Source organism: Eubalaena glacialis, chromosome 6 (genome assembly GCF_028564815.1).
Source record: "Eubalaena glacialis isolate mEubGla1 chromosome 6, mEubGla1.1.hap2.+ XY, whole genome shotgun sequence".
Classification (NCBI taxonomy): domain Eukaryota; kingdom Metazoa; phylum Chordata; class Mammalia; order Artiodactyla; family Balaenidae; genus Eubalaena; species Eubalaena glacialis.
Window position 1 is genome coordinate 81,635,846 of NC_083721.1, and position 232,711 is coordinate 81,868,556.

General features: G+C 42.4%; 1 protein-coding gene across 3 annotated transcripts; it reads right to left on the reverse strand.

The window, feature by feature from the left end:
- Positions 1–67,439: 67,439 nt before the first annotated feature.
- On the reverse strand, positions 67,440–205,117 carry ST6GAL1 (ST6 beta-galactoside alpha-2,6-sialyltransferase 1). Of its 3 annotated transcripts, XM_061194361.1 has the most exons (12): positions 204,679–205,117; positions 182,053–182,162; positions 180,935–181,073; positions 116,625–116,740; positions 114,793–114,826; positions 110,390–110,639; positions 109,073–109,208; positions 98,208–98,829; positions 91,053–91,150; positions 71,923–72,021; positions 70,213–70,387; positions 67,440–67,761 (listed from the first exon to the last, which is right to left on the reverse strand). In XM_061194361.1, exons 8-12 carry the CDS (start codon positions 98,788–98,790, stop codon positions 67,514–67,516), a joined length of 1,203 nt encoding a protein of 400 aa, XP_061050344.1. In that variant the 5' UTR covers positions 98,791–98,829; positions 109,073–109,208; positions 110,390–110,639; positions 114,793–114,826; positions 116,625–116,740; positions 180,935–181,073; positions 182,053–182,162; positions 204,679–205,117; the 3' UTR covers positions 67,440–67,513. The 3 variants fall into 3 exon arrangements, with proteins under 3 accessions (XP_061050344.1, XP_061050345.1, XP_061050346.1); XM_061194362.1 differs by lacking the exon at positions 98,208–98,829 and having other exon boundaries at positions 204,679–205,116; XM_061194363.1 differs by lacking the exons at positions 98,208–98,829; positions 109,073–109,208; positions 110,390–110,639; ... (3 more) ...; positions 182,053–182,162; positions 204,679–205,117 and adding an exon at positions 95,474–95,843.
- Positions 205,118–232,711: the final 27,594 nt, after the last annotated feature.

Sequence of the window (232,711 nt, forward strand, 5' to 3'; positions counted from 1 at the left end):
CTGGGAGAAACAAGGGAGCCACAGGAGGAAAGAAACAGAGTTGGAGGAAAAAGAAGGAAAGCAGATTGCTCTAAAGCATGCTTTTGCTTCCTATAGTAACTTCTCTTAAATTTGTACTTCCTTTGCAGCTGTAGAGTATTACTATGCTTTTTTGTGGCTTAATCGTTTTTATAGATTCCATTTGGATTGTGTTTTTATTTTTATTTGGCTTGATATGGGGTTTGTTCATTTGTTTGCCTATTTGCTCAAATTTGAAAGAAGATCCATGAAGGCTCAACGTTTTCCAGCAAACAGGTGGCATGGATGCCCTCTTTCCATGCCTGCCTGGGTTCCCCTCATTCAGGTCACACCCTGGAGGGAGGTGATTGTCCTATAGACAGGCATCAGGAGTGACTCATTCAGACTAAGAAGGAATCTTTCAATTCTTCCACTGCCCATTTGTCTGACTGTGAAGGGGAGATAACTTTGGACCACCTTAACGGTCATTCATTAAACAGTGCTACAACCGAAAGAAGCACAATCCAAAAAGGCAATGGAAAATAATTTATATTTTTATTGACATTTCTCACAGAGGTGCCAGATGGGGAATTACATTGTATAACACAAAGCAACATGTCCTAAACTTTCTTTTCACCCATCCATTTCCCATTTACTATAGCATATCCCTCTAAAATCTTTTTCTTTTTCTTTCTCTGAAGCAACATAGAAGCCTGTCCCTTACTGGCTGTCCTGAGTGCCTTCTTCAACAAAACCTGGTAACTTACCCCCTCCTCCTGCCTAGATCTGTTGAGTTCCTTCCCAACTGGCCCTATGCCCAATTTTTTTCCAATTCTCCCCATCTATTACTTCTCTTGGCACAAGAAAGGCATGTGTGGGGAGGGAGGGACAGGGCAGTGCTGTCTCAGGAAACAAAGCCCCGGAGTGCACTGCCCACAAGGCTCTGCTTCTACGTCTGGTTGATTTTATATTTTGTGCCAGGAAGAAACTAACACAGACACTTCCTCTGTTTCCCTCACACCCAGGGAATTGCTGTCCAATGGATGTGATGACTTAGAGATGAAGGGTTGTTATGGCCTGGAGAGAGGAACTGTGGGAGGGGAGTGTCAAATCTGCTTTCCAGCATCATCATGGCTAGTCCTGCTGTACTGTTTCACAGGTCAAAGTGAAAAGTTTGTCATTTTAAGCCCCTCCACATCTCACTTAGTGGTAAATTTCCCAGACACTAGCAAATAGTCCATCACCATCCTTAATTCCCAGTGCTTTTGCAATTGTGTCCTTTGTGTTTTTTTGTACATTTTGGTGGGAAATATGGAGATGGCATATCAAGGATGGTTAAACTGGTGCTATCTTAGTCATGTTTTAAAACGGACAGTTGGTGGGCAGCACGAAGGGTGGATTGCCATGAAGAGAAACAGCAGAGTGGCTGCTTGAAGGCCATGGTCCTAGTCCCCCCCAGGAGGAGTTGGCAGGAAGCACAGTGGTTCAGAGCATGCATTTTGTAGTCAAAGAGACAAGGCTGAAGTCAAGGCTCTGCCACTTACTACGAGTGTAACTTGGGAAAAGTTTATATCCTCTAAAGGCTGTTTCCTCACTCAGCTGATTTAGGGTGGGAGGTGGGGACAGGATAATGGTTCCTACCTCACAGAGTGCTTGGGAGCATGAATGAGATAAATACATGGAAATTTTACGTTCACTTTTAAAACGTTGAGCTGAAACTAGCGGTAGGCAGAAAAAGGGAGAGTTGCCTTCAGGGTAAATGCCAATATCAGTGCAATAATCCAGAGCTAAACTTTGAGCAAAAGTAAAGCAGAATGAACCCAGGTTCCCAGATGAAGCTTGGGACAAGGAAAGAGGCTAAAGCAATCGCAGGTCTGTGACTTGCCCAGCCTGCTGCAAATAGTAGTTTAAAAACTAAACTCTCTTTTTTAGTTTTTTTTTTTTAAACTAAAAATAGAACTACCATATGACCCAGCAATCCCAGTACTGGACATATACCCTAAGAAAACCATAATTCAAAAAGATACATGTACCTCATTGTTCATTGCAGCACTGTTTACAATAACTAGGACATGGAAGCAACCTAAATGTCCATCGACAGACGAATGGATAAAGAAGATGTGGCACATATGTACAATGGAATATTACTCAGCCATAAAAAGGAACGAAATTGAGTTATTTGTAATGAGGTGGATGGACCTAGAGTCTGTCATACAGAGTGAAGTCAGAAAGAGAAAAACAAATAACCTTATGCTAATGCACATATATGGAATCTAAAAAAAACTGTACTGATGAACCTAGTGGCAGGGCAGGAATAAAGACGCAGACATAGAGAACGGGCTTGAGGACAGAGGGGGAGAAGGGGAAGCTGGGATGAAGTGGGAGTGTAGCATGGACATATATACGCTACCAAATGTAAAATGGATGGCTAGTGGGAAGCAGCCGCATAGCATAGGGAGATCAGCTCGATGCTTTGTGACGACCTAGAGGGGTGGAATAGGGAGGGTGGGAGGGAGGCTCAAGAGGGAGCGGATATGGGGATATATGTATATGTATAGCTGATTCACTTTGTTGTACAGCAGAAACTAACACAACATTGTAGAGCAATTATACTCCAATAAAGACAAAACAAAAAACAAAACAAAACACTAAACTCTCTGGAAGAAAGAATCCTGAATTCGGGCCCCAGGCTTTCCACAAATGGAGATCAACTAAATAGAGGATTACAAGAATGCTACCCTCAGGGAACGGGTTCCAGTCAACCCTCAAGGCCATCAGGGACAGGCCCAGAAGGCTCATTGTCCATGAAGGAATCCTGTGCAGGGCAGATGTGACAGCTCCTCGGGCATTCATCTTGGACAACCTGACTTCAGGTGCTTTTTAGATGACAGCCACACTTGCCAACACTTTGACAACCTGGCCTATCCTGTTTAGCTAATACACTGGCTGTGCTTAGAGTCAGCCTTTATTTTCTATTGCTATGGTTTTTTCTTCTGTTTTAGAAATTTTACCAGTGATTCATATAGTTTCATTCCAGAAGAACTGGATTCAAGCATTAGGATGTAAGTGGACATCTGGTGCCTGGTAGGACTCAGCCTTGCTTTATAGGTCTGCTCATAATTAGAAAGAGACATACCTACATTGCAAGTATGTGGATGGGTTTCAATTAGTACATAGCTGGTCCATATATATTAATTTATACACAACTGATTTCACACTGACAGCCAACCTAAATCTCAATCTAGTGTTATCTGTAAACACATTAGGTGTTTACATTATGAAGACGTGGTGCTATAGTCCATAAAGGTCCATCTCTACATGGCATTGTGTTCAAGATGCATATTACGAGAGCCAAACAAGAAATTATAGAAGAATTTTATTCACTTGCTTTTCCAAAAGGAGACAAAGTGGTCAAGTTCACGAACTTTAGCAACACTTCTCATATTCCTATTTCGTCCCTTCCACTTAGTCTTTTGTGTCCTCTAGCACCTCTCATTTACTACCCCCGTCTTTCCACCACATTGCCGATCTCCAGCCTCTATAGCCTCAGTTTTCTTATGTCCCATCCCTCTACTTTTCTCCCTAGGTCATTTCTTTCTGCCGTAAAATCCTTCTTGACCCATCCTCACAAAAGTGTAGAAACTGGACTGGCAATGCCAAGTTTAGAGTGCAAGGGATGGGGAAATCTGGGGGAGTAGGGAAAGGTTGACCTGGTAGTTATGGTGTTGGCTTTGGTGGACTGCGGGGGAGAGGGAAGTATATGGATAATCCCTGGTTAATATCAATTTTCACAACAGAAAATTATGCCTATAAATGATAGATATACATACAATCATAAATTTATTTATTGCCTCAAAAACTATTATTATAATAATGAAAATAAAAATTAATTTATGCCCCCAAGTTCTTGAAAAAAGTTAAAAATAACATTCAAAGAGGCGCAAAATATTACAATAATTTCTATATTTTAAAACAGCCAAAAATATATAACAGAATAATATATGAATTTCCCTTCAACCCAGCAGTCCAAAGTTTAGAAATCTAGGCCTAAAATATAATGGCAAAAATAGAAAATGGTATACACAGAAAGTTATTCATTGCAACATTATTTTTAGTAGCCAAATATTGAAAACAACCTAAATGCTTACTAGTAGGGTGCTAGATGAATAAATATGGAACATCCACCCAATGGAGAACTATGGAGCTGAACAAAGGAATGAGGATTGTCTCTATAGACTGTTATAATCTCCAGGATATACTCTTAAAAAAAGAAGAAAAGAAAAAACCAAGGGGCAGAACTACATATAGAGTTTGATCTACCTTTGGTCTAAGAATGAGAGATAAATATTTGCATATATTAAAAATAAATGGAATAACAAACAAATAACCAAAGAAAGTTCTTGCCTATCAGGGAAAAAGGGAACAGGGTGAATCAGTCACAAAAAGAAAGACAACCAGGTGTTATGTGCCTCTTGATATAATGCTAGAGGAATTGTACCACACTAATCATGAAATATTCATGTCAAAAAATTAAATCTGAATCTGATCAGGCCTCGAGATAGTGTAGAGGAAATGTAAGGTATGGGGGAATATCTCAAACATTACTACAAAGATGCTATCAGCAAAGTCCGAAATGTGGGAAATCTTACAAGACACATGATTTTTTTTTCCCAAATAAATAAATGGCAAAGGAAAAGTGAGGAAGCGGTAACTATTATAAATTAAAAGAGAATTGAGATGTACGACCAAATGTGATATGTGGACCTTCTTTGGATACTGATTGAATTAAATAGACTATTAAACATATTTGAGATAACATGAGAAATTTGATTATAGATTGAATCCAAGATTTTTAGAGATGCATACTGAAGTATTTAAGCTTGAAATGACAAGGTACTTGGGTCTTGCTTCAAAATTCTCCAGGCATGAACCAAAAATGCAAATGTGGCAAAATCTTGATAACTTTAGTCTGGGGGATGGACATGTGGAAGCTTATTATACTATTCTCTCTACTCTTAAGTGTGTTTGGAAATTTCATACTAAAACATTTTTAAATCAGTAAAAACAAAACAAGGGGTAAAAGAGAGTAAACTGTAAGAAGGATCCAGGACTGGAGTTGGTGCACAGATGAATTCCATGTACTCCTACACACGTGTTACAGGTGTGGCCACAAATCTGGCTCAATGTTTGTAGCCAACACTGTAAAAAGGAAATAGGAAGAGTGGGAAGGTTCTCAGTGTCTCCACAGCAAAAACAAACCAGATATTCCGGTAGAGCACCATCCTCGCTGCTGAGTCCTAAGCAAAACCTCTCCTATGGGTCTTCATTAGAGAGCCACTGAGAAGTGCCATGAAAAGCACCATCCTCAACAACACATTCAAAACAAACCCAGGAAGGCTCCCCTGGGGCTGTGACTGACCTCCCCGGGCCACGCTTCCCTTCACAATCGAGCTCTCTTAGTTCTGTTAGACCGTGACTCTCAGAAACAGCTAGAGCTCAGGGCAGAGAAGCAGTGTAGGCGTATCACCCACGCTTGCACTCTGTTTTCTCTGAAATGTTCTGGACCGAGGATGGCTCTCTGATCTTCCCCTTTGGGAAGTCTCTGCAGAGCTTGGAGTTGGCCCTTTGTAATACTCTCTGCATGAAAAAATGAGGACCAGGTTATTAAGAAGCCTCCTCAAGGGCTCACATGCTCTGAGCTATTGATTTCTCAGTGGTTTCCAAACTAAGCCCCGTTTTACATTGAACATGATCTATACCCAGAGTAATGTGTCCAGCCATATTTTCTGTCTTTAAAAATACAATTACGATTCTGTCTCTTAAGAGATACTACAGAATTCAAATCTAAGCAGACAAATTTTCACCGAACTTAGATAGTATATTTGAAATAGTCTGATCTAAATTAGAGGCTGTGTGGTATATATAAAAGTTACAAAGTTTCCTGAGTGATAAAGGGAAGAAACAGTCATCCTTCAGGGTGGCTGAAGTATAATAAAAAGTCGTGATGAACACTAATCTGGAGAAGCACACAGTGCATACAAAGACTCGACTCAGAGAAAACATTAGTGTCACTAAGAAATATGACAGTAATTTGGAAGCAAAGGTACATTTACTTAAGGATGATTGATGATGTTTCCAAGAAATGCTGGACAGGTCAGCCAGATCCAAACTCTTCACTTCCTGAATATGACCTCTAAATCCACACCATGCCTTTGACTGTGCTCTTCCCTTCCCCCAATTTTTCCTTAGGTGAGGAAACTGGCATCCTGGCATTTTTCCTTAAATGAGGAAACTGGCACCAAGCAACTAACCAAGGTCACAGAGCTATTACAAGGCAGAACTAAGATTCAGACCCTAGATCACCTGACTCTGAGCACAGCACTCTTTACACAAAACCAAGACAATTCTGGAAGGAGAGGGCTTGAGAGAGAATGAAGACAGGAGGGTGAGAAATGCTGTACAAGGTAAAAGAGGCTGAAGAGAGAGTCAAAGGGCATCCAATATTTTGCCAAGTCCCAAGTTATGAAAAAGCCTCAGCCGCATTCCCCATGAGTCAGGATCAGGGATGCTTCCTGAGGGAGTAAGAAAGAGGGTTGGAGAGAAGAGTAACACAAGCGTACTCCAACTCCCTAAGTTGGACCCAGTGATGTGGCCTCCCTTGTCCGCTTTTTCCCGTATCAGTTCCGGAGTCCACCTGTCACTGGCCGTTGAGGGGTTGGAGCTTTGATATATCTGCCCACATAGAATCGACCCAGAGCTTTCCTATCCTCTGTAGTGGAGTGGGGGCTCTGGAGGGTGAAATCAGGAGCGAGAAGCCTGGGTAGACTCTATTTGCCCTGTCTGCTTTCCAAAGACTACAGCCAGGCCCTTTCTGATGTCAGCCAGGCTTTCTGAGAACTTCCCTCCCCCTCCAAACACTGAGGACTCCCTCTTTCATGGTTTCCAGACATGGCCCCTCTGCTCTTCATTTGCTCAGCAATTTTCAATCTGTGTCCTGTAGCTGGGCCCCTATTACACACCAACTGGACATTCAGCCCTGCCTCTGCTTCTAGAATCAATCTTTTGCTCTTTTGGAGGCAGGGCAAGGTTGGTGGGGGGGGGGGAGATTTATAGAGGCTTCTACATTATTTCAAGTAATAGAAATTCTATTACTCAATATAGTATAAGCAATTAAAGGAATTTACTTAAAAGTCAATCTTTTAGGTACCTTCAAGCAGGGGTAGGTTGAGTTTCAAGAAGGCTTGACCACGTGGCTCAACAGAATCATTGAAATCCATTTTATTTTGCTTTTTCCCTTTCATCTTTCTGTTCTATCTTTTGGGGCAGGAACTTAAACTAAGTCTGGCTGCCCTGGTAGTTGCAAGATGCCTGCCAGCATGAACCAGACAATGTAAGTTTCTTTTTTCACATCCAGTGGAAGAAAAAAAGCTTCTTTCCCCCATCTTAGAATAATGGTCCTGGCCCCCACTTTGATTAGACCAACTAAGGCAATCACCTACATGATCCAATCACTGTGCAAAGGGGCTGAAATTACACCACTGGGAATTTCAGTGGTGTAAACTTTTGTTTGGCCCAATCATGGCCCAGCTCTGGAGCTGTGGGAGATAAGAGATGTCAATCCCGCTCAAACACCATGACTGCTACCGAAGAGGGAATGGAGGGATGCTTAGAAAGAACCTGACAATGTACACAACAGTCTTCACGACTGGCTGGGCCACAGTCAAGTCCTTCTCTTTTATCTCCAATCTTTACTCCATAGCCACAAAACCTCTCCTTTTGATATACCCCAAGAGATATCTGTTGGGCCTTTATATCATCTGGCTGCAGGACCAAAATTCTCCAGGCTACAGATTTCCTCCCAGGGCTGAGGTTTGTAGTTCAGTGGTGGGGTCAGTAGGGGGTTTGTTATGCCTTCCTCTCTCCTTGTGTTCCAAAGTTACTCGCTCCCTCCTTAGGGAAGTGTTACAGACATTTCAATAACTACATGGGTCAGCTAAGAAATTATTACTTCCCTTATTCCAAAAAAATATTAAAGCAGTTTTTAAAAATAAATAATGCAACAATTAAGCAGTAAAAATTACATTAAGTAGGTGAGAAAATGTGGTCAAAGAAAAATGTCAAAAAGTGTCAGGGTGGTGGTGGTGGTATGAATTGGGAGATTGGGATTGACATATATACACTAATATGTATAAAATGCATAAATAATAACCTGCTGTATAAAAAAATAAATAAAATAGAATTCAAAAATTCAAAAAAAAAAAAAAAAAAGAAAATGACCTTACAAAGTTACAAAGCAGGCTACTGCTAGATTCCAACAGTAAGAAACAGGATGTTAAAGTACTTTGATCAATAAAGGCACAGTAAAATTTCTCTTGTCAATGTTGAGGTTAAGGATATAGCTATACCCCCCTATTCCTCCAGATAGTCACAACGTAGTTCCTTTAAGTTGAGAAAAAGTGTTATGGAATTAAGAAAGCAGAAAAATAAAGTTGTGGAGAACAAAGTCAAAAAAAAAAAAAAAAAGAAAGAAAAATTAAGAATGAAAAAATAAGATGAAACAAATCTATAAGGTTATTAATTTTGTGTTTTAAAGGAGATTGTATGCAAAAATCACAGCCATTAATTGGTGCCCCCTCCTGAGCCAAGCCATCACCTGAGCAGACGATGTCACATATCTGGTCAGTACTCTGTCTCCTAGTGATGCAAAATCTAGGGTGACTTTGTGTTTCCACTTAACTTTTTTTTTTCTTTTTTTTTTAAAGTAGAGGGAAGGATTTTTTATTTTTTTATTTTTTATTTTTTAATTTTTTGGCTGTGTTGGGTCTTCGTTTCGTGCGAGGGCTTTCTCTAGTTGCGGCAAGCAGGGGCCACTCTTCATCGCGGTGAGCGGGCCTCTCACTATCACGGCCTCTCTTGTTGCGGAGCACAGGCTCCAGATGTGCAGGCTCAGTAGTTGTGGCTCACGCGCCTAGTTGCTCCGTGGCAAGTGGGATCTTCCCAGACCAGGGCTCAAACCCGTGTCCCCTGCATTGGAAGGCAGATTCTCAACCACTGCGCCACCAGGGAAGCCCCCCACTTAACTTTTAAGCCACTTAGATGCAAAAGAGAAGATTTCTTTAAAACCTTTCAGTGGTTTTCCTGCCAGCAAACCATGGAGACTTTTTTTTTAACTTTTTTTTTCTTTGCCTACCTATAGTGTAGCAGATATAAATTCAAAAGACACAGACGCCTTCTGAAATATTCATTAATCTTTAGTAAGCTCAGCTTCTTATAAGCATGGATTGCATTTCTTAAAAACATCTTGAATGTCATCGTTCAAAATCTCTACATCTCCCCTTTCTGGGCTTAAGTCAATTCTTCCCAACCAAGCTTCCATCCCATCACCCCTACTGAGGTCATCCTTGCCAAAGTCACCAGTGACTTCCCTCTCAGAAAAACCAGGTGTCAGTTCTCAATTCTCGTTTTACTTGACCTCTCAGTAGCATTTTGGGGGGTGGGGGAGGGCAACGTATTACTTTCCTTTTTAAACTACTTTTAAAAATTGGCTTCTGGGATACTAAACTCTCTTGCTTTCCCTTCTTCCTCACTGCCCGTTCCTGCTCAGTTTCCTTTGCTGGCCTCACCTCGCTTCCAGCTGTCTAAATGTTGAGTGCCCCAGAGTTTAGTCCTCAGCGCTCTTTTCTTCTACTCTCACTCCTTATGAAATCTCATTCAGTCCCATTTATTCCAATGATGACTCCCACAAGTATACCTCTGGCCCTAATCTCAATCCAAGGCTTACGTACCACCTGTCTACTGGACGTGTCCCCTTGGATGTGTAGTAAGCATCTCAAAGTTAATGCACCCCAGTAGAACTTTAGATGTGTCTCTCCCCATGACCACTCTGATCTCCACCCCTCCACTACCAGCTGAGCCCAAACTGGGAGTCATCCTGAACTCCTGTTGCCCTCGTTCCCCACATCCAGTTCATCAGCATGTCCTGTGGGGTCTGTATTCAAAATACACCCTAAATATGACCACTTCTCACAATGTCCACCATTTCACCCAGTCCAAAGCTATCCCATTTCTGCCCAGGATTTTTGTAACAGTTTTCTTTTTTACCACCCTGCTTCCACTTTTATCCCCTTAGAATCAATTTTCTGCTCAGCAGCCAGAGTGATAATTTCAAAACGTAAATTAAATCGTATCACTTCCTGCTTAAACTCTGCAATGGATTTCCATCACTCTCAGAGTAAAACCCAATTTTCTTACCACTACACCTACAATGTCCTACCTATCTCTCCACCTCATCTCCTGCTAATCTCAACCTCCCTCCTCTGCTTTCATCAAACTGACCTTCTCACTATTCTGCAAGCATAACTAGTTCTTTCCCTCCTCAACGCGTTTGCCTTTACAGTTCCCTTTACTTAACGCTCTTCCCCTGGCCCCTCACATGGCTTGCTCTGTTACATCACTCACATTTCTGCATGTCACCTTCTCTGAGTGGCTTTCCAAGAATCAGCCCGTTACCCTCTATTTCTTTACCATTAATTTGTTTTCTTTTTAATACTTATCGCTAACTGGTGATAAAGTAACTATTTCATAGTTATGTGCCTATTTGTTACTGTTTTTGTTTAGTTTTGTATTCTAGAGCCTAGATCAATGTCTGGCACTCAGTAAACATCAGGTAAATAAAAGAATAAAATACCTGTTGAAATGAATTTCCCCAGCCTGCTTTCAGAGTAAGACTTGGTATCTGAGTTAATAACACTGTAAAAGATATCTTTTTGAAAAAAACGTTCTTTTAGATGCCTGAGCACCTCCCAACTATATTTGGCAAATCTATTTATGCCAAATTCTTTTCAGTCTTGGTGCCTCAAACCTCAGTAGAGTCAGCACTGAGCTTGGTGCTGGTGGTAATAAATGCCTCTCCCTCGGTGGATCTCTTTGCAGCTTAAAGGTGTGGTCTCCTCAGCCCCCAGGTGTAATTTGAGCAAGCTGGCCTGGTGAAACTCTTTATGGTTTTTGGAGCTCTTTGTTTGCTTGTAAGGAGTAAGAAAGGATATATACAATGTTGTTGTTATAGTTGTTGAAAGACACCAGAGGGCAGCAATTCCAGCTCTTATTTTTTTTTTTTTAATTAATTATTTATTTATTTATTTACTTTTGGCTGTGTTGGGTCTTCGTTTCTGTGCGAGGGCTTTCTCTAGTTGTGGCAAGCGGGGGCCACTCTTCATCGCGGTGCGTGGGCCTCTCACTATCGCGGCCTCTCTTGTTGTGGAGCACAGGCTATAGTCGCGCAGGCTCAGTAGTTGTGGCTCACGGGCCTAGCTGCTCTGCGGCATGCGGGATCCTCCCAGACCAGGGCTCGAACCTGTGTCCCCTGCATTGGCAGGCAGACTCTCAACCACTGCGCCACCAGGGAAGCCCCCCAGCTCTTATTTTTAAAGGCAAAACAAGTATCCTGATAACTACAATTTGATGTCAGATAGTTGGATAAATTTCAGTATGTCCATCCAATGAGTAATAGGCAACAATGAAAATGAATGAACTATAGCTACAAGCAGCAACACTGATAAATCTTACAAACCTAATGTGAAAGAAGCAAGACATGAAAGAATATATATGGTATGATTCCATGTGCATAACATTCAAAAATAGGCAAAACTAAAGCTACATTGTTTAGAAGGCATACATAGGTGGTCAAACTATAAAGAAAAGCAAGGAAGTGATAGTCACAAAAGTGAGGCTTGTGAAGACTGAGGTGCTCATGGTCAGGATGGTACATACTGGAGGCTATGAATCCTAGAATTAATCTATTTTTCACCTTTGCAGAAGTTACATAGGTGCCCAATTTATAATTACTTGCTAAACTTTACATTAATGGTTTGTGCCCTTCTTTGTACATATGTTTACATTTCACATTAAGGGTTTTTTTTCAGCAAAAGGAAAAGGAAAGAAAGAGGTTAAGAATGTGAGCAAGAAGAGAGAAACACAGAGACAGGTAGAAAGAAACAGAGATTAAGAAATAAAGTAGCAAAGAAAAGCTTGAAGTTATAGAAGAAGAGAGACACTGAGAGAGGGAATAAAAAGAGAGAAAGAGAAAAAGAACCAGGAAAGTCCAGAAAGAAATTTTTAAAGGAAGTAGTGTGAGGGAGAGTTAGTAACAAAGGTCAGTAGGAGAGGGGGAAAAAAAAAAGAAAGGAGGGAGAAAAGATGAAGGGAAAAACAGAAAGAGGTGAAGAGGGTTGAAGACAGAAAGAGTGTAAAAGAGGAAAACACAGAGTTCCTGAGAAGAAATATCAAATAGCGAATCCAGAAGAACAAGGGGAATTGCCCTTGGCCAGGTCAGGGGTTGGACAGTCAGCCCTGAGACCTCAGGGGGACTTGGTCTTGTAGTGGGCTGCAACTAGAATATGATGGTGGAAAAGAAAGATACCAAGAGACATTCGATGTCAGGAGAGAATTTTTTACCTGTAGATCTGTGGACAGACAGGGCTGTGAAAGGCAGGGCTGGGGCCAAAGCAGGGATGATGATCCTCAACATCCATCAGGGGGATGGACTCAAGACTTCACAACTGCCCATCTTATTAGAGACGTTTATGTAAACCCTATTCTCTCTCTCTTTGCCAGCTTTCAGATTTAGTCTAACTTCCATTCCTCTCCTCCCCCACCATCCCTGCACCCCTGGTTACTTGGCAAGAATCCTGGGCTTCAGTGAACCTTCCGGACATACTGCTAATGCCCTAGAGACATCCATGGTCTCCATGTTGGGGAAACAGGTGGGACAGTCTAGGGCACAATCTACCCTGTTACTCAGAGAAAGATGTTCACTCAAAATTATACCATAAAAGCAACCTAAGTGTCCATCGAGAGATGAATGGATAAAGAAGATGTGGCACATATATACAATGGAATATTACTCAGCCATAAAAAGAAATGAAATTGAGTTATTTGTAGTGAGGTGGATGGACCTAGAGTCTGTCATACAGAGTGAAGTAAGTCAGAAAGAGAAAAACAAATACCGTATGCTAACACATGTATATGGAATCTAAAAAAAAAAAAAAAAAATGGTCATGAAGAACCTAGGGGCAGGACAGGAATAGAGACGCAGACCTACTAGAGAATGGACTTGAGGACACGGGGAGGGGGAAGGGTAAGCTGGGAGAAAGTGAGAGAGTGGCATGGACATATATACACTACCAAATGTAGAATAGATGGCTAGTGGGAAGCAGCCGCATAGCACAGGGAGATCAGCTTGGTGCTTTGTGACCACCTAGAGGGGTGGGATGGAGAGGGTGGGAGGAGGGAGACGCAAGAGGGAAGAGATATGGGGATATATGTATATGTATAGCTGATTCACTTTGTTGTAAAGCAGAAACTAACACACCATTGTAAAGCAATTATACTCCGATAAAGATGTTAAAAAAAATTATGCCATAAGCAGGTCAGTTGATCAGTTAAGCAGAAACTTTAGTTACCCTTGTTAAAAAAATTAAAAAAAAAAACATTCAACTGAGTAAACTTGGAGATCTAAATGGGCCTTATTAAATGACTCATCATCTCATCTGGCAAGTGGAGAGATACTCTGAGGAGTTATACAAAATGAAAGACTGTTTATAGAAAGGAAGGTGGGACAAGGAACTATCAGCAAGAGAAAAATGAAAGTTCATTGGAAAGAAGGAAGAGTTCAGGGTAATGATGGCTCCTCATTGGCTGAGCTCTGGTGTTTTCCATTGGCTGGGCTTGTTCCTAGGTGAGAAGAAAATCTTCCTCCCTCCTGCCAGGGTAGTAAAGTAATGTCACTTCCTGCTGAAGATGTAACTTCCTGTTGGGGTCTGTAATTGAGGACAAGTGGTAGGGCATGAGAGCTCCCTCTCCAGGTCTTCCTGACTCCAATTTTAGTTAAGGTCTTCATTATTAATTTTCACACCCTCCTCAGCACCTTATCACTGCTCGCTTTCTCAGCCACAAAGGTTGCTATGGTTTGGAAAAATTCCAAGTGTTATCAGGAGTTGGAGTCTAAAAAATGCCATTTTTACTTCTTCTCTAACTCTGCCTCTTTCTCCTGGCCAAATTGTGCCTTCCCCACATAGGGTATTTATCTAAAGGCACAACTCTGGGGATCTGAATCCCAACTTTGATTTGTTTTGAGAGACCTTTCTCCTAGAGGAATCTAATAATTAGTCTAGCTAAAATTCAGACTTTGGCCCGAGTCATGCATGGGCAGATTGGCCAAGGAATGACGGCATAGGTGCTCCCAGAGGAATACGGCCCCTGTGCTCTCCAGGGCCATCCAGACCTTTGTGTGAGGGGGACATGCTTCCCTGAGCAGGGAGTAGGACTTCTGTTGGAATCAGAACTGTGAGAAACAAACCCATCTTCCATCCCCTGGGGCTGGCACACAGGGACTGGGGATCTGCCAAGGTATCCTTGCCAAGATGCTTTCTGGAGTCCATACTCTTAGTACCCCTTCCACCCAAACTTCATAAAAACACAGTAAAGAATATAAATATTGAGTAATCATCTGTAACAGCCCTGGACCACAAGGAACAGTATCATCAGTGAACCAGAAACTTGAAGACATTTTTTCAGGGAATGATGCAGAAAGGGTGAGATTGAGAAACGTCTTGCCCAACTAGTTGTATATGAAAAGAGGGCCTGAGAGAAAAGTGTGTAAGAGCCCTGCCAGAATCTGCAAAAATCCACCAAATGGAGCAGGAGAACTAGGGGTAAGGGCAGGTCCTGGCAGGGTTTGGGGGGGAGGGGTTGGTTGGAATCCAGCAAAGGAGAAAGGAAAGATGGGATAGAAGGGAAGTTGTGGTAAACAGTGGAGGTAATCACTGTAAACATAGTTATGAAACAATGTAAAGGTATCAAATAATTCTTGAGAGATAAGATACACAATGCAAAAATGTAATAATCTGTATAACTTAATGATACTAGATGAGTTTTGTTGAGTAGCTATGTGCAGACTCTTCACATGCATTATCTCATTTAATCCTGATATAATACCAATGTAGTAGATCCCATAGTTATGTCCACTTAAAGGATGAAGAAACCTAGGCTCAAAGAGAACTTGACCAAAACCACACAGCACCAAAATGTTACCCAAGTTGGTCTGACTCTGAAGCCCAGGCTTTTAATAATTACAGTATGTTTCCTCTTACGTGATTCCAACAAAAACCAAGGGGTTCATGAGATGAGCAGAGAATTAAGTGTTAGGAAACTTGTATTTTCAGAACTACTGTACACACCATGTGATATTATTCTCAGTTTTCCCACACAAAAATGAAAGTGTAACGCGATTAGAGCACTTCTTTAAAATCCATCCCAGCTCAAATAGTTTGTGAAGTTGACCCCCAGTAGACTCTTTCAGGAATGATATTTCCAGGGTTTATTGTTTTGTTGTTTTTTTAAAGGTTTGCACTTGATGGATGATGGTGAACAGGTGCTATCAGGTTCTAACCACATTTAATTCTCACTTAGTATTTTCCGGGATCAGGGTGCAAGTACAGTTGAAAAAGTGCCCTTGAAAATTGTTGCCCCCTCCCATCCAACAATTCCAGATAAACCTCCACCCTCTCCTGTGGCATCTCCCTGGCATCTCAGTTAAAGGGAAGATGCAGAGGGATGTGATGCAAATCAAGTGACAAAGCCCTTGGCAGGTGTCCACCTCAGGACTCGCATGGTCCTTGGAGTGTTGCAGATCAGCCCCACCATTCACATGCCAGCCCCTGGGCTGTGTGTTCAAGGCTAGGAGGCAGCTGGAAGCTCAGAGGGCTTATGGACAAGCCATGACCTCACCAGCAAGGAAAGCAGCAAACACCTACAGATTCCTTACTTCAAGTCATAAGCCCAGAGAACCCCCTTGTACTTCACCCCTACCTCATTCTGTCCACCTATTCTATTTCAGAGATCTAAATTTTTTCTATTCACCAAGACATTTTAAATCCAATGCCTAGGGTCTACAGATCAGCTTTAAAGTAATTACCAAAAGAATTTCATTTCTCCTCTCCAGCTCCTCCTGTTAAAGCAAATCCATTTTTTAGAGCCTAATTCAAATGCCACCTTTTCCAAAACTTTCCCTGATTCTCCCAGTCACAATTTCTCTCTCCTCTGACCCCAAGGGTCACTTTGTGGTTTTCTGAAGTACCATAGTCACTTAATGATTCTTTTTATCTTGTGGGTTATAGTTACAATGCCAACAATGAACTAAGTTTCAGGAAAACAAGGATCTTGTTTTACTCACCTTTATATACCCACCACCTAACACATGCCCTGGCACATAGCATGCTTATAATGTGTTCAAATGAAGTGAACAAAGACAGAGAAGGGAAGATACAGAATTCTTCGAAGCAAAGAAGATAGACATAAGGAAAGAGAAATGCAGGCAAGAGAGAGACAAAGAAGCAAAGAAATAAGTTTAAAAAGAGAAAAAAATATTGGAAATGGATCAGTGTAGAGGAAGGAGAAAGAAGGAGCAAAGAACTTCCCCTTGGTGACACCCAGGCAGCTCAGGTGGACAGCTTCTGCTCAGCAGTGAGACCTGTATTCCATGGACCTCACAGGAGGTAAGCTGCTAGACTGACACTTCTGGGTGAGATGTGGAGCTGCAATGAGTGACAGAGCAGGAGGAGGATCACAGGGCTGTGCTGAGGGTTGAAGAGCTCACAGCCATCTCTCACCTTTGAGGATTTAATGAAAACCATCTTGAGCCCAGCCTGGCTTCTTCAAGCTTCATCTAATTTCAGCACATTATTCCCAAGCAATAAACACTGGTTGTCACAACCATACCACTATACTGCTGGGGCACTAGCCATCTCAGCCCATGGCTACCTTCAGCAGATTGAAATTTTAAAAGTTAGTGAGGGGTCAGTATTTATCACATTAGATAAAGAAGTTTGCCTCAAGGTACAGTAGAAGTAGGTAGGATGGATAAATGAATGCATCAACCAACCAATTCCCTTACGCCCTTCCTGCTGCACACCTGAGCATTATTTCCTCTGAAGGGATCTCTTGGGAATCCACTGCCTTGATGCACTAAAAATGGGGGGTTGATATCAAAATCTATCTGGATAAATGGTGAATTGGCTAAACTAGCTCATTAAAAGCAGTGAGCATGGAAAATGGGGGAAAAGTTTGGACAGAATGACTTGCTTACCCAGTAATAGCAGATGGGGAGGGACCATTTTGAGTATAACTCACTGCTGAGTGGTTTGTCATATGTTCTGGGGGATGGAGATGAAGTGGAAGGTGGAATGAAAATAAAAGCACTAGTTCACTAATCATTGTGTTGAACACTGAGGCACAGCATCATGGTTGCAGTGCCCAGTGACCAAATATAAAACACAAAGAAGAAGGGTGTTCACCCCCACGGAATTCCATGGAGCTTTGGCACATGATAGCACCACTGCATCATGATCACCAATCCCAGTGGAAGCTGTGGTACGCAGGAGAGTATCAGCAATGCCCAGTGGGACAAGGTGGTACCTGATGGGAGATGGTGGTTCCTGAGAAAAGATAGTAGTGTCCAAAAGAAAGCAAGTAGCAAAAGGGTCCAGCAATGAGGATGGTATGCAGCTGAAAAGTGACAACGCAGAATCGTGAACAGCAGAATTCAGTGAAATGAACAGAACGAGTTTCAGCAGAGCCTGTGGTTGGCAGATAGAGCATTGCCCCGCAGTAGAGTGCCAGGACAGAAGCAGGAAAACCACAGCTGCCCTGATAACTCCCAAAGATGATTGTTGGGGAAGTGGTTCCTTTATTAAACTGATACTGCAGTCCTCCAAACTGTCGGGGGAGGAAGAATCTCCTCTTTGGGAGACACCATTGAACCTAACAGTCTCTGGTTCTCATTCCTTGAGATCCACCCTCTGTATTGATCAGGAACTAGCAGCCAACTTGCAACCATGAGAAAAAGGTCAAAAGCATTAGATGGTTGCTTATACTGACATTTCTGACTTAAGTGAGGAAAATAAACTCCATTTTATTTAAGCCAGTGCTGGACAAGTTTATATTACAATTATACTATTTCCAACCTTAAAAATAAGGTCACTATCAGGATTTGCCCCAAACTTACATTTAATCAAATTAGACTTCTGGTTAGAAATGGCAGCAACCTAAATGCTTGCCTTTATTTCCACTCCCTTCCCACACCACATAAAGACAAGATTAAAGAATTTTTTAATTCAAATTTATTAGGACAGACAGAATGGAAAGTGAGACTACAGACATCAGGAGAATTTAAAACAATTTTGGAAAATAGAATTGGTTGTATGAGTATTTTAAAAAAGTAAATCATTCGTAGTCAGAAAACTAGAAGTGAAGTGCCTGCAGGTAAAAGCAGAATGCATCACTCACCTGAGGCATCAGCATCACCTGGAAGCTTGCTAGTACTGCAAATACTCTGGCCCACCGCAGACCTAGTGAATAACAATCTCTGGGAGGGAGTGTCCAGATATCTGTGGTTCAACCGCCTCTTCAGGTGATTTTTATACATGCTAAGTTTGAAAATCACTGCAATAAATAAGGTGTCAAAACCCAGAATTTGGGGAATTATAAGCCTCTGGTATCTCTGAGGACAGGGGTTCTGAGTGAGGCTAAACCTCAAAAGAATTGGCTGAAAGCTTGTTTGAAGAGTAGTTAGAATCCCAGATTTCTTCTTTCAGTTCAAGCAGCCAGATAACCATACAAACAAGAAGTTTACTTTCAGAAAATGATGAAGTGGGTAGACTGAGGCAGAAGGACCAGAAATGGCTAAGCGTAAAAATGAGTCAACACACTCAAAACAGGAAGATTAGAGAAAAACCTGCTTGTTAAAGTGCCTTCTTTTCTCTCTTGGCCTCCAAAATGTTGAAAATCAAGTGTGTTGTTATCTCCCTCCCCAGGCAGGACTTGGGAGGACTCCTCTGTAGGTAGACTGAGTAGCCTACAAATACTGACATGATGGGGTAATCCCCCCCACAAAAAAAAAGGCTGCTTCTCTTGCTATCCAGCTACCCTACAGTGAGGCCCACCAGCGTACAAGCCCCACCAATACACTTCCAATCAGCATTTAGTGCCTCTCTTAAATTGAAAAGGCAGCCAAAGGTCACAAGACATTTGAAGAAAGAATATAATGTGAAAGCCACAAAAGTAGACCAAAGGAAAAAAAATGGAACTGAAGAAAGAAAGACAATGCAAGAAGCAGAGAAAAATGACTCAAAACTATCATCAATGCCCTCTGGAAAAAAAAAAGAGATATTGCATACGTGAAACAAGAACAGAAAACTCTAAAAAGAGTACTCAAATCAAAAATCGTTCTTAGAAATTTTAAGAGCCTTTAGGAGAAATTAAAATTGTAAGAAAAGAACTGGAAGGTAAAGTTGAGTAGATTTCTAAGAAATCAGAACAACAACAACAAAAAAGAGAAGGGAACATAGGAGAGAAGAAATAAAGAAATTAGAGGATCAATCCAAGAGATTCAACTTTTTGAGAAACCTCCATACTACTTTTCATAGCAGCTACACCATTTTGCATTCCCACCAACAGTGTACAAGGGTTCCAATCTCTCTACATCCTCATCAACACTTGTGAGTTTTTTCACTAATAGCCATCCTGACAGGTATGAGATGATATCACATTGTCATTTTGATTTGCATTTCCCTGATGATTAATCATGTTGAGCATTTTTAAGTATATCTGTTGGCCAATTGTATGTCTTTTTTGGCAAAATATATATTCAAGTCATTAGCCCATTTTTTAATTCGGTTATTAGTTTGTTTTGCTAATTGAGTTGTAGGAATTCCTTATATATTTTGAAGATCAAACCCTTAACTACTATATGATCCACCAATCCTACTTCTGGGTATTTATCCTCAAGAATTGAAATTAGAATCTCAAAGACATTTTAGCACTTTCATGTTCATTGCTACACTATTCACAATAACCAAGTTGAAGAAACAACCCAAATGTCCATTGATGAATGGATAAAGAAAACGTGGGATATACATACAAGGGAATACCATTCAGCCTTAAAAAAAGAAGGGAATTCTGCAATGTGTGACAACATGGAAGAACCTTGAGAAAATTATGCTAATGGAAATAAGCCAGTCATGGAAATGGTGCATGATTCCACTTATTTGAGGTATCTAAAATAATCAAATTCATAAAGTCAAAGAGTAGAATGGTGGTTGCCAGGGGCTAAGAGGAGGGAGAAATGGGGAGCTACCAATCAGCGGGCATAAAGTTTCAGTTAAGCAAGATGAATAAGCTCTAGAGATTGCTGTACAACATTGCACCTATAGTCAACAACAATGAATTATATTCTTAACAATTTGTTAAGAGGGTAGCTCTCATGTTAAGTGTCCTGACCACAGTAAAATAATTTTTTTTAATTCTAGGATTCAACATTTGAATAGTAAAATTTCCAGAAAAAGAAAATTACAGAAAAATAATTTTCCAAAACTGAAAAACACAGATTTCTTGATTTAAGGGAACCAACAGGGGTGTGGCACATTAACTACAAAAGGAACCACAATAAAACATTATTATGAAATTTCAGAATAGTAGTAATAAAGAAAATATCCTAAAATTTTCCAGAGATGGGGAAAAGAGGTTACATACACAAGTTCAAGAATCAGTTAGTCATTGGATTTTTCCACAATCCTAGAAGCTAGCAAATTGAATAAGGCCTCCAACATTCTGAGATAATATTATTTCCAACCTAGAAGTTTATACCCAACCAATTTTTTAATTAAAATGAGGGAGGAATAGATATTTTCAGACATATGATGTCTCAAAATATTCTTTTCCTCTCATGGACTCATTCTCAGCAAGCTATCAGAAGAGGTGTTACAACCAAAAACAAAACAAGACAAAACAAAGAGAGAGAGAGAGAGGAAGATCTGAGCATACAGGAAACAGAGGATCTGACTCATGAGAAAGAGGAAGGGAATTTTTAGTGTGATGATTTGGGGAAATCTGTTACCCTAAAAAGCAACCAAGGAAGGATTCCAAAGAGGAGCAATCCCTTCATGACAAGCAGATTGTAAGGCTTTGCTTCCAATGTCACAATCTAAAGCGTCCTTGTGTGGTTTCCTTTCAGGTGTTTCCAGGAGGTAGGAAACATTGAAGTCCATTATTGGGAGAAGATATGAGGTACATCAAGTTCATTTCTGAGGGCAGGGTATTTTCAGGTGGCTCACAAATAAGATGGGAACTAGGGAGACAACAAAGATTGAGATAACATGTATCACACAGGCAACAGGGAACCTTAAAAAATCATCCTTTATGTAAGCTATGAACTAGGACCATTTCTCTGGCTAAAAAAGGCTCATTGATAAGACAAAGATCAGGGTAGATTCACCATATAGATATTCAAAAGGAAATAGGCAGTAAGATAAATATCCACCATTGGAAATTTCTCACTGGCCACATTTCCCTCACATACTCCTGTCTCTAATGCATCCAAAAAATCTCCAGCAAGTTATCATGGCTGGAAGTTGGAAACTGCAATTGACTAAACTTCAGCAAAGTAAGAATTTAGTTTGAGGACTTCTGGTTTGACGATGAGGCATAAGGTTTCCATTTTTACCTTTCCGTGGAAATCAACCTAAATCAACCAGTAGGATGAGAAGCAGAAATGCAAACTTTTCCTTCAAAGAAACTAGGAGGTTGCTAAAACCTCTAGTCACAAAACTAGAGGAAACAGGATGGGTTAGGGAGAACATTGGAATTCTATGAGGAGTATATGAGAAAGAGGAGAAGAGGAGCCCACAGCTCTGTAGCTGTGATCTCAGAAAGAGATCATAAAGTACATAAAGTACACTTTTTAAGGACAGGTGCATACTCTGAGTTGCAAAATCTAATTTTTTTTGTAACTGAAGGGATATAGTGTACAGACAATGTCAGGTTCCCTGAACCTGGTTTTGATGTAATAAGTGTAGAAGGCAAGGTTGAATTACACTGGCAAGACATAATTTCATGTATCAGTCTACCTATGTGATTGGGGGAGAAGAGAGACTTGCAAAGTGAAAACCCCCATAGCTGCCTTTTTCCGTTACTGGGAAGAACTAAAGGCTGTAAAAACTCATTAAACCCCCTTAAAATCCAGAATCAAAAGAAAACTTCTGCTCACTTAAAATGTAGGCCTGGACCCACCTGCATATGAATCTCCTGGAAATAAATATCTGATGCAGAAAAAATTCACCTCTGTCAAAAATGAGGTCACCAAAAGGAACTGCAAAGATCTATACAAAGATCCTATTAAAAACAAGTAAGGAAGGGACTTCCCTGGTGGCGCAGTGGTAAAGAATCTGCCTGCCAATGCAAGGGACACGGGTTTGATCCCTGGTCCGGAAAGATCCCGCATGCCGCGGAGCAACTAAGCCCATGCACCACAACTACTGAGCTTGTGCTCTAGAGCCCGCAAGCCACAGCTACTGAGCCCACGTGTCGCAACTACTGAAGCTCGCGCACCTAGAGCCCGTGCTCCACGACAAGAGAAGCCACCGCAATGAGAAGCCCGCATATCGCAACGAAGACCCAATGCAGCCAAAAACAAATAAATAGATAAATAAATAAATAAATTTATTTAAAAAAGAAAAAAAACAATTGAGGAAAAGAAAAAACAAACAGGATGTGAAAGACATCAGGGAAAAAAGTTGCTTTGGACAATTTGAAAACTGTGACTATTTCACCATGAAATTTTAAAAAATAAAAGAAGATTTGATTGCAAAATTGCAAGGACACACAATGTCCCAGGAAAAAGTAACACAGAGACATACTATAAACCAATGCAACTGAACTTCAAAGAAAAAATTCTTTGGGGAACTATGCAAAAATACTAAATCATTTTCAAAAGAGAAATATAAGGCTGATCTCAGATTTCCAAAGAGCAAATTTTCCACAACAGAAAATAGTGGAGCAATGCTTATAAATCCTCAAGAGAAATTGTAACCAAAGAATATTTAAAACACTCAAAATGTCACTCAAGTGCAAAGGCAAAAAATAAACATTTTGAACATCTGATGAGCCCTTCTTGTAGAAAATACTAGACGATGAACTTCCGTCAGCCAACAGATAAATGAGAAAGACAACAATAAGACTGGCATTGGGACTGATCTACTTTACTGTAGGACAAAGATTAAAGCAAATGCAGGGATTATGGTAACAACGCAAAATGTAAATGTAATAATCCTGACTATATGGGAACAACATATATAACAGATTTGAGAAAAGATTTGGGAGAATAAATAGGTACTAATATTTGCTGAATTCACTCATACTTTATAGCAAGGGGTCAAAAGGTATCATTGGAAGCTGATAAATCAAGTAAAAATAATGGAAGTTTATTTAGCAATACAAAGGTAAATGCTAAGAAAAACGGCAACTAAAATTGAATGGAGGGGTAAAAGGGAAGCAAAAGGAAAATACTAATTTGTGATTGCTCACAGTGTGGAGTTAGATTCTGTCTAGACAGACGTAGGATTAAAGGTTTTAAGTTACAGTTACAACAATAACCTTTAGATCAAAAAGAAATAATTTTCAAAGTATTAGAATAAACACACACACTCAAAAAAATTACAAAACACATTGCATGGTAGAAATTAAAATACTAAAACACAAAATTAAATAATATGACAGAACTAAGCTAAAACGTTTGCTCTGTGAAAGACTGTAAGAGGATGAAAAGACAGCTACAGAATGAGAGAAAAATATTTGCAAAACACGTATCTGACAAAGAGCTACTATTTAGAATATATTTTAAAAACTCTCAAAATGCAACAGTAAAATAAGGACAGGTTGGTAAAAGGGAACCAACTTTCAGTTACAAGATGAATAAGGTCTGAGGATCTGATGTATAACATGGTGTCTATAGTTGATAACACGGTGTTGTATCATTGAAATTTGCTCAGAGAGTAGAACTTAAATATTCCCACCCCCTCCCCCCAAAAAAGGTAAATATGTGATGGATGTGTTAATTAATTCAATGAGAGGAAAACTTTCACAATGTATATGTATATTAAACCATTTTGTTGTACACCTTAAATATCTTACAATTTCATACCTATCAGAATAACTAAAATTAAAAATTGGTGACAACACCAACTGCTGGTGAGAATGCAGAGAAACTGGATGACTCGTAACTTGCTGGTGGGAATATAAAATGGTATGGCCACTCTGGAAAGCAGTTTTTCAGTTTCTGAAAAACTGAACATGCGTTTACCATGCAATTCAGCAATTGCATTTCTGGGCATTAATCACACAGAAACCTGTACTCAAATGTACACAGCAATTTCATTCGTAAAGGCCAAAAACTGGAATCAGCCCAGATGTCCTTCAGGTGGTGAATAGTTAAATAAATTGTGGTATATCCATAATGGAATACTAATCAGCAACAAAAAGGCACAAACTACTGATACAGGAAACAATGGGGATGAATCTCCAGAGAATTATGCCGAGTAAAAAAATGCCAATCCCAAAAGGTTACATACTGTTTCCGTTTATATTACAATCCTGAAATTACATGATTATATATAGAAATGGAGAACAGATTAGTAGTTATCGTGGATTAAAGATGGAGTGGGGATAGGTGGAAAGTGGGTGTGACCATTAAGGAGCAACAGAAGGGATTCTTCCGGTGATGGAAATGTTCTGTATCTTGACTACATCAATCTCAGTATCCTGGTTGTGATATTATAGTATACTTTTGTAAGATGTTACCTTTGGGAAAAACTGGGTAAAGAGCACAGAGGATCTCTGTGTATTATTTCTTACAACTGCACATGAATGTATGTACAATTATGTCAAAATATAAAATTTAATTGTTAAAAAGCTGATAGAAGGTATTTTTTTGCCTTCAGAATCACTGACAATGGATACAATGGAGTTGTTAACATTTGATACACAAGTTATTTCAAGGGAACAATTTATAAAACCACATTTTGATGGCATCATTTGAGTATCAGCTGCAGTTGGTTAGTAATATGTAGCATCAACTGGTCACATCATTTATCAACACTAAGTCACCGAGACTCTTAAAAAAACATCACAACCCATAAGCGTTATAGAATTCATTACTAAAACTAAGAGAATTACTTGGAATGGTATTTTTAAATCTCACATTAGCAACAAATAAGGTTTTGGTTTTTTTTAACATCTTTATTGGTTAGTTTCTGCTTTACAACAAAGTGAATCAGCTATACATATACATATATCCTCATATCTCTTCCCTCTTGCGTCTCCCTCCCTCCCACCTTCCCTGTCCCACCCCTCTAGGTGGTCACAAAGCACCAAGCTGATCTCCCTGTGCTATGCGGCTGCTTCCCACTAGCTATCGATTTTACATTTGGTAGTGTATATATGTCCATGCCACTCTCTCACTTCATCCCAGCTTACCCTTCCCTCTCCCTGTGTCCTCAAGGCCATTCTCTACTAGGTCTGTGTCTTTATTCCCTTCCTGCCGCTAGGTTCTTCATGACCATTTTTTTTTTTAGATTCTATATATATGTGTTAGCATACGGTATTTGTTTTTCTCTTTCTGACTTACTTCACTCTGTATGACAGACTCTAGGTCCATCCACCTCACTACAAATAACTCAATTTCATTTCTTTTTATGGCTGAGTAATATTCCATTGTATATATGTGCCACATCTTCTTTATCCATTCATCTGTCGATGGACACTTAGGTTGCTTCCATGTCCTGGCTATTGTAAATAGAGCTGCAATGAACATTGTAGTACATGACTCTTTTTGAAACAAATAAGGGTTTGAATGTCTTAGCCTGCATAAGGAAATCAGGTCTATAAAGAAAAAATTTTTAAAAATATTTTGTTCACTATTTGAAGTGACTGGAATGCTTTATTTCAATCAAAAAAAGTAAAAGTAGGGCTTCCCTGGTGGCGCAGTGGTTGAGAATCTGCCTGCCAATGCAGGGGACACGGGTTTGAGCCCTGGTCTGGGAAGATCCCACATGCCGCGGAGCAACTGGGCCCGTGAGCCACAATTACTGAGCCTGCGCGTCTGGAGCCTGTGCTCCGCAACAAGAGAGGCCGCGATAGTGAGAGGCTTGCACACGGCGATGAAGAGTGACGCCCGCTTGCTGCAACTAGAGAAAGCCCTCGCACAGAAACGAAGACCCAACACAGCCATAAATAAATAAATAAATACATTAAAAAAAAAAAAGTGATTGTATTTGCATCTTTTCCTCTTTGAAGTAGGAAGTTCCCCTTTTCTTTTCACTTAGGGAAAAAAGCAGTAATTTCTTATATTGTACACTTTTTCTTGTTAAAAGTTTGATAGTTGTTTTTTTAGTTTTGTAGGAATTTAATTTTGTGAGCTAATTACACTAGGAACTAAAGTTGAGGAATTTACGTCTCACAACTTTATTAACTTTTTACACTTTCTACTTTAGAAATTGATTTTAAATGAGAGTGGCAGGATGATGGTGGGTAAGATTAGTGCATTGGCATTTGACATATATGACTGAATGGAAGAAGGACAGTCAGTGATCTCACTGTGCTTTCAACTATAAACATATAATTTAATGATTACACCGTGTAATCACCACTGACATCAAGAAATAGAAAGTTGCCAGCATTCCAGGAAATTTCTGCATGTTGCTTCCAAACCTATTCCTGTGTAATAATTCCTTTTTTCTATACCAGTGGTTCTCATAGTATGGTCTGGCATCAGCATCATCTGGGAATTTGTTAGAAATGCAAATTCTTGGGCCCTTCCCCAGACCTAATACACTTATACATTTTTTTGTAGGATGCATATTTATATGATTAAAGTATAAAGCATTGATTCTCAAACTTGAGCATATATCAGAAAAACCTGGGTGGCCTATTAAGACACAGATCCTGAGCCCTACATCTAGAGTTTCTGATGATCTCTTTCTGTTGTCTGCTTGATTCACTAATTTTAATTTTCCTATATCCTGGGTATATTTGACTCTGTGCTAGTCATTGCACTTGAAAGGTTATTTTGTAGGAATAATTGTGAGGCCTATAATGAAAATACTTTGCTCCAAAGACTATTTGCATTTACTTCTGCCAGGCACCCAGGGGCACTACCAGTCTGGGACCACCTGTTCAAAGTTTGCTATTTCCTAGAATACTCAAGGGATTGTTATTCTGTTTTAATTCTCCTCAGGTTATTCCAATTCTTGTTCACCTTCACTCTGAGATCCTGGAACCCAGATTGTTGTAGGGGAAGGTGTCCTGTAAGACTCCCCAACTTGCATGGACCCAGAGTTTTGTTTTCTGTCCCCTTCTTCACCCTGAAAGGCCATCAGAATGGAGTTTCCAATTTTCTGGGATTAGCTTCAGGCATGTCTACTTCTCTAGATTCTTGACTTCTCTTTACTTTTTGCTGATAATTCCTTACTATTTTATAATCTCTTTGATGCTTTTAAAAAGATTATTTTAAATATATTTTATCCAGTTTTTTAGTTGTTTTCAGCTGTAGGCCTGATGTGAACAACCCAAACGACCATTAGCAGAAACGGGAAATCTGCAAAATACATTATTAATGCACAGCAGGTTTTCAAAATACTGTGGTTTTTCAAAACATTAAAAATACATGGATGTTGATATCCTTAAAAAAAAAACACCTTCTGTTTTTAGCTTATACCTTTATCCAGACATGGGACACACAAGATGATTTTGATACAAAAACTCTCCTTGTGAAAAGATTCCCAGGGTTGCATACTTATGACATTTAATCACTCCAAAAGGCTCTGATTTTTACTAGTGGGTTCCAAGGAATGTTTCCCACAATTTCAGAAAGCCTCACAAAATGCAGAGATGTGCCTAGTACAGGATCCATTTCACAGTTGTGGCACTTTCTATGAGGTTTAGTTTTTCCATAGCTGTCACAAGTCTGGAGACAGGAAATTTAGGAAGCATAAATGGTTTACACTCTTATCCCTATTAAGGTTTCTGTCTGGGATAGCACATGGAGTGCCCCAAACTTTATTTACTGTCAAGTTCTAAGCATTTGATGGATATTTTAACCACCTCTCTCCCCCGCCCCCAAAGTATATCACATCCCCTTTTTTCCCTATGTCAGGTTGATCCCTTGAGGTAGGCAAGATTCTCAAAGAGGAAATGCCCCTTCCCAGCTTGTTCCTGACAAGGCAGAACACATTGTTTCTGGGTAAGGGTGAGTCTGCTGTATTAATCTTCAGGTGTCTTGTGAAGGGGATTGGAAACAGAAATACACTAATCCTGCACTTGACCATTCGGAAGGTAAACTGGTAGGCATTTTAGAGGTCAGAGGCAGTTAGGATGTGGTGAGATGCTTCATCTTGAGTACTCTAATTAGTGCTTAACAACTGGGATTTATAACAATCCCTGTAGGCTAGGCTTGAGGTAGGAATGAACACACTCTGACAGCTATTTCTAGAGAATTTTAAGGATGTTTGACAGTCACTTGATGACGTCAGGATTCCCTGAAAGGGGGAAGGGTTGGTTGTGGTAAGAGCCCATGACCCCTGGAAGCTTGTGGGTCAGGATTTAACCCTGGTGGTAGCAAGAATTAGCTTATCTCAGATGAAGGCTATAACTCAGCTAGTTAGAGCAGAGTATGCCTTAAGGTAGTACAACAGGTGCTGCTCCCAGTGCCTTTCTTTTCTCTCCCTGAGATGTGCCCTGAATCTGTGGGTTTATGGGACTAATGCAGGATGGGAGTCCTGCCAGATTAGAGGGGCACTGAGTCTCCTCAGTCTGTTTTTTTTTATCAGTTTAGCGGGTGATGTTATTGATAGGTAAACCAGTAAATCTATACTCTAGCTACCTTGTTACTGGACCTAAAGCTCATGTTTTGAATACAGACCTTCAAACTGAAACACAGAATGTAGGAACTCTCCAGTTCAGAGCTACAAATAACAAGGGGCCTTTCCATAGGGCCTTTGCAGCCACGGACTTTTGAAATTACAAGTCATGACCCACCACAGTCCACCCCTTAGTTGACAACTTTTGTCTAGACCAATATGATGACTCCAGACCAACATGATGCCATCATTATTTTCATTTATCTCATCACTTAAAAATAGAAATATTTAGTTCACAAATAATAAACTTCCTTAATATAAATTCCCACTTTATCACAAGGTATGGAAAACCAGGACCACATGAAATTCACTCAGCTTAGCCACTTCCTTATGGATATATCTTATTGAATCCCATGTGTTTTGGGAATTGTCTGGGATATAGGTATTTTTCCTTTTTAATAGCACATAGTCCTCCTTCCTAGCTAGAATATAATATTAAGGACATGTGGTTTTAGAGCACTGTATATCTTATGACTAACATTTCTTCAGCATTACTGTTGCATATATATAGTAGCTGTATCACAGATCTCTTGAGTTGCTTTGTCAATCTAAACTTTGGAAATTATAAATTCTGTCCCGGATCCCAATAAGGATTTTAGGGAGCCATTTAGTGGCTCCCAGTGCTGGTCTAGTTAGTCCCAAATAGCAGCGCCTACTGTATTTTTCATGCAGCCATTGAATTGGTCCTCATATCCAATAGGTAGGAGAATTAGGAGTGGGTGTACACTTTTTGCCAAAACCCAGAGTCCAATTTTTGGTACTTAATATGGGTGTTATAGGATAAGATCTTTATGAGCATCCTTGATGTTACAAGTACTGGTGCCTATTCCCTTCAGCTCAGACTCAAGAGAAGCATATATAGATAGGATTGGGGACTGTGCTTAGGACAGGGACAGCAGGGTCCAGGAAGTGTCTCAGGGTTTGGGGAATGGGTCATTTCTCTGACAGCTCCAGTTAAATGGCCAGCTACAGTTAACCCTGTTCCAGCTGATAGAGATTTCATAAGTTTAATGTGCTCCCATCCCCACATGTATCTTTTCTTATAACTGCAGCAGGGCCTCCATTATCACTTTTAAATTTAGCCTTTGCATAAACTATCCAGGTTCTGAAATTTGCCTGGTTTTTTACTTGGTACCATGATTTCGCATCCTTCAATTGTTCTGGAATGAAGTATGTATCTTCCCAGTTGAGATGTGTATTATTCTATATATGCAGCCTCTAGACTAATTAGATAACTTGGCATATGGCCAAATATATGCAAGTTAGTCTTTTCTTGAGAAAAGCCAATTATTACAGGTGTTCTGAATTACCTGAAATGTCTAGTGTGATCATTCCTTCAAGACAGAACTGCTGTTATAACCAGTGCTGTTGTATTATACTAGAATGAGGACCTCTAGCTTATTGGCTATAACCTTATTTATACTGGTATTATAGCCAGACCTTCTAGAATTTATCTTCACTATCTTCAGTGCGGGTACCAGATATCTCTTTGAATTTCTTTCCAAGTTTCCAGGCAGTTAGCTCCAGCTAACAGCTGTATGTTGTTGGCATTGAAATTTTGGGCAACACTGGGTAAGAGCTCCTAGCCCAAGAGCCCCTGGAGGAGAGCCCTGTACTCATTCACTTTACTGGGAACTAATACCTGGAATAGTACAATAAATCAATAAATATTTTTGTCCTACTGCACATCTTTGTCTTACTACAGTGAAGTCTTCATTGAGAAGACTTTCAAATGAGAGTGATTTCAAGAACCCTAGCCAGTAAAACCAGTGTTCTCAGAGGGAGGGGATGGTCCTCTCATTGGGTTTGGTGGCAGCCCAGTCGATTTCTTCCCTTGCATCCTTCCAAGCTTTTTCTGAGCAGAAATGGTAGAAATTGTTATAGAAGAAATGGTAAAATCATCCAAAGAGTAGATCCAAGTCAGCTAGATGCTTTCTATAGCTGTCCAAAGTCATCACTTGGCCAACCTAGGGTGAACTTGATAGGTAGCTAAAGGTTCTTTTTTTGTATGGGGAGAAGAGGAGAGGATGAGGCAGAGATAGTAGTTATGTCTTTCCTTTCTTTATTACCCATTCAGTGTTTCCAGACCTGTCCGTTGTTATGTCTGTTAGCCTATAGACTCCTGCAGAGGTCCCTGTGGCTTGGTTTCCATGGAACATTTGTGTCTCAACCACACCCCACTCTGTACCCCACGCTATGTACCTACTAGTCTGTTACCTGTACATAAAGCCTCCTGTTCCTAAGTGTTCCCAATGAGGAAAGTGTCCTGGTCTGAGTACATTGGCCTCCCCACTAGGGCATTTGTTTCAGGACTGTCTGAAGTTTGGGTATTAGGGTTGAAGAGCAGACAGTAAGGTTGGCAATCGCTATTAGTTTTCTTGGTATTTCCTTACCATAACATTTATGGATTGCCCATCAATTTGGGCTTTTTGTACCCTATCTTTTAGTAGCCAGACCAGTAGGTCTTTCTACTGAGAACTTCTTTACATTTCCCCCCATTTTGCTTTGGTTATTTTGGGAACTGAAATTCCCAGAAGTCTCCTTAAGCCATCTTTTCCAAAACTGTGTATAGGAGAGACTGCTAGTTAACTACCTCTTTTTTTTTTTTTAAAGCTACAAATATATCACTTATTTTATTTATTTATTTATTTATTTATTTATAGCTGTGTTGGGTCTTCGTTTCTGTGCGAGGGCTTTCTCTAGTTGCGGCAAGCGGGGGCCACTCTTCATCGCGGTGCGCGGGCCTCTCACTATCACGGCCTCTCTTGTTGCGGGGCACAGGCTCCAGATGCGCAGGCTCAGTAATTGTGGCTCACGGGCCTAGTTGCTCCGCAGCACGTGGGATCTTCCCGGACCAGGGCTCGAACCCGTGTCCCGTGCATTGGCAGATTCTCAACCACTGCGCCACCAGGGAAGCCCTTAACTACCTCTTTATTCTTTTCTTCTTCTTTATTAACAGAATCCTGATTTGCATGGAGGTGGCAATGTTCTCAGCTAAAAAACTACATTGTCCAGCCTCCACTACTGATAAGGATGACAGTGTGACACGGTTCTTGTCAATGAGGTGTAATTAAAGGTGTGGAAGGGTTTCTAGTAAAGCCCCTTAATAGGGGATAGCCTCAGGGCATATGCCCTTTTGCCCTAGTTTCTTCCCCTTCTTTCTGCCTGTACCTTAGAGGAGATGGTGGGCATAGAATAGACATCTAGCAACAAGATGACCATGGGAGGAAAGCCAAGAGAATAAGCTTGGGTCATATGTGAAAAGGCTGGGTTAACAGGCAGATAGGCCCTATGTGTGAACTCAGACAGACTCCATAATTTTTCCACACCACCACTACCCCTGCCACCCTAGGGTTGGGGAAAAAAATTTCCTGCGTCACAGCACATCCATACTGCTCACATATCTCTAGCACTGTTTGCAGTAGGACTGTGCTGCCATAATTTACTCTCACTATCTGAGACCTAGACTTTTTTTGCATCTAAATCCATTAAAAATAATTATTTGGCCTCTTAACCCTAAGTTCAGAAGTTAACATTTCTTATTAATGGGAGGTCTAAGATCCTCCAGTGGAGTGGTGGCACACAATTTGAAAGAAGTTCAGAAGACAGCAAGTTAGACAATTTTGACAATTAGATTTTTTTTTAAATTAATATCCACAGGTACTGGTTTTTAAAATAGTAGTAATATAAATATACCATGAGGTGGTTTTACAACACATTACCAGTTTAAATGTATATGTTCATATTTTAAGTTTTGTGGAAGTGAATTACTTTCTTTTTAGATTCCTATTTATTTTCAACCAGCTATTTCTGTTTTGTATTATTTGTAGTAGTGTAACACTGGAACAGATTTAAGATCTCCAAATATAAAGGGTTATTGTGACAACTTATAAAGTTCCAAGAAAATTTGTGTATTAAGAATAGAAGTTACAAAATTGTATCTGTAAATGTCTCAGTTTATAGGAAGGTAATTTCTATGTGTACATATGTATTCTCTAGAAGGCTTTTATATCAAGCTGTTATTTTCTTTCTAGATAAATGGGATAATAGCTTTTTAGTGTTCTTTTTTCTTTAATTGTTCTGTAATGAGTTAACTTTTTTCATAAGAACAATTTTTTTTAAGATTAAAAAAACTTCCTCATGATGGATAGTTAACAAGAGAAGCAGAAGAGTGTTGCTAAGAAATGAATAGCAGGAAGAAGTCAGGAACTGCAGGAACCAAGGGGCGCTTACTTTTGTTGCGGAGACAACATCGTAGCTGCTGGATGACTCAGATTACTGCGGCTCAAGAACTGCTCCTGAGCTGCTGTGGGATCTGAATGGTGATGAGATGAGCCCTGGCTGTAATGCCAGGGATGCTCTTTCTTGTCTGCTTTTACTTCTTACTTCCTCATGTTACCTTCCCCCATCCCATGTTAACATGTCTCTGTGATCCTTAAAAACTGTACTTTCATTTATTCAGTATAACACTAGAATCCAGGTTATATGCCAAACCCCTAAGTAACGCCGAGGATATACCAGCGAGCCAAACAGACCTTCGTGGAATTACTGTCCACAGGTAGAGACAGATGCTAATCAGATCATACAGATGTATAGATTGGGACAGAGTGGGATAAGAACTATGGAAGAAAAGAATTGGCTGCTAGGAAGTAGAGTTACTGGCCGAGAGGGGAGACCCACATTATATTATGCACTCAGTATGCCAATCAGAACTCGATTTAAGCTAAGAACTGTAGGAGAGGCAAGAGTCAAGTAAGTGGCGATTGTGGTGGGGGGAAGAAGAATTTTAGACAGAGGAAACAGCACGTGTGAATGCCCTGAGCAGCAGTGAGCCTCGTAGGCCTAAGGAAGTGAAAGGATGGTTGCCAGAGCATAGAAAGTAAAGAGAATGACTCGAGATGAGCGTGCAGAGGTAAGTAGAGGCCAAATCACATAGGGCTTTGTAAAGCATGATAGAATTTTATCTTTTTTCCTAAGCAAGAAAGACATTGAAAGATTTTGAACTGAAAAATACATTAATCAGGTTAGTTTTCCTACTGGCTGTGGTATGGCAAATGGATTGGAGGAAGACACAAGAATGGGATTAGAAAAAACAGGAGGTAACTGATAAACTGTAAATATCACAGTGGTCCGTTAAGAGCCAGTCACAGATTCAGTCATTTATATTGCTACTCTAGTTAAATGAGACAGTATTCAGAAGCAATTGTAGGTGCTAGCCCAGAATTTGTAAGCTTAGCTAGCTATTACAGTTAGCAGTCTCTGCTTTTGAATTGGCTGCCCATCTTCACTCTTCTCTGTAATGGTCCCCATGTTTGCCATAGATAAACTTTTGAGCAGTGGCCACGTCTGAGTTATAAAGTAAACTTTCTGCTTTGCCCAAAGAATTGAAGCCACAGTTATAAAAAGGATTGAAGAAATAATGAGTGCTTACTATTGTACCAGGCACTGGCATATGGAGTGAGTAAAAACAGAGTTCCTACCCTCATGGGACTAATTAAATAGACTGGGGAGAATATTAAATCTTGCAGATGTAATTACAGACTGTGAGATGACCATGTCTACTTGGCTTGTCAACCACTAAACAAAATCTCAAGGTATATTCTTCATGGATCCCAGACCGAGGGCTACCTGGTATGATTGTGCAATTGGGGTGTTACACAAAGATGCCTGGCCAAGGAAGTTAGTGGGGACTAAAGCTCTGTCAGAATTTCCCTTGCCAAGCCGTGCCCTTGTGCAAGGCTACATCTTTACGAAGGAAGGGTATGTTTTTCTTTGTACTAAGGTGTCAGTAGCATCTTTTCCTCTGATATTAGAAGGGAATTCCCTATTCTCAAAATTGAATGGGAGGCTCTACCTTCTAAATGTGTAGCTGACTTGAGTACAGAAATGTATCTGAGGTGAATGTAAAAGACATGAGTGGGTATAATTGTAGACTTAGAAAAAATGGAAAATAAAACTGGAAAATGAAAAGGCCTAGGACATTGATGTTTTTAGGGCATAAATTTTTGAAAAATAGATCCTACGTCTGCAGGAATTAGAGCAATATTAAAGACCTAAGACAAAGTAGATAAAGACAACCCAGTGGTGGGACAGTGGAGGAAAGAGCTGGACTATGCATTACAGGAGTGGTTATACTGGGTTGAATGAACTCGTAGGCATCACGTTGGGAAAAGCTGTGGTGGAGGAAAAAGGGATCCATGTATAAAATTATGAATCTCTGTATCCTGAGCCTAGCTAATTGAACAAATCTTTACTCCCAAATTTTAAAATGTCAGACTTCGTTCTGAAATCATGGACTCTGTTTGTAGAAATGGTCTTGCTTCTGGGAAGAATCTTGTCAGAATAAATCCAGAAACAAAAAGCAGAGAACAAGGAGCCTGGTTCCTTGAAGTCATGGCTCTTCCCAACAGTTGTATCATATTGGACAACTGGAGCAGACCTCTCTGAGCCTTAGTATTTCATCTGAAAATTAGAGGCTACTTTCCTTGGTGGGTTATGAATCTTGAAAGGTATTGAGGAAAAAACTCTGTAAACTGTGAGGCAATAAGAAGGTAAGTTTTTCATTAGATGCTGAGTTTCAGTGGCCTGACTCTGCTGTGGGTTTAGTTGGCTGGGTCAGCAGAATCTCTACCTTGGAACAGTCTCTTTCTGAGTGGAGGTCTGGGCTGACTTCTGGCAGCACCAAGGGCTTTGACTACACTCTAGCACTGATAATTGAAAAAAATTTTAGTCGTTCAGATTCAAGACAATAAGTTTCCTAACTCAGGTTATGTTTTGAGCACAGGCCATATGTCTTCTAATGGAATCTGTGGTCAAATAGGATCTTCTCTCCTTTTGATAAGGCCCATAAAATCGAGGTAACTGTCACGCACCAGCACCAACCGTAACAGAAGCATTAGAGAGCTCCGTCCCCCTCAGCTGCTGGTTTGTTGGACATCTGCAGCCTGCACAGACTGGTCCACTGCTCCTCAGGCTCAGTCCCTCACTTGGCTTCTTTCTCTTGACAGATATTTTGAGCTAGTGAGGATCATAGAAAAGAGTGGGAAGATAAGTAAAAGTATCTATCAGCTTTTTTTTCCTCTTGTGGTCATTGCTAAAACAATAGTAGCCAAAATGAAGTTTAATCCCTGTGTAACTTCTGACTAGAGCAAGAACCCTAAAAATAAAAGGCAATTCAATGTGTCTTCCCACATTTATAGGAAGATTGCCTTCCCCACTTTCTAAGTTGCTGAGACAGAAGTACAATGTTCGATTCATGCCCATCTGAAAGGATGTTGAAGTTCAGTTTGTGTGAGGACACTGGATTGGACACTAGAAGGTCAGCAGATTGGCAAGGTGGTCCAGGTGATAGGAAGATGTGTCATCCACATTGAACATGTGCAGCAGGAGAAGGCTTATGTCCGTGTGGGTGTTCACAGCAGCAAAGTGGTTATCGCTAGGACAAAACTGAACTAAAACTGCAAAAAGACCCTTGAACATAAAGCCAAATGTCACCCAATAAGGAAGTAAAAGGACAACTGTAAGGAAGAAACAATTGAAGTGATGCAGGAATAAAATAATCTTATCTACAACTTCCATTAAGAAATGCTAAAATTAGTATGTGTATGTATATATATCAATCAACAGATAGATTTGTTTAATTCATTTATGTACATAAATATAAATATATATTCATAAACTTATGTCTAATATCTTTGTGAAGACCCATGGGGAGATTTCCTTATCTCCACATTAAAAATAATTTTGCTTCTTATGAATGACAGATTTGTCTAATTTTTGGAGACCCTGATCTTGTAACAGATCAAGTTCCTCATTTTCATGGAGTGTTCTGATGCCCAGAGCACACATATGACAGAAAAATGGGCAAAAGGTTTTAACAGACCACATATATACACAAGAGAGTTATAAAAAATGGCTCTTAAAACATATAAAAAGATATCTAGCCTTACTCAGAGAAATGCAAAGTAAAATTACAATGAAATACTATTTCTCATCTATCAGATGAGGGAAAGTTGGATAATATGATACCCCTTGAGCATTTAGCTCTGGTGACCATAGGGGAGTGTGCTGCAGGGCCCCGTAGGATGTCTCCTACATAAGGCCACTTCTCCAACATCAAGGAAATGTAACTGACCTACCTAATACATAGAAATAAACATAGAGAGTTAGGCAAAATGAGGAGATAGAGAAATATGTTTCAAACAAGATAAAACCCTGGAAAAAGAATTAAGTGAAGTAAAGATACCCAATAAGAGTTCAACATAATGATCATAAAGATAATCACCAAACTTAAGAGAAGAATAGATAGACACAGGATTTTAATAAAGAGTTAGAAAATATAAATAAGAACCAAACACAGCTGAAGAATACAATAACTGAAATTAAAAATACACTAGAGGGACTTCCCTGGTGGCGCAGTGGTTAAGAATCCGCCTACCAATGCAGGGGACATGGGTTCGAGCCCTGGTCTGGGAAGATCCCACATGCCTCGGAGCAACTGAGCCCGTGAGCCACAAGTACTGAGCCTGCACTCTAGAGCCTGCGCGCCACAACTACTGAACCTGTGTGCCACAACTACTGAAGCCCGCGTGCCTAGAGCCCGTGCTCCACAACAAGAGAAGCCACCGCAACGAGAAGCTTGCACACTGCAACGAAGAGTAGCCCTCGCTCACCGCAGCTAGAGAAAGCCTGCACGCAGCAACGAAGACCCAACGCAGCCAAAAATAAGTAAATAAATAAATATTAATTTATTTAAATAAATAAATTAAAAATACACTAGAAGGAATCAACAATAGATAAAATGGTACAGAGGAATGGATCAGCAAACTGGAAGGCAGAGTAATGGATATCACCCAAGCTGAACAGAAGAAAGAAAAAATCCAATGAGATATCACATCACATCTGTAAGAAGGGCTATTATCAAAAAGACAAATAAGTGTTGATGAAGATGTGGAGAAAAGACAACGCTAATGCACTGTTGGTGGGAATGAAAATTGGTGCAGCCACTATGGAAAACAGTATGGAGTTTCCTCAAAAAATTAAAAATAGAATTATCATATGTTTCAGCAATTTCTGGATATTTATCTGAAGAAAATAAAAATGAAAACTCTAATTTGAAAATATACATGCACCCCAATGTTCATAGCAACACTATTTACAATAGCCAAAACATGGAAGCTTTTTATTTTATACATAGTAATTTCTACCTCTTAATCCTCTGCCCCTATCTTGCCCCTCCCCCTACTGGTAACCACTAGTTTTTTCTCTGTATCTGTGAGTCTGCTTCTTTTTTGTTTTATTCACTAGTTTATTTTTTAGATTCTACATATGTGATATCAATCAGTATTTGTCTTTCTCTGACTTATTTCACTTTGCATAATATTATCCATGTCCATCCATGTTGATGCAAATGGCAAAATTTCATTCTTTTTTATAGCTGGGCAATACCCATATATATATATATATATTATCCATTCATCTCTTGATGAATACTTGGGATGCTTCCACATCTTGACTATTGTATATAATGCTGCTATGAACATTGGGGTGCATGTATCGTTTTGAATTAGTGTTCTTTTTTTTTTTGGATATATACCCAGGAGTGGAATTGTTGGGTCATATGGTAGTTGTATTTTGAGTTTTTTGAGAAACCTCCATACTGTTTTCCACAGTGGCTGCACCAATTTATATTCCCAACAACAGTGTAGGAGGGTTCCCTTTTCTCCACATCCTCTCCAATATTCATTATTTGTGTTCTTTCTGATGATAGCCATTCGAACAGGTGTGAGGTGAATATCTCATTGTGGTTTTGATTTGCATTTCCCTGATTATTAGTGATGTTGAGCATCTTTTCATGCGCCTATCGGCCATCTGCATTTCCTCTTCAGAAAAAATGTCTGTTCAGTTCTTCTGTCCATTTTTTAATCGGGTTGTTTGTTTTATGTTGAGTTGTATGAGCTGTTTATATATTTTGGATATTAACTCCTTATCAGTCATATCATTTGCAAATATTTTCTCACATTCAGTAGGTTGTCTTCAATGGTTTCCGCTGTGCAAAACCTTTTAAGTTTAATTAGGTCCCATTTGTTCATTTTTGCTTTTAGTTCCTTTGCTTTAGGAGACAGATCCAAAAAAAATATTGCTGCAATTTATGTCAAAGAGTGTCCTGCCTATGTTTTCCTCTAGGATTTTTATGGTTTCCCGTCTCACATTTAAGTCTTTAATCCATTTTGAGTTTATTTTTGTGTATAGTGTTAAGAGACTGTTCTAACTTCATTATTTTACATGTAGCTATCCAGTTTTCCTACCACCACTTATTGAAGAGACTGTGTTTTCTCCATTGTATATTCTTGCCTCCTTTGTTGTAGATTAATTGACCATGAGTGTGTGTGTTTATTTCTGGGCTTTCTATCCTGTTCCATTGATCTATGTGTCCATTTTTGTGACAGTACCATACTGTTTTGATTACTGTAGCTTTGTAGTATAATCTGAAGTCAGGCAGCATGATTCCTACAGCTCTGTTCTTTCTCAAGATTGTTTTGGCTCTTCAGGGTCTTTTGTGTTTCCATACAAATTTTAAAATTTTTTGTTCTAGTTCTGTGAAAAATGCCATTGGCATTTTGATAGAAGTTGCATTGAATCTATAGATTGCCTTGGGTAGTATGGTCATTTTAACAATATTAATTCTTCCAGTCCAAGAACATGGTATATCTTTCCATCTGTTTGTGTCATCCTCCATTTCTTTCATCAGTGTCTCAGAGTTTTCCAAGTACAGGCCTTTTACCTCCTAAGGTAGGTTTATTCCTAGGTATTTTATTCTTTTGACCTGATGGTAAGTGGAATTGTTTCCTTAATTCCTCTTTCTGTTAGTTTGTTGTTAGTACATAGAAATGAAACAGATTTCTGTATGTTAATTTGGTATCCTGCAACCTTACTGAATTCATTGATGAGCTCTAGTAGTTTTCTGGTGGTGTCTTTAGGATTTTCCAAGTATAGTATCATGTCATCTGCAAACAGTGGCAGCCTTACCTCCTCCCTTCCAATTTGGGTTCCTTCCTTTTCTATTTCTTGTCCAACCACTGTGGCCAGGATTTCCAATACTATTTTGAATAAAAGTAGCAAGAGTGGGCATCCTTGTCCTGTTCCCAATCCTAGAGGAAATGCTTTCAGCTTTTCACTATTGAGTATGATGTTAGCTGTGGTTTTATTTAACTTTTTACCTTCCAGTGTTCCTTTTCAGTAGTACCTCTGAACTCCTACACAGTGTCTGTGTAATAGGTAGGATCTACTTTCATCTTTACCTCTTCTTGAAACTTCCATTTTTAAATGCATTATTTCTAATTTGTCAAAACATATGTTATTATTCTCAACTCAAACTTTAAATCCTAGATCTATAATTAAATATATTAAAAACTCACAGAATTCTGGTCCCAGCTGTGTAATAATGAGCTCGGAAGTCGCCACTTTGTCCCAACAATAAGCAAAAAGCTTAACATACTGAAAAATTAACAACTCCTCTTGGATCTGTAAGAGGTGGGTGGACACAGGGCAAATGGTTGCTCCCAGGATTGGACAGACAGATGAATACAGGGAGTCATGGCTTGCCTAAGCAGAAACCTCCCACAAGTGGAAAACACCATGGCAACTAGTACAAGAGTAGGAATATATGAACTGTAATTTGACAAATTACTAGAGGCTCAGTGTGGATAACTCTGAGAGTTAAAAACACCAGAGATACCTAGTCTTGGGGGAGGGTGGATGGTTAGGGGCAGGCACAATTTTGTTAGTTTACATCTAGGAGCTTGACCAGATTTTCACAATAAATATTGGAGAAAAATCTCCTTACACTTCCCTCAGGAGAAGGGGAAAGAAATCATTTCAAAATATGCCAGAGCACTCTGCTCTTTGTAACAAGGCCTGCCCTCAGAAGAAGCTAGTTAACCAGAGCCTAGCCTGCTAGGGTTTTATCAGAGCCTGACTATCTCAGGGGAAGGGAAGTGTACTATTCCAGCCCACTCTAGCCTTCTTGTTCCACCCAAAGGGGGGAGAAGAGAAACTGAGAAACCCTGTCAAGTTCTCAGTCCAGAGGTATAGGCCCACTAAACAACTGAGACCTAATCATAGGACTATAAATGCTTCCCCTTCCCCTACACCTTATCACCACATTTCTAAAGGCCTATTTATAGCAGTTCCTTTTAACCAGTATATCACATTCAACTATTGAGAAAAATTACAAGGTATATTAAAATGCAAAAAAACACAATTTAAAGAGACAGAGCAAGCATCAGACCCAGTCATGGCAGGAATGTTGGAATTATCAGCCCAGGGAATTTAAAATAATTATGAATAATATGCTAAGGGCTCTAAAGGATAAAGTAGACAGCATGTAAGGAGAGATGGGCAGGGACTTACCTGGTGGCACAGTGGTTAAGAATCTGTCTGCCAGTGCAGGGTACACGGGTTCAAGCCCTGGTCTGGGAAGATCCCACATGCCGTGGAGCAACTAAGCCTCTGCGCCACAACTATTGAGCCTGTGCTCTAGAGCCCGTGAGCCACAACTACTGAGCCCATGCACCTAGAGCCGGTGCTCTGCCACAAGAGAAGCCACCACAATGAGAAGTCTGCGCACTGCAACAAAGACCCAACGCAGCCAAAAATAAATAAATAAATTTATTAAAAGAAAACAGAAACAAGTTTGGTAGCTATCTTATAAACACTGTAATTTAGAAGACAATTGTATCATGTTTTTACAAAAAAAAAAAAGAGATGGGCAATGTAGCAGAGAGATGGAAACTCTAAGAAATAAATGCTAACAATCAAAAACACTGTGACAGAAATGAAGAATGCTTTTGATGGGCTTATTAGTAAACTGGACACAGCTAAGGAAGGAATCTCTGAGCTTGAGCATATATCAAAAGAAAACTCCAAAACTGAAAAGCAAAAAGACAAAAAAAAAAGCTAGAACAGAATATACAAGGACTGTGGGACAACTATAAAAGCTGTACATGTAATGAGAATATCAGAAGAAGAAAAAGAAAAAACGAACAGAAAAAAATATATGAAATAATAATGATTGAGAATTTCCCCCAAATTAATGTCAGGCACCAAACCACAGATCCAGGAAGCCTAGGGAATACCACCAAGCAGGATAGATGCAAAAAATACTATACCTAGGCATATCATTTTCAAACTATACAAAATCAAAGATAAAGAAAAAACCCTGAAAGAAGCCGGAGGAAAAAATACTTTTTTAAATTTTGGCCACAGCATGCGGCATGTGGGATCCCTGACCAGGGATCGAACCTGCACCCCCTGCAGTGGAAGCATAGAATCTTAACCACTGGACTGCCAGGGAAGTCCCCAAAATACTTTATTTATAGAGGAATAAAAATAAGAATTACATTCAACTTCTCAGAAACCATGCAAGCAAGAGTATGGAGTGAAATATTTATTGTTGAGAGAAGAAAACCACCACCCTAAAATTCTGTACCTTAGAATTCTGACCCAATGGAATTACTCTTGAAAAGTAAAGGAGAAACAAAGACTTTTTCAAGCAAACAAAAATTGAGGGAATTTGTTTCCAGTAGATCTGCCTTGTAAGAAATGTTAAAAGAAGTTCTTTAGTGAGAAGGAAAATGTAGGTCAGAAACTTGGATCTATATACAGAAAGGAAGAGCACTGAAGAAGCAGTAAGTGGAGGTAAAAGAAAAACTTTCATTTTTCTTATTCTGAATTGACCTTACAGATAACAGTTTGTTTAAAATAATAATATAGCAACAATGTAGTAAATTATATATGCTTACAGATATATCATACATAATATATGCACACACATATATGCTTAGTTGTGCTCATATATAAGTGAAATGAATGACAACAATGATACAAACAACCGGAGGGAGGAATTAGGATTATTCTGCTGTTATAAGGTACTGACACTACTGTTAAGTGATATTCAAAAGTAGATTTGCATTAGTCCTAAATGTATATTGCAAACTCTGAGGCAGCCTCTTAAAAAGTTAAAGAAGTACAACTGGAAGACAAAAATAGGAACAAAGAACAAGGGCAACAAATAGGAAACAGTAACAAATATGGTAGATATTAATCCAACTATTATCAATAATCACTCTGAATGTCAATGGTCTAAATGCACCAATTAAAAGACAGAGATTGCCAGAGTATATTATTAAAAAACAAGACCCAACTATATGTTTTCTACAAGAAACCCACTTTAAATATAAAGACACATATAGATTAAAAGTAAATGGATGGAAAAAATATAACATGCTAACATTAATCAAAAGAAAGCAGGAGAAGCTATATTAATTTCAGACACAGACTTCAAAGCAAAGAAAACTATCAGAAATAGAGAAGGGCAATACATATGGATAAAGGGGTCAATTCTCCAAGAAGACGTAACAGTCCTTAATGTGTATGCACCTAACAACAGAGCATCAAACTATGTAAGGCAAAAACTAATAGATGAGAAATAGATGAATCAACTATCATAGTTGGAGACTTTAACACTCCTCCATGAGAAATGGATAGATCCAGCAGGCAGAAAATCAGTAAGAATATAGTTGAATGCAACAGCATCAACATACTGGATATAATTGACATCTATAGACTACTTCATCCAACAACAGCAGAATACACATTTATCTCAAGCTCATATGGAACATTCACCGAGATAAACTACATTCTGGGCCATAAAATACACTTTAACAAATTTAAAATAATAAAAATCATACAATGTCTGCTTTCAGACTACAATGGAATTAAACTAAAAGTCAGTAACAGATTAGTGAATATTCCAAAATATATGGAGATTAAACAACACACTTTTAAATAACACATGGGTTAAAAAAGAAGTCACAAGAAAAAATTTTAAATGTTTGGAACTAAATGAATATGACAACACAATTTATCAAAATTTGTCGGATTCAGCAAAAGCAGTGCTTAGAGGAAATTTTATAGCATCGAATGCATATATTAAAAAGGAAGAAATACCTAAAATCAATAATCTAAGTTTCCACCTTAGAAAACTAGAAAAAGAAGAGCAAATTAAATCCAAAGTAAGCAGAATAAAAGAAAGAATAAGATTTAGAGCAGAAATCAATGAAATTGAAAACAGAAAATCAATAGAAAAAATCAACAAAACCAAAAACTAGGTGTTTTGTTTTTAACTATTTACTGTTTATTTGCTTTTTTAAAAAAATTTTTATTGAAGTATAGTTGATTTACAATGTTGTGTTAGTTTCTGGTGTACAGCAAAGTGATTCAGTTATGCATATATATATTCTTTTTCATGTTCTTTTCCATTATGGTTTATTACAGGATATTGAATGTAGTTCCCTGTGCTATACAGTAGGACCTTGTTGTTTATCTATTTTGTATATAGTAGTTTGTATCTGCTAATCCCAAACTCCTAACTTATCCCTCCCGTACCCCCTTTCCCCTTTGGTAACCATAAATTTGTTTTCTTTTTATTTTTTAAATTTTTTTATTGAAGTATAGTTGATTTACAATGTTGTGTTAGTTTCAGGTGTACAGCAAAGTGATTCAGTTCTATATGTATATATTTTTTTCTTTTTCAGATTTTTTTCCCTTATAGGTTATTACAAAATATTGAGTGTAGTTCCCTGTGCTATACAGTAGATCCTTGTTGGTTATCTATTTTATATACAGTAGTGTGTATATGTTAATTCCAAACTCCTAATTTATCCCTCCCACCCCTTTCCCCTTTGGTAACCATAAGTTTGTTTTCTATGTCTGTGGGTCTATTTCTGCTTTGTAATAAGTACATTTGTATCACTTTTTTTAGATTCCACATAGAAGAGATATCATTTAATATTTGTCTTTCTCTGTCTGACTTAACTTCACTTAGTATGATAATCTCTAGGTCCATCCATGTTGCTGTAAATGGCATTATTTCATTCTTTTTTATGGCTAATATTCCATTGTGTGTGTGTGTGTCCCACACCTTCTTTATTCATTCATCTGTCGATGGACATTTAGGTTGTTTCCATGCCTTGGAACAATAGTCTTGGAAACTATTACTATTGTAATAGTACTGCTATGAACATTGGAGTGCATGTATCTTTTCAAATTAGAGTGTTCTCCAGATATATGCCCAAGAATGGAATTGCTAGATCATATGGCAACTCTATTTTTAGCTTTTTAAGGAACCCTCCATACTGTTAAAAACTAGTTTTTTGCAAGATCAATAGAATTGTTAAGCCTTTAGCCGGGTTAACTAACGAAAAGCTTACCAACATCTGCTTAGGATATAGAAATATGAAAATAAAAATCACTTTCATTATTGCAGTTAGAAAACGCAGGACAGTGTACAAAATTGCAGCTTTTCTTGAACTCATTAGATAACCAAGGTTACAGAATGACTGGTTATCTTAACCCTAAGGAAATACAGGAGTTTCTGAAGAGACACAAGACACAAACACTGACTCAGTTGTGGCAAAGCACAGGAAGAAAATGAGGCCACATCATAAGTAGAGAAGAAAAATTCAGCTAACATTTTTAACTAATTGCTAAAGTCTGAATATGACTGTAGGATAATCTGAGAGAATAGTATCCCTAGGAGCCATAGAAATAAGTGAGTTTGTCCCTACCTGGAAGCTTTTCTCAGTGGACTCCCAGAAGGTATTTATTCACAAAAAAGACTGATTGGCAGGGCAGGAGATTAGAGGAGACAGCATCCCTTGAGGTACAAGCCTGAAGGAAAGGAGCAGTCACTACTACAGGAAAGGCAGATAGCCCTGCCTGGAAACTTATCCCCTTCAGAACAAAAGAGTTAAACTGCTAAGGGCAGGAAAACTGTGGCTGGAAGGCAGGGAAAGAAAAAAAATCCTGGGCTCAGACTACTATAGGTCTCCTACCACTGGGGGAGGGCAGGATCACTGAGAAGGTCTCACCTCCAAAACCCGGGGACATAGGGCCTACCTAAGACTGAGGTGGGAGCGAGACAAGAGAAAATCATCCTGCCCCAACCAGGCTACCAAGCGCTGGTAGTAAGTAAGAAGCGATGCAACTACTACTGAGGGTGGAGAGACATCCTCTCTGAAATACAGGCAAAGGCAAACAGTAAAGGCCTAAAGCTGAGAGTGGAGCAGGAACATTGAGGGAAACTCTCAAGTAAACCTGTCTCTCCATAAGAACAAAGTTACACTAGAATTGGATGCCAGTGGTGAACTGAAAGTGAATATAGAACAACCAAACCCAAACCCAGCTCAATTCCTGACTACATTGACTTGACCCCTCCTATATGTATGGCCTAGTGGAAGAAGATCACCCAATTCCAGGCATAAATACTACTTACCTTAATCTTTACTGTCCTACTCACAATGTATGGCTTTCAACCAAAATACATAAAACACAAAAAGCAAAAACAAAAAGAAACAAAAATATAATTCATAGTCAAGAAACAAAGTAATCAACAAAACTGGACTCATATATGGCTCAGATTTTGGAACTTGGACTTAAATAACTATAATATACTAAAGGGTCTAGCAGACAAGGTGGACAACATGTATGAACAGAGGGAGAATTTCAGCATAAAAATGAAAACTATAAAAGAGTCAAATAAAAATGATAAAAATAAAAACATGGTAACAGACAAAATATTATATGCATTTGTGATAAAAAAAATACTCAGCATATTTCTATTCCCTCTGTGATAGAGAAGTCTACAAAAACCCTACAGTCTTATACTTAACTGGTGAAAGATCGACTGCTTTGCTGCTAAGATCAGAAACAAGGCAAGGATGTCTACTCCCAAAACTCCTATTTAACATCAAACTGGAGTTCAGTAAGGCAAGAAAAAGTAATTCCATACATATTGGAAAAGAAGAAATAAAACATTTCTATTCATGGATGAAATGATTTTCCATATAGAAAATCCCAAAGATTCTATGAAATATCCTACAAAACAGATACTAGAAACTAATAAGAGAAGTTGTCAAGCCACAAGATACAATTGAATATATATATTGTAGAAATGATTAGAAATTAAATTTTTTAAATAGTACCAATTATACCAAAACATGAAAAATTTACATATAAATCTCAAAATATGTGCAGGATTGTATGCTGAAAGTTACAAAACACCAATGAAAGAAAGCAAAGCCCTAAATAAATAGAGCTATACACTGTATTCATAGATTAGAAAATTCAATATTGTTAAATTGTCATTTTGAAATTGATCTATAATTTCAACACAGTTCCAATCAGAAACATAATAGGCTCTCTTGTAGAAGTAGACAAGTCGATTCTAAAATTTATACGGAAATACAAAGGACCTAGAATACCTAAAACAACTTTGAAAAAAACAGCAATGTTGAAGAACTCTGTACTACCTGATTTTGATACTTGTGATAAAGCTATAGTAATCAAGCCAGTGGGGGCTTGGTGAAAGAATAGACATGTACAATGAAGGAATGAGATCGTTTTATTAGGTTATCTTGGAGTTGACCATTTCAGATTAACTTTCTTATCTATATAGCAAATCCTTTCAATTTGTAGATTCATGTTTTATTTCTGGGACGTTTTCTTCAACTATAATTTTAAATAATAGTTCCATTGTTTTATAATTCCTCTTCAAGGGCTCCAGTTATATCTAAATTGCATTGCCTGTCTTCCGTGTCAATCATTTCCTTCCTGACTCTTTTTACTTTATCTTATTTCCTTTTCTTGGCTGATTGTTTGTCTTTCTTCGGTGCTGCTTATTAAATTTCCGTTTGAGTCCATTCTCCCTTGCGTGCTGTAGTGAGTTAAATGTCGGCCTCCCAAAAGGTATGTCCACTTCAAACCCATTAATGTGACTTTATTTGGAAAAGGGGGTTTTGCAAATGTAATTAAGTTAAGGATCTTGAGATGAGATCATCCTAGTTTAGCTGGGTGGGCCCGAATTCCAATGGCAATTGTTCCTAAAAGAGAAGAGAAGGGAAGGGGGCGAAGACATTTAGAAAAGAGGGCAATATGAAGATGGAGGGGGAGATTAGAATAATGCATATATAAACAAAGAACATCAAGGATTTCTGGCAGTCACCAGAAGCTAGGAGAGAGGGATGAAAACTAGGAGAGCACCTCCAGAAGAAACCAGCCCTGCTGACACCTTGATTTCAGACTTCTGGACTCCAGAACTGTGACAGAACCAATTTCTATTGTTTTAAGTCACCCAGTTTGTGCTAATTTGTTAAGGCAGCCTTAGGAAACAAATGCTTAAAATTTACTTTTCAATTTTGAGATAATTTTTCTTCTTGTTTTGTTTATTCCTTGAGTTCAAGTAACTTTTTAAAATATCTTCCTATTTTTTTCCAAATCCATTTATGTTTTTAATTTCTGATTGAAGATAGCTTTTCTTATTTCCAAATACTCGTTTTGGGGTTATTTAGAAAATTGCATGGTGTTGCAATTTTCTTTCACTTCATGGTTGTTTGGGTTTTTTGTGTTGTTTTGTTTTTTATCTTTCTTGGAATGGTGGAGGAGTTTCATCGCTTTAGATGTTTGATTCTCTCTGTCTTTCTAAGTAGCTTTGCATAGATTTATTCCATTTTCTTCAATTCTTTTTGCAGATTTGTGATAGTTTACAAGATTCTTAGTTTAATGATGCCCTCTTCTGTCAATATGGCAAAGTACAATGTCTTTAATGCTTGTTTTTTGTATGTTCTATATTTGAGATCTAAGCCTATTATGTGCATGGAAGAATGTAAAGATTTATCTTAAGACCCTCACCTTTCCAGTTCAGTATGATTGAAGCTTATTGCTGTCTCAGGAATAGCAGAAGCACACAGTATTCTTGCATTACCCCCACGGTGCTATCTTCACATTTCCTTATGGGGATGCTTTCTCTAAGCCATCCCCAACTTTACTCCCTACTTCCTTCTCTCCTTCCATGTGCCCTCTGCCTCTGGAAACCACTGTTTAGGTATATCTCACAAAAGCAAGGAGGCTTAAACCAACAATAAAGCACTCATAGGGAAAAAAAGGGACAGAATTAACAGAGAAGAAAGGCAAAGGGAATTCCTGAGATGATGATGATGAAATGAAATTCTATGGCAACACCTTGTTTAGTGTAGGATTAGAGATCACCAGCTCAGGAGGGATGACTCCCTCACAACCCCTCCTCAAAAAATGAAGGTAATAGAATGTCTAATATTTATAAATAAATATACTGAGAAAAGTTGTACAGCTCTGTCAGAATTTGGGGATAAACTGGTTATACTACCAAAAAAAAAAAAAAACCCCACTAAGCAAGCAAAAATGTAATCATTAACTCTTGGGAGGGGGATAGATTTGTTTCTTTTTTTCTTTGCATTTTATTATTTTTTTATACAGCAAGTTCTTATTAGTTATCCATTTTATACATATTAGTGTATACATGTCAATCCCAATCTCCCAGTTCATCACACCACCACCCCTACCCCGCCACTTTCCCCCCTTGGTGTCCATAGTTTGTTCTCTACAGCTGTGTCTCTATTTCTGCCCTGCAAACCGGTTCATCTGTACCATTTTTCTAGGTTCCACATATATGTGTTAATATACGATATTTGTTTTTCTCTTTCTGACTTACTTCACTCTGTATGACAGTCTCTACATCCATCCACATCCCTACAAATGACCCAATTTCATTCCTTTTTATGGCTGAGTAATATTCCATTGTATATATGTACCACTTCTTCTTTATCCATTCCTCTGTCGATGGGCATTTAGGTTGCTTCCATGACCTGGCTATTGTAAATAGTGCTGCAATGAACACTGGGGTGCATGTGTCTCTCTGAATTATGCTTTTCTCTGGGTATATGCCCAGTAGTGGGAATTCTGGATCATATGGTAGTTCTATTTTTAGTTTTTTAAGGAACCTCCATACTGTTCTCCGTACTGGCTGTATCAATTTACATTCCCACCAACAGTGTAAGAGGGTTCCCTTTTCTCCACACCCTCTCCAGCATTTGTTGTTTGTAGATTTTCTGATGATGCCCATTCTAACTGGTGTGAGGTGATACCTCACTGTAGTTTTGATTTGCATTTCTCTAATAATTAGTGATATTGAGCAGCTTTTCATGTGCTTCTTGGCCATCTGTATGTCTTCTTTGGAGAAATGTCTATTTAGGTCTTCTGCCCATCTTTTGATTGGGTTGTTTGTTTTTTTAATGTTGAGCTGCATGAACTGTTTATATATTTTGGAGATTAATCCTTTGTCCATTGATTCTTTTGCAAATATTTTCTCCCATTCTGAGGGTTGTCTTTTTGTCTTGTTTGTAGTTTCCTTTGCTTTGCAAAAGCTTTTAAGTTTAATTAGGTCCCATTTGTTTATTTTTGTTTTCACTTCCATTACTCTAGGAGGTGGATCAAAAAATATCTTGCTGTGATTTATGTCAGAGTATTCTTCCTATGTTTTCCTCTAAGAGTTTTATAGTGTCCGGTCTTACATTTAGGTCTCTAATCCATTTTGAGTTTATTTTTGTGTATGGTGTTAGGGGGTGTTCTAATTTCATTCTTTTCCATGTAGCTGTCCAGTTTTCCCAGCACCACTTATTGAAGAGACTGTCTTTTCTCCATTGTATATCTTTGCCTCCTTTGTCATAGATTAGTTGACCATAGGTGCATGGGTTTATCTCTGGGCTTTCTATCTTGTTCCATTGATCTATGTTTCTGTTTTTGTGCCAGTACCATATTGTCTTGATAACTGTAGCTTTGTAGTGTAGTCTGAAGTCAGGGAGTCTGATTCCTCCAGCTCCGTTTTTTTCCCTCAAGACTGCTTTGGCTATTCGGGGTCTTTTGTGTCTCCATACAAATTTTAAGATGATTTGTTCTAGTTCTGTAAAAAATGCCATTGGTAATTTGATAGGGATTGCATTGAATCTGTAGATTGCTTTGGGTAGTATAGTCATTTTCACAATATTGATTCTTCCAATCCAAGAACATGGTATATCTCTCCATCTGTTGGTATCATCTTTAATTTCTTTCATCAGTGTCTTATAGTTTTCTGCATATGGGTCTTTTGTCTCCTTAGGTAGGTTTATTCCTAGGTATTTTATCCTTTTTGTTGCAATGGTAAATGGGAGTGTTTCCTTAATTTCTCTTTCAGATTTTTCATCGTTAGTGTACAGGGATGCAAGAGATTTCTGTGCATTAATTTTGTATCCTGCTACTTTACCAACTTCATTAATTAGCACTAGCAGTTTTCTGGTAGCATCTTTAGGATTCTGTATGTATAGTATCATGTCATCTGCAAACAGTGACAGTTTCACTTCTTTTCCGATTTGGATTCCTTTTATTGCTTTTTCTTCTCTGATTTCCATTTGAAGACAAGGCAACCTTGTCTTCTTCCGGATCTTAGTGGAAATGGTTTCAGTTTTTCACCATTGAGAACGATGTTGGCTGTGGGTTTGTCATATATGGCCTTTATTATGTTGAGGTAAGTTCCCTCTATGCCTGCTTTCTGGAGAGTTTTTATCATAAATGGGACTTGAATTTTGTCAAAAGCTTTTTCTGCATCTATTGAGATGATCATATGGTTTTTATCCTTCAGTTTGTTAATATGGTGTATCACATTGATTGATTTGCATATATTGAAGAATCCTTGCATTCCTGGGATAAACCCACTTGATCGTGGTGTATGATCCTTTTAATGTGCTGTTGGATTCTGTTTGCTAGTATTTTGTTGAGGATTTTTACATCTCTGTTCATCAGTGATATTGGCCTGTAGTTTTTTTGTTTGTTTGTTTTTGTCACATCTTTGTCTGGTTTTGGTATCAGGGTGATGGTGGCCTCGTAGAATGAGTTTGGGAGTGTTCCTCCTTTGCTATATTTTGGAAGAGTTTGAGAAGGATAGGTGTTAGCTCTTCTGTAAATGTTTGATAGAATTTGCCTGTGAAGCCATCTGGTCCTGGGCTTTTGTTTGTTGGAAGATTTTAAGTCACAGTTTCAATTTCAGTGCTTGTGACTGGTCTGTTTATATTTTCTATTTCTTCCTGGTTCAGTCTCGGGAGGTTGTGCTTTTCTAAGAATTTGTCCATTTCTTCCAGGTTGTCCATTTTATTGGCATGTAGTTGCTTGTAGTAATCTCTCATGATCCTTTCTATTTCTGCAGTGTCAGTTGTTACGTGTCCTTTTACATTTCTAGTTCTGTTGATTTGAGTCTTCCTTTTTTTCTTGATGAGTCTGGCTAATGGTTTATCAATTTTGTTTATCTTCTCAAAAAACCAGCTTTTAGTTTTATTGATCTTTGCTATTGTTTCCTTCATTTCTTTTTCATTTATTTCTGATCTGATCTTTATGATTTCTTTCCTTCTGCTAACTTTGGTTGGTTTTTTGTTCTTCTTTGTCTAATTACTTTAGGTGTAAGGTTAGGTTGTTTATTTGAGATGTTTCTTGTTTCTTGAGGTAGGATTGTATTGCTATAAACTTCCCTCTTAGAACTGCTTTTGCTGCATCCCATAGGTTTTGGGTTGTCATGTTTTCATTGTTTCTAGGTATTTTTTGATTTCCTCTTTGATTTCTTCAGTGATCTCTTGGTTATTTAGTAGCATATTGTTTAGCCTCCATGTGTTTGTATTTTTTATGGTTTTTTTCCTGGAATTGATATCTAGTCTCATAACGTTGTGGTCAGAAAAGATGCTTGTTACGATTTCAGTTTTCTTAAATTTACCAAGGCTTGATTTGTGACCCAAGATATGATCTATCCTGGAGAATGTTCCACGAGCACCTGAGAAGAATGTGTATTCTGTTGTTTTTGGATGGAATGTCCTATAAATATCAATTAAATCCATTTTCTTTAATGCATTATTTAAAGCTTGTTTCCTTATTTTTTCATTTTGGTTGATCTGTCCATTGGTGAAAGTGGGGTGTTAAAGTCCCCTACTATTATTGTGTTACTGTCGATTTCCCCTTTTATGGCTGTTAGCATTTGCCTTATGTATTGAGGTGCTCCTATGTTGGGTGCATAAATATTTACAATTATTATATCTTCTTCTTGGATTGATCCCTATGATCAATCCATATTGATCATTATGTAGTGTCCTTCTTTGTCTCTTGTAATAGTCCTTATTTTAAAGTCTGTTTTGTCTGATATGAGAATTGCTACTTCAGCTTTCTTTTGATTTCCATTTGCATGGAATATCTTTTTCCATCCCCTCACTTTCAGTCTGTATGTGTCCCTAGGTCTGAAGTGGGTCTCTTGTAGACAGCATATATACAGTTCTTGTTTTGGTATCCATTCAGCCAGTCTATTTCTTTTGGATGGAGAATTTAATCCATTTACATTTAAGGTAATTATCGATATGTATGTTCCCATTTTCTTAATTGTTTTGGGTTTGTTTTTGTAGGTCTTTTCCTTCTCTTGTGTCTCCTGCCTAAAGAAGTTCCTTTAGCATTTGTTGTAAAGCTGGCTCGGTGGTGCTGAATTCTCTTAGCTCTTGCTTGTCTGTAAAGGTTTTAATTTCTCCGTTGAATCTGAATGAGATCCTTGCTGGGTAGAGTAATCTTGGTTATAGGTTTTTCCCTTTCATCATTGTAAATATATCCTGCCACTCCCTTCTGGCTTGCAGAGTTTCTGCTGAAAGATAAGCCATTAACCTTATGGGGATTCCCTTGTATGTTATTTGTTGCTTTTCCCTTCCTGCTTTTATTATTTGTATTTAATTTTTGATAGTTTGATTAATACATGTCTTGGCATGTTTCTCCTTGGATTTATCCTGTATGGGACTCTCTGCACTTCCTGGACTTGACTGACTATTTCCTTTTCCATGTTAGGGAAGTTTCCAACTATAATCTCTTCAAATATTTTTTCAGTCCCTTCCTTTTTCTCTTCTTCTGGGACCCCTATAATTCAAATGTTGGTGCATTTAATGTTGTCCCAGAGCTCTCTGAGACTGTCCTCAATTCTTTTCATTCTTTTTTCTTTATTCTGCTCTGCAGTAGTTATTTCTACTATTTTATCTTCCAGGTCACTTATCCGTTCTTCTGCCTCAGTTATTCTTCTATTGATTCCTTCTAGAGAATTTTTAATTTCATTTATTGTGTTGTTCATCTTCATTGTTTGTATGCTGTTTAGTTCTTCTCGGTCCTTGTTAAACATTTCTTGTATTTTCTCCATTCTATTTCCAAGATTTTGGATCAATTTTACTATCATTACTCTGAATTCTTTTTCAGGTAGACTGCCTATTTCCTCTTCATTTGTTTGGTTTGGTGGGTTTTTACCTTGCTCCTTCATCTGCTGTGTGTTTCTCTGTCTTCTCATTTTGCTTAACTTACTGTGTTTGGGGTCTCCTTTTCACAGGCTGCGTGTTCATAGTTCCCGTTGTTTTTGGTGTCTGCCCACAGTGCGTAAGGTTGGTTCAGTGGGTTGTGTAGGCTTCCTGGAAGAAGGGACTGTGCCTGTGTTCTGGTGGGTGAGGCTGGATCTGGTTTTTCTGGTGGGCAGGACTGAGTCTGGTGGTGTGTTTTGGGGTGTCTGTGAACTTATTATGATTTTAGGCTGCCTCTCTGCTAATGGGTGGGGTTGTGTTCCTGTCTTGCTAGTTGTTTGGCATGGGGTGTCCAGCACTGGAGCTTGCTGGTCGTTGAGTGGAGCTGGGTCTTAGCATTGAGACGGAGATCTCTGGGAGAGCTCTCGTCAACTGATATTACTTGGGGCTGGGAGGTCTCTGGTGGTCCAATGTCCTGAACTCGGCTCTCCCACCTCAGAGGCTCAGACCTGACACCTGGCTGGAACACCGAGACCCTGTCAGCCACATGGCTCAGAAGAAAAGAGAGAAAAAAAAGAAAGAAAAAATAAATAAATAAATAAATAAGTAAAGTTATTAAAATAAATTTTAAAATTATTAAAATAAAAATATAAAAAGTATTAAAAAAAAGAACAGAGCAACCGAACCAATAAACAAATCCACCAATGATAACAAGCGCTAAAAACTAAACTAAGATAAACATATAAATCAGAAACTAGTCAGTTGCATACAGCAAACCCCAAGTCTACAGTTGCTCCCAAAGTCCACTGCCTCAATTTTGGGATGATTCATTGTCTATTCAGGTATTCCGCAGATGCAGGGTACATCAAGTTGATTGTGGAGATTTAATCCACTGCTCCTGAGGCTGCTGGGAGAGATTTCCCTTTCTCTTCTTTGTTTGCACAGCTCTGGGGTTCAGCTTTGGATCTGGACCCGCCTCTGCATGTAGGTCACCTGAGGGCGTCTGTTCTTCGCTCAGACAGGATGGGGTTAAAGGAGCAGCTGATTAGGGGGCTCTTACTCACTCAGGCCGGGGGGAGGGAGGTGTACAGAATGCAGGGCGAGCCTGCGGCGGCAGAGGCTGGTGTGACATTGCAACAGCCTGAGGCATGCCATGTGTTCTCCCAGGGAAGTTGTCCCTGGATCACGGGATCCTGGCAGTGGCGGGCTGCACAGGCTCCTGGGAGGGGAGGTGTGGATAGTGACCTGCGCTTGCACACAGGCTGCTTGGTGGCTGCAGCAGCAGCCTTAGCATCTCATGCCCATCTCTGGTGTGCACGCTGATAGCCGGGGCTCGCGCCCTACTCTGGAGCTCGTTTAGGCAGTACTCTGAACCCCCTCTCCTCGTGCACCCCTAAACAATGGTCTCTTGCCTCTTAGGCAGGTCCAGAGTTTTTCCCAGACTCCGTCCCAGCTAGCAGTGGCACACCTTCAGGCTGTGCTCACACAGCCAACCCCAGTCCTCTCCCTGGGATCTAACCTCCAAAGCCCGAGCCTCAGCTCCCAGCCCCCGCCCGCCCTGGCGGCTGAGCAGACAAGCCTCTCGGGCTGGTGAGTGCTGGTCGGCACTGATCCTCTGTGCGGGAATCTCTCCACTTTGCTCTCCGCACCCCCGTGGCTGTGCTCTCCTCCATGGCTCCGAAGCTTCCCGTCTCTGCCACCCGCAGTCTCCGCCCGTGAAGGGGCTTCCTGGTGTGTGGAAACCTTTCCTCTTTCACAGCTCCCTCCCAGAGGGGCAGGTCCCGTCCCTATTCTTTTGTCTCTGTTTTTTCTTTTTTCTTTTGCCCTACCCAGGTACGTGGGGAGTTTCTTGCCTTTTGGGAAGTCTGAAGTCTTCTGCCAGCATTCAGTAGGTGTTCTGTAGGAGTTGTTCCACATGTAGATGTATTTCTGATGTATTTGTGGGGAGGAAGGTGATCTCCGTGTCTTACTCCTCTGCCATCTTGAAGGTCCTCTCCTATCATTAAATTTTTAATCCATGTTCTCTTTTGACTCGTTGAGCATCTGTAGAAATATTATTTTGAATTCTTCATCAGACAATTCCTGGAACTCCATCTCTTTGGGGCCAGTTACTGTAGGTTTACTGTATTCCTTTGATGGAGTCATGTTTTTCTGAGTCTTCATAATTCTGGTAGCCTTGTTTAGGTGTCTGTGCATTTAAAGAAGCAGTTGCCTCTTCCAAACTTTGTGGACTGACTTTGGTAAGGGAAGACCTTCACGTGTGGGTGGGTGCACACTGGAGCATGCTGTGATGTCAGGTCTAGTGGTGCAGGGTGCCAAGTTCGTGGGCATGTGGCAGCACACAGGTCCATCAGGGGCATCATGTCTCTTCAGCTCAGGCCACTGGGGTTCCCAGCGTCAACAACTGTATGTCCTTGGTAAGGACTGTGGGGAGTCTGCAGTGGTTGCAAGAGCTGCTGGGGTCCTCAGTGGTGTCTGCAGGTCCAGCAGCTAGGGACCAGGGCAGGCAGTGGCGATAGTATGCACACACTTGGCTGTAGGGGCCAGCTGCAGGTGCCTATATCATGGCAGGTGCCAGTTGCAGGCACACACAACATGCTGGGGGCCAGTGTAGGCAGCAAGGGCCAGGGACAACTATAAGCTCACTGGCAGCTACTGGAGCCCTGGCTATCAGCATGCTCTCCCATGGCTGTACAGTCCTCCCCTGGGTGTGTGAACTTCACGGTGAGGGGGATTGGGCTGGAGGTGCACAGGTGCACAGCTGGAGGAACTCTAGCTATAGATAAGTACAGTTGTTCGGCCAGTGACATAAGACAGGGCCTGATCTGGGCCCACAAGGAGCTATGGGAGCCCTGGCTGTCAGCATGCTCTCCTAGTGGCTGTACAATCTCCCCCGAGGTGTGCAGCTGGGTGAAGGCTAGTGATGGATGTCAGGCTAGCAGCATAAAAGTGAGCTGGAGGGGCTAGCTGTGAGTGCACGCACAGCAGTAGGGGTCATCCGCAGGGGTCTAAGCTGGTGTTTCACACTGGTGCAGCCTCAGAGGCCTGAGCTAGCTGCCAGTGCAGTTCCCAGGCTCTGGAGGGAGACGGGATATGGGGGGTGGGGAAGGTGATGGATCAGGGAGGGACTCAGGCAGCTGGCATCAGCGAGCACAAATACCTATAGGGCAAAAGCTGGTGAAATCTGCAGGGGGTCTGTGGCAGCTGTGTTAGCCATTGATTCTTCTTCAGTGGCAAAGGCTGCTGGGTTTGTCTATAGAGCAGGTCACTGTGAACTGTGATGGCTCCCACTGTATGACCGCTTTTCTTTTTGTTCCTAGCCATCTCTGTACATCTCAGCTTTTCCTGTCTGTGGGGTGAAACCTAAGCAGATCCTTTGTGTGGCACCCAGAAAGGCTGGAGAAGCTGCTCACCTGACTGTTTCTTTCTTAGAAAGGAGAATTCTTTCTAGCTGGGAAGTTCCCTCTTGGCACTAAGAAGTGCCAGCTTGAGGGATGGGATGATGCAGACAAGATGAAACTAATTTTCTTCTCTTCTTGTGCATTTATTCTCAGGGTTTTTGTTCCACTGTGTGCTAAAATTTCTTAAGTGGAATCCAGAGTTCTCCCAGAGCTATTTTTCTTCATGACTAGCTGTCTAATTATTGGTCTCTGTGCAGGGACAGAGCTTGGGGTCTCCTATATTGCCATTTTGGTGCCAATCACTCTCCTTGTCACTATTGTCACCAGTGTTATCTTTGTAACTCCATCACAGAACTGGACCCATTGTAGGCACCAGTATTCATCAGTTGAATGGATGAGTGGATGGGTGGATGGATAGATGAATGAAGGAACAAAATTTACTGTTTTTTTTAAGTTCTAAAAGAAGAGGGCGCAAAGAGATAGCTGGCAGGATCGGTGGGCACTAGGCTCAAAGAGTTTTAAGTGAACTTTAGCTCCGGACTAGAGAGTCTGTCCTAAGTGAAGCTTGCTGAGTTAGGCCATAGTAGAAACGTCAGTGTAAGGGTAAATTTAGAAAGTGTTACCACTCTTGAGTAGTGGGCTAGCACTGTTGGTGTTCTTCTAGCTGGTAAACATGAAATACTGCTGTGTGGCTTCTGATGGAATTTACCGTGGCCTGATGAGAAATAACTCGCATGAGTGAAACTGAAGGGAAGAAAGCTGAGATTACTAACTGCTAGCCAAGTATGGCAGACAGTGAGATCAGCATGGTCACCACAGGCCAAACCACTAACTCCCTTCTCTTGGTAAGCGCTGCCTGGAGCATTATGGTCTGCTACATTTGGATTATTTTATTGTAAAAGCGGCTACTCAGGGTTTCTCTAAGTGTTTACTTTCACCTAGAACTCTCAGTTGAATACCACTTTATTACTCAGTGCTGCTCAGGGCCACCCACTTTTGCTGTGCAATATGTTCCAAGAATGGGATATTTCCTATTTGGAAAAACGGTATTCATGTAAAGACCTAGCACACATTTCCCTTTTGATCTACTTCCACAGACATTCAAGAAGGTTCACAGCCTTTGTCTCAACCTAAGCTGCAGAATTTAACAGACTTTCAGCTATTTTTGTGCTGTGCCTAAGACTGGTCCTTTTCCATTTATTTAATTATGCCTTGGGATAGACCTTTGACAAGTGGGTTTCAGAGCTTCCCGATAAAGAACTTAATGTAAGTTTTTTCTGTTTTAAGACTCCTTCAATCGTTTTTGGCAAGTGGTAAAAACAAACCTCTGAGGAAGCACAGTGAGAGCTTTGGGCTTTCCGCCCTGACCCTGTTTATTCCGCTGGAGAGGCCCACCTGTAGGCTGCCCAGGGCAAAGATGTAGTCATTAGAGACAAACACAGACCTCAGCACCACAGAAAGACAGACCACATCTCATGTCTGGAAAGAGTGGGTCACTTTTGTAGCTAAGGTCTTTGAAAATGCAGTTACTCAAAGCAACCATACTACTCTGTGGTTCCCACGATCATGTTGCCCCCCACCCCTCTCCTGGTTGACCTGTGTATGTACACACACGCTTACGTGGAACTTTTCTGTCAGAGGCCATTTTTGCTTCCCAAAATCTTGCTTCATGGTTTGACCTTGGCCCTTTAATAGAAGCTCCAGCTACCACAAATCTCTACCGAAACAGGGCTGAGAGGAAGTGGACGTCTTCATGACAGCCATCACTTTCCTCTTCTTTTTTCTTCTATGAGCACCAGTGCCAGGCACCAGCCATTCTGGCTGCCTCTCCTTACTTGCTCACGCCACGCTGCGTTTTCAGTATCGCATAGATATTTTGGGGAGTATGAACTTATAAGGTCTTCTCATACTTTCACTATAGTCCTCTCTTCCTATTCCATGGGACAGGGCTATAGAACAATCAGCATCCGATCCCCTCCTACTGTGGCCCCTTGACCTTAAGCCAGGCAGGGTCACCTCAGCTCTGTCCCCTCCCCTTTGGATGAGGTCCTTTTCTGGAGGCTCTTTACCAATGAGGAAAATAGAGGCCCATAGTATCCCTACTCCAGTCTCTGAGACAGAGCCAAATGGTTGAATGAGTCCAGATTCAGCTTAAGTATAACTCTTAGAACATTTATTCACTTCAACTTTTAATGAAGAGATACTTCAATTTCTGGCCAAGATAGAGTAAAAAAGACTTGATTTACCCTCCTGCATGAAACAGCTAAAGAACTACAAAAAATGTAAAATACAGTTTTGAAGACATTGGAAATCAGGTAACAAAGAACAGTGATCCCTGAGAAATGAGAAACAACAGAGCTTAGGAGCAGTACCTAAAAAGAACCAATGGTTACCAGGAAGCTTACTTGCATCCCAGGACAAAACTCAAGAACATTTATTAGACTACAAAAGTATCTAACACCCAAAAAGAAAATATTTATATCTGGCATCCAATCTAAAATTACCAGGACATGCAAAACAGGAAAAAGCTACCCATAATGAGGAGCAAAATCTATCAAAACTGACCCAGAAATAAAAGTTGATATTATTAGTAGATGAGAACATTAAAAGTTACTAAAAGTATATTTTATATTTTCAAGAAAGTAGCAGAAGGATGAAAACTGCAATATCTCAGATGAAAAATACTCTGGATAGGATTAACGGCAGATTTGACATTGCAGAAGAAAAGTTTAGCGAACCTGAAGATGTAACACCAGAAACTATACAAAATGAAACAGAAAAAATAAGAATTATAGAAAATGGAAAGAGCATCAGTGAGCATTAAGCAATCTGTTACTGTATTAGAGTTTCCAAAGGAGCAAAGAGAGAGGAAGTGAAAAAAGGTTTGAGGAAATAATGGCCAAAATTTTTCCAAATTTGATTAAAACTATAAACTTACATATCCAAGAAGCTCAAATAACCCCAAGCATAGGAAACATAAAGAAAACTTCTGACTACTGTTGGTAGTCTGTTAGGTGTGGCTGGTCCCCGGTCCAGTTGGTTGCCAGGCCCTACCTTGTGCCGTGGCTGCCGGCCACTGGTAGGCGGGACCAGGTCATGAGCTGGCTGGTTGCAGAACCTCAGGGAGTCCCAGGGCTAGTGCTGGCCCACTAGTGGGCAGAGCCGGGTTCTGGGGTAGGTGGTTGCAGGGCCAGGGGGTCCTGGATCTAGTGTTAATCTGCTGGTGGATGGGGCTGATTCCTGACACAGCTGGCTGCCTAAATGATCTGGAGGCATTTTTATGATATATTTTTAAATTAAAAAAAAAAAGTGGGATATGGCCTTTTTTTTTGCATTTTCTATATATATATGTGTGTGTGTGCATGTATGTATTTTTAAATTTTACTGGAGTATAGTTGATTTACAATGCTGTGTTAATTTCAGATGCACAACAAAGTGATTCAGTTATACATATACATATATTAACTCCTTTTTAGATTCTCTTCTCATATAGGTTATCACAGAATATTGAGTAGAGTTCCCTGTGCTATACAGTAGGTCCTTGTTGGTTATCTATCTTATATATAGTAGTGTATGCATGTTCATCCCAAGCTCCTGATTTATCCCTCCCCACCATGTTTCCCCTTTGGTAACCATAAGTTTGTTTTAGATATCTGCAAGTCTGTTTCAGTATTGTAAGTAAGTGCATTTGTATCATTTTTTTAAATTAGATTGCACATATGAGAAATATCATATGATATTTGTCTTTGTCTGATTTACTTCACTTAGTATGATAATCTCTAGGTCCATCCATGTTGCTGCAAATGGCATTATTTCATTCCTTTTTGTGGCTGAGTAATATTCCATTGTTTATATGTACCACATCTTTATCCATTCCTCTGTTGATGGACATTTAGCTTGCTTCCTTGTCTTGGCTATTGTAAATAGTGCTTCAGTGAACATTGGGGTGCATGTATCTTTTTGGATTATGGTTTTCTCCAGATATATGCCCAGGAGTGGGATTGCTGGATCATATGGTAGCTCTATTTTTAGTTTTTTAAGGAACCTCCATACTGTTCTCCATCATGGTTGTACCACTTTACATTCCCACCAACAGTGTAGGAGGGTTCCCTTTTCTCCACACCCTCTCCAGCATTTATCATTTGTGGACTTTTTGATGATGACCATTCTGACCAGTGTGAGGTGATACCTCATTGTAGTTCTGATTTACGTTTCTCTGATGATTTGTGATGTTAGCATCTTTTCATGTGCTTTTTGGCCATCTATATGTCTTGTTTGGAGACATGTCTATTTAGATCTTCTGCCCATTTTTTGATTGGGTTTTTTTGACATAGAGCTGTATGAGCTGTTTGTATATCTGGGTGATTAAGCCCTTGTTGGTCACTTCGTTTGCAAATATTTTCTCCCATTCTGTGGGTTGTCTTTTCATTTTGTTTATGGTTTCCTTTGCTGTGCAGAAGCTTTTAAGTTTAATTAGGTCCCATTTGTTTATTTTTGTTTTTATTTTCATTACTCTAGGAGGTAGATCAAAAAAGATATTGCTGTGATTTGTGTCAAAGAGTGTTCTTCCTATGTTTTCCTCTGAGAGTTTTATAGTGTCCGGTCTTACATTTAGGTCTCTAATCCATTTTGAGTTTATTTTTGTATATGGTGTTATTTTTGTACATGGTTAATTTCATTCTTTTACATGTAGCTGTCCAGTTTTCCCAGCACTACTTATTGAAGAGACTTATTCTTGCCTCCTTTGTTGTAGATTAATTGACCTTAGGTGTGTGGGTTTATTTCTGGGCTTTCTATCCTGTTCCATTGATCTGTATTTCTGTTTTTGTGCCAGTACCATACTGTTTTGACTACTGTAGCTTTGGGAACTGCTAGTAGGGATTATCTTTGGATGGAGATGGACTTTTTCCTCTTCATGATTTTGTGTTTTGACAGTAAATATGTGTAACTTTTATAATCAGGAAAAGCATTTTCCTTAAAGAAAAAAGGGGGAATCCTGCCTGTCCCTCAAGACTGTCACCCACTAAGACTCCCCAGATCCCAGCCAAAATGAATCTTTCTTCTATAACTTCATTATTGTGCTTTTACCGTGTATGATCATATTCCTTCATATTTGGCATTTGCGTAGTATTTTTCTTCTATGCAGTTATAAATTCATGCCTAACTACAATAACCGTACTTTCCAGGCTTAGCTTTTCAGAAAATGGCAGCTCTCTTCTCTCACTTGAACCTGATAATACTACACACAGACAAGGGCAGGTCTAGTCTCCCAGGCTCTGATTTCTTGGAGGGCAGGTGCTGGGAGTCTTTGTCACTGTCTCCCAATGCCAGCCACAGTGGGTACTCACTGTGCACTTGCTGGACTGAATAGAATTCCTCTCCCCATTATAAACTTGTTTTCCAGTCAATCCTGAGAAGGACTGGATGGCAGCATAAATGCATTGGGTGATGGGATTTCATGGGTGCAGGTGAGGCCTTTTCCTCTCTCCTGAAACTGATGCCATTACCCAAGCCCATAAGGATGAATTCTCTGGGTTAGGGTGTTCCTGCCCCAGTTAGAGTGGAAAGTGTCCCTGGGGCCATAATGCACTCCCCATCACATCACAGAACATCCTCGAAGGCTGCCGTGAGAGTCACAGACGAAGTAGAAACCAAAGCCACACAGGGAGCTGGGAATAGGGTGGGGGTGGCAGTCCCAGAGTCCCAGTGCACCGCTTCTCCGCCTCCTGCTTATGGCTGTGGAGCCATTACTGGTGTGGGTAAAGCACACTTGCCAAGGTGTGAAGCGTTCTGCAAGAACAAAGAGCCTGGAGTTGGGCTTCAGTCAGTAAGGGGATCTATGGGTGGGGTGGGCATGGAGGATGCAGGTACGAATCTCTCTATTGGTCTTTCTCTTTGTGACTTGTGTCTTTCTCTTTGTGACTTGTGTCTTTCTTCTCCTTAAGTGGCTGGTGAGGAAAAGAGAAGCAGGGTCTCATTTTTCCTCCTTCACCCCTAACATACACACCTTAAAATAACCAGCAGATACCAAAGTAGGTACCAGGGGAAAGGCAGACTGGGGAGGTTGCAGAAGCTCCCCCCAAGAACCAAATGGAGAAGCCTAGTGCCATCCCAAGGCCCAGCTCACCAGTTGAAAGGACCTTATAGAGATTTAAGGCCACTGTAAATTTGGCAAGCACAAATCTCAATTTCCAAACTAATTGAAATCTATTTTTCTTTCATTCCTCTTTTGAGCTCCCATTCTCCTGAGATTCAGGCAGAAACCCAATCTCAGTCGAGATGGTGTTACATCTGAGTTCCAGGGAACTTGCAACGCTAAGGCATTAGGTGCAGGGGTCGGGGAGTAGTCTTCCATGTTATCTGACCTCTCAACACTACTCAGGGGTCCCTCATTCACGATCTCATCACTCAGCCTCTCCAGGCATGGGAGCTCTTCAAGGCTGCCTAAGGTCCAATCTGCCTGGACTAGAGCCCCGTGAAAGCCTCGCTCTCCAAGGATTTGTTGGTCCTTCCTAGACCTTTGGCTGGGGACACGGCACAGGTCCCTCTCTCCAGGTCCTGAGACAGCCTGGTGCCTCTCAGTGTTCTTTCCAGCCCCACTCCAGGGGACTCTGTTGTAGGTAAGGAGTTATAAGCAGGGGTGGGGAAATATTTGTTTGCTAGGGCTGCCATAACAAAGCACCACAAACCGGGTGATTTCAACAGTAGAAATTTTTGTCTCACAGTCCTGGAGACTGGAAGTCCGAGATCAAGGTGTCAGCAGGGTTGGTTCTTTCTGAGGGCTGTGAGGGAAAATCTTCCATGCCTCTCCTCTAGTTTCTGGTGGTTCACTGGCAACCTTTGGCTTGTAGAAGCATCACCCTGATTTCTGCCTTTATCTTCACATGGCGTTCTCCCTGTGTGCATGTTTACCTCTAAATTTCCCCTTTTGTAAGCACACCAGTCATACTGGATTAGGGGCTCACCCAGCTCCAGTATGACCTCATCTTAACCAATTGTCTATTTCCAAATAAGGTCGCATTCTGAGGTACTGGGGGTTAAGACTTCAACATACGAATTTTAGGAGGACATATCCAGCCCATAACAGGAGGTGGGCAGTTCATGGGGAAAAGGAATTATGTTTTTCTCCACTTACTCCTGCTCCTCCTCAGGATTTGTATGTAAACAATTTGGCTATTCCCTTGGGACATCATTCCTTTAAGGGTTTTAGGCTTTTGAAACCAACCTTCTTTTCATTCGCTTTCTGCCCTACTGCAGCCCTTCCCTGAGGTGTTGGATGAACGACAGTGTCATCATTTGAATTCCAGCAAGAGCAAAAGGAAGAAAATAAACCAGTCACTATCTCAAAGATGCTGTCCTGCCATGTAAGTGAGCATTCCTTTTCCCGGAGTGTTGAAAAGAGAGGCTAAGAGGCCAGAGGAGCTTGTGGGGGAGGATTTGGGGGTTTGGAATTCCAGTTGTGTCCTCTTTGGAGACAAGAATTGACAGTGAGCAGTTGTTCCCTTAGCAAGTAAGAAAAGAGGGACAAGCTTTTTAAAAAAACATTTATTTTAAAATTTTACACAATCTTTGGGTAATTCAGAATTAGCTTAGTCATGATTCAGAAGTTTCTGAGATTGATGTCTCAACTCCAAACCAATATCAATAGCTTATCTGATTGATGGAAGGATTTGAGGACCTCATGATATAGAATGAACACATGTCTACTGAAGAAGACAGAACACCTTAGAGACAGTGGCTTTCCTACAGGACTCGGTCATAATTTTTAAATTACCTGTCACAAATATTAAACATCTTATCAGACTAATGATAATATCCACATCTTATTTGCATTCTACCAGTTTCCATGTAGAGAAAGCACAGAATGAAATTAATTTGATCCCTTAATAATAACAATTAAAAGCTAGCATCTACCCAGTGTAGTCTTAGTGTCCACACCATCTCTCTCCTGATGATGGAATGCCACCTTCCTCTGCACTCAGTGCTCATGATTCAAAGATTGTGAGGAATTCATGGGCCCAGAGACATGGAAAAGACTCATGTTACACAGCAGCCAGTGGCCCAAGTGCTCTTCCCATCCCCGAGCAGATCAGGCCTAAGCTGCAGGCAGGGAGGAGGAGGGGCACGTTCTGCACCCTCCACTCCCTCGGATGGTTTCCAGGGTGTTCTAAGCAGGGTAGGTGTAGCCTCCCAAAAGGACATTAACTTCCCTCAGGACGAGGCCCCCCTCTGTGGCCTTCAAAGCAGGGTCATGCCCAGATGTGAGCACAGAGCAGGTCCTTAGTAAAGGAAGGGAGGAATCCAGCATGTACTGAGCACCTGCAATATGCCAGGTAACCCTCACAGCACCTGTGAGGCAGGCTTATCACCCATTTTACAGATGTGGAAACAGAGGCTCAGAGAGGAGAATTTGCCCATGGTGGCATAGCGAGTAATAGGGGAACATCACTTTGAAAACCCAGGGCTTCTCACTCCAGAGCTCTTTCTACTGCCTACTCAAGCCAATGGTTTGGCAGCGAATGAGGACTCCAGCTCCAAAACAGCTGGTCTGGAGCTCAAACATTCGAGGCCCTTGAGCACACAGGGCTAGCTTTGGGAGTCCAGAAGCCTGGTCCAGTCCAGTGTTGCTCCCCATCAGGGCAGGGGACTTAGCACAATGGTCCAGGAAGTGTGTAGACAGACCACAGCGGGTAGGCCTCTGCCTGGAGACTCTGGTGTTGCTCCCTTACAGGGAGGGGTGGAGGGTACAGCAATCTGATACACCTGGTGAGAATCAGTCATGATCTCCAAGGTTCTGACCTCTGAGAGCTACTTTAAGTCCTAGGAAACCACATTCCCAGTCCCTGAGAGACCTTTCACAAAAGGCCCATGAAGGTCAAAAAAAATGGGTGAGGACATTTTAAAGTGGAAAATGCTTAAAAGTAATTTTGGAGGAGGAAGACTAAAGGGAAAAACAAGATTGCAGGAGGTTTGGGGGTAGGCATCAAACAGGAAGACTGGGATTTGGTGTGCACACCCAGCTGGTAGGCTAGGCTCAGACCAGGCGAGCCTGGGGAAATCAGGGTTTTGGCATCTGGCTTGCCTGGCATCTGTCATGGGGCTGCACTTGCTGCCTCAGATATGAGGGAGGGGGCTTCCTCAAAAAATAACTTGAACCTGTAAATTCAGGCAGATCTTAGCGAATAAATATGGGTAATAAAGGCAGAAAGGAAAACACATCTCAGATGACTCAGACAGAATCTGTTTGACATGTTTTTCCTCTTCTAAAATCCACTCCACAGCCCCCAGCTCCATGAAGCCCTCTGCGAACCACTGACACAGGAAGTGTGTGGCCCCTCCTGGTGCAAAGATAGCAGCACAGCAAGCCCACCACCCTACAAGCCCACAGGGCACCGAGCACACTGAATCCATTCTGTCACTCGCACTGAGCTGTAAGCAACTTGAGGATGGAGACAGTACCTTTTTTTCTGTACTCTCATCTCCTCACGTATGGAGAGGGCTGTGGGTTCATCAAGACCCTTTGCTCACCAGCACCAAAGCCAAGGGCCGCCAAACCAGCCGGAGGGATAGGAACACTGCCTCTCCCAGGGCATGGACCTTAAGAGCAGCTTAGTTCTGGAGGAACTGACTGTGTTTCCTATGCCTTGTGACACGTACTTGCCCCTCAGAGGCACCTTGTAATGGGCACAATCATAATATGGGAGAGTTTGTTTAAAACATGAAATCAGTGTCTAGGTGTAGATTTCAAGCGTGACAGAGCACTGGTTTGCAAGAATAACATCATTCCAGTGGGGAAAGCAGCCCAGCTTTGGCAGCCCTGCTGGCAAAGGTGGATCTTGCATTTACCTGTGCAGGGGAGGGGCAGAGAGGACTCTGGAAGGAATCCTGGGTGTGTGTGCATGAGTGTGGCGGGAAGCTCTCGATTCACACACCCCCGTGACAAAAGGGCAGGCTGGGCCTGGGTCCCTGCCCTTGGGTTCCTGAAGGTTCTTGCTGCCTGGAGTGCAGGCAGTGATCATTCAGGAACAGCCTTCCTGGGCCCAGGGTGGCCAGGAGACCAGCTGTAAAATGCCCGATGGAGAAGGGTGAGGGGGCCTGGCCAGGCAGCTTATGCTCCGCAGCGAATGCTCCGGAAGCCAGGCAGCGTGGCTTTTCCAAGCAGGTAAATGTCGTCGTCTGTGCCCCGGTTGAGGTGCTTCACCATGTTCTTCTCAAAGAGGAGTGGGTGGTAGGCACCCATCGTGCAGGCGCTGTCGAAGAACTTCTGGTAGTAGTAGCACACGTCAGTCTTGCGCTTGGATGGGAGAAACTCGTAAATATCCACCTGGTCACACAGTGTCATCATGATGATGATGCCTGGAGAGGCGAGCAGAGGTGAGTCCTGCCCGACAACCCACCCCAGCGCCCCAGGGTTCTGCCCAGGGAGCCCAGCAGCTCACGCCCCCAAATCTGGGGAGGTGTCTGTCTGTAGTTTCTGAGTGTGATTCCCAGTCTGAGTTGTTCTGGGAAGCCAGTCCAGCAGGCTGTTCCTCTGGGTGCAGGGCCCTATGCACCTTCGTAGGGCTCGTGCTGCCCTGCTCGGCACCCAGGTCAGGGCCTGGTGCACAGCAGGTCCTCCCTAAATGCTAACGGGTCGAAGGGCTCCATCATCAGTCAGTGAACTGATCACTGTCCGAAAGCTATATGAAGAGAGAGGACAGCGTGACTGAGGAGACAGAACCATTCCCTGCAGATGTGACTTTCTAGCATCTCTGTATCTTGGATCAGCCTCTTAGATGGTAATTTGGGAGGCGTTTCTTACCTCAGTACCTGGAGAGACAGCATGGGGAGGGAAGGCTTCGTGCCTCAGGTGGGAGGAGGGGCAGTTGGCACGGGAGCGTGCCGTGGTCTGTACTGATGCGCTCTGCTCAGTCAGGCGGGAGACAGGAGCCGAGAGGGTGTGGCCAGGTGTGCTCTCAGGGAGGGGTACAGAAAACTCGGGGTGCAGACCCAGCAAGAGGCGGGAGACGCCTGCCACCACCCACGCTTGTCCCCACCTGGCTTGGTCATCTCCTGCCGGACACGTCCTGCTTGGGGCCTCAGGTTCTTCATCTGCCCCAAGGGGGTGATCTACCCACTCTTCCTACCACATAGGCTATCGTTAGGATGCAATAACATCATGGCTCTAGACTGCTTTTGTCAGCCGTAAATATAGGGAATCTTTATGATGAACAGTTCTCACTAACAGCAAAACTGTAAACTGCTAGCAGCAACTCTGTTCTAGAAGAATCAGACATGGGAAAAGCCCCACCTCTGCCCTCTGGCTGCCTCCTGGTTCAATGGGGGAGAAAAGACACCTCTGCAACTAACTGATGAAGGCACAGCAGAAGTGCTTCTAGAGATGATGGGAGGGAGCCCTCTATGAGAGAGGGTTCTGGTACACCTCCCGGAGCACTGGTATGGGGCCTGGCCGGGGCTCTGGCCATGAGGGGTGGGCAAGGGGGAAAGCCTGGTGGTGGCGGGAATAGCATGGGCAAAGGCCGGCAGTAGGGCAATGAGAAAGTGTCCCAGGAAGCTCTCCATCTACTTCTGCTCAAAAGGGGTCCAGGGAGAGCCCCCTAACGCACCCATCCAAAAGCGGAAGAGAAAGGTATGAAGACGATGGGATGCTGAAAGCGCCTCCATCTCTTTATCAGGAGATGCCTCTGATAGTAAACATTTATTTGTTCGTTTGCTCAAGGAACATTTAGCTCAGGGCTATCCTGTGCCGGACCCACAAGGATGAGGCAAACACAGTCTCCGCCCTGAGGGACTTTGCAGTCCAGTAGGGAAGGTGGGCGGGCCGGGGACCGTGGGGTGGGCGGGGGGGCGGGGAGCCGTAGGCAGCCCTGGAGGCTCGTGGAAAGCGCCTGTGGTCCAGCTGAACTCAAAGTGAAAGGGAGGGAAGGGCAGACGGGCCGTGAGGGTGGAGAGGTGTGGAGTAGGTCCAAGAAGAAAGTCTAGCCAGCGTGCAGGGCCCCCAGCACTCTGACCCCTGCCCACCCCCGTGTCGGCACCCACAGCTTCATTTGTGGCCCCCAAACCTGGCTAAGCCTCACCACTCAGGCTTCTCTCAGGGCCACAACTAGGGTGGTCACTAAGGTGAACAACAGATTTTTGAAATTCTGAATAAAATATTATTGACTCTTCCTTTTTCCACAGATTCTAATATGGCTCAGGACAATAATGACATTATTATTGACCCTGTCTTTATCTAAAATTTTGATATTTTGTCTATCATAAAATTTTGCATTAATTGTGATTTTTTTTTTAAAGATACTGTATTAAGATATCATTTGTTTCTGAATTTCTTGGCACCTCCTTAAATCGTACACCTGAAGCAAGTGCTTCGCTGGCCTCATCCGAGTCTCAGCCCCGCTCCTCCTGTTTTCTTGCCTTCTCTTGTCTGTGCTTCCCATTTCTCCATCTCCACCTGCCAGATCCTCCCCTCTCCCAGGCCTGGGCCAAGTTCTCGAAGTTCTCAGACTGTCCCTCTAGAAGGGGTCCTCTCTCCTATGGCAACGGGCTGGTCACTCTTTCCTGGCACAAATCGAATGTTGCCGCAGACACCTGACTGAACTCTCCCACTAGACACCCTGAAATTAAGGAGGTGGAGTCTATCTTATTGATCTCTGTGTCTTAGCTGGAACTTGCCTCTGTGTACAAACACAGCAAAAACCTAGCAACTGTTTGGTGAACGAACAAATGAATGAACGAATGAGACCCCAGTAGAAGGCTAATCTATTCTAGAATCAAGCACAAGAGGTCTTTCCCCAGACATGGACTCACCGAGCATCCCAGAAGACGGGGGGTTTGGCTGAATCTGCTCGGGGGAGATTTCTTGAATGACGTCCCACAGCTCCCAAGGCATCTGGGGCTTGAGGATGTAAAAGGGCTGATCAGGATGCAGCTTACGATAACTCTTGAAGTTATCGAAGAAACTGTAGTCGGGATTCTTGTACCACTGAAAAAGAAGGAAGAGGTCTTCTCAAGGAGAGCAACGTGCCAATGCCACTGCTGCCCCCAGGGGGTCATCCTTGTCTGAGGACTTGAGGGGAGGTGGGGAAGGACCAAGGCAGACTCCTGAGGCACAGCCCCTTCATCAGAACAGATTCCGGCCTTCTCCTCCACATCACAGCTCTCACTTGATAGTGGGGGACCCAGCACACAGCCTGTGCTCACCAAGCTTTGAGCTTGTTGACCCTGGAACGGCTTCAGACTTCAGGATCATAGAATCCGGGAAGGATATCAGAGCTGAGAGGGCCTCTTGGCCCTATCTAACCCCACCTCTCTTTTTTAAAGGGGTGAAAACTGGGGCACAGCTTGCCACATCTGTGGATTCACAGTCCTTGACCTGACCCAGGCAAATTTCAGTTCTAAGTGAGATCAGTACAAAACTGGAAACTGAGGTAGTGAGAGGACGGTACCAGGGATCACCAGAGCCCATCAGCTATTGGTGTGTCCAGCATAAGAATGAAGTGTCCCGGGCTTCCCTGGTGGCGCAGTGGTTGAGAATCTGCCTGCTAATGCAGGGGACACGGGTTCGAGCCCTGGTCTGGGAAGATCCCACATGCCACAGAGCAACCAGGCCTGTGAGCCACAATTACTGAGCTTGTGCGTCTGGAGCCTGTGCTCTGCAACGAGAGGCCGCGATAGTGAGAGGCCCGCGCACCACGATGAAGAGTGGTCCCCGCTTGCCGCAACTAGAGAAAGCCCTCGCACAGGAATGAAGACCCAACACAGCCAAATATAAATTAATTAATAATTAATTAAAAAAAAAAAAAAGAATGAAGTGTCATTCTCTCTGTCCCTCCTCCCTAAATCCACTCTCCTGTGGCCACTGCAGCCCATATCAGGGAGAGGCCAACTGACGTGTGTAACAGTGAGAGGGCCGTTCTGGAGAAGCTAGACTCCAGCAGGACTGAGACTCTTTCTCCTTCCCTGGAAAAGCTGATGTTGCAGATCTGGGCCCTCTGCTTAGCAAATCAAGTCCCAGGGCAGGTGACCCCCCCCCCAATACACATATTCTGTTTTCCTCCTCTGTAAAATGGGAATAACCATGCTTCTATCTATCTACTTCTTTAGGTAGCTATGAGAGTGAAATGAGAAGCATCCGGAAATTGGAAGTGTGGGACAAGTGTGGTAATATTACATATAGAAGTGATAGTAACCACTGTCTATTCCTGCTGGTGCCCGTCAGGAATAATTGTATTACATGAACACAATCCACCCCAGATGGTGGGAAATGCAGCCACTGTTACACCTGGTACAGACCACAATTGGGAGACAAATACATGGCAATGCAGGATGGGCATGGAGAGCACCGGTGTAGGACAGGGGTCCTTCTGAACCGCTAGTCCAGCAGTGGGGTGCCCTAAAATGGAAATAGCCAGCCCTCAGGGTGGTCCAGGTCAGCCGTGGCTTTAAAACCCAGGACCTCGGGGAAATCTATAGACAAACAGGTGACTCAATCCCAATTTCCCACGGACACCCACTTACCTTTGGGATATCTGAATGGTAAACAGACGGGTCCCATACAATTAGGATTCCTTCATTGTACAAACTGTCTTTGAGGAAGCGCCCTTCTGTGGTGACCAACTGCAGGAAGAAGCAGACAAGCTGTCACCTGGACATTTACATGTGAATGTTGGCTGGTAGTAATACCTGACACATCATAAGTACCACCTGAGGCCCCAGAGCCCCATGAAGCTTCTGAGTTTTGGTGCAGCACTTAACTTGAGTAAGAAGAAGGCAAAGATGCCAGCCAGAACTGTGTGGACCTGAAAGGACATTTTGTCATAATTCATCAGCCATAGAGCAGAAGGGGTTCCACTCAGATTTCTGAGGTTGTTGGAGCAAGGGTACAGTGAAAATGGCTCTGGGTGTAGTCCCCTGCAGTCATACCTTATATGGGGGTCAGGGGGGTGAGGTTTAAAGTCAGAATCTCATATAACCAAAATGATCTCTGAAAAGCCCTTCAGTCACCTATAAAGTCCAGCACGTAGTTATTACAAAGCATGATGGAGACGGACACAGGCCATGGTTTCTGCAGCACTGGACCAGATGGCAGTATCTGTGGCTGAGCACCCAATGAAGTAGTCGGCTCGTGTGGAGGGACCACGGCATACGCAGAAACATAACGCTCAAACGTGCGAGTCTCACCAGGCTGCGGCAATGCTCGCGTGCGCCCTGCTGCGGAACCAGCCACTGCTCCTCTCCTCCCCACACTCCCAGGCTCCCCTGCTCTCAGGCTGGCCTGGGCAAAATGTGACTGTGATAAGACTCCATGGGATGGATCAGTTTTGCAAAATCCATTAACAGCCTTTTAAAAAAGTATTTACCGTATACGCTTTGACTCAGTAGTTTTACATTTTGGCATTTATCCTAAGAGAAGCTAAATTGGGGGAAAAATTATGAACGGAAATGTTAATTAAAGTACTTATCAAAATATGAAAAGTGTGGCAGCAGAAGGTGAAAACTACTAGACTTATTACAGAAAGACCTGGCTCAGTTCTTGGCTTTGCCAGTTGTCTGATGACTGTGAGCAAGTCAGACAGTCGCCCTAGGCCTAGTGCAGGTAACACTGCCCTGCTCTCTCAAACAGGAGGTGTCTTGAGGATCAAATGCGGCACAGGCGTGAGTGAGAAAGAGAGAGAAGGGGCCCCTAAGGCTTAGCAATGAAAGAAGCTGCGTCCCTCTTAAGGGACAAAGTTGTTTCATGTGATCAGCTGTCAGTCACCTTAAAAAGCAGGTGGGAGATGATGTTGCCCAGGTGTAAAATGAACAAATGGCAGAAATCAAATCAAGGATGGACTGGAATTGAAAGCAAGAATCACAACAGTAATCCCTCCCCAGGAATTCCCTGGCGGTCCAGTGGTTAGGACTCGGCGCACTCACTGCCTGGGGGCCCAGGTTCAATCCCTGGTTGGGGAACTAAGATCCCGCAAGCCGCACAGCATGGCTCCCCCCTCAAAAAAAATCCCTCCCCACCTCGATCACTCACCATCACGAAGGCTGAGACCTAATCAATGTCCCTGCAGTATCTGAAGAATGACTATGGGAAGATGGGTGGTCTGTGCAACCAAGAATGGTAATTTGCCAAGAGCCTCTAAGGTCATTCATCTACCCCGTCCCCATACCTTCCCCCAGATGTAGGAAGGTCCTGGGAGCCTGAAGAATATAATCTCATTTCCTCAGTGTATCTTTGAAACAAGAACTATGGGTGGTGGGCCCACCCTGGCCAGAGATTGTGCAGTTGTACTGGGTGCTAAGGAGCCCCTAGGCAGTCACAGGGTGCCAGAGTGAGGATGGCCATGAGTTAAGTGAATGTTAAGGGACAAATCAGACTAGGCCAAGTCAAGGGAGTGAGGGGGGAGAGGGAAGAGGACCTGGACAGAAGAAACGACGTGTGCAAATCCCCAGATGTGAGAATACATGGCAGAGACTGCTAGGTGTCACCCCATACCCATCCTCTCTTTCCTCCTTCGTAACAGATACCTCAACACATGGCTACCTAAAATAAAGACTACCTGAAATAAAAATTTCCCAGCCTCTCTTACAGCTAAGTATGGCCATGTGACAAAATGTTGGCCAATGGTGTGTAAGCAAGTGTGACTTCCAGGAACTGTTCTTAGAGGCAGGGTTATGCCCTTCCTTGTTCATTCCTCCTTCCTGCTGGCAAAAAGTGGATGTGATGGCTGGAGCCTGAGCAGCCATCTTGGACCGTGAAGTGGAAGTCACGTGTTAGAACGGCAGATGCACAAGGGAGTAGAAGCTTGAGTTCCTGACTCTCTGGAACACCATACCAACTCTAGACTTCTTTTACATGAAAAATACATTTTTATCTTGTTAAGCTAGTGTTGAGAGGTGGGCAGAGTATTCCTGTCACTTGCAGCCAAACCTAATTCTAATTAGTAGAGTGAATAGCTTTTTTGGGAATTGCAGTTTGTCCAGTGTGGCTTCGATACAAAAGGAGAGCCAGAAGGGGTCAGAGAAGTGTAGGCAGGGGCCACACCAGGGAGCTTAGGGTTTCCTCAGTAGATTACAGGACCAGTGAAGGCTTGTAAGTGAGAAGAATCCAAACAGACCAGTGTTCTGGACTAGAGTTTTTACAGAAAAGGAGATCAGATAGAAGTTGCTGCTATAGCCTAAGTAAAAAATGATGGAGAAATGAAGAAAAAGAGTTACAACTGTCAGCTGTAGACTTGCAGACTAACTGGTTGTTGAAAGTGAAGAAAAAAGGGGTCAAGGTGACTCCTGGACCTCAGGCCATTTCCTAAAATGAGAACATGGAAAGAAGAGCAGCTGGTATGTGCCATTGGGAGTGGAGTGGGGATTTGAAGTTCAAGGATGAGGCAACTGACCTAGAGTCCCACAGGTGAGAGGCCATAGGAACTGGGAGGGGCCCCACACCTTCCAACATTAAGCACTGTCCTCTTTCTGTGGAGAACACGGTAACTCACAGCACAGGAATTCAGCGCTATAGTCCAAAGGCAGAGTGCGCATCCTGGCAGACAGGGCTTTGCAAGGTAGACATGTTTGAGCGGGTGACAGGGAGGCCCCAGGGGGAAGCGGGACACCCTCACACTATTTTATACATGACTTTCAAGACTGAACTCTACAATTTCACTCCCTGTCCCATCCCACTCCACCCCCCACTCAAAAAAAGATCTGCCGGTATATTGAAAGTCTAAGCCTTAAGCTATGCTTCTTTCTGTGCAGAGGACCTGACACCAGGTGATTTATCCCTACTCATGAGTTGATTTATCCCTACTCACTTACCTTCTCTGGGCCCCAGGTGCCTTATTTATAGGACATAACCATCCTGTAAGTCCCTGCCTGGGTGACCAGCCATGTCTGGACAACATCTCAGTCTGTCATTTGTCCAACTGCAGCACAAGTGACTTAAAAATAAAGCTCTTCTCAAATGCTCCTGTACTCACCCACATGCACAGTCTGACCTGAGTTCAGGGATCCCCAGGGCCTCATGATGAGGAAAGCAAGTCATTGCCAGAGCAACGGAGCCCCCAAGGAGCACATGCCAGGAAAAGACTACACTTGGGAGATGGACTGTTGCTGTTTAGAAATCTGTTTAAAGTAAACTTTCCAGTCATAAAGTAAGAAATAGTCACTGCAGAAAGTTAGAAAATACAGGAATCCGTGCACACACACACACACACGCACACACACACGCACACACATCTATCTACATACATATAGAAGAAAATAATCATGCATAACTGCATTCTTCAGATATTCCCACTGTGAATATGTGAGTCTTTTTTCTTACCAGATCTTTCTTCCCCTCTGTTATGAACTGAATTATGTCCCCCCAAAATTCATATGTTGAAGCCCTAACCCCCAGTGTAACTATATTGGAGATAGGGCCTTTGGGGAGGTAATTAAGGTTAAACAAGGTCATAAGGATGGGGCCCTAATCTAATAAAACTGATGTCCTTATAAGAAAAGGAAGAGACAGCAGAGATCTCTCTCTCTCCCCCCAACCCACATGCACATGTGATGGCATAGAGAGAAGATGGCCATCCATAAGCCAGGAAGAGCCCTTGTCAGAAACCAACCTTGATGACACCTTGATCTAGTACTTCTGGCCTCCAGAACTGAGAAAATAAATCTCTATGTTTCAGACACCCCATCTGTGGCGTTTTGGCATGGCAGGCCTAGGAAACTAATACACCGTGTGTGTGTGTGTATGTGTAGATATTGATATATCTTAACTACAGAGTTTAGACTTAGTGGTTTTGTTAAACTCAGACAACAGTCCAGTTCGATGTCTTCTCGTTTACCCCTCACAATATTTCCAAGCCCCAAACAAGGCTTGAAAAGGAAGCTCTGAGAGGTTATGAAACTGGCCCAAGATCACACAGCTAGGAAGGGATGGAGCTGGGTTGCAAATCAAGGTATGTCTGACCTCCCACTGTCCTAGGCAATCTTTCAAAAATGTTGAGGGACGATAAAATAAAGTTCGTGTTCTGGCTGCCAGATTTGCAAATTTGCCACAGTTGCAAAGCTAGCTAGTGCTCTAGGAAGACAAAGAGGTCTTCAAGGTCTTCTGTAGACCTGAAAAATGATATGAAGGCTCTGGGCCTTAAGGGAAGGCCTGACCATTGTAAACTGGACCTGGACAGGGAAGTGCTAAACAGAAGGGCACCACAAATTGAAACCCACCACAAACCCCAAATCAGAAGGGCCCGTAATTCTACCTGGAATCACAGAAAAGGTCATCCAAAGAACCATAATATATTAGAGGAAGTAAATGTTGGAAAGTAATTAAATGTTCAAGCAAAGGAGATTGAAAGAATAAGCTGTGAAACTCCCCCACAAAGGCGTACTATGCAGCTGCAACAAAGAATGAGGAAGATTTCTCAGAACTGATATGGAGGAGTTTCCAGACGGTACTGGGAAAAAGCAGAGTGTAAAAGAGCATATATAGTCCACTACATTTTTGTAAGGAGTAAGGTGAATTAAAACATATATATATTTATATATATATTTGTCTTTACAAATAGAAACATAGAAGTATAAATCACACAACAGTAGTCAGTTACCTACAAAGGGTGGTGGTGAAACAGGGTGGAAGGAATTCAGGAGTGAGTAACACTTTTCCGAGTATACCTTTTTGGATAGTTTTGAATTTTGGAAGCATGTTAATATTCTGTGTATTTTTTTTAAAGTAAGGAAAAGAAAAACCTAGAACTGGAACAAAATGAATACAGTTGAATTTCAAATGAATTCATAATCGAAGTGAAGGAAAACAGAAGGACTAATCGAGGTAACTTAGGGTTACCTCATTATTTGGCCATATACCCTCAGTCTTGGGCGGGGTGTGAAAGAGAACTGCAAACAAATCCTAAGCTTTGATAGGTTTGTTTTATGTAGAGATATGCAAAACAATTTTCAAATTACTTCAGATGTACTACAGATATGAGCAAATAAATCAGTGTGCTGATGTTGTTAGAAGGGGGATTCTCACTTTGAAAGAAGGGGGGGTTACAAATACACAATGGGGAAGGCAAGGAATACCTTCATGTGGAAAGACTGAGGTATCAATTTGAGTCTGTCATTTCTAAAATAGGTATCTTTGCATGTATATACATGTGTCTATGTAGATGTGTATACATACACACAGGTATGCATATATGTAAATGAATGAATACACATGTATGTGTATTGTGTGTGTACATGCATATATTTCCTCTACCTGCTGAAAGGGCCAAGAAGCAAAGACAACCTCGTTAGGCATGAACATATCTAGTACCTAGATCTTGGTTTCTAATACCATTTTTCACTTAAAGGAACCAGGGCTCCTTGGGAAAAACTGGCATATCCCAGAACTAGGGTAGGATAGTATGGGGAAATAAAACTTCCCAGGACCTCTCAGCACTCCTGCAAAAAGCCCCAGACTCCTGAGACTCTTTATAAACAATGAGAATAAAATCGATAGCTATTTGTCTAGTTAATTGCTCTTCTCTGACTCAAAACATAATAAAACTTCGCTTGTCTCCCCAAGAAGCTAAATGGTTATAGCTCAGACTATATCTCTAGGTTAATACAAAGATATTCTAAGAGACCATGAAGACAGGAGCAGGAGGAAAGAGCCCAGGAACTTAGGGACAGCTCTAAGTAAGTTTATTTATATTCCAAAGGGCTGGAGTAAGAAGGGGACTCTTTTTCAGGAGGGGAAGAGGACAGCTACCTCCTGCCTTTTATAAGCAAGGGAAAAAAATCACTTATTTGTTGTCCCTTGCTTATAGGGTACCTGGCTACTCATGTAGGATAATTGGCCTGGCTCTTATGGCATTGCACTAGGAATAAGAACTTAAGCAGAGACTAATGCACTTCTTACTTACTCTAAGGTATTTACATAAGAAATCTGTCTCTGATCCAGAACACTTTGTGTGTGCATTCAGGATAAAATTACTAAAGATGAAATATTAAAAACCCAACAGATAGGTTACAAAATGAACTGGAACATCTTGTTATGCCAGAAAGTATAGAAGTATTTTAAAAAATGATGAGGGCATGCATGTCATGGGGAAACAAGAGCCAGCTTGAAGGAACTCCCACTAGCCAGATCTGGAACAAGTTGAACACCTAAGTAGTTCAGAACAGTAATCAATTAGAAACCATTGAAAATATAGGAATCTCTGAGTTCTTACCAATAACAAATACAAAAAGAAAAGAAAGAAGGAAGAAAGGGAGGGAGGAAAGGAGGGAGGGAGGGAAGAAGGAAATAAATGGAGGAGGAGAAGGGAGGCTTCTTGCTTATAATAAAATTCTGAGTGCCAGCTGGATGACATGGAGAAGGGAGAGCTGAAGTTAAAAGACCCATCATTTTTCAGCCATCATAGTAAAGACTGGCTCAGGCAAAAGTGATCAATGAATGTTAAACATAGGAGGGAATTTTGATCTGGGGCAGAATAATGGCAAAGTATTAAAGTGTTCACTCATAGACCGCAAGGGAAAAATGTAATTATACGGTGGCCAAATCAAACAACACCATATCCAAGCTGAAGGGCAGATGGACACTGGATGCCTCCTGATGTGATGCTCTTAGGAGGATACAGTGTCATTTGTGTAGTTTTCCAGCCAGGAATGCAGAAACTGAATTTAATACTGAGAAAGCATCAGATAAACCCTAAATTTTAAAAGACTTTAAAGAAGGACTTTATTCTTCAAAAATGTCAGTGTCTTAAACGACAAAGGATATGGAAATATTCTAGGTTGAAGGAGACTAAAGAGGCGTAACAACTAGATGCAACACGTGATCCTAATCTGGATCTTGTGCTAGAAGAAAAAATATGCCATAAAAGACATTATTGGGGCTTCCCTGGTGGCGCAGTAGTTGAGAATCTGCCTGCCAATGCAGGGGACACAGGTTCGAGTCCTGGTCTGGGAGGATCCCACATGCCGCGGAGCGACTAGACCCGTGAGCCACAATTGCTGAGCCTGCGCGTCTGGAGCCTGTGCTCCACAACAAGAGAGGCCACGATAGTGAGAGGCCCGCGCACCGCGATGAAGAGTGGCCCCCACTTGCCGCAACTAGAGAAAGCCCTCGCACAGAAACGAAGACCCAACACAGCCATAAATAAATAAATAAATAAAAATAAAATTTAAAAAAAAAAAAAAAAAAAAAAAGACATTATTGGGTCAATTAACAAAACTGCAATGCAGCCAGATTAAAGTATGGTATCAGTGTAAATGTATGAAGTTGATAACTATATTTTGGTTACATAAGACAATATTCTTATTCTTAGGAAGTACACATTAAAGTATTATCTTGGTCAGTTCAGGCTACGATAACAAAATACCACAGACTGGATGCCTTAAACAACAGACATTTATTTCTCACAGCTCTGGAGGCTGGGAAGTCCAAGACCAAGGTACCAGCAGATTCAGTTACCAAGTGAGGGCCCACTTCCTGGCTTGCAGATGGCTGCTTTCTCCCTGTGTCCTCACATGGTAAAAAGAGAGCAAGCTCTAGTCTCTCTCCTTTTTTTTTTATGAGGACAGCAATCCCATCGTGGAAGCCCCTCCCTCAAGACCTCTTCTATACCTAATTATTTCCCATATGCCCCATCTCCAAATACCATCACATTGGGGGTTAGGACTTCAACATATGAATTTGGGGGAGAAACATTCAGTCCATAACGTTCTACCCCTGCATCCCCCAAAATCATGTCCTTCTCACATACAAAACACATTAATTCCATCCCAACATCCCCAAAAGTTTTAACTCATTCCAGCATCAACTCTAAAGGCTGAAGTCCAAAGTCTTATCTAAATATTATCTAAACCAGAAGAGAGCGAAACGATTCAACCTGAAGTAAAACTCTTCTGCTGTGAACCTGTGAAACTGGATAAATTATGTGCTTCCTAAATACAGTGGTGGAACAGGCATAGGGTAGAGATTCTCATTCCAAAAGGGAGAAATTAGAAGGAAGAAAGAAGTGACAGGTTCCAAGAAAGTCTAAGCCTAGCAAAGTACATACCATTAGATCGTAAGGCTTGAGAATAATCCTCTCTGGTTTGATGCTCTGCCTTATGGACGTGGTGGGGCATCAGTCCCACCTGCGTGGCTCTGCCGGGCAGGAGTCACTCCTCCAAGGCCCTGGGCAGCTGCCATATGGCCTACTGAGGTCAAGGCAGTGCCCTGCCCCCTTTGAAACCAAGGAGGCAGCCCTGATGGTCTCTGAATCACCATTGGGTTCATTCTTCCCTTGTCTTGAAGAATGGTATATGTTTGCGGTCAAAGAGCTCTATAGTTTGGTCCTGTAGAATCTAAGTCTGACAGCCTGCCTTCATTTTGTCCTGTATCCACACTCGTTCAGTTCACACTAGCAGTGTTTCTGCTGGGGTGGCTGATTAGGTCTGTGGTTCACTCCCACACTGACCTTTTTATCAAATGCTTGTTGGGCCATCCTCTTACTGTTTTTTTCAGAACAAGCTTTCTCATTTTTTGCAATATAGATAAGCTGAGAATTTTCCAAATCTTTAAGTTCTGTTTCCTTTTTTTTTTTTTTTTTTTAAACATCTTTATTGAAGTATAATTGCTTTACAATGGTGTGCTAGCTTCTGCTTTACAACAAAGTGAATCAGTTACACATATACATATGTTGCCATATCTCTTCCCTCTTGCATCTCCCTCCTCTGTTTCCTTTTTGCTAAACAATTCCTTCTTCAATTCATTTCTCTCCTCTCACAGTTTACTAAAAGCAGTCATGAGGAACCAAGCCACTCCTTCAATGCTTTCCCTAAGGCAATTTCTAAAAATTGCCTCAGCTAAATATCCAGTTTCTTCACTCACAAGTTCTACCTTCCACAAAACATTAGAACACAGTTCAGCCAAGTTCTTTGCCACTTTATAACAAGGATCACTTTTTCTCCATTGGTCAATAACGTGTTCCTCATGTGATTTCCATCTGAGCGACCACACCAGAATGGCCTTTATCATCCATATTTCTGCCAGCGTTCTGTTCATGATTATTTGTCTTCTCTAAAAAGAGGCGTTCTCTCCAGCTCTCCTCTTTTCTTTCTGAGTCCTCACCAGAATTTCCCTCTGTCTGTATTTCTAGCATGCCCTTCAGAACTCCTCCAGCTTCTACCAGTTACCCAGTTCCAAAGCCACTCGCACGCTTCCAGGTATTTGTTACAGCAGCGCTCTGTTTCTCGGTACCAAAAAAATCAGTCTGCTCAGGCTGCTATAACAAAATACCATAAACTGGGGAGCTTAAACAACAGATATTTATTTCTCATAGTTCTGGAGGCTGGGAAGTCCAAGGTCAAGGTGCCAGTAGATTTGGTTCCTGGTGAGGGCCCTCATCCTGGCTTGCAGATGGCCACCTTCTCACTGTGTCCTTACATGGCGGAGAGAGAGCGAGCTCTGGTCTCTCTTCCTCGTCTTATAAGGATCCTAATCCCTTCGTCATGGGGGCCCCACCCTCAGGACCTCATCTAAACATATTTCTCTCCCAAAAGCCCCACCTCCCTCCAAATACTATCATATTGGATAGTTAGGGCTTCAACATACAAATTTGTGGGAGAGCTGTAAACGTTCAGTCTGTAACAGATATTTAGGGCTTGATGTCTGTAATGTATACAACTTACCCTCAAATGAAAAAAATATATTATGAAAGATGGATAGACCAGATGATATAGCAATGGGGTAAAATGAAAAAATAATAAGTGAATCTGGATAAATGGTATATAGGCATTCTTTGTATTTGTCATATTATTGCAACTGTTCTGTAAGTTTTCAAGTATTTTCAAATAAAAACTTCAAAAAATAAAAAAAACAAGGAAGTTTGAAGGCAATCCACTGAGTGAGCAGGAGGTTCTTTGGACTATACTTCATTCAACAAATATTTCTTGCACATCTACTACGTAATGGGCACTATCCCGGGCACTTGGGCATTGGGCATCAATGAACAAAACAGGCCCAAAATGCCTCCTCTCATAGTGGGAGAGCTAGGCGATAAATGAGATGGATAAATTATATGATGGGAGTGAGAAAACATGGACTTAGAACGTGTCACCAGAGAGCCAGGAAAGAGCCCTGGAGAGGCTGTTAGGAAGGCTTCAGCCTCATGGGCCTGCCATTGTCCTCTGTGCAATTGTACAGCTCACCTTCTCCTCTCAGGCCTCAGTTATCTCATTTATAAAATGAAACAATCAGGCAAGACCCTGGGCTTCACAAGGGCAGGGAGCATGTCTGTTTCTGTTTTGCTGCTGTTGTTGGCAGCTGAGTTCTAGCCCTGTTCACAAAGTCTGGCATGCAGCAGGTGATCAATAATTCATTCTGAAATGAATGAATGGCTAGTTGATCTCCGAAGTCCTTTTCGGCTCTGGGATGTCCAATACCATTTGGATCACCTTAAAGAATGTCATGTCACGTCAGACATCACATCTTATTCCACAGATATTAGAAGGATAATGAGGAAATATTATGAACAACTTTATGCTAACAAAGTCAATAACGTAGAAGAAATGAACAGATTTCTTGAAAGATATAGACTAACAAAGCTCAAGAAGTCAAGAAGAAACAAGTAACATGAATAACCCTTTATCTATTAAAGAAATATGAATTTGTAGCTAGAAACCTTCCCACAAGGTAAATTCTAGGCCCAGATGACTTTACTGGTGAACTCTACCAAACATTCAGGAAAAAAGTAATACCAGTTCTACACAAACCCTTCCAGAAAATTTTAGACGAACAATTCCCAGCTCACTCTACAATGACAGCATTACTCTGATATCAAAAATACAGACAGACATAACAAGAAAGGAAAATTACAAACCTATATCCCTCATGAACATAGATGCAAAAATTCCTAGCAAATGACGTCAAAGTGTAGACATTTTATGATTGAGTGAGATTCTGATGTAAGCACTGGTTGTGCGTGGTGACCAAGCTGAAATGTGGTGTGAGGTCAGATAGCAGGTTATTTTAAAGATAGCTATTTTCCACAAACTAAATATAGCTTTTGAATGTTCCCTTCAAGATTCAGTAATGCCCTCACAGAAAGAACTCCATGCCAAAGATTTGCCTGGTCTAAACTTCCAGGCCGGGGGTATCAGCCCCACACTGGAGTACACCCTGCTTTTTTTCATTGCAGTAGGAACACAACATGATATCTACCCTCTTAACAAATTTTTAAGTGCAAAATATAGTATTGTTAACTATAGGCACAAGGTAGAGCAGATCTCTAAGAACTTATTTATCTTGCACAATTGAAACTTTATACCCATTGAATAGCAACTCCCCATCTGTCCCTCACCCCAGCCCCTGGCAACCACCATTCAACAATCTGTTTCTATAGAATATTACTCAGCATCAAAAAAGAAGGAAATTCTACCAAATATGACAATATGGATGAACCTGGAGGACATTATACTGAGTGAAGTAAACCAGACACAGAAGGACAAATACTGCACGATTCCACTTATATGAGGTATCTAAAATAGTCAAACTCATGCAAAAAGAATATACTCTGCTTCTGCACTGCACCTTTACTGGCTTTGTGTGTGTGTATGTTGGGGAGCAGGGTGTGTCTTTTTCTCTTCACCTAAATGGAAGCCCTTATGAGGAGGAGAGCATTGCATTCTCCTGCTCTTCCCCCATACTAGGCAGGGTCTTGTGGGAGCTTATTCGATTGACTGAATGGAATCTAGGTAGCTGGCTGCACACCAGATGGATGGGCTACACAAGGAAGAGAAGACCAAGGGCAGCTCTGGCATGTTGAAAACCACTTATGACCCGGAGGTTTGGAGTAAGAAGGCACCCTGTGTCCAATATCATCAAGTCGAGCCCCTTCTCTGTTTCTGAAAAATATCAGCGACCTAGAAAAGCTTAAAGAAAGCTCCGGGGAGTTAATGTGCCGCCAGCAAACAAACCTAGATCCAAATCCACCTCTACTGCTTAGTTTCTGAGCTACCCTGAGCAACTCACTTCAACTCTTTGAACCTTAGTGTCCTCATGTAAAATGGTGTTTGGTGACCACACCTCATAGAGTTGTCATGAAATATGATAAGACAGGTATGGCCCTTAGACAACAGAAGTATTTAGTAAGTGGCACGAGCTAATATCTCAAGATAAGCCCCATTCAGTGATCTGGGAATGCCCTGGGTGAAGTCCAGTCAGCGCATGTACCACTATGCACAGGGTGTAGGTTTTCTCTTCCCAAACCTGTACAGGAGCTTCTAAGGAAGCCACTGGGCCCAGCAGGGGCTCAGCTGAGTCTCACGAAACCTTTACACTTAGAGTCACAATTGAATTTGTTTAAAGACCCACATTTAGCTATATGTGGTTTCCCTATTGAATCTCATAACAACACCTGGTACATACATGCCTGCGTAGAGCTGCTGAAACTTCACGGTATGACGCCGTTCTCTTTAAAAAGCCATCTTCTCAATAAGAAACCACCTCTTTGTTTTCCATGGCTTTGTCACAGGCCAGATGCACAAAAGGCTGTCCTCTGCATCTGAGGAAGCTGGGAGCTGAACAAACAAAACCGGGCCCAGCTGCCGTCCAGAGGAGCTCTCCCTCTGGGAGGAAAATGAGCTGCTCAAAGGCACAATTTACCAAACCCACAGCTATTCCCCCAGGAACTTTGGGGTGCCAGGTGCTGTCTGGGTGCGATGGTGGGGACTCAGTTTGCCCAGAAACAGACACAAAACAGCTGGGATAACCAACTGGGACAAAAGATAGAGGAGACAGACTGCCAGCTTCCTAGGATACCAAGATGAGAAAGGGCCATAATAGAAGGGCATCAGTCACATGTCAGTATCACAAGGAGCAAGGTCACGCAGCTGCCCGTGACCAGTGTTAAAGCAACAGGCTTGATGTTTAGTGCCACTTACAGAAAGAGAGGAAGGAGGGTCAGCATGCCTGAAGAGGATGGGAAGGGCTTTCTTGAGAGTGGATTGGGCACCCTGGGAAGTCGGCCACCCCCTCTTAGCCCTGGCAAAGGGACCATAGCCATCCAGAAGTGCAGGAAAAAATGCTGTACCTCAGTGGGAAACTATGCATTGTCTGCAGTATTCCCTTCCTCTTTATCAGATTCTAATCCTATGAGAGCTGTTTTGCAGCGCTTTGTTAAGTTGTACTGAACTACAGACACGCTTATTCAATCTTGCCCAGTAGAGTTTCAGCTAAATTCCCTCTTCCTCCTGCCCACCTCGTGACAAAAAACAGTTGCATTCCTTTATTCAAATTTTGTACTGTTTTGACTTTTCCTCTGAACCGGTTATAACATCAGCCTGGTTCCCTCCTCATATGAATAAAATAGACACTATCTGTATGATAGTCATGAGCTTACATTTTCCTGAAAATTATCCTTTAATTTTCTCCCTTCTGCTGGGCACCTCTGAAGCGGCCCCAAGCTGGCTGACATCCCTGCTGGGAGCCAAGATGCCCACTTGCCTGGGAAATGGGAGGGCACGGTGACTGCCCAGCAGACGCAGGCAGGCCTTCATGCTGCACTAGTGACGATGGCCACCCTTTACAGAGCCTTTGCTTCAGCATGTGGGCCTCTGAGTGACATGCTCCACGCTCAGTAATCTCACTGGATCCTACAAAGACCCAGCAGGGTAACTTTTCTTATTTCCCTTTACAAATAAGGGAACTGAGGCTCAGAAAGATAAAGCAACTTGCTCAAGTCACTCATGCAGTAAGTACTGAGGGAGAAATTTGATCAAGGTCTGTCTCTTAATTCCCAGGCAACCTTACCTTGGCTTTATTTTCTTTTATTGAGGTATAGTTGGTGAACAATATTATATGTTTCAGTCACAATATAGTGACTGTGTTTAAAGGTTATACTCCATTTAAAGTTATTATAAAATATATTCCCTGTGCTGTACAATATATCCTTGTAGCTTTTTATTTTGTACCTAGTAGTTTTCTACCCCTTAATCCCCTGCCCCATCTTGCCCCTCCCCACTGGTAACCACTAGTTTGTTCTTTGTATCTGTGAGTCTGTTTTTTTTTTTTGTTGTTGTTGTTACATTCACTAGTTTGTTTTATTTTTTAGATTCCACATATAAGTGATATCATACAATATTTATCTTTCTCTGACTTATTTCACTTAGCATAATACCATCCAAGTCCATCCATGTTGTTGCAAATGGCAAAATTTCATTCTTTTTTATGGCTGAGTAATATTCCATTGTATATATATATACCACATCTTCTTTATCCATTCATCTGTTGATGGACACTTAGGTTTCTTCCGTGTCTTGGCTATTGTAAATAGTACTGCAGTGAACATTGGGGTGCATGTATCCTTTCTCAGCATTGTTTTTGTTTTCTTTGGATATATACCCAGGAGAGCAATTGCTAGAAATTAAAGTTTCAGAATCTTTGAGGATTGAGGGTTAGTTCTTCATTAAACACCTGGAAGAGATTCCCGAGAAGGGAGTAGCCTCCCGAATCCGAGAGAATTTTCAGGCCTCCTCCGTGCTCCCTCTCTTGCTTGCAGCTTCCTACTGATCTGCAGATCATACCACCCCTGAGCAAACAGAGCTGGATTTCTCTCTGAATCCACGCTCCCCAACCTCAAAGTGGCTAGCATGGCCTGGAGACCCTACTCCATTCCTCTGGTTTACTCTTTCCTCAATGACAATTTCAAACCTTCTTGGCTCAAACCTCCTCTACTGAAACCTCTCTTCCCCTCAGCCTCCCTAGGAAAAGCCTCCTTTTCTCTGTACCCTACTTTGCAGAGAAAATCGAAGCCCCTTCATCCTTCCACTAGAGACTGCCTCCAGCTATTCCCCTGCATCCTTCTTCCCTTCTGACCCCTCCTGCTGGGGTTAATCCTCCACTAGGCTTTGGATCCACCACTCCCACCACTGACTTAATTATCTCCTCTTTTTAGTATATTCAATTTCTCTATCAACTGGTTTTCTCCTCATTAAATTTGTGTGTGTGTGTGTGTGTGTGACAAAATATGTATAACATAAAATGCACTCTTTTAACCATTTTTGAGTGTACAGTTCAGTGGCATTAAGTACATTCATGCTGTTATACAACCATCACCACCATCCATCTCTAGAACTCTTTCATCTTCTGAAACTGAAACTCTAGATCCATTAAACAACTATTCCTCTTTGCTCCCAGGCCCTGGTAACCACCATTCTACTTCCTGTCTCTAGGAGCTTGACCACTCCAGGGACCTCATATAAGTGGAATCATACAGTGATTGTCCTTTTGTGACTGTCTTCCCATTGACTTTTAAACATACTCAATTCTCTGCAATCTAAAAAATGAAAAGAACAAAAACTGGCCCTGGAACCCTCAACTCGCTACAGCTATTGCCCTATTTCTCTCTGCCTGTCGGAGCCAGCCTTCTTGCAAGAACTCTCCACATTTTCCTCCCTCCCCACTCCTCCACACTCCCCAATCTGGCTTCTGGCTTCACCGCTCTCCCCAACGGCTGTCGCTGAGGCCAACGGTGGCCTCCATTTTGCTAAGGAGAGAACGATGCTTTTCGATCTTCATCTAAATTGGCCTCTCAGCAGCGTCTGATGGCTCTGACCTCTTTCTCGCTGCTCTCATTACCCAAACCCCCTGCATGGACTTTTCCTCTCTCTACTCTCCCTCTAGCGCCCTCATTTGGTCCCACTGTTTCACTGCCACATAGATAGAGACGATTCACAAATCCTCATCTGCAGCCCAGACCTTTCCACCGAACTCCAGTCCCATCTCTATAACCGCCTACTGGACCTCTCTTCACAGACACGTAAAAGGCAGCTCAGATCGACCATATGCAGAACCACAGTTTTTATCCCTGCCGCCCCTCTCTGACCCTACCCCTCACAACCCAAAACATCTCCCAGTACTCCTTTCAGTCTCAGTGACTAGCTGGCCAGTTACACAAGCCAGAAACCCAGGCGCACCTGTGGCCCCCCTCCCTTCACCTCTCACACCCAACCGCACACTAGAGCCTGGTGGCTGCACACGCTGAGTAGCTCTCAAATGCATTCGTTTCTCACAGTCACCTTCGTTTCCACTCTGGCGCAACTGCCAGCATTGCTAGTCCAGACGAGTGCAGGAGCCCCGAAGTGTGTCTGTCCATCCACCGCCCCCACTGCACTGATCAGATGGAAGCCAGAGGGGTTTACAAAATGCAAGTCTGGCCATGCCTCGGAGAAGAAAACAAGCACCGTGGCCTGGCTGCTTCTCACCCTCAGCCTCGTCCCTCTCTACATCCCCACCACCCAGACTCACCTCTTCCCGGGCCCTGGTGCGTCCCAGCTCCCTTCCACACAGGCCTCACCCACGCTGCTGCCTCTTCCCGCACTTCACGCCGTCTACCCTTACTCCTCGCGCGCAGTGAAGACTCAACCTCCTCACTTCTTCCTGACTTCCCTGTCTAGGGAAGATTCCCCTCTATGGGCTCTGGGAGCACCTTAACCCTCTCCTTTGTAGCTGTCTGTTGTGACTTTATATTTGTTTGTATGACTACTGGATGGTATCGCGAGAACAGGGCTGGGTCTGTCTCGCTCACCAGCGCACCCTCCACACCCACCTCAGTTCCGCACTCGTAAATATCAGAGCAGGTAACACGTATGCATAAGTGCCGGCCGCTAAATGCTTTGCGCGGATCTTCTCACTTCTTCCTCACAGCCACCCTGTGAGGAGGTACTGTTATTCTCCCCTCTTTACAGAGACATAAGGAGCTTAGGCGTGATCGTTTAGCTAAGAGAGGCAGAGCTGGTCTCGACGGCAGTCAGGCTAGCTGCAGTCTCCGTACTGACCACTGCGCTCTACGCAGCACCGTCCCTGTTTGTGTTAGGAAGCAAGGGTAAATACACCTTTCTCCTGGGTATTTAGGTACCATCTTATACAGAAGCAGAAGTTAGGCATTAGCATTTCCTGGGGAGCCCTCCAGCTCCAGGTTTCCGTGACTGCAGCACAAGAAGGGACAGGAGAAAGGAGGGAAAGCTCATCCCAACCCCTCTGCCTGATTTTCTAGACTTGCCAGAGTCTGAGCAGCCATGAAGCTTCAGCCTCACCTCCCTCTGTGGTGCAACACGAATCCAGACCCCATCCCCACCCTGCCAGGGCTGTTTGAGTGCCCCCTCGTCTGCTGTGCAGCTCTGTCCTGCCAATCCCACTGTTTGGATGCCTTCCTAGTACTGTTTCTCTAGATCCTGCCCATCTCTCAAAGTCTAGCTCAAGTGCCACTTGCTCCAGAGAGTTTCTTGCCGACGATCTATTTCTTTTAACCTGCCCTCTTATAGCTTATCATAAAAGTAATGTAAAAACCCCAAACACAAGGTTGAACAGAAAACAGGTATTAGAAGCACAGAGAGGCTGCTGGAGGATGTTACAGTGTTAGAAAGTGACAACATCCATCATCATCATCCATATAATAATAGAAGTATTAGAAGAAGAATCGAAAACAAGATGGTGGCCTCTTGCAAAGGAGTTAAGTCCCATCATAAAAAGGTTCCTAGGACTGTGGGCCTCAGATGGAAGGCAGGCCATGCAGAAAGCAGCTTCTGCCCAGATGGTAAGTTCCTGAAGGTCAGGCAGTGAAGAGACTGCTGAGAGAAACAGGGAAGTGGAGGCCTGGCAGAGGGGAGGAGAAATGCATATTCTGCTGGGACGGTGCTGAAAGGGCACTTAGGGTCACTTCCAGGACCCAATCCACACCCACGAGCCCTAGGAAAGTGTACAGAGTCTAAACGCTGACATAAAACCCCCCAAGGCTTACACGTATACTCAGAAAAAAGACAAACATTGGTGGTCGGGAGTGAGGTGAATGGGTTTATAGCCCTATCATGCTATTTTTGATATATGTGCAATCCAGTTTTTTCCACTAATTCAATCCATTAGCAGAACTTTGTGGCAAGAGTACTTCTCAAGTTCCCATTAGTACAGAGAAATCAGCATATGCTACCTGGAAATACTTCAGGAAATGAATCGTCTAGGGGGATTCATGAGGTAATACCTGAATTGTAATGCTGTATTACACATAATTACACTGTGATGCTGTCTTATAATACTTGGATAAGGTTTTACAGCATATAAAGCACACCCACGTGCATTTCTTCATTTACTTTTCACGACACTCCTCTCTCTCCCTGGATATCCTCTGCTGTCCCTCGGGCAACACTCTGGATGTAACCTGCGGCCACAGGGACAGCAGAACTCGGCTTTCTCTGGACACTGGACACCTCCATTAATGCAGACTAATGCCACAGGGGCTTTCCCATGACCACAGTACCAGGCTGGATCATGAAGTCACTGTCTTCTCTTTCTCCATGAGGAATCCGGGACGCAGGAAGGGCAAGGGACTTAATTAAGCCGGTGGCTTTGATGTGCTCCTAGTAAATACATTCTACTTCAGAGCCCATGGATTTTCTCGTGTATACCTCACAACAACCCTGTGAGGAAGGTACTGTTATTCTCCCCTCTTTACAGATGAGTAAACAGAGGCATGAGTAACTTAGGCATGATCTTTTAGCTAAGAGAGGCAAAGCTGGTTTAGACGGCAGGCAAGCTAGCTGCAGAGTCTCTGTACTGACCACTGCACTCCACTCAGCGCCGTCCATGATTGTGTTAGGAAGGACACTTCTCTCGCTGTACTTCTGCACAGAAGAAATTTTACCTGAGAGTTCATCAGGCGAATGGTGGTTTTCGTGCCCACATCTTGTTGGAAGTTGGCTGTGGGTGCCCCATTAAACCTCAGGACTGCATCGTGATCATCTATAAACCACAAGGAAACAGAACACGTCAGCAGTGATGATGATGTGAGCATCAGCAATATGCAGAGAGAGCAGTCTGGAGGGAGAGAGGGCAGGAGGAAGGGGAGGGGCAAGAGAATAACACATCCTAATCTTTATCTCCTCCTGGTACACAGGGGACAATGATCATATTTGTATAGTGCAATCAATCAGGGAAAGTTCCCAGACAGAGGTGACCAACTCTCTGCCCAACCACTGCGAAGGCTAAAGTGGTCCATGTGGTGGTGTTCCCGAAATCCATTCAATGATGCCAGTGTGCCCGGGCACAGGGGCAACGTGGACAGGGCCAGTGCACTACTCATAGTGGAATCACTATTCCAGTTACCAAAGGAGCAAATCAGATTCTCTTGGTATTACCAGTAGGTCATACTTCTATCCCTGTCAGAAAAATGAAGATCCTACCATAAGCTTGGTCTAACCCACAAGTGCAAAGTACCCCATGGCATTCTGAAAAGCTTGCAGTGCACAGCAAATGAAAGAGATTCACTCTGGCGTCCAAGACAGCTCCTGAAGTGTTCCATTTAGGAACACGAGCCCCAGGAAGGGTCACAAACCTGGGTGGTGGCAGAGGTGGAAAAGAGGTCATAGAGCTAAACTAAACCCCATATTTTCTATTAAAAATTTAAAAAGCTCTTTGTCAGAAACAATGTCTTAAATCCAGCCAAGATCAAACAGACCATCTTTTTAAAGATCTACTCACTCCCCAGCTCTGGTTCTCTGTCCTTCTAGCTGTTTAAGCAGGGTTTGGAAGACTTGGAGAAGATTCTCTGCCTGGCAATGACCAATCTGATGGGGGAGGGAACTGATGACTTCTAAGATCTATCCTAACCCTGAGCCTCTGTGATCCTATGAGCGCTCATCTCAAGCTTATTTGATCAAACAAGCTTCGGTTCACCACTGAAATCTGCACAAGATTTGGAGGTCAGCCCAAACCTCTGTTGTTCTGTTTCTCTCTGTGCAGGTTTATTTTGGGTGGTTCTTCATGCACAAAGGTGGCATCAGGAGAAGAGGGGTAGCAGTGGATTTTGGCTCAATGTAAGAGGATATAATGGAAAATACCCACAGAATTAAGGGAAGAAAGCCTCCCTCTTTATTTCAATTCTAACGTATATACCAAACCTCAGGAATCTAGCCATCTCATTCACAAAAACAATCCTATCCTCAATCCCAGGACAAAATTTTTATCAAAATGGTTTGAAAGTTACCTGAGATGCTCATAGTCCAAACATTATCAGATAACAGAACAGGCACACAGAACTGCAAATCGAGCAGGAAGTTTATCTTTGCACAACTCAGATTGCAACAAGTTTTGTCAGAATCAGTCACTGATTTCAAAAGTGCCCAGTAGTAACCACACTAGAAATGTTGATTTATCAGAAACTCCACTTGGTCAACTTTCCCATTTCACAGGTGAATAAACATGAGAGTCCCAGTAGACAAGAATGACAAGCTCAAATGGAGTCACTGAGAGTCGAATAAAAGGACTATTTACAAAGTTGTAGGTCGCGTTTAACAAGATGGACAAGGAAAGGGACCATACCCCAGGGTTGGCCACAGCAGGGAACCAATCCCACCCCTACACCTAAGGCAGCAGGAGGAGCAGAGACCCCATCTGAGGAAGAGCCCACCTGGTGGGAACTGCGAAGGGAATCATTACCCCAGCCTCTCCTCCTCCCCTCTGACTTCCAGGCCTGGAGGGAAAAGGGGAGACACAGGGCCACCTGAAAGGGGCTGAAACTTATAGTCAAGGGAGAGAAGGAGCCTGTGGTTACAGGTTCCTTCTGCGAGGGCGGGGAGGAGGGGGACAGACACCCTGGCCTCACTCTCCTTCTTCTTCTCAGTTTTGTACCAGCGTTACTACTGTCCAGTCCCAAATCAAAGCCAGAGAGCAAGGACACCCAGTTGACACAGTCCAAATTTCTATTTCCCCGGGCACAGAGTCATAGGAAAGCATGGAGAGTGAATTTGGGGGGGGCAGATGGAGAACGCCCAGCACAGGAGGCTTGAGATAGGTCCTTGGTGTTGACCATGAGAAAGGAGAATGCTTTTATTCCTTCAATAAATACTGATTAAGCTCGTACTCTCTGCCAGACGCAGTTCTAGGTGCTGGAGACAATGGTTGTGAGCATGAAATCAGGGTCCTTGCCCTTAGAGACCTCGAAATCTACTGCAAGGAGGCAGACAATAGATAAGCACAACAACCCACATTCGAGATAATTACAGATTGTGATTAATACTATGGCACAAAATAATAACCTATAATGGAAAAGAATCTGAAAAAGAATACACACACACACACACACACACATATATATATATACACACACGTATAACTGAATCACTTTGCTGTACATCTGAAACATTGTAAATCAACTATACTTCCAAAAAAAAAATAAAAATTAACAAAAAATACTATGACACGAATAAACTGAGCTGTGTAACAGAGACCCCGAGGGAATCTCCTTTAGATAGAGGGATTGTTCAGGGACTGTGTCTGAGCTGAGACCCACAGGGCATGGGAAGGGCCCAGGAAAGTAAATTCCAGCCAAAGGACACAGCAGTGTCAAGACCCCAAGGAGGGTAAGGACTTGGCTGGGGACAAGTGAGTGAAGGAAAGAAAAAATAAAAAGTGCAATAAAAGAGGTTGGCAGGAAGCAGATCATGCAGGCTGTGGAGGCCAGGTATGAAGTTTGGATTTTATTCTAAGATTTTTAAAAAATCAATCAAAGAAGAGAACTTTAAAACAGACCACTAAATTTGAGCTCATAAAAAAAGGGATCAGATCCTTGTTTGCCAAACTGTCCTTTGATATTGCTATTGAAAACTAAAAGACTTTCAACCTCAAATAGATCTCCAGGAAATCCCTAGGAAAAATCCACAGCTACTGGGATCCCAGAAAACAAGCCTTGAAGGGGGAAGTCTGTAGAAAACAGGGGCCTCCACTTCTCTGTAACTTAGAACTAGAGAGCAGAAAAAGATGCAAATTAGAAAAGGAAGAAATAAATGCACCACGATATGCACGTGCTATAACTGCATGCCTAGAAAATTCAATAGAATCAGCTTGTTAGTAAATTTATAAATACATCAAAATCTACTGTGTCCAGGTATAAGAACTCTAAATAGCTAGAAATTGTGGTGAAAGAAATTTTATCATTATTTGGACCAAACATTTCTTATATTTTCCAGTCAGCTTAATGAATCATATAACCATGTATGGAAGACTACATTCTGATTCTGGTTAGGAAAACTAGATATGATACAGATCAGGTTTGGCAAACTATGGCCCACAGGCCAAATCTGACCTGCCTTGTTTTTGTAAATAAAGTTTTATTGGAACTTAGCCAGGTACATTCATTTATTACTGTCTATGGTTGATTTTGCACTAAAATAGCAGAGTCATTGTCAGAGACACTGTATGTCCTCAAAAGCAAAAATATTTACTATCTGGCCCTTTACAGGAAAAGTTTGCTCACCCCTGATATAAACAATCGTGCTCTCTGAGCTGCTCAACCCAGTCTTCACTCTGCCCAAGAACTCCATCTGCCCCCAAATATGCCCAAATTCCATCCCCCACCCCTGCCTTCCATCATATGGTACATGCCTACTTCTCTTCCAGCCCTTCTCACTGGCCCTTCAGAATTTGTGTGTATGTATGTATGTATTTATTTATTTATTTATCTATCTTGTCCCTGTTCTTTCCTTGTCCTTCAAATGTAAACTTTTTTTCTAGGTTTTCTCATCAGTCCTCTTTCCTGGACTACCACTATCACCTTGATACAAATGACTCCTAAATCTGATCTCCCACCTTGACACTTTCCTGGAAGAAAATACCCAACAGCATAGATATCTATGAAGGAAAATCCACAAACACTTCAGACTCAGCACATCCAAGATGGAACCTGTCCTCTTCCAGAAGCATGCTCCCCTGTGATACAATATAGCCTGCTCCCAAGCCAGAGACCCTGGCTCCTGCCTCTCACTCGAGGTCATTTCTAGTTAGAACCAAGTTCTGTCTCTTCTACCTCATGATGCCTCTCATGTCAGACCATTTCATCCCACCTCCACTACCACTGTTCAACAGGCCTGGCGCTTCTCACTTGGATATGACGAGAGTCCCTAACAGCAGAGAGGCTATACAGCAGTCCCCGACTCAGAGAAATGAGAAATCTCTCCAAAACACACATGATCCCATCACTCGCTTGCTCAAAAACCTTCTAGGGCTCTTCATGGCTTAAAGAATGAAATCCAAAGTCCTTAAGACCATCAACATTCTCTAAAAACTTACCCCCGGCTACCTTTCTGTCCTCATTGCTCAGCCCTCTTCACCTTGTGGGGCCCTACGTCCCAGGCAAACAGGATTATCTGTGATGCTTAAACATACTCTGCACATTTTTCCATGCAGCCTTTGCTTCTTGCTTTTGCCTCAGTTCAGAATGCTCTTCTCCTCTCTTCCAGGGGAGCAAGTCAGGAAGAGTATCAAGGGATTATTTTAACCTGAAAAGGGATTCATTCATTGTTATGAAGCTACAATCACCATGAGGCGCAAGAGCAGAGATGAGGCTAAGCGTGGCCCCCTTGGAGTCAAACACCCCAGTTTCAAGTCCCAGTCTACTGTTAACCAGCTGCCGTAACCTCTCTGAGTGTCCGCACTTAGCTCCTGAGTAAAATGGGAGCAATAATCGTACCTACCGCGTAGGATTACTGGGAGGATTAAAAGAGCAAGGCTTGTTATGCACACAGCAGGTGCACCATACATGTTACTCCTATTAATTCTAATATTTTTAAAATGTGCTATTGCTTGAAATGAATATTCAAACAAATCTAAGACACTTTACATGTACGCGTATCAAAAACAATTGAAAATGACTGTGCCCAGCATTGGCTGGTTTGTGGGGCTGCCTGGAGACACAACACATTGTTACAGTCCCTCTGGTAAACAATTTTGTAATGGACCAAAAAAAAAGAGCCATAAAACATATCTTACTTTGGTCTTCTACCGCCACTCCTGAGGATATTTCCCCTTTGGAGGGCAGTAGTAGTCACTTAAGTTGTCTTCCCCAAAACCTCCTTAGCAGTACTATTTATAAGAGCAAACAGTTTGAAACCGTTTGATATGTTCAACAGTTGGGACTAAGCTGGACAAATTCCAGGTGTAGTGGGAAGACTGGGGCCTGTCGAGCTCAGAGGCCTTCAACAAAGGGCCTTTCCTTTCCCTCTACTCTTTGTAGTCTAAGTTCCTATTTGGTATTGTTGATGAGTCCATGGCCGAATAAAAGAATACATGAATGAATTCCTTAAAATATTTGTTAGACTAAATGCCCAAAGGAAATAACCCTATAAAAGGCAGGACATTTGAAGTGTAGCACGCAATTTTTGTTAGATCTCAGGATCAAAGTCCTTCCATGGAAATACATATTTGAAATTATAACTCCAGTCTATAGAGAAAGGTTATTTTAATTAATGTTTAGTTAAATCCATAAAACTCCAACGTTTTAGGGAGTCCATAAAAATAAAGAGTATAGTTCCAATTCGTGGGAGTATTAGGCTCTGCCTGAAACTGCAACATGATTCCAGCCAGGCAGACTGTAATGACTTGGGAAGAACGAAAGAAATGTAGTTCCATTATGGATGAACAAAAACCAATTACATTTAGTTTCTAGAAAACAAAGTCCAAAAGAAACCAAAAAAGCAAAAGCAGAAGCAGAAGTGGGGGTGGGACTGGTTATCTTGGCAGCTTTTCTTCCAAAGTGCTGCCTATTTGGAGAGTTATGAAGTATGATCTCACCACTTCTTTCTGCTCTAGAGAATCCAATTTGCTTCTCGTTTTCTTCTTTTGAGAGCCTGTGCTTGGTTTCAGACCATTTTTCCTGGCAGTCATATGAAGGAAATAAAAAAGGAGACACATGACCTCACCTGCTCCAGTACCTTCCAGAGCCTGACAGAAGAGCTAGGCTTCCTGTGCTTTGCTTTCTTTAGCCTGATTCATTTCGCAATCATGGAAAACACATTCTCTCAAAATAAGGGAACTAAGGAGCTTTAGGAAAATCCATAGCTCTGTGTTGTACACAGGTTTACAAATCTGGATAAACTTTCTGTCTTTTTTTTGGTTTTTTTTTTACTGAAGTATAGTTGATTTACAATGTTGTGTTTGTTTCAGGTGTACAGCACAGTGATTCAGTGAATCTTTTTCATATTCTTTTCCCTTATAGGTTATTACAAAATATTTAGTATAGTTCCCTGTGCTATACAGGAGGTCCTTGTTGGTTATCTGTTTTATATATAATAGTGTGTATGTGTTAATCCCAAGCTCCTAATTTATCCCTAAATCTTTATTAACTGCGAAGAATTTCAAGAAAAGCAAATTGATATATTCTGACCAGTGATTTTTAACCTTTTTTGGGGTCACAACTGAAAGCTATGGACTCTCTCTTTGGAAAAATGCAGACTGATTAACACATATACACACATGTTATACACTCCTAATCAGCACATATTTTTGCACATGATTTTAGGGATTCGTGGACCTCCTGAAGTTGGTCCAGAGTCCCCAATTAATTCTTTTCAAAGAGAAAAACTAAAAATTACCCAGGTAGTTGAGGCCAAAAGAGACAATTAGTCGCTAATTAATCAGTAAATAACAGAATTTCAGGACCTGAAGGAAAAGTAGAGATCTATGCTTTAAATATTTTTAAATGGCAACGTAGTGTTTTGCTTATTGGTAGCAGTGGAACTTTCTTTTCAAACAAAATCTTCTGTAGAACACCAATATTTAAGACAGATCAAAATAAAGCCATTCTAGTTGATAAAGGTGCTGGAAGACTGGATCCCCACCCTCTCCACTGCCCCCGTGCCACCTCTGACTCATGAAGGACAGTTGAGTAACACTGATCTGGGCCCGCTCCGCCAGTGCATGGAGCCATACTGGGACTCCTAGCCTCCAGTACTGTCCACATGCCCAGATGCTCCAAATGAGTGAGCACTGGCTGCTCAGGTAACAGTCTTAACAGCCCAGAACCCACCTATTTCTTGACCCAGTTGGGAGGACTTAAGAGATCCCGCTGATGAGACGACAGCACACCTGCCCCACGGCCCAGCCTTCGTCCTAATGTTCTCCTGAGGCAGGTAACCCTCCCATTCAGAGGTGTTGAAGGGAAAATCTGTGGCCTCTACCATTGAAACGTTCACGTGGTCCCGAAGGCGGCAAAGCAGGGCCTCTGCACCACACTTAACACCAGGCCCTGGCCCCTTGTAGGACACTTTGTACTTGTTCATGCTCAGATAATTCTTCCAGATCTTCTGCAGCCTGGGGGTAAGGTTTTTGGTGGAGCTGTCCTTGTTCCACACCTGGAAGGTAGCCTCCGGCTTGGCCCTGGGACCACTGAGGGCCCGGCTGCCGCTCTGGGGGCTGTGGGTGCCGCTTGAAGACACAGATTGGGAACCAGACCTCAACACCTGGAATTCCTTGGTTTGCAGTTTAAGGGACTCATAGTAACTCCCTTTCTTCTTTTCCTTCCATACACAGATGATTGCAAACAGGAGAAAGACCAGCACACAGCAGCTGAATTTTTTCTTCAAGTTAGTGTGAATCATAATGAAAGACATGTTCAAGGAAGCCACGCTGTCCTGAGCAGGAAAACAGGCCTAAAAAAAAAGTGAGACAAGGCAGAAAATGATGTAAAGAATACCTAAAAGTAATGACGGGCTGAGCAATGGCTTTAGAGTGACAAGAATTGAATTCCAGCCCAGGTCTATCTCCCACCAGGTCTGCAACCTTCAGCAAGTCTTAAAAAAAAAAAATCACCCTCAGTTTGGGCTTGAAATGTAGAAAATAGTGCTGAGACACTCCCGTCTTCCTCTCCGAGCCGTGAGCACGTTATGGACTCGCCCACCACCCCTTTGTACTCGCTGAATCTTAGTTTCCTGTTGTCTTGGTCTAGCTGCCCGACTGCTCTCTGAGCTTCTTGGGGTCAGGAATCACATTTTACACATTCGGTTTGTAGGGCCTTACACTATTTGTTCAAGGAAGGCATACACGCTTGAAAAACTAAAAGAAAAAGGCAGAGCAGGCTGAGGGGTCTACCACAAGAAGCCAAACTCCCTGAAAAGGCCCAGCCTCCTTTTAAAATTGCCAGAAAGAGACCTCTTGCCATAGACAGTGTCATAGGTTTGTGATGCATCTCTCTAAGGCAGGGGTCCCCAACCCCCGGGCCGAGGACCGCTACTAGGAACCGGCCACACAGCAGGAGATGAGTGGCGGGCAAGCGAGCGAAACTTCATCTCCCCATCGCTCCCCGTGGCTCGCATTACCGCCTGAACCAACCATCCCCCAACACCCCGCCCTCCCCCTCCCATCCATGGAAAAATTGTCTTCCACGAAACCGGTCCCTGGTGCCAAAAAGGTCAGGGACCACTGCTCTAAGGGCTCTGGTGCTAGACTCCTGCATGAGAAGAAAGCCAAGGGTCAGCTTCACAATATAACATTCAGGTTTATGGAGTTCTGCATGAGTACTAGCAAGTGGCAGGAAACTGACTCACCTCACGGTGGAAGATGGGAACTCCTGGTAAAATAGCAGATATGTGACCAATTAAGGAAATGAAAACAAAAATGCATTAAGCACACAAGAGTTTATTTCATTCAATTTCATCATAAACCGGGGGCACTGTGATGTACAACTTCAGTTCGCACTGTGTTTATAATAATCTAATATGAAGGGCATCTCCTGAGCTGTGCAGAAAGGTCCTGACCATTACCACCCATGAAGGTGCTATAATCTCGATTTTTATAGATAAGCCACCTGAGGCTCTGAGAAATTAAGAGAAATGCCTAGGATTATAGAGCTGAGTGAATGGTAGAATTGAGATTCAAATCCAAGTGCACTTGATTCCCTAAATCCATGACCCTTTCACTGTATCATGTACAGAACTGCTGAAAGTTCTGGAAAATTTCACTAAGCAAATAGAGCCTGAATAGGCCCCTTTATATCTGGGTAAAGACCTACTTAGTTTTCCCAGAATTTATTGTGAAACTGAACGGAAAATGGAAGTACTTTGAACTCAAACAATGTCTGTATCTTCTGGAAAACATTAAATTCTTTCCAAGTATCTAGGTTTATTTACCGTAATGAGTCTAAGCAATCACCCCCAGGGTTTTGCTAACTGATTAGGAATCTATACAACAGTAATTAATACAACATTGTAAATCAACTATACTTCAATTAAAAAAAAATTCAGGAAAAAGAAAGAATCTATAGTCCATTTCAATGAAGCCTGCTCCTAAGGATATCAAGGATAAGGTGGTAGGAGTACTGAACTTGGTATCACAAAACCTGGCTTCTTGTCCCCATTCTTGGTGACCCTAGGCAAGCCTCTTAACCTCTCTGCACCTAAGTTTCTGTGTAGTAACCATCTCTGCCCTGTCTCATTCGCTGAGTGCTGGGAAGACCAAACGAGAATGGTGTTCATGGGCTTTGAACTAGGTAAATGTAAAGGCACAGAAGGTTAGAGCAGCCCCTAGGCATGAGGGCCACGTTGAGGCAATGTGGGACAGCAAACGATGGCGGAGTGGAGCACTGGCCATGGCTCATCAACCTGAACATCAGGTCTTTCATCAAGTATAACTAAAGTATAATTATAATTGAAGTATAGTTCAGTTATAATATTAGTTACAGGTGTGAAACATAGTGATTCAATATTTTTATAGATTATGTACCACCATTACAATATTATTGACTATAATCTCTGTGCAGTACATTACATTCCTGTGACTTATTTATTTTATAACTGGTAATTTGTACCTCAAATATCCTTTACCTATTTCTCCCATCCCCCCCATTGCCATTCCCTCTGGCAACCACTAGATTGTTCTCTGTATCTGTGAGTCTGTTTCTGTTTTGTTTGTTTGGTTTTTTAGATTCCACATATAAGTGAAAACATACAGTATTTGTCTTTCTCTGTCTGACTTATTTCACTTAGCATAATACCCCTTAGGCCCATCCATATCTGAAAATGCAAGATTTCATTCTTTTTTATGGCTGAGTAATATTCATTGTGTGTGTATATGTATGTATATATCACATATTCTTTATCCATTCACTCAGGATGCTTCCATATCTTGGCAATTGAAAATTATAAATAATTCTGCAGTGAACGTTGGCATGCATAAATCTTTTGAATTAGTATTTTTGTTTTCTAGGATAAATACCCAGGAGTGGAATTGCTGGATTGTATGGTGGCCCTATTTTTAATTTTTTAAGAAAACTCCATACTGTTTTCTGTAGTGGATGCACAAATTTACATCCCCACCAATAGTGTACAAGGGTTTCCTTTTCTCCACATCCTTGTCAACACTTATTTCTTGTCCTTTTGATGATAGCCATTCTGACAGGTGTGAGGTGCTATCTCATTGTGGTTTTGATTTGCATTTCCCTGATGATTAGTGATAGTGAGCACTTGTCTCCTTTGTCTGAGATTAACTGACCATATGTGCGTGAGTTTATTTCAGTCTCTCAATTCTGTTCCATTGATCTATGTGTCTGATTTTTTTTTTTTTTTTTTTTTTTTGCCAGTACCATACTGTTTTGATTACTGCAGCTTTGTAGTATAGTTTGAAGTCAGGGAACCTACCACCTCCAGCTATGTTCTTTCTCAAAATTGTTTTGGCTATTTGGGTTCTTTTGTGGTTCAATACAAATTTTAGGATTACTTATCCTAGATATGTGAAAAATGTCATGGGTATTCTGATAAGGATTACATTGAATCTGTAGATTGCTTTGGGTAGCATGGACATTTTAACAATATTAATTCTTCTGATCCATGAGCAAGCACAATATATCTTTCCATTTGTTTGTGTTGTCTTCAATTTCTTTTATCAATGTCATAGTTTTCAGAGTATACGTCTTCACCCTCTTGGTTAAATTTATTCCTAGGTATTTTATTCTTGTGATATGATTGTAAATGGGATTCTTTTCTTGATTTCTCTTTCTGATAATTTATTATTAGTGTATAGAAATGCAAGAAATTTCTGTATATTAATTTTGTAGCCTGCAACTTTACTGAACTCATTGATTAGTTCTAAGTTTTTTGGTGGCATCTTTAGGGTTTCCTATACATAAAATCATGTCACCTGCCAATAGTGATAGTTTTACTTCTTCCCCTCCAATTTAGATTCCTTTTATTTCTTTTCCTTTTCTGATTGCAGTGGCTAAGACTTCCAGTACTATGCTGAATAAAAGTGATGAGAGTGGGGATCACAGAGGAAATGCTTTCAGCTATTCACTGTTGAGTATTAGCTGTGGGTTTGTCATAAATGGCCTTTATCGTAATAATAATTATTATTATAAATGGTATGCTCCCTCTATACCCACTTTGTTGAGAGTTTTTATCATGAATGGATGTTAAATTTTGTCAAATGCTTTTTCTGAATCTATTGAGATAATCATGTGATTTTTAGCCTTCATTTTGTTCATGTGGTGTATCACATTGATTTGTGGATATTGAACCATCCTTGAATCCCTGGAATAAATCTCACTAGATCATGATGTATGATTCTTCTAATGTATTGTTAAATTCGGCTTCTAATATTTTGAAGAAGACTTTTGCATCTATGCATCAGGGATATTGGCCTGTATTTTTCTTTTTTTGTAGTGTCTTTTTTGGTTTGTGTATCAGGGTAAAGTTGGCCTCATAGAACTCATAGAAGGAGTTTGGAAGTGTTCCCTCCTCTTCTTTTTTTTTTGCATAGCTTGAGAAGGATAGGTATTAACTCTTCTTTAAATGTTTGGTAATTCCCCTGTGAAGCTGTCTGGTCCTGAACTTCTGTTTGTTGGGTTTTTTGGGTTTTTTGTTTGTTTGTTTGATTGATTTCCAATTCAATTTCATTGCTAGAAATTGAACTGTTCAGATTTTCTATTTCTTCCTGATTCAGTCTTGGAATACTATATGTTTTTAGGAATTTATACATCTCTTATAGGTTGTCCAATTTGTTGGTATATAATTGTTCAAAGTATTCTGATTGTTTGTATTTGTGATATTGGTTGTAACTTGTCTATCATTTCTGATTTTATTCAATTGGGCCCTCTCTCTTTTTTCTTAATAAGCCTAGCTCAAGTTTTGTCAATTATATTTATCTTTTCAAAGGACCAGCTCTTAGTTTCATTGATCATTTCTATGATTTTTTAGTCTCTATTTCATTTATTTTTCCTCTGATCTTTATTATTTCCTTCCTTCTACTAACTTTGAGCTTTGTTTGTTCTTCTTTTTGTAATTCCTCCGGGTGTAAAGTTAGGTTGTTTACTTGAGATATTTCTTATTTCTTGAGGTATGCCTGTATCACTATAAACATCCCTCTTAGAACTCCTTTTGCTGCATCCCATAGATTTTGGATTATTATGTTTCTATTGACACTCATCTCAAGGTACCTTTTTATTTCTTCTTTGATTTCTTCATTGACCCATTGGTTTTTAGTAGCATGTTGTTCAGTCTTTACATATTTGTGTTTTTCCAGTCTTCTTCCTGCAATTGATTTCCAGTTTCATACCATTGTTTGAAAAGATGTTTGATATGATTTCAGTCTTCTTAAATTCATTGAAATTTGTTCTGTGGACTAGCATGTAATCTATCCTGGAGAATGTTCCATGTGCACTTTAAAAGAATGTGTATTCTGCTGTTTTGGGATGGAATGTTCTACTGATATCTATTAAGTCTGTTTGGTCTAATGTGTTTTAAGGCCAATGTTTCTTTATTGATTCTCTATCTGGATAATCTATCCATTGATGTAAGTGGGGTATTAAAGCCCCCTACTATTATTGTGTTACTGTCAATTTCTCCCTTTATGTTTATTGATATTTGCTTTAAGAATTTAGTTGTTCCTATCTTTACAAATGTTATGTCCTCTTCTTAGACTGACCCCTTTATCATTATGTAGTGCCCTTCTTTGTCTTTTGTTATAATTTTTGTTTTAAAGTCTATTTTGTCTGATATGAGTATTGTTACCCCAGATTTCTTTCCATATCCTTTTGCATGGAATATTGTTTTCCATCCTTTCATTTTCGGTCTGTGTGTCTTTAGTTCTGAAGTGAGTCTCTTGTAGGTAGCATATATATGGCTTTTTTTTTTAATCCATTTGGCTTCCCTATGTCTTTTGATTGAGGTATTTAGTCCATTTACATTTAAAGTGATTATTGATAGGTGTGTACTTATTTCCATTGTTACTGTTCCATTGTTACTGTTCCAAGTTGTTTCTGTAGTTCTTCTCTGTTCTTTTCTTCTTCTTTTAGTCTCTTCTCTTGTGGTTTGACGCTTTTCTTTGGTGCTGTTTCTTTTTTTTCTCTCTTTTTTTTTCATGTGTGTGTGTGGTGTGTGTGTGTGTGTGTGTGTGTATCTATTGTAAGTTTTGTTTTATGTTTACCATGAAGTTCACATATATTTATATACAGATAGATACATAGATATAGATTTGTTTTAATCTGGTAGTCGTTTAATTTTCAATATATTCTAAAAGCTCTATGTTTTTTATGGTCCAATATTTCATATTTTTGACATCATATTTTACATCTTTTGTGTATCCCTTGACTATTATTGCAGTTACAGTTGATTTTACAAATTTTGTCTTTTAACCTTTATACTAGATTTTCAAGTAGTTGATCCATTGCCTTTTCTATATATTGCCTTTACCAGTAAGATTTTCTTCCTTCATATATTTTTTTATTTCTTGCTATAACCTTACTTTTTCACTTAAAGAAGGTGTTCACTTAACATACCTTGTAAGGCCAGTTTAGTGGTGATGACCCCTTTTAGATTTTTGTTTGTCTGGGAAACTCTTTATCTCTTCTCCAATTCTGAATGACAACCTTGCCAGGCAGAGTATCTTTGGTTGTAGGGTTTTTTCTTTCAGTACTTTACATATATCATGCCACTCCCTTCTAGCCTGCAAAGTTTCTGCTGAAAAATCAGTTGATAGCATTAAGGGGGTTCCCTTGTATGTTACTCTTTGTTTTCCTCTTGCTGCCTTCAAAATTCTCTCTTTGTCTTTAATTTTTCCCTTTTAATTATGACCTCTTGATATGTAACCTATAATGGACTAAAATCTGAAAAAAAAATTAACTAAATCACTTTGCTATATACTTGATTTACAATATTGTATTAGTTTCAACTATATTTCAATTAAAAATTTTAAAAAGTAATAAATCTCTATTGCAATGTGAAAAAAATATATGTTGTGATATGGATCTTTTTGGGTTCATTTTGTTTGGGACTCTCTATGCTTCCTGGACCTGGATATCTGTTTCTTTCCCCAGGTCAGTAAAGTTTTCAGCCATTATTTCATCAAATATGTTTTTTTTTTCTACCCCTTTTTCCCTCTCATATCCTTCTGGGACCCCTATAATGCAAATGTTAGTATGCTTGATGTTGTCCCAGAGCTCCAGTAAACAATTCTCAATTTTTTAAATTCTTTTTTCTTTTTGATGCTCTGATTGGGTGACTTCCACTATTCTGTCTTCCAGGTCACTTACGTGTTCTGTATCACCTAATCTGCTGCTGATTCCCTCCAGTGTATTTTTTTTCATTTCAGTTATTGTATTCTTCATCTGTGACTGGTTATTTTTTATATTTTCTAATTCTTTGTTGAAGTTCTCATACTCCTCTATTCTTCTCCTGAGTTTGGTGAGCATATTTATGACCCTTCCTTTGAACTCTGTATGGTGTATGAGGTAAATTACAATTACTTATGTCAGTTTCATTGTTTTGTTTTGTTTTTCTGGGGTTTTATCTTGTTTTTCATTTGGAACATATTACTCTGTCCCCAGGATGCACCAGCGGCCGCCATCTTGGGAAGTGCTGGAACTGCAGGGGCTAGAGTTACAGCCTGGTGTGGGCCAGGACTTCTCCCAGGGTGCACCAGGGGCTGCTACCTTGGCAAATGGGGGACAGTTGGAGGAGCCACGTACAGGCTGAGGGGTAGGCTGGGGTGTGCTGGTGTGGTCTTGGCTGGCTGGCTAGAATGTCAAGTGCTTTTCAATCCACTGCCTCTGCATTGGGACTGGGAGCAAGTAAGTTTGTGCACAAGCTCTTTAAGAGCATAGTCTCGGGCTTCCCTGGTGGCGCAGTGGCTGAGAGTCTGCCTGCCAGTGCAGGGGACACAGGTTCGAGCCCTGGTCTGGGAAGATCCCACATGCCGCAGAGCAGCTAGGCCCGTGAGCCACAACTACTGAGCCTGCGCATCTGGAGCCTGTGCCCTGCAACAAGAGAGGCCGCGACAGTGAAAGGCCCACGCACCGCGATGAAGAGTGGCCCCCGCTCGCCGCAACTGGAGAAAGCCCTCGCACAGAAACGAAGACCCAACACAGCCAAAAATTAATTAATTAATTAATTAATTTAAAAAAAAAAAGAAACTATGAAATCAGGTCTTTCATTTAAAAAAAAAAAAAAGAGCATAGTCTCAGTTTCCTACAGCCCTCCAGCTCGCCCAGTCATAAGTTTGAAAACCTGTTAAGGGGGCTTATCTTCCTGGTGCTGGTCCCCAGGGCTGGGGCCCCCAATGTGGGGCTTGAACCCTTTCCTCTTAGGAAGGACCTCCAAGTTTGTGATATCCTCTTCCTCTGTGGGTCACTTGCCAGAGGTGTTGGTCCTGACTGGATCGTGTCTCTACCCCCTCCTACCCACCTTGATGTGTTTTTTTCTTTATATCCTTAATTGTATAAGAGCTATTCTGCTAGTCTTCAGGTCGTTCTCAGAGAAAGTTGTTCTATATGTAGTTGTAGTTTTGCTGTGTCTGTGGGAGGAGGTGAGCTCAGGGTCCTCCTACTCCACCATCTTGATCCCACCTCACTGAGACTCTAATTTAAGCACCAAACAGTGCTTCCTACCACCACAGACCTCAGGAACCAGTGACTCTAGGGAGGATGGGTGCTTACCTTGGGCCGCCAAAGTTTTGGAAGTGATGAAATGTACACAGAGGGAGAATTCAAACAGATCGTGAAATGGGGGAGGCGCTTGTTGCATCATCAGAAAACTAAGCAATTCAATTTCCCCAGACACCCAACACAGCTAATCATAGGACACTAAGACAGCTGAGGAAAAACTAGAAAAGAAGGGAAAGTAGCATTTGAGAAGCACCTACTATATGGTAGGCACTTTACCTGCTTTATCTCATTTAATTTTTACTATACCACTATGGGATAGGTATTAACAACCCCTCTTGAGAAAATGAGGAAACAGGCTTAGCAAGGATACAGGGCTTCTCCGAAGTCAATAGCTAATCAGTGCTAGAACCAGGATTCCAACCCAGGTCTATCTGACTAAAAGTCCATGGTCGTTGGACTAAAGAACAGGCATTGTGAAAAAGCACAGTGAATAGTCAGTGTTGACCAACTAGGACTCAGAAATCAGGATCTCTAGTGACACAACTGCTGGAAAGTCACAGAATAAACACCCTCACTATCAGCACTGACACTACTCATGTGCATTGTTTTACCAGTCAGGCAACCCTTTCACAGCAATTAGGTTTATGAGACCCAGTATAACCCTGTGAGATGAGCTGAGCAAATTTTATTAGTTCCATTTACAACTGAAGAAACTACGGTTTTGTAAATATAAATAATTTTCAAAGCTGCATGAGTGATTTGGAAATGATGGAGTTGGGACTTAACTTTTATGTGTATGAGTGAAATAAGACAGGAGTTAGGGAGGTGGAGCCTAAGGGTTTGTGTTCGACTGCCTGCCAGCACCTACTCTCCAAGGTTGAGTTTCCCAGGAAAGAAGAATTCCCCAAACCTTCAACCATAACACAGTCTTACAACTTTAAGAAAGCCTCAGCCTTCAAGGCCAGTGCTCTGTCGTGAGTGCCTCAGGGCACTCATGTGAAACCTCATGTCAGGGCTCCCAATTCTCTTGACCACCACCCTCTGTTGAGGTTCCAAGTCTACCAGCTGGCTGGAGCTTCTGGTCATAGGCCCTTAGAGCTTCACTCTCATCTCTCAAGCTGCTCTAGAGAGACAGGACTTGAAGAAGTTTCATCTAAGAAGCCCAAACTGAAGGAAAGGAGTAGTAAATATTTCTCCCCAGATTCTTTGGGAAATCAGTCCAAGTTTTTAATTTCCCAATCACATCCCAGATTGCCTTCTTAAGCCTCTAGGGCTCTGCACTGCTGTAATCTCTCCCCTTGTCCATTTGCCTGGCAACCAGACAGCATTACCTTTCTGCTTCTGGCCTCCTGTGGAGCCCACCTCCCCTTCTTGTTCTCCCAGCAAGAACAGCAGCACTGTTCTTGCTCCCTGCTGCTTGCCTCTCGCGTTTAGTAATGCTTGCTTTTCATGCTGACCCCCTGCTAGAGGGAAACTCCTCCTGGCTCATTTCTGACACTCCAGTGCCCGGCACCATGCCTGGAACACAGTGCGTATTCAATAAAGGGTTCTTGAATTGATGGGACTATATCAACGAACACTTACGAGCCCACCAGGCTTCTAGAAGAATAAGTAACAACTCGCATTATCACCTACAGAGAACAAGCCAACACTGAACCAACAGAAAGAAAAGTCCCAGCCAAAGTAGGGCTCCCGCCCTAGGCTACTCATCACTGGATGCCCCGTAGCAAATGCAGGGCTTGGCCATAGTAGGTGCTTTAAAAAGGTAGACTGAATTACAGAATAACTTTAAATCTTATATTTATAGTTTATAGAAATAGGCAAAATAGGCAAATCACTTATCTCCACACCTCATTGACTAAGGACTAAAAAAAAAAAAAAAAAGAAGAAGAAGAAAACAGCAAAGCTGAAGCCAGACCTTCAGTCCCTCTGTGGCTCCTCACCAGCACACTCTGCCTGCCGATCCCAAATAGAAAATGCACCCGGTGCTGCATCCATATCCCACGCCTCCAGGTGTTCCTTACCTGCTTCTGGCTAATCCCCCTGGGGCTGCAGGCCCTCCAGGTCCTCAGGAACCAGCACTATTCCCCATGGGAGGAATGTTCGCTTTATTGGGTCTGGAGGCCAAGGCTCATTTTTCTCAGGATGATCAAAAAGCATCTACAAAGGAGAAAAAAAAAAAAAAAAGATGAGTTAAGTGCCGTTTTCCAGCAGGGGCAGAGTTAAAGATTAACAAGATAGACAGGGACTTCTGCTAGACTCCAGTGCGGGCCCTGGAAGCCCCAAGGGCTCAGAAAAAGAGAGACAAAAGCCAATTACAGGTGCAGTGCTCTGGGTCCATAAACAGCACAGAGAGCCTAGAAATAGTCCGATACTAGATAAGAACATGAGCAAGCATCACAGACCAATCTGGGAAGAAAGGATTGTTTAGTCACTGGTTTGGGCATACATAAACAGCAATTTGGGGAAGAGAGGATTCAGTTCATCCCCAAATGAACTCTAAACAAACTTATAATAAATTATTTTCAAAGAATATTTAATGATATGTGAAAGTTCTATCAGTATAATGTTAACTGAAATTCAGAAAAAATACATTTTTTAGAATTCACATGTGAGAAAGAGAAAGGACAAAAAAAAAAATACACTCTGGATGGTAGAATAAGGAGTAATGAGAGTTTTCATTTTTTATAATTTTTTTGTATATTCCAAAATTTCTAAAGTGTACATGTGTTACTCTTAGAGTTGGAAAAAAATTATAAAAATATAATTTTTAAAAGCTAAAAATAGAACTCTATATTTGTTAGCTCTCTTCTTTCTGATGGAATGTAGAAAAATAACAAAGGAAAAGTTTAATAGTCAGTTGCATGAAAATTCCAACTTGTATACAATAAAATTACTGTAGTAAAAAGGAAGATAAACTCAAGGTGTGCAAAGGGTTCAAACAGTAAAAGCCTCTAGAAATGAACAGGCAATCAACATGAACAGACAAATCACAAAACAGAAAATACAATTAATGAGCATATGAAATTGTGACTACTGTTGAGAGAAACTCAAAAGAGGCAACTGAACATTAAGATACTAGTTTGTAAAATTAACATTAACCAGCAGTTTTCAAAATGATTAATCCTCATTGCCAGGCAGATTGTAATAAAGTTGGTATATTTCAAGAGAGCAGTAGAAATTAATTTAACTTTTTTAGAAAGTAATCATGCCATAGAATTAAGAGTTCATGACTATGAACCAAGTTATTGTACTTCCAGGGGAAAAAAAACTGAATAAATAATTCAAAGGGAGAAAAGGTTATATATTTCAGTTTCCTCATATGTAAAATAATTCCTTACCTTACACGGCTGTGGTGAGAAATGGAAGAAGATTCATGAAGTAAAGAATGAGTTTTATAAAGCAATATGCATGTGCAAAAAGAAAAATAGCTTTCAGTTTCAAAATGATTTATAATGGTGCAAAATCTACGGTTAAGGGACTTCCCTGGACGTCCCGTGGTCAGACAGAACTTCGCCTTCCAATGCAGGGGGGTGCAGGTTCAATCCCTGGTCAGGAAGCTGAGATCCCGCATGCCTCACGGCCAAAAAACTAAAACATAAAACAGAAGTAATATTATAACCAATTCAATATCCCCAACAGTTTTGCCTAAATTACTCAACATAAAGAAAGTCAAACTGAAAGATGAGAATTTATCTCTTCTCAGTTTGCTCATCACCTGTTTTCAGGTCTCAACCATGTACATTTTTTCTAGATATTTGGACATGCATAACTTTTAGTCACAATGTGACTAAATATGTACAGGTAACATTCTGTGTTTCACTTTTTTGTTATAATATTTTAAGCATTTTATTTCATGTCACTACTTAAATTCACACACCATTGTGTATATATTTGATCTGGTGGATGTAGCATATTATTTCCCTACTGCTGGAAGCTTAATTATTAACCTTTTCTCCCTTTGAATTATTTATTCAGTTTTTTTTTTCCTGGAAGTACAATAACTTGGTTCATAGTCATGAGCTCTTAATTCTATGGCATGATTACTTTCTTAAAAAGTTAAATTAATTTCTACTGGCTCCCTAGCAGCTTCCTAGTAGAGTCCAAAAAAAAAAAATGTCTCTGAAAGCTATCCCTCTTTTCATGTCATGTAACTTTCCTTTGAGGCAGGGGGGTTTGTGATTATGCAAGCAGGATTACTATTTGTCTCCTCCTACCAAAAATGTAAACGCTGTAAGTGTTGGCCTTTCTTCACTACTACCCTCAGTGCCTAGATGCATGTCTGGCATATGGTAGGTACTCAATAGCTATTGGTTGAATGAATGAATGAGGGAAGTGTTGCCAGCCCTTAAGAGGTCTATGCTTATCTCAGGCACCATTGATGGACAGCGTTCTTTCTCAGCAGCCTCACTGAGAACACTTTGGGCAGTCATCGGCACTTTGGATGCCGCCTCTTGCCTGTATATGCTGCTTCACTGCCATTCCCTCAATGCATGAGCTGCTGGGGCATGAGACTTTTATTTGGGTTCAGTGCACAGACATCAGAGGAGCGCAGCAAACCCGTATCTTCCTCCCACACATCGCATCTGCTCGGAACAACTTGCCCTCTAAGGAGATTAAAAATCACTCCCCACTGTTGATTTCCAAAAATCAACCAATTGAAACAAGTGGTATAACTGTTGATCTATATCTGTTGTAGATGATGAGGGCCTTCCAAAAATAGTCAGTGCTGCTCATGAGATAGTAGCAGTGGTGATCTTCAACCAGCTACACAAGTGGTAACAGAATCCTCAACTCTCTGGGGGAGAAACTTCAGCACTCACGACAATAACAGCTACCAGGTATTTAATACTAGCTATGTTCAAAGCACTGACTATAGCTTAGGGGTTAGGAGTAAGAACTCTGGAATTAGACTGAGCTGGGCAAGAGTCCAAACTCTGCCTTTTTCCAGTTACATGACCTTGGACAAGCTACTCAACCCCCTAGGACTCAGCTTCTTTATCTGTAAAATGGGAATAATAATAACAGAGCCCATCTCATGGGATTATTTAAATAATCAAGTTAGATAATACACCCAAAGGGATTGCAATAGGAACTGTGACAAAAATTATCCACGTCACTTCATTTACCCCTCCCCATCCCCTACTGTGTGGATACCACTACTATCCCGATTTTTACAAATGGGAGACTGAGACAGGTGTGATGAGTAATTTGCCCAGAGTAACTCACTCATGACACTCCAAATGTCCCACGCTCTTTCATGCCTTTGTAGCCCTGCACAGAGTCCCTTCTGCTTGAAATGTCCTTTCCTGCCCTGTTCACACGGGGCCATGACCACTCAGCCTCCTATACCAGCTCAAGTGCCCCTGGACTCTGAAGCCTTTCTTGACCCCCACGGAGATCGTCACAGCTCCGCTGTGCCTGTGCTGGCTCTCATCAGACCACATGACACTTACTCGTTTGCAGGTCTGTCCCAACCTTTAAGATTTATCTCTGGGCCCCTGCATCAAGCCAGGCTCTGCGCCATAACTGGGAAGTGCTCAGTCATGTTTGAACGAAAGAATGAGGCTAGCTCGGACACCACTCCTCCCCGTCCCCATGTCCTTCAGTTGTTCGAATCACCCCCACCACCTACCCACCCATCACCTTCAATTGCCGGAGTCCCCTTTACAGCACTGCCGTGGCAGGTATTCATTCCGTCTGGTGAGTACACTGAGTGACAGGAAATTCACCACCTCCCCAGATTGCACATGGCTATGTGAGCAGCTCTGCCTCTTAGAAAGGTCTTAAAATGAAAAGAAATCAACCTCCCTGTAAAAATAAACCCAGCAGTTTAAGCTCAGCTCTCTGGAGCCATATAGACTCAGAATGAAAACCAGGAACACTTGCTGAGCCCGTGCTCAGCCCATGCTCAGTGCTGGGAACTCCACGTGCACCCACTCATTTCATTCTTGTGGCAACCCTGTGCAGATCACCTTGCTGCTGTATCTTCTCCTCCACCCAGGACAATCTTCCTCATTCCTTGAATATGTTAGCTCCCGGCTCACTAGAATTCTCTCCAACACTATTTCTGTCATAACTCTTGGTGGCATTAACAATCACTTATAGAATTATTCTAGTCAACTCCAATGACTGTGACCTCAGCAACTCACCCCCAAGGTCATAGCTTTGATCTTGTCATTTCCAAAAAATATACTCCCTTCAAGGGATACTCCCTTCAATATACTCATCAAGGGATGCCTCGATTTCAGGCATCCTTCTCTAATCACCACTCCTATCTCTGCAGCTTAGTCCAACCAGTACCCGACTCTAACAATCTTCTGTGTTTGATCCTACTACCTTCCCACTGTCTCTCGCTTCCTCCCTGCCATCCTTTCCCTTCCTATCCAGCTTAAATTCCACGGTCAGTCATTCAGTTGACCTCTCTCATCACACATGTTTGGATAAACCCCAATCCTGGTTAAATCCAACTCTCTGTCCTACTCCACACCTGCAAGCAGGCAGCTGAACATGGCTAGAGAAAATCATGCAACGATGCTTAATGATGTCACTTCAAGTTCATGATCACTAACTGCAAATAGCTCCTTAATGCTCCACAGCAATGATATGCTACTTTTCCAGTCAATTCATCTGCCACTGTCCTAGAGGACTGTATGACTTCCTCCCCACTAAAAACTCCTCTTATCCTCACCCTCGCCTGATGAACTTGCTACTTACTCATAGAAAAAAAGGAAGCTACCAGAGTAGAACTTCCACACGCATGCTTTTGTACCACCGCTACTCACCTTACCTGCACTTATGCCCAAATGATCTCATTACTGTGAATTAATTGGCTGCATCCAACACTTGCAATATCCAACATTTTTCCGTAAATCCTACACACTCTTGTCTACTTAAGGACATTCTTAAAAATCCCCCTTTTCTCTTCCGCATCAATAGGTATCTTTCTCTCAAAGATCATGCTCATCAGCATATAGGTATGCTATTACTTCTCCTATCTTTAAAAAAAAAAACAAAAAAACTCTCCTGATTGAGGCAGCCACCACCTGACCCAGATCAGTCTCAGCATCACTAACAATGGGACACCTAGACAGTTTTTGCCTTCTGAAGTGAGACAGTATGAAGCACATAGCACCACGAATGAAAAATTCTTGCCCAAAATGTTTAATCTGTAAGTGATCAAGCCTTTATATGCAATTCCAGTTTTTCGGAAATACAAGAGAAAGAAGAACAAGTTAAAAGACACCCTAATTTACCAGATATATCCAGAAAGCAGGACATTCTATAGAACAATTGAACTAGTTTCATCAACAAGTCAATGGGCACAAAAAACAAATGACTTAAAAAACACAAAAAAACACAACAATCACATGCAGTCTGCAGACCTTTGGTTTGAACAGAACAACACTGGGGAGAAATGGGGGTATCTGAATATAGACTGGGTATTATATATGATATTAAGAAATCACTATTAATTTTGTTAGGTTTAATAATAGTATTATTATATTATGATTATATATGTGGTTATGTTAGAAAAAAAGTCCTACGCATTTGAAGTAGAGATGAAATTTACTATAAAAATACTTTAGCCAAAAATAAAGCAAATATGAAAAAAATGCAGCGTCATTTTTTTCAAATGTATTCAAATTAAGCTATGTAAGGAACGAGAGTGATTTGCAGACTCTTCTTGACAATATCATTTGGGATTAGGGAGCATTTGAAAGAGTGTGAAGAAAAAACTTACCTCGACAATGTTCCCGTGTTACTGAAGGAATTAACTGAAAAAGATACATGACATTACAAAAGTCACATATTTAGCCGTTGCATGAGGTCTAAATAAACTCCATTTCCCTGTCCCTCCAACAAAACCTCTTGACCTCATTTCACTTCCCCTGCCCTTTTTCTTCCCTTTACAGTAAAACTCCTTGAAAGAACTATCTGTAGTCACTGTTTCCAATTTCCCTCTTCCCATTCTCACTTGAACCAACTCCATCAAGCCTCCCTCATCTCGATGAAAGTGGTCTTGTCATGTCCCCAAAGACCTCCGTGACCTCCATGCTACCAATCAAATGGTCAGGGCTAAGTCTTTATCTTATTCAGACCATCAGCCGTACTTTACACAGTTGGTCACTTGCCCCTTCTGGCTTCCAAAACCCACACCCTTTTGGTTTTTCTCCACTCACTGGTCACTCCTCCTCAGCTGTCTCTGATGCTGGTTCCTCCTCATCTCCCCTACCTCTACACACCGAAGTGCCCCAGGTTCTGGACTTCGTTCTAGCGACACTTGCTTTCTACTGGATGTGGGCACCTTGTGATCCGTTCCCCCTCTACTCAGCCTGTAGTTTGCAATCAAAACACATTTGTTGACGTGCACTAAAATGAGTTCGGAAGCAGTTTCTGTTGCTGAGTTTCTACAGAAAGGAAGTCCCTAATAATTAAAAACAAAAGCAAAATAGTAGGGCTGGGGTTGGGACACAGTAGAAAACAACATTGTGTTCACTTCACTATTTAGACTATCCTCTATAATCTGTAGAGGGGAGGCAGCATTGCAGAGAACAATGATGATCAGATGTAGAGCACATTATTAAAATTACTTGTTAAAATGCAGATTCCTGAATTCTACCTCAGTCATTCTGTTCCAACGGGTCTGGGATGGGGCTCAGAAACCTGCATTTAGCAAGCACCCCCAAGTGATTCTGACGCAATCAGAAGTGCTAGTCTGAGAAAGCTTTATCTAGATCCAGGATGGGAAAAGTATAGAAATTGAGTGTAATCAACTTTTATGGTAATTTGAAAGAGTAATTTTATGCCTGATGAGTCTAATAACTTTAAAAATATGGCTTGTATTTTAAATGTCTTTTTCATTTCATTATTCTAATAACTCCCTTTTATTGTATTTTTTAAATTATTGTTGTGTGAGAGGTTGGGGAAGAAACCCAGTCCTTTACCAACAATAGTTTGAGAAGCTCAAGCTTTGGAGAAAGACCTCAGGCTCCGGCATCTCAAAAGCCCAGAGTCAAATCCTGGCTTTTCTATCTGTCAGTTGCATGATGTTAGACCCGTTTGGTCAACTTCTGTGAGCCTGTGTCTTCATCTGTGAAGTATGGATAATAATACTTTAAAATTTGCGTCTGCAGTGTTGTGCTGACAATTTACTAATAGACTTTATCACTTTGTTCTGGCTAAGAATTATTGTACTTTTACCACGTGCTAAGTATTTTACAAACGGTAAAGTTCCTGTAATTGGGTAAAACTCATTTAATCCCTGCGGCAACAATAGTGCTTGAGGTGGGTGCCGCTGGCTCACCTCCCAGGGCCTCCAGCAGAGCTGGTCCAGGCTGCTGTCGGAAACAGCCTCCCAGCTCCTGGCCACCTACCAGTGGGAGCCGGCGTAGGTCAAAACATTAGTAGTTGTATCAAAACATGTCTGACAAGTCCCAGTTTTACTCAAAAGGACAGAAAAAGTCAGATAAGCAACGGAAACCAATCTGTAGTTGGTGAATCTGAGGAGGGAGTGAAAGGAAACCATGAGAGACTTTGCCAGGTGCCTGAGTGGCTGCGTTGACAAGTGTTTACCTGAGGACCAGCCCCGCTGCCAGGCTAATGGGAGGGAGGGGGAAATCCTGCCGGATCAGAGCCCTGAAGATAAAGGGGCCTTCATTCCTGCCTGCCCCAGCTGTTCCAGACCCAGCCTGCAAAAAAAAAAAAAACAGGTCTCTTAACAGAGATTAGATCTTTTCCCAGCCAGGCAGGCACTGACGGAGAAGACTGAAACGGCCGAGTACATTTCCCTGAGGTTATCTAAAAACGTGGAGAACAGAACTTTTTCTGTGCAGGATGTTGAGTCCCCACCGCAGACAGGGCAGCTGCTCCATGGTCCTGGATCAGAGCCAGCCACTCAGAACAGGTAGGGAGAGCTCCGGACTCAGGACTAAGGGAGCCAGGGCAAAGGAAAACCACAGGCCATTGGCTTGTGCTTTGTCTTCAACCTTGCACCTTTAGCAGACAAGTATTTGTAGCGATTTTTGCCTTCCAACTTGACAGGTGCCCAGCAGAAAGCAGGCACTTCACACCCCAGCATCTCCCTTTCTGTATGATGCCCACTCCCCAGTACAAGCAGTAGAAGCCCCAGCCCCGGCAGGCATCCCCCCGGTCTTACCAACTAAGACCACTCTGCTCCACTCCAACAGTCAGGGGTAAGCCGAGGAGGAAGGAACAAAAAAGGGCCGATAAGGAGGGCTGAATAAACACCACGCTCCTCCCAAGCAACAGACCCACCCACCTCTCTCCTCCACACCCCACAGAGACGTAGAGAGAAAAGAAAATAGGCCTCTTTCCTCCTCAGAAAGAACTGTTTCACCTCCTCCTAATCTTGGGAAAAAAATGACATTTGTATTATGGAAGTTTTTACACATACAAAAAGGTACAGAGGGCTTCTCTGGTGGCGCAATGGTTGGGAATCCGCCTGCCAATGCAGGGGACACAGGTTCGAGCCCTGGTCTGGGAAGATCCCACATGCCATGGAGCAACTAGGCTCACGAGCCACAACTACTGAGCCTGTGCTCTAGAGCCCACAAGCCACAATTACTGAGCCCACGTGCCACAACTACTGAAGTCCGCACTCTTAGAGTCTGTTCTCCGCAGCAAGAGAAGCCACCACAGTGAGAAGCCCGCGCACCGCAACTAAAGAGTAGCCCCTGCTTGCCGCAACTAGAGAAAACCCGCGTGCAGCAACGAAGACCCAACACAGCCAAAAATTTTTAAAAAAATAAAAAAATGAAAAGGTACAGAGAATAGCATGATGAACCTCCATGTTTTCATAACCCAGCTCCAAATATTATCAACATTTTGCCAATCTCGTTTCATTGATCCCCCATCCCCCTTTCTTTCTTGGAATAATTTAAAGCAAACACCAGACTTCATGTCAGTTCCCCCCCCCACCAGCTCTTCCCGACTGGGGTGCCATGAGAAAATTAAGCCTTAATGTCCTAAGACATCCATTTATGTAATGAATTAACTTACCTCCCTGGCATCTAGAATAGTATTAGCTATGTACCATCCTTGGGAAAACTGAGAACATAGGCCCTCAAAATCATTTTCTGCAGAGCTGAATTCTCTATAATAGTACTGCCCCCCACCTCCCACATGTTGGGTTCTGCCAGAGAATACATGAGAACACATACACACAAACACACGCACCCACATACATGACCACGATGCCACTGTCACCCAATATCCACTCCACTTTCAAATTTTTACCAATTCTCTCAAAAATGTCTTTTACACTAAATTTCTTGAATGAGGATCCGAACAAGGTAGGCACATTTTGTTTGGATGATATGCCACTCTCAACTCTCTTTTAATCTATAACAATTCCCCACTCCCTTATTTTTTCTTTTTCATGATATTAAATTTGTTGAAAAAACTAAGTCATTTGTCCTGTGGAATGTGCCACATACTGAATCTGGCTGACGACTTCCTCATGGTATTAACTTACTCCCCTTTGCTCTGTTTCCTGTGAACTTAGTGTTCGATTTCAAGGCTTCTTGAGATTCAGTGGTTTCAAGTTCAGTGGTTCTCCCAATGTTTTTATATCTAAGAGGAGCTAAGCCTTGGTCATCTAAGGAAGTTTGGGGTGGGGAAATGAACAGGGAGGCCTCCGTGTTGCACTGGCCCCAGAGCTTATAAGAACAACATACTCCGATACTCATAATAGGTTCATTCATCCAGCAAATGCTTATTTTCTATGGTGAGCCAAAGTGGAGATGCAGAAAAAGTTTCGACAGTGCAGAAACCAGCCAGAAATCTAACCCCCCAGAATATGCCTTCCAGTGAGAGCTTAAGTGAAGAGGAAAACAAAATAAACACATATGGTGTTTGTGGTGTTTGTAAGGGGATAATTGCTACCCAGAAAATTAAAGTAGGGAGGATGGAGAGGGACAGCGGGGCTGGGGGTATCCATTTTAAATTAGATATTCAGAGAAAGCCTCACTGAGAAGGCATTTGAGCAAACATTAGAGGGAGGTGAAGGAGGGCTCATGCAGATTTTTGAGGGAAGAGAGTTCCAGGTGGAGGGAACAGCAAAATCCCTAGGCAGAGGCATGCCTGACCTGTTTGAAGAACAAGACGGGGGCCTGGAGGAGACAGGGTGAGGAGGAGAGCAGCATAAGACGAGGGCAGGGAAGTAGTAAGTACAGATTACGGAGGGTCTTCGACTGGTGTGAGAACTCTAGCTCTCACTCTAAATAAGATTTGGCTGACTTATGTTTGAAAGGGATCATTCTGGCTGCTACACTGAGAATCAACTGTGGTAGGTGGCAGGTTGGGGAAGGTTAAAAAAAGAAAGACCGGGCTTCCCTGGTGGTGCAGTGGTTGAGAGTCTGCCTGCCAATGCAGGGGACACGGGTTCGAGCCCTGGTCTGGGAGGATCCCACATGCCGCGGAGCGGCTGGGCCCGTGCACCACAACTACTGAGCCTGCGCGTCTGGAGCCTGTGCTCCGCAACAACAGAGGCCGCGATAGTGAGAGGCCTGCGCACCGCGATGAAGAGTGGCCCCCACTTGCCGCAACTGGAGAAAGCCCTTGCACAGAAACGGAGACCCAACACAGCCAAAAATAAATAAATAAATAAAATTAAAAAAAAAAATTTTTTAAAAAAAAAGAAAGACCTTTCGAGAGGCTATTGCAACAATTCAGGTGAGGAAGGCCCAGGATCCCGTTTACTGAGCTCTTACTGGGCGCTAGCATTTTATGTTACCAAATTTAATTCTTACCACCACCCAGTGGGGTGGGGTATTAATGATCTTCTTTTATGAGTGAAGAAACTGAGGCTCAGAGAGTTTAAACCATATGCTTAAGATATTACAAATGGTCAAAACTGGGATGCAAGCCAGACTGTTCTAACTTGCAAGCCTGGTCCAGCTATCCAACATATATCTCTCTACTCAGGGCCCCTGAAATGGCCCCTGAGCGCCTCTCTGCTTTACCAGGTCAACTAGAGTTGCCAGTGACCATCGTGGACCTTCTGGTGACATCACTTTATATATATAAGATGTTATGGAAAAACCCTAACAAACTTTTTAGCCAACCCATACTTTGCCCCGATCCCCACCTCCTTAACCTCTCAGTGTGCAAACTTCACCCTCATCTGTACTTTAGGACCCAAACTTTCTGTCCCTAGACTAGAAACCTTGACACCATATTGCCCTTGGCTAACCATAATACCTCCAAGAAGCAGTCTGTGTGTCCTGGCCCCCAAAAACCTCCCTGTAATGGGTTCCTGTTTCTTTATGATCATGAACTCTTAATTTGTGTCACCTGAGTTGCCACTTAATTCTGCAATGACTCCTCTTCCTGTTTCCTCATGTCAGTGATAGCTGGCCACCTGACAGAAGATGGGCTCTCTGCCATATAGAGCTGTTGCTTAAAGTGGTGGCCCAGCCGGGGATTATATTTTTCAGCAAGTGTGCATACACACACACCCTGCATCTAAGTGGAACTGGGACTGTTTGACTAGTTATCAGCAATAAAATGTGAGCAAAAGTAACCTGTGTCACTTCTGGGCAAGGTAAGAAGGGAGTTTATTTGTTGTGAGTCTATTTGTTTACTGTAACTAAATGAGCTACTAAGTAGAGATTTTATATTTATTGCTACTGGTCTAAGTAGAATTCTGAGAATTCATCAGAATTTTCAGTATAGATTTTTCACCATCCACACAGTTCTCTCTTCATCCCAGCATGACGTTAGCACAGTGAAATAACAGAAGCGCCCCTTAATTTAGCCAAAGCCACCGGTTCCTAAATTCTTCCACATCTAGTACATCTTGTATTTGTTTCCCCCTGCTATGATCCCCAAGTTTTGAAAGTGTTGTCAGCCAGATTTAACTAATAATCTGAGTTCTCGTTTGTTATCAAATGGACAAAGATGTTGCTGCCAATAAGAGGTTCGGACCAGCATGAGACTGTCATTGTTATCACAATCAGGTGATACAAGTTCAGCCTTAATACAAAGAAACTTGATGATTTCCTTGGCCTGTGCAGGTTTGTTGGGATAAATGTGCTTCTCCTATCTGGCTTTCTGAAATCCTGAAAGTGTCTGGTGGGTCTCTGGAAACCCTGGGCAAGGAATTCTGGTTTGTCCATGGCCTGAAACTTACCCCAATAAAATTAGAACGTTCTGATCCCAGCTGGCCTCCTAAAAAACAGGTTCTACTGGTTGGCTAGATATGGAAGGATGCTTCAAAAAAAAAAAAAAAAAAAAAAAAAAACCTACCCCCATCTGCACCCAACTAGGCAAAATTAAGGCACTCAAGTTTATCCGGAAAAATCTGGCTCCTAAGTGCTTAAAAATCAGGAGAACAGCAATGTAAAAGCAGAATTTTAGTGACTGCCAAATCAAACAGACACAAGCCTCCCTCCTCACCATCTCAGCTCTCAGCAGTTGAATGCAAAGCAGCAGTTACATCAGAAAGATCCTCCCTGGGGACAGAATAGCAGCACTGTGATAGCTGGGCAGGGTAATTAGCTACCCAGAATTCTCATGTGCTGAAGAGCAAAGGAGGACCAAATGGCAACAACGCAGGAAGGAAAAGAGTTCTATTGAAAGACCAAAGACTGAATTTTCTCTAAAATCTTGGTAACAAGAGTCTGATGACCTACATCTCTCTCTTCAAACCCCAGTTTAACTATCTTTAGTGAGAACAATGATGTCTGCTAATGTTGTCTTAAACATATTTTCCTCCAGAATCTCCTCAGCTGGGTATTGTGTCAGGGGCTGTTTGTTATTTCCTTCCATGTAGTTTTACCTGTTGGGCAGGAGGAAATCAGGGCCAGAGTTCCTTAACACTTCCTAAATACCAGTATCATTGAAGTGATTGGCCCCTCCTTAAGGTCACCAAGGTGACAACTGTTTACCCCTCTCACCTTAGCAAATTGATCTCTTTCCTAGAACCAGTCCAAGGCCAAATAGGCCACATGAAAAGAGAAAAGGGAAGAGAATATAAAAGAGAAAGAGTTTGATCAAGTCTGTCCTCAGAGGTGCTCCCCACCCCTAGTCCCATAGCCATGAAGTTCAGTGTAGGTGAAGGAAACCACTTACAACAGTGCTTCTCCATCTTGCCTGAGCATTAACAGCACTTAGGAAGCATTTTAAAAATATAGATGCCTTACCCATGATATTTTTCACACAACTAGAATAAATAATCATAAAACTTATATGGAACCACAAAAGACCCAGAATTGCCAAAGCAATCCTGAGGAAAAAGAACAGAGTTGTAGGCACAACCCTTCCAGACTTCAGACAATACTACAAAGCTACAGTAATAAAAACAGCACAGTATTGGCATGAAAACAGACCTATGGATCAATGGAACAGAATAGAGAGCCCATAAATAAACCCACACACTTAGGGTCATTTAATCTTTGACAAAGAAGGCAAGAATATATAATGGGGCAAAGACAGTCTCTTCAGCAAGTGGTATTGGGAAAGCTGGACAGCCTCACGTAAATCAATGAAGTTAGAACACACCCTCATACAGTACACAAAAATAAACTCAAAATGGTTTAAAGACCTAAATATAAGGCATAACACCTTAAAACTTTTAGAAGAGAACATAGGCAAAACATTCTCTGACATAAACCTTAGCACTGTTTTTTTAGGTCAGTCTCCCAAGGCAATAGAAATAAAAGTAAAAATAAACAAATGGGACCTAATCAAACTTATAAGCTTTTGCACAGCAAAGGAAACCACAAACAAAGCAAAAAGACAACCTACAGAATGGGAGAGAATATTTGCAAATGATGCGACCAACAAGGGCTTAATTTCCAAAATATGTAAGCAACTCATACAACTCAATAACAAACAACCCAATCAAAAAATGGGCAGAAGACCTAAATAGACATTTCTGCAAAGAAGATATACAGATGGCCAACAGGCACATGGAAAAATGCTCAACGTTGTTAATTATTAGAGAAACGCAAATCAAAACTGCAATGAGGTATCACCTCATACCAGTCAGAATGGCCATCATCAAAAAGTCAACAAATAATAAATTCTGAAGAGGGTGTGGAGAAAAGGGAACCCTCCTACACTGTTGGTAGGACTGTAAATTGGTGCAGCCGCTACTGAAAATGGTAAAAACTAAAAATAGAGTTACCATATGTCCCACCCTTGGACATATATCCAGACAAAACTATAATTCAAAAAGATACATGCACCCCCATGTTCATAGCAGCAGTATTTACAATAGCCAAGACATGGAAGTAACCTATGTGTCCATCAACAGATGAATGGATAAAGAAGATGTGGTACATATATACAATGGAATATTACTCAGCCATAAAAAGGAAGGAAATTGGGTCATTTGTAGAGACGTGGATGGACCTAGAGACTGTCATACAGAGTGAAATAAGTCAGAAAGAGAAAAACAAATATCATATATTAACGCATATATGTGGAATCTAGAAAAATGGTACAGATGAACCAGTTTGCAAGGCAGAAATAGAGACACAGATGTAGAGAACAAACGTATGGACACCAAGGTGGGGAAAGCTGGGAGGGGAGGGGACGATGAATTGGGAGACTGGGATTGACATATATACACTAATGTATAAAATAGACAACTAATAAGAACCTGCTGTATAAAAATAAATAAATTTTTTTTAAAAAGCTACATGCACCCCAATGTTCATAGCAGCACTATTTACAATAGCCAAAACGTGGAAGCAGCTTATGTGTCCATCAACAGATGAATGGATAAAGAAGATGTGGTACACACACACACACACACACACACACACACACACACAATGGAATATTACTCAGCCATAAAAAAAGAATGAACTATTACCATTTGCAGCAACATGGATGGACCTAGAGATTATACACTCCAGTCCGCTTTTGCCCCACAGTCATTCCCTTCTAGAAGGCAAGGGCTGGTTTTCTGGGGTTTTTCACATCCACCTCCCTGCCCACCTCCCATACAGAAAGACCACTTGATATGTGCACCTATGTTGGCAGGTGGAAAATTTGGATCTTTTTCTATAGAGGCCAGATCTCAGCACTCACTGCTTAATCCCACCCCTAAACCTCCCTCCCTTCACTGTCCTCTGAGGTTGGCACTGCTATCCTTTCCATTTCATAGATAAGGAAGCTGAATCTTAAAGAGGTTAAAGGGCTTCTGGTAGTGAGTGGCAGCGGCAAGACTTAAATCGAGAACTGTCTGAATATAAGGACCGTGCTCCTAATGCCTGTGCTCAGAGGTTCATCTTGTTTGACTTATGACTCTCTCAGCCACGGCAGAGCCCACTAACGCCGCTAGAAGCAAATGGTTTCATTTAAAAGGAGAGCAACAGTGCTGCAGTTCTAAGCCCAGGGCACACTTAGAGCGCTAGACACGTGCCATATCATCTCACCAAATCCTTCAGCAGCCCTGGACGGTTGTTGTCCTCACAGTTGACCTTTGGCATTTACAGAGTCAACATTTGGGATTTTGACTATTTGAGAACAACACCAAAGGTCTCCTGATTTTGCTCAGGAGTGAGGTATGTGCAATAGCAAGGTGGCAGGGGCCCGTCCCTTAGTCTGCAAGAGAGCTCGCCCCCAGGCCATGACCCAGGGCGCAGGGAGTTCCGTGCCCTTTATGTATCAGGACGTGATAGAAATAACCGCTTGCTTGTTAGCTACAGCTCCCAAAGAAACCAGACTGCTAGTCTATGTTCAGGAAAGTTTATACCCAATGATGAATTTATTTTAATAGACTTACAAACGCCTACAGCTCCAAATTCATGAAATCAATACAGGACAGAAGTCACTTAACATAGCTCGATTGTGCATGACTGCATAAATGGGGGAAATTATGTGCTCTTGTAGCATGTGCCTCATGTCTTCATCTGTCAAATGACATCAAAATGCCTCACCTTAGGGCCGTTGTCTATAAATGAGAACTTGGTAAGAATGATGAAGACGATTTGGAGAATTTTCAAAGATCTCCAGAGAACTCACATATGAATGTCGAGTCTGTTGTTTCAACATCTTATACAAGAGGAAACTGAGGCTGGAGGAGGTCATATGACTTGCCCAGGAATGTCTGGCTCTAAAGCCAGTGTGCTTCCCTCCTTAGAAGCCAATGGCAAATTGTCAAAAAAAAAAAGTGCCAAACCCTGCATGCTGACTCCATCACAGAATGTGACTTAGGAGGATGGAGGGGGAGAAGGGAGGGCCACAGATGGGAGAAGGCTGCCCCTGGGCTCCCCACCCTCCTCTAAGCCCCCCACCGGTGCTGGCCTGGGTGTGCCAGAACTGTGAGCTTACCTTTGACCACATCTGTTCAGATCAATCAATTCAACCAAGACATTGGTAACTGTGAGCTCAGAACAGCGGGCCCAGAGGTAACTGGTACTCCCCCTGCCCTCGAGATGCTAATCGTCTTAAATACCGCAAGAAATCAGACCAGGACCAAATACCTAATGCACTACTTACTTTGTCTGTTCCCCCCACTAGACAGTGGGCACCTGAACCATGTAGTTACCTCTGTGTTCCCAGGACCTGAGTCAGGGCCTGTGGCTCCGCTTACTTTGCCAAATAAGTGAATGTTTTGTTCTTGAAAAGAAGTTGTTCAAGAATCTTAGCCCAGGAGGAGGGGCCTGAATCCAGTCTGGGATCAAAGAAGCCTTCAGTAGATGGGAAAGACCTGTGAGATGGGAGGGAAATGGCCTGGAGGTGGGCGAGGGTGGGGTACTGGGGCACAGAGAGGGTCAAGTCAGCCCAAGCAGGTACGCAAAGCCAAGCATCGGGAGGTGAAGCTGAGAGGGAGCCTCAGGCCTCCCTGTGTGGCACCGTGAGTATCAGGTGGGAGAGTCTGGCCTTCACCAGGGGTGTAGTGGAGAGCAGATCAAAAGCTCCAGAGCAGAGAAGGGTGCTGCGGAGCCGGTGGGGGGCTGTGTGAGTTCAGCAGCCTTGGCCCTCCCGCAACCCCCTTCTCCACTCCCTGAAAGTACGTGACCAATAAACAAATAAGAGCCACTTCTTCTTACGCAACTACTAGGGCCAGGCACGGTGCCAAGCACCCGTTCAGTGTTCAGAATAACACTATGATTGCCCAACTTATTTTACAAATGAGGAAACAGGCTCAGAGAGGTTGTGGGATTTTTCCACAATCACCCCACTGTTAAGAGACAGAGCCAGGACCTCAACTCAGATATGACTCAGGGCCCAGAGGCCAAGAAAACCTAGGTGCGGCCCCCCTCCTCTGCTCCTCCACCCCACGCACTGATGAGATGAGGACCAGGACTGAGATGAGGAAGACCCCACACAAGGCCCCATTTGGAAGAGTGGTGCTAAATTTCCTGTGAACCCAGCCTTGGAGTCAGACAAATGTAGATTTGGATCCCAGCTTCATTTGTCATCACCGTATGACCTTAGGCAAATAACATGAGTGCTCTGGGCGTCAGTTTCCTTATCTGTAAAATGTGTGCAAGGCCACCTACCTCACAGGATTGCTGTAAGGGTTAGAAAAAAGGATCCTGCCATGCCCAGAACATAGTAGGTGCTTATTAAATGGTGCCTGGTAAACCTGAACCTGCCAGGAATCGAGGAGGAGGGACCGGAGGCTGGTCATGGCTTATCTGCTGTGGATGGAGGACGTCTTCATTTCTGAGAAGAGGAGATGAACCTTCCGAGAGTGCATGACTCAATATTTGTCTGGTTAAGAATGGGACCTTGACGTCCATCTCAACAAAACTGGTATCAGCCTCTTTCACTATTAACCATTTCAAACATTGTCCCACAGCAATGGGAACCAGAATCTGGGACTCTCAAAGGAGTCAGAGACAAGGGGGTGTTACTGGGAAGGCTGAACTCATGGAAAAGCCCAAAACCGTAACACAGATGTGAGGTCCCCCAGCCCTCCAGCCAAATCACTGCATATCCTTGGAAGTCACTCATCCTTTCTGAACCACTGTTTCCTCATGATCAAAAGGGCTTAATAATCCTTACTTCACAGGGTTGTGGTGGAAACACAAGGGAAATAAGAGATGAAAAGGAGCTTTAAAGCTCCAAGACAGTGGCATGAGTTCACCACTTCTGTAAAGCCATAGGAAATGAAGCTTGTGCTTTATCAAGCACCCTTCCATTTGAAAGAGGAAAAAGAAATTCTTGCTGTTTGACAAACCTTTACTTAAGACACCAATGGTTTCTTCTACTAAAGGGTCATTCAACTACAAATTGATGTGAATTATAACTGGTATAAGAATCATTTCTCGATGATCATCAAAATGAAAACACAAAATTGTTCAATTCTCTCCAAGCATGGATACACCTGAGAGCCTTCTGCAGACAAACGCCTGGAGAAGTTCTGCTTTCACAGCCACAGAGTAGAGGGCTGGCTTGCTGCCCGACACAGAAAAAGTCAGTAGACCCATATTCTCACAAGAAAGCCTGCTGACTTTTTTTCTGAATTTTCCTTCAACTTAGAAAATAAGCCAAACTCACTCCACCTCCCAGCTCGACCCTTAGGTCTCTTGCAAGTGGAATGTGCCCAGGTAAGAAAACGGGAAATCAATGAGGTATTTCCAGAGCAAAACCAGGGTAGGCTGATAGCACCGGGGCCTAGGCACCCAACCTTGATTTCAGGAGAAATACTTCTCAGCCCAGTCAGCTGCACCCACGCTCTGAGCTGAGAGTGTGGTAGGGTTTTCTGGCCTCACTGTGAGCCTGGGTCCAGATGGCCTACTCATCTGGCGTTCAAATAACCTGAAGAGTAGCGCCGCCCACCACCGATCGAAGCAGTAGTAGAAGAGTGCCGTGGGTTCTCTCTTGTGCTGTGGGCGGACAGCTTATTTGGAGCCACAGCCGCCTCTTCTGTATCAGCTGCTCTTAACCTTCTACAGGTGTGTAACAAGAACATGTCCAGGATTTCCCTGGTGGCACAGTGGTTAAGAATCCGCCTGCCAATGCAGGGGACACGGGTTCAAGCCCTGGTCCGGGAAGATCCCACATGCTGCGGAGCAACTAAGCCCGTGCGCCACAACTACTGAGCCTGCGCGTCTGGAGCCTGTGCTCTGCAACAAGAGAAGCCACTGCAATGAGAAGCCTGCACACTGCAAAGAAGAGTAGCCCCCACTCGCCGCAACTAGAGAAAGCCCGTGTGCAGCAAAGAAGACCCGATGCAGCCAAAAATAAATAAATTAAAAAAAAAAAAGAACATGTCCAATTTAGATGAGGGGTCAGGGAAGGATAATGAATTGAGGCAGAGACCCAGCTTGGCTGGGCTGTCCTGGAAAGAGCATGCTCCTGTTCTGAATTCTGCTCCAGAGAATAAGGGGAGACACTGCCAAACAAACCCACCCGAAGTCCACCCTGATCCCGAGCCAAGTTCTGAAAGGTGGATTCCCGCAGAACCAGATAAATACAGTAGCGGTCAGAATTCACTCCCCCAAGGTCACCCAATTCCCCAGGATTAATTTCCTGGCTTGGGATAGCTGCCTCCATTGCCCAGAGGTGATTAGAAGACCACCCCACAGGGAGGTTGAGAAGAATGAAGGGGAAGAGGCGGTGACCTAAACATGAGCAGCAGTCCCTGCAGGGGCCGTCCTTGCACAGGAGAGCCAGCTCTGAGTTCCTCGCTGCCTCTGTGCACCAGGAGGTGATTGTATATCCTGAGCTTCAGCTCCCCACAGACAACAAAAGCTACTACCTTCAGATTGACCAGACTGCACACCAGACTCTTTCCTTACAAATCTCTATTACCTCACCCTCATGGAGGACAGTATGAATGCTCTATCCTTCAGTGAAAAACTCTGAGGCTCAGAGAGGTGAAGGTTGCACAAAGTCAGTAGCTAGGAAGTTGCAGAGATAGGATTTGAACCCAGGGCTCTCTGTGTCTGCATTTGCTTCTCATCTTCAAAGCGATGAATGGGGAGGGGGCCATAAATCCCTTTTCTTCTACTCTTCTCCCCTGCTTTCTCCCTAAAAGGGTGGGGACCAACTCAGTGGCAGGCTGGGGATTCAATGTCACTGAAAATCAAAAAAATACACATTAAAATAAAATAACTAGCTCGGGCCCGGGAGCCAATTCTTGCCAGGGACTCAGACCTGGGCAGCCGCAGGTGGCCAAGCATTACATTTAGTCTTCATGTCTCCGTAGACGCCTCTTGACTGTGACAATTTCTCATACTTTCCTCATTTTTGATGACCTCGACAATGTTGAGGAGTACTGCCCTGTTCTAAAGCCTCAGAGTCTTCTGCTTCAGTTGGCAGAAAGGGAAAGAGACAGTGGAGGAGCCACTTCAGATTCATAAAAACCCCAGCTTAGAGGTGGTTCTAATGTTTCCCAAGCCATCTCTATCACTGGTGGTGGCAGGGGCAGTGCCCTGAAATTTTCCCTGGAGGAACAGAATTTAACTTTGCATCATGGATAAGAAGAGCTGTCCATCCTTTTTTATTTCTGGTATGGAGCGACGGAGATCTCCTCTAGCACCCTGTGCAAAGGCAACATTTCCAATTTGAATATTCCAATGGTCAGGCTGCTGCAGGCAGCCCAGCTTTAGGAAGACCAGCCGGGTGGCTGATAGAGTCTTGGTGCTCCAGCCGGGTGTCAGGCCTGAGCCTCTGAGGTGGGAGAGCCGAGTTCAGGACATTGGTCCACCAAAGACCTCCGGCCCCACATAATATCAAATGGCAAAAGCTCTCTCAGAGATCTCCATCTCAACGCTAAGACCCAGCTCCACTCAACAACCAGCAAGCTACAGTGCTGGACACCCTATGCCAAACAACTAGCAAGACAGGAACATAACCCCACCCATTAGCAGAAGGGCTGCCTAAAATCATACTCAGTTCACAGACACCCCAAAACACACCATCAGATGCGGTTCTGCCCACCAGAAAGACAAGACCAGCCTCATCCACCAGAACACAGGCACCAGTCCACTCCACCGGGAAGCCTACACAACCCAATGAACCAAACTCATTGCCACTGGGGGCAGACACCAAAAACAACGGGAACTACGAACATGCAGCCTGCAGAAAAGAGACCCCAAACCCAGTAAATTAAGCAAAATTAGAAGACAGAGAAATACACACCAGATGAAGGAGCAAGGTAAAAACCCACCAGACCAAACAAAAGAAGAGGAAATAGGCAGTCTACCTGAAAAAGAATTTAGAGTAATGATAGTAAAGATGACGCAAAATCTTGGAAATAGAATGGAGAAAATACAAGAAACATTTAACAAGACCTAGAAGAACTAAAGAGCAAACAAACAATGATGAACAACACAATAAATGAAATTAAAAATTCTCTGGAAGGAATCAATAGTAGAATAACTGAGGCAGAAGAACGGATAAGTGACCTGGAAGATAAAATAGTGGAAATAACTACCTCAGAGCAGAATAAAGAAAAAAGAATGCAAAGAATTGAGGACAGGCTCAGAGACCCCTGGGACAACATTAAACACACCAACATTCAAATTATAGGGGTCCCAGAAGAAAAAGAGAAAGAGACTGAGAAAATATTTGAAGAGATTACAGTTGAAAACTTCCCTAATATGGGAAACGAAATAGTCAATCAAGTCCAGGAAACACAAAGAGTCCCATACAGGATAAATCGAAGGAGAAACACGCCAAGACACATATTAATCAAACTATCAAAAATTAAATACAAAGAAAAAATATTAAAAGCAGCAAGGGAAAAGCAACAAATAACATACAAGGGAATCCCTATAAGGTTAACAGGTGATCTTTCAGCAGAAACTCTGCAAGCCAGAAGGGAGTGGCAGGACATATTTAAAGTGATGAAAGAGAAAAACCTACAACCAAGATTACTCTAGCCGGCAAGGATCTCTTTCAGATTTGATGGAGAAATTAAAACCTTTACAGACAAGCAAAAGTTAAGAGAATTCAGAACCACCAAACCAGCTTTACAACAAATGCTAAAGGAACTCCTCTAGGCAGGAAACAGAAGAGAAGGAAAAGACCTACAATAACAAACCCAAAACAATTAAGAAAATGGTAATAGGAACACACATATTGATAACTACCTTAAATGTAAATGGATTAAATGCTCCAACCAAAAGACATAGATGGGCTGAATGGATACAAAAACAAGAACAATATATATGCTGTCTACAAGAGACCCACTTCAGACCTAGGGACACATACAGACTGAAAGTGATGGGATGGAAAAAGATATTCCATGCAAATGGAAATCAAAAGAAAGCTGGAGTAGCAATTTGCATATCAGACAAAATAGACTTTAAAATAAAGACTATTACAAGAGACAAAGAAGGACACTACATAATGATCAAGGGATCAATCCAAGAAGAAGATATAACAATTGTAAATATTTATGCACCCAACATAGGAGCACCTCAATACATAAGGCAAATGCTAACAGCCATAAAAGGGGAAATAGACAGTAACACAATAATAGTAAGGGACTTTAACAACTCACCTTCACCAATGTACAGATAATCCAAAATGAAAATAAATAAGGAAACACAAGCTTTAAATGATACATTAAACAAGATGGACTTAATTGATATTTATAGGACATTCCATCCAAAAACAACAGAATACACTTTCTTCTCAAGTGCTCATGGAACATTCCCCAGGATAGATCATATCTTGGGTCACAAATCAAGCCTTGGTAAATTTAAGAAAATTGAAATCATATCAAGTACCTTTTCTGACCACAATGCAATGAGACTAGATATCAATTACAGGAAAAAATCTGTAAAAAATACAAACACATGGAGGGTAAACAGTACACTACTAAATAACCAGGAGATCACAGAAAAAATCAAAGAGGAAATCAAAAAATACCTATAAACAAATGACAATGAAAACATGATGACCCAAAACCTATGGGATGCAGCAAAAAGCAGTTCTAAGAGGGAAGTTTATAGCAATACAATCCTACCTCAAGAAACAAGAAACATCTCAAATAAACAACCTAACCTTACACCTAAAGCAATTAGACAAAGAAGAACAAAAAAACCCCCAAAGTTAGCAGAAGGAAAGAAATCATAAAGATCAGATCAGAAATAAATGAAAAAGAAATGAAGGAAATGATAGCAAAGATCAATAAAACTAAAAGCTGGTTCTTTGAGAAGATAAACAAAATTGATAAACCATTAGCCAGACTCATCAAGAAAAAAAGGGAGATGACTCAAATCAATAGAATTAGAAATGAAAAAGGAGAAGTAACAACTGACACTGCAGAAATACAAAGGATCATGAGAGATTACTACAAGCAACTATATGCCAATAAAATGGACAACCTGGAAGAAATGGACAAATTCTTAGAAAAGCACAACCTCCTGAGACTGAACCAGGAAGAAATAGAAAATATAAACAGACCAATCACAAGCACTGAAATTGAAACTGTGATTAAAAATCTTCCAACAAACAAAAGCCCAGGACCAAATGGCTTCATAGGCGAATTCTATCAAACATTTAGAGAAGAGCTAACACCTATCCTTCTCAAACTCTTCCAAAATACAGCAGAGGGAGGAACACTCCCAAACTCATTCTACGAGGCCAACATCACCCCGATACCAAAACCAGACAAAGGTGGCACAAAAAAAGAAAACTACAGGCCAACATCACTGATGAACATACATGCAAAAATCCTCGACAAAATACTAGCAAACAGAATCCAACTGCACATTAAAAGGATCATACACCATGATCAAGTGGGGTTTATCCCAGGAATTCAAGGACTCTTCAATCTATGCAAATCAATCAATGTGATACACCGTATTAACAAACTGAAGGATAAAAACCATATGCTAATCTCAATAGATGCAGGAAAAGCTTTTGAAAAAACTCAACACCCATTTATGATAAAAACGCTCCAGAAAGTAGGCATAGAGGGAACTTACCTCAACATAATAAAGACCATAAATGACAAACCCACAGCCAACATCGTTCTCAATGGTGAAAAACTGAAAGCATTTTCTCTAAGATCAGGAACGTGACAAGGTTGCCCACTCTCACCACTGTTATTCAACATAGTTTTGGAAGTTTTTGCCGCAGCAATCAGAGAGAAATAAAAGGAATCCAAATCGGAAAAGAAGTAAAACTGTCACTCTTTGCAGATGACATGATACTATACATAGAGAATCCTAAAGATGCTACCAGAAAGCTACTAGAGCTCATCAACGAATTTGGTAAAGTAGCAGGATACAAAATTAATGCACAGAAATCTCCTGCATTCCTATACACTAATGATGAAAAATCTGAAAGAGATTAAGGAAACACTCCCATTTACCACTGCAACAAAAAGAATATAATACCTAGGAATAAACCTACCTAAGGAGACAAAAGACCTGTATGCAGAAAACTATAAGACACTGATGAAAGAAATTAAAGACGATACAAAGAGATGGAGAGATGTACCATGTTCTTAGATTGAAAGAATCAACATTGTGAAAATGACTATACTACCCAAATCAATCTACAGATTCAATGCAATCCCTATCAAACTACCAATGGCAGTTTTCACAGAACTAGAGCAAAAAATTTCACAATTTGTATGGAAACACAAAAGACCCCAAATAGCCAAAGCAATCTTGAAAAAGAAAAACGGAGCTGGAGGAATCAGGCTCCCTGACTTCAGATTATACTACAAAGCTACAGTAATCAAGACAGTATGTTACTGGCACAAAAACAGAAATATAGATCAATGGAACAGGATAGAAAGCCCAAAGATAAACCCACACATATATGGCCACCTTATCTTTGAAAAAGGAGGCAAGAATATACAATGCAGAAAAGACAGCCTCTTCAATAAGTGGTGCTGGGAAAACTGGACAGCTACATGTAAAAGAATGAAATTAGAACACTCCCTAAGACCATATACAAAAATAAACTCAAAATGGATTAAAGACCTAAATGTAAGGCCAGACACTATCAAACTCTTAGAGGAAAACATAGGCAGAAAACTCTATGACATACCTCACAGCAAGATCCTTTTTGACCCACCTCCTAAAGAAATGGAAATAAAAACAAAAATAAACAAACGGGACCTAATGAAACTTAAAAGCTTTTGCACAGCAAAGGAAACCATAAACAAGATGAAAAGACAACCCTCAGAATGGGAGAAAATATTTGCAAACGAAGCAACTGACAAAGGATTAATCTCCAAAATATACAGGCAGCTCATGCAGCTCAATACCAGAAAAACAAACAACCCAATCCAAAAATGGGCAGAAAATCTAAATAGACATTTCTCCAAAGAAGATATACAGATCGCCAACAAACACATGAAAGGATGCTCACCATCACTAATCATTAGAGAAATCAAATCAAAAGTACAGTGAGGTATCACCTCACACCAGTAAGAATGGCCATCATCAAAAAATCGACAAACAATAAATGCTGGAGAGGGTGTGGAGAAAAGGGAACCCTCTTGCACTGTTGGTGGGAATGTAGATTGATACAGCCACTATGGAGAACATTATGGAGGGTCCTTAAAAAACTAAAAATAGAACTACCATACGACCCAGCAATCCCACTACTGGGCATATACCCTGAGAAAACCATAATTCAAAAGGAGTCATGTACCACAATGTTCACTGCAGCTCTGTTTACAATAGCCAGGACATGGAAGCAACCTAAGTGTCCATCGACAGGTGAATAGATAAAGAAGATGTGGCACATATATACAATGGAAGATTACTCAACCATAAAAAGAAATGAAATTGAGTTATTTGTAGTGAGGTAGATGGACCTAGAGCCTGTCATACAGAGTGAAGTAAGTCAGAAAGAGAAAAACAAATACCATATGCTAACACATATATATATGGCATCTAAAAAAATTGTTCTGAAGAACCTAGGGGCAGAACAGGAATAAAGACGCAGACATAGAGAATTGACTTGAGGACACAGGGAGGGGGAAGGGTAAGCTGGGACGAAGTGAGAGAGTGGCATGGACATATTTACACTACCAAATGTAAAATAGATAGCTAGTGGGAAGCAGCCACATAGCACAGGGAGATCAGCTCGGTGTTTTGTGTCCACCTAGAGGGGCGGGATAGGGAGGGTGGAAGGGAGACGCAAGAGGGAGGAGATAATGGGCATATATGTTTATGTATAGCTGATTCACTGTGTTATAGAGCAGAAACTAACACAACATTGTAAAGCAATTATACTCCAATAAAGATGTTAAAAGAGAAAACCAAGATGCTACCTTCCCCCTCTATCAAATTAATAGAAGCTAAAAATACATATAGTCTAGAGCTGAAAACAGCACTCCCATATATCTCTTGAACAAAAATGAACGGCAATTTGCAAAATGTATCAAAGCATTAAAAATGTCCTTTCTCTTTTAACTTAGCAATTACATCTTCAAAAGAGAAATAATCAGAGAACCTGTCAAAGACTGTAGTTCAGTCTCAGCCCACTCATAACCTGTAACAACCTCAATTCACAATAGCAGGATAGTCAATTTTTATGGAATGTCCACAGGACAGGATGTGATTAAACAATTAAAACTCACATTTGTGAAGGCTTCTTAAAAGCTTTTTAATTTAAAATGTACGTATAGAAAACTATAGACAGTAGTAAAATGAACCATCATGTACTCATTACCCAGCATCAGCAATGACTGATTTATGACCAATTTTGTTTCTTTGACACAAGACCCCAGTGCTTCATCTTGGGTATTTTAAGCAAATCTCAGACATCATATCACTGCATCCATTATGTCACTATGGATCTCTAAAATGCACTCCTTTTAAAAATATAACCAAAATACCATTATCAAACCAAAAAAAAAAGTTTTTAGTAAGATTTCTCAACAAAATAGGAAAGTGTTCATAATATATGTGAACTGATAAAAAATATTATAAAACTATATGACCTTAGAGGAAAAGAGGGGAAGAAGGAGAGAAAAAAAGAAATAAATACTCATTCACAAAGAAAAATGACTTGAAGGAAATATATTCAAAATATTGCCAGTAATCTATAGTTACCCCTGTGGCATGGGATTAGATTATTTTTGCTCACTTTTGTATTTTTGAGTGTATTTTCACTAATGGGGTACCTACTGTGTTGGATATTTATTATTTCTCTTGCTCTTCTTTCATTCCTCACGTTCAACGTTTCCCTCCAGTATCATTTCCCTTCAGCCAGGAAAACTTCCTTCAGCGTTTAATACCAGGTCTGCTGGAAATGAGTTTCCTGGATTTCCTTCATCTGAGAATATCTTTATTTTCCCTTCACTCACAGAGGATATTTTTTCTACACATAAAATTGTGGGTTGACAGTTCTGATTTTCTACCGCTTTAAAGATGTTCCACAGTATTTGAATAGGTATCCCTTTTATATAATGCATCATCTGTCCCTGGTTGCTCTCAATATCTTTTTATTTTTGGTTTTCAGCAGTTTGATTATGATGTGGCTGAGTAGTTGTCATTGGGTTTATTCTGTGTGGGATTCACACAGAGATTCTATACTTTGTAAATTTATGCCTTTTACCAAATATGGGACACTTTCAGCCATCCTGTCTTCAAATATTTTTTCTGCATGAAAATCTTTCTTTTCACCTTCTAGGATGGGACCCCAATAACATGAATTTTCAACTTTTTGATCTTGGTCCACAGATCCTGAGATTCTATCCATTCTTTCCAATAAAAAATATATTTACAAATATATTTAAAATATTGTATAATTTCTTTTGTTCCCTCTTCAAGTTCACTGACTTTTTTCTATTCTGCCACTGAGCCCACCCAGTGAATTCATTACTTCAGATGTTGTCTCCTCAATTCTAAATTTTCCATCTGGTTATTTTGTATCGTTTCCATTTTTCTGCTGAAAACCTCTATCTTTTCATGTCTTTCAAGAGTGGAGAATGGTTCTAAGAGCTACATTAAGTCTCTGAGAGTTCTACCATCTGAGACGTCTCAGGGGTAGCATCTGGTGATAGTCTTTCCCTTTGAGTATTGTTCAGATTTTCCTGGTACTTTTTAGATTTAGTAAATTTGAATTGCATCCTGGACTTCTAGATATTATGTAATGAGGCTCTGAATTCTGTTAAATTCTTCTGAAACGTTGATAATTTTGTTTATTTGTTTTAGCAGGCATGTAGCCCACTTAGGTTCAGATAGAAAATTCTGTCTTACCTGTTGTGACTGGTAGCTCTGATGTCAGTTCAGTTTTCAAAGGCTTTGCTAAGCCAGTTGGGTATGCCAGTCACATAGGCAACTCAAGGATTTATCTGGGACTTGGCTAGTGGTTAATAACACAGATAGGTTCTCAAAACCTTTGCTGTGCTTCCTGGGATCTGTTCCACACATGCACACCTTGTAGCACACCCAGGACTTGTGCCAATCCATACACAGAATTAGTGGGTCCCCTTTTCCAGCTCTTTCCTCTCACGAATTTCCTCACACTCTCTGGCTTCCAGTGGCTCATTTTCCTAGTTCCTCTGACTGGAAAGATGGGGTTATCTCAGAGTTTTAGCCTCCCAAACAATTGTGCAGTTCCACGTGACAAGGGCCATCATGGGTCACTGTTCAAGTTTTGACTCCAGTATCTTATCTGCTTATTACTTTTTAAGTTCTCATGTAGTTGACTTTTGCATTCAGTCCAGTTTTTCGTTATAAACAGTGGTAGACACAGGTGGTAGTTGGATTATTTCACCTTGGCTGGTACTATGTCCTTTGTTCTCAGCAATTTTTACTTCTCAAAATTTCACCCATCTCTCAAAGCTCCATTAAAATACCACTTCTTTCCAAGAAGCCATTCTTCTTCTCCCAGCTAGAAAAACTTTCTCCTTCCTCTGAATTAGGGAAGATTCAGATTTAGCAATATTGAGAAGCAAGCTGACAGCCAAATCTTTTCATGACTATCTTTGTTCAAACATCTGGGTTCAAGGAATGAAATCAAACCTAGCCAAGAAGCATCATGGTGGTTAAGAGAGTGGACTTCACTTAAATTCCAGCTTTGCTAATTGCTGGATGTGGGACCATAAGCACATCACTTACTTCTATGTACTTCAGTTTCCTCATTTATGATATGGAAATAATAATAATTACCACATAGAATTGTTGTGAACATTGAGTTAATAGTTGTAAAGCACCTAGAGAAATTCCATGTTGTAAGTGTAAGTGATTATTATCAATCTCTCACAGTTACCATAACTTTACTCTGCAGATGAGAGAACGCTGCAGAGGGAAGAGGAAAGAGCAGACAGAGCTTGCTCTATTCCCAACTTTTACTATGTCCTGAAAGTGACTATAATTTTTGCTTTAGTAAATACTTGTAAGAGCCCAATTTGTGTATCTGTGTGGATCTTCTGAGAAGCATGTGGCAGAGTGGGAAGATAACTGCATGAGATGCGTTGGGAGATTTGGCTTCCAGGACCGGGTCTCCTTTGGGTCTGTGTTTTCTATTGTAAACCATGACTGTATAAGTTAGGCTGGTCTACCTCCACATAGCTGATAGCGATCTTCGTAAAAGGCAAATGGTATAGGGTCATTTCTCAGTTTACCATCCAATGTCTTTCTGAAACACACAGAATAAATTCAAAATTCCTTAAGCTGTCCCGTAGACCTTTTGTGCTGTCTGCTGCTATCTGTAACCTCATCTCCGGCCACTCCTCCACAGCCCACACATTCTAGCTGCACTGACCTAACTACGACTCACCCAGCCCACCTCACCAATTCCCACTTGCACTAATGCCCTCATCCTTGAGCTCAAATATCTCTCCTTACCATCTTGTCAACACATAAATGGCTCCTCTTCCATGCAAACTGCTCAAGGACGTCTCTGAGGCTCTCCTGGACCCTCCAGGACCCTGTTTGGTCAGTCCCTCCCTCTCCTTTGTGTCCCATAGCTCTCTATAAACACTCTAGTACCACTTTGGGGTGGATGGTAATCACTTATTTTACAGTCCTTCTCTCCCACACTATAGCAGTGTTTTTCAAAATACATATTATTTTACATTAATGAGTCTCAAAACCAATTTAAAACGTCACTAGCAGCTTTTTAAAAATAGAGTAAACTAGATTTGAAAGTATCAGAATTCACTGCATGTAATAACAGTGCTTCATGAAACTTTTGTCTGAAATAGATCATTAGAAAGACGGATATGGATGGATGACAGATAATGAACTCCCATGGACCCATGACCCAGATTCAATAATTATCAACTATGGCCAATCTTATTTTGTTTATATTTCTACCCATTCCTACCCCCTAGATTATTTTTAAACAAATCCCAAATAACATGGCATTCATTTGTAAATATTTCAGTACATATTTCTAAAAGATAAAGACTTTTGGGACTTCCCTGGTGGTCCAGTGGTAAAGAATCCGCCTTCCAATGCAGGGGACGTGGGTTTGGTCCCTGGTCAGGGAACTAAGATCCCACATGCTGTCAGGCAACTAAGCCCGCGCACCACAGCTACTGAGCTTGCGTGCCTCAACTAGAGAGCCCGTGTGCCGCAAACTACAGAGCCCACATGCCCTGGAGCCTGCACGCCACAACGAAGAGCCCGCGCGCCGCAACGAAGATCCCACATGCTGCAACTAAGACCCGATGCAGCCAAAAATAAATAAAATAAATAAATAAATGTTTTTTAAAAAATAAAGTTTTTTTTTAAATAACTATAATAACATAAACTACGTTCCTTATTGTTGGTGACAGTCCAGAAAGTTTGTAAGACTTTAAGTTCCCAGGGGGAAATGCACCCTCATTTATCTCTGCACTCACAGGGCCTGGCGCTTACTAGAGAGGAAAGAGGAGGAGGGAGAAAGGAAGGAAACTGGAAAGGTTGTAAAAGGAAAATTAAAGGAAGAGAGTCTCTTCCCTTTTAGCGAATTCCCTTTTAGTGAATCAACTTCTGCTGAACTTCTCAAAAGAAAAAAAACAAAATACTCACTAAATTAGGTTCCTCAACATTAATTAATTCCTGACTAATTAAGGCTTCTGTGTTTGCTGTTTTCTCTCTGGGATGCCACACATGACTGTGCAAGGTATGCACTGCATGCAGCCCTCACATTCTAGCTGCACTGGTAGAAGGGCATCTTTCCCAATAGACAAAAAAGTGCTCTATGGGCTGACGGTGACCCTGTCCTCCCTCCGTGATCTAGTGGCTTATAGTTACCTTGGTCCACTTTTCTCCCTCTGCTGAATTCTTCCCTGCCTTCTACGCTGTCCACAGAGGCCATAGGCAGAAGATTCTCCATAAAGCCAGATGCATTTGCAGTGTGTTCTCAATAAAAGGTCACCTTTATATAGAATGACTTCAGTATCAGGAGCAGGACCTCTCTCTTAGGAAAGTCCTGAGTTCTGGGGCTGGCACTGTCACTTGCCAGTCACAGGACCTTTAGATAATATCCCTGAGGCCAAATTTTCTTATATGAAAATAGGAATAATAATAGCTCCCCTGTCTCTTTCTGAGAGCCCTTGTGAGGCCCAAAGGAAGGAAATGCTTTGGAAATGGTAAAGTAGCATAGAGATGAATAGGATATTTTAGTGATGATTTATGGTTACATCCAGAATTATAGCTCCTAAACATCACTGCTGTCTGACAAATTGGGAATTATGTTTCTTGCAAAAATTCTGTATTATTTAAAAGTACGAGTACACAAAAAATTGGAAAATATATCTTACATACAATTTATAATAACAAAACATTGAATGCCAAGAAGCAAATTAAATTAAAGATAGACAAGACTTCTTACTGAAAACTACAAACTTTACTGATAGAAATTAAGGATGACCTAAAGAAATGGGAACATATACCATGTTTATGAATTGGAAGGTTCAGTTTTGTTAAAATGTTCATTTTCCCCCAAATAGATTGTGATGGTTAATTTTATGTGTTAACTGGGCCACAGGTGCCCAGATATTTATTTGGTCAAACATTATTCCAGGTATGTCTGTAAGGGTGTTAATAAGATTAACGCGCACATATCCTATTAGTTCTGTTTCTCTGCAGAACCCTATTACATTGACCTATAGCTTCAGTGCATTTTCAATCAAAATCCCAACAGGCACTTTGTAGAAATTAACAAGCTAACTATAAAATTTATAAGAAAACTCAAAGGACCTAGAAGAGCAAAGGCAATCTGAGAAGAGAAGAACAAAGTTAAAAGACTTAAATTACCAGACTTGTTATAAAACCACAGTAATCCAGACAATGATGTAAGGACAAATAGATCAATGAAAAAGACCAGAATCTGGAAAAACCAGTAACTTAATTTTTTACAGTAACTGAATTTTTTTAACGTGGTATCAGTGAAATTCAATGGAGGAAAGAAAGGTCTTCTTAATAAATTGTTCTGGAGTGTCTAGACATCTATATACGGGAAAAAATGAATCTTGAACTGTCCTTCACCCTATTAATTTGAAGTGGATCCTAGACCTATATGTGAAAATTCAAACTATAAACTTTCTAGAAGAAAATATAGGAGAATATCTTCATGATCTTGAGGTAGGCAAAGATTTCTTAGACCAGACACAAAAGCATTAATAATAAAAGGGAGAATAATAAGAACTTCAACACATTTAAAGGCCAAGTTATTTAAAAGTGGCCCTGACAACTAATTTCAGTTTTCAGTGTGAGAAAGACTTAAGATCCAGGCCTGGAAACAACTGTCCCAGGATAAATACATGCAGCCAAGTTGTTTCGGGACCTCACACAAGGGGAAAAGCTTCGTATCTCACCAATATGGTAGGCCCAGGGTTAGGAAGCATTTACGAGAATGAGGTTTTTGTCACTGGGACATCAGAGTATCACTAGGAGATAGACTCACTCAGACTACCAAACTATATAATTCCAACCCACAATCCAAAATTCACTCAGGCAAAGAAGAGAGCAGGTTGGATTGGAGTCGACACACCGATGGCATGAAACAGAAGGAAATTTAAACGCATCTGATCAAACTCTCCCCATCCTATTTTCATAGCTGGAAAAACTGAGGCCCACTGCTACAGAGTATTGGTTTGTGACAGAGCCAAAGCGGAACTCAGATTTCTTGGCTTCCTGACAAATTCTCCGTCTACCACTGAGTCTGTGTCATGCTGCTGGCTTCAGGGTCTGTCCAGGCTTCTCAGAAGTTGTAGGGGACTCACACTGGTCTTACAAATGTGAGTACCTGAGCCAGTATTTGTGAAGCTCTCAGTATATTGTCCACCATATAGTAGGTGCTCAGTAAAGAATACTGTTACTAGGTTAGATTTGACTTCCCAGATGAGCAGTGACAAAGCAGAAGGCCCTGAAGCCAACATTTGAATAGCAAAGGCTCATTTCATACGAAGATTATTCCTCTACTTGCCTAGCGCCCCACGCCACCAGATACTACCATCCAAGGAAACCCAGGGAGGCCCTGGCCCTTCTCAAACCCACAGGGCATGAGGATTAAAGAAGGAAACGTTCCTCCTTTCTGCTGGTGTGCCTGGAGTCCAGATTTTGCCCAAAAAACCGGAAGGATATAAATTGGACATGAACACACCACAGAACTAGCCTCACTCCAAATCCTTGGCAAGGGTGGATGGAACAGATGGAAGTAGGCGAGATGTTGAAAGAGAGAAGCTGCTTAGGAGCGAGAAACAGCTGGGATGAGGGAACACTGATGCCTCACAGGGTACAGGAAAGTGTAGGCAAGGGAAAAGTCCTTTGCATTTTCCAAACGTAAATATTACTGCGTTCCTTTTCCTCAGCCCACTTGCCTCACTTTGCAGATGCACCTGTCATTACTCTACACACACCTTCTAACTTCACAGGCAGATTTTTGCAGTTTTTCCACTTAGCCAACATATACTTACGGAGTGCTATGCTGGTCAGGCCCGGCGCTAGGCAATGAGAATGCAGGGGTGACTGCGGAGGTCTCTGCCTCCGGAGGGAGAGAGACAGGGAAGAAGGAATGACAGCCGCAGAGCATGTGCCACACGGAGAAGCCAGCCACCCAGTCTGGATGGTTCGAGGAGCCCGGGGATCACCTCCCATGTTTGATCTCAACTCAGACATGAAGAGGAGGAGGAGTTGGGACAGACAAAAGGAAGGCGAATGGGATGTGCTATGTTCAAGTACCTCGGTCATTTTTTGCATTTCCCTAAGGCTGGGTTTTTACCTTATCATTCAGACAGACTTGATTTGTGTTGCTGAGCATAAAAAACACTTGATACCTTCCATAAACCTGACAGTTTCCTTTGATGCCAACTGTAGGGGAAAACCACAAAATTAATAAGCATATGAAATATCATCCCTCTCTGTGAAATTATGCTCTCGCTAACCTTAAAAACAAGATTTCATTAAAACCTGTTAAAAGCTTCAGGGACATGAAAATGTTTGCCTCCCATTTGTTTCAGGATGGTCCCAAACCTACAATGTGGACAATAAAAATACACTGTAACCACACATATGTCAAAATCTGAGCTAATTACAATAGAACTGCTGCTTAGACCAATGTAAGGACAGAAAATAAAACTAAAAGGCAATGTTCTTCTTAACATTACATCCATGGAGGGCCTTTTTGTGCAGGACTCTGCTAAATGCTCTCTATACATTATCTCACTAAAATCCCCTGATATCTCTGTGAGGCTGGTGTTATAATCCCATTTTACAGATGAGGAAGCTCAAGGCCAGAAAGATTAAGTAATTTGCCTGAAGAAGGCATCTAGAATGTGTTGAAACTGAGTTTCAAACCCACATTTACAACATTTTATTTAATTATGTCAGACCCTGTTCTTAGTACTTTTCAAGTACTGACACATTTAATCTTCCCAGCAAATTTATAGGGAACTACCACTGTTGTCGCCTTTAGATGAAAGGGAGATTAAATAATGTGCCCAGTGTCATACATCTTCCTGACTCCAAAGCCTGTGATAGATCCATGTGCAATCCGGGGTGTGGAAGAAAACAGGAAGGTCATCCCTCTCCCACAGGCTCTATGCGGTTTGGACTGGAGCTTTGTGCTTTTGTGCAGCTGTGAGAGGTTGAGGCTGAGCTTTGGCGAAGTGCCGTGTCCGGACTTAAAGGCTGTGGGTATCTGGGGTTGGCCCTCACCATCAGTCTGCAAAAAAAACTGTTTAACCAACCTTCCTCCAAGGAAGCGCCCTGCATGGATGGTAGCCTCACCTATTCCTCTGGTCAGTTACATCAGTGGTGTTCTAAGAAGCATGTGGGGAAGAACACACAAACACTTGACACATTTTGACCTTTGTGAAATTTAGCAAAACTTTAGGTAAATTTTCATACCCAGTGCTGGTGGTTTTGTGGCAAAACTGGTGAGCTCACACGTCACTTGTTGCTGAGAAAACAGAAGTTTATGCTGTACATCTTAAACTTACACAATGCTGTATGTCAGTTACATTTCAAATAAACCTGGGGGGGGGGCGGGAGGAACAGAAGCAACACCTCAAGAAAACAGAAGTAATATGCCAGAAGAACCAATACATTTTAAAATGTTTGTAAGCCTTCTGGCTTAGAATTCAAAGGCTGGATAATTTCTTATGAAGAAATAGTTTTAAATTTGTAATCTATATTTATAAATAAGATATAGTGACAACTATAAATTTATAATTTCACAATCTAATTATAAAAGATATAAAAGAAAATAAGCAGGAGGCTGCAGGCAGTAGCATCAAATACAATGTCAAGAAATTTTGAAACAACCCAAATATCTAGTCACAGGAATAAGCAAACTGTGATATAGAATTTAGTCATATTCTCTGAAGCCATTAACATACTACATGCCTTATAAAGATGGAAAAGTATTTATGATAACAGGAGAAATAAAATAAACTTTGTCCACATTAAAATTATATTAAAAATTTATTTTTTTCCACGAAAGGACAATGATTGCAAGGGAACACTGTAAAATGAATAGCAGTGTGTCAGGATGCCAGGATTTTCAAAGTGTGTCTTTACTGCTGTTGTAATGTTTATGAATAAAACAAGAAAAACAAACTTAGAACCAACCTGGTTGCCCACAGGAGAAGCCCGTGGCCCTCCCAATTCAGTTTCTCCTGCATTAGGATATGGTAGTCTTCCTGGAAAAAGATAAAACTGGGCCTTCTCCACAGGATCTTCTGCTTTAGCACAGGGGAGGGCAAATACATTTACAGTAAGGCCCCTACATAACAAACCTACAAGTTGCGAACTTTCAGTGATGCGAACGTGCGTTTGCATGTCCAGTCACGTACGTTAGTTCACGTGTCTGGCGTACATTGTCACGTGCGTGCATCCTCTACAAGTGGTTGTGCTTTTGTGAACTTTACTGTATAGTACTGTATACAGTACAGTATCTTTATTTGAAGTCCAGAATGTCTGGAAGCAAGTGTAAAAGCAGCAGAAATGTAGCTGCTACTGCTAAGCAGCACCGGCTGTGTACTGTACTACTGTACTTTTCAAGGTACTGTACTGTAAGATTAAAAATGTTTTCTTTGTTTTTTGTGTTTGTTTGCTTTTTATGTATTATTTGTGTTAAAACTATTATAAACCTATTACAGTACATTACTATATAGCTGATTGCGTTAGTTGGGTACCTAGGCTAACTTTGTTGGACTTACAAACCAATTGGACTTACGAACGTGCTCTCGGAAGAGAACTCGTTCGTATGCAGGGGACTTACTGTCCTGGGTACCTGATGACCCAGCCCTGGCTAGCTGAGCTCTCTCTATGTATTATAACGGACTCTTCGCATAACTTCTGAAAGGAAAGTGTCCTTAATGACCCCATATCCCGGAAGAGAGGCTCTCCACCTACTCAAAGGACTCCCTTAACTCTGGCATATGCATTTGAAGCTGATGGTTCCCCTTACTTCCCTAGAATCTCTCAGCTACCTCCAGAAGCAAATTTAACAATGGTTTGGAAATGGGCTACTTCTGCTTTGCCCCTGGGCCCCCTTCCCCACCACTCGCAATACTATCCACACCAGCAGCAGCTCAATCACTCAGGGGTAACGTCACAACATCGAGAACACTACTCACTTCCACCTATTCAATTCTGCCATCGTTCCAGGCCCAGATCAAGCACCCCTCCTTTCCTCTCTGCCTGAGGAGTGGCAGGCCACCAGAGTGGGAAGCAGAGGGACAGATCTGCTCTGTCAGGATCCAACTCTGTCACTCTCCAGCTTCATGACCCCAGACAAGCTACCTAACCTCTCCTGGTTTCATTTCTCAGTTCTTAGGCAGTACTGTAATAAATTCTTCATGTGATTCCTGAAATGCATGAAATATGTAAAAAATACTGTACTGCCCGATACAGTAGCCACTAGCCACATGTGTCTACAGAGCCCCAGCAGTGTGGCTAATCCCGGTTGAGATGAACTATCAATGTAAAATACACACCAGAGTCTGACAATTTCATGTGGCAAAAAAAAGCAAGATGTTGGATTAATACTTTTTTTATTGATTACAAGAGAAAGTACATAATATTTTGAATATATATAGGGTTACCTAAAATACACTATTAAAATTAATTTCAGGTGTACTTTTTTATTGTGACTATTATAAAATTTAAAATTACGTATGTGGCCCACATTTGTGACTTGATTTTCATTGAACATAGTAACTGCTCAATGTTCCTTCTCTGTTTTTCCCTCCTATTCATTGGCCACATAGAGCACTCAGCGCTGTCAGCACTGTCTAAAGTCTTTCATCACACCTGCAGTTCCAGGTGAGTCCCTTCTCCTTTCCAGGCTCCAGGTTACCAACCTGAGACTGGGGACCAAGAGTAGAAAGGAAACTAGATTTAGAATCGGAAGACTGGGCCCCAGTCCTGGTTCTACCATTACTAATTGGATAGCCCTCAGCATGTCGTTTCACTCTCTGAGCCACAGTTTCTCAAAACAGGGGGCAATGATGAAAACGCATGTGAAAGTGCTAGATAAACTGTAAATGACTGCATGGGCCAGGATTAAGTAGTATAATTTGCACAGGAAGGAGGTTGGGCAGTCCTGTCTGCCTCCCCTGCTATCCTCTGCCTTCCATTCTGTACTGTTATTTAACTGTTTTCCATGTCTCAGGTCTCTGGAAACAAGTTTTCCCAAGAACACACCTCCTCCTTCTCATGTGCCCACAACATAGCCCAAGCAGAGTGCTGCAGGCAGACCCCCCCAAGCCACCACGCAAGCTGAGCGTATCCTGTGTACTGGGTAGTAAGCTTAGGGAGCTCAGAGTGCAGCAGTGCAGATGGCCCGGCAAAAAAAGAAACTGACAACGCAACATGGGACATGTGGGTAATGGAGGAATTGAATACGTATAAGTGCACCAGGGACCAAGAGGAGGGTGCACCTTACTTGGGGGAAGCAGAGAAGGGTGGAGGTGGGGAAGAGGTATGAAACGGCCAACAGGAAGGACTCTTGGAGGCATTTGCAAAACAAAAGGGCATAAAGATATGAGTGAGCATGGAATGCTAGGGCATTTAATCCAAAGTGAACATCAGCATAGGATGTACAATGGGCCATCTAACAATATGAGTCTGATCGTGAGAGGCCCCTGGATGAGAGGTCCTTTCTACAGATGGAAACACCATTGCCCTCCTGACTTGGCTACTTCAGGTTCGCCCAGCTCACCCTACGGTCCACTCAAGGAGGTGTGCAATGAGCTCTTAGGAACTTAAGTTCCACCGGTGGCAACTGCAGAAACCTCAGCTATTTGCAGAGAGAGGCTTGTGAGAACAGGAGCCCTGTTTCAAAACATCCTGTTACTATTTTTACCCAGAAATACCTCCTTACCGTCTACACTCTATCTACCTCCTCCCGAGGCCAGCAAGCATGAAAAGCACAAAGCTCCACCATCGTGTGGGAGGTCAGGCAGGCTTCTCTACGTCACAGGATGCTTCTTCCCAATTCCAAGGTGAGATGCATATTATTTCTAGTTAAGCTAAGCTGCAAACTTTCAGTTCATCAAAAACACGGTGTTCTACCTGCATGGCCCAGGAAAAGCAAATACAAAAAGCTTCTTGGGTGAAGATCTGAAGTTGAGATTTCGGCAGCTGAACTCATCCTTCAGACTGGTTTTCAGATATTTAAAGAAGAATCTCAAAAGCTCATCTTTTCATTTAAGAATGAATAAAAGATCAGGAAGTGGGTGTTTCTGAAAGGGACAGTTGAGCAATGGAAGTAAATAGGCACCTAAGCAGAGGTCACATCTGTGGGCCTCACATCCATCTCTGCGTATAGAGACGGTGGAGCCACACGTCACCCAATGGTTAGTTACAAAATCAGTGTTTAGGCTCGAGAATGTCCCTCTCTTGGGAAACTATTGATTAAAAGCATTTTAAGAATTTTAAAAGTCGTATGAACCTACTGCAATGTAGTGACTTTATTTGGATCCTGATTTGAATAAACACATTGTTTTTAAAATTATATATATGTACATATATACACACATAAATATGCATACATATCTGTGTACACACACACATCCACATACATATGACAGTTGGGGAAATTTAAATATTGACTCCATATCTGATGATACAAAGGACTTGTTCATTATTTAAATGTGATAATAGTCTATTAGAGTTAAGTTGCTTTTATTTTTAAAAAGTCCCTTTTAAAAATACATATAGAAATATTTATAGATAAAATGAGAAAATAAATTTGAAGTAATAAATCTGAATTAGAAGTCAATTAAAATAAGCCCTTATTTTGTAAGGACATTCATGTGCAGTAAAGGAAAGAAACAGACAAAAAGTCCTCCTATCTTAAATCACCCATAAAATACAGAATACATAGTCTGTTTATACAACCCTGGAACACTCATATAAAAGTTCACTCAGTGAATCCAACACACTGGGTTATTCTCCAGCCCTGGAGGAGATTATGATTTCTTTTTCTGGGGACCAGAAGAAATAATTGTCTTGAGTTTAGTAACATGTGCATGAAGAAGACAACTATTTCAACACTGGGATCATATCCAGCACAAGATGCTCACTCTACAGAGACTGAGGGAACCCTGGTTCATGTCTCCCTACCTGCACTTGTGCAAGCCTCAAATTAAGCTGACTGAGTGGCTGTGAGAACTGTGGGCACTATTTCTATTACTCTCTCTTTCCCAATGTCTCCCTTTTTAAAAATGTGCTGAGTAGAACTGACATGCCACTGGGTACCCATATGCTGCCTGAGAGGAAGCTATACCAAGCTTCTAGTATTAGAGTTGATATTTAGGAGAAGAAGATAATCACATCTTAACACATGGGAATATATGGACGATAAGGAGCATGCAGAGTGATTCAGGTCACAGAGACCATCTTTGATGAGGAAGCATCGCTATGTCTACCCATATGCATCACCATTATTATAAGTTTCACTTCCTGAGCCCCTATTATGTCCTAGGCACTCTCTATTTTAAGTCTTCTGAAAAACTCTGTGGGTTATTTTACAGATGAGAAGGCTGAAGCTTCAACTGAGTGAGTTTCCAAAGGCCACACAGCTTGAAAAGGACAGAACCAAGATTCAAATCTCACTCCCCAAGTCTAGCCCTTTCTACCACGCTGCTACCCCTGCCTACAAATGAGGCCTTTAAGGCACAGTTATTTAACAAGGCCCCTTGATCTTCTAAAACATTTTTTAAATAATTTAAAAAAAACCAAAACCTGTTGAGTTGCCTAACTGAAAAGCAGACAAAAACCCCACTCCATGATCTCACAGGATGACTTCTGCAAGTCTGCAGCCCTGTTGAGCTTTACTTCCAGTTTCTCTGGCATTCCCTTTGCTATTCCAGCATCTCTTCGCTCCATGTGACATACTTGAAAGAACAAAACAGGAAATGACTTTTTTGTTTGGAATGACAGAAGTCCCAGTGACCTCATAACCCTCCCCCCAGCATAAAACAGGCCTTGTAAGACAATTTTTTTCTTTAAATCTCAAGTCCATTGGGTTATTTATGGCAACTTAATAATTGAATTAGACTGGCTGTTCATGAAAGTGAACTGACAAAGGATGTGCTCTGCCCGAGGGCCAGCCAAGCAGTGACACAGGGACCCCGCAGGGAGTTTGACCCTGGAATGGATTCCTTTATGAACTTGATACTTGATACAACTTGATACAACTCCTCATGCAAGTGTTTATCAAGTGCCTGCAAAGAAAGCCCCCAACCCAGGCTGGGTGCTGTGGGGACAGGGACACTCAAGTCAGAGTCCCAGCCCATAGGTAGCTCCAGGCATCATGGGGAGTGGGCATGGGGGGAACACAGCCATCCTCTGTCACACGAGTCCATCTCCTCAAATTCTACCATCCCCGGAAGGATTTGAGGAGATGGGTGGTGTTGGAGGGGGTTAGTAAAGGGTTCACCTCGTAAGTGATGACCAGCAATGGGAACCATCTGACCTGGATAGGATAGTGGGCTGTGAATGCCTTGAGGGCAAAGACCATGTCTAATTTGTTTTTGTATTCCCAGAAAAGTAGGCCTCAGATATTTGTTGTGGATATTTTAGATCATGGTCATGTACTATGTTTACAATTTTAAAAGATATTTATGGTTGAATACTGAAACTGTTCTCAGGTACACAGCAGAATCTGAAGGCTTGGTTTGAGGAACTGGATTCCTGTCCTCAAACTCCATTTGGCCGTATGGGAGGTCAGCTGGAGATGAGGGAGATGGTAGAGTGCTACCCAGAAGGCCTCTCAAACGGTGGGATCCACTGATATCCCAAAAGATTATAGGCAGTGACCCTCTGTCATCTCAGAAGGGAGGCGAGGTGGCTGGGGAATGGAAGTCCATGCTGGCTTCTATTGTGGGAAGGTGAGCAGAGGCCAAGCTCTGTGACTCAGTGGAACCCGCTTCTGCCCATGAGCTCAACGCCCCCTCCCCATCCCCAGCGGTGGAGTTATAGGAGCAAAGGAAGCAAGATGCATAAGGATCACCATACAAGGTACCATGGCAGCTCATACCCCCGCCCAGTATGGGATGAGACCATCAGGCGACTAACTCATGCTTCCAAGGAACCCAGGTCACAAGAGCACACACTTCACTGGTGAGGCCTGGGGAGGCTAGAGAAGACAGTCCTCACGTGGGACAACTGTGAAAGGTCTACATTGGGCCATTCAGGGAGGGGCCACAGGCATCCTTTGACTGAACATGTGGGAGGAACCAATGGGTCTGATTGGTTCTTAAGAGTGTGCTGACTATGAGGTAATTTAGTATAGGAGCCAAAGTCTCCCTGACCCCCAGTCTGAGATAGGAGCCCCTCCTCTGTGCTCCCACAGCACCCTGTGAAGACCCCATCCCAACACCCTCTCAGTTTCTACGTCCGTACCTCTAAGAGGGTGTGACCTTCCAGAGTGCAGGAAGCATTCCACTCCTCTCTGAAGCCCGGGTACCTACCACACTGCTAGGTCTGGACTGGGTCCTTAGCAAGGACTTCTGCATGCCCTGAATGCATGAGTCATGAATGAGGTGCCTATACCAGAATCACACTCCACCCAAATAAAGCAAATAAATGCCTGGCCTGACTGAAAAGCCAAGTCAGAAAAAGTCCACCAGAAGGCGACTGGCTAGGTCCTGCCTACCTCTCCCATATTATAAACTAAAAGCTTCAATGGAAAGGTCCCTTCCCACAAAAGGAAAAAAAGCAATCAGTCAGCTGAGTGAAGTTAGTCAGACAGAGAAAGGCAAATGTCATATGTTATCGCTTATATGCGGAGTCTAAAAAAGGATACAAATGAACTTATTACAGAAATAAAGTGACAGATGTAGATTCAAATTCCAGTGCCCTGTAGTTATGCCGCCATGTTTTAAATAGGAAATGCTACCTGTGGGTACTTTAGAATTCAAATTTTTCATTAATTGCCGAGAAAGTCAACTATAGGAAGGTTTCCATTAGCTCTTTGCCCAGAGCCCAAGCCTTCCACTCCAACCCCTCGCATCAGGTACATGCTTATTTGGGTTCCCTTGTACATGATGTGTGGCGTCTGAGTGCTCTCTGAGGTGTAGCAGCCCCATCACAGTTGGAAATGACCTTGGTGAACAGTCATGTGGTCAACGTACCACCTGATGAATGAATTCCCTATTCAAGAGCAGCCAAACAATGGCCAGCCTGCCAGCATCTGCTTTCACACCTGTAATAATGATCAGCTCTTCTTCCAAGGCAGCCCATCTGCAGACAGCCAAATATTAGTTATAAAAAGCTTTTTACTTACATTGGACTCATCTCCTCCCAAGAGGAAAACAAATGTCTGTTCTTTTTTCCATAAAACAATGCTTTAAAACTATTACACCCCCTAAACCTTCTCTTTTTTGAGCTAAGCATTCTCATTCTTTGAACCATTCCTTAAATAACACATTTTCTGAACTCCACACAGTGTCCAGGTGTGGCCTGACTAATATGGAACAGGAGACCGACCATACCCCACCATGCAAATGTGGAGGGTTTCTGGTTAGTTATTAGCAGCCTTATGCTAATGACCCTCAGTTAGTTGAGCATCCACTGAACTCAAGCTCACCAGACTTTCTTACAAGCCCTACTCCCTACCTCCCAGCTGGGCTGCCTTAGTGCGCCATTGGTATTTGGAGCTCACGTTTTATCCTCTATTTATCCTGGTGCTACACTTTATCTTCCCACACTCAGTCCCTCTTCTAGCCTGTGAAGCTTACAGAACTTTGACCCTGGCACACCCAACATTTGCTACCCCTCCTGGCTTTAAATTATCCATAAATGGGATCAGCAAGCCCTGTCTACGTACTGCTCTAAATCACGGGTTAGATAGGCACTATCTTCCCAACAGACACAAATTAGCATTTGTGTCTGTGTCTGTTTTATAACTATCTTAAGTGATGATTATAAAAGCAGCACATTCAAGCCAAATGAACCACCATCTAGCCCACATTTTCCATCCTGTTTATGAGAATATAAATCCTCAGTTATTAAGGATACAAATATGTTCACTGTCCGATAGAAGAGTTCTAAGTTAATTATCATCATAATCAACATAAAGTTTCTCTATGGTATCACACAAAAATGACTGGCCACTGAGTGGGTACTCGGGATGGTCTTTAAAATATAGGTTCTGGGGCAATACACAAGTTTCCTTGTGCAGACACCACAAAGAGCTGCTAAACTGAGGGGCAAGACGCTGGGACTGCCAATTGGGAAAGACATTATTTTATATAATAAGACATTATGGACAGAGAAAAGCTATGGTGCTTTCCAATATGAACCCCAAATTGAAAGTGTCAGGTCATGGAACCCTATGTCTTGTGTCCCGGGGTTAGGAGAAGCAGCGGCGATGTACTGATTTAATAATTACCTTACGCATCAGTTATCACTTATTGAGTGCTACCATGTGCAGGCATTTTACATAGATCATCTTAGTGATCGCCTAATGCTGATGGTTTGTAATTATTCCTTTCGAAAATTTAAATGTTTGTCTCTCCCTGGGTTTCTCCCACCCTCTAGAAGATGCTGAAGACTTCCAATAGCACTTTAGCAAAACTATTTGCAAGTTTTCTCAGGGCCCTGGTAATTCATTAAACCAACTAACTATCCTTTGATAAATATTTCTCAAGACTTTCCTGAGAATAAGACACTGTGCAGGGCACTAGGGACTCTGGCTAACTTCAAGTAGCTACATTTCTTAGATTCATCCCTCTTTAGCCATGGGCTTCAATCCCCTCTTCCCTTTGTTGGCTGTGTGGCCTTGGGTAGGTTACACTGAACACTGATATAATGCCCTTTCCCTATTGAGGATGAGTGTAACATGCACGTGTGCCCAGCATAATGCCAGGCACATAGGATATTTTGTAAATAGTAGGGATTTTTTTCTTTCATTCTTTCCTACGCAGTCTGCCAATGTCTTTTCAGAGAAGGTAGGAATAAAATAGGAGTCTAATTCTTCCCTGGTGGCTCAGTGGTTAAGACTCCGTGCTCCCAATGCAGGGGGCCTGGGTTCGATCCCTGGTCAAGGAACCAGATCCCACGTGCATGCTGCAACTAAGAGTTCACATGCCACAGCTAAGGAGCCCACGTGCCACAACAAAGACCCAGCGCAACCAAATAAATAAATATTTTACAAAAATAGGAATCTAATTGTTCTGCCTTCTCCCTGGACATCTGTGAACTTTATGTCATTTGCCACCATCAGGGAATTAAACCTGCATTCTTTGCATACCATTTTTTTAAGAAGGAAAAAGAAAGACTTTAGTTCTTGATACATTTTGTAAGTCATAGTTCCTTTTATTTCTTCTTTTCCTGACACTATTCTATTTATAAAATCCAAAGGCGGGGCTTCCCTGGTGGCGCAGTGGTTAAGAACCCGCCTGCCAATGCAGGGGACACGGGTTCAAGCCCTGGTCCGGGAAGATCCCACGTGCCGCAGAGCGACTAAGCCTGTGCACCACAACTACTGAGCCTGTGCTCTAGAGCCTGCGAGCCACAACTACTGAAGCCCACGAGCCACAACTACTGAAGCCCGTGCGCCTAGAGCCCATGCTCCGCAACAAGAGAAGCCACCGCAATGAGAAGCCCACGCACTGCAATGAAGAGTAGCCCCCGCTCGCCACAACTAAAGAAAGCCTGTGTGCAGCAACGAAGACCCAACGCAGCCAAAAATGAATAAATAGATTAATTAATTAAATTTTTTAAAAAAATCCAGGGCTTCCCTGGTGGCACAGTGGTTAAGAATCCGCCTGCCAATTCAGGGGACATGGGTTCGATCCCTGGTTTGGGAAGATCCCACATGCCGCGGAGCAACTAAGCCCATGCGCCACAACTACTGAGCCTGCGCTCTAGACTCTGCGAGCCACACCTACTGAAGCCCACGTGCCACAACTACTGAGCCTGAGCCCTACACGGCCCGCGCACAGCAACGAAGACCCAGCACAGCCAAAAATAAAAACAAATAAATAAATAAATTTATTTTTAAAAAAAATCCAAAGGAAACAAACTTGGATCATTTAAATCCAGCCCCCAGGGGTAGTACAACTTGGTGTGCGGTGGAGCTGGTTCTATGCTAGGTGCTGACCAAGAGTCAGATGGTCTTTCTGCCACCCTTGGCCAACGCCTTTGTTTCCCTGGACTTACCATTTGCTATGGTATGAATGTTTGTGTCCCCTGCAAATTCATATATTGACATCCTAATCCCCAGATGTGAAGGTATGAGGTGGAACCTTTGGAATGTGATTAGGTCATGAAGGTGGAATCCTCATGAATGGGATTAGTGCTCTTATTTTAAAAAAGCCCCAGGAAAGCCCCATCACCCCTTCTACCGTGTGAGGACACAGCAAGAAGGTGCCAGCTATGAACCACGAAGTAGGCCGTCACCAGAAGGCCGGCATGCTGGCGCCTTGATCTCAGACTTCCCAGCCTCCAAAAACTGTGAGAAATAAATGTCTGTTGTTTATAAGCAGCCCAAACAGACTTGGTCACCATTACAACCACACAGAACTCTTGGGTAACATGTCATTCTAGTCACCCAGGTGAGTCACCTACAGATTTAACTCCTAAAAGCACAACCATGGTGCAGAAAAGAGGAAACGAAAATATAACCACATACAGCTGCTCAAAACGCTAAGGAGAGCATTGCTAAGAGGAGAGAAATGCCACTTGCCCACAGTCAGGGGTTCAAAAAGCAATCTCACTACATCAGACATGCCTGTTATTTTGTTATTGTTGAGAGTGACCTGTCACTCAATTCTACTGTATTTTATATTGTATTCAATAAATATTGTGGGCCCGCTATGTGCCAGGCCCTGAGCTTGGTGCTTGGACTCAGTAGCAACTCTTTGGCAAGAACGAGATATAATTTGCTCGATGTCCCATTTGCCAGTCTGGATGTTATTAGCTTACTTTTCACTTCCCCACCCCTTCCTGTGTCACCTCCTCACCTCTCCTCACCGGCCCACACTCAAAATGTTGGTGTTTTTTTGCTTGTTTTTTTTTTTTTACAGATTAAGAAAACACCCTCAAACAAATCAATTCCTCAAGCAACAACCTAATCTCTTCTTCCTCAGAGCAGGGCCTCTTGAGATGCTTATACTTCCCCCACTTTCCACCTGTTCCTCAGATCATTGGAATCAGCCCACACCATTCCATTGAAGTTGTGTTTCTAACTGCAAAATCTAAAGACTCCTCTCCAGCACCTACTTCAGTGAGGCCTCCCTGGTTCTTTTTCTTCAAACTCCCTCCCTCTAACAGGCATCCTCCCAGCTTCCCTCCTCCCTCCCCATCCCAGCCTCCTCTGGTGACCAGATTCCTGCCAGCCCTGAAGTGTCCACATCCCCAGGAGTCCAGCCTCAGCCTCACGGTCTCCCTTCACTCTGTACCCCCTTATGCAAACCCATGGGCACCTCCCCCAGACTCTAGACCACATTTAAAAACAAAATTTAAACCAGACACCTGCACAGAAACTTTACACTCCACATTTACTCATTTTTTAAAATGTATTAACCACTAACTATGTGTTCAGCATAATTCTTAGTGCTTAAGATGCTTAACCAGATGAAGAACACTACCCTTAGAGCTTTACATTCTAGCAGAGTGAGACACAGAAAACCATAAATGTAATGAGTGAATTATTTAGTATCTGGGAAGATGCTAAGTGCTATAGGAAACAAAGTAGAGCAGAGTATGGGAAGAGGAGGACCACAAGTGCTGAATTGAGGCAGGTTCCATTTTTAAAAGGGCAGAGTAAGCCTCATTGAGAAATGGACAGTTGAGCAAAGAATCAAAGGTGGCAAAGGAGTGAGCCCTGCAATCTCTCGGGAAGACCATTTAAAGCGAGGGTAAGACCCATGCAAACCCCCAAGGCAGGCATGCACTGTTGTGTATTGACTGGAAGGAAAGGAGCAGGGGAGGGCACAGGGAGAGGGCATCCTAGAGGAACAGAGGCAACAAGGGTGAGGACTTTGGGTTTTACTCCAAGTAAAATTGGAAGCTACTGCAAGGGTTTGAGCAGAGGAGCAACCTAATGTGATTCAATGTCGCCAGGATTGCCTGTGGGGATAGGATAGGGGACAAGGGCAGAAGCAGGCAGACCACCAGCCAGATCCCAGTGACAGCTGCCCGTGGCTTGGCTGCAGTGGAGGTGGTGAGAGGTGGATATGATTCAGATGTGCTTCAAAAATCAAGCCTGATGGATTGGACGTGGGCATGAGAGGAAAACAGCAAGGATGATTCCAAAGTTTGGGGTCCAAGCAACTGAAGGATGGTGGTGCTTTCAACAGAAGAGAAGAAGATGCGGGAAGAGCAGATCAGGAGTTCAGCTCTGGGCATCCTGGGTTTGAGATTAGACTCTCAAGTGGAGTGTAAATAGGCAGCCTGATAGGAAATTACAGAGGTCAGGAGGAAGGTCCAGGCTGGAGGTATAAATGTGGGAGTTATCAGCACTGAGGGCCCTTTGGAGGTTCTTGATCAGCTGGTTGAGTTTTTCTCTACCCAAGCATATGGGTGTTTACTCTGGAACAAGAGTCCACAGGTTTAAACTTGACTCTACCACTTCTCAGCTGTGCGATCTTAACAGGCTACTCGACTGCTCTGATGATGTTTCCTCATCTGTAAAAATGGAGAAAACAGTACCTACCTCTTAAGGTTATAATGAGGGAAAAATGAGGCAATTCATGTTAATTACCTTGCACATGGTAATAAGTATTCAATATATGTTAGTAATTATAATCTTCTCCCTCAGTCTCTCCATCACTTACTATCTTGCTAAGCTTTTTTCCTTCTTTCTTATCCCCTATTCAGCTCATCCTTTACTCAGGGTGCTCCTGGATCACGTGTTCATCCTGGTACCTCACTGCCCCTAGAACAAGCCTGTAAAGGTATTAAGTCAAACTCTATAGGAAACAAAGTTCTACTATTACTACTCTCAAACATTTCTTAAATCTGTCTCCATCTCTCTTGTCTCATTATTTCTCATGTGAGCTCCCAATAAATTTTACTTAAACCTCAGTTATAGCTCAAATAAAATTAAAATATAATTTTAATTTGCTTACATGTCTGGCTTCCCTTAAAACTGTAAGCATTTCAACCATCAAGTAATGATTAGCTCCATAGCCCCAGTGCCTTTGTGTCCAATGCCCAGACCGTGGAAATCACCCAATAAACATCAGTTGCACAGATGAAAAAATAATTTTTTTGGCTACCTGCTGGACACTGAAATTAAAATACAGTCATCACCACCTCCACATAAACTACATTTCCTGCCCTCAAAGAGTTGAGAGACAAACTTAGTGCACCTGAGGCAGGAAACAAAATAGCTGAATAAATGTAATGAGATTAATGACAAAGCAAACTATATATGATAGTGACCATATTTACACAAAGAGCCCCAAGAAAAGATACCATCTTGGCTAGAGTTAGAAATGAAGACAGGTGCTGTTATTGAAATGGCTGGCTATAACCAGAAGGCTTCAAGAAGAAAGATGTGAGCAGGATTTTTGAATAGAAGATTGAGAAGTGAGGCAGACCCCTGGGGGCTTCGTCAGTGGTCAGGGATAGCAGATGAGAAATGGTAGTGTGTAAGGGCGCCCAGCTCAAACTGGAGCCCAAAGGAGCTGCTGGAAGAAAAAAATGGCAGATAGTCAATCAGAAAGGAGAGGGTGGTGAGGACCCTCCATCTCGAGTACTCAAATGATGTAAAACCAAAAATAAGATCTGTTCACAGTTACAGAAAATAAAACTTGAGTTGGAGAAAGCCCTCAAATTCCTTTGCCACTCTTGGATGATTTTTGTTCTTCTAACACAACAGATCTGTACATAAGAAGATACAATCTCTTTGTGTTGGCCGACAGAGATGGGGGCTCAGATGGTCTCCTTATCAAAGTTAATACACACAGGTGCCCTTTGAGCTCAAGCTCAAGGTTGATGAAATGACGCACAGCTCACGCTCCCTTCCTCTCACCTTCTCACTTCATCTTCCCACATGTTTTCACTCCTCATGAACAAATTCCTGGACCTCAACGTACTTGCCTGCCGCAGAGCCCAACAGTTTGCAGACAAGCGTTCCCCAGCATAGTCGGCCACCATCCTTACCATTAATGGAGCCTCACCGAGAGTCACTAGTAACAGAAATCTATCTCTGCCACAATCACCAAAAGATGCCTTGAGGAAGGTCATGGTTGTCCACATTAATAAAGGTTAGGGATGACTGCAAATGTGAATATAAGGATCTGCCATCCCTGTGATACGCTCTGTATATAGCTTTGCTCTCTGTCACCAGTCAGGGTAACCAGTCCCTAAGTTTCCTCGTCAAGAGAAGCAAAACTTCCTATTATTCCAATAAGGCAAAATTATATACACATAATAAGTTTTAACTTGTGAGTCACATAGAGCTAGGTTTGAAGTCCACCTCCACTGCTTACTGGCTCTGTCACCTAGGGCAACTTAGCTGAATTCTTGGGCCTCAGTTTATTCGTCTGTACACAGGGATAGTATTACCTCTATCATAGGCTTGTGGGGAGAGTTAAATGAGAAAAGAAACACCCAGCACACAATCAGTGTTCAGGGTGGCAGCTATTATCATGGATCTTAGAAACAGAAGTATCCTGGGCAATCATTCAGTAGGTTTCCTTCAGCTTTTCGCAGGGTCTGATCGACTGCTCTTAGTCTGTAAGAAAGCTTATGCTGAGTTTTATCATCAAGGTTGAGGTTGGAAACAGAAGATCAATGGGCCAGGGTAGGGGTCAAGCCTTTCTCCAGGCTCTCATGGGACAACATTCCCTGACTATGAACTGTAACGTATGTGCTCACAGGATGGGCCTTGAGAACTTAAAAACAAAGACAAGAAGACCTGGGAATACTGGGAAGAGATAGAAAGACATCTGCCCACCAGCAGTCCCTGAGAAACATGAAGTGCTCAGTGCCCTGATGGCAGGACTGCGGGTCTAGAGGCTCAGAAGCTATGGAGACCAGTGCAGGTTGCCCAGGACACAACACAGGAGGCTATGGCCCCAAAATATATACTTGCTTTGGCCTCTGCTTTCCCTCTCAGAGTTGGGATCATTTCTGACTTTGCATAGCTCCTAAACTCAACCTCCACTGGAACTTTCACACACCCAAGTCCTCCCCAGCGCATGCGTGCAGAGGGCAGACACACACCTGGCCCCGAGTCCTTAAAGCACACCCGCTATGTGGTATCACAGATTGCTTGAACAGGAGCAACAGGGATCTCTGAAGGCAGCTCATTCCATCTGCAGATAGCTCTGAGTTTATAGTTTTAGAATGTAGATTCACTGATCCACAATCTACTTCCCTTGACTTCTACCTTTAAGATCTAGTTCTAAGACTAATGAATTTTTAAAAGATGAAAGTCTTTGCATGATATTTTTTCAATCAATTCATGTCATAATACTCACAGCCAATATATATTGTGGGCCAGCGGTGAGTCACACCTTACAGGCAGCAAAGTACCATATAGTGTTTCCTGAACTTGCCAGATCTTAATATCATCCTGGGTACCTATTATATCCACTGCTCCCCAGGCCCCAACCAGGCTGAATCAGAGAGCCCCAGGTGACTAAGATCAGGCAAGTTGGGGACTGGCAGCCTAGTGGATCAGGTGTGGCAAACCTGGGTCCACTACCTGATTCCATCATTTACTCACTATGTGACCTTGGGCAAGTTATTTAGCCTCTCTGAACTTCAGTCCTGTATCTGTGACTTCAGAATGATTAACAGCATCTACCTTTAGGGTATTCAGAGGAATAAATGAAATGCCATGAACCACTTAGCACAAACCCTGTCAATAGTGTCATCATCACTGATCCTATTGACTCCATAGCAACCCTGTTATTTTTGTTGAGTGCTACAAAATTTGCAGTTAAAATGGGTGAGACAAGGATTTAAACTCAGGTCTGACCATCTCTAAAGTCTAAGTGCCTACACCCAGCAGCAGGGGAAGGAGGAGTTAAATGGGCAAGAGGCCCAGTGGCACAGAATGACCAGGTCCTGGCTCCAAATTCACTCTCGGACTCAGCTCAGATTGCATCCTCAGGAGCCAACATCGGGCAGGAGCTCTGGCCAGCAGGACGCCCCCAGTGCCACAGTAAGGAAATAAAGGTGGCCCTGGACTTCCTCCTGCCTCTGCTTCTGCTTCTCCCCTATATGCCACCTGCCTCCCCTTCCTTTTGGGACCATTCAGAATGCCCACTTTTTCTCCAGGTCTGTACCCAGCTCTCCTGGGAGGCAGGCTGGGGACAGAGTTGAAGAGGCTGTCCTGGGGAGCCGGGCAGGCCGTGCTTCGCTCCTCAACTGCGAGACTTTGCATTATTGCTTCATTCCTCTGGGACCCTCTCTCTCTGCAATGGGGTCCATTTGCAGGAATGCTCCCAGCACACTGCCTGGCTCACCTGTCAATCAGTTAATAGCACCACAGCCTTAGCCTATTGCTTCTCTTTCTCTAAAGTCCCGTGACCTTGCATTTCAGTTAAAGTGGGGTCACCTGTGACTCATACTTAAATAGTTTAATTAACGAGCCCATATTCATTTGTCCATACAAATATGCCCCAAGTACAGGTGATATAGAAATAAACAGGGTCCAGTTCCTACTCCTGAGGCCTTAGAGAAAGGGGAAGACCCATAAACTGACAGGTGGAAAGATCAAGTAAGGCATTAAGAACTAAGAGCTGGGGTGGTGCCAACTCTGCTAGAGGAAGTCAGAAAAGGTAAAGTTCATCCTGGGTTTTGAAGGATGAATAAGAGCTTACCAGGCAGAAAAAGGTATGCCCAACAGAAAAAAAAAAACCCACAGTGCAAAGGCTCAGTCATGAAAGTGGGCCTGTTGTACTTAAGGAATGGTGAGAAGCTGTGAAGGGTGAGGGTATGAGAGCTTCAGGGATGGGAAATGGGGTTCAACAGGATTATCTCCTCCAGACATAAGTGTATCTAGTCCCAGTTTATCCTGGAAAAAAACCTAGGACTGATGGAGGTTTTCTAAGCAAGCAAGTGATATTGTTAGATTATTTTCTCTAAACTCCGAGTTGAGCTCCTAGCACTAAAAAGGAGCTTTGATGGGGCATGAAGAGGAGCCATTTCAGTTGACAGAGGAGAAGGTGCCAGAGACCATTTCTCCTCAGCCCTGGGTTGGCCTGCAGCCTCACCATCTACCCCACCAAACCCTGACCCAACTAATACTAAACTCTAGTCAAGTCTCCACTGGAATACAAGCTCCAGAAGATCTTTACAGAGCGACGGGAAGCCACAAAGATGAGAGACAGAGGAGCTGGGACCAACTATAGGGATAAACCAGAGGAGGTCAGGGAAATATTTTATGTCTGCTGGCTCACAATGTCCTGAAAGGAACATGAGCATTTTGGCCCAGATGGACCAGGGTTCGAATGCCATCTCTACTCCTTACCACCTGCATGACCTTGTGTAATTCATTTGACATCTCAGAGGCGGTTTTCTCATCCATTACATGGCGATAACAAACGCTACCTCAAAGACTTGTTCTGAGGATTAAAACTACATCACTTATTTCAAGTGGCCAGCATATCATCCACTGTAAGATGGATCTCTAAATATTACTTAGCTGATCTTAATATTTAATATTACTTAGCTGATTTTAATATTTAATATTACTTAGCTGATTTTAATATTTAATATTACTTAGCTGATTTTAATATTTAATATTACTTAGCTGATTTTAAATCAGCTCATTTTTGTCTTATGGGGGAGGAGGACATCAGACTAAAGGACCTTCAAAAAACCACGGGTCCCACTGAAGCAGAATAGAATCAGCCCCATGAGATACTCTCTAAGCAGTTACGAATTCCTAGGTGAGACCCTGATCCATCCCTTCCAAGTTTCTCTCTGCCCTCGGTGGCTGTTTGCAGTTTCTGTAGGATAGGATCACATTTCCCACCAGAGCCCCTGGGCCCAGGAGAGCTTGGGGCCTTGCAGCCTAGGGCTTTGCAGAGGGCTCACATGACAACCTGGCAGGGCACAGCCATTCCCGGCCAAGGCATTAATAATACATAGCTTTTTCCACAAACTCTGGCAAACAGTCTAAAGTGAGAAGTGAAAACATTGAGTCCACATTCTCACTGGGGCTGAGAGCAGAGGAGGCCAAAATAACTTGCCTTATCAGGGCTAAATCATGGGATTGAGTCAGAGCTCTTTTCACGCGTAGTGGCCAAAGGAAATGGTTGGTGATAAAAGCTAAGAAATGTAGGGGAAACTGTGTTCCTTGCAGAATAAACTGCCTATGTCACCTATGAGTGATTTCAGTGGAATGTTTCAGTGACCCAGAGGCACAGAGAAAGGAGTCCGTGAGACATGGCTGAGGAATGAATTCGGCCGCGGATAGCATCTCAGCAACAGCCCCAAACACAGCAGCCACCACAGGCAGCCCAGAGACCCCGAGGCAGGGGACCTTAAGAAGCGCAGGTCAATCCCCTGCACAAGCAGTGGGACAAGTAGAGTAAGTTTCAGCAGGATTTTTGTCTCCTTTGTATCATATCAGCACCAAACTAGTGCCTGGCCTCAAGGCACTCAGTTGTATGAATAACTAAAAGAGATACGTAAATTGATACAGCCATTATGGAGAACAGTATGGAGGTTCCTTAAAAAACTAAAAATAGAACTACCATACGACCCAGCAATCCCACTACTGGGCATATACCCTGAGAAAACCATAATTCAGAAAGAGTCATGTACCAAAATATTCATTGCAGCTCTGTTTACAATAGCCAGGACATGGAAGCAACCTAGGTGTCCATCATCGGATGAATGGATAAAGAAGATGTGGCACATATATACAATGGAATATTACTCAGCCATAAAAAGAAATGAAATGGAGGTATTTGTAATGAGGTGGATGGAGTTAGAGTCTGTCATACAGAGTGAAGTAAGTCAGAAAGAGAAAAAGAAATACAGTATGCTAGCACATATATATGGAATCTAAGGAAAAAAAAAAAAAAAAGGTCATGAAGAACCTAGTGGCAAGACGGGAATAAAGACACAGACCTACTAGAGAATGGACTTGAGGATATCGGGAGGGGGAGGGGTGAGATGTGACAGGGTGAGAGAGTGTCATGGACATATATACACTACCAAATGTAAAATAGATAGCTAGTGGGAAGCAGCCGCGTAGCACAGGGAGATCAGCTCGGTGCTTTGTGACCACCTAGAGGGGTGGGATAGGGAGGGTGGGAGGGAGGGAGATGCAAGAGGGAAGAGATATGGGAACATATGTATATGTATAACTGATTCACTTTGTTATAAAGCAGAAACTAACGCACCATTGTAAAGCAATTATACTTCAATAAAGATGTTTAAAAAAAAAAAAAAGATACGTGGTGGAGGAAGAACACGGGCTCCGGGTCCGGCAGCACCAGTTAGTAACCATGCAAATCTAAGCCAGCCCCTTGTCCTCTCTGGGCCTCAGTCTTCTCATCAGGAAAATGGGACAATGACAAGTACTTTGAAAGTTCTTATAAGAATAAAATAATGAATGGAAAAGCCCCTACAAGAATGCTTGGTAGGCAGCAGGCACTCTAGAAACAGGCTTCTCAGAATTAGCCCTCAGTCCTCCAATATAGATGAGTCCTTGAATATCAACTGTTGCCAATTCTCACAGTTGGAAGAGGGAGGAGGAGACTGGGAGGAACAATGAAAAGAGAAGGTAAAGCAACTGAAGGTGATAAATCAAAGGAAAGTAAAGAAGACCCCTAAGGTCACCCCTCCCTGTGTAACCTTGGACAAAGTCACGTACTTCTCTGGGTCTCAGAATTCTCTGGTAAGATGGGGGGCTAGACTTAATCAGTGGTCTTCACATTGTGCTCCAGGAAGCCTAGAGAGTCCGTGGAGACACTGAGGGGCTGTCTTGGGGTGGGGAGAAAGCAGACAGGCAGGTCCCCAGGCAGCTTCAGGAAGCTTCCTATGGCAGGTGTTCTTCTGAAGAAACAGTTCCACACCTGGTCCTTAACTTTTTGAAAGCTAATGCTTTCTCCAAAGTCACCGGCATCCTCCCAACTACCGGTTCTCTCCAGGAGCCTAGTACAGGACCCTCACTCTCAGGGTTGGGCAAGCCGGGGTGGCACCCAGTGCCTCCTTAAATTTTGCACCCGAGGCACCTCACTCGCCTCACACGAGTACCTGAGTCCCCGGCCCATCTTCAGTGCCCGTACTCACTCACCTCCTTCGCATCTGGCACCTCCCTCCCTGGAAATCTCTCGCCACTACCTTCTATGGCGCTGCCTTCCAAAGGGACAGTGTTCTGCTTCTTTCTGGCTCCTCTCCTTCCTCCTGGGCAAGAGGAATGGGACAGGGAGAGAAAAGTACGCCAGGCAAGGGGAAAGCATGATGTGGAGGGGACTTGGGACAGGCTGAATCTGAGCGGTTGGTTGAAGTGCGAAAGTCAGCTGCATAAGGCAGGTATGGAACCTGGGAGAAGGGGTTGGGACAGAGAGATTTTCTCCCCTACCTGGCAGGTTCTTCTCTCCCACCCACTTCTTTTTTCCTTGCCGCCCTTCCCGTGCTCGCATCAGGTCCACGTCACCTAACGTTAGGACGCTCTCAATAGCCTCCTAACCCATGCCCACTTCCCATCTCTCAGCTCACGCGAGATTACTCTCCCAAGCCCAGCTCTGAATAGTCACAGCCCTCCTCCAAGACTTAAAATAGCACCTTCCCTGTTTGCTCCACCAAGTCCAAATTCCTCAGTCTAGCATCCAAGCCTGCACTCCCGCCTTACCGCCACGCCTCCAAGCAACACCCCACTGCATGCAGAGGCACCCCTAAGCTGTAGGCCACCTGGTGAGCCGCAACTCCCTGACTTTCCCCGCACTCTCTTCCTCCTTCAGTACACCTCACCACTCACCCCAAGTCCACCTGTCGAATCTTCGCACTGCAAACAGCACACCCAATCCCCTCTCTTCCCAGATCCTGCATCCAGGCTTGCCAAAGCCTACAGCAGTTTGCAGATGTTGGAGAGTACACTTCCCTCCTTCTGCTTGGCCAATAATTTCAGTACAATAGCAGGTATTGCAAAAGCAAGGCCCTTGCCTCATCAATTACGAGCCACAAGGTAGAAAATAATCACCTGCCCTGCGTGGGCCACAAGTAAACTGTAAGCTGCAGGTAGGTTACATTTAACAATGTATCTTCAATAGGAAGCTCGTCAGCCACAGGGAAGCTGCCATCTCCACTTGTTTCTCTCTTTATTGCCTTTTGCACCTAGCCCAGCTGTGGGCTCCAGCAGGCTCTCAGTAAATACTAATTGAATTAATTAATGAGATCCTCCTGCTGGGAGCACAGAACTAATTCCATAAAAAATAGTTACGGAGCTATTGCCATGAAAAATAATCCCTTGCCTTTTCCATTTGAAGATGACCCAACCAACAATGGAAATGTTCTAAAACTGGATTTTGGTAATTGTTGCACAACCCAGGAAATTTACTAAAAATCACTGAATTTACACTTAAAGCAAGTTAATTTCATGGAATATAAATTATACCTCAATAAAGATGGTTTTTAAAAAATCTGTATGATGAATAACTCTACCACGGTGGCTCACTGTGTAATAAGTTGACTGAGTCATGAGCACATTCAAAAACAAAGAAACAACAAAAAAGGATGACCCAGCCCTGTAAGGTGTGGCCCTGAGCTTAGTCTCGGTCCCCATGGGATCAGCAACAGCTGTGAATGGTTGGGGATGGGTAACCTCACAGAATGGCCTGGGTTGTTAGGGTGGGGAGAGCACTGGGATGGCCAGGCATCGGGTCCGTCTACAGTCAGGACACAGCTTAAAGTGAGCTGATCCTATAGAACGTTCCACATGGGCCTCTGCAGTAGATCAAGGCTAAGGAATCAGACTCCAAGCCAGAATCACTTCCCCGAGGACGCATCCTCCGATCTCAGACTGGTTCACTCACGCAGCACCAGAGAATTTCCTTTACAGAGATCCCACAATTCACGAGTTTACACTCAGTTGTGTTATTATTAAATTCATATTTGTCTCTCTCTGTAGACCACGTGCTGCACGAGGTCAAGGACTCTAGCTCTGGTGCTCACAGTGCCTAGTACGGAAGCAAGCACACAGTAGGTGCTCATTCTTAAAGTTGATTGGATGCTGAATGAGTGAATGGACACTCATCTTTGACTGAAGTGGAACAAGGGATACAGACACCCCATTTTCTTTCAGTGCAGCACGGCAGTGCAGCTGGGTGTTCATGATTGTTAAGGGCCCCTGGAGAGGAGAGGGAACCAGCGTTCTCTAGGGGGGTAACTCATTACACCACCCCTACTTAGCCCTCCCAACCTATCCACTAGGTATTGTTACTGCCCTGTTTACAGGTGAGGAAACTGAGGCTCTGCACCTGGAACCCAGATCTGTCAGGTTGTTGTGGGAATTAAATGAGTAAATATACATAAAGCACTTAGTACCTGGTACATCATAAGTGCTATATAATTCTCAGCTACCATTATTATTTTCCCCAGCACATTAAAGCTGCCTCTCCATCTGTAAGTGAAAAGAAGGGAAGATCGCGAGCATAGGGAGGGCCTGAGGCCATGGCAGCTTCCCTTGGCACCTCAGACCTCCAAACAAACACTGAGAAAAGTCATCCTGGGTCAGCTCCAGAGGTTTCTTCAGCTCAGCTGCCAGTAAGTACAGATGCTGGCACATGGGGACCAGGGAGGAAAAGGGTGGAGGAGAACCTAACCCACAGCCAGGTAAAAAATCAACACTTACAGGTTGTTTGCTCATCTATGGGAAACAAACAAACAAAAATAACCTCCCCTGGAAAAATACTCAGCTCTATAAAATATCACTTTCCTGGAGCCACCCAGGACAATGAAGAAAGATACTGTAGCCGGCTAACTGGATCAGAAAACAAGGGAAGCCAGACTTCCAGGGCAGCTCCAGAAATGGTGGGAGGGGGCTATCAGCACTAGGTCCTTTTGCTTCTCACACTTAAGAAGTACAGGCTGGGGTCTAGATTCATACAGCCGACCTGACCTGAGAGCAGAAAGGGTAAGAGTCACACAACTAGCCCCTAGAGAAATGGAAATGAAGACCACCATGAGCTACCACTGCACACCTATTAGAACAGCTAAAATTAAAATAGGACACCCCAAATGCTGCTGAGGAGATGGAAAAAGTGGATCTTCCCTACACTGCTGGTGGGAGCAGAAAACCATACAGTCACTCTAGAAAACAATCTGGCAGTTTCTTAAAAAATTAAAAATACACTTGCCATACAACTCAGCAATTGCACTCCTGAGCATTTATCCTGGAAAAATACAGAAAAAATGTTTTGGCTTCTGTTTTTTTGGAAAAATTAAATTTATATGGGCTTCCTCGGTGGCACAGTAATTGGGAATCCACCCGCCAATGCAGGGGACAAGAGTTTGAGCCCTGGTCCGGGAGGATCCCACATGCCGCGGAGCAACTGGGCCCCATGCGCCGCAACTTCTGGGCCTGTGCTCGAGCCCGCGAGCCACAGCTGCTGAGGCCCGCGCGCCTAGAGCCCGTGCTCCACAACAAGAGAGGCCACCGCAGTGAGAGGCCCGCGCGCTGCCGCAAGGAGTGGCCCCCGCTTGCTGCAGCTGGAGAGGGCCTGCGCGCAGCAATGAAGACCCAACACAGCCAAAAATAAATAGATAAAATAAATAAATTTATTTTAAAAAATCAATTAAAAAATTAAGTTTATGTTCACATAAAAACCTGTACACAATTGTTCATAGCAGCTTTATTTGTTATAGTCAAAAACTAGAAACAACTAAAATGTTCTTCATTAGGTCAATAGTGAAACTGTGATACATCCATACAACGGAATACCACTCATCAGTAAAAAAGAGCAAACTATTGGTACACTCAACAACCCGGATGGACCTTAAGTGCATTATGATGAGTGAAAACAAGCCAGTCTCAGAAGGTTGCATATCATATGACTCTATTTACAGAACACTCTCAAAATGACAAAATTATAGGGATGAGAAAAGGGAGAAAGGGCCGGGCCGGTGTGATGATGAATGGGTGGCATGAGAGAGACCTTTGTGTGGAGGAATAGTTCTGTACCTTGATTGCCGTGGTGGCTCCACTAATCTAAACATGTGAGAAAATGACACAGAGCTCTACACACAGTTGTACCAACCTCAGATTCCTAGTTTTGACATTGTACTATAATTGTATAAGATGAAACCAGTGGAAGAAACTAAATGAAGGATACACCAGACCTCTCTGTACTATCTTCGCAACTCCCCCTGAAACTATAATTGTTTCCAAATTAAAAGTTAAAAATAAATAAATAAAAGAGGTGCACAGCCAGTAAGAGGGCATCTGGGATTCCAGCCCACATCCTTCTACTCCAAAAATCCCAGGGCTCCAATCAAATGACTTACAATTTGGTATGCACCATGACATTCTGTATCTCCATGCCTTTGCACATACAAACTTCTACCTAGACTGCCCTTCCCCTGCCTAGCTAACTTATAATTTCCTTTAAGACCCAAGTCACATACCTTTACATCCTGGAAGCTTCCCTGACTTCCCATGCTAAGATTACTGATCTTCCTTTGTACTTCCTGAGCACAGCACTAGTCAACTGAATTGTAATTCTTAGTTTATGTGTTACTGTCTCCTACCACGTGGAAGCCACAGATCTGGAAAATATATTTGCAATATATTGCAAATTAAAAAACTTGACTGTAGAATATATAAAGAACTCTTACAATCCAATCATAAGAAGACAATCCAATTTTCTTAAATGAACAAAAGATCTGAACAGACATTTCATCAAAGGAGATATGCAGATGCCAAATAAGCACATGACAAGATGCTCAACATCATTAATCTTCAGAGAGATGCAAATAAAACCATGAGCTATCACTACCCACCTATTAGAATAGCTAAAATTAAAAAGACTGACCACACCAAGTGTTGACAAGGAAGTGGAGCACCTGAAACTCTCATATGCTGCTGGTGGAAGTATAAGCTAGTACAACTGCTCTAGAAAAAAGCTTGGCAGCTTCTTAAGAAGCTAAACATACACCTACCATATGACCCAGCCATTCTACTCCTAGGTATTCACCCAAAAAGAATGCATATGCCCCCGCAAAAAAATTTTCACAAATGCTTATAGTGGCTTTTTTTCAAACCGAACAACTTTTCATTGAAGTATAGTTGATTTACAATGTTGTATTAGCTTCAGGTGTACAGCAAAGTGATTCAGTTATATGTATATGTATATGTATATATATATGTATATTGTTTTTCAGATTCTTTTCCATTATAGGTTATTACAAGATATTGAATATAGTTCCCTGTGCCATACAGTAGGTCCTTGTTGTTTATCTATTTTATATATAGTAGTTTGTATCTGCTAATCCCAAACTCCTAATTTATCCTCTTTGGTAACCATAAATTTGTTTTCTATGCCTGTGAGTATATTTCTGTTTTGGTTACCTCTTTCCTCTTTGGTAACCATAAGTTTGTTTTCTATGCCTGTGAGTATATTTCTGTTTTGTAAATAAGTTCATTTGTATCATTTTTTTGGATTCCACATGTAAGTGATATCAAATGATATTTGTCTTTCTCTGCCTGACTTATTTCACTTAGTATGATAATCTCTAGGTCCATCCACGTTGCTGCAAATATATATATATATATATATATATATATATATATAGGCTTTATTTTAACAGCCAAAAATTGGGAACAACCCCAAAACTCTGTCAACAGATGAATGGATAAACAAATCTTGGTATTTCCATATGGTGGGACACTATTCAGCAATAAAGGAATGAACTACTGATACACAAACACGGATGAATATCAAAATAATTATGCTGAGTGTAAGAAAAGCATATGCTGTATTGTGCTATTTATGTAAAGTTCTGGAAAATGCAAACCAATCTATAGCGATAAAGCAGATTAGTGGTTGCCTAGGGATGGGAGGTAGGACACGGAGAGGCGCAGAAGGGAGGGATTAGGTGAAGGAAGAAACTTGGGGGCTTAATGGTTATGCTCATTAACCTGACTTGTGCGGAGAACTTCATAAGTGTATACATATGTCGAAACTCACCAAGTTGTACAATTTAAATATATGCAGGTTTTTGTCTCTCAATTATACCTTAATAGAGCTGCATGGAAAAAAAATGGGTATCATTTAATAAGCATCTACTTTATGGGAAGAACATTATAAAAATAATTTTTAATCTTCACTCAAAGTAGGTATTATTCAGCCCATTTTACATATGAGGAAACTGAGTCAGAAAGGCGAGGTAGTCATGCAGCTACGGTCAAGCCAGGCTCAAACCCAGATCAAACGTCTTCAAAGCTGGGGCACTCTTCTCTGCATTGTGATGCCTTCCCACAGTAGTGACTTTCCAGCGTGAAGACCCCTGTCCTAAGAAAGGCCTCAAGGAGGAATCTGAAAGAATCACTGGGATGCCAGGGGATCTCCGGCATCACTGAGATGACACCCTCTCCCTTCTGGGTTGCCATTGCCACAAATTCCTCTAACAGTCAAGACCAGCCCATCACAGGTACTGGGCCAGACAGGCTAAGGCAGAGAGTGGGCTGTACCTCCTCCCCAGAACATTCTTCCCTCTGCAGCCAGAGTGGTTTGGTGTGACAGACCCTGACCAGACATTCAGAACAGACCCCAGCTCCACTTGTGTCACAGACAAGGCCCTTTCCCTTTCTGGGCCCCCCTCCCTCAGATATAAGACGTGAAGGCCAACCAACTAGCTCTCCAAGGAACTCTTTCAGCCCTAATTCATATTCTGAGGGCCCTGCTGAAGTGAGCTTTTCCTCCTTCTGTACTAATCATGTGCTACAGACGAAAGGATTCTAGATTATCTACAAAACTGTACCCTCAGCTCCCCCATAGACCCCAGCTCCACAGACAAACATACCCAGCCCACTTAGCACCTACCCAAATCGCTCCCTCAGCCACCCCACCCCCTCCCCTCGCCCCGACCCCTCTGCAAGGACCTTCCATAGACCCAGACCCACCTTTTGCTGCTCCGTTCCCAGTTTTCAGGGTTCTGGGAACCCTGGGATACACAGAGCCATTTGAGACATAATTTCTCCCTTTCGAATTCTTGCAGGAAAGATTGGAGCTGAGTGGTTACTGGCTAAGGTATGTCACATACAGTCTTGATGTAGGCAGCTCCTCCCCTGTCCCTTGTCACATCCATGTGCCCAAGGCTGGGCCACAATCTCTTGCCCAAACAGGCCAGGATATTTGGCTGGGTACACAGTAGGCTTTCAGTAAATATCTATAAAGCGGAATTAAATCCCTCTTGCCAGAGGAATAATCTCTTGCTTAAACATGGAGGAAAATCCAACAGACCTAACTCGGTACATTCCCCCGCAAAGAGCACTGAGAGGACAGAGGCCGAGAAGGCCCCTGCTTCTCACTGTCTGAGAGGCCTGGGGCATCCCATGGATGAGGGGACTAGGCTTCAGCACTCTATGGGTGCTCCCTCACTCTGATGCTGTGTTACTGCACAGGGAACAGCCGTTGGGGTTTGAAAGGAACAGTGAAGCTTTTCACAAAGCTCCGAGCACTTTCAGCTGCAGCTGTTCCCCTAGCCTCAGAGATGAAATGATGTTCCCCAGGGGAAAGGAGCCTTGGGGAACAAGTACTGGGGGGCAAGTAGTTACTGTAAAGAACACTCACGAACTTTGAGAAGGTGCAGAGGGCACAGACAGGCTTAGTTTACATCCCTGTTACTTTTGAATTGTGAAATCTTGGGCAAGTACGTCTCTTTTACCTCTGAGACTCAGTTTCTACATCTGCCACATGGGGATAGAAATACCCACCTTGTTAGGTCGTTGCAGAATTAGAGACTAGAGCGCAAGCACAGATCCTGGAACCACCCTGAGCTCAGTCAACGCCCTTCTCTACCCTTCCTCATGTATATATACTTTAAAGGTCCTCAGATAACATCTTCTCAACTGGTTTCACTGACCTAGAAAGCCAAGCCTCTGATGAGGAAAAGGACTTAACTCCAAGTGCAGTGGAGGGGCACGTCATGAAGTGCGCTGGGGCTGGGGCAGCAGACACAGGGGAGGGGCTGAGGAGGGGGACGCAGGGCTGGCACCTGGAGAACACCCACATGTCCCCTTGCCAGGCACACGCAAAGGTTCAGTGAGCAAGTGGCCTCAGGAGCAGTGCCCGTCTCACCAGCCCACGTCCCTCCCTCCACTGGAGCACACACCTTCACCTCAGGCACCGATAACCATGGCTGTGTGAACTGGCTTCTTAAAATGAAAGTGTGGCACCAGGTGGCCCCTATAGTCCTTTCCACTTTTGTAATTTTACAAACTACACTTCTACACAGTACACTGGTGCTTAACTGACGCCCTGCCTTCTCCCCATCCCCTCTTTCAAGATACTTAAAGGAGGTTGGGAGAAGGAGCCAGAAGGTTCAGAAAGCAGAGGGAGAGGGCAGAGGCTGGGGCTCCATTATGCTAATTTAATTAGCGCTAATCTGCTGACAGCAGGGCCTTGAAGAAAGAGGCTTTTGTTTAAAATTCACATTTGGCAGGAAGTGCCCCTGCTCCTCTAACCCCGCCCCTCCCCCCCCCACCCCACCATCAAAGCTTGTGAGTCCAAAGCTCTGATTTCAGCCCTGGCTCTCATACCCAGCAGGGCCAGGGCTTCGTTTTCACGCTACTCCTGACTTCTTGATTTTTCCAGGAAGGAAATTTGCCCCAGATGTCGGTCAGTAAATGGAGAGTTTTCATCTGCCCTTATGAAAGGGTGTCAGTAATTCACAGATTTCCCAAGAGGCGAGAGCCAAAAAGGGAAATGCCAGCCAACTTCACTTCATCAATAAACAAAAGGCTTACCAATCAATTAAAGCCCCACCCTCCACAGGCAGGGAAATTCACAATATGCAAAACATTCCATTTTCACTGTCTTATGGGACCTTAACTTATGGGATAATAAGAACAGAACCTCAGTCTTATTCATTTATTCAACTAATGCTTATTGAGCACCTACTGTTCATAGAAGAGAAAGCAAGGGATGCACAGGTGAAGGGACTTGTCCCATGCCTCCCAGCCTGTCGGGGGTAGAGCGAGCACTGGAAGCAGAGGTGTGCTGGTAATCTGAATCTCCAAAACAAAAAAGCCCTGGTTTGCAGCAAAGGCTAATTTCTGTGGTATCAATTTTCCCACTATAGCCAATTTCAGGTCACCAACAATTTTTTTTTAACATCTTTATTGGAGTATAATTGCTTTACATTGTTGTGTTAGTTGCCGCTGTATAACAAAGTGAATCAGCTATATGTATACATATATCCCCATATCTCCTCCCTCTTGTGGCTCCCTCCCACCCTCCCTATCCCACCCCTCTAGGTGGTCACAAAGCACCGAGCTGATCTCCCTGTGCTGCTTCCCACTAGCTATCTATTTTACATTTGGTTGTGTATATATATCCACGCTACTGTCTCACTTCGTCCCAACTTACCCTTCCCACTCCCCATGTCCTCAAGTCCATTCTCTACATCTGGGTCGTTATGCCTGTCCTGCCCCTAGGTTCTTCAGAACCATTTTTTTTTTTAGATTCCATATATATGTGTTAGCATACAGTATTTGTTTTTCTCTTTCTGACTTACTTCAATCTGCATGAGAGACTCTAGGTCCATCCACCTCACTACAAATAACTCAATTTCGTTTCTTTTACGGCTAAGTAATATTCCATTATATATATGTGCCACATCTTCTTTACCCATTCATCTGTCAATGGACACTTAGGTTGCTTCCATGTCCTGGCTACTGTAAATAGTGCTGCAATGAACACTGAGGTACATGACTATTTCTGAATTATGGTTTTCTCAGGGTATATGCCCAGTAGTGGGATTGCTGGGTGTATGGTAGTTCTATTTTTAGTTTTTTAAGGAACCTCCATACTGTTCTCCATAGTGGCTGTATCAATTTACATTCCCACCAACAGTGCAAGAGGGTTCCCTTTTCTCCACACCCTCTCCAGCATTTGTTGTTTGTACATTTTCTGATGATGCCCATTCTAACTGGTGTGAGGTGATACCTCATGGTAGTTTTGATTTGCATTTCTCTAATGATTAGTGATGTGGAGCATCCTTTCATGTGTTTGTTGGCAATCTATATATCTTCTTTGGAGAAATGTCTATTTAGGTCTTCTGCCCATTTTAGGATTGGGTTGTTTGTTTTTCTGATACTGAGCTGCATGAGCTCCTTGTACATTTTGGAGATTAATCCTTTGTCAGTTGCTTCATTTACAAATATTTTCTCCCATTCTGAGGGTTGTCTTTTCATCTTGTTTATGGTTTCCTTTGCTGTGCAAAAGCTTTTAAGTTTCATTAGGTCCCATTTGTTTGTTTTTGTTTTCATTTCCATTTCTCTAGGAGGTGGGTCAAAAAGGATCTTGCTGTGATTTATATCATAGAGTGTTCTGCCTATGTTTTCCTCTAAGAGTTTTATACTGTCTGGCCTTACATTTAGATCTTTAATCCGCTTTGAGTTTATTTTTTATACGGTGTTAGGGAGTGTTCTAATCTTATTCTTTTACATGTAGCTGTCCAGTTTTCCCAGCACCACTTACTGAAGAGGCTGTCTTTTCTCCATTGCATATTCTTGCCTCCTTTATCAAAGATAACGTGATCATATGTGCATGGGTTTATCTCTGGGCTTTCTATCCTGTTCCATTGATCTATATTTCTATTTTGTGCCAGTACCATACTGTCTTGATTACTGTAGCTTTGTAGTATAGTCTGAAGTCAGGGAGCCTGATTCCTCAGGCTCCATTTTTCCTTCTCAAGAATGCTTTGGCTATTCAGGGTCTTTTGTGTTTCCATACAAATTGTGAAATGTTTTGTTCTAGTTCTGTGAAAAATGCCATTGGTAGTTTGATAGGGATTGCACTGAATCTGTAGATTGCTTTGGGTAGTATAGTCATTTTCACAATGTTGATTCTTCCAATCCAAGAACATGGTATATCTCTCCATTTGTTTGTATTGTCTTTAATTTCTTTCATCAGTGTCTTATAGTTTTCTGCATACAGGTCTTTTGTCTCCTTAGGTAGGTTTATTCCTAGATATTTTATTATTTCTGTTGCAGTGGTAAATGGGAGTGTTTCCGTAATTTCTCTTTCAGAATTTTCTTCATTAGTGTATAGGAATGCAAGAGATTTCTGTGCATTAATTTTGTATCCTGCTACTTTGCCAAATTCATTGATTAGCTCTAGTAGTTTTCTGGTAGCATCTTTAGGATTCTCTATGTGAAGTATCATGTCCTCTGTAAACAGTGACAGTTTGACTTCTTCTTTTCCGATTTGAATTCCTTTTATTGCTTTTTCTTCTCTGATTGCTGTGGCTAAAACTTCCAAAACGATGTTGAATAATAGTGGTGAGAGTGGGCAACCTTGTCTTGTTCCTGATCTTAGAGAAAATGGTTTCAGTTTTTCACCATTGAGAACGATGTTGGCTGTGGGTTTGTCATATACGGCCTTTATTATGTTGAGGGAGTTTCCCTCTATGCCTATTTTCTGGAGAGTTTTCATCATAAATGGGTGTTGAATTTTTTCAAAAGCTTTTTCTGCATCTATTGAGATTATCATATGGTTTTTACCATTCAGTTTGTTAATATGGTGTATCACATTGATTGATTTGTGTATATTGAAGAATCCTTGCATTCCTGGGATAAACCCCACTTGATCATGGTGTATGATCCTTTTAATGTGCTGTTGGATTCTGTTTGCTAGTATTCTGTTGAGGATTTTTGCATCTATGTTCACCAGTGATATTGCCCTGTAGTTTTCTTTTTGTGTGGTATCTTTGTCTGGTTTTGGTATCAGGGTGATGGTGGCCTCGTAGAATGAGTTTAGGAGTGTTCCTCCCTCTGCTATATTTTGGAAGAGTTTGAGGAGGATAGGTGTTACCTCTTCTCTAAATGTTTGATAGAATTCACCTATGAAGCCATCTGGTCCTGGGCTTTTGTTTGTTGGAAGATTTTTAATCACAGTTTCAATTTCAGTGCTTGTGATTGGTCTGTTCATATTTTCTATTTCTTCCTGGTTCAGTGTCGGGAGGTTGTGCTTTTCTAAGAATTTGTCCATTTCTTCCAGGTTGTCCATTTTATTGGCATAGAGCTGCTTGTAGTAAACTCTCATGATCCTTTGTATTTCTGTAGTGTCAGTTGTTACTTCTCCTTTTTCATTTCTAATTCTATTGATTTGAGTCTCCTCCCTTTTATTCTTGATGAGTCTGGCTAATGGTTTATCAATTTTGTTTATCTTCTCAAAGAACCAGCTTTTAGTTTTATTGATCTTTGCTATTGTTTCCTTATTTCTTTTTCATTTATTTCTGATCTGATCTTTATGATTTCTTTCCTTCTGCTAACTTCAGGGGTTTTTTTGTTCTTCTTTGTCTAATTGCTTTAGGTGTAAGGTTAGGTTGTTTTTTTGAGATGTTTCTTGTTTCTTGAGGTAGGATTGTATTGCTGTGAACTTCCCTCTTAGAACTGCTTTTGCTGCATCCCACAGGTTTTGGGTCTTCGTGTTTTCATTGTCATTTGTTTCTATGTATTTTTTGATTTCCTCTTTGATTTCTTCAGTGATCTCTTGGTTATTTAGTAGCGTACTGTTTAGCCTACATGTGTTTGTATCTTTTACATTTTTTTTCCTGTAATTGATATCTAGTCTCATATCATTGTGGTCAGAAAAGATACTTGATATGATTTCAATTTCCTTAAATTTACCAAGGCTTGATGTGAGACCCAAGATATGATGTATCTTGGAGAATAGAGCACTTGAGAAGAAAGTGTATTCTGTTGTTTTTGGATGGAATGTCCTATAAATATCAATTAAGTCCACCTTCTTTAATGTGTCATTTAAATCTTGTTTCCTTATTTATCTTCATTTTGGATGATCTGTCCATTGGTGAAAGTGGGGTGTTAAAGTCCCCTACTATTATTGTGTTAATGTTGATTTCCCCTTTTATGGCTGTTAGCATTTGCCTTATGTATTGAGGTGCTCCTATGTTGGATGCATAAATATTTACAATTGTTATATCTTCTTCTTGGATTGATCCCTTGATCATTATGTAGTGTCCTTCTTTGTCTCTTGTAATAGTCTTTATTTTAAAGTCTATTTTGTCTGATATGCAAATTGCTACTCCAGCTTTCTTTTGATTTCCATTTGCATGGAATATCTTTTTCCATCCCGTCACTTTCAGTCTGTATGTGTCCCTAGGTCTGAAGTGGGTCTCTTGTAGACAGCATATATACAGGTCTTGTTTTTGTATCCATTCAGCCAGTCTATGTCTTTTGGTTGGAGCACTTAATCCATTTACATTTAAGGTAGTTATCGATATGTGTGTTACTATTACCATTTTCTTAATTGTTTTGGGTTTGTTTTTGTAGGTCTTTTCTCTTGTGTTTCCTGCCTAGAGAAGTTCCTTTAGTATTTGTTGTAAAGCTGGTTTAGTGGTGCTGAATTCTCTTAACTTTTGCTTGTCTGTAAAGGTTTTAATTTCTCCATCGAATCTGAATGAGATCCTTGCTGGGTAGAGTAATCTTGGTTGTAAGTTTTTCCCTTTCATCACTTTAAATATGTCCTGCCACTCCCTTCTGGCCTGCAGAGTTTCTGCTGAAAGATCACCTGTTAACCTTATAGGGATTCCCTTGTATGTTATTTGTTGCTTTTCCCTTGCTACTTTTAATATTTTTTTCTTTGTAGTTAATTTTTGATAGTTTGATTAATATGTGTCTTGGTGTGTTTCTCCTTGGATTTATCCTGTATGAGACTCTCTGTGCATCCTGAATTTGATTGACTCTTTCCTTTCCCATGTTAGGGAAGTTTTCAATTATACTGTCTTCAAATATTTTCTAAGACCCTTTCTTTTTCTCTTCTTCTTCTGGGACCCCTATAATTCGAATGTTGGTGCATTTAATGTTGTCCCAGAGCTCTCTGAGCCTGTCCTCAATTCTTTTAATTCTTTTTTCTTTATTCTGCTCTGCAGTAGTTATTTCCACTATTTTATCTTCCAGGTCACTTATCCGTTCTTCTGCCTCAGTTATTCTGCTATTGATTCCATCCAGAGAATTTTTAATTTCATTTATTGTGTTGTTCATCATTGTTTCTTTGCTCTTTAGTTCTTCTAGGTCCTTGTTAAAAGTTTCTTTTATTTTCTCCATTCTATTTCCAAGATTTTGGATTTACTATCCAAAATACTGTCATTACTCTGAATTCTTTTTCAGGTAGACTGCCTATTTCCTCTTCACTTGTTTGGTTTGGTGGGTTTTTACCTTGCTCCTTCATCTGCTGTGTATTTCTCTGTCTTCTCATTTTGTTTAACTTACTGTGCTTGGGGGTCTCCTTCCCGCAGGCTGCAGGTTCATAGTTCCCATTGGTTTTGGTGTCTGCCCCCAGTGGGTGAGGTTGGTTCAGTGGGTTATGTAGGCTTCCTGGTGGAGGGGACTGGTGCCTGTGTTCTGGTGGATGGGGCTGGATCTTGTCTTTCTGGTAGGCAGGGCTGCGTCCAGTGGTGTGTTTTGGGGTGTCTGTGAACTTAGTACGATTTTAGGCAGCCTCTCTGTTAATGGGTGGGGTTGTGTCCCTGTCTTCCTAGTTGATTGGCATGAGGTGTCCAGCACTGGAGCTTGCTGGCCATCAGGTGGAGCTGGGTCTTAGCATTGAGACGGAGATCTCTGGGAGAGCTCTTGCTGATTGATATTACGTGGGGCCGGGATGTCTCTGGTGGTCCAATGTCCTGAACTCGGCTCTTCCACATCAGAGGCTCGGGCCTGACACCAGGCTGGAGTACCAAGACCCTGTCAGCCACACGGCTCTTTTGGGAAGTCTGAGGTCTTCTGCCAGGGTTCAGTAGGTGTTCTGTAGGAGTTGTTCCATACGTTGATGTAGTTTTGATGTATTTGTGGGGAGGAAGGTGATCTCCACGTCTTACTCCTCTGCCATCTCTCTCTGGGCTTCTATATTCCCTCAGGGATGCAGCTCTGGAGGGTGTGGGTCACTTCTTCCATGAGTCCACTGTGGAGAAGCTTGAGGGCACCCAGCATCTCTTGAAGATGCAAAACCAGCACAGTGGCTGTGCCCTCTTCCAGGACATGCAAAAGCCATCCCAAGATGAACTGGGCAAAACCCTGGACGTTAAGGAACCTGCCATGGCCATGGAAAAGAACCTGAGCCAGGCCCTTGAAGACCTGCATGCCCTGTATCCTCTATTTTATTTATTTATTTTTGGCTGTGTTGGGTCTTCGTTGCTGCGTGCAGGGTTTCTCTAGTTGCTGCAAGCTGAGGCTACTCTTCATTGCAGTGCGCGTGCTTCTCATTGCGGTGGCTTCTCTTGCTGCAGAACACGGACTCTAGGCACGCAGGGTTCAGTAGTTGTGGCATGAGGGCTCAGTAGTTGTGGCTCGCGGGCTCTAGAGCGTAGGCTCAGTAGTTGTGACGCATGGGCTTAGTTGCTCTGCGGCATGTGGGATCTTCCCGGACCAGGGATCAAACCCGTGTCCCCTGCATTGGCAGGTGGATTCTTAACCACTGTGCCACCAGGGAAGTCCCTTAAAGTCATTTTTTAGTGAGCTTAATGGAATGTTTTCCAATAACCTCCCCACGTAATTTCTGTCACTCTGTCTTCCTTGGGTAGGAGAGAGAGAAAGAGAGAGAGTGTGTGTGTGTGTTTCCTGAAAGTTTGACTTCCCTTGCAGAACAGAGCAGCTGCACCAACGTTAAGCATTCCCCTGAATCTGGTGCAGTCTTACCTGGAGGATAAATTCATTCCCTTTGGAGTTCAAATTTCACCAGCAATTGAGAAAATACAACATCCTGTTAAGATTCCAAAAGACCTGCTCTGAAAAATCAAAACCTCTTCAGCCACCAAATGACCTTGCCTCCGATTGGGCTGAGATGGAAGCTGATGGTTTGGACCAGAAACAACTGCCCCTTCTTTCCTGAGCCTGAGAAGAGGAGGTTTTCACCACCCCACAACAGGAGGCATTCTGCCCTCTCTGTCCCCAAGCTGGGATTTGAGTGCTCTTACCTCAGCACTGGGACAGAGGCCTTGCCCCAGGACTTGGGCAGGTTCAAGTGGGCCAGTTCATTTCAGCTGCGGTCCAGGACTTCACTGCTTCTCTCTAAGCTGCTCTTTGCAGATCTCTACACAATTCACTCTACTCTGCCTGCAGGAAGTTAAAAAAAAAAACAAAGCCAAGTTGGCAGCTAAGCATCAGAGGCACATATGTTAATACACGCAGGAGGGTAAACACCCTCGCTCCTCCCACCCCTGGTCACTCCGGCCACTTCAGAACCCCTTCCAGAACTCCAGCCTCCTTCCCAAGGCTCAACCTGGCCATCTGTTCACCCAGACCTACCCCTCTGGGGCTGAGCAATTTCAGAGTGAGCTGCAGATGAAGCAAAGCAAACTCTACTAATCACTTAATCCTTGTGCTACTTGCTATTATTGGTAAGAAAAGCAAGGGTAAGAAAGCAACAGTTCTGGCATATACCCAGAGAAAACTCTAATTCAAAAAGATACATGCACCCCAATGTTCATGGCAACACTATTTACAATAGCCAAGATATGGAAGTGACCTAAATGTTCATCGACAGATGAATGGTTAAAGAGATGGTATATATATACAATGGAATATTACTCAGCCATTAAAAGAATGAAATAATGCCATTTGCAGCAACATGGATGGACTTAGAGATTATCATACTAAGTGAAGTCAGACAGAGAAAGACAAATATCAAGATATCACTTGTATGTGGAATCTGTAAAATGATACAAATGAACTTATTTACAATATAGAAATAGACTCACAGACACAGAAAACAAACTTATGGTTAAAAGAGGAAAGGGGGGTGAGGGAGGGAGGGATAAATTAGGAGTTTGGGATTAGCAGTTACAAACTACTATATATAAAATAGATAAATAACAAGGTCCTACTGTATAGCATAGGGAACTATATTCAATATCCTCTAGGAAACCATAATGGAAAAGAATATGAAAAAGGATATATATATATATATATATATATATATATATATACACACACACATATAGATGAATCACTCTGCTATACACCAGAAACTAACACAACATCGTAAATCAACTATACGTCAATATAAATAAACAAACAAACAAAAGCAACTCACCCATAAATAAGGGAACTGGTGGTAGACCCAGTTCCTTTAAAGGAAAGGTAGTGGGCACAATGTGAGAAGCAAATGCCATGCACAAGATCAGGTGATGGGGTCGCGAGGCCCTGCGGAAGGAAAGGAAGCTGGTCTTACACAGAGAACAGGGCAGAGGGCCGCGGAGAGGCAAACAGGAAACCATGCAGCCCAGAGAAGGCAGATGGTTAGGAACTTTCCAGTGGCTTCGAGGCTCATCTGTACTTCCTATTTTTGTTCCTGTAAGCATTCCCTGAATCCCTTCAGTAGACCTCTGAAGAGCTTGGTTTAGACCGGCCCAAGGGTCCCAGCTGCCTCTGACTCACTAAAAGCCGTACGGGGCTGTGAGACCAGAGGGACTCTCCCATGAATCAGTGCGTGGCTTTGTGATAGGGCGTTAGCCATCCATTGTGGTTTCTCAAAAGCCTTTTTTTTTTTTTAACTTTCTTCCAAACATTGTGGGTGGGCTTTTGATAGATGAGGCAACGGGAAAGGACAGTTCTGGATTGCAAGTGTATCTTGTGCATTGCAGAAACATGAGAAATAAACAATAGCAGAGCTGTAGAAACTTCAGGTTTTTCTATTGTATTATAAGAATTTTCTATTAAGTGGCTTATACCAACACTTCCTATCACCCTACGAGTGTTACACATTCGATCCCAGGGTCTTCTTGCATCCCCCTTGTCCCTGAGCCCCCTATAGACTCATGTGCTTCCTTGTAGTTTTAGCACAGCACCCATTTAATGCAGGACACCACTTCTGCTCCCTGACCTCCCTCCTACCTTGCAAGGGTCACTGGCTTGACACCAAGATGTAGTTTCACTACTCTCCCTCAGCCGAAGTTTCACCACCTCCTTCCTCATACTCAGGGTGTGTTCTCTACTTGATCTCTCCCTGCCATCACTCCTGCCCACACGGTCCTCACACCTTATAGTCGCTGGCAGCTTCTCAGCTAATCCCCTTCCTCCTCTGTGCTCAGTCAGACCCAGAAGCACCCAAACATGACTCTAAGGAAGAGAGCAGACACATGAGAGGCTGCCTTGTCCTCAGGAACTCCCTCATGCCCCCAGCAAGCATTTCCTTCAGAGGTACACTGTGTGAGGCCCTGACCCCAGACCAGAGCCAGGATTTAGAGACCCCACCCAGAACCAAAGAAGTTCATAAAATGAGCCAAGAACACACACTAAGAACTTCACACCCTAGCATCCCCACAGGTAAGTATCCTCCTGGCAAGACCATTACTAAAGGGCTCAGTTTTGAGTGAGAGAATGGGTTAGCTTGTCACAGAGTTAGGGCCCTGGCCCCGGGTCCCTGGCTTAAATGGGCAATCACCACAAGCACACAGGAGCCTTGGGGTAAAAGATAATCCTGTCGGGCTTCCCTGGTGGCGCAGTGGTTGAGAATCTGCCTGCCAATGCAGGGGACACGGGTTCGAGCCCTGGTCTGGGAAGATCCCACATGCCGCGGAGCAGCTAGGCCCGTGAGCCACAACTACTGAGCCTGCGCGTCTGGAGCCTGTGCTCCGCAACAAGAGAGGCCGCGATAGTGAGAGGCCCGCGCACCGCGATGAAGAGTGGCCCCCGCTTGCCGCAACTAGAGGAAGCCCTCGCACAGAAACGAAGACCCAACACAGCCAAAAATAAATAAATAAATTAATTAATTAAAAAAAAAAAAAAGATAATCCTGTTAACCCTGGATCCATTAATCCACATTATCTGAGATGTGAGCAATTGTTCTGATTATGTTTGGACTTGGAAGCTAAGTGAGCTAAGAGCTTTTATCAGTCCTTGGGCCTAAAACATTCCAGGATCTGGGTCACTACAAGCTTGCTGACCCCTGCAGTCCAATCAGAAGACACTACACCCAAGATACAGTAAGAACTTCTGCTAAAATCAGCAGACTTCATGGATTATTTCCGTGGGTTAGGGGAGAGCTAGGCCCAGCTCTTTCAATAAAAGAGCTGAAATTAAATTTGAGTTGAGCACTGAATACACAGGTTCTGACAAAAAGAGAAATGGCGTAGGAAGTTATTTTCAGAGAACCAGAAAGGGGAAGTTCTTCTGCCACTGCCATGTGCAAAGCATCCAAAGGACGGTGCTCCTGCTGAGAACTTTGACTGTGTTGTCACTATATTGTCTGCAGCGAACAGTCACTCCATTTTGACTGTGCCTATTTCTGGTGCCAGTGTGGATGTGTGGGGCGACGCTAAGCCCTCTGCATACATGATTTCAGGCCCTGTCCCACCCTTCCACCCCCCTAATTTCTGCTGCTCAAATGCAACAACTTTCAACTCTTTTATCTATTTCTGGGGTTACATCAGTGTGTCTAAATAGCATGCTTATATGGCTCTGTTTTTTCAATGTTATATATTATCCACTGACTTCCTATTACAGAAAATGAGGATTTAGTTCTCTTTTACCACACCCCACATAACTCTTCTCCATCCCACATTCTCCTAATAGCTTTAGACTGTTTTTTTATTAAGTCAGCATCAGAAGTTACATTATTATGACCAGATAAATTGTTGTTCACAGCTGAACCATGGAGCCATGTGGTGTGTTTTGATTAATTCCTTTTGTGTACATTCTGTGTAAGTCCTACTATTCAGATGTTGAACTTCTTAGAATGATCCTTTCTTATTTTTTACTTCATAGCCTTTTTTTATTTGACTTCCTACACAATTTCTTCAACTTCATATTCCAAACCCTCTCCCGATTCATTTATTTCTGCTAACATACTTTTAATTTCCAAGAGCTCTCTCTTATTCTCTGAATACTCCTTTTATTGCACAGTCTTTATTTTATTAATGGAATATCTTCACTTGTCTCTATGATACTTTTATGTTGCTGTTGTTGTTGTTATTTGTCTCTTTTGGTTTCTGTCTTTCATGTTTCAAACTTTCTCAGATATCGGTTGATCTCTACCTTAAATTTAAAAGTGAGACACTGGGAACTCCCTGGCGGTCCGGTGGTTAGGACTCCACGCTTTCACTGGGAAGGGCGCGGGTTCAATCCCTAGTCAGGGAACTAAGATCCCACAAGCCGCACGGCCAAAAAAAAAAAGAGAGAGAAGAAGAAAAAGAAGAAAAGTGATACACTAAAAAGTTGACCAGAAGCTCTGTGTGCTTGGGCAGGGCTGCTGGACTGGTGGGTCTTACCAGGGGGGATTGAAAATAATCTCTCCATTTTATTTGAAGAACTGTAAATATCAATATCTATAGGCCTTTCCTCTTAGGCTGTTAAATTTAATCATAGACTAATCTCATGACTAGGGAAATCTCATAACCCGAGCTTGCCAGCACTGTTGGAAACAACAAAAAAGGAAGGTTGGGGAAGGGGTGGTCTCATTGTTCAGTATGTGGACTTTTATTCATGCCCTCTGTTTTAGAATGGCATCTCATGCATGCCCTCCTCAGGCTTGGCCTGCTGTGCTTGATCTTAATCAGATCGTAAAATTGAGTCTGTTCCTGGAAAGGTCCTTAAAAGAAATTGTAGTTACCAGGAAAAAATTTTTTTAATTTTTTCTTAGGCATAGTTTCAAATGCCAGACATTTAGGAAAGCATTAACACAGGTTCACAACCACACATCAGGAATCTTTGGGGCCTGATAAGTGTCAGAATTCACAATTCTTCCTATTTTAGAAAAGCAATATGTTGCCTAAAGACCTGCAGCAGTGGCACGGCAACTCTCCATAATTATATGGATTAATATTTCTGCAACAAAACAATAAATATTTTAACCAAGTACGTTAAACAAGGATTTATAAATAGCCTCACATTAGTCCAGATCAGGTTTTGCCACCAAATGGGTTAAGAATAAAACGTAGTTTTTCACAGATTTGGGGATTTGGGTATTGCGAATAAGGGATTGTGTATGCATTTCCTATACACCTCCTACACCTCCAGGCACATTTGCGGCATTTTCACAAGGATTTTGTCACTCTGTGGGGCTGCCTGCTTGCAATGAGATGTGGAAAAAATGAGGTAAGTTGAGCTGTGGGTGCTGGGGGAAGGCCAGGCTTAACAGGGAGACAGTCTGATGACACAGTCACTTGGAAGGTTTGAGTCTCTATGCTAGCAAGCTGTGTTACCTTGAAAAAGTTACTTAACCTCTCTGAGCTACAATTTCCTCATCTGTAAATCGTGGGTTATTCCAACTAATTTTGAAGTGCCGTTGTGTGGATTTAGTTGAATTTAGTCAACAATTAGGTATTGTGCCTACTATTCCTAAGGCATTGCTCTGGGCCCTAGGAGAACAATCATGAACAAAAGAGATGAAGTCCCTGCCCTCACAAAAACAACTTCCTAGTGAGAAGAGAGACAGAATAAATAAGTCAGATGACCATCTGTGCCATAGAAGAAACACAAAGCAGGATAAAAGGGAAAAAGAGAGCCAGGTGTGATGGGAGAAGAAACAGGCACCAGATTACTATCTTATGTAAGGTGATCAGAACGACCTTTCTAATAAGGTGACATTGAAATAGAACCTAAAGGAAGAGATGGAGAAAACAATGGGAATATATGAAGGAAGGGTGTTCCAGGTGGAGGGAACAGGCTCTGTGGTAAAAATGTGCTTTATGTTTAAGGAGTAAGGTCAGTAAAGTGAAGCAGAATTAAGAGGTGGAAAAGAGCAGGAAATTTAGCCTGGGAGGACCTGCGGGCTAGCTCATGCAGAACCGTGGAGGCCCTTCTAGGAACTTTGGCTTTGCAAAGTGCAATAGGAAGCCTTTGTTGGTTTTAAGTGGAAAAATGACACACTACCACTGGAGGCCCAGGTATGAAACTATTCTAAAAATTAGAAGTAGAGATTGATCTGTCTTGGACCAGTGTGAATTTGGTGGATCAAATAAGCAGTCAGTTTCTTGGTGTATTTTGCAGGTATGGCTGGCGTGGTGTGCTGACAGATTGGGTGCAGCATGAGAGAATCGGAGTCAAGGGCGCCTCCATAGTTTTAAGCCCAAGCAACTGCAAAGATGGAGCTGTCATTTACTGAAGTGGGGAAGGCTGTTGGAGAGAGAATGGCAGCATTTCAGCCATGGACTTGTCATCACTGAGATGTCTGTTAGACATGTAAGGAGGCTTGTTGAGTGGATGGTTAAACATGAGTGTGGTGTTCGGGGGAAAGGTCTGGGATGGAGCTATACATTGAGAGTTGTCAGCATTCAGATGGTAGGAGATCTCCAGGGAGTGAGGGGACAGAGAAGAGGCCAAGTCCAAGGGCTGCTCCCTGGAACGCTCCAAAGTGAACAAGCAAAGATGAGCCAACACAAGAAAGTGAGAAGGAGAAGCCAGTGACAGAAGAGGAGAACCAAAGAGGGTGATGTTCCAGAACCAGAAGAAGAAACTTTTTCAAGGTAGACAGAGTGATCAAATACATAAAATGCTACTGACACATCAAGATAAGGACTGAGACTTAACCATTGGATTTGGCAACACCGAGGTCACTGGTAAACCTGACAGGTGTAGTTTTTGAGGAGTGATGGAGGCAAAACGCTGGTTAGACTGAGTTTGAATGAAAATGAGAAAAGAGAACTGCAGGGATCAAGGGCAGATGACTCTTTCAAGGAGCAGAGGAATGAAGCAGTAGCTGGAGGGGTAGATGCGGTCAGGAGAAGATGTGTATGTACATATGTGTGGGGTCAGTGGGAGAAACAACTGCCACAGATAGACAGATGGTGTCGGGGGGCAGATGGGAGTGGTCCATAAAGAGAGGAACATTGGAAAGAGAAGGTAGAACTGCGGAGTCAAGTCCTTAACTAAGGAAGGGAACAAGATGCAATACACAAGTGGAGGGGTTGGTCTTAAAAAGGAGCATCACCCGTAGCAACAGGCAGAAAGTAGAATATATGGGCATAGATTTGATGGTGGAAAGGTATGAAAGCACTCCTTTGCCATTATTTTCTCAGGTAAGTGGGAAATAAGTTTCTCGACTGAGAATAGAGATGGGAGAGGAGGTGTTAAAAATTTAAAGAGAGAGAAAAAAGTGTGAAATAGTCATGGAGATTGGAGAGAATGGCAGTGGTTCTCAACCAAGGCTGCCCACTGGAATAAATGAAGAGCTTTAAAGAAGGATACTCATGCCCAGATCCACCCCACAAGAATTTAGGTTTCATTAGTTTGGGGTGGAATTCAGGCAGCAGTACTTCTTACAATCTTCCCCAGGTAATGATAACGGAAGCCAGAGTTGAGAACCCCTGGACCAAAGGAACAGAGTAAGATGACCTGACAACACCAAAGTCCACTTAAGGGTCATGGTCATGAATTAGACTGAGACCAGTCAGGATGGTGGTATGAGCTCAGTAAATGAAAGCTGCTATGTTTATTATATCACCAGCTAAGTGATATAAACCATCCTTGTAGCAAACATAATTTTGCTTTTATCTCATCCAAATGATTCACCCAATCGGTACACATCATAGGGTTTTGAAGTCATTTGCAAATAACTAAAACCACAAATGTATATCCTTGAAGCTCAAGGAGGTCTCCTCTGGTTCTTTTTATGCGACACTGAGCACTGCACATGGGGTCGCTGGGCTTCCCAACAACTGCAGAAATCCCAGGTCACGCCTCCTACCCACCCTCCCAGTGTCCCAGTGTTAATAAAACAGTTCTGTGCCAGCATTTCATGAAGCCCCTCCAGTCCACACCACCTGGGACTGTTTTAGTAGGTTCCATGTTTGCAATTCCTGTCTGGTAATCACCTCTGCTCCCTCCAGGGAGGTCCCCCCTTGATCCTAGCCCTGAGCCTGGAGAGATCTCTGTGATGATAAGTGCCCAGTCCAGCCAGGCTGGGTCCCTGTCCACGTTCACCCCACCACTGGAAAAAAAGACTGCAGACTCTATCTTGAGCCAGACTGCCTGGGCTCGAATGCCAGCAGAGGGCAGAAGCCCTGTGAGCTCGCCTGCTGGGGGAGCCCCTACTATTGGCTCTTGTCCCCCACTTATGGATGGATCTACTGACAAGTCCCAGTTGTGAACCTCCTTCTGTCTGCTGCTGCAGTTCTGGGGAGAACATTCTACTTGCCCGGCAAACGCCTCCTGCTGGGGTCTCACCTCTTCTTCCCTGACCCCACCCCTGCCTCCTGCTCCCGAAGCACCTCATGCAGCTCCTGTTCATCTGGTCCCTGATCCCACGTGCCTGTCTGTCCTCCTAGATGGAGGCTCCTCCAGGGAGAGACTGGGTCTCGTGTATCCTCATATCCCCAGGGCTTAGCAGAGTGTCTGGCCCGCTAGGTGACCAATAACTGAGAATAACTATTAAGAAGTGCTGCGATATTAAAAAGAGCGACCATTTATTCATCACTAGTCACATGCTGCCCTAGGTTAACCACTACATCGTACTCACACCAATGCTATGAGGCAGGAATGACGAACACAGATTGCAGAGGAGAAACTGAGGGTCGGAGAAGTTAAGTTCCCAAATTCACATAGCTGAGAAGTGGCACATCTGGAATTAAACCCAAGTCTGTCTGGCTGCAAAGCCTATGATTTTTTTCTCAACCTTGGGGCTTTCTGAGAAAGGTGACCCTATAGATGGTGATGGAGTTGCCTCCCAGCCCTCCCACTGTGAGTCCCCTGGACTGGCTGGGAGACAAGGGTGGGACCCTCCGAGCCCAGAAGCATTTCCCTAAGAGGCAGCTTTCATCCGTCTCCTCCCTACCTGTTATTTCCTCTCCTCCAAATCTACAGGCCAGAATAAGCTGTTCATTGTGTAGAGCAGAAAAGGAACCGCCACAAGCCCTCCAGCAGGAAACATCTCCTGGGGATTTATTCCTAACACCGTCATCTTTAACCACCCCCACTCTCGCCCTGGGCCAGCATCCTCCCAACAGCATACAATTGACAAAGGCGATCCTGCACTCTGCTCAGATACAAGATGATTCAGCCTAACTGCTTTTTTCAGAGCTCCCTCACCGCCTTCCTCCCTCTCACCCCTAGGACACACTCCTATGACCCTGGTTCCCAGCAGGATAAGAAAAGGAAGAGCAAGGTCCCAAACTTGACTGCCCCGGCCAGGGCTCAGCTCCACGGATCAGCCCAGAGAGCATTCCCTACTTCACCTTGTTGCTTGTCTCTCACTCCCAAGACCGGAAGTGACAGGTAGAAAAAGGACTATTCAGTGCGGCAGAAGGGCCCAGCGGAGCCCCAGGGTGTTCCTGCCATGTGCTCTCACACCTTGGCTTTACCTAGAGAGCACCTGCACGTGCGGACCGCAGGCGGATGGGGGCAGGGAGCATTGGGAAGGCTGAGCTCAGTCCACCAGGCCTCCTAAGGGCGGGGAGCTGTGCAGAGAACCCCCTCAGCGTCCCGGCCGTCGGGGAGACGTTGTCTAACATAGCTAACTTCATAGAACCTAGTAAGTACAGTGTAGGAGATGAAAGGTCTTCTCTTTGCTTTGGGTGCCATGAATTTGAGGGACTCATCCTGAGCTGAGGCTGAGCTAAAAGGCCTGTCTGGGCAGAGCAGAGACCAGGGGGGTGAGGAAGGAAGTGATCTCTTCGCCAGTAAGGCGTAGCTTGGCTCTCTCTAAAACCTCCACCACTGCCGCCCCACACACGACACACACAACAGGGCTTTGGGCCCCCAGGAGCACAGCAGGCCCCAACCTAGACCTTGGAACAATCCCAATCCTTCCTGGAGCACAAGTAAGTTGCCTTGAGCCACTCTAGCCCAGTGCCAAGGGCTGGCTGCCCGTCCACCCTGATGTGTTGCATCAGAGCCCAGTTTCTCTGGGGCCAGGGCCCTGCCTTGTCCTCATCAGCGCTCCTAGTACTCCTAAAGCCTGCTCCAGAGTGCCCTGATGACTCTGTCCCTCCTGTCCCTTTTCCAGACCAGGAGCCTCTACCAGACAGACGTGGCAGGGGCCTGCTCGCCTGGCAGCTCCAACGTTCCTTCCCGCAGCCTGGCATGTCTGAAACACCCTTCTCTGCCCGGTATAAATCACCAAGCTGTTGACAGCCATCCCGACTCCACTCTGGCCCAGACTTACCCAGCAACCAGGAAGGGAGGCAGGAGCCTTCCCCCACCCTGCAGTGGGGGGAGCCAGACAGACTGCTTGCCTCGCTCCCCTCCCTCCACCCCACCCCGCAACAGCCCGCCCCAGCTCCCTGCGCAGCCCCCAGCTGGTTATCTGAACCAGGAAAGCACAGCTTCTGGCTGGCTGACTACATTGTGTGTTGCAAGCCTGAGGGACCGTGTCCATGACTGTGAGAGTTTTTACAGACACCTGTGGGTGCTCGAACAGATGTCTGGAAGCTCTCAGAAGAGCAAGGGGTGTGTCAGCAATAACAAACCTTTCTGTGTGGCTCTTTTATACTTTCTCATCTTTTCACATCTATGATCTAACTGGAACACAAAAACAAATCTGAGGGGAGGCAGCACCAGAATCATTATTCCCTTTTATGAATCAGGAAACTGGAGTTCGAATTGAGTAGCGTGCGACCACACAGCTTCTGGACAGTAGAGTTCGAACCACAATTTAGGATTTATATTTACCTAAAAATTTACCTAGAAAATTTACACGCAAAATATTGGGCTGGCCAAAAAGTTCGTTTGGGTTTTTCGGTAAGATGGTACGGAAAAACCCGAGCGAACTTTTTGGCCAACCAATATATGGCTATGTCATAGGTCTGCATGTATGGAAATATATAAAACATATTTACCTATAAAAATGTTTTGACATTTATTTGTATTTGTATATGTTATGTTTCACAAAGGTGGCTAATTCAGATCCTCTGTGCCCTGCAAATCACAGCACAGGAGAGAGACTATGGGCTTTGGAGTACAGACAGCTCAGGGGGTTCAATCACAGTCTTACCCCCGAGCGACTTTGGGCAGATAAGTAAGTCTCTCTCAGCTTCAGTTTCCTCATCGGCACAGTGGGGATAATTATCACCATTCTGTAGGGCTGTTGGGCAGCCTAGAGAGATCTATGTGTCACACCTGGAACGCTATGGGCACTTAATGAACAGTAGCTATTCCTTCATTCACCCTTTGTTCTCTGACCACAGTAGATTACCCAGGGTTACCCAGACACACCACATACTTTCACTCCTCCCTGCTGGTGCTCCTGCTGTCTCCAGGCCAGGAATGCCCTGCCTCCCATCCTCCACCTATAGGGACTCTTCTCATCCTTCAACATCCAGTTCAAACACTATCTCCTTCGTGAAAACTTCCCCACTGTCCTGGGGACCCCAACACCCCAACTGTCCATCTAATTTACAAAGTGTTTTTTTCTGCCTAGAGTCCGGTGTTCACGTAACTGACTCACCAACTTCTCCGTGAAAAGACAAGGCCTCGTTCATCTATTTGTATCTCCCACCTCACTCCCCACACCCTGAGAATCAGTATTTAATGATGCCTTTTAAATTAGCCTTAGTAGTTTGATTCAAATAAGACCAGTTGGGCGGAAGGATAAATTAGGAACTTGGGATTAACAGATACACAATACTGTACATAAAATAGGTAAACAACAAGGTCCTACTGTACAGCACAGGGAACTATATTCAATATCTTTTGATAACCTATAATGAAAAGAATCTGAAAAAGAATATATATGTATATATATATATACATATGTATTTATAACTGAATCACTTTGCCGTATACCTGAAACACTGTAAATCAACTACACTTCAATTTAAAAAAGAAGAAAGATTAAAGAAGTAAAAAACTGAAAAAAAAGACAAAAACAAATAAGACCACCAGCTCATTACTTTTTTAAATCAATCAATGCACAAAATTATACAGAGCTAAAAATCACCCAAGATCCCTGCATCCAGGAAAAAAAATAGATTAATATCCTTCATTGCATGTCTCTACATTTACATTTGGACAGAAGTGTGGAGGATGCAAGAATGCATGAAGAAGAATGGATGGGATTGCTTAATAAAACAGCTGCGGTTTTTTATTGTTTAATTTAATCTTAATTATACAGAAAAGTAAAATAGAGGAGAAACTGAACTTTTAATAAATGTTTCTACATCAAAATAGATGTTATTTCCTTAAAGACTCCTCCAAGTTTAAGAGAAAAAAAAATAATTGATTTACAATGTTGTGTTAGTTTCAGGTGTACAGCAAAGAGATTCAGTTATACATGTTCATATATTCATTCTTTTTTAGTTTCTTTTCTCCAATAAAATTTTAAAAAATAAAAAATAAGGGTTAAAAAAATTAATTGAAAGGTTGGAGCCATGATACTAACACCCTACTTAGACAGTGTGAGAGAGGGAAAGTTAGCACCTAACGTCCTCCCACTCCCTCCCTCAGCTCTCCATTTCCATTACACTCTTTTCACTTCCTCCCATTCTGTTCCTTAGACTTACAGCCCACCCATGCTAAGGTTTTCTCTATTTGAGTAGAAGAAGGGCTCTCCAAATGACCTATCACCATGCCTTCCAAAGGGTGCTTTTGACTAATCTTTTTCATCATCAAGTAGGTTTTCCCATGAAGGGCTCATATGTGTTATATGAAGAGATGAGAATGGCTACCTGCCTTATCCTTGCAGAGTGATGTAATTGAGTGTAAAAGTCTTCAGTCACATGACCTTTCCCTTGGAACTCTGTAAATATTTCCTCTCCATGTTCTCAAGTTTTGCCTCTGCTGCAAATCAAGTCTGAGACCAACATGACCTTTCCCCTGGGGCAGAAATGAATTGCTCCCAATATCCATTTTCCTCATCTTCCTTTCAGTAATAAAAGGCCTTCTCCAAATCTGAGCTCTAAGAGGGTAAACGGCCACCCAGCTAGAGATGTTTTCCCAGGCTCCTTTGCAGCCAGGCTTGTCTGCGTGATTATGTTTTGGTCAATGGAGCACGAGAAGTGACCTGTGCCTCCACAGATAGCCCAATTACCCTTCTGAGTGATCTTTTTACAATCTTTTTACAACCTTTAGATCTCTGATTTTCTCTGATTAGTTTCTTCATCTTTTTTCTCAGCATATACTGTGATTTTCCTCACGCCTTCTCTCTCTGTTAGTAATTTAGTTTTCAGTGGATTCTACTTTGTTCCTTTATTAACTTTTCCTCTAATGATGTAGTTTGTATCCTCAATTTTTTTCCTTAGCTCTGTAATTGCCCTTTTTATTTCATTCTGTAGTTTCATCATCTCGTCTTTGAGCTCTCAATTGATTAGTTTTCAATAAACTTTATTTTGAATGAGTAACTGAATGAATCCTCCTACTGTCTCTTCAGCCCAAGAACCAACTCCAACCCAGAAATTATCTTGGGGGACGGGTAGAATAAGCCATTTATCACTGAGTGAGACAGAATAATATTTCTTACGTGCCATGCCTTCCACCTTCCTGATCCTACCCACCCTTCAAGAGACAGCTCAAAGCCCACCTGCTCCAGACTCTTCCAGCCCACCCAGATTGCTCCCTCTCCAGCCCCCAAAGGGCTTCTCTGAACTAAAGGATCCACAGGTAATGCCTGGGCTACTTAATGAACTTGGACCTTTTGAGAAAGGGGATGAATCTTCTCCTTCTCCCTTGTTACACCTGGTTGGGCAATAAAGGTTTTCTTTGAAGAGTTCTGGGCTACTGATTCTCTGAATGAAAAGGAGGATGAAAACTAGAACCGAGACTCAGAAGAGGCCTTCAACATCAGACTCACTAGTGAGAACACCATAAGGCAGGTGGAGGAAGAGAATTCAGCAAGGGTGTGACTTCTGAAAGATTAATAGAGACAGAAGGATCACCTCACTCTTCAAGGCAGACCTTCTCGGCCCCTGCAGGCACCACTGTGAGGGTTGAGCAGGCCTACATTCAAGTTCAAGCACCTCAACTCACTCGCTGTCTGACTTTGAACAAGTCACCAAACCTCCTTCAGCCTTTGTTTCCTCACCTATTAAACAGAAATGATAATAGTATATGCCACCATAGAGAGGTTAAGAAAATTATATTTGATGATGGGTATGACGGTTCCAGCTTCATCTCCCAGCACTTCCTGCCTTATGTGTTCCCCTCTGGGAACAGTAACCTGCTAGTGGCTCCCCCGCACATGCCATTCTCTACCCCACACCTTCACTCCTGCACTCCCTTTTCTCCTTCAAATGCTCTTTTCCTAGAGGCTAGCAGCTACTACCCTCTACAACCCAGCTTAGGTAGGTCATAGGTCCTCCAGAAAGCTTACCCAATCTCACTGTACCACCTTCTCAACCTCTGTATACATCCAAATCATAATATTTATCACATTATATTGTTATTAACATCTGCATGCCTACCTCCAACTAAGCTCTTAAAGGAAGAGAACTGTGGGGCAATTTGGGTCTATGTTCTAAAAATGAGCATTGTGCATGGGCTACAGCAGGCACCTAGTGTTACTTGAACGAATGGACAAAGCAAGGACTCTGAGAAAGGAGGAAGAGGGGGACACAGAAAGTTTGTCTGCCACTAACTTCTAAGGCCCCGCCAGTTACACTGAATGCGTGTGTGCATATCTACAATGTGTGCTCTTAGGGTAGATACTCCCAATGCCTAGCATAGTGCCTAGCACACAATAAACATTTAGTGAACAAAATAATGTTGAATAAACTTTACAAGAGAAGAAATTGTTCAAGCGCCTACAAGCACAGCTGCAGATAAGCCCTTAACAATGCCAATATTGAGTTCCATTTACCACCTAAAGGCATCGAAGGTAGCCAAGCAATGGTACCCATTATTCTGCAGCCACGCTCACTACCGGTGGGTGTGTTTATTCCGGTTATAACCAGATAATGAGTACAGGTGCTTTAAAAGGCAGGTGGAAAAAAAAAGGCAAACCAGGCTTGATGAAAATAACTCTTACGAAAAAGGGGAAGAAGCAAATGTATGTTGAATCTGAATGTCAAGCTATTCACACATGGCTGTCCCATGAGTTCTTTCATTCATCTGTTCTTAGGGGAATGGTAGAAAGCTTTCATCAGCCCCATAAGGAGAAATTCAACCAAGCTCCCAGTGAAACACAAGGACGAAGGGCTTCTCAGCCCCAAAGGACTGGGAATGATTAGCAGTGGAAAAACCTGTAACATGATGTAGGGAATGAGCTACACCCAGTGCCAGCATCACTACTTAGCAGCAGTGAACCCTGGGGTAGTTCCCTAGCCCTCTCTGAAGCTCAGCTTTCTCATCTGCAAAATGGAGCTGATGATACCAAGACACCAAGGCTATGAGGACTGGATAAGGGAACAAACAGGGCCTTATCAGGGTCAGGAGCACAGCAAAAGCCTAGAAGATGGTAAACTTGCCACGTTTCCCTCACTAAGACTTTGCTAAGACTTAAGTCCAAGAGGTTCTTCCTCATCCACAGGAAAGAAAGAGACAAGCATTTCAACTCCAGCTCAGAGGACTTTTGAGAGGTTGCAAAGGGGAGAGTGTTCCTAAAATTAAAGCTGAATGACGTCTCAGTCCTCTGCTAGGGAAACCAGGAGATGGATGCAAATTTAGAAAGACTGTAATAAAAAAAATTAAAAAAAATTACAATCATCCTCCTGGGACATGTAGTTCTTTTCTGGTTGCCAGATTTCCTGGTCATCTAAAGTGTATGTGATATATTTATTTCTGTGGAAATAATTTATGAATATAAAGTCAAGTTGAGCTGAAGCCAAGGACAAAACAGGAGGAGGGTTGCCAAGATCCAGGGGAAACAATGGTCTAAGTCTCCTTTGAAGGCTTTCATTTTATTCCACCTTTTTAGAGCAGGTGAAAAAAGCTCCAGTCACGTTGTCCGTAACTTGTCCCACCTCCTCAGTCCTATTTTCCATCTCTCTGCTTCTTGCCCCACAGTCATAGACTCTCAGAGTTGGAAGGAGCCTTACCAGGCATTTAGGTCAACCTCTGAAAAGCAGGAATCCTCTGATGGCAAACAAGTTCACTTGAGACTTCTGCCTAGATACTCCCATGGCAGGGAGTTCACTGTCTTGCGACCTAGCCTGTTCCCTGGTTGGGCAGTTCTGCTGAGTAAGTTCTTCCTTATTTGCCATTCTGCAACTCTGTACTGGTTTTCCTCCCCTGAGCAGCAACACAGTGTAACTCTAATCATTCTTCCACATGAAGAAACTGCCTCTTATTTTATCTCCTGCAGGCTAGAACACTCCAGTTTCCACATTTATTCTACCTCCAATATGGTGTCCTAAACCTCTGTCTTCCAAGTAAGCCCAATTCTGGGTGTGCTTCATTTTATCATGATCTGTACAGGACCCGGCGAAACATGACTTTCCAGATGGGTCTGAACAACAAGGTAGAGTAGAACCGGCACATTCCCTCCTCCAGAGCCTGAGATCAATTCCTCCTCTTCTTCGCTTCTCTCTCCTCCCTCCCATCACTCAAGTTCCAGTCCTCCCACCAGATGCCACCGACCCTGGGAAGAGAAACAAATGTGGAAGAGCCAGGGATGGGGGAATGAGGAGGAGAAGGTGATGACGCAGTTCAGTTTCTTGCACTTGCAGCCTAGGGCACCCAATCAGGCAGGCCAACTCCAAAAATAACCTTCCATCCAAACAGCCGGCTCTTAGTAGCTTCCCGGGAGCCCTTCATTTCAGCTTTCCAGGGCCTGGTTCTCAGTGTTCCTGCACCCATTCTCTCGCCACCCTTTCCAGAGCTTGATGGACTGACTTCATTTAACCATGACATTTACAAACAGCGTTCCATATGTCCAATGTCTAAATACACTTAGAAATATATTTTTATGGAAATAGATAAATATCCATCAACAGAAGACTGGTTAAATAAACACATCCATGATACAGGCTGTGATGCAGCTATGAGAAAATAATCTGTATATACTGATATGGAAAGACCTCCAATACCTATAGTAAAGTGAAAAGGGCAAGTTTGTAAAATTGCAGTTACAATGTAATCCATTTACTGAGTTTTTTAAATGTATCTGCATATAACCATGAATACATACATATGTACATCCAAAGGGGGCTGAAGGACCCACAACAAACTGCAAACAGTAGTCACTTTGCAGAGAAGTGGGATTGGGGGAAATGACAAAAGGTAAGGTGGTTAATTTTTTTACCCTATTCTAAAAGAAAACATTACATTTATTATTTGTGTGAAGAAGTCCCTAACTTTATGTATAGTTTCCTCTTTTTATACTTGTTCCCCATTTGATGATCTCAGAGCTGGAAGGGGCCTAGAGAGCTGCGAGTCGAATCCCTGTGGTGGCAGGCGTCCTGCCCAAGGCCACACAGCTAGCTCGAGACAGCCGGAGGAGACCACAAGTCACAGTGCTGGCCCGGAGATAATGGGAGTCCCAGTGGATTAAAGAGAGGACTTTAATTTAATTACTAAATCAAATCAATTTTCTCCTTTTAGTTGAGTCAAAAATTCCTACTTGGGAGCAACAGTGAGTTAGGAGAGACCAAGACAACAAACTTGGAGGAAAAAGGGGAGCCTGGTGTCTTCCCATGGAGGAAAAGAGGCATCAGAGAAGATCTGTTTCTCAGGCACAGCTGGCAGGGTTCTACCTTTTCTGGGCTTCCTTGCCCTCATCCATAAATCAGAGGGAAGAGGTTGAGTGAAAGATGGGAGAGTCGCAAGCATGGGGTGCCAGCTACTCATCTGAGTGAAGACCTCATCTTCAGAACGAGACAGGCAGCAACTCTATTTGAAGGCATCCTAGTACCACCGGGCCGTCAGTCTCTGACCTTCATTCCATACGGAAACTCTCCCTCTGGGCAGGGAAGGCTGGGTTCAAGTCTGATTCAGGGCCAACTAATGCTGAGTTGCTTGGGCTGTCACATGGATTACTTCATTCAGTACTCACCAAATTTTTTATAAATGTGTTTAAAGAAATTCAGAAGTCACTTGCCAAAAGCATACAACTGGTAAAGGGTGGGGCCTTTATGCAAAATCAGGTCTCCTGACTCTAAATTCAGTGCTCCTTTTATCGCATCTCTTTGGGACACGGGACACAGCAGGAAAATTCACTTGAGCAGTAAGACTACTTAAGTTTTACTGGCACTTTCTATCTCTCTCTCTGTCTCTTTCACACACACACACAAACACAAACACACACACACACACACACACGGTTCCATAGGTAACAGTGACAGCAGACACGGGCTCCAAGAGCAGCACGACCCATTGCCTCAAATATGCATCATGCAACTCAGTGAAATATTTATGGCTAAGCTGAAAAGATGTCTGGGATGTACTTCAAAGTCATGTGGGGTAGAGTGTGGGGTTATAGACCAGCCATGAGTTTTGATCATTGTTGAAGGTAAATGATTATAAATGGGGGGAAGGAGGTAATTACACCATTCTTTTTACTTTCATGTGTTGGAAATTTTCCATAAGAAGACTTTTGTAATGCAGCATGCAAGTGATCATTTCTCTCTCAATTTGTCACCTGGTAGGAGGTACCACTTTAATTAACTTTCTGCCTGCTATCATGGTAAGAAAAAATATTAGGACCAAAAGTTTCTGCAGCTTGTGAAAATCCCAATTATAACACTAATAGCTATCACTTACGGAGGACTTCCTGTAAACCTGGCACTGTACTGGACCCTTTAACTATGATTTTGTTTAATCCTTACAATGGTCCAGTGAGGTAAGGGCTGTTATGCCCATTTTACAGAGAAGGAAATTATTGGTGGTAATTGGTGAACAAGAATTCAAATCCTGAATTACTTATGCTCTTAATTCCTACTGTTCCCACAATCCTATGGGAATTATCTGGAATATGGACAGAGATTTATTCACAAACATTAATCATGGTGTCAATTACAATAGAGAAGATTTAGAAGTAGTTTGACAGGCCCACAATGGCCCTCGTCCAGGAAGCCTTCCCCACTGCTCCAGTCTGGGGTGGTTGCCCCTCCTCTGCATTCCCAGGGTACCCTGAACTAGTCTCTTGTTACCCCATCTCCTCCACTGGACCATGAGCTCTTCTTATACAGTTTTGGCTTAGAGTGGGCACTCGAAGATGGGAGGAATGAATTAATAAACGACCCTGGAGTTGCTTATTTTAACTCATACGGAAACTGAAAACCAGGGTGTTAAAATAAATTGTCACAAGGGCAGGACTAGAACCCAAGGCCACAGGCAGGGCCCTTCTCTTTCCATTAGACTTTAGGCTCTTCTAACATGAAAAAAATATATATTTTTTAAATGGTATCTGGATGCTTGAGGCACAGTTGGGAAAGGGGAAAGAAGTTGGAGACTCCTTCCTCTACAGGCCTTCACTGAAATGCTCACTGGAGTGATCAGATCCCATGGGACCATGGGACCTTGGAGATGCTGATATGGTGATGAATGAAAAGGTGCAGCTTTAATGAGGATATAAACTGTGACATGGGTATGTGAAAAGGTTAAGTAAGAAAGCCAAGAGTAACTGTACTTGCAGTATGTTCTCTACCATTTAGAAAAAACAAATCCACTAAAAAAAAAAAAAAAGACAAGAAGGAAAATTGCCAATTGTTAACAGTGGTTGCCTTTGAATGATGGAATTTTTTTGCTGTTTCTCTATACTTTTTTGTACTTTCCAAATTGTCCTCAATGGGCATGCTATATTTTTATAATCATAATGACAAACAAAATTTAAATCACCAAGTTGATTCTAAAGGCTAACCTGACCCTTCTAGTAATAACTTAGAAAGTCACTCCAGTATTTTAATGCGATGATACCACATGGCTTACTATGTTACTGTTACATATACAACTATAAAAAGTACATCTGTCCAAGTCAGAATATATGCAGTACACCTGCAGACAAGCAAGAAAAAAGGTATTTTTTTCCCCAATTCAATTCTTACTGAATAAGTCACTGATACCAAGTCTAAGCAAATTCTCAGGACTCTTATGTTCCAGAATATTACTGCAAATTTCATTAATGAATTATTCCCGTCACTTTTTAATGCAACCACATCTTCACACTTGTAGAGATCCACATTCTCTTTGAAGCCTTCCCTCTTCCACTCTCTCGCTGACCACCTGCTCTTGGTTTAACTTATGAAGAAAAGGGACAACCCCGCCACTACAGAGGTCAATTTTGAGATAAATTAGATCTGTTTTCTGTGGGCTCTTTAGGGCAATTTCTTTTTTTTTTTTTTTTTTGTTTTTTTTTGAATTTTTGAATTTTATTTTATTTATTTTTTTATACAGCAGCTTCTTATTAGTTATCTATTTTATACACATCAGTGTATACATGTCAATCCCAATCGCCCAATTCATCACACACACACCCCCCCCCCGCGGCTTTCCCCCCTTGGTGTCCATACGTTTGTTCTCCACATCTGTGTTTGAGGGCAATTTCTGAGGGGAGATCCAAATGTGTTCCAAGCAGGGGTGGGTGGGCAATGAGTGGATCTGGCCCTTTGTAACTCCAGGTCCAGTACAGGAACCATCCCCACACTGACCTGCCTGCTTGTCAGTAAATATGGAGTGCATGAATAGAAAGACTTTAGATTGCACTCACCTGGGTGGGAAAGTTCTGGGTTCGGTTTTTTTATTTGTTTTTTACTAGGTTTATTTACCTTAGAGTCACATACACTTCACAACCGCCCAAAGGCCCTTTTTACAGTCCGGCAGACATTCACCCCAGTTACTGACTAGGTTGGGTCTCTCATTTAAGCACAGGGCTTACCCAATGGGGTTATTCTCCAACCATCATTCTCTACCACTAAAAAGCTGGTGAGCACCCAACCCTGACAAGAGGTCTGAAAAGGTGTAAGCATGAGTCACGTGACTTAATACCCACCACAGCCCCAGGAGATACATACATGTTCTTCCCCTTACATTATACCGTGTAGATGTAACCGCCTGGTCTGCAAGGAACACAGGAGAGGAGGGTTGACCCAAACCCGATCCTCTGCCTCTAAGGGCCAAGCAGCTTCCACTGCCCCCAAACAGCCTGTGCAGAGACTGGGCAGGAGGGACTTTCTTTCATTGTACAAAGAAGGACACCGGAGCCCAAGAAATTAAGTAGCATGAAGAGCTAAATGGGGTCTCTCTTCTGACTTCTTGCTGCCTTTCATTTTACGATCATAGTTTAAAACAGCTCCCTACTGGGGAAGCACAAGGCAGAGGAGTCCAGGGCAAGAGTAAAGTGAACCAGTTAGTAAACACTAAAGAAAACCGATCCCCAATGATAACTATCAATATAGTACTCCTCACCATATCTACCATTGGGATCCAGGGCTTTGTTTAATAACCAAAACCTATTTAAGTCCTTAAGGAATTCATTCTGTGACTTAAAGGGTGTTGTTATGACAACCATCATAACTTTGACTGTACTCTGGGGTACCAACAAAAACTCATTTGATGCAACAGTTTCCCTTTCACGTAAAAAGGGGCACTAAAAGCAGACATCTTGCGTGTGTCCTTAGGCATGTAATCTCTCCTCTCTGAGCTTCAGCTTTTCCGTTTAGAAAAACTGGCCAGGTGATTCCGTTAAGTTCCTTACAGGGTGAGAGTCCTGATGAGATCTCTAATCAAGTTCCACGTGGAATTACCACAAAAATGAAACAGCCTGGAAACCCTAAGAAAAGAAACAGGTGCAGTCAGGAGATAAGAGGGACAGGGTGAAACAGCACGTTAGCTTTGAGGAAACCCAGACTCAACGTGTTTTCTTTGGTTTTCCAACTTTTCCTCTGCCAAATGCAAACATAAGTAGCTACTTCGTGGGACTCTCATTTTTAAAAATTTAATTAAATAAAATCAATGAAAACAATGCTTTGTTCTCCCACAAGTGACTCAGGAGTAGCGCCCTAGGAAACACTTTCTTCCTTGAGTGCTTATGCCCAAACAAAGGCCTCCTGGCACAGGGATGACAGGCAAAACATCCAAGTCTCCACAGCTGGCCGGGCTCCAACTTTGAGGGGAAAGGGCAGCCAGAAGGGAAAACTAACTACACTTATGAAAGGCTAGGAGAGTAAGGAATTACTAAATCTATCTTTTCTCAAATGGGTAAAGAACTCTTGAAAGGGATAATGGAAGGGTGCAGCTTTCAATCTGAATTACGTTCTTTGTTTAACTCTATTCTGCCTAAGGCCACTGCCTTTTCAGCCAACCACAGAATCCCGGTTCTGCCTTTAGTCGACCGCAGGGCAGTGTGCAGGGTGGGAGTTGGGAGACCCGGACTCTAGTCCTCTCTAGGTGGCCGATTTCACTCGGTTTAAACTTGGACAAGGAGCTGAACCCTCCCGGCCTCCGTTTCCCGGCCTGTAAAATAAGAGGGTTCACTGGATGCTCTCTAGACTCCCAAAAACCGGGGCACAGCGCCGGAGGCCCTCCAGTTCCGCCACCCCAACCCCGCCCCCCCCCCCCCCCGCCCCAGGGACAGGTTAATCTCCTGCGCAGCTGGCCAAGGTGAAGCCGCAGCCCGACCGCTCCGCAAGCACACGGGGGGCGGTGCCTAGGTTCCCGCGCACACCACCCACTCCCACAGCCTGACGGGCTTCCTTCTGCACCCACACCATCACTTACCGAGCCAATGCATTCCCCCGCCCCCCAACCACCTCACTGCTGCCTGAACAGGTCTGATGAACTAAAATCTGCAAAGCTGAGCTGAGCATACGTAGGCAAAGAAAAAGCAAAACAAACAAGAGGCCTCTCTTTCCGGACCTCGGAATTTCCCTCAAATAAACTCGGAGAGGACTGAAAATAATAGCGTCCCCACCTAGAACAAGAGTGCTCGGCTGGCCTTGTTTGTACAAACACACAACAAGCCAAAAGGGGCCAGTGACACCGGGGCTGGCCAGACGCAGGGACCTACTAAGGCAAAGCGCAAGCGAAACCCAAGACTGCGCTGGGCGCCGTTTAAATCGAACTGCTCTTTCTGCAGGCTAAGGAGGCACTCGCCGTCCCCGACAGAGGCAGTGCAGAGACAATGGTGCGCTGGACACGGTCTTTTTTTTTGGAGGGGGACCCACAGACCTTTAATTCAACCCCTGTCCCTAAGAAACCACCGTGAGGTGGAAGTGAGGGGTGGTCCGGGTCATCTCAACTCATGCACCACGGCCGGGGACACACTCCCGGCCTGGGGTAATCTTTTGTAGCTTCCTTCTCTTTTCGTGTTTCCCTTTTTAAGTCTGGCAATTTGGTCTGATACCCAAGTGGTACCTTTTAAACGGGTCTGTCGTCTTCCTCCAGCAAGTGACGCCCCCAGCGCCGCTCCCTCCCCGGCAGCTGAGACAATGGCCGGGTTGCGCTGGGCGGCTCCTAGGGGCTTGCGGCGCGCCACGCTCCCAGCACTGGGCGCACGTGCATTTGTTATGGTACCTGTGCCCCCACCCCCGCCGCGGGCCTCAGTTTCTCCGTCTGTAAATCCGGCAGGCGAGATGTGAAGGAATCTGGACTCTGCAAGGCATCCCCCTCCCATGCTGACTGTGAAGTGGAGAAAGCGGCGTTCCCCGCGGCCGCGCGCACGTGTGTTTGTTGTGGGTCAGCAGGCTAGTGGAGCCTGGGAGAAGCCAGGGCGGCCCCTCCGCCCGGATTAATCCACAGACACCCCCAGCCAAAGGGTGGCCGGGCAGCGCGGCCAAGGCGTCTGAGGGGTGCTGGACACCGATTCCCTGCGCCCTAGGCGCGCCCCGGACCCCGCCGCTCCGCTCCCATCCTGTGCCCCTTCGCTCCACTCCTCCCGGGGGGCTCGGGCCGCGCCGCCGCCCACCGCAGCCCTACTCACTCGCTGCGCTCTCGGCCGCCGAAGCTGCGGCAGCTCCGCCAGCTCCACGCCCCCAGCCGGCAGGCAGCGGGTTCCCTTTGTTAGCGCGGGGCAGTGCCCCAGGCGTCTTCCCGAGCCCGGCCCTGCGCGGGACTCCCCTCCCCCGGATGCCTCCGGACTCCTCGCCCGGCGGCGGCCAGAGAGCCCGGGAGCTGGGAGCCCCAACGCAAGAGTCCCTGAAGGAGGGTCTTTGGGGAGGAGCGGGGGGACAGGGGATGAGGGGTGGCGCGGACGCGGGAAGGAGGGAAGAAGAGTGCGGCGAAGGGGCGGGGGAAACTAGCCGTCTCCGTTATGCAAATAGTCGGGAAGACGGGGTGGGTCCCCTCGCCACACCGCGCCCCAAACCGGCCCAGCCCTCCGGAGGTCGCTAGCGAGCAGGCCTCGGGATTAGGGGTGCCTGGTGCACTTAACCCCCGAGTGATGCTAGGATCCGGCTTCCCCGCCCGCCCCCCCCCCCCGAGGGCGGGCCGAGGGCCGGCCGAGGGCCGAGGGGGAGGGGCAACGCGGAAGGGCAAGGTTCCCAAACACTGGCTCTACCCTAGCCTCACAGGTGGCGGAGGGCTGAATCCAGCACTCTCCTAGCAAGCAGGGACTATAAATCCTGCCTCTGCTACTGACTGGCTGCATGACCCTGAGCACGTCCCTTAACCTCTCTGAAGCCTCGAATTCTTCTTATGTAGAATATGAAACAACAAAATCTATTTCACAGGGTGTGACAAGAACCTCCCACACACTGCAGATACAGAAGGGAAGGAAGGTCGGCGAGTCCCTACCCGTGGAGATTTCCACGCCAAGCTGTCTGCAGGCTGGTGGGCAGGAGGCCTCAGGGAGGGTGGAAAAGGGAGTGAGGGTCCTTCCTTCACTGGGGCTGAGCTGGGGCTGCCGGGAGGAGGTGAGAGGAAACCACTTGTTGAGCAAGCGTCATCAGTAAACACTGACCATCCCTGGTGACCCCGGGGACCACTTCCCTAAGACAGAAAACCACCCTGTAGGAGGGCCGGAAGCGACCTTTGGCCACCAATGCAGTCCCCGTAGAAAAGACGTGACTACCAGAGGCAATAATCATCTCCCGAAGGTCTATCGAGGGCCCACTTGGCACCCGGCTCTGTACTTGGAGGGAAGGAGTGGTGGGGGAGAGGAGACAAGGAGAGTGGAAGGTAGTGTGGGTCCTCTGGGAACAAGAGTCCAGTTCACACTAGAGTGCGTGAAGCCCAGGCCCAGAACTTTGTCTCCAAATCCAGTTGTCCTCTCCCCACCACCATCCTGGGAAAGGGGAGGTGGCATCCTTATCTCATCAACAACATCCTTCTTCCAAACACTGCTTCCCCCCCACTCCAGATCCTGGACCCCTCCTGCTGTCACTGCTGGCCCTTCCCAGCTGCTGAGGATGCACTATTGCTCAGTACAAAGAGCTCCAGCTGGAGAGGGTGACAAGCAGAGTGAATTCAAATCTCTGTGACCAACTAGCTATGCACTCTTATGCAAGCTCCTCAGTCTGTTTATGTCCGGTGTGGAGAAGGTGCGCATCACAGTGAAATGTATGAGTTAATGAGTGGAAACAGACAAACTCTTAAGACTATTTCTGGGAGGGTGATACATTGACTTTATTCCGAAAAAAATGGAAACAAGATTTTGTGCAGGGGCATGACATACCTCTTTGTGTTTTACACTGATTTCTCCGGCAGTGAGCCTCCTGGAAAATGGATGGCAGGATCAGAGATGAAAGCACGGAACACAGAGACCAACTTGGAAGTTAACATCAGTGGAGATATAACAGGAGTGGTAGCAATGACAGAGGGCATGAGAAAAGGACATCCAAACAATGGCTACCATTTGGGGAGCAAAAGCACTCTCTCCTCATCATAGGATACGTGGTGGCCTTAGCCCTATCTTATGGATGAGGAAATTCAAGTCACTTGGAAATGGAAGAGCCAGAATTTGAACCTCTTCCACATTAATTGAAAGCATTCATCATTTCCGTCCTCAGCATCACTTTTGTGTCAACACTACTTAGGAACCAAGAACAAGAAACAGGGGAGAGTTTTCTCTAGAAGGTTCTCATCACCAGAAGAACTCCAGCTAAGGTATGGAGAAAACAGGGGACAGGCTCACTCTGGATTCTTGGCTTGCAGGACTAGGATGACCAGAGATGACAGTAGAAGCCCAGGAAGATCCTGGGGCTCCAAGGCAGATGAGGAGGCAAGTAGCAGTGCCGCTGGCAAATTTCCAGGCTGGGAGCAGCTCTGGGTTATTCCCTTTGGGGGCTGCTCCCTCAAGGTTGCTGTGTCTTCAGAGCATTTGGGGCCTTCTCACCCATAAGTGAGAAGCAAGAGGATGGACCATTGGATGGGGGATGGTCCGGTCCTCCCGAGCCTATTTACGAGGCTTCATTCCTCATTGTCTCTGGAGCCCCTGCCTTGGCAGCATGTTTTCCTTAGAAGTATAGATACCTACTTTCCCTCTGGACACCATCTCATCTCCCTGCCCCCCACTGATCTCAGCCTTTGCCCATGAATAATATTTTAGGTCATGCCTTTCTCAGTCATCATTTTAGGCAGTTTACTGGCTAATGCAAATAATGCCCCCCTGCTTTTTAACATTCGTTTACAACAATCCACTGGCAAACAATATTTTCATAGCACTCTTGAAGTGGAGGTTAATGTTATTACAAAGTCTTGGGTGGGGGCGAAAGGAGACGCAGGCAGTTGAAAATAACCTTCTAAACTCTTCTTCCTCACCCCACTATAGATGTTCATCAAGCCCTTAGATAGCTCTCCCTCCTCTGCATGCTTTTGTTAGGGGTACCACTGACCAAAACCGCCCACCCTGGTCAGGCCCGATAGTAACCCCTTGCACGCGTTATCTTTACAACAGGAGGTCCTGGTAAGGAACGCGGAACTAACAAGCTACCACCAACTGGAAGAATTCGGAAAAGTCAAAAGGAGAGAGGAGACGCCAGTCCATATGTCCTACCAACCTCCCAGAATCCGTCTTGCTGGAATCCATCTTGGCTGAGCGATGCGCGCACCACCAGGAAAGACCCTGAGTCAGAATGATTGGCCAGAGACAACCCGGAAACTAACCCCATCACCATGAAACCCGAGACTGCGAGCCATGTGGCAGAGCAGTTCTCCTGGGTTCCCTTACCCTCCTGCTCTCCGCCCAGGCGCTCCTCAATAAAGTCTCTTGCCTTGTCAGCACGTGTGTCTCCTCGGACAATTCATTTCCAAATGTTAGACAAGAGCCCACTCTCGGGCCCTGGAAGGGGTCCCCCTTCCTGCAACACTTTCAGCACCTATTGTCCAACATAAAGGTAGGCTCCAGGTTAAAGGAACTGCTCTGTGGTCTGTCTGAGCCCCCTACCTTGGGCCTCAGTGCTGCCAGCTTCAAGGATGAAGATACCCAGACACAGCTAAGTCTCTAAAACCCAAGTCAGAAAATAGAAGTAGAGTAAGAGCATCTGTAAACTAAGCACCCAAGGACTGCTCCTGCTGTCCCTACGTGGATGGTCCAGTGGAGCATGGAGTGGGCCAGGGGAGAAGAACACTAGAGGGCAGAGGCTGGACACTAGAGATAGGCCTCATGGGAGGACTGCAGCCACAGGACAGGGAAATGGCTGGTGCAGCAAGCAGTGGCCTGGTGGCTCCACAGCCTCAGGTGGGGAATCGGCACGGTGTGATCAGGATAGGTCAGAGAAACGGACATACTATGGGGGCACGTGTGTGGCTGGACTGCACTTCACCCAGCCAGCTCCTGTCCAGCTCTGGCCTAGAAGATACAATGAGAAACCAGGTCTCTTTTCTAAGTCACTTACATTTTAGCAAAATGTCTCTTGATTCATAATAATAATAATTGTCATGTACTGAACATCTCCTGTGTGCAAGCCAGTCTCTGTTTGCATGCTCTCATTTAATCCTCACTTGCGGGGAGGGGAATCATTCTGGAGCCCTAGTGTGCCTAAGTCTTCTTGAGCTCCTTTTCCTACTCTTGCCTTAAGGCCAATCTTAGTAAGAGAATAATACATGGGGGGGGAGGGGGATGTCTACAAATCTCACTTCAAGAACATTAAAAAGTGAGAGCTGTCTTTACAGAAGTTTTCTGAAGGAGACAAAATGGTGTTACACCAAACATCTTGAGGCAAACTTCCTAGATATCTGCTTACAACATTCCTCTCCCCAAAGTTCTACTCCTGACATTCACCCTGTCACATTTTTACACCTCCCTCCTCAACATCCCTCCCCCTGCTGTGATGCTCTTCCAGCTCCCTTCCCCTTCCCAGGTCCTTCCCTCTAGCAGGCTCCCTTAATTTTAATGTTAATTCATTTTAATTAGCCTCTGTCAGCGACTCCAAAAGGTATGAGAAAGTGGGAAACTACAAAAAGAAAGGAAGAATGAAAGAGAGAGAGAGGGAGAGGAAGGAAAAAAGGAAGGAAGGAGGGAGGGAGGGAGGGAAGGAAGGAAGGAAGGAAAGGAGGGAGGAGAAAAGAAAACTTCACATAACTATGGACCTTTATATTCGCTGATGGCCTGCATATACATTCTCCCACTTGAGCCCTCTTCAGACTCACAATAACCTGTGAGGTAGATTTGCCTCTTGATCATCCCCATTTACAGATGAGAACACTGAGGCTCAGAGGTAAAGTGAGTTGCTTAAAGCCCACTAGTGAGTGTTGAGCTGTGCTTTGAAACCAAGGCCTTCTGCCCTTCATACTGCAACTGTCCCCAGAGCTGCAAAAGACCGGACAAGCCCATCAAACCGTTGCTGACACTTCACAGGCTGCAGCGGCCCAAACTGCTGCCCTGCTGCCCTGGGGGCAAGACTCAAAAACTATGCCCAGGAGACCAGATGCACCAGCGATGGCAGGAAATACAGGGGCAAAGGAGCTCTGAGGAATCACAGATGCTTGTAATAAATTCTCCAGGAAAGATCCAGGAAATTGGCTTTTCCCAAGGGACTTCTACCAGACCCAAAGTAGAAGCTGCCTCCTGTGTATTTATGACCTGAGGATGACCGTCAGAATAACCTGCAGGAATGGTCAGGCTTGGCGCAAGAGGGCTTGTGGGCCGATGAAACTTCTTTGAAATTAACAAAGGGTTTTGGCGGGGGGTGGGGGGAACAAGTGTTTGATACCTATTGGTGATTCGTCCCAAACCTGCCTCTGTACGGCCTCACATTTTTAAACATCGATTTCTAACAGGTTTTTTTTCCCTCTCATTTTACAGATAAAGTTTGCTTTAGGAAATTTAGAAGAGTCACACAGGGACTTCCCTGGTGGTGCAGTGGTTCAGAATCTGCCTGCCAATGCAGGGGACACGGGTTCAATCCCTGGTCCCAGAAGATCCCACATGCCGCAGAGCAACTAAGCCCGTGCGGCACAACTACTGAGCCCATGTGCTGCAACTACTGAAGCCCATGCACCTAGAGCTGGTGCTCTGCAACAAGAGAAGCCACCATAATGAGAAGCCTGCACACCGCACCACAACAAAGAATAGCCCCCTGCTCTCCACAGCTGGAGAAAGCCCACGCTCAGCAACAAAGACCCAACGCAGCCAAAAATAAATCAAAAAAAAATTTTTTTTAATTGACAAATAGAAAAGTAAGACAAGTGTAAAGAATCAAGTGGGGAAGATTGTCATCCCATCAGCCACAAGCAGAATCAAACTTTTGGCCTATTTTCTTCCAGTTATTTCCTGTACAGTTTTCTTTCCATAGTTGAGATCATAATGTGTATAAGGGATATCCTGCTTTTCTACCCCACTTAGAGTATATCATAAGCTTTTCCCTTGTATATTGAACAATAAATGTATTCATTCACTTCAGCCCTCAGTAGATGCAAGGCAAATATTCTTAGGCAATTTATTAGCGGTTTGTTGCACTGTTTGTTGTCAATATGAGAGGTGGTTTAGTTTAATGGCTGAGAATACTGACTCTGGAGTCAGGCTGCCTGAGTTTGAATCCTGACTCTGCTACCTCCTAGCTGTGTGACATTGGACAAATTAATTAACCTCTCTGGCTCTCTTTCCTTACCTGTAAAATGAGAATAGTAGTATCTACCTCACAAAGTGGTTCTAAAGATTAAACGAGTTAATTACACGAAAAGTGTAATTACTGTACATGGCACAGTAAGCATGAGTAAGTGATAGCTATTAGCAATATATGAGTGCATCATAAATTATTCAACCATTTTCCCACAGCTGGACATTAAGGTCATTTTCAATTTTTCCACTATTATAAATAGTCCTGCAATAAACCATTTACAGCATGCATGACAGGAGGAAAAGTGGATTGAAAGTCCATTGTGAAGGCATGCCAAGATAAGCCATGAAGAATTAAGAAAGTCAAGATAAATGACCCAGGAGAAGAGTATTTCTTGGAAGGAGGCATCGGATTAACTTGAAGAGATGATATTTAATTCTACTTGACAAACATTTATTGAGCACGATGGGCCAAGAAAGGGTCTAGACTAGATCAGGGAACACCAAGATGAATAGAAGACACCAAGATGATCAAGGGACAGGCTCCACCCTCAAGGAGTTTTAGTCAGATTTACAAAAATTCCACAACTGTTACCTCCAAGAGGATATTTTCACCATGACATATTTCTACATATCATCTATGTGGACAGCAATCACAGAATGCCAAATTTCAAAAGACCAATGCAGCCAAAGGTACAAGCCCAGTCAGTCCTTCCCCCAGCTGCCCATTGGGAAGGCTTGATCGAGAATGCCTGCTTCACAGAAGGGCTGGACCTTGGGAGTGACAGCCATCAAGCTCTTAGTATAGTGTTTGCACATAGTAAATACTCAAAACATAAAGCTAACAGTTACTAAGCACTTCCTACATGCCAAGTGCTCCGTCAAGCACTTTTCAGACATTCTGTCATTCATTGAACCCTTGCAGCAACCCTATTAGGTAGCTACTATTGACTTTATTATTCATATTTTGTAGACGAGGAAACTGAGAGGTAAGTGACTTAACAAGGGTCACACAAGCAGTAAGTGGTGAAGCTGGATTCTTAACCAAGTTTTAATTTCTTGCAGTAAGCTAATGGCCAGTGTTAGGTTCTGGTGACTTAGACACTCAGAGGATTTTGCCATTGTTTACTGTGTTTCACCCACGTGTATTTTATACATCTCTCCCCAAAGACAGCTGATGTTTTTTGAGAGAAGCCACACAACACACAGGATACCAGCAGACTGCATTTTACTCCCAGCTCCCACGATTCAGCATGCAGACCTCAGCCAAGGCACTACTTTTGTGAAACGAGGGCAGTTGGACTAAATAAGTTGTTTCCAAACCTGGCTGACATTTGGAATCACCTACAAAAATCCTGTAAAATGTAAGTTTTAGTTTCTCCCCCAGTGGTTCTGGGGTCGGATTCTGGGTGTCTGTAATCGTTAACACTCTCCCCAGGCAATGCTGATGATCAGCAGGCTTTGCGGACAAATCACTAGGTTACTTCTAAGGCTTTCTAGGTTGTCCCAGAGAAGTTCCTCCACAGGGTAAAAGGCCACCAACCATGCCTGACCATGTGGTACTCCATGAGCAGGGGAGCCTTCTCTCCTGGCACTGCCTCGAGCAAGGGACCCTTTGCCATGGGATTATGAACTTCAGACAGCTGAGACGTGGCTGCAGCCTCAACCGCTATCTCATTAACCATCATCACCAATAGTTAATTGATCACAACCAGCTGGACAACGACCTTTGCCCAGGTCGTATTTCCCCACTGCAGGGATAGTTTCTAACGTACAGATGCCTCCTGCAAAGCTACATTAATTTTCCAACCCCTCTTTGTATAGCGTACAGCACAAAATCTTTGGTAACTTCCCACAAGAAACCTGAGTGTAGAGCTGTAGCGTTCACCTACCAGGAGCTGGTGGGGAGATTGGTGATTTGAATTAGCCGGTAACTATCTCTGCTATGGCCTAAGTGTGTGGGCAATCACATAAGCATTCAGGGAGCACTGACAAAGTTCAGTGCAGGAAGTAGCCCCTGAATGAAGAAGCATTATCCATTACATGGTGCTATAATAAAGCACCAACTGTCTAGTTCAATTAGCAAGCAGGGGGGGGGCTATAAAGCTAATAACAGCCTGCACCTCTCTAACCTAAATGGCTCAGAGCATCGCAAGGTCATGAACTGAAGGCCTCAGAATAACTCCATCCAGAAGGCAGGGACACAAGAGCAGGCCCACTGAGGCCGAAGATTTGTGTGTGTTTGTGAATGTTTGGGGATGAGGATTACAGGCACTTGTATTCAAAGGGTTGTATCAACTTCAGCTCGGGATCCCATCAAGTAGGCTGTATTTCCAGGGAGCAAGGGATATCATCTATCGTATATCTTTGGCAGTTCCTCTGTGAGGTCTTTCTCAAACTTACAGGAAGGATGAATACTAAGAAACTCATTTCCTTGCCCAAGAAAGATGTGAAGGTCATAAGACCACATTCAGGAGGGATTTTTATTTGCAGAATCTGGGACTCATCTGATGGTTGAGTTCAAGAGAAAGGGGCACAGTGCACCTGCTTGATTTTAATCTCCCCACTTAAATATGTGTTACTCATTTAGAGAACGTCCAAGGCACTTTCCTAACATATCTTTCAATTGATCTCTATTTTGCAGATAACTGAGGTCACAAGACTCAAATGACCTATCAAAGAGCACCTAGCTAATAAAAGGTTGGACTAAAGTCCACATCTGACTCTGTTGTAGGCGCTAATCAGGGGCCACAGGGCAGCCCAGAAAGTATAGAGAGAACCAAAGACTTGAGAAAAAGCAGAAATTGCTGTGGGCCAGCCTCCCGTAACGAGGCCCCTGAGAGGAATCGGTACCTGCTCATTGTCTTCTGACTTTTCTTAGTGGTCAGGGCTGGCTTTGCAGCCTGTCTCTTCAAGGGGCTAAGAAAAACATAGAAAGTGATAAGAGATTGTAGGAAATGACCAGAAGACTGGTGTAATGTTACTGTTGTTGCTGGGAAGAAGGAAGTCCCTAATCCGAGATAGCTTTGTGTGAAGCTGAACCTCCGATAATACATTTCCTTCACCCAGGGTTTCGGCATAGAGGGGGAGGTGGCTTTACTGCTTCTTAGATCTCAGGAGGCAGAAGAAATCGTAATTCTTAGTTATTGATTACTGAGGTGAAATAGAGCATGTTAAGATTAGGATCTGCATGTTCCAGAATGATCTGAGAGATAATAACTTCCTCAAGTTATTGAACCAGGAACTAAACTATGCGGTAGTAAATCCTCACAAAGCCCCTGTGCAGGGTACATCATTAACTGCATTTGGAAACGAGATAACTGAGGCTTCAGGAGTTTAAGTAATTGGTGGAAGGCCGCATGCCTTGTAATTGGCAGAGCTGGGGATTGATCCAGCATGTATATGACTTCAAAGCCGCTCTTTAACCACTACGCTCATCAGTTTTTCCTTGAAGGCAACGTGATGTGAGGATGACCTGACTCATCTCCCCATTATCTTTCCACCTAGGACTTGCTTATACTTTTTCATTCCTCTGAAATACCTCCTTCATCTCGCCTCCGCCTGCACAAACATAACCCGTCCTCTAAGGTCTAGTTCAACCCTAAGCTGCCCCAGGAAGCCCTGAGTCCAAAATGACTTATTCCTTCTCCAAAGTCTTATTAACACCTGCAGAATTTCCTGGGGCCATTTTTTTTTCATTCATTAAATGTATAACTAAGTGCTCTTTCAAATAAAATGCATTAGACATTTCATAGAAGCACTCTTTGTCTTAAACAAATAAATCTACAAATCAGGATAAATTTTTCGTAACACATTCAGAGAGGTGATTTGAATTGGTTCAGGATTTTTTCTCCTCACTTAGCCATTCCCCAAACTTTGATCCAGGATCACAGGGGTAAAGAAGTAGGGGTCCCTCTTGGCTCCATCCATGGCCAGGAAACAGACTTGCTCCTCTTAGCTGACATTTGCCTCTCTGATCCCCTCCAAGGTCTTTAATAAAATTCCAAAAAGGCCATACCACTGCCGTGTGCCTCTCCATCATGTTGATGACACAGCTCGTTCCCTAAATAACTAATGAGGCGGTAGCTAGCTCTGTTGTAGTGGCACATCAGTAGGCTTTGGGATGGAGCAAAACAGAGTTTGATTGCTGCCTTGCTTTTTGCTGGGCAGGTGACTTTGAGAAAGGCCATTAACCCCTCTGAACCTATGAAACGGAGGTACTATAGTCCTTGAAGGACCACAGTAAGTATCAGTGATTATGTGCCGTGCGAGGCATCTAATAGGTACTCAAAAGGTGGAAGCTATTATAATTATTAGATGTGAACCCGATCAAAAAAAGAAGAAAAACTAACTTTTTCTAACCTTAGGGCCAATTAAAACACACACACACATACAAATGCTTATGACCTTGCATAAGAAGCCTCCTTCTTCTCCGCTTCTTTTTCTTCTCTTTCTTCTTTTAATCCCATTAAAAATTAAACATTGTAATTATGATTATCTGCTGTTATAGATTGAATGCTTATGTCCCCCCAAAATTCATATGTTGAGAAAAAAGCCTAGGGAATTCCCTGGCAGTCCAGTGGTTAGGACTCCGTGCTTCCAATGCAGGGGGCATAGGTTTGATCCCTGGTCGGGGAACTAAGATCCCGCATGCCACACGGCGAGGCCAAAAAAAAAAAAAAAAATGGTATTAGGAAGTGGGGTCTTTGGGAGGTGATTAGGTCATGAGGGTAGAGCCCTCATGAATGGGATTAGCACCCTTATAAAAGCTGCCTGAGAAAGTCCCCTTACCTCTTTCTACCACACGAGGACACAGAGAAAAGATGAGCATCTATGAACGGTAAGTGACCCTCCACCAGACACTGAATCTGCCAGTGCCTTGATTGTGGACTTCTCAGCCTCCAGAACTATGAGAAATAAATTTTGGTTCTTAATAAGTCACCCAATCTATAGTATTTTGTTACAGGAGCCCAAACATCTAAGATACCTGCTTCATGAAATAGACAAATGTCCGTGAGAAAATTAGCACTTCATTTTGGCTTCTGAAGATGCCTGCTCACATCTGGGCATATTGAAAAAGAAGCAACATGGAGACAATTTTCTCATGTTTAACCCTGAAATTATAGGCCTTGGACTAAATCAGAGAGCTGGAGGCCACAGTAGGGTCTTGTGCTAGTGGCTGCTCATCACCATGTGAGAAAAACTCAAGGTATTACTGGGAGATTTTTCTACACTCATAGGATGTCAAAGATTATCTCATGTCCCTCATGAGGAAATGGACTCCAGGGTGATAGAGAAACACCGCCTGCACAATGATGGAGCCCAAAGCAAAACCTGGACTCTAGGTGCTCAGATCTCTGTCGGCTACCCCCATCCATTGGCTTAAAGGCATTACTGAGCAACACTTGGTACTAGCTGTGTGCTTCTTGGGGGTAGAAGGCAGGGGGAGACAGGGCCCCAGCCCTGTAGGAGTTCACAGTATGCAGAAGCAAGAGTTACCCTCAAACAGCCATGAAGGAACAGCTTCATGATTCAGAGCTCAGTGGGACACCCAAGCCCTAAGTAAGCTCCACACTACAGGACGTATACTTGCTTTGTCCCTAGAACAGTCCAGCTGAGGCAGCATATATAACTGTTAACGTAGTTAATAGACTCTGGTGCCAGACTATCTGGAATTGAATCCTAGGTCACCCAAAGAATAGCTGAGCAACCTTGGGCAAGTTACTTAATCTCTCTGTGCCTCAACTTTCCCATAGGTAAAGCATAGATAGTATTGTAAAGATGAGATAATACAACGTAAAGTAATTTTTTTAAATGTCAGCACAAGGACTTTCCTGGTGGTCCAGTGGTTAGGACTTCACCTTCCAATGCAGGGTGTGCGGGTTCGATCCCTGGTCAGGGAGCTAGGATCCCACATGCCTCGCGGCCAAAAAACCAAAACATAAAACAGAAGTAATATTGTAACAAATTCAATAAAGACTTAAGACAAATAAAATAAAATAATAAAATAAAATAAAATAATATGTCAACACAGGGCTTCCCTGGTGGCACAGTGGTTAAGAATCCGCCTGCCAATGCAGGGGACACGGGTTCGAGCCCTGGTCCGGGAAGATCCCACATGCCATGGAACAGCTAAGCCCGTGTGCCACAACTACTGAGCCCGCGTGCCACAACTACTGAAGCCCTCACGCCTAGAGCCTGTGTTCTGCAAAAGAGAAGCCACTGCAATGAGAAGCCTGCACGTCGCAACAAAGAGTAGCCCCTGCTCGCCGCAACTAGAGAAAGCCTGCACAGCAACAAAGACACAACACAGCCAATAAATAAATAAATAAACAAATAAATGAAATACACTTACTTAAAAAAAAAAAGTCAGCACAGAGTAAGTACTCAATGGACATTAGCCATAATTATTATATAAGTAATCACATTATCAGAGGAAAAAATTAATATTTGATGAACATTTACATATACATACTTGGTATGCCATCAAATAATATTTGATGAATGAATGAATGAACAAATTAATGCAATTGGAGTCAAAGAAGGAAGGGAGTTTTGCAGGCTGAAGTGCTCAGGGAAGTTTTCCTCATAGAGGTCAGACCTGATCTCGGCATTTAAGGAAGTGTAGAATGTGAGAAGCATGAGAGAGGAAGAAACGAAAAATTTTTACACTTTCAAAGGATCTATTAAACAAAGACATATGTTGAAAGATGATTATTGTAGTGTTCTTTTTCTGCAAACATTGGAAATACCCTAAATAGCCACCGAGACAATCAAATACGATTTCATGAATTCATACAATGAATCACTTTGAATCCATTAAAATGATATTTTCAAACAATACTTAATAACAAATATGCTCAGATTATAATAAATTACCCAAGAAACACACACATTATAGACAATTTGTATGTAAAAAGAAGGAAAGGAAATTACCAAAATGTTAGAAGGAAGGAATAGGGATCATTTTGTTTCTTTCAATCTTTATTAATTTTTCAAATTGTCTGCAATGGGCATGTATTATTTTAATAATTTTGTTTGTTTTTAACTGTGGTAATATATAACATAAAATCTGCCATTTTGACCATCTTTAGGTATACAGTTCAATTAATAATATTTTTTATTTAAAGTCTTGTGTTTTTCTCAGGTGAAGAAGGTTCCCAGACTCAGGACCTTGCTGATGCTGCCATCCTGCCATGGTGGCCCAACCAGCACTCTGAGTGGAAGCATGGCCACTGCTGGTACCCAAACGTTCCCACCCCTCTGCCCTACTAAACACCATTATGATTCTGGAGTATGTAACTGCCTGCTGAGAGTTGGCACTTCGGCCCTCCAGTGTGGGGAATGATTTCTCCCTGAAGTAGAGTGTTAGCAGGCTTCTCATGTCTGGGTAATGAGGGGCCTCTCCCATCCCCAAGCCTCTTCATTTTGTCTCTGATATTGTTCCGCATAAATGCGGTTTTCAAATATTGCCTCCCATGCTCACAAATCTGGGGGGGGTCCCCCCTCTGGCTCCAGAATCCCCCCAGAATTCCTTTGTACCTCCTGGAAAGTGTAAAAAGCAGGAATGTGGAGACTCTTCACCTAGTTCTGAAGGCTTGGCCTCGTGCTGCAGCTTGCATGATGAATCAGCACACAAGTTAGAGAGAACACCTTGTGTAACAGAAGCCTGGCCAGAGGGAAGAGCCATCTGGCCACAGTCCTGTGTGTCTGCTACATGCCCAGGGCCAAGGGGGAAATGCCAGCCTTGAAGCGTCTCTTCAGTTTTCCTGTGATTCCACCATTTCTTATATCCATTCTCTTCCTTCTCTATTTTTACATTCTAATTCATTTATTCAACAATCATTGTTAACCTCTAACCATTCCCCAGGCACTATAGTAAGGATGAGCTATGGACACCAAAGATAGTGGTAATAATCTATTAACTGCCAGCACTGTGTTAAAATGCTTTCTCTGCACTGTCCCCTTTAACACTTACAATAACTCCACCAAGAAGACACTGTTTCCTCCATTTTATACATTATAAAGCTGAGGCTAAGGAAGGATAAGACATTTTCACAAGAGAACTTCTGGGTAAAAATGGCAAAATGCCTCTAGATTAGAGGATCTGCCTCACCCAACACCCAACATTTTACACAATGAATGGCAGAAGAAAAAAACAACAAAACATTAAAAAAAAAATTACCAGCAATTTCCACTTTTGGTATGGACAAATAAACACCTACCAGATCCTGCTCTCCCAACAGATAACAGCTATAAACACTAGACAAAATACAAAAACCTGCAACCTGAAGGTTCGCTGAGAGTAAATAGAAGCAGACAGAATCTGGAGAACAGTCACATCTTGGAAGAAGGTAATGGCAAAAGGTGAGTTACCCTTTTTTGTAGTTTTTAGCCTGGGAACAGGCTGAGGTCAGCATGATCTGTGGTGGCTAAGACTTGGATAAAAAAATTCATACTCCTTCTGGCCTAAAGAACCAAAGAACAGAGTATGCTGGAAAGTAATGGTAGAGGGAAAATATTGAAAAGGAATGATCTAAAGAGAGAGAGAGACCACAAATTCTGTGTATAAACTCTCACCAAGTTTCTGTCAGATTCTGAACCACACAAGCGTAAGGCAGACTCAAAGCAGCAGATCTAAAGATAGAGGAAATGAGCTGAGACTTGCGCTGCTCCCCAAAGGGCAGAGTGTTGACTTTGAATCGACCTAAGTGCATTTACTTGCTAAAGCCAAACATCAACACTTCAGAGGACTATAATAGGAGGTGGAATCTCCATAACATTAAATTCATAATGTCTAAGATATAATCCAAAATTACTCAACATACAAAGAACCAGAGAATATGATCCAGGCTTAAGAGAAAAGACAATCGACTGAGACCAAGCCCAGTGTGATCCAGGTGTTGGAATCAATCTAAAGATCGCCAAGCAGCTATTAAAATTATGCTCAATGAAGTCAAAGAAAAAATACTTTCAATAAATGAAAGGCAGGAACTCTCAAATGAGAAGTAGAAATTATATTTTTAAAGAACCAATGGGAATTCTAAAACTGAAAAAATAGAATATTTGTAATTAAAAATTCTCTGGATGGACTTGATGAAAAGAAGAGTCAAAGGGCTTCCCTGGTGGCGCAGTGGTTAAGAATCCACCTGCCAATGCAGGGGACATGGGTTTGAGCCCTGGTCCGGGAAGATCCCACATGCCGCGGAGCAGCTAAGCCTGTGTGCCACAACTACTGAAGCCCGTGCACCACAACTACTGAAGCCCACGTGCCTAGAGCCCATGCTCCACAACAAGAGAAGCCACCGCAAGGAGAAGCCCACGCACCGCAACGAAGGGTAGCCCCCGCTCGCCACAACTAGAGAAAGCTCGCGCACAGCAACAAAGACCCAACGCAGCCAAAAATAAATAAATAAATAAATAAATTTATAAAAAAAGAAAAAGAAAAAAAGAGTCAAAAAACTTGAAGACAAATCAATAGAAATTTTCTACCTGAAGAACAGAAAGAAAAAGAGACATCGAAAAATATAAACAGAGTCTAAGGGACCTGTGGAACAATAAAAAATGTCTACATACATGTAATTTGAATTCTAAAGGTGGAAAGAAGAGAAAATGAGGCCAAAAAATTGTTTTTGAAGGAATAATGGCTTAATTTTTTCCCAATTTATTGAAAGACAAATTTATAGAACCCCAAGCAGCGTAAGTATACATAAAGACACACATCGGTATATCATAGTCAAACTTTTGGAAACTAAAATAAGGAGAAGTTTTTGAAAGCAACCAGAGAAAAAAATGATGCATCACATAGTGGAAGAGCCATTTGAATAACTGCTGAATTCTTGTTAGAAACTATAGAGACCAGAAGACAGTGGAACATCTTTAAAGCACTGGGGGAGGGGACAGGGAACACCCAGAATTCTATGTTCATTGAAAATATCCTTCCAAAATAAAGGCCAAGTAAAGGCATTTTTTAAAATCCACCAGCAGTAACAAGGAAAGAGGTTCAACCTTAGGCCATGAATCTTGAAAAGAAGTTGTCCAAGAAAGGAAAAGAGAGTTTTGATGTGGTACCACATGCTTCATAATCTCATACTTACCTTCCCGAGAAGTAGTATGGAGGAAAAGAGATGAAATGGAAAAATCCTGATAATTTTCAGGAATTGCAACACCCCCTATTCCAATTTGGAAAGAATATGACTGAGAGGGTGAAAAGGCAAGTTGGAGAGAAGTCAAGAGAAAGCACCTGGGAGAGGCAGCACTGAACACTGTGGGACCGTGGTGGAGTGAAGGAGGACACCCAAGGCTGGACAGTTTCCGGATCACTGCTGGGTGGGGCAAGCCCACGAGAGTGGTACACACACCCAGCTGGGTGGCATGGGTACTGGAACTACAGATTTTAATGGGATCTCGGAAAAGCACAGGTTCCGGGTCCTATAACAAAAGCTGGATGCAGCCCTATCCCCTCCCCATGCCCTAAAACTACAGCAAGCAACTCACAGCCTTGAGCTATAGTTCTGATGGGAAGACAACTGAGTTTTAGATAAGACTGGATAAGTTTCAAGGAGAAGTCACCCAGATTCTGTATCAAACCAAAGGAGATCAAAGTGTCAAAGAGACAAGGTGTGTAGCAAAATCCTACTTCGGATCTGACAAATAACTTAGAAAAATAAACAGGTAACAGAATAGATGCAGCTGAACATCAAATTATTTTCATAGAGGGAAGACATGAGATAATCATGATGAATATTGAAGAAAGGACATGAAATTTAAAACAAAGAATAGATGACAAAGACTATCTAACATAAGAATTTTTGGTGTCCTGGGAGTAAAGAGCTACAATAATTAAGTTGAGAAACTGTGTAGAAATGTAATAGAGGAAAATTTCTCCAAAATGTAAGAATTCAACCTTTTAATCCAAAAGATGTGCTGTTTTCCAATAATATTGGTTAAAAAAAAAAAAAAGGAGAGAGAGAGAGAGACATCTAGACATGCGCTTGTTAATTTAAGTTAAGGAATTAAAAAAAAAAAAAGGTTTCTTTAGGTATTCAGGAAGAAAAGTCCAATCACATATAAGGGTGAAAAAAATAGATTTTCTATTGCAGTGTTCAGTGGCAGCGGACAGTGGAGCAATGTCTACAAAGTTCCAAGGGAAAGAAAAAGTGACCCCAAAATATTACATCCCTTCAAAATTCCGTTCAAGTATAAATGCAAAAGGCAGATGTTCTCAAATATGCAAGGAATATAGCATGCATACATGAGCCCTTCTTGAAAACATAAGCTCTACCTGACCAAGAGTTGAATCAGAATAAAACACTCAGAAATAGAAATGCTGGGGCAAAAACCCTAGTGGTGAGCATAAAACCCATGTAAATATCAAAGCAAAGTTGAGTAACAGGGGAAGTTACAGGACAGAATGGATTGAAACTGTCACAACCTTTGCAAAGAAATAATACTGACCAGTGAAAAACAGTAGGAGGGGAGAAAGAGGTGGGAAGAAGTGTAATAGTGCTGGTCTCATATTTTCTAGTAGGCCATCAGTTGGTGATACCCAAAATTAAAATACGATGTTTGAAAGCAAATTAACTCCAACTTTTAGTGGTTTTTATAATCCTTTTTCTCCTTAAACTTAGCACAGAGCCAGATAGCAAGTAATAATAGCAAACATTTACTGAGTGTTTACCATATGCTTACTGCTCTAAGCTCTTTACACATATTAATTTATGTAATACTGTCCATAACCCCATAAAGTAGAGTCTATTTTGAGCCCCATTTTACAGAAGAGGAAATGAAACACGAAGAAGTTAACTTACCTACCCAAAGCCCCAAAGCTAGCAAGTCATGGAGGCAGAATTCAAATCCAGACAGTCTGGCTCCCCAGCTCATATACTTCACCCCACCCTTTCCTATAGCTCATTACCATGGGAGGTGGCCAGGGTGAGATAACAAGGGATGAGCAGAAATCCCACGAATGAGAGTGTGTACACCCCTGCTCCCACGAAGGCACTGAGCTTCTATTTCTTTAAATAAACTGTACACAGCCAGGTAAAGCCCTTCTGTGGGTCAATATGCAGCCTGCTGGGCCCAGGCTGGGCCCTGCTTTAGAGGATTTAAAGGAGCTGCCAATATACCAATATCCCTCGTGGTGAAGCAACTTTTCTCTGAAAGTCAGCAATCCTTTGAATTACACTCATTTTTTATTATTGTTGTTGTTGTATTTTTTTAACTTTCAAGCAATAGATTATGGAATACAATCCAATGGCTTCTTTTTTTTGTTTATTTGTGTATCATTCTAACATACGGATCCACTTGGAAATATCCACAATCATGCTCACAAGTAATTTTCTTTTCTGAATGGTGGGATTTGGGGTCATTTTTTTGCTTTCTTCCTTGTATTTCTCTACAGAACACGCTTTGGTAAAAACAAAGATTTTTAAGCAAAGAAAATGAGAAACTTAACTTCACATCGCTTGAAGCTAAGATGTAAACTCTTATCTCCTAGACTTTAAGAACCATGCACTTAACCATTTTGTTATCTTACCTCCTGCACCCTGGAGTTAAGTCTTAATGCGAGTAATAGATAAATGTGCTACAAATGATGAGGCATTTGAAGAGCTTGACACCATGTCCAGCAAATAATAAGTAGTAAATAAATGTTCATGGTTATAATAATGATAACTATTATTATTATTATTATTATTCACTACTACCATAGTACATTATTAGAAATGCTATGATGGAATAAGTATATGATGGCATGGAAACATAGAGGAGAAAAACCTGCTAATCCAAAAAGATAGTCAAGGAAAGCTTCCTGGAAAAGGTGACAGAAGATGACTTTTAAGGAGTAAGACTTAGCCTGGTAAGAGGTGAGGAGAGCAGGGCATTCCAGGCAGGGGAACAGCATGATGGATTAAAATAACTAGTGGGGCTGGATTGAACAGCATGTGGAAATGCGGCTGGAGAAGAGGTGGTAAAGGTAAGTCATTGTTAGATCAGAGATGACCTCCTATGCCATGGTATGCCAAGGAATTTGAACTTAAAATCCATGGGAACCACTGAAGGGTTTGAAACAGAAGAATGTCCCAATGACATACGCCTCTCTAAGAGTTTACTGGCTGCCATGTGGAGGACAGCTCTAGAGACAGGCACTGGTTATGGGTATTGTGATAGTCCTCCTAAGAACTGATGGTCTCTAAGGCAGAGGCAGAGTCGGGGAGAGCTGTCCAGGACTGTGCTTCCAGAGTACGGTCCACAGACCAGTAGCGGTCCTTAAAGCCCTTTCAGGGGGGCTGTGAGGTCAAAACTGTTTTCACAATAATATTAAGGCAATATTTGGCTTTTTCACTGTGTTGACGTTTGCACTGATAATACAAAAGCACGACGATGGGTAAAACTGCTGATGTCTTAGCACAATCAAGAAGGCACTGAATTCCACTAAGAGTCCTGCATTCTTCACCACCATGCACTCACAGAGAAAAACAAGTCAATTTCTCTCTTAAATATCCTTGATGAAGTAATAAAAATTACCAATTTCATTAACTCTTAATCTTTGAGTACACCCCTTTTTAATTAATACTCTGTATGATGCAAAAGGAAAGATACATAAAGCACTTCAGTTGAAGAGAGAAATATAATGGTTGTCTCGAAGAAAAATACTTTCACAAGTGAGTTGGGAGTCAGATTGACCACTTTTTTCGTGGGACACCATTTTCACCTAAAAAAAAAAAAAAGACTAATTCAGGTTATTCAGACTTGAGAATTTGGGAGACATTTTCTTGAAAATGAGCAATGTGAACCTGCCACTTTAGAGAAAACAACTGTTCCTTGTTTCTGTTGTAGTATTTGTTCCTAGGTGTAATTGTTGCTGATGGTGAAATTTGAGTTTTCAAGCAAAAATTAGAATTTTGGAAAGCTTGTTTCCATGACTGTGAATGTGACAGCTTCCCAATTCTTAAAGATCTTTCTGATGAGGTGGTTGCTTTGGGTTGAATTGTGTCCCCTCAAGAAGACACGCTGAAGTTCTAACTCCTGGTACATGTGAATGTGACCTTATTTGGAAAGAGAGCTTTTGCAGATGTCATTAATTTAAGAGGAGGTTATAGTGGATTAAGATAAGCCCTAAATCTAATGACTGGTGTCCTTAAGTAAAAAGAGATTTGGATAAATAGACACAGACACATACATGAAAGGAGGCCATGTGAAGACGGAGGTAGAGATTAAGCAATGCAGCAACAAACCAAGAAATGTCTGTTAAGCCGCCAGTCTGCGGTACTTTGTTACAGCAGCCCTAGGAAACTAATACAACGATGATAACATCAAATGTGATTATTTGATATTGTAGCAGGAAATGTGTCAACATTTGAAAGATGTGCATAACTCAGTGAAGCAATATTATCAAAAGCCCAGTGTATAATGTCACAAAATGATGAATGGGTGAAAGGTCCATCCAAAGTGTAAAATAACCAATAGATTTTCATAAAACAGAGCAAAAAGTTCACTATAAGGTTTCAGAATCCACATTGCAGCTAACCTTTAAGAAACTAATACTTGTGCTTAGGTGTAGTATCAAAGAAAATTATTTACAATTATCTGAAAAAGCTATTAAAACACCCCTCACTTTTCCAACTGCTTATCAGTGTGAAGCTATATTTTCCCATATACTTCAACCAAAATATTATATTGCAACAGACTGACTACAGAAGCATATATGAGAATCCAGCTGTCTTCTATTACGCCAGACATTAAAGAGCTTTGTAAAAATGTAAAAGAATGTAACTCTTCTCATTAATTTTTTTTTTGTTTTGGAAAATGGAGTTATTTTCATAAAAATATTTTATTCATGTTAATATGTGATGAGTCCACTGTTATTTTAAATAAATATTTTGAAATTTCTTAGTTTTAATTTCTAATACAGAAAATATCTCTAAATACAGCACATATACATAGCAGCTTTGAGAGCTCCTCAATGATTTTTAAGAGTGTAAAAAGATTTGGAGACCCCAAAATTTCACTAGTTTAAGAGGTAGAAACAATAGGATTTGGGGAATGATTAATGGGGGTTGAGAGAAAGAACAGTTTTCTCCCGATGGGGATTATGTCAAGAACAGGCTTTTAAGGAGGCATGATGTGTTCAGTGTTGGAAACGCTGAGTTTAGATTGCCTGAGGGATGCCATGATGGAACAGACCATTAGGCAAAGATCTATGGGTTTTAGTGCAGATGTCTGAATACAGAGTCCCCATAGCTGCAGTAACTGAAGGCCCAGGAAAGAACAGGACTATGAAGGGAGAGAACTGCCCTGAGAAGAATGCTCAGGATGGGATCAAGGGTTACACCTATATTAAGGCACACCAAAAGAGCTGGCTAGAAACCAACCAGAGTCAGATAGAGTATCCAGGGGGAAGACAAACCTCACAGAAAGAGATGTCAGAGAAAGGAAGCAAGGCAGAATTTTCAAGAAGAGAGGGGTCAATAGCAGCAAATCTATAAAGATATCAACTGGGTCATTACTGACCAGGTGGGAGCAGTTCTAGAGAAAGAGGAGAAGCCACAGCGGCAGCAGGAATGGGCTGCTCTTTAAGTAACAAGCTTGAGGTCAGGCAGAAGTTAGAAGAGTCATGTTATGTGGGAAGAAGGCCAGAGGAGAAGGGGTAATTCAAAATCCAGAAAAGTGGGGTATAAACCATAGAACAAGACCCCCCCCCCAGAGGGTAGGATTTTGCTCAGGAGACAGTGAGTATAGAAGGCAAGCCTGTAAGGGGTTTGGAATTAAACTGTCTGCTTCAGTCTTGCTGTTGCCATTTGCTAAGTGCATGTCCTCCCAAAATTTATATTTTGGAACTCTAATCCCCTCTAATCCCCAATGTGATGGTATTTGGAGGTGGGGCTTTGGGGAGATAATTAGATCATGAATGAGGGTAGAGCCTTTATGATGGGATTAGTGTCCTTTTAAGAAGAGACCAGGGAGGTTGCTCCTCTCCCTCCCTCCCTTCCTCCCTCATGTGAAAAGACGCAAGGAGAACACAGCTGTCTGCAAACCAGGAAACAGGTCCTCACCAGACACCAAATCTGCCAACGCTCCGATCTTGGACTTCCTAGCTTCCGAACTAAATGAGAAATAAATATCTGTTGTTTAAGCCACCCAATCTATGGTATTTTGTTATAGAAGCAGGAGTTAACTGAGGCACTAGATAAGGGACTTAACAAGCTACTTAAGTACTCTGTGTCCTAACTTCCTCTTCCAAAAATATGAACAGCAATCGCATGTACCTTACAGAGTTGTTTATGAAGACAACATGAGCTAATACACAAACAGAATTTAAAATGCCGTCTGCCATCAGGAAACTCACAAGCCTCTTAGATAGCCTCATCCACCAGAGAGCAGACAGCAGAAGCAAGAAGAACTACAATCCTGCAGGCTGTGGAACAAAAACCACATTCACAGAAAGTTAGACAAGATGAAAAGGCAGACGGCTATGTACCAGATGAAGGAACAAGATAAAACCCCAGAAAAACAACTAAATGAAGTGGAGATAGGCAACCTTCCAGAAAAAGAATTCAGAATAATGATAGTGAAGATGATCCAGGACCTCAGAAAAAGAATAGAGGCAAAGATCGAGAAGATGCAAGAAATGCTTAACAAAGACCTAGAAGAATTAAAGAACAAACAAACAGAGATGAACAATAAAATAACTGAAATGAAAACTAGAAGGAATCAATAGCAGAATAACTGAGGCAGAAGAACGGTTAAGTGACCTGGAAGACAGAATGGTGGAATTCACTGCCATGGAACAGAATAAAGAAAAAAGAATGAAAAGAAATGAAGACAGCCTAAGAGACCTCTGGGACAATATTAAATGCAACAACATTCGCATTATAGGGGTCCCAGAAGGAGAAGAGAGAGAAAAAGGACCAGAGAACATATTTGAAGAGATTGTAGTCAAAAACTTCCCTAACATGGGAAAGGAAAGAGCCACCCAAGTCCAGGAAACGCAGAGAATGCCATACAGGATAAACCCAAGGAGAAACACGCCGAGACACATAGTAATCAAATTGGCAAAAATTAAAGACAAAGAAAAATTATTGAAAGCAGCAAGGGAAAAATGACAAATAACATAGAAGGGAAATCCCATAAGGATAACAGCTGATTTCTCAGCAGAAACTCTACAAGCCAGAAGGGAGTGGCATGATATACTTAAAGTGATGAAAGGGAAGAACTTACAACAAAGATTACTCTACCCATCAAGGATCTCATTCACATTCGATGGAGAAATCAAAAGCTTTACAGACAAGCAAAAACTAAGAGAATTCAGCACCACCAAACCAGCTCTACAACAAATGCTAAAGGAACTTCTCTAAGTGGGAAACACAAGACAAGAAAAGGACCTGCAAAAACAAACCCAAAACAATTAAGAAAATGGTCATAGGAGCATACATATCGATAATTACCTTAAACGTGAGTGGATTAAATGCTCCAACCAAAAGACACAGGCTTGCTGAATGGATACAAAAACAAGACCCATATATATGCTGTCTACAAGAGACCCACTTCAGACCTAGGGACACATACAGACTGAAAGTGAGGGGATGGAAAAAGATATTCCATGCAAATGGAAATCAAAAGAAAGCTGGAGTAGCTATACTCATATCAGATAAAATAGACTTTAAAATAAAGAATGTTACAAGAGACAAGGAAGGACACTACATAATGATCAAGGGATCAATCCAAGAAGAAGATATAACAATTATAAATATATATGCACCCAACATAGGAGCACCTCAGTACATAAGGCAACTGCTAACAGCTCTAAAAGAGGAAATCGACAGTAACACAATAATAGTGGGGGACTTTAACATCTCACATACACCAATGGAGAGATCATCCAAACAGAAAATTAATAAGCAAACACAAGCTTTAAATGACACAATAGACCAGATAGATTTAATTGATATTTATAGGACATTCCACCCAAAAACCGCAGATTACACTTTCTTCTCAAGTGTGCACGGAACATTCTCCAGGATAGATCACATCTTGGGTCACAAATCAAGCCTCAGTAAATTTAAGAAAATGGAAATCATATCAAGCATCTTTTCTGACCACAACGCTATGAGATTAGAAATCAATTACAGGGAAAAAAACGTAAAAAGCACAAACACATGGAAGCTAACAATACATTACTAAATAACCAAGAGATCACTGAAGAAATCAAAGAGGAAATCAAAAAATACCTAGAGACAAATGACAATGAAAACACGACGATCCAAAACCTATGGGATACAGCAAAAGCAGGTCTAAGAGGGAAGTTTATAGCTATACAAGCCTACTTCAAGAAACAAGAAAAATCTCAAATAAACAATCTAACCTTACACCTAAAGGAACTAGAGAAAGAAGAACAAATAAAACCCAAGTTAGCAGACAGAAAGAAATCATAAAGATCAGAGCAGAAAAAAATGAAATAGAAACAAAGAAAACAATAGCAAAGATCAATAAAACTAAAAGCTGGTTCTTTGAGAAGATAAACAAAATTGATAAACCATTAGCCAGACTCATCAAGAAAAAGAGGGAGAGGACTCAAATCAATAAAATTAGAAATGAAAAAGGAGAAGTTACAACAGACACCGCAGAAATACAAAGCATCCTAAGAGACTACTACAAACAACTCTATGCCAATAAAATGGACAACCTGGAAGAAATGGACAAATTCTTAGAAAGGTATAACCTTCCAAGACTGAACCAGGAAGAAATAGAAAATATGAACAGACCAATCACAAGTAATAAAATTGAAACTGTGGTTAAAAATCTTCCAACAAACAAAAGTCCAGGACCAGATGGCTTCACAGGTGAATTCTATCAAACATTTAGAGAAGAGCTAACACCTATCCTTCTCAAAATCTTCCAAAAAATTGTGAAGGAAGGAACACTCCCAAATTCATTCTATGAGGCCACCATCACCCTGATACCAAAACCAGACAAAGATACTACAAAAAAAGAAAATTACAGACCAATATCACTGATGAATATAGATGCAAAAATCCTCAACAAAATACTAGTAAACAGAATCCAACAACACATTAAAAGGATCATACACCATGATCAAGTGGGATTTATCCCAGGGATGCAAGGATTCTTCAATATACGCAAATCAATCAATGTGATACACCATATTAACAAATTGAAGAAGAAAAACCGTATGATCATCTCAATAGACGCAGGAAAAGCTTTTGACAAAATTCAACACCCATTTATGATAAAAACTCTCCAGAAAGTGGGCATAGAGGGAACCTACCTCAACATAATAAAGGCCATATACGACAAACTCACAGCAAACATCGTTCTCAATGGTGAAAAACTGAAAGCATTTCCTCTAAGATCACGAAAAAGACAAGGATGTCCACTCTCGCCACTATTATTCAACATAGTTTTGGAAGTCCTAGTCACAGAAATCAGAGAAGAAAAAGAAATAAAAGGAACACATACTGGAAAAGAAGAAGTAAAGCCGTCACTTTTTGCAGATGACATGATACTATACATAGAGAATCTTAAAGATGCCACCAGAAAGCTACTAGAGTTAATCAATGAATTTGGCAAAGTTGCAGGATACAAAATTAATGCACAGAAATCGCTTGCATTCCTATACACTAATGATGAAAAATCTGAAAGAGAAATTAAGGAAACACTCCCATTTACCATTGCAACAAAAAGAATAAAATACCTAGGAATAAACCTACCTTGGGAGACAAAAGACGTGTATGCAGAAAACTGTAAGACACTGTTGAAAGAAATTAAAGATGATACCAACAGATGGAGAGATATTCCATGTTCTTGGATTGGAAGAATCAATATTGTGAAAATGACTATAGTACCCAAAGCAATCCACAGATTCAATGCAATCCTTATCAAATTAGCAATGGCATTTTTTATGGAACTAGAACAAAAAAATCTTAAAATGTGTATGGAGACACAAAAGACCCCGAATAGCCAAAGCAGTCTTGAGGGAAAAAAACGGAGCTGGATGAATCAGACTCCCTGACTTCAGACTATACTACAAAGCTACAGTAATCAAGACAATATGGTACTGGCACAAAAACAAAAATATAGCTCAATGGAACAGGATAGAAAGCCCAGAGATAAACCCACACACCTATGGTCAACTCATCTATGACAAAGGAGGCAAGGATATACAATGGAGAAAAGACAGTCTCTTCAATAAGTGGTGCTGGGAAAACTGGACAGCTACATGTAAAAGAATGAAATTAGAACACTCCCTAACACCATACACAGAAATAAACTCAAAATGGATTCGAGACCTAAATGTAAGACCAGACACTGTAAAACTCTTAGAGGAAAACATAGGAAGAACACTCTTTGACATAAATCACAGCAAGATATATTTTGATCCACCTCCTAGAGTAATGGAAATAAAAACAAAAATAAACAAATGGGACCTAATGAAACTTAAAAGCTTTTGCACAGCAAGGGAAACCTTAAACAAGACGGAAAGACAACCCTCAGAATGGGAGAAAATATTTGCAAACGAATCAAGGGACAAAGGATTAATCTCCAAAATATATAAACAGCTCATGCAGCTCAATATTAAAAAAGCAAGCAACCCAATCCAAAAATGGGCAGAAGACCTAAACAGACATTTCTCCAAAGAAGACATACAGATGGCCAAGAAACACATGAAAATTTGCTCAACATCACTAATTATTAGAGAAATGCAAATCAAAACTACAGTGAGGTATCACCTCACACCAGTTAGAATGGGCATCATCAGAAAATGTACAAACAACAAATGCTGGAGAGGGTGTGGAGAAAAGGGAACCCTCTTGCACTGTTGGTGGGAATGTAAATTGATACAGTCACTATGGAGAACAGTATGGAGGTTCCTTAAAAAACTAAAAATAGAACTACCATATGATCCAGTAATCCCACTACTGGGCATATACCCTGAGAAAAGCATAATTCAGAGAGACACATGCACCCCAGTGTTCATTGCAGCACTATTTACAATAGCCAGGTCATGGAAGCAACCTAAATGCCCATCGACAGATGAATGGATAAAGAAGATGTGGTACATATATACAATGGAATATTACTCAGCCATAAAAAGGAACGAAATTGGGTCATTTGTTGAGACGTGCATGGATCTAGAGACTGTCATACAGAGTGAAGTAAGTCAGAAAGAGAAAAACAAATATCATACATTAACGCATATATGTGGAACCTAGAAAAATGGTACAGATGAACCAGATTGCAGGGTAGAAATAGAGACACAGATGTAGAGAACAAACGTATGGACACCAAGGGGGGAAAGCAGTGGGTGGTGGGTGTGGTGGTGTGATGAATTGGGCGATTGGGAGTGACATGTGTACACTGATGTGTATAAAACTGATGACTAATAAGAACCTGCTGTATAAAAAAATAAATAAATTTAAATTTAAAAATTTTTTTAAATATAAATAAATAAGTACTGTCAAGAAAATTGTTGACTCTGAAATAGGCAAAAAAGATTATTTAGTGTCCAGTGCACCCTTCTGGGTCATCTGTGCCTTTCATTTTCTTTGAATTATTGTACAATGTGGCAAGTTATAGAAAAATGATAGTAGTGGAAGTGATTCTTATTCATAGAAATACAAATTAATTTTGTCCAGTGGAGGTACTATTGATTGCTCTCAAGAAAGCAGTTTTATATATATTAACAAATTTATTTCAACACTCCTGATGTGTTCTTTGTGTGTTCTTTGTAATCTCTTTTCAATCTGTTGTAATATCCTTCTGGTTCCCTGTTTAATTAATGAGCTAAGTAAAATCTTTGATATCTGTTCAAGAAAAAAAAAAAAAGATATGTGTTTGTTTCTTTTTTTTTATCATCTTTATTGGAGTATAATTGCTTTACAATTGTGTGTTAGTTTCTGCTTTATAACTAGTGCTTGTTTCTTATACCTACATTGAGCACCATATCAGAACATATTAAATTTTTTGCTCCCACCATAAAAAAAAAAAAAAATGCCAT

Bases quoted from the DNA above. Each gene is read 5' to 3' on its own strand.
- ST6GAL1 (XM_061194361.1), bottom strand. From the start codon at position 98,790: ATGTCTTTCATTATGATTCACACTAACTTGAAGAAAAAATTCAGCTGC. The intron at 91,151-98,207 runs GTGGGTTCTGGG...TGTGGTTTATAG, and splicing joins CCAACTGGGTCAAGAAATAG to ATGATCACGATGCAGTCCTG. The intron at 70,388-71,922 runs GTAAGTGGGTGT...CTTCTTTTTCAG, and splicing joins ACCATTCAGATATCCCAAAG to TGGTACAAGAATCCCGACTA.